The following is a 288,358-nucleotide window of genomic DNA, read 5'->3' as shown; positions in this document are numbered from 1 at the left end:
ACTTCAGGCATATTTCCACTGCATGAAGTATCCAGAGGGGTTAGCCATCAAGACATTTGGAGAAAAAGAAAATCTAACTCACTTAAAGTCAAAGAATTTAGCAGCAGTACAATTTAAATCGTACTTTGACGACTGCCACTTAAGAGTTTTAATCTTTTGCTATCTGTACTCTAAAGTGTGTCGTACAACCGAAGCATGCCTCCCTTTGTTAAAAGAATAGGACCCAATAAATTTTGTATGAAGAAGTAAATTACCGTCACCTCTGACTATAAGTGGAATTCTCAGGGCGTGAAAAGTTCTGTTGCTCCAGACTGCATCTTGCGCTCATTATAGCATAAACATAAAAATGCTTTGTTTGTTCATGTTGGATTAGTATATGTTATTTTCATCAATAATTCAATCTTTCAGGGAAAAGTGAGGAACCATTTTTAGTTAAAAAGCTGACAACCAGTCAATAGCCACAGGTGGCTATTTTATATTTAGAGTTTAATTAATGAAAATTAAATAATATGCAAAATGCAGATCCTCCATCTCACAAGCTACATTTCAAGGACTCAATAGCCACATGTAGCTAGTGGCTTGTGTATTGGACAGAGAAGATATAGAACTTTTCCATCATTGCAGAAAGTTCTATTGGACAGCACTGCTTCAAAGTGTACTTATCCTTTGACATAAACTTCATGTCTGGCAGCAGAAAACTTTGATTATTATTGTAGCTTGCCGTCCAAAGAATCCCAGCTTTCTAGAAGATGAATGGTATCTCTTCTCCCCAGTCACAGTGTGGAGAAATTCACTGAGGCTGGTAATTTGGTGTGATTATCAAGAATTCTGAAAATTTACCTCAAGTGTTGTTTGTTACTCTAAACTATAATTAAAAACAAACAAACAAACAAAACCCCTCAGTGCTTCAGTGCCATCTAGCTTTGATTAAGCAAGGAAGAAATGTGGCTTCCTCTATTTTATTCCTAACCAGGCTATGGAGAACACTATAGGAACTGTGTTTGGTTGGCATACATTAAATGCACATAAAATTATCATTGACGATTAAGAGAAGATATAATGGTAACATGTTGTAAAGTGACTACTGTTCAAAAGATCCGAGTGATACTATTTTTCTTAATCACCTATTTGGCCTTTTACTTTTTACAGTAACAATTGTTTCCCTTTAATCGTTCAAAATGTGTCTCATAAATAACTATGTTAATTAGCTTGACTTTCTATACTTCCCAAGTTTGTGGTCCCTCCAATTCCCCACAGTCCTTTATTTACTCTACAGACAACTGTGCTTTCTTCATCTCCAGCCTTTGCTCATGTCCTTCTTGCCATTTGGAATGCTATCTCCATCTCTGCCTTTCTGAGACTTAGCCATCCTTCAAGGCTCATTCGAAATGCCACCTCCTCTGGAGCCCTCCAGCTGAAGTGACCTCTCCTTCCTCTGAATTTTAACTGCGTTATAATTAAGTGTCTCACCTCCCTTACTGGACTGTAAGCTCCTTGGCACAAAGATCTTGGTCTTAGTCATCACCAGATCCCTCCACATACTTGGCACAGAGCTGATGCTATAGACATGGGGAATTATATCAAATTTCTAAATATACATGCAAGACTTCTTCACGCCACGTCTGCACTGACAAACCAAAGGCAGTAGCATTGCACACAAGGCTTTACACTAAGTTTTAACAAATATTTTACCCATGCCAATTCATTTTGGCTTATATAGATCACTTGTAATGTTACCATGGTTATAGATACATTGACCTACAATATTGTACTCCTGTGAGCTAATGAAGAAAGAAATTGGGCTGCAGCAATGTGAACTCCAGTTCTACTTAAATCTAGATTGTATTAACACTTGACAAGATGACATTTTTCACATATCAGTTTGACAAAGACTAAAAAGAGCTTGATAAGGCAGTGTCGATGTGGGGAAACAGATTCTTATTTATTTCAGGTGGGAATGTAAGTTAGTACAATTTCTGTGGAAGGCAATTTGGTAATTTGGTAATAGCTATCAAAATAAAAAATGGAACAAGCAATTTGACTTAGAGGAATTTCTCCTGCAGTCACACTCCCACCCATATACTAGAACGCTTATGGTCTTCCGAGGGAAGTACACAACACCATTTAGGAAGTGTTCTTGCCTAAGCATTAAACCCAAATCTGACAGTGTCTCCTGATCAAACCAGCAGTTTGCAAGAAATACAAGGAAGAGAGGAGAACATGTTAACACCATGCAATGCAATCAGTTTTGCCAACAGTAAATTGCAAGGAGAAAAAGGGAGGGGGAATTTATAAATTAAAAGAGACTTAAGAGGCATGTCAATCAGATGCAATGTGTGGACCTTGTTTGAATTCTGATTTTAACAAATTAGCTGGAAACGATTGTCCATAGGGGAAATTTGAACACTGACAGCATGTTGTTGATACCAAGAAATTATTGTTAATTTTTTAGGTAAGGTAATGGTATGCAGTTATTTTTTAAGAAGTCCTTTATCTTTATAGATATATAGTAAAATATTTATGGAAGAAATTTGTCTCAAAATAATCTGGTGGGAGGAGTCGAGGAGTATAGGTGAAACAACTTGGCCCATGAGTTGGTTGGTTATTGTTAAGTTGGGCGTTCTGTACGTAGCAGATCATTGTGCTGTTTTCTCTCCTTTCGTATATCTTTTACATTTTCCCTTTTAAAGGGAGGAGGTGTAATGTTTTATGGCAGTATTTCTTATAATAGAAAAGAAATCTAGAAACAACCTATATATCCAGAATAAGGATTGGTTAAATAAATTAAGGTATAGTCACACAATGGAATACTATTATATTGTTAAAAATAAAGATTAGATAGATAGGTGATAGATAGATAGATAGATAGATAGATAGATAGATAGATAGATAGATAGATGACAGATCACTCTATCTCCTGATATGGAACAATCTCTAAGATATAGCAAATGAAAAATAATGTATATGAATAATATGCTCCCATTTATATAAAAAAGAGAGGATATACACATAAGTACATTTTTGTGTGTGTGTGTGAGGAAGATCAGTCCTGAGCTAACATCTGATGCCAATCCTCCTCTTTTTTGCTGAGGAAGATTGACCCTGGGCTAACATCTGTGCCCATCTTCCTCTACTTTATGTGGGACGCCGCCACAGCTTGGCTTGACAAGTGGTGGGTCGGTGCACGTCCGGGATGGAACCTTCGAACCCTGGGCCACCGAGGTGGAGCACACGCACTTAACCGCTGTGCCACCGAGCTGGCCCCATAAGTACATTTATTTGTATAGATTATTTCTAAAAGTATTCTCAAGAAATTGCTAACTGTGGTCGTCCCTGGAGAAGGGGCTGGGTGTTATAGGAGAACGGGGTATAGAGAAGCATTAGTTGCTTTTCCAATTTAAAAAATACTTTTAATTTTTTAAGACTTTAAAATATGGCTCAGACCAGTAGTTAAGAACTGAACTTTTTGAGTTGACTCATGCTCATTGCCAAATAGATGCTAGAAAAATTTTGCTGACTTGTAAAAGTTTGGAGTTAGAACACATTTTGAATTATCTGCAAATTGGCAAGCATTAATGCTCTCTTTTGTGTCCAAGGAAATACATGCATTTCTCACTCACAAATGAGAGAAACATTCCCATTTGGAGATTCCCCAGAGGGACCTATGTTTATAACTAAACACATGTTTTCAAGGGCTAGAAGCTGCAGAGGAAATTCGACCCTCTAGAGCAGTGGCAGAGATAATCTGAAACAGCAGATAATCCAAACCTCATAATATTTTGTTTTGAAACGCACAATATTATTTTTAGAAGCGGTCCATTTATGTTCTTAATTATGTTTTGCTGAGGATAATAGACATATTAAAGTGAATTTGTAGTCTCTGAGCACCCACCAACAGAAGGCGGTGGAATACATGGGCCAGAAATATGCTTTGTGATGGAGGAGATACTGATAACCTACAACTAGGTCAGGAGGTGGTGCCTGTCGATTTTTATTTCCCTTCCCACCACCATTTACACATTCTGCCTTTGCTTTCATATGACCTACCCACCAAAATCTTTCTGAGAGCATTCCATCTAATTTTCCTTGCAAACCAAAGTTTAAAATAACAATACCAATCTGTAAGAAGAGAAGAAATTATTAGAATCCTTTCTATTTATAAAGTAGAAAGATTAGGGTATTTTTCAATTAATATGTTCCACATGGACAGCTCCATTATTCCTGCCTAGTGAAAGGTGAGTGTCCTATACACCAATTCCTCCAGGTATACAGTTTAACAAGTAGGACAGAAGCCTTAGGTAGACAATGTAGAAAGCTGGAGATCACTGATAAGAGGGCATTGCTTTAACAATTTGTTGTTGTTGTTTTTTGGGGGGTTTTGTTATTGTTGTTGGGGATGGAGCTGGTGGATAAAGCAAAAACTACACAAGGGGAAAGAATGAAATCCCTTTTCCTGACCGCTGCCTGCCTGACATTGTGCTGGGCACTTCTAGACGTGGTACCTTGTTTCATCCTCACAAAGACCCAGTGAAAGAGGTGAGGGCGGGGAGCAGCTGCATGGGGCAGAGAAAGAAATGGTGACGCCCCCCGGATTTCTAGCTTGGCTGACTGGGTAGACGTGATGCCTTTAACAGAGATGGGGAACACAGCAGGAGCTGCTGATTTGGGCGAAAGTTAGGAAGAGTTAGTGAGTTCCATTTTCCACAGGATAATTGGTGGGTCAGTAGGTCCTGACGGGTCACGTGGTGCATGATGGGTCATAACCTTTTAGCCAGTGAAAGAAACAAGCCATCCTTTCTATCCCTCTGAAAATCTTAATTCCCACCATATGTTTTACTGCTCATGGCACATTACAGATCATTGGTCTATTTCTTAAATGCCAGAAAACTGTATTGCTATTGTTCTTGTCTTTATACATTTAACACTTATATTAGCAATAGAAAAGTTTTATTTTTTTAAAGTGGAATAACATGGAAGTATATTTCATTTGCTATAATAGCTGTGTTCCCCTAATGTGGCATACATATCCATTCATTTTCAACTCACTTTAGCAGAGTATTTCTTTAAAGATGTACAAATATCTAGTAAAACATAAGAAAATGCTCAACCTCACTCACAGTTAAAGAATGCATGTTAAAACAGCATTATTCATTTTCCCATGTTGGCAAGGGTGTGGGGAAACCGACAGGCACTCTCCAAGCAGTAATAGTGGGATGCAAATCCTTGCAACCTCTTTCGGGCCTACGTCCATGCATTTTATCACTCTATACCACACTGCTATCCAAGTTTTGTAAATTTCTCCTACAAATATATGCCCACGAGTACAGCAAACATTGTTTAAGAATGTTTATTGCAATATTGAAATAGAAAACAGCTAGAAAGAGCGTAAATATCCACGAATGAGTGACTAGTTAAATAAATTAAGGCCCATTAGGCAATGGAATAACATGCAGCTGTTAAAATGCATAAGGGATAGGCTGGCCCCATGGCATACTGGTTATGTTTGGCATGCTCAGTTTCGGCAGCTGGAGTTCACAGGTTCGGATCCCAGGTGCTGACCTACACCTCAGTCGTCAGCCATGCTGCGACAGTGACCCAAATACAAAATAGAGGAGGATTGGCACAGATGTTAGCTCAGGGCTAGTCTTCCTCAAGCAAAAAAAAAGAAAGAATAAGGGAGATCCATTTGTTTTGGACTCTACATTTAGTGTGATCCCATTGGTGTCTTAACAAAACAAAAATAAAAAAAATTCGCTCTCCCTGTTTGTATATTGTAGAAAATTTGGGGACGAATTCGCAAGAAACTATTAATGATGGCAGTACTTAGGGACAAGATTAGGGTGGGAGGAAGAAAGAGGGAGTCTTATCTTTTCATTTTTACCTTACTCTACTGTTTGGCTTTTAAAAACCCCATGCATATGTACCTAAAAAAATAAAAAAAGAGATACTGAAAAGGTTTTTGAAAATAAAATATATTAATTTTGTAACATTTTAAAAGCTATGCCTCTCTTTTGATCCATATAAAAATATCATATCCTCCTTAGTGCTATTTGAAATTTAAAAACAAATTAGACATTGTAACTGCAAACAAATCATGGCAATGCCACAAAATGTTTTGTTTTCAGAACTCACACATGCCCCTCCCTGGAGATTACAATACTATTGTATCCTACAATCACCCTTAATTCTCTCCAGAATTCTCAATGTCCTTAGTCTTCTTTTTTTTGATTAATTTTGTTTTATTCTCTATTGAGATATAATTGACATATAACATTTTGTAAGATTAAGGTGTTCAACGTGTTGGTTTAATACATTTATATATTGCAATATGATTTCCACCTTAATATTAGCTAACACTGCATCACTACACATAACTACTATTTCTTGTTCTGGCGAGAACATTTAAGATTTAGCCTCTTAGCAACTCTGAAGTCTCTAATACAGTGTTGTTGACTATAATCATTATGCTGTGTATTAGATTTCCAGAACTTATTCATCTTCAGTTGTAACTTTTTAAAATACTTTTAAAACAACTTTATTGAGGTCTAATTGACATAAAATAAACTGTATATCTTAAAAGTGTATCATTTGATAATTATTGCCACATGTATATACCCATGAAACCATCACCACAATCAAAATAGCGAACATATCCATCACCCCCAAGAGTTTCCTGGTGGCCATTTTTAGTCCCCTCCCTCCCCCACCCCCATGGCTCAAAAACCTCTGACATACTTTATGTCACTATAGATGAGTTTTCATTTTCTAGAATTTATATATAAATGGAATCATACAGTATATAGTCATTTTATCTGGCTTTTTTCATTCAGGATAATTATTTTGAGATTCATCTGTGTTGTTGAATGACACAAAAGTTCATTCCTTTTTATTGCTGAATACTATTACATTGTACGAATGTACCAGAATTTGTCTATCCATTCACCTGTGAATGCACATTTGAGTTGCTTTCAGATTTTGGCTATTACAAATAAAGTTGCTATAAATATCCACGTACAAGTCTTTGAGTGGACATATGCTTTCACATCCCTTGGATAAATACCTAGAAGTAGGTATGGCTGGATCGTATAGTAGGTGTATATTAAGACAAAATTTCTCATCATAAGAAAAAAAATCTGTAACCATGTATGGTGACAGATGTTAACTGTACTTATTGTGGTGATTATTTCATGATATATACAAATATTGAATCATTATGTTGTACATCTGAAACTAATATAATGTGGTATGTAAATTATACCTCAATTAAAAAATTTTTTAAAAAGAAATTGCCAAATTGTTTTCCAAATTGCTTGGACCATTTTACTTTCCCACCAGCAGTGTACAAGTGTTCCATTTCTTTCACATCCTAGCCAACATTTGATGTAATCAGTCTTTTTAATTTGAGTCATTCTATTAGGTATGCAGTGGTATCTCACTGTGGTTTTAATTTGCAGTTCATTAATGACTAATGACATTGAGCATCTTTTTCATGTGCTTATTTGCCATCCATATATCTTCTTCGGTAAAGTGTTTGTTCAAATATTTTGTCTTCTTTTCTTAATTGGGTTACTTGTCTTTTTATTATTGAGCTGTAAGAGTTCTCTATATTCCATATACAAGTCCTTTATAAGATACAAGATTTTCAATTATTTTCTCCCAATGTCTTGCCTTTACATTTCTTAAACAGTGCCCTTCGATGAGCAGAAGTTTCAGATTTTGATGAAGTCAACTTTATAAATTTATTCTTTCATGGGTGTGCTTTTGGTGTTATATCTAAGAAATCTTTGAGGAGAGGAGTCAAGATGGCGGCGTAGGCAGACTCTGAACTCACCTCCTCCTGCAGACACAGCCAATTTACAACCACTCATGGAAAAATTACCCCTGAGACAGAACTGAAAACTGGATAAGAGGAACTCCTGCAACAACGGACAATCCTAACTGAGGTGGAAGAGGCAGAAACTCCCTTCTGGAGAGGAAAAACGCCGCCTTCACAAGCCGACGGCTTCACGGCCGCCGGGAGCAGCTCACAGGTACGCAGCCTCCCTGGAGGAGCAGGGCCCTGAGCCGGGGAGCGCCCCCGCTGTGGGCATTTTGTGGACCCAGCACAATCGAGACCAGCGGCATAATATCTGACTTTGCCTGCTACTAAAACATTGGGGAGTACCCCCAGAAAACCTGGTTCACAAAGACATTAAAACCGGCTCTTAAAGGGCCCGCACGCAAACGCACCCATTTCAGAAAGCAACCTAAGATCACCAGAGAGAAAGGTGCACAGTGCTTTGGTGAAAAGAGACTCACCAAATAGGCCCTGAGTGCATCTCGGTGAGAGGTGAGACCTCTCCAGGGACTGGGACAGTGGTGGCGGCCATTGTTGTGGCCTGGTATGGGTGTGCTGACACAGACACCATTGGAGTTCTCCCTGAGGCCTGCTAGCCCAGGGTCTGCCCCACCCGCTAGAGCACCGATTTAATCCAGCTCAGCCAGGGCAGGCAGCCCACCCTAGAGACTGGCCCCACCCAACAACAAGCCCTCAGGCAACTTGTGGGCCTGCCTAGATTGGTGACTGGATTCTCTGCAGCCTGGCAACTGAGCCGATTTCAGTGGGGCAGGGTGTGCACAAGGAGTGGGTGGAGAGTGTGGGGCAGTGGTGGAGTGTGTGGGGCTCCCGCCGTGGAGAGACTGGGTCCGCTTCGAGAGGTTGGGGCGTGCACACGGGGCAGGACTGTGTTGACTGTGTGTGTGTACCTGTGGGTGGCAGGGCTTGTCAGCTGCAGAAGACTTGTGCTTCTCAAAGACCCACATAGGGGGTTTGCCCCACCTTCCAAAGCCTGAAACTATTGGGTGCTCCTGTGCCTGAGGCCAGCCCCACACAGCTGCAATCCTCAGAGAGCTGACAAAAGACCTAAAGGCTGGAGGCTTGTAGCAATTGTAAGGCCCTGAGCCTATCAACCTGCCACGCTGGGGGCCTACTCACTTCAAAGAAATACTGCAACACAAATGTGGTATTAGAACTTGCAGCCAACTGTGTTGGGGCTCACACACCTGATAAAGAGACTGAAGGGCCCACAACAACTACAAGCAGCTGAGCATTACAACAGCTGGCCAGGAGCATAACTCGACCTCCCTGGGCACCTACAGAGAGAGCAAACACGCCACAACAGAAGGACGCACGTAGCCCACATAGGGGTCACCCCTGGAACATTGAGAACTGAGGGAAGCACACTGCAGGGCTCCTAAGCCATCACTTCCATAAGGTCACCTATCCAAGAGCAGGAGACGTAGCTGACCTACCTAATACGTAGACACAAGCACAGGGAAAGAGGCAAAATGAGGAGGCAAAGGAATACATTCCAAGTAAGGGAACAGGACAAAACCCCAGAAAAGGAACTAAGTGAAACAGAAATGAGCAACCTACCTGACAGAGAGGTCAAACAAAGAGTGTTAAGGATGCTCACTGATGTGGGGAGAAGAATAGATGACCTCAGTGAGAATGTCAACAAAGAAATGGAAGATATAAAAAGAACCAATCAGAAATGAAGAATACGATACTGGAAATGAAAAATTCACTACAGGGACTCAAAAGCAGAGTAGAGGATACAGAAGAACGGATCTGCGAGCTGGACGAAAGACTAGACGAAATTACCCAAGCTGAACAGGTAAAAGAGAAAAGAATTAAAAAGGGTGAGGACACGGGCCGGCCCCATGGCTTAGCAGTTGAGTGCGCATGCTCTGCTACTGGCGGCTCGGGTTCAGATCCCGGGCGCGCACCGATGCACCACTTCTCTGGCCATGCTGAGGCCGTGTCCCACATACAGCAACTAGAAGGATGTGCAACTATGACATACAACTATCTACTGGGGCTTTGGGGGGAAAAAAGGAGGAGGATTGGGAATAGATGTTAGCTCAGAGCTGGTCTTCCTCAGCAAAAAGAGGAGGATCAGCACAGATGTTAGCTCAGGGCTGATCTTCCTCACAAAAAAAAAAAAGAGTGAGGACAGTCTAAGGGACCTCTGGGACAACATCAAGCGCACTAACATCTGTGTTATAGGTGTCCCAGAAGGAGAACAGCAAGACAAAGGGGTAGAGAATCTATTTCAAGAAATAATAGATGAAAACTTCTCTAACCTAAGGAAGGAAACAGACATCCAGGTACAGGAAGCACAGAGAGCCCCAAACAAGATAAAGCCAAAGAGGCCCACACCAAGACACATCATAATCAAAATGTCCAGAATTAAAGATAAAGAGAGAATCCTAAAAGCCGCAAGAGAAAGTCAAGTTACATAAAAAGGAAACCCCATAAGGCTATCAGCTGACTTTTCAGCAGAAACCTTACAGGCTGGAAGAGAATGGCATGATATATTTAAAGTGCTAAAAGGAAAAAACTTACAGCCAAGAATACTCTACCCAGCAAGGTTATCATTCAAAATGGAAGGAGAGATCAAAAATTTCCCAGACAAGCAAAAATTAAAGGAGTTTGTCACCAAGAAACCAGTGCTACAAGAAATGTTAAAGGGACTGATTTAAGGGGAAAAGAGAAGACCACAAATAGGAAAAGTTATCTATTTCCTTGATAAGAGGGTAATGGATACAAATGCACAAAAAAGAGATTAGATATGATATCAAAAACATAAAAGGAGGGAGGAGGGGAGTTAAAGAGTAGAGCTTTCAGACAGAGGTCAAACTAAAGAGACCATCAGTTCTGTATAGAAGAAAGGAACAGAGAAGGACTACTAAAACACTGAGAAAAAAAAGTTAAAAAATGGCGGTAAGTACATACTTATCAATAGCTACTTTAAACATCAATGGACTAAATGCTCCAAGTAAAAGGCATAGGGTGGCTGACTGGATAAAAAAACAAGACCCATATATATGCTGCATACAAGAGACACACTTCAGACCTAAAGACACTCACAAACTGAAAGTGAAGGGATGGAAAAAGATACTCCACGCAAATGGCAATGAAAAGAAAGCTGGGGTAGCAGTACTCATATCAGACAAAATAGACTTTAAAACAAAAACTGTAAAAAGAGACAAAGAAGGTCATTACATAATGATCAAGCGAGCAATCCAACAAGAGGATATAACAATTGTAAATATCTACATACCCAATGTAGGTGCACCTAAATATATAAAGCAATTATTAACAGACATAAAAACGGTAATAGACAGTAACACAATATTAGTAGGGGACTTTAACACTCCACTTACACCAATGGATAGATCATCCAAACAGAAGATCAATAAGGAAACATTGGCCTTAAATGACACACTAGAACAGATGGACCTAGTAGATATATACAGAGCATTCCATCCAAAAACCGAAGAATACACGTTCTTTTCAAATGCACATGGAACATTCTCTGGGATTGATCACCTATTAGGCCACAAAACAAGTCTCCATAAATTTAAGAAGACTGAAATAATACCAAGCATCTTTTCTGACCACAACGGTATGAAACTAGAAATCAACTATAGGAAGAAAATCAGAAAAGCCACAAATACGTGGAGATTAAACAAAATGCTACTGAACAACGACTGGGTCAACAAAGAAATCAAAGAAGAAATCAAAATATACCTGGAGACAAATGAAAATGAAAATACGACATGCCAGAATTTATGGGATACAGCAAAAGCGGTTCTAAGAGGCAAGTTTATAGCAATACAGGCTTATCTCAACAAACAAGAAAAATGTCAAATAAACAATCTAATAATGCACCTAAAGGAACTGGAAAAAGAAGAACAAACAAAGACCAAAATCAGTAGAAGAAGGGAAATAATAAAAAGCAGAGCAGAAATAAATGAAATAGAGACCAAAAAAAACAATAGAAAAAATTAATAAAACCAAGATCTGGTTCTTTGAAAAGATCAACAAAATTGACCAACCTTTAGCTAGACTCACCAAGAAAAAAAGAGAGAAGGCATAAATAAGTAAAATCAGAAATGAAAGAGGAGAAATTACAACAGACACCTCAGAAATACAAAATATTATAAGAGAATACTATGAAAAGCTATATGCCAACCAATTAGACAATCTGGCAGAAATGGATAAATTCTTAGAATCATACAACCTTCCAAAACTGGATCAAGAAGAAGTAGAGAATTTGAATAGACCAATCCCAGTAAGGAGATTGAAACAGTCATCGCAAACCTCCCCAAAAATAAAAGTCCAGGACGAGACGGCTTCGCTGGCGAATTCTACCAAACATTCAAAGGAGACTTAATACCTATCCTTCTCAAACTCTTCCAAAAAATTGAAGAGGGGGGGAAGCTCCCTAACTCATTCTACAAAGCCGACATTACCCTGATACCAAAACCAGACAAGGACAACACAGAAAAAGAAAATTACAGGCCAATATCACTGATGAACATCGATGCAAAAATCCTCAACAAAATACTAGCAAATCGCATACAACAATATATTAAAAAGATTATACATCATGATCAAGAGGGATTTATTCCAGGTATGCAGGGATGGTTTAACATTAGCAAATCAATCAACGTAATACACCACATTAATAAAATGAAGAATAAAAATCACATGATCATCTCAATAGATGCAGAGAAAACATTTGACAAGATACGGCATCCATTTATGAAAAAACTCTGAATAAAATGGGTATAGAAGGAAAGTACCTCAACATAATAAAGACCATATATGAGAAACCCACAGCTAATATCATCCTCAATGGTGAAAAACTGAAAGCTATCCCTCTAAGAACAGGAACCAGACAAGGATGCCCACTGTCACCACTCCTATTTAACATAGTACTGGAAGTCCTAGCCAGAGCAATCAGGCAGGAGAAAGTAATAAAAGGGATCCAAATTGGAAAGGAAGAAGTGAAACTGTCACTATTTGCAGGTGACATGATTTTATATATAGAAAACCCTAAAGAATCCACCAGAAAACTGTTAGAAGTAATAAAAAAATATGGTAAAGTTGCAGGATACAAAATCAACATACAAAAATCAGTGGCGTTACTATACACTAACAACAAAGTAGCAGAAAGAGAAATTAAGAATACCATCCCATTTACAATTGCAACAAAAAGAATAAAATACCTAGGAATAAACTTAACCAAAGAGGTGAAAGAGCTGTACACGCAAAACTATAAAACATCGCTGAAAGAAATTGAAGAAGACACAAAGAAATGGAAAGATAATCTGTGCTCTTGGATTGGAAGAATTAACATAGTTAAGATGTCCATACTTCCTAAAGCCATCTATAGATTCAATGCAATCCCTATCAAAGTTCCAACAACATTTTTCACAGAAATAGAACAAAGTATCCTAAAATTTATATGGAACAATAAAAGACCCCGAATAGGTAAAGGAATCCTGAGAAAAAAGAACAAAGCTGGAGGTATCACATTCCCTGATTTCAAAATATACTACAAAGCTATAGTAACCAAAACAGCATGGTACTGGCACAAAAACAGACACACAGATCAATGGAATAGAATCGAAACCCAGAAATAAACCCACACATCTATGGACAGCTAATCTTTGACAAAGGAGCCAAGAACACACAATGGAGAAAAGAAAGTCTCTTCAACAAATGGTGTTGGGAAAACTGGATAGCCATATGCAAAAAAATGAAAGTAGACTCTTACCTTACACCATACACAAAAATTAACTCCAAATGGATTAAAGACTTGAATGTAAGACCTGAAACTATGAAACTTCTAGAAGAAAACATAGGCAGTACGCTCTTCGTCATCGGTCTCAGCAACATATTTTCAAGCACCACGTCTGACTGGGCAAGAGAAACAATAGAAAAAATAAACAAATGGGACTACATCAAACTAAAAAGCTTCTACACAGCAAAGGAAACCATCAACAAAACGAAAAGACAACCTAACAATTGGGAGAATATATTTGCAAACCATACATCTGATAAGGGCTTAATCTCCAAAATATATAAAGAACTCATACATCTCAACAACAAAAAAACTAACAACCCAATGAAAAAATGGGCAAAAGACATGAACAGACATTTCTCTAAAGAAGATATACAGATAGCCAACAGACACATGAAAAGATGTTCAAAATCATTAACTATCAGGGAAATGCAAATCAAAACTACAATGAGATATCACCTCACACCAGTCAGAATGGCTATAATTAACAAGACAGGAAACAAAATGTGTTGGAGAGGATGTGGAGAGAAGGGAACTCTCATACACTGCTGGTGGGAGTGCAAACTGGTGCAGCCACTATGGAAAACAGTATGGAGATTCCTCGAAAAATCAAGGATAGAACTACCATATGATCCAGCTATTCCACTGCTGGGTATATATCCAAAGAACTTGAAAATACCAATGCGTAAAGATACATGCACCCCTGTGTTCATTGCAGGCGTTATTCACAATAGCCAAGACTTGGAAGCAACCTAGGTGCCCATCAAGGGACGAATGGATAAAGAAGATGTATATATACACAATGGAATACTACTCAGCCATAAAAAACCATGAAACCCAGCCATTTGTGACAACATGGATGGACATTGAGGGTATTATGCAAAGTGAAATAAGTCAGAGGGAGAAGGTCAAATACCGTATGATTTCCTTCATTAAGTAGTAGATAATAACAACAATAAACAAACACATAGAGACAGAGATTGGATTGGTGGTTACCAGACGGGAAGGGGGGAGGGAGGAGGGCGAAAGGGATAATTCGGCACATGTGTGTGGTGATGGGTTGTAATTAGTATTTGGGTGGTGAACATGATGTAATCTATGCAGAAATAGAAGTATAATGATGTACACCTGAAATTTATACAATGTTATAAACCAATGTTACTGCAATAAACAAAAAAATTTTTTAAAAATCTAAAAAAAAAAAAGAAATCTTTGCCTCACCCAAGGTCAAAAAAGATTTTCTCCAAAGTTTCCTTTATAAGTTATATAGTTTTAAGACTATAGACTAGGTCTGTGACACATTTGGAGTTAATTTTTGCATATGATGTGAGATATGGATAAACAATTTTTTTGCATATGGATATTAAAATATTTCAGTACCATTTGTTGAACATATGATTCTTTCTCCACTAAATTGCATGTGTACTTTGTCAAAAATAAGTTATCCCTATATATGTGGATCTATTTCTGAGTCTGTGTTTTGTTAGATTGATCTATTTGTCTTTACTCCAATACCACACTCTTGACTACTGTAGCTTTATAATATTTCTTGAAAACAAGTAGTGTTAACCCTCCAACTTTGTTCTTTCTTTCAAAGCTGTTTTTACTGTTCTAAGTCCTTTGTATTTCCATATGAATTTTAGAATCAACTCATTGATTTCTACCAGAAACTCTTCTGGGATTTGGATTGGAATTGTGTTGAACCTATAGAACGATTTGAGAAGAACTGATATCTAAACAGTATTGAGTCTTTCAATCCATGAACACAGTGTATCTCTCCATCTACTTAGATCTTCTTTGATTGATGTCAACAATGTTTTGTAGTTTCCAGTGTACAGATCTTTCACATTTTTTATCCCAAAGCACTTCATATTTTTTATCCTATTATAAAAGAATTTTTATTTCAATTTCCCAATGTTTGTTGCTAGTACTTAGAAATACAATTGATTTTTTTATATTGATCTTGTACAACCTTGCTAAACTCACTTATTAGTTGTAATAACTTTTTTGTAGCTTCCATCGAATTTTCTACAAAGATGATCATGTCTCAGAGACTGAAAACAGTTTTCTTTCTTTCTTCTTAATCTGGAAACCTTTTATTTCTTTTTCTTGCCTTATTGCACTGGTTAGAAACTCTAGTAATATGTTGAATTAAACGGAAAGGACAGACATCCTTACCTTTTTCCCAATCTTAGAGGGAAAGCATTCGCCCTTTTACAATTGAGTATGACATCAACTGTAGCTTTTAGCAGATGCCTTTTATCAGGTGGAGGAAGTATCCTTCTATTCCTGGTTTGCTGAGATTTTTTATCAAAAATGGATGTTGGATTTTTTTCAACTAACTTTTCTATATCTACTGTGATGATCATATGTTTTTTCCTTTTGGCTTATTAATATGCTGAATTACATTGGTTTTTGAATGTTAACCCAATCTTGCATTCCCAGGAAAAACCCTACTTGGTGCATTAGCCTTTTTATAGTTTGTTTAATTTGATTTGCTAATATTTTATTAGAATTTTTGTATCCATGTTCATTGAGGGATTGTGGTCTGTAGTTTTCATTTCTTGTGATTCCTTTGTATAGTTTTGGTATCAGATTAATACTGGCTTCTAGAATGAGTTGGGAAATATTCCAACTTCCTTAGTTTCTAAAAGAATTTGTGTAGAATTAGTATTTCTTTCTTAGATGCTAGGTAGAACTCACCAATAATGTCATCTGGGCTTGGAGTTGTCTTTGTGGGAAGCTTTCCACTAAGTTCAATTTTTTGTGTGTGTGTGTGAGGAAGATCAGCCCTGAGCTAACATCTGATGCCAATCTTCCTCCTTCTGCCGAGGAAGATTGGCCCTGGGCTAACATCCGTGCCCATCTTTCTCTACTTTATATGGGCCACCACCACAGCATGGCTTGACAAGCAGTGCGTCGGTGCGTGCCCAGGATCTGAACCTGCGAACCCTCGGGCCACCAAAGCAGAGCGTGCACACTTAACCACTACACCACCAGGCTGGCCCCAAGTTAATTTTTTTTAATAGATACAGATCTAGTTGCTATATTATCTCTTCTTGAGTGAGTTTTAGTAGATTGTTTCTTTCAAAGAATTTGTTCATTTCATCTAAGTCATTGAATTAATAGACATAAAGTTGTTTATAACATTCCTTTTCTGTCTTTTTAATATATGTAGACCCTGTAGTGATGTCATCTCTCTCATTTCCTATTAGTAATTTGAGTCTTCTCTTTTTTTTCCTGATCAATCTGGCTAGAGGTTTATTGATATTATGTATCTTCTCAAAGAGCTAAATTTCAATTTCATTGATTTTCTCTATTGTTTTTATATTTTTCTATCTGATTCCTACTTTAATCTTTATTATTTCTCTTCTTTGGCTTACTTTGAAGTAAATTTGTTCTTCTTTTTCTAGATTTTTTTTTTTGCTGAGGAAGATTAGCCCTTAGCTAACATCTGTTGCCTATCCTCCTCGTTTTTCTTTTTCTTTTTGCTTGAGGAAGATTAGCCCTGAGCTAACATCTGTGCCAATCTTCCTCTACTTTATACTTTCTATGTGGGTTGCCAGCACAGCATGGCTGACAAGTGGTGTAGGTCTGCGCCCAGGATCCAAACCCGAGAACCTGGGCCACTGAAGTCGAACGCGGCAGACTTAACCACTACACCATGGGGCCAGCCCATTCTTTTCCTAGATTTTTAAGGTAGAAGTTGAAGTCATTGATTTGAGAACTTGAACTGGCTTCTTTTCTAACATAGGCATTCAGTGCTCTAAATTTTCCTCTAAACACTGCTTTGGCTGCCTATCATAAATTTTTATATGTTGTGTTTTCATTTTCATTCAGTTCAAAATACTTCTAAAATCCTTTTGAACTCTACTTTGACCCATGTGTCATTTAGAAGTGTGTTATTTAGTTTCCAGATATTTTAGAATTTCCCAGATGTCTTTCTGTTATTGATTTCCAATTTAATTCCACTGCAATCGGAGAACATACTTTGTTTGAATCCTTTTAAATTCGTTGAGACTTATTTTATGGCCCAGAATATGTTCTATCTTGATCAATATGTGTACTCAAAAAGAATACGTATTCTGCTGCTGGTGATAGAGTGTTCTATAAATATCAATTAGGTCAAATTAGCTGATAATATTGTTCAGATCTTCTATATTCTTAGTGATTTTTTGTCTACTTGTCCTATCATTTATTGAAAGAGGGATGTTGAAGTCTCCAACTATAATTGTGGATTTGTCTATTTCTCTTTGAAGTTTTATTAGGTTTTGCTTCATGTAATTTGAAGCTCTGTTATTAGGCTCATAAATATTTAGGCTTCTTATGTTCTCTTGAAGAATTAACCCCTTTATCATTATGAAATGATACTCTTTATCCCTGATAATAGTTTTTACTTTGAAATCTACTTTGTCTGATGTTAATATAACCACTTTAGCTTTCTATTTATTAGTCTTAACCCAGTATCTTTACCCATCCATTTAGTTTTAACCTATGTGTGTTTATATTTAATGTTTCTTGAAAGTGGCATTTGGTTGAACCTTGCTTTGCTATCTAATATGACAATCTCTGCCTATTAATTTGGGTATATTCATTATTTATATTTAATGTGATTATTGACATGTTTGAGTTTGTCTATCTTTTTACTATTTATCTTCTATTTGTCCCATCTCTTCTTTGTTCCTTTTCCTGTCTTCCTTTGGATTGAGTATTTTTAATTATTACTTCTTATCTCCTTTGTTGACTTATTAGTTACAACTCTTTGTAGTCTTATTTCAATGGTTGCTTTTTAGGGTTTATAGTACAGGAAGTCCTCTTTTGCATGGTAGTGCTGGACTGTAAAAATAATCATGCAAGCTGAAGTGTGCAAAGAGATCTTAATAATTAATGAGAAAGTAACAATTGTTCTGTGATCTTAAAAATTCCTATCAAAATATGCTCTCTTACTGTTGTTTATAAATATATAGAGAAATGAAAAATATAGTAAAGAAAATATGTATTTAGTACAGTGTAATTTAAAATATTAGAAACATTAAGAACTAAAGTATTTTGTTTCTTTGTTAAAAAAAGAACTTATCAAGAAGACTTCCTCTTCCAGGAATATGGAGGAGACAAACATTTCCCTATTCCTCCCTCTAGGTACAACTAAAAATCCTGTACATTATGTTTAAAACAAAGATAAGAAGACTCTGAAAGTTGGATAGAAGTAGACAGACTATACTGCTTAGGGATCTTGGGACCCGAGGAACAACACGGTATGGAGTTCCCTGGGTTTTCTTTTTGCCTCGTATATCCCGGACATGGAGATGAAGAAGTTGGCAACCCAGAAATGCCAACAGGAACAGACAAAAAACCTCCAGTAAAAACCTGCACTCTTTAGCCAAAGAACCAGGAAAGCGTACAGCCTAGCAAGAAAGAAAACATTTTGCATTAACTGGTCTACTCCAGCCAAACACCACAGAAAAAACTGTGGCCCCACCCCCAGTGGCAACAGCAAATGCTAAGTGGATATCTTAGAATTCCACATTAAGAAGGCAGTAACAAGGTTCTGCAACACCCCCACCAGGGTGGTGTCAGAGAAAGCCCAGGAAGCCAGGAATTTCATCTCTGCAGACCCATAATAAGCTTCCCCTCTCCTTCTCTCCCCCAACGAAGTATCAGTGGAGACCACAGGGAGAGCTTGGACTTGCCACCCCTGGCAGCAATGGTATGTTCCTTCCCCTCCCCAATGGTGTGGTATCGGAGGTAATACTAGCTTCATAAAATGAATTGAGAAGTGTTCCCTCCCCTTCTATCTTTTGGATGGGATTCTGCAAAACTGAAGTAGAATCTTTAAACATTGGTGGAATTCTCCAGTGAAACCATCTGGACCTGGAGATTTCTTTTTTGGAAAAATTTAATTATGGATTTATTTTGTATGTAGAAAATCCTAAAGAATTCACAAAAAAACTCTTAGAGTTGATAAACCGGTATACCAAGGTAGCAGGATACAGAATCGATATACAAAAGTCACTTGTATTTCTATACACTAGCAATGAATACTCGAGAAATGAAATTAAGAAAATAATCCTATTTACAATAGCATCAAAAAGAATAAAACACTTAGGGATAAATTTAATATAAAAGAAGCACAAGACTGAAAACTACAAAATATTGTTGAAAGATATTCAAGACCCAAATAAATAGAAAGACCTCCCAGGCTGGCTCGGTGGTGTAGTGGTTAAGTTTGCTGCTCTGCTTTGGTGGCCCAGGGTTCGCGGGTTTGGATCCCAGATGCAGACATATACACCACTGTCAAGCCATGCTGTGGCGGCGTCCCATATACAAAATGGAGGAAGATGGGCACAGATGTTAGCTCAGGGCTAATCTTCCTCAGCAAAAAGAGGAGGATTGGCAACGAATGTTAGCTCAGAGCCAAACTTCCTCACCAAAATAATTAATTACTTAATTAATTAAATAAAAATAGAAAAAAATAAAAAAAAGAAAGACCTCCCATGTTTATGAATTGGAAGACTTAATGTTGTTAAGATGGCAACACTCTCCAAACTTGAGGTTTTATTCTATGAAATTTTGAATATAAATAATGTCAAATTTGAAAAATTCCCTCAAGTATTCCCTCTGAGAGTCATAGCCTGAGCCTGAGAAGTAATTTTATTTTATTTAAATGACAGGGTAATGAACACTTCAAGTACAAAAAAATATTAGCACTCATTGACTAAAACCCTTGCTTTTCTTCAGGTGAAATTTTCTAAACTCTTCAAAATTAAGAGGTCCTTTCTCATAAGAAGGAATAAAAACTTCTCATAAGAAGGAAGTTATTATAGACAGGCTGAGTTCATATGCTCATTCCTTAACTTGGTTATAATCATCTCTGTGTTAATGACTGTCCCTCCTAGTCCAATCATTACTATGGTGCTAGGGATGCTGTTTGAAAACTTGTACCAATTTTTTATCTTCTTGTTTTTTCACCCCAAGTCCTGCCTTTATCCCAGTTATTAAGGTAAAATATAAGAGGGAGCCAGAGAGCAGTGTACTGGCTATCCGCATTCCTTTAATCTAAATTTTAATGGTACAGGTAGGGATAAGAAGGGATCTTTTTCTGCAATTTCCTTATGTACTGACAATTAGGTTTATCAGAAAAGCTCCCAAAATTAAACAATTGTTTTGGGGATAGAATAATAAGGGAAAAGTTATACAAGTATAATATGCCAAATAGGAAAGAGATCACGGGCAGAAATAGTAACAGTTGTAGAAAGACAAGACAGCCAAGTAATAACTGAAGAGTGGGGACTGTCTGTCCACAGGAGTTTATATCATCAGCAAGAAGTGTGCTTTCCTTCTTGGCTCCTCATTTCTCTCTTCCTGGAATTTCCATTCCTGCTTTCAACGCTTACTCTCTCTACCCGCTGCCTTTTTGGAAACCTTGTCCCAGGCTGTGATAGCTTGTCAGTGACTTAAAGCCTGAGCAGCTCTGCCTGTTGTACTGCTGTACGGAAGGAAGTGTGTTTTTATAGTTTCTCAGTTGAAAGTCTTTCCTTGCATAAATGTTATTATTTTCTTTGTGATAATTAGGTTCTATAGATAATGTCTACCTTAAATCTTTTTTGAACACCATAGGGTATAAATTCTACTAATGATAGGCTAAGATTGCACTCCCCCATTCCCTAGCCCCGTACTCTGCTTTGTTCTTCACTGTAGCCCATATCACCATCTACCATTCTATATATTTTACTTCTTTCTTTTCTTTTTTGAGGAAGAATGGCCTGAGCTAACATCTTTTGCCAATCTTCCTCCTTTTTTCCTTTTTTTTCCCTCCCCAAATCCCCAGTAGATAGTTGTATGTCATAGTTGTACATCCTTCTAGTTGCTCTATGTGGGACACCGCCTAAGCATGGCTTGATGAACGATGCATAGGTCTGTGCCCAGGATCCAAACCGCCGAATCCCAGGCCACCAAAACGGAGCGCAGGAACTTAACTGCTATGCCACCTGGCCGGCCCCTTCTTTCTTTCCTGTTTGATCATACAGATATAAGATCCATGAGGATAGGGATTTTTGTCTATTTTGTTTATTATTCTATCCTCAGTGCTAGAACAGTTCCTGGCACAAAGTAGTGCTCAATTAATATTTTAAAATGGGTAAATAGGGCCGGCCCGTGGCTTAGCGGTTAAGTGCGTGTGCTCCGGTGCTGGCGGCCAGGGTTCGCATCCCGGGCGCACACCAACGCACCACTTCTCCAGCCATGCTGAGTCTGCGTTCCACATACAGCAACTAGAAGGATGTGCAGCTATGACATACAACTATCTACTGGGGCTTTGGAGGAAAAATAAATAAATAAATAAATAAATAAAATTATAAAATGGGTAAATGAATTATGGATTAAACATTATGAACTAACCAAAGGAACCTAACGACTGTGTATAATGTTGGCTCTGTAGGAAAATGTTTTCAGAGTTCCAAATAATGAACTTCCAAGCCCACATGAGAAACATATGCTATTTGTAGGTGATTATTTATTTGCTTTTACTAAAGTGTAGATAACAATAATAAAAAGCCATGTATTAAGTTATTGAGGAAGGTGCTGGTTTTATCCATTAAATATTAATCAAGGGAAAGTAATCTAGGCTATATAGCTTTAAGCATTATGGGTCCAGTTACAAATATGTTTTATTTTAGCCTGATCTCTATGAGTATTATTGCCATCTAACTCATACCCCCTGTTTAATTCTGTGCTCAACATGCAATTTCTAACTATAATTGTGCTTTTCATGTAGGTCTGCTTAAAGAGAGAGAAATCAATCATTTAACATATACTTCTTGAACTCCTACTATGTGCCGAACACTATGCTAAGTCTTGGGCATAGAGTAGGAAAATAGCAAATAAGGCTTCCACCTTCCTGGCACTTAAAGATAATTGGGGGGGAACAGACCTTAAATAAATAAACACACAATAAATATTTAATCACATATTATGGGAAATTTTCTAAAGGAAAAAAATGGGATGCCATTGGATTAGGTGGCCAGAGAAAGTCTCAGAAAGTAACAGCTAAGGTGAATTATGAAATATGAGTAGGAGTTAACCATGCAAAAAACATGGAAACAATATTTCAGGAAGAGGGAACAGCAGGTGTCAAGGATCTGAAGCAGGAAAGAATTTGACATGTTTGAGGAGCTGAAAAAACATCAGCTTGTTTATTGTATTATATAAGGGAACAATTATGTATATAGAGGCAGGAGTTAGATCATACAGGGTTTTGCAGGAATGTTAAATTGTTTGGAATTTATCTAAAGTTCTAATGCAGTGCTTTGAAGGATTTGACCTAGGCAAAATGACATGATCTTAATTTTCATTTTTATTTTTTGGTGAGGAAGATTAGCCCTGAGCTAACATCTCTTGCCAATACTCCCCTTTTTGCTGAGGAAGATTGGCCCTGGGCTAACATCCGTGACCATCTTCCTCTACTTTATGTGTGGGACACCTGCCACAGCATGGCTTGATAAGTGGTGCATAGGTTTGTGCCAGGGATCCGAACTTGCAAACCCCGGGCCGCTGAAGTGGAGCGCATGAACTTAACCACTACACCATTGGGCCAGCCCCTCTAATTTTCATTTTTAAAAGATTACTCTGTTTCCTGTGGGGAGAGTGAATTAGTTGGAGAGAAGAATGGGCAGAGGACATCCAGTGAGGAGGCTCTTGAAGTAATATAAGAGATAGATGTTAGTAGCTTAAGGCAGAATGGTGGCAGAGGAAATGTAAAAATGAGAAGACCCAGATCTGAGGCCTGAGGAATGGTCATTTAGGAGTTGTATAGGAAAGTGTGGTGTTGTGAAAGTCAGAAACTGGTTCCAAGAGGGAAGGAATAATCAGGTGTGTCAGAAACTATGGAGAGGTTGCATTAGATAGGAATGAAAAGTATGTCAAGTCAATATGGCAGGTTAGTGATCTTTTCTGACCTCTGTAAAAGGAGCTTTAGTGGATCCAGGAGCTATGTTGAGGCAGACCAGAGAGGGAGTATAGATTTTCTGTTTCTGGCATCTCGTCACTCCTGAGAACAACAAAAAGTACTGGTTATTAGATGAGAAAACATCTACTTAAAAGCCTTGAAGATCTTCCAGGTAAGGAATTATCAGGATAACACCTAAGAGACTGTGAGAACTTAGAGAAGTGAAGTAATGAAATTAGCTTTGTCCTGAAGACAATTGCAGAATTTGGGGAGTTTGAGGATTTCAACTCTGCAAAAACCACCCAAAACATAAGGGTAAAAGACACAAGCCCAGGGACCAATTAAAATGGAAAGTCTAATAGAAGTCCTTTTCCGATTAAGTTGGTGCCCAAAAGGAATAAACCCTCAGTGAAGGAGAACTTAACTTGCTTACCCACCCACTTCCTCAGGGGACTACAAAGAAATATTTCCTTGATGGTGCCAAGCAGGACAGGGAGGATAAAATTGGCCTAGAAGTTGTCATCATGCAGCCTCAATTCACACTGCCTGGGTGACTCAAGAAATCTCTAGTCATAAATTTAAAGTGATCCTGGCCTGTTAATGTTCCCAGATACTCAGCAAAAGCAAACATAAATCCTTTTTGAAGAAATTCACCTTTGTCCTAGATTGCAAAGAATTTATTCAAATTATTTTATAAGGAAAGTGAGCAGCTCAAAAAAAAGTAACAGACAGCAGAGCCATATCCTGAAATTATTTAGATACTGGAATTATTAAACACAGAATATGAAGAATTATGCTTACTGTGTTTAAAGAAATAAAAATATGTGCAGGGAACAAGAAATTCTAAAGAATAACCATATTTTAATAATTATTGCATTGAACTTCTGGAACTAAAAAAACATTCATGATTGAAATTAAGAACTCATTCAATTGAACAGATTAACAGCAAATTAGACACAATTAATTAGAGAATTAGTGAACTGGAAGACATTTCAAAAGAAATTATTCATAAGAGAATAGATCTTGAAAGTTCTTATCACGGGAAAAAAATTGTAACTGTGTGGTAATGGTAGATGTTAACTAGACTTATTGTGGTGATCATTTTGCAATATATACAGATATTGAATCATTATGTTGTACACCTGAAACTAATATAATGTTATATGTAAATTATATCTCAATTTAATAAAGGAGAAATTATTCAGAAATCAGCACAGAGAAGCAAAGAGATAGAATATATAAAATAGGGTACAAAATTATTTTCTAGACAGGCTTTGCTATTGTTTGGTAAGTTTCAAATCAAGTTGTATAATATAACATCTAGTAGATGTTATAATAAGGGTTTTTCTCTAAAAAAAATTAAAAAACAGCAAACAAGAAAGAAACTTGGAATTTAGAGTGATAGACTCAGTCTAAATTATGCACTTAATCAGAGTTCTAGAAGGAAAGGAGAGAGAGACAATAGCTGAGAGCTTTTCAGAATTGAGCAAAGACACCAGAGTAGAGCAGATTACTTTCAAAGAAAAGAGAGACACTAGACAGCTAACTGACAGCTGGTTCCCAACAGTGACAGTGGAGTCAATAGACAATTGAATGACAGCTTTTTGTGTGTGTGTGTGAGGAAGATTAGCCCTGAGCTAACATCTGCCAATCCTCTTCTTTTTGCTGAGGAAGACTGGCCCTGGGCTAACATCTGCGCCCATCTTCCTCTACTTTATATGGGATGCCACCACAGCATGGCTTGACAAGAGGTGCCTCGGTCCGCTTCCAGATCTGAACCTGCGCATGCGGGGCTGCTGAAGTGGAAAGTGCAAACTTAACCACTACACCACTGGGCCAGCCCCTGAATGACAGCTTTAATGTGCTGGAAATATATGGAAAATAACTATCAACCTATAATTGTATGCTTTGCAAAAATACCTTTCAAACAAGAGGGTGAAACATAATGAGAGAAATTGCCACCAGTAGAACCTCATTAAAGGACATTCCAATGGTAAAATAAAAGCTATTGCAGATGCCAGAGATGTAGAAAGGAGAGCAGAGCAAAGCCAGTGAAAATATATGGATAAATCTAAATAAATATTAACTATATAAAAAAGTAATTAAGTCTTAGAGGGTTAAAGTACATAAATATATAGAATTAAAATATAATATTGACACCAACTGAGAGGGAGCAGTTAAATGAATCTAATATTTAAAGGTTCTTTTGTCATCTGAAAAGAGATTATTTGTTTCAAATTTTTGTAAGTTTTCATATCGTAATCTCAGGGATAACCATTTAAAAATAAAATCAGAGGGTATAACCTTGAATTAGGAGAAAAGGAAACTGTACAATAAGAAAAGATGAGAAAGAAGGGGAAAAACCATGGAAAAGAGGGACTTACAGCACAAAAATAAGGTGGTAGATTTAACCCAAATATTTAAGTAGCTAAATGAACAAAGATTGTCAGACTGGATTTAAGAAAAGTACAAGCAGTTAAGGTATTTGAAACATATCAACAACATAAGAAAGCAAAAAAGTTGAAAAGAATGGAAAAAGTATATACTGTAAAATAGTATATAACCAAACTTGACCTACAGATTCAAGGTAATTCCTATCAAAATCTCAGTTGGCTTCTTTGCAGAAATTAACAAGTTGACCCTAAAATTCATATGGAAATTCAAGGGGATCAAAATAACCAAAACAACCTTGAAAAAGAACAAAGTTGAAGGATTCACACGTTCCAATTTGAAAACTTACTACAGAGCTACAGTAATCAAGAGAGTGTGGTATTGGCACAAAGATAGACATACGGATCATGGAATAGAATTGAGAATAGAATTGAGAGTGCAGAAATAAGCTCTCAAATTTACAGTCAATTGATTTTTGACAAGGATACCAAGACATTCAATGGGGAAAGAATAATCCCTTTAACAAACGGTGTTGGGACAACTGATGTCCACATGCAAAAGAATTGTTGGTCAATTCTCTCTTTTTCTTATCCATTTTTGTAAAATGTCACTTTGATTTATCACTGGGATTCATGGAGTCAACATAACTACACACTTTGCTGTCTGTGCATGAATTGAATAAGAGCTGTGAAGTGACCAATTGCCAACAAACTTTGAAAGAAGTGATGTGAGGGGTTGCTGATCATGATGCACATCTGCTATTTACATAGTTATTTGTGGACTGAACTAACAGCAAAGTCTGTACTTTATGCAATTATTCACAGTTAATACACTGAGGTAACTAAAATTTGTTGAGAGACTGGTGTTATTTGACTAAACTGTGGTAACTGAAATTTGTGCATATTGGAATCAGCAAAGTGAGGTCTATCTGTATACATTCTTTACTTATTAGATTCTACCTGCAAGTGGTATATAACACTCACATACAGTAAAAGAACCTTGCAATATTATGCTTCCATTTCTTCCCTCTCAACATTTGTGTTATTTTTGTCCTGCATTTTACTTTTATATATGTAATAAACCCAAAAAATATTGATCATTTTTATTTTAGACAGTTGACTATCTTTTTTTTATTGCGGTAACATTGGTTTATAACATTATACAAATTTCAGGTGTACATCATTATATTTTGATTTCTGTATAGATTACATAATGTTCACCACCCAAAGACTAATTACAGTCCATCACCACACACATGTGCCTAATCATCCCTTTCACTCCCCTCCCTCCCTACTTCCCCTCTGGTAACCACCAATCCAATATGTGTCTCTATGTGATTATTTGTTGTTGTTTTTATCTTCTACTTATGAGTGAGATCATACGGTATTTGACTTTCTCCCTCTGACTTATTTCACTTAGCGTAATACCCTCAATGTCCATCCATGTTGTCACAAATGGCTGGATTTCATCATTTCTTATGGCTGAGTAGTATTCCATTGTGTATATATACCACATATGGAAAACAGTATGGAAATTCCTCAAAAAATTAAGAATAGAACTACCATACAATCCAGCTATTCCACTGTTGGGTATTTATCCAAAGAACATGAAAACATGAACGCATAGACAGTTGACTTTTTTTAAAGATATTTAAATGATAAGAAAAATGTCTTTATACCTACCCACATGAAAACTGTATTTACAGTTTCCAGTGCTCTACATTCCTTTGTGTAGATCCAGATTTTCATCCCATATCAGGACTGAAGGACTTCCTTTAACATTTCTTGTAGTGCAGGTCTTCTGGTGATGAATTCTTTCAGCTTTTGTATATCTGAAAAAGTATTTATTTTGCCTCTGTTTTGAAAGACATATTTACTGGATAAAACAAGTCTAGGTTGACTTTCTTTTTTTCTTTCACTACTTTAAAAATGTTGTTCCACTGTCTTCTGGCTTGCATTTTTTCCAATGCAAAATCTCCTGTCCTCTGTATGTAATGTGTCTTTTTTCCTCTGGCTGCTTTTAAGATTTTCTCTATCACTGGTTTTAAGCAATTTGATTATCATGTGCCTTGGTATAGTTTTCTTCATGTTTCTTGTGCTTGGGCTTCATTGATCTTACTAATTTCTGCGTGCCTAGTACTTAGCATACTACCCAACATGTTGCAGGTAAATCAATAAATATATCCTAAATCAAACTGAAAGATTTGTAAGGTAAATCAACCATGTGAATGCATCTCCTTAGATTTTCAAAAATTTAATTTGTTAAGCCAAAGTCACTTTCACCAATAAGTATTATCTTTTTCTGTAATACTCTTACTCTCTTATTCTCACTCTAGCTCCTCGCACCTAATGCCTTGCACTTTAAGATCCAGTAAATCTGAATTATTTTAGATTTTCCAACTTGCCATACTGTTTCGTGGTTCTGTGCCTTTTCATATGCTGTTCCCTCTGTTTTACCTCCTTTTTTTGCCTGGAGAACTATTATTCATCTTTCAAGACCGAGCTCAGATGGTTCACCATCCAAGGAGCTTAAGACTTCCTTGACTCAAACCCCTTTCCCATCTGATTGACCACTTCTTCATCCGAGCCCATCCTTATTTTGTAAATACTTTCATCATTTATCACATTCGTCTATCTGAATACTTCTAGCACTTAGCCCAATTCCAGGCACATCGAGGTGCTCAGCAATCATTACCTGAATAAATGGGAGTTGGGGGAAATTTAAGAAAAGGAATAGAGAAATTGAGAGAAAATGATGTAAGGCTGGATTCAGTTGTTTTTAAATAAGATTTTTATTGAGGTACACAAACAGAAAAAATGTACAGGGCCAGCCCCGTGGCTTAGCTGTTAAGTGCGCACGCTCTGCTGCTGGCAGCCCGGGTTCGGATCCCGGGCACGCACTGACGCACCGCTTCTCTGGCCGTTCTGAGGCCGCGTCCCACATACAGCAACTAGAAGGATATGCAGCTATGACATACAACTATCTACTGGGGCTTTGGGGGGAAAAATAAATAAAATCTTTAAAAAAAAAAGAAAAAGAAAAAATGTACAAATCTTAAGTGTGGAACTTCACGATTTTTCACAAAGTAAATGCATCCATGTAACCAGTGCTCAGATTAACAAGCAGAACATTACCAAAACCCCAGAAGCCTGTCTAGTGTCCTTTCCCAGTCACTACCTCCCCTAAGGTAACCATTATTTTAACGTTCAGCACCAGAGGTAGGTTTTGCCTGTATAACAACCTCTATATTATAGGCAAGACTGGATCAATTGGATACTTTTTTTTACACATGAATACTACTACTACTAATGGCCAAGACTTATCGAGTGCTTTCTATTTGCCAAGCACAGTTCCAATTGCTTTACATTTATTAACTAATTTGTCCTCACAGCCACCCTGAGAGGTAGGATTACTTCACACAAGTGGAATTACTCTTAATTTACCAAAGAAGAACCTGGGATACAAAGGAGTTAAGCAATTTGCTCAAGGACACATAACGGCTAAGTGGTAGAGCTGGCATTTGAACCCAGACAGCAAGTCTCTAGTTTGTGCAATGTAATGTACAAACATCATCAAACTATATCTTAGCAAAACATATGTCAGTATTTAAAAACTATTACTGTTCATCGCTTGCTCTTGGAAAATGTAAATGTTAGAAAAAGAGATAGCTGGATATAGGGTCTCCCAGGCATCAGTGGTGAGATGCCCTTTATATGTCAGTGCTGCATGGTTGTTGAAAGCCAAACCTGCCTGAGTTCAAACCCCAGCTCCACCACTTACCAACTGTGTCACCCTAGGCAAGTTACTTAACCTTTGTGTGCCTCAGTTTTCTCATCTGTAAAATATAGGTAATAGTAATGCCTACATCATAAGATTGTTGTGAAGCTTAGAGGAAACACTCCTGGCACATGATGTGAGCTCAGTTCATTCATTCATTCATTCATCCATTCAAAAAGTATTTGTTCAGTGCCTACCATGTGCCAGGCACTGTGCTTGGTGCTTAGAATATATCAGTGAACAAATCAAAGATCTCTGTCCTCTTGGCACTTACAATGTAGTGCAGCGTGGGGTGGGGGCGGGGCAGAGAGAACAGAAGAAAAACAACATAATATAGTAGGTTAGAATATAAGTGGTATATTTTTAAAAAGTAGAGTAGGACAAGGAATAGCAGGAGTGCTGCAGAGGTTGAATGTTGACGGTACTAAATAGAAGGGTCAGGGTAGGCCTCACGGAGAAGCTAAGACTTGAACAAAGACTCGAGGAAGGTAAGGAAGTAAGATACTTGGAGATCACATATCTCTTGAAGAACATTCAAGGCAGAGGGAACAGGTCATCCCTAATGGTGGGAGGGTGCCTGGTGTTCTCGGAACAAGGCAGCCAGTGCTGCTGGAGTGGAAACATCAAGGGATAAAGTGGCAGGAGGGGAGGTCAAAGAGGTATTGTGTGTATGCGGGGAGGGGTAAGAGATTCTTGATGTAAATCATGCAGGGCCTTGTAGGCTATTATAAGGATTTTGGATTTTCCTGCAAGTCGAAGTGAGAGCTTTTGTAGGCTTTTCAGCAAAGTGGTAACATGATCTGACTTAAAATTTTATAACAGTCTCTCTGGATCTGTGTTGAGAATAGATGGTGGGCAGGTGTTGTGGGTTGACTTGTGTCCACCAGAAAGATAAGCTCAAGATTACCTTACTCCTAGTAATTATGAATGTGCCCTTATTATAAATAGAGTCTTTGCAGATGTAATCAAGTTAAGATGAGGTCATACTGGATTAAAGTGGGCCCTCATCCAATAACTGCTGTCCTTATAAGAGGAGGGGAATTTGGGCACATAGACACACACAGAAGGAAGACAGCTATGTGAAGACACACAGACACACAGGGAGAACACCATGTGAAGGCAGAGGCAGAGATTGGAGTGATGCATCTACAAGCCAAGGAAGGCTACAGATTGCTGGCAACCACCAGAAGCTAGGAGAGACAGATTGTCCCTCAGAATCTCCAGAAGGAATCAACCCTGTCGACACCTTGATTTCAGACTTCTGGCCTCCAGGACTGTGAGAGAATAAGTGTCTGTTGTTTTAAGCCACTCAGTTTGTGATACTGATATGGCAGCCTTAGGAAACTAGTACTCTGGGCAGGGTAGAAGTGGTTCGGGGGCTATTGCAATAGTCCAGTCAACAGATGATGGGGGCCAGGACCGGGGTGGCGATGGAGGAGATGGTGAGAAGCCATTAGATTCTGGATACATTATGAAGGTACAGCTAACAGAATCTGCAGATGTATGGGATGTGGGGGTGTGAGAAATGTTGGCTTTTATTGTTATCTGCATGAATAATTTAAATACCTATAAATGTATATTTTTTAATTGCCCCAAATATCCCAGGTTTAAGGCTACTCAAACTAGGATCATTTGCCAGGGCAATCAAAAGAAGCTTATTTTGCTGTGTGATCAAAGGGTAAACCACATTACTTCTCTGAGTCTCAATGTCCTACATGGTAAAATGAGAAGGTTGGGCTCCATTGTAAGACCATATGATTCTATTATTATCAAGTGCCTTATCGCCTTGGTATTAATAAAAGTTCCTGAGGACAGTAAACTGTTTTCTGACTTCCATATTTGAAAACTTATCTCCAAGTCTGCGGTGACTTTGAATAACAAAACTCTCTGTCCTCACTGTTGTCGTTTCTCTGGCATTTGATACTTTGAGTACGGTACATGAAGGAGCGGCCCACCATATTTAAAAATAGAATTACAGCAAGACCAAAGTAACCCCTTGTGCGTTTTTTTCAGGGATATAGGAGTGGGGTGGGGCTGCCTAATGGGATTCTGGGACTCTACCTGAGAGAAAGGTTTGGAATTCTGGTCTTGAGACTTCAGACTCCACTTCCCAGGGCACACCCTGAGTTATCACCATCAGTGTCTTTATATTTTAGGAGGGTAATGAATTTATAGGACGAGATAATGATAATAATAATAGTAGCAAACATTTATATAGGTTTTACTATGTTAGGCATTGCCCTAAGGGTTTTAAAAACATTAACTCAGTCCTCACAACACTCCTATAAGTGAGGGACAATTATTATTCCCATTGTACAAATGAGGAAACTGAGGCACTGAGCAATTAAGAAATTCATTTTTTATTGAGGTAACTGGTTTATAACATTATATAGATTTCAGGTGTACATCATTATATTTTGACTTCTGTATAGACTGCATTGTCTATACCAGAGGAGAAGTCCCCCTTCTCCTCTGGTAACCACCAATCTGCTCTCTGTATCTATGTGTTTGTTGGTTTGTTTTATTTATCTTCCACATATGAGTGAAATCACACAGTATTTGTCTAAGAAAGATTCTTTTATTACATTAATAAGGGATCTTATTATCAAGCAAAAATAAATGGAACTCTTTAAAAATAATTAAAACAGAAATGATAAATGATAAATGCAGGGCAATTCAAAGAATTAATATAAAGGAAAAAAGTTTTGTCAGAATCACGCAAACATTCTGACGGGGTCCATAACAAAACACACGTTGACATTATGCCTCTTCATGCCTCCAACCCTTGTTGACATTCTTTCTCCTTCTCAAAGGAGGAGAAAGGAGACTAAACACAAGGCCTCAGGGCACCTGAATGCAACCTAGCCAGCTCCCAAACACCTGTTAGATCCAGTTCAAAAGAAGTTTTGAAGTTTTGAAATGTATCTTGGTATTGTTTCTAAGTCACTCCCTTGCTAGGTCTCGATAAATTAGACTGTCACTTTTTTTTTTGTGAGGAAGATCAGCCCTGAGCTAACATCTGTGTTAATCCTCCTCTTTTTGCTGAGGAAGACGGGCTCTGAGCTAACCTCTATTGCCAATCCTCCTCCTTTTTTTTTTTCCCCCAAAGCCCCAGGAGATAGTTGTATGTCATAGTTGCACATCCTTCTAGTTTTTGTATGTGGGACGCCGCCTCAGCATGGTCAGAGAAGCGGTGCGTTGGTGCGTGCCCGGGATCCGAACCCGGGCCGCCAGTAGCGGAACAGGCGCACTTAACCGCTAAGCCACAGGGCCGGCCCAGACTGTCACTTTTTAAATGGCTTAAATCTCCTTTTTCTTGAGATTCCAGAGCCAATGTTTCCTTTCACCCTCATGCTTCCTAGAAAATACTAGCTTTCCTAAAAGTCACTCTTATTACTATTTTGGACACCCCAGTCCTGCTCTGTTTCAGGCCCTACAACCTTTGCCAGGTCTATCTTTTGGTCAGGCCCAGGCAGAGTCTGATTCAGACTATGGCCAGTGTGTGTTGTCAGTGTCTGTGACCAACTTGGTGATGAAAGAATCAGCGTTGGGCAACCAGGCTAAGCAAAGTCTGAGAAGATCATTTATTTATTTAACAAAACACTATGACTGAAATCTATAACATAATGAAGAACGTGGGCTTGTTCCCCCAACCGATTCCCGGAAGTTGGGAGCAACCTTTGACGCTCGAAGACAGTAGTTTTGGGACTGATGAAAGGAAACCATTTTACACCGCCAGCAGTGTAGAACTAGTTGCCCGCAATCGATTTTAAATTCAAATATGTGCATGAGTGGTTTAGAGAAATTCCTGAGTCATAAAGGAGGAAACCACGGGTTACCTGAGATACAAGCCCAGTCTCTCATAGGGGCACAACCAGGGGACAAGGCTCTCCTGACACAGGTCCTTAGAAGCTTGGTCAGAGGCAGAAATTCTGGCCAGACCATTGTGCTGAGGGCCAAGGCTGTGCGTGGGGGCGGGGGCGGGCTGCAATGCTCACATCGTTAGGGACCCTGAACCAAATCCAGGCGACCTTCCACAGCTAACCCTCCTCAACGTCATGTTACTAAACTGCAGGCCCGGGGATTAACCCTGTGCCACTCCCTCCTCCCCCCACAATCGCAGTGTCCAGGTGGCTTTGTGAGTCACCCAGACCCTCTGTATGAAGCCCACGGTGGGTGGGGCGGCCTCGCAGTTGCTCGCCCCTTCCCACCCTGACTCAGCTCTCCGGCTCTTTGAGTTCCTATTTCTTGCCGGCAGGAGCCGCCGCGGGGCCCGCCCTAGCGGGCATGCTCAGTGCTGGGGCGGGCTTTGCCTGCCGGCAGGCAGCGTCCCGCCCGCCGCGCGGGTCTCCGGCGCCCGGGTCCCTTTAAATCAGGCCGGCCGGTTGCTAGGCAACGGCGCGGCCGGCGCTGGCGCTGCACTGCAGAGGCTCTGCCCCGGGCCGGCGCGGCCGGGTGGCGGTGGCCAGCGCCGAACCAAGGGCTGCCGCCCGCCGGTGGTGACCAGCTTCGGGGAACAGGAGACAGGGCCCGCCGGACCCCACCCACGCCTCCAGGTATGTCCGCGCGTGGAAAAGCCCGGGCTCCCCAGGGCTCGCCCCGCGTCTTCCCTGGCTCGGCCGTAGGGTGACCCAGGGCGGAGGTGCCCGCGGTCCCCACCTCGACCCCCACTGCGGGTTTCTTCTCTCTTTAGAGCCCCAGGCCGGGAGCTGGCGCGCGTTTGGGAGGGAAGGGCACGAGACGAGGGAGCCGGAGTGTGGAAGGAGGAGTGGGGTCAGGCCTCGCCCGCTGCCCTCTCCCCGCCGCCCGCCAGCCAGACGGTAGGGACTGGGGAGGTGGAAGGTGTCACCTGCGGTGGGGGCCGGGGCAGCGCCCCGACCCGAGTCACCTTCTCTCCACTGGAAGCAGCGATGGCAGGAGTTTCAGTTAACCATTTACAGAAAAACCCCCAAACTATGCATAGATACAGCTTTATAGCAAGAATGTGACTTCCATACTAATAAAGTACTCAGCCTTCAGAATTAAGGTGACTCCGTATCTTTTCTCCCAGAAGGAATAATTTTACACTAATAACAAAGAATTGAGGGCAATAACCGTTCACAGGGCCCAGTTTTCAATAGTACTTTGCTGCACTCTCAGTATCTGCCAAACAATAGAGAAGATTATTTGTCCCATGAAGTGGACGCTTGGCTCATATGTTAGGACCATGAAAGATTAAGGCAAAGATCGGGATCACTTCCCTTTTTAATGATTTTTCAAATTAACTGTACTCTGAGGGAGGGAGGCAAGGCCTAGTCTCCAGCCCTTTGCTAACGTGGCTCTTGGCATGCTCATTAATAACAAGCATGCTGCTGCCGCGGCGCCAGCGGTGGCTCGTTTGTTCAGTAGGTGCTAAATGCCAGGAGATACTGTGTTGAAGAAGATGCTGCCGTGATTCTCGTCCCATTTGATATTTGCTTTGCTTGGGGAAGGAAGACTTAGTGGCATAATAGTTGGGAAGGTGAGTTGACAAATTAAAAAGAAAACTTGCTTCAAAGTGTCTGGCATCACATTTCAGATAGGCCCAACGACATTCTAAGGAAATCACTTCTAATTTTCAGCTACATCTCAGATATAAACACATATTTGGGCATTCTGGTTATTTGTATTTTCTAATTACACTGGGGGGATTTTATTTTTCAGTTCAAAGTGGAGAAGGAGAACAACAGCATCCAAGAGAAGGCCTTGGACGTCAGGAAGAGTCAGGAAGAGTAAGTACAGTCGTGCTGGCTGATATCTTGTTATGGGTGATATCTTGTTATGGGGGTTATGGGTGAGCCTCACCCAGCATAAATCTTCCACCTTGTGACTAGACCATTAGTCTGCATTGTCAGTACACTATCAAAAAAGCCTCATAAAAATACAAAAGAAAAGTGTCCTGAAGACTTTAGCTGAGCCAAATAAACTTGGAGGGAAAAATAAATGTCCTTTCCCTAAAATGTCACCCAAAAACTTCATAAACCAGAGGAGAAATTATAAGTATTTACAAAAACTCAATTAGAATCAAAACATTATAGAATTTTCAGAAAGAATATTAAGGATCATTCATTCAACAAATATTTATTGAGGGCTACTCTGTGTCAGGTAACAGCTATGGAACAGTGATGAATAAGATGCCAGGAGATCACAGTGTATTGGTAAAATAAAAGTATGTATGAAATTCTGTAGAAGCACAGGAAAAGCTCCGAGTGCAGAGTCATCCTTGCTGGTCTTCAAACTGATCCTCCAATTATAAAATTTCAAAGAAGTTATTAGTGGCTCTGAAAAGCACTGGGGCATTTGGGAAGTTCTTTGTAAAGCAATTGGTGCTAAAAATGCAAATATCTTCGGTTGTAGAAAAAGACTACCACTTTTATGCTTAGCTAGAATCAGTTTAGCTTCAGAAATCTGGGAGCATCAATAACTTACAGGATTTAAGGCTAATTCTTTCCTGAGGATGCAGGTTAAATTGATTTAAAATTTGAGTTTAGGTTCCCCCCTGCTTACTTTAACAGTACCTACATTTTTTTTTAATTAACTTTTTGTGAGGTCTGATGACTTCAGGCTGGCAACTTTGGAGCACATATCTTTGGAGAACGGTTGGGTTGTTTAACTGGCTGGTTTATGTTCCAAGGGAGGGGAAGGGAAAACCTTAAAAAGAACAAAACCTGTGGTTTACAGTGTACTTTAAAACTGCTTCCATTTTTGTTTTCATTAATTTCTCTTAACCACCTGTGAAATAGGTAGATTGTCCCTGTTTTACACCTGAAGCAACTGAGGCTCACAAAAGGTAAGTTTTCACATAGTTCTAAAGCGTGAGAGCCAAGATATCTGACTCCTTCCGTCTTTTTTTCACCGTAGTCCATACTCAGTTCCTTTCTCAAGAACCACAATTTTGCACAGTAAACACGTTCACCCACCTTGACTTCAGACAGTTCATTTGGGTCCTCATTTTGGTATTTAGTAGTTTTCTGCAAGCCAGTGATTCTCAAGAGGGAGGGGAATAGGGAAGCTTCCCTAGAGGGGGCGGATTAGAATCTTCTTGAATAAGGAGAGAGGGTAATGCTGGCAGCGTTTTGTGCCTGGGAACGGTGGAAGCAGAAAAAAAGTTGAGAACTACTGCTTTTGAGTGAGAACAGATTGGACAATTGAGCAAAGAAGCAAGGCCAGTGACTTTCTTTGTAGCAAACTTTTTTTTTTTTTCCTATTTTGACCAAGCAGTTTTTCTGAGGGTCCGGAGAACTGAAACCATCGAAGGATGATGGGAAAAAGTTCTCTGGGCTAAGAAGGGCCCTTTGTCTTCCCCTTACTGCCCCTGGGCTGTGACTAAAAGCCACGCCTTGAGTTGAGGGGGGCTGAGAGTAGTGACAGAAGGTTGCCCATCACAGGTTGGAGATGGCCTTTTGCAACCATCATTCCCAATTTACGGCATTTAGGATGAAGCACTCTTGTGAGGTGGGAAAAAGCCTCTGGAGGTTTTCCAGAACTGTCTCCCAGTCCCTGCCTACCCCTACCTGAGAGAAGAATTGCATTTTGCAGACAGATCTAGATTTATGCAAAAGAGATAGTCCTGAAGATTTTAAATCAAATTCTGGTGTCAATGAGATAGGGCAACAGAAGAAAGATGTTTGATTTTTCTGTCATCAAATTTCCCTCAAGCATGGGATTTAAAATATGAATATTTTAGAAAACAAATAATTCGATTTCACATATTTGATCACTTATCAACCTTAATATGAGTATATTCCCCAGGGCCCCATACTTTGAAAATGAAAGTGAGATGGTTTTGTGGGTTTCTCCTTTCACAGTGGACGGTAGTGTATTCTTTTCTGGAGCTATTTGAGGATAGATATGCATTCACTCAAGATTTTTATGGAACGGTTTACCTAAAGATCCATCATTAATGACTACTCTTTGCTTAGCTCTCAACAATGACATTATGTTACGTCACATTACATTGTAAATTCATTTTCAATTTATTTTATCAGTGGTTCCCAAATTCTTTAGGTGAATATAAACCACTTCCATGAGTCAAGAGATTCCTTACTGCACCAAAATGCCCTACTGCTTTGCTACTGCAAAAAGAAGAAAGTCACCAGAGGATGAATGGTGATGTTTTCAGGGAGATAGTAACTAGAACCATCAAAAGTCCATTATTAATTCATGTCAGACACAAATGAATAGATGTAGCCATATTGTGGACACCCATGCCTTAACAGTGCAGGCCCAAGGACTTCTGGGGGATCACTGTCTTAGAGGACCACTAATTGTTTTTATCACATGACTTGATATTGTTTTCCTGTGGTCTGGCTCATTTGTTTCTTTAAAGTTTTCATTTCTCTTGGACCTCCTTCCCCTACCCTTCAGTCCTTCAGTATCCAGTGTAGTGTTGGGTAGGCACTTATAGTAATAAATGTTCACAGTTGACCCCTAAAAAGGCATGCTTATACTTTTAATAATGGCTTCTGGTTTGATTTGCCTTATGCTGCAACAAATTACCTAATCAAGTTTATTGAGAGCAAAATGGCTGCCACGCCAGGGTAGAGGAATGTCATTGTTTCAAAGCATATTCCTTGTCCACACCGAATACTAATGTCATACTTGTTCTGCATAAAAAACAAACAGTGCAGTTTGTAAAGAGAAAATGAGACTGGCAGCTTTTACCCCCAGTCTGGGCGTTGCCATACTCTGTGACTAGGTTTGGGAACAAGCCCTTAAAGGATATCTTGCCAATGAAAGAGAGAAAAAAAAAAAAAGAAAGAAAGAAAGGAGCAGCTCCGAGACCCCTTGACCCTGCCCTGTGTAAGCCATGGGAGGGAAATTCCAAAAGGCTTTTCAAACCTTTTCTCATTCTGTCCTTTGATATGTGACATGCAATTCTCCTTACCCTCCCCCCTTCATTTCTCCTCTCTCCTTTTGTGGCCCTTTAAAAAATACCTAAGCTCTGAAAATAGTGGATTGTTTTCTTTCAATTTGTGGAATGAAACCTAGCAGAAGAATAAAGAGGAATTTTAGAAGAGGCACTGACCTGGGAGACAGGCTCTCAATTTTACCACTCAGGCTGTGTGGCCTTGATCAAATCACTTGACTTCTCTGAGTATCAGTTATAAAATAAGTGGACTCTTCCCAGTTCTGTGAAAAGCATTGGCTATAGAAGGAAATTGTATAGAGGCTCAGGAAAGAAATGTAGTGAAATTGAAGAAAAAAAATATATGTATATTTTTTTGCCAGAGATTTATGGGAGGGTTGGAGATAGAAGTCACATTGTCAAGGAGCAAAATTATTAATGAAAAGGGTTTTCTATTTTAACCTTTGTCTATACCCAGATCTCTGTCTCAGGTTTGTCGTTATTGCCATCTCCAGGTATAAAGTGGCCTCACCTTACTTGCCCTTCTGAGTACTTCCTTCCTGATCAGTCTCACCAATGCCTTTCATCCAGAATTAGATAGGAGGAGGAACAATCTCTCTCCCATTGCTACCTGATTAGAAGCATTTGTATCTTTTACAGAATTGTCTGGTAAAAATTTGACTGCTAAAAAATGTGACTGGCAATTAGCATCACTGTCTTTTCTCTTTCCTCTGTTCCTTTCTTTTATGATCACTATAATAATTCCCAATTATTTGCATTCATATTTCTAGAGAGGAGAGAAACTAGGATTCTGATTATCTTCCCCTTTAAGAACAGATAGATCATAGATGCTTCTGGATGGTGACTAGTAGAATAATAAAAGTCAGAAAGGACTATTTCAAGAGAAAGGAGATGATGCTCCAATGGCAAATATATACTATGAATTTCAAGTCTCAGCTTATTACTGTGGTCTGGTGGACCAAACTTTAATAAAGCTTGGCTTAGGGGTTTTGAACCACTCATTTTAACACCTTCACTGAATATTTGTACCTTTCCCTTTCCTCAAAGCCAAGGAGTGGCCAGTGGGTGTGTACCCTTGGGGATAGCAAGTCCCTTCCCTCTTTTTTGTGGAGGAGTGGGTTAGGCATGTTCAGTACACATAGGTATCAGGTTTATTCTCTCATGGTCTGTAGCAATGAAAATCTGTTAAAATTTAAACTACTGTTGTTAAAAAGAAAATGCTAGAGGGCCGGCTCGTGGCTCAGCGGTTAAGTGTGCGCGTTCCGCTACTGGCGGCCGGGGTTCGGATCCCGGGCGCGCACCAACGCACCGCTTCTCCGGCCATGCTGAGGCTGCGTCCCACATACAGCAACTAGAAGGATGTGCAACTATGACATACAACTATCTACTGGGGCCTTGGGGGAAAAAAAAAGGAGGAGGATTGGCAATAGATGTTAGCTCAGGGCTGATCTTCCTCACGAAAAAAAAAAGAAAATACTAGAGAGATAATATACCAAAAAGTGGTTATCTCAGGGCCGTGGGATTATGAGGGAGATTCCTTTTGTTATCTGTATTTTCCAAAATTCTACAAATAACATGCACTAATATTATATTTATATTTATATATTATTATATGTTTTATGTTTTTATTTAAATATTTAAATTTAAAAATAATTTAAATTATTTTTATTTATAATTATATAACATAATAGTAAAACATCTATAATCTTTAATAATATTAAAGAAAATATTAATGAAAAATAAACACAATTGCCATTTTTCGTTACCAAGATAAAATTACATTTGTGTACATGGGAAAAACAGATGCAGGCATGCTTTGATTTTTCTCAGTGGTGATGCTACAAATATATTACAGCAAATTAATGTATAAAATGAGTAAAGCGATGCCCTCCTTCTTCTTCCCGCCCTTTCATGGCAGCTGCAGTTGCCAGTTTGGTGGCTTCAGATTCCAGTGGCCCTTCAGCATGTTTCGTGGCTCCTTCTTTCTCCCTTCTCTCGGAAGTAGTTACTGATCACATATTTCCGTGCTTTAGGAAATATGTTATGGAGTCTCTTTGGATAGGAAAGACTCCTTTTGAAACAAAATAAATATCCTCTAATTTTTATAAATTTAGAAAGTTGTTTGTGATTTAGTATGCTGTTTTCACCTAAAAACTACACTTGGAGTCAATATTTTGAGAAAAATACATTTGACGGCATTAATACTTTCAGTTGTTGACATTCGGTTCTCATCATGAAATTGCTGTCAAAACGGATAGAATTCTGTACACTTGGCAGTCTTGCCTAAAAGCAAAGCCCAAGACTGGAATAGCAGGAATTTATAGGTCAAGACAGAAGGGCATTTGGCAGTTAGTCATAAGGAAGTCTGCATGGTATACTTTACCAAAAGCAGCTCACGTTGCAGCCCTGATGTTTTAGTCACTTTAAAGAATGAATAAACAGTAGTCCAACCCAAAAGAACTAGGGAAAAAAATTCAGGTACGTTAGAAGCACAGGTATTAACCTATTTTAATATTAACCTAATAATTTTAAATCACTTTTACTATTTTGAAGCAGTCTGTTTTCATGTGTGTGGTTGCATTCTCATAGAATTATTTTCTCTATCTACAATACATAGCCAAATGTGTCAATTTATTGGTTAAATTTCATAGGATCAGAGAATTTTAAAGCTGGAAGGGTCTGTAGAACTTAGCTAGTTTAGCTCTTTCAATTTACAAATGAGGGACTGAGGCCCAAGTCACTCAATAAGTTAGAGGGAGAGCCAGTCCTCAAATATTTAGGTTCTTTCACCCAAGAGCCAGCATTCTTAGTTCTTTCCACTACACCAGCTGCCAGTACAAATAAGGTGCCTTGATTTTAAATTTTGTTTTTCAGGAATTGAAAGAGGTGCCTGGAGAAATGGATGCTAGAAGAAAACACTGGAAGGAGAATATGTTTGCTCCTTTTTTTAGTGCACAGGATGTTCTAGATGAGGCTTCTCAGCCTGAATCTTCTTCTGAACAAATGACTTTAGATAAGACCAAGAGAATGGAAGGAGTGTATAATCTGTCTAGTAGAAAGTTTCAAGAAGAAAATAAATTTAAGAGGAAAGAATTTATTTCCCAACTAAATGAAAAAGAGCAAGAACCAAATTTAAGAGAGAGAAAGATAAACATTTCAAAGAATGAAGCAGACATGAATTCTGCCTCCTGTGAGTCATCTAATTTGGATGTTGTAGCCGAAGAAAGCTTGAATAGCACAGAAGATCATTCTACCTGGAGTACAAAGGAATTACCAACTCTACCGCAACAAGACAAGAAGGACAAGAAGAAGAAATTGACCGAAGGAATGTCTCCAAAACTTCGCCTGAATCTTTTGAATGAAGAACTGGAAGAACTCAATATGAAATGCAGAAAAATAGAAGAGGAATTTGAAAATGCTGAAAAAGAACTTTTGAACTCCAAAAAGGAAGTCTCCGCAAAACCTCTAAATTTTCAAGAAACGGGGATGGAAACTTCGAAGAAAGATTGGGAACTTCAAGCTTTAAGAAATGACCTATCTGAAAAAGCAATTAATGTCAAAAACTTAACTGAAGAGCTCCAGCAAGCCAAAGAAGTCATCCACAAGTTGAGCCTAGAGAACAGAGATTTAAAAGAAGCTGTTAGGAAGTTAAAGCGTCAAACCGAGGTTGGAAATGCACTCCTCAGGGAAGAAATGAAATTGTATTATGAATTAGAAATGGAAAAGATCCATGGAGAGCTCGATGCCATCAAGAATGAACTGAGAGCTGAGAAGACGCTGCAAGAAAGAAATAACAGGGCTCTGGAGTTGCTTAGAAAACACTTTGCTTCCATAACGTCATCAAGTGCGCTTGACAGCTTCACAGGGGACTTTTTTTAAAACTTAAAAGCCTTTCATTAGGCAAATCGTTGAGCCAAATCAATGTTTCTTGTGCTTTGTGTACTACTTAAAATGTGTGTAATGGGATGTAATTTTCATTTTTGGTGAATCAGAATATCCGTAAAACGTATAGATGTTAACTTCAAAGCTTCTGCTTTCTCTTTCTAATGAAGTTGTTGCGAGAGTCCAAATGGAAATGAAGCTTCAGAAATCTTTTTTATATATATTTCGCTCAAAGACATGTAGTGATTCACCAAATCATTTATGAATACAAATCAACAGCCATTTTGTTATCTTGTGAGCAATATGTCCTTGGCACGTGAATATTCTTCCATCTGTGTTCGTTGATGTTAACAATAAAAATCTTGTTTATGTGTATAAGCATAACGTGTCTGTGGGTCTTACAGTTGCCTGTTCAGACTCAATGAGATACTAAAAATGTATCTGCTTTCTTTGAGATCTAACCTTCATTAGGCACATATAAACATCTCAGAAAAAAACAGTATTTTTCTCCCACTGTTGTTTTCCTCATGCCTTCTTCCTTGACCTGGCCACGGTTCCCAAAGACTAGAAGACGACTTAGGGACAAGGCTGTGACCTTTGCTAGAGCCCTGATTTTGTCAGCAATGGCTTTTGCATTTTCTTATGTTGACCAGCAAGGGGCGTTGTTTACACAGTTCTTCCAGAATTCTACCAGGGGAAAATTTCTAAGCTTCCTGCCCAGTTTACATCACCAGCTGCCCAGGACTGGGGTAAAAGGTGTTGGATGTCATCTGGGTAAGCTGTCAGTGAGCTGGCTTGACTTATACAGGAATCCAGCCCTGTAAGGGCCCAGGCAATGACAATTTATTTTATACTTATAAAGAATAAAAATGTACTGCCTCAGTCCTTTGGTAGAAATGATGGGCTAGTTGATTCTTTGTTTGTATCAATCATCAAGATTTCTTATCATTGGAGTTCTGTTTGCATGGTATTTTTAAGTCCAATGAACCAAATGTAGTTACAGACTATGAGGGTGGGATACAATTGCAAGGTTTTAGATATCTTCCCTAATGGGAAATCCCCGGACTGGGAGTCTGGACACTTGGGTTCTGGGACCTGCTTTGCCATTTACCAGCTAATTAACCTTCTAGGTCTAAAAGTCCTCATCTGTAAAACGAGAGTAGATCTGTCATCCAGATTCTGTTCAGTTCTAATGTTCTGTGATTTCAGCTCAGTGATTTGGTTTGCAAGTGTAACTGTACCTGTGGGGAAGTAAAACTCCTATGGCATAGGGTGCATTCAGTTCTAATACTTTGAGGGATCTACTTTGCAGACCCCTCCTTTCAAAGGAAATATACAAAGGCTCTTTTTATAGTTTGAACATCTCCAAGTACTGTGTCCATAATAAATCAGGAGAGAGAGTAAATGAGGTTATTTCTTCTCCTTTCTCATTTCCTTTTTACCCGTCAAGGTCGGGGCAGGCATTGAATGGACACAAACTAAGCAGACCTGGAGGCTGAGCGCGGCTTGCCTGGCCTGGGAAGCTTGGACTAAATTGGATGATAATAATCTTTGGAGCTTTCTGACTTAGTCGTGATAACTTAACCCCAGCACTGGCAGCCTGCTCAAAGGGCAAGATGACTTTCAGGTGTTTGGTGGTCACTGGCTTCCCACCAAGGGTCTAGATATGAAAGCAAACTAGGAACTCTTTGCCCCGTTTGACTCTCTGCCTTATCACCCCCTTAACAATTACCGCTTTGTCCTTGCCCCAGAAAGACTCTCAGTCCCTGACTGCTAGTGTGCAGAGGTGCTTACATGTTTAAAAGATTTCACAAATTGCATTACTTAAGCTACTAGGCTCAATCCTCTTAGTATATTTCAATTTTTAAAGAGGAGCTTTTACTCCAGGAGAATTTCTATCAACCAACCACACATCTAAAGTCTTCAGTGACAACTTGGTTTATCTTGCATGAGTTTGTATGTGTGCTTATGTGTACTTAGAGGGCAGGGAAGGAGTGTGGTGCAGGGAGGTCCAGAAAAGATAAGTGCATGGCTTAGCCCAGCTCTAGGGTGAGGGTCTGTATTTCTAGGATGGAGCTGGAAAACAGATTCTTGATGAGAAAGCCTGGGATGCTGAGCCCCAGCAAGGCCTGTGCTATGGAAAGGCCCTGTGGAAATCCTAGGTCCAGACACTAACCGGGGAGACAGTACAAAATCACCAAGTCCAGAGGGCCAAGCAGAAATGGAAGCCAAGGTCAGAGCCAACAGTTTGGAGCTGGGCAGGGATCACGTCTTTTTACGCTTTTATTTTTAAAAGCAGGGCTGCAATAAGCTGGGAGAAAGCTGAGCAGTTACTGTTCCTCTTCATGGTCAGATGGGAACAGTGGATTGAACTGGCTTAAAGAACCAGAATCAAGGCAGATGCAAATACTCTGCCCCACTGTCACCGTAATCACTCCATAATGCATTAGGTCACCCCCAATTTTGATCAGAATGTATTGTCACCATACCTTCTAGTATATCAAATGGGAGATGTGGAGGTGTTTTTTTTTTTTTTAACAAGAATGGCACATCAGGCCACTCACCACTTTAACTAATCTGTTGGGTAAAATATTTGAGATCAGCAATGCCACCACATACCATTCCACAACAACTCTCAATTCCTTACTTACTAAGAAGACATGGGCTGTCACAGAGCTCTAGGAATATCTGCTCCACCTTGGGTTTACAATCTAGTTCTAGAAACATTTGCTAAGCACTTATTATCATCATTCATCACTTCTAAGACATGCCTTTTTTTTTTTAACATTTTGACATCCCTGAATTTGGGACACATGTTCAAATCAATGGCATGTCATAGTATAATTGTCAGGGTTTTTAAATCTTTCTTAGTGGTTCATAAAATAATGGTGCATCTTACAATCAATGGGGTCTTAGATTTGATGAAATGTGGTATGTGCTAGGCTGGGGATATGAGGATAAAAGGATTTATGAATAAGACAGGTCTCTGACCTCAAGAACCTTACTTATGCAACTAACTAAAACAACGTGGTAAGGGCTATACTAGCAGTGCTAATATAAAGTGCTGTGGGAGCACAGAGGAGGATCAATTAATACTGCCTGTGGGGCTAGGAAGGACTTCATAAAGGAGGTGACATTTGAGCTGGGCCTTGAAGGATAAGAAGGATTTTTCCAGGCAAAGCATGGGGGCAGGGGCGGGGGCATTTCTGGAATGTGAATGTGGAAAGTGTATTTGGCTTCAAAGAGGACTCTTAACAGCAGTGAATTAGAACACATGTTGCTGACTTTTAAAGTCCCATTTGAGGTTCTACTTGGAAAACTACCATGATTCCAACTTTTTTGCTCATTTGCAGATAGACTGGAGAATGAAGTTCTCATGACATAAAGACCAAGTTCCAGATAACAAACTGCAGGAAAAAAATTTGCTGATACCACTGTCATTTTGGCTGCCATCATTTTTGTTTTGGAAACAAAAGACCTAAGAGATTTGGGTCATAACATCCAGCTAAGTCCACTGTGAGCGGTCTGCTTTCCAAGAGATGTACGAAAGAGAAACACCACAGTTGCTTCTCTCTCCAAAGAAGCAGTATAGCGTAGAGATGAAGTACACACACTTTGGTTATCCACTTACTAGCCATGTGACCTTGGGCAAGTTGCATAATTTCCTGTAGCTCACTTTCCTCACTTTGCAGGATAGAGTTAGTATTAGGAGTGTTGGGAGGCTAAGATGAGATCACATACAGTCAATAAATGTTACCAATGTTGTTATCATTATTATTATTGTTATTATATAACTGACAAGGGGAAATTGACCAAGTCCATCTGTCTCCTCCCACCTGTTATTCTCACCAAGACCTTTACATTTATTGTTCCTCAAATTGTGCTCTCTGGAGAGAATATGAAACCGATTCATAATATGTGTATCAATGATGTGTAATATATTTGGGAAGGTGGGATAAGTTGTGGGGAAGATATTTTGATTTTATTAGTATATGAAGCCTTAAGACAAAGTAATGAATCTGTCTTGATTGACTTTCTTGCCTCAAGACAGATCCTGTAAAGGAGATTTCTTGGGTCAGAGCCTACCCAGCCACCCTCCAATCAGGTCGGTGTAAGGCTGGCCCCTGGCCCTGACAGGCAGAGTACCAGAAGGGAGAAGAAAGCTCTGCTCTAGTGCTCCAGTGGGAAAAAGCTTGTCAAGGAAAAGGGAATGGAGACAAGAGAGGCTATTATAGTATTTTCCATTTCCCCTTGGCACAGGGAGCCATGCAGCTGGGGACCCACTACTACAGCTGCTCAGATAAGAATAGGTCATTGTCTTGCTCTTTGTACACATAAGACACTGAAGCTGTGGTTCCCATGTATTGTAGGTGTGCCCTCCTTTCCATACTGAGCATCAAGGTGGTGTCTCCCCTGTTTAGGGGCCAGAGCTACTGTTCACAGGGTTTCTTTCTCTCTCTCTCTCTCTCTCACCACTGAGCATACCCAGCCTTTTGATGATTGCTGCATTTCAGGGGGCTCAGGTTGCCATTTCCCAGGAGATGAGGTTTATACCTTGTCCTCTGAGGATGTGTTCTGGGGTATCCTTGAAGCATTTGTTTTGCCTTTCAGCCCATGCCTGTTGATTCCACAACAGGTGTTGTCGTGTATATTCCATACCATGACAGGAGACATACCAAGAGATTCTCCTTATGTCGCTAATACCGTAGCCTGCATTTGGACCGTTGGTTAAAGCCTAGTTTGTTGTTAGTGCCGTTGACTGGATTCCAACTCCTAGCGGCCCTGTGTACAGCAGAGCAGAACCGTGCCTGGTCTTTTTGCACCATCCTCTCACCTTTAGGTGCTCTATCAGACAATGCTCCACTGCTGGTCACAGGGTTTCGGAAGTGGGTGGCCAGTTCCTTCCTCCTAGTCTGTCTAAGTCTGGAAGCTCCGCTGAAACCCATCCACCATGGATGACCCTGCTGATATTTGAAATACCGATGGCATAGCTTTCAGCATCACAGCAACATGCAGCCACCACAGTGCAACAACTGACAGACGGGTGGTGTGGTTCCCTGACTGGGAAACGATCTCAGGCTGTGGTGGTAAGAGCGCCAAATCTTAACCACTAAACCACCAGGGCTGGTAAAGCCTAGTTACAAAACTTTATTATGTGTCACACACTTCCATGTACATTGTCTTGTGTAATCGGCACAACAATCCTTGATCGTCAGATGAGAAAACTGAGGCTCAGAGATATTAAATGACTTATTCAATATCACACAGCTAGTAAGTGGTGAATCTGGGATTCAAACCCCAGCATGGCCAACTTCACATATGATGCTTGTTCCATTATATCAGGCTACCTTTTGTGCTAAAATTAATGAGCCAAAAGTTCAATCACCATGGAGGTTATTTAATTTTCTCAAAGACAAACTGGTTTATTACTGCAATCTGGACTCAACTTGAGTCAGCCATCTCATAAGTGGCTGAGATGAGCAGTGAAGATGCATCTCATTATTGGAAGGAACATAAAGTGTACAGGTCTTCTGATGGGGAGTTATTAGGTCTACATGAAGAACACAGCATCCTCTTCCTATAGCAGTGACATTAACTATAACAATACCAAACAAAAACAATTGGAATATGAAACCCAAATGACAGCTCTCTAAAGCAAGCTCCAGCTTGAATGGAACCAGATTAATCAACAACCAGGACTCTTTGATCAACACTCATTGTAGCTTTGGAGTGTGATATTTTATTTTTTATAATTCAAAATTATTTAACATATTTATTCCAATATTTATTGCTTTCCTTGGAATCTTTACCTCCTAAAGTGTTTTCATTGAAAGCTGACTACTTTTTAAGAAAAAAAATGCTGTGAGCCCCCCTGTTGCTTAGAAAGTGTTAAATATGCTTGCTGATTTATATATTTCCCTCTTATTCTTTCCTTGATGCCCTGGTAAGTTTCTCAAAGTTATAATAAAGGAATCATATTCTATTCACTCACAATGGAAATGATTCTTGAGAAAATGATTTCAATATCTCTTTATTAAAATGTCTTCAATAACAAAACAAAATGTTTTCTTTAAATTTACAAATTTATTCAGGATTTTACAAAACAGCATATCCCCTTCATACAATGAAGTAGAAGAAAATCTGGAGAGCTGCTTTTGGCATTCATAAATGTGGGTTATGTCAGCAGAGAGCCTGGAGGGCATTTCTGGTTTTGAGGTAATCAACCTTTTAAAATGTGTAATATACTTTTATGTGGTTTTAATGAGTACAAAAAATATATTTGCATGTAGCATAAGGACTTTTCTCCCATAAAACATGAGTTATCTGAAATCTTTCCCTTTGGGTATATATTAAAGCATGTTTATAAATAAACTGCTGAGAGAAAAGGGCTCGAGTTCCTGTGTTTGTGCCAGGGCAGTGTGGTGTACTAGAAAAAGCAGGAGGTGTGGAGTTTGCCTAGTTGTGTTCACTGGTCAAAGATACTGAGATGGACTTGGGGGTGCCAGAAGTTTATTAGGGATCGACAGCTGTGAAGGAAAAGGAGAGGAAGCAGGATTGAGCAGAGAGAAGTCGAGTTGCCATGGAAACTTGACAAAGCCTCGGCGACCTGGGCAGGGAGCTCCGGAGTATAGTCCATCCATGTTGGATGGAAATGGCTGGGCCTTATACCCCTGCCTCACTCAGTCACCAGATGCAGGCTGCCTCTGGAAGGGCATGACCTGCGACAGAGTGGCTCTCTGCAGATAGGGCAGACTCTGAAGGAACTGACGGTTGGAGACTCTGCTGACCTCACTCCCCTCTGTTGGGAAGCAAGTCCTTCCTTGAAGGAGACCTGGGTGGTGCATCTTTGTGTCTACCACAGTCCATCCCTTGCACCTCTCCTTCTGGATTCCTTCAGGCCTCTCTTCTAGAGGGGAAACTTAGAAGAGTGAGGTTAGTGGGACTAACTACAGCCTCCACCTCTGCAGCTGGTCTTGGGGCTGCAATTGATACTCAGCACCTCCTTCCTTCACTATCCATTCTAGGTCACTCTCACCCTAAGCTACTACCCTCTGGTGGCCTCAGTGCCTTACTTAGCTGGCCTGACCCAGACCCTCATCTCTGAAGGGACTGAGCCCCTGGTCATCATGCCCTTCTCAGGCTGGGTCTGCTGTGCCTGTCCGCTTAGAGTCACAATTGATCAAGGGAGTACTAACACATGCCCAAGTGGCAACACATTTCCCCATACCCTGCTTGTGTAACAGCAGCCCTACCTCCTCCTGATAAGCAGGGTCAATTACCCCTGCCAAGCCAATGACCCCTCTTCTGGCCTGCTGGTCCCTGGACACAAGGAGCCCAACGTGCCTAAGCAGCAGCTGTAGCTTATAATTCAATGGGATTCTTGCTGTGCCTCTAGAGAAGGTGTACCCCCTTTGCAGACCAGGTCCTCTAGTCCTGTAGAGTTACAAGGATGGTAAGCACAAAGGTCCTGTATTTGTCAGGATTCAGGGAAGTAGAATCATTAAGAGATTTTATTTTTATATCTATATCTATATCATTTATATCTATCTATCTATCTATCTATCTATCTATCTATCTATCATCTATCTATCTATCTATCTATCTAGATATCAGAGATTTCACCTTTCTCAATTGTGGCAGCTGATTAAATAGTCTCTATAATCTTCACATCTAATGCTGGAGCTCAAAGTCTGCAGGCATAAGGTGGGGGAGAACAAGGACAAACTAAAACCCAGAAGCATGAGCTGGAACCCAGGGGGATGAACTAGAGTCTGTATCAGTCTCTCATTATCTCCAGCTTTGATGATGTGGCTATCCTGCAGGAGAAGCTGGTGCTCTTTGCCCATAACTACACACACACCTGGCCCTGGTCTAGGAGTCTGAGAAGCTGAAGGAGGGTTGAGGGGAGGATGTAACAGCAGCTGCAGGCCCAGTCGTTGCCCCACACCAATGAGGTCAGCCAGTAGATAAGTGACAGTGTGCGTGACCTGTGACTGCACCTGGTGCCCCTGCACTGAATTTCCAACCTAGAAACCATATGTCTCCTGCTTCACCAAGGCCCATCAAGTCTACAAAACATCTCACAGTTAAGGGAATTCTGGGAAATGTAGTTCAGTCTAGGCAAGTTGTCACATTACAAACCTCCTGCAATCCCTCAGTGGGTCACTGGGAGTGATGATAATTGGAACCACTCCTGCTTCCACCCCTTGATTCCCAGACCACAGTATTCTTCCAACTGAGAACACAGTGCCATATAAAATTCTTTGATTCAGTGCATATGCTGCATCCTCGAAGATGGCACTCCATTCTCACAGAGTATTGCCTCCAAGCTGGGGCTTCAGCTGTGCCTTCAGCTGGCTATTCCAATGCTCTGTCAGACCAGCAGCTTCTGGATGGTGTGGTATGCAATATGACCAGTGGATCCCGTGGTCCTGGGCCCACTCTTGCACCCCCTTGCTGTAAAGTTGGTCATCCTGATCTGACACAATGTTATATGGGATCCCGTGCTGGTGGATCAAATACTCCCTAAGTCTTGAGAAAGAGGTGCTGGCTGAGGCCCTGCAGGCAAGAAAGCTAAACCCATACTTGAAATATGTGTCTGTTCCTATGAGAATGAACCATTGGCCCTTTCAGGATAGAAGGGGCATAATGTCGTGAACTTGCCACCAAGTGGCCAGTTGGGCTCCTCAAGGAATGGTGCCGTAATGGGGACTCCATGTTGGTCTCTGTACTTGGCAGGTTGAACATTCTGCAGTAGTGATAGCTAGATCGCCCTTGGTAAGTGGGAGTCCCTGCTGTTGGGCCCAGGCATATCTCCATCTCTGCCACTGTGGGCACTCTGTTCATATACCCATCACGCCATCACTGGGGCGGCTAATGACAAAGACTTTTGTTTACTTGGTTTTTCAGTGCCTCCTCTGAGCTCTATGCTCTCCGGTGGGTATTAATATGTGATACAACCCTTAGAGCCCCCTCTACATGTCCATCTACATGCCTCTGCCTCAGATCTCTTTGTTCTCAATCCAATCTTTTTGCTTCCAAACCCCTAACCAGCTAGCCAGGCCATGCACCACAGACCATAAATTCATAAATATTTTAACCTCAGGCCACTTCTCTTTCCACCCAAGCATGATTAAGTGCATCACCCAGAGCTCTGCCCATTGGGAGGGTTTTCACCCGGCACTGTCTTTCAAGTCCCCCATCCCCCAAGTGAGGCTATAATTCAGCCACTGTCCGTTTTTGGCTTGCACCTTCCCATTAACCCAACCCATCCCTAAACCAAGCTTTTTCTTCCTCCTTCAGTTGATCTGATGGGGTCCCCATAGAGCTGTAGGCATGAACTGAGGGAGGTGCACTGATACAACAGTGGTGCGTGCCATGGACATCTGAGCTACCAGATCTTGCAGTCTGCTTGTGCCCTTTAGTCCTGTTCATAATCACTCCTGGATATTCCCCATTTCATCTTTTGATGGGTTGTTGCTGGGTTCATGTGACCTTATGATTTAGCAGGTCTGATAAGACCCAGTTCATGATAGACAGTTCTAGCTGCGTGGTTACTTTGCGTCCCATGGTCAGGTGTTCCATCCTTACCAGGACGCAGTAGCATACCAGAGCTGTTTTTAAAAAGACATGTGATTCTCTTCTGCAGATGGCATGGCCTTGCTCCAGAACTCCATAGGCCTGTATGGTGATTCTCCCACAGAGGTTTGCCACAGATGCCATACTGCATCTTTTCCCACCACTGATACTTCCAACAGCATATGATCTGCCAGATTGTATGGCTCAAGTGGCAGGGTAGCTTGCATGACAGCCTGGACCTGCTGCAGAGCCCTTTACTGCTCTGGGCCCCAGTCGTAGCTGGCAGCCTTTCTTGTCACCTGCTATAAGGGATGGAGTAGAATCCCTAGGTGTGGGATATGCTGCCTCTAGAACCCAAAGAGGTCCACTAGGTGTTGTGACTCTTTCTTTGTGGCAAGAGGTGCTATGTGCAAGAAGTTGTCTTTTACTTTGGAGGGAATGCCCCAGCATACCCCTGACCACTGGACCTCTAAAAATGTTATGGATCTGGTAAGTCTCTGAATCTTTGTTGGTTTTATCTCCCACTCTCAGGAGTGCATGTGTCTTACCAGGAGGTGGCACACTAGCTACCTCTTATTCTTTCAGTCTGATCAACAAAATGTCATCAATGTAATAGACTAATACAGTGTTCTGCAGGATGTCCAGATGGTTCTCATCTCTTCAGACTAAATTAATACAGAGGATAGGGAGGCTAACATAGCCCTGCGATAAAACCGTAAATGTGTACTATTTCCTATTCTACTTGAATGCCAACTCTTTCTGATTGGGACAGAAAATAAAGTATTTGCCAAATCAGTGGCCATAAACATGTATTTGAGGTTATATTAATCTGTTCCCACAAAGATACCACATCTAGCACAGCAGCTGTGATCAGAGCTGCTACTTGGTTGAGCTTGTGGTAGTCTATAGTCATCTCCCATTTGGTTTCTGCATGCACAAGACTGGTAAATTAAATGGAGATATGATGAGAATCACCACCTGCATCCTTTAGATCCTTAAGGGTGGTACTAATCTCCACAACCACTCCCCCATGTGATCATTTACTATCTTGGCCAGGGGTGGTGGCAGTGGTGGTGGTGGTGGTTTAGTATCAGAGGTTTCCATTTGGCCTTCCCCATTGTGATAGCTCTTATCTCACTGGCCAAAGACACAAAGTGGTGGTGGTGCCAACCACTCAATCGTACACTTGGAGACTGGGATGATGACCACTGAGTTTTTGCACCCAGTGGGCCGCCCGTGAACTGGATCTGGTCCACGACTCCATTTGTTACCCGGTCCTCATATGTCCCCACTCTCACAGGGGGCCGTGATGATGTTTGGAGTCTCCAGGTATCTATGTCAACTCAGACTCTACGTCCAATAGTCCTGAAAATGTCTATATACCCTTTCTCCAGTGCACTGTTACCCAAATAAATGGCCAGAGGTCCCTTTGCAGAAGGAAAAAGGGGAATCACTATAGTGTATACTTGCTGTGGTATTGCAGGGTCCTTTCTCCTAGAGACCCAGCCACCTCTTTTGTAAGTGAGTTCTGGGCTTGAAAACTGGCTCAGATCTGGAAACGGGACAGAAGACTATGAATTTTTATTGAAACAACTGCCCTTGGCCTCCCAGCTTTTTTATGCTATTACAATCTGAGTAGTACCCTTTTCAGCTGCCCATAAATATTGCCCCTAGGGATGCCACATTCTATTAAGCATCTCCATAACTCTCTGTGGGTCAGGCCCCTTGGCTGCCAGGTGAACCTTGTCTTATAATTGCAACCTCCCGGCTTCAGGCGATTAAGTACCACCACCTAGCCTCTGTTGTTTTGGGTCTTATCATCTATTACACTATCAGTGAGCTAAGTTTAGTGGAATACAATCTTCTGGTGGATCTTGTGGCTGTACATGGTGATATCCATGCCCACTTCCTTGAGCCTTCTAAATCTGTCCTCAACTATTTGCCACAACAAATCTGACATTTCAACTGCACTCGGTATAGGCTATCACATTTTCCTTCTAGGAGACATCCTAGTAGAAAATGTGCACCATTTCCTAGGGTCTTTAACACAGTGTTAAATCCTGTATCTCAGGGAACCACTCAACAAACTCAATAACCTCTTATTGAATTTATCTGTCCCCACCTTGATCAAGCACCCAATCCAGTCTTATGTATATTCCTCTTTCTCCTGCTGGTACACACCAGCTACTTCTTGCAGCTTCTTTGGAGTATAATCCCTTTCCTCCCTTATCAGGCCCAGAACACCCCCAGCTGGGTTATGCTTAGACTAACCCTAACTGTAAGGCTAGTATCCAGAAAAGGAGGTGGAACTGGATGCTGAAAGGGAGCACATATTGCCTTGTGGGCAGAGGCCTCTGCATGGGTCTTCCAGCATGAGGATGGGAGGGTGTTAGCTCTTAATAGGTACAGGGTGGCTCATGTCTACTGGCTCAGAAGGTTCAGGGAAGTCTGGGGAGTCAAAATCATTTGGAGTACTCATCTACAAGACCCCATCCATGTGTCAGGATGCTAGGTTTTCCCAACCAAAGGCCTTGTCTTGGTTGGGTGTTTAACCTTAGTTGAAGTTCAGCCACTCGCACTATTAAGTCCTGGGCTTGGTTCTGCGGGTTCTCTGCCCTCCCCATATAGGAGATGAGAGCTTTTCTGTGTTTAATCAAAGAGGCCTTCTTGGCTTTCATGCCTGGCTTTCAATTCCTGTTATACTCAGCAGTTCATTACATCTGTAGTCATCTGATCTTGTTAGCCAAGTGGTTAATATTCCCTCCCTCTGTATTTTTTATTATTTGAATAGAATATAGGCATTGTTTTATTTTTTTATTATTATTTTTAGGGTATACAACATGATGATTTAATATATGTATACACTGTGAAATAATTACCACAATTAAATTAATTAACACATCCGTCACCTCACATGGTTACCTTTTGTGTGTGTGTTGTGAGGACACTTAAGATCTACACTCTTAGCAAATTTCAAGTATACAGTATAGTATTATTAATTGTAGTCACCATGCTGTAAAATAGATCCCCAGAACTTATCTTATAACTGAAAGTTTGTACCCTTTGACCAACGTCTCCCCATTTCCCCCACCCCCTAACCCCTAGCAACCACCATTCTACTCTGTTTCTATGCGTTTGACTTTATATATATGATATATATGACATGATATATATATATATATATATATGTATATATACCACATATACCACATTTTCATTATCTGTTCATCCATCAATGGACATTTAGGTTGTTTCCATATCTTGGCAATTATGAATAACGCTGCATTGAATATGGAAGTGTAAATATCTCTTTGAGATATTGATTTCATTTCCTTTGGATATATACCCAGAAGTGGGATTGCTGGATCATATGGTAGGTCTACTTTTAATTTTTTGAGGAACCTCCATACTGTTTTCCTGCACCAATTCACATTCCCACCAATAGTGCACAAGGGTTCACTTTTCTCCACATACTCGCAGACACTTATCTCTTGTCTTTTTGATGCTAACTATTCTAACAGGTGTGAGGTGATACCTCATTGTGGTTTTTATTTGCATTTTCCTGGTGATTAGCAATGTTGAGCATTTTCTCATGTGCCTGTTGACCATCTGTATACCTTCTTTGGAAAAATGACTATTCAGGTCCTTTGCCCACTTTTAATTAGGTTATTTGTTTTTTTGCTACTGAGTTGTGTGAGTCCCTTATATATTTCAGATATTAACCCCTTATCAGATATATGGTTTGCAAATATTTGTTCCCATTCTGTAGGTTGTCTTTTCATTTTGTTGATTGTTCCTTTGCTGTACAGAAGCTTCTGAGTTTAATGTAGTCCCACTTGATTATTTTTGCTTTCGTTGCCTATGCTATTGGTGTCAAATCCAAAAACTCATCGCCAAGACCAATGTCAAGGAGCGTTTTACCCTATGTTTTCTTCTAGGAGTTTTGTGGTTTGGGGTCTTACATTTAAGTCTTTAAAATATTTCAAGTTAATGTTTGTGTATGTAAAAAAAATAAAATAATGCATATGTTCTATTCAAATAATAAAGAATATAAAGGGAGGGAATATTAACTAGATGGCTAACAAGATCAGATAAGGGTCCAATTTCATTCTTTTGCATGTAGTTATGCAGTTTTCCCAGCCCTATTTGTTGAAGAGACTATCCTTTCCCCATTGTGTGTTCTTGGCACCCTTGTCAAAGATTAGTTAAGCATATAAGCGTAGGTTTATTTCTGGGCTCTCTATTCTGTTCATTGATCTATGTGCCTGTTTTTAAGCCAGTATCACACTATTTTGATTACTATAGCTTTGTAATATAGCTTGAAATCAGGAAGTGTGATGCCTCCAGCCTTGTTCTTCTTTCTCAAGATTGCTTTGGCCATTCAGGGTCTTTTGTGATTCCATACAAATTTTAGGATTGTTTGTTCTATTTCTGTGAAAAATGTCATTGGAATTTTGATAGGGATTGCATTGAATCTGTGGATCACTTTGGGTAATACGGGCATTTTACCAGTATTAATTCTTCCAATCCATGGACACGGGTTATCTTTCCATTTATTTGTGTCTTTTTCAATGTCTTTTTTTTTAAAATAATTTTATTTATTTATTTATTTTCCCCCCAAAGCCCCAGTAGATAGTTGTATGTCATAGCTGCACATCCTTCTAGTTGCTGTATGTAAGACGCGGCCTCAGCATGGCCGGAGAAGCGGTGCATCGGTGCGCGCCCGGATCCGAACCCGGGCCACCAGCAGCCGAGCATGCGCACTTAACCACTAAGCCACGGGCCGGCCCTTCAATGTCTTTAATCAATGTCTTATAGTTTTCACTGTATAGATCTTTCATCTCCTTGGTTAAATTTATTCCGAAGTATTTTATTCTTTTTGATGCTATGGTAAATGGGATTGTTTTCTTAATTTCTTGTTTGGATAATTCATTGCTATGTATAGAAATGCAACTGATTTTTATATGTTGATTTTGTATCCTTCAACTTCACTGAATTCATTTATTAATTCTAGCACTTTTTTGGTGGAGTCTTTGGGGTTTTCCATATATAAGATCATTTCATCTGCAAACAGAGACAATTTTACTCCTTCCTTTCTGATTTGGATGCCTTTTATTTCTATTTCTTGCCTAATTGTTTGGCTAGGACTTCCAGTACTATGTTGAATAGAAGTGGTAAGAATGGGCACCCTTGTCTTGTTCCTGATCTTAAAGGAAAAGCTTTTCAGTATGATGTTAGGTGTGTGCTTGTCATATATGGCCTTTATTATGGTGAGGTACATCCCCTCTATATCTAATTTGTTAAGAGTTTTTATCGTGAAAGGATATTGAATGTTGTCAAATTTTTTTCTGTATCAATTGAGATAATCATATGATTTTTATTTTTATCTTTCATTCTGTTAAGGGAGTGTACCACTTTTTTTTTTTTTTGGTGAGGAAGATTAGCCCTGAGCTAACATCTATTGCCAATCCTCCTCTTTTTGCTGAGAAAGATTGGCCCTGGGCTAACATCCATGCCCATCTTCCTCCACTTTATATGTGGGATGCCTGCCACAGCATGGCTTAATAAGTGGTGCGTAGGTCCACGCCCGTGATCCGAACCCACAAACCCCAGGCCACCGAAGTGGAGCACGCGAACTTAACCACTATGCCACTGGGCCAGCCCCTGGGGTGTATCGCTTTTATTGATTTGTGCATGTTGAACAATCCTTGCATCCTAAGGATAACTCCCATTTGATCATGGTGTATGATCCTTTTAATGTGCTGTTGAATTCAGTTTGCTAGTATTTTGTTGAAGATTTTTGCATCTGTGTTCATCAGGGATATTGGTCTGTAATTTTCTCCTCCCTATGTTTCAAATGCCTTATATATTGTACCCACTAGTGCATTTACAATGCATATCAGGTGAAAGTTTTAATAATTGGGCTGCCACCTGGTACCAGAGGCCAGGTCTGCTCTACCTACCACTAATAAGAGGGTTCTAATTGCCACTGAGAGGAGAGTGATCCAGCTCCAAAAGCTCATCTTACTGGCTGCTTTCTTAGACCACTCCCAGTCCCAACTGTCACAGATTGGGTTCTCTGGAAGCAGATGTGGAGTTAGAGTTTGGAGTGCAAGATATTTATTAGAGAGAAACATTTCTGTGCTTCTGAAAGGAAGGGGGAAGAAGCAATATTGGGTAGAGGGAGAAGTTGAACTGCTAAGCAAGTCCAACACAGCCTTCACCAACCTGGTAGGGAACTCTGGAGCAAATAATACTCATCAAAGTGCCCTGTATCAAGCAAAAATGGCTGTGTCTTTGTAGTCCTGCCTCTCTGACACCAGATGCAGGCTGTCCCAGGAAAGGTGCAACCTGGTGGCAGTGGCTCTCTGCAGCTGTGGAAGGAGCTGACAGCTGGAGACTGTTTGCTGACTGAACTCCCCAGAGCTGGGCAGCATGTCCTTCCTTGAGAAGGGATTAGGGTGCACTTCTCTGTGTCTACCACAGAGTAAGAGGATGAGAGTCTGAGTCCTGACTCACTTACTTGCTGTGTGACACTGGACAAAGTACTCTACATTGCTGAATCTCTATGGAAATACTTCCCTCATGGGGTAGTTATGGGAAGATTAAATAAAGCAATGCACACATGACAGCATTTTGTAAACTCTAAGATGTGTTATAAATGTGAGCTTTTATTGTAGGAGAAGCCCACATTAACTGGGGTTCATAGAGTTTTTTTTTTTTTTTTCTTTTCTTTCCTCTGGCCTAATTCTACTTCTTTTAGCCACCTAAATTAAAACAAGTGATACACTGGATAAAGTCTATGCATTTTTTCCTATATTGGGATATTTAATATCCATTCATGTGAAGATCCATGTTTGACCCATATTTAGATATCCAATAGTGCCTAATACAGAACTTGGCACTCAATAAATAAACACTTGTTCAATGAATTAATGAAGAGGAATCATTATGCCCACTTTTAGAGGAGAAAAGAAAATGTTATCAGAAGTGAATAATTATCTGGAAAATTATATTAAATAATAAATCCAGAATATTTGATTTTCATGATGTAGCTACAGTAGTAGACCAACAGGTTAGGAAATCCTTTAGTTTGAATATGCCATTACCAATGAGCTGAGAATTCCCATCAGATGAGGCCTGCACAGTCCGAGACGAGAGTCATCTACTTCCTTGTAACAGGCACAAATTGTTGGCAGGATTTGACTGGGTTTCATGCAAGTATGCTCTTGTTTAGATAAGACAGCGCTTCTTGCTATCCTACGAGGAGCACATGTAACCATATACATAAGAAGCTTTGTAAAGGACTGTGCACATGCCTTAATTTCCATTAATATTATTTTCTGCCCCATCACTCCCTGCTTGAAAGGTAATTTCAAGCCACTGTAAAGGAATCCTATCCTTAGGTCGTTGCTCAAATGTGTCACTTTCTCTCTGAAGGCTGGACTTTAAGTAATTTCCCCTTTCTTTCCTGCCAAACAACAAGCTCCTTGATTATCACAATACAGATATTGAATAATATTTGTTGCATGATTGAGTGACTGAATGAAATATTTTTAAACGGCAATAAAAACGAGATGTTCCTTGCTGAATGGAAGGTGTCATTGGTCTCCACTCTACTAATATTATTTATGTAGAAACGTTTTCTTTTTATAGTACGATTTTCAGTTTTATTTATGCTACTATATATATATGTATGTAAGTATATGTCCACAGAGAGAGAGAGTCAGTATATGTTATAGTCAATATATTTGTGACTTTTCTGCTTAAATTTTCTATACAAAGTCACTGCCAATTAATATGGTCATTGATGGCATAGAGCTTAAATAACCAAAATACATTTTTAAAATGGAAGTCCTAGACCACTCCCTCCCCCAAACTGAATAATAAACAATGTCATAACTTGCATGTATAAATACTATTTGATAAAAAATAACATTTCAAATCAAGTACAAAAATATCTATACCACCTACTTTGAATTGCAATATGTCCATTACTCTGTACAGTGTTTATACATAGAATTTAACAGCTTCTGGAACACTCATTATTTAGTTTAATTATTGTTACCTTTGCAGAACAGTGTGACATTATAGAAATTGTTTTGCTTTTATTACGGAAAATTTCAAACATACACGAAAGTAGACAGAATAATATAATGAACCCCCATTTACACATAACTCAGCTTCAATAATTACCAACACATGGCCCAACTTGTTTCATATATATTCCCTCCATTCTCCCTCACTCAACTTCTACTGGACAATTTTAAAGCAAATCCCGACAGCATATCATTTCGCCTATAAATACTTCAATTTATAGAAACTGTTTGGAAAGAAGTATTTGCCATGTCTTGTTTGTTTATTCTACCAGTGTGTATAACAATATCAGTCCCCTTGAGGAAGATATAAAATCAAATATTCTCAACAACGTAGTATTGGTATTTAGTCCTGCATTTTTTTCAAGCAGCTTAAGACAACACACATATTTTTTATCTCACAGTTTCAGGAGTCCAGCCATAGTTTAGCTGGGTCCTTTGCTCCAGGGTCTTTCACAAGGCTGCAAAGTGTTGGCTGGTGCTGGGGTCTCATCTGAGACTCAAGTGGTGAAGAATCCACTTCCAAGATCTCATGGTTGCTGTCAGGATTCAGTTCCTTATGGTCTGTTGGACTGAGGGCCTCGGTTCCTTGCTGGCTGTTGGACAGAGGCTCACTTCATTTCCTTGTCACCTAGGCCTTCCTAACATGGCTGCTTGCTTCATCAAAGCATGCAAGCTGAGAAGGCAATAGAGAGAATCTGCTAGCAAGACAGAAGTTACAATCTTATGTAATGTAATCATGGAAGTGACATCCCGTAACCCCTGCCACATTCTACTGTTAGAAGCAAGTCGCAGGTCTCTCACACACTTGAGGGGAGATGATTACACAAGGTGCAAATGCCAGGAGACAGTGATCATTGGGAGCATCTAAAGGCCAATATATCACACCTGAGATGCTTGAGGATGGTTGATAAGATCAAAGTTCAAAACAGCCTTCAGTACTATGTCCAGTCACTCAGGAACAGGGCTCTACTAAGATTGGATGTGGCCAAGAGGCGAACTGGGTACAACAAAAGGTCTCTTGGTCAACTCTACTAATATGATCAGCTGAAATAACAGATGCTTTCTAGTCTCTGTGGAGCATGCGGGACAGTGGAAGGCTTCTCTCAGGCCAGCCCTGAGTACTTCTGTCTCCCCTGTTGGGGTGGTATGCCTTCCACAAGTCAGTTGAGTTTGTCCTTGTCTTAGACAATTTAGGCTGCTGTAACAAAATACCACAGACTGGGTAGCTTATAAACAACAAATGTATTTCTCACAGTTCTGGAGGCTAGAAGTCCAAGATGAACATGCCAGCATGGTCACATTCTGTGAAGACCCTCTTCTAGATTGCAGACTGCCAACTTCTCACTGTGTCTTCACATGGTGAAAGGGGTGAGGGAGCTCTCTGGAGCCGCTTTTATAAGGGCACTGATCCTATTCATAAGGGCTCCACCCTCATGACCTAATCACCTCCCACAGGCCTCACCTCCTAATACCAACACCTTGGAGGTTAGGATGTCAACATATGAATTTTGGGGGGACATATTCACACTATAGCAGTCTCCAAACCTGATAACATCAGTTATTGTAATTACATTATTATATAACTAAGTATTACATAAATTGAATAGATATGGCTATGAAATAAATGTGTTTTTAAAGATTTTATTTATTTATTTTTCCCCCCAAAGCCCCAGTAGATAGTTGTATGTCATAGCTGCACATCCTTCTAGTTGCTGTATGTGGGACGCGGCCTCAGCATGGCCGGAGAAGCGGTGCGTCGGTGCGCGCCCAGGATCCGAACCCGGGCTGCCAGCAGCGGAGCGCGCACACTTAACCGCTAAGCCAAGGGGCCGGCCCGAAATGTGTTTTTATAAAAACTAAGTTTAATGCTTATAGAAATTATTGTTAAAAGACTCAAGTTGCTAAAACGTCATTGTCAATTTAGTTGCGGTTGAGACATCTGTAAACATGGGGAAAAATGAAAATCTAGAAATATTCTGCTCTCAGATTTCCTTGCCTGTGTCTCTAAGTCCTTTATTCATTTTAAATAAACAGAAACTGGAAATCAGACAAAGCATAAATGTGCTGTTTAAATAAGAACGACGAGGAGAAAACTCATCAGCATATTCACACTTGGGAAAAAAAGCCTCTGCCTTAAATCAATAGATTGGTGAACAAGCGTACAGGTTTTAAGGTAGAATAAAATGTTCATGTATGTCTTTTCCTTTTTTTGTATAATCTTGTAGTTAGCATTTATTGGTCTCCTGTATCAGAACTGGCTATTGACAATCTTGTTTATCCCATGGGTATCCCAGATAAGGGCTTGCTTCCCATCTACCCTCTGTTTTGCTCTTCTTCCAGGTGGTACCACCCCTGCTTGACCCTGTGACTTCCATTTCCCAGCTCCCAGTGGTTAGTGTTCCCTGCTGGGCAGCGGACTTCATCCACCCATGGGCTTAGGTGGCTGGAGAGTCAGCTGATTGCCGTGCAGACCGAGCACCCTGCTTCTCCCAGCTCAAGATGTTTCTCTTGGCCTGTGACAGGCTGAAACTGCTGGAGCCATTCAGGTGCTTGGCAAACCACAGCTGTGGATCCTTCAAACACTCACAGTCTGAGAGTAGAGGCCTGAGGGGCTTCAAACCTAGCTGTGTTCACAGGCTCACCATTAGATCTGCTTGTCTCCAGTCAAGTCCTGTCAGGTCTCCCAGGAGATGTGATCATGTATGACCAGCTATCCTTCCCTGATCTGCCCTAATTGCTTCTTTCTTTTTTGGTAACAGTTTTATTGAGATGTAATTCACATACAATACAATTCACCCATTTAATGTGTATAGTTCAATGGTTTTTATTATATTCACAGGCTTGTACAACCATCAGCACTATCTAATTTTAGAACATTTTCATCACCCCAAAAGGAAAGCTTGTACTCATTAAGCAGCTGCTTCCCATTCCCCCTTCCCCCAGCCCCAGGCAACCACCGATCTGCTTTCTGTCTCTATGGATTTGCCTATTCAGGATATTTCATATAAATGGAAACATATGATACGTGGCCTTTTATGTCTGTTTTCTTTCATTGAGCATACTGTTTTCAAGGTTCATCCATGTTGTAGCATGTATCAGTGCTTCATTTCCTTTTTACGGCTGAATAATATTTCCATTGTGTTGATATACCACTTTTTGTTCATCCATTCATCTGTTGATGGACATTTGTGTAGTTTCCACTCTTTGGCTATTATGAAATAATGTTGCATGTACATTCAAGTACAAGTTTCTGTGAAGACATATGTTTTTATTTCTCTAGGAGTGGAATTGCTAGATCACATGGTAACTCTATGTTTAAGCTGTTGAGAAACTCGGGATGCATTTAATAGAAAATCAATTCTTAATTCTCAGCATGTAAATTTTTTACTTCATGGATTATTCACCAATCCAGTTTAATCTCACACTTGCATCCCTGTTACTCATATATCTCATGATCATTGGCGGCTGCTCAGGGAACAAAAAGAATTTTAATTATTAACCTAACCAAAAATAGATTTAGGCAACTGAAAATAACAATTAAACAAAGAAATATATGTAATTTTTGGATAATTAGTAACTGGCTATTACTATTTAATTTATACACTATCCTCGTTGCATTTAATTAGGTCAAACATTCTTACTCTAATCAATTTGAAAAACGATGAAAAATTGAGTACACTACTTATATCTCACTAGTTTTATTTCTGCTGTTATTTTAGCAAGACAGTCAAAGGAAGTAGTTGGACTTGAACATTTTTTTAAACTTTTTGCTGCAGTCTAGACCATCAGCCTCTTTAACTTCCTGTGCTGCTGCCTGAGTGACCCACTTTCCTGAGATGGCCTCACAAAGATGTGCTTGGGTTCCATGCTCAAGATGGTGTTTTAAATAGGAATATAAAAGGAACTGGTTGGATTAGCCAACAACTGGCCTCTTCCATAATCTTCCTACCTTTTCCCCAACTTGAGCACTAACCCTCATACTCACCCTAATTCTAAACTCCCCTGTTCTCCCACAACAATACCACTCTTGAGAAAAGGGCAAGGGAAAGTGGAAGAGAGTGCATAAATGAGTCATTCTGGGATAGGTTATCATGATAGAAAAATCTTGAGTAGCTTCCTGCCTCAGCTACCCATTACTTAACTCCAATCTCTTGATAAGCATATCTAGGCTGTACCTGTTTCCGGGGTGCAGAGGAGAATTTATCTTTGGGGATCTATAATCTCACTAAAATCTTATTTTAGAAGTTTTCTTAAACTGTGTCTACATAGGCAAAAGGCAAAGTGGATTTGAGAGCTACACTGATTATCCTGGTAATTCAGGCAAAATATTTGGCTCAGGGTAAAACGAGAATGTTTGTGTTAAATTTTTCTAATTCTTTATACTACCTAAATGAAAGTGATTGTAATCATAACATGGTCCTTAGAGTTCATACTGGGGTCATTATAATTTGGATCTTTTAGTAATGAGAACCCAGCTGATAAAATAAGACTTTACCAAATATCAATGTTAACGCAAAGTTTCATAAACATAGCAGATAATTGCTCCACTTTTAATTTTACTTCATTTTAGAGATATGGGTTTGGAGAATGCCTTAAAATTCTATTAAAACAAAGTGAAATGCTTTCTTCTAAAGCAGCTTCCGCTCAGTCATATGTCTGCATGTCTGAGACATCCGTGACTTCATAGTTTACAATGAACCAGTCATGACAAGTCACCATGATCTATTTCAGGCCAGGCCCTCTTCCTTTGACTTGTGTGGAATCAGAAAGGTTAAAAACTTGTATTGTACATACTACAAGATACTAGAAAAACAAGACCTTCACCCTACAGGTAATTCTTTTTAAGTTTGTATTTTTCTGATTATAAAAGTAATACAGGGGCCGGTCCCGTGGCTTAGTGGTTAAGTGCGCACGCTCCGCTACTGGTGGCCCGGGTTCGGATCCTGGGCGTGCACCGATGCACCGCTTCTCTGGCCATGCTGAGGCCACGCCCCACATACAGCAACTAGAAAGATGTGCAACTATGACATACAACTAACTACTGAGGCTTTGGGGGAAAAAAAAGGAGGAGGATTGGCAATAGATGTTAGCTCAGAGCCAGTCCTCCTCAGCAAAAAAAGAGGAGGATTAGCACGGATGTTAGCTCAGGGCTGATCTTCCCCACAAAAAAAAAAAAAAAGTAATACATATTCGTTGTGGAAAATCTACACTAGAATGTACTCTTTGACCCACCAATTCCATTTCTAGGAATTTATTTTATATACATTGGCTCAATGATTTATGATGTACATGGATGTTTACTGTAGCATTGTTTGTAACAACAAAATATGGAAAACAACAGAAGTGTACATCAAAAGGGAAATAGTTTAATTACAGTATCTCCATGCTATGGAATCTATGCAGCAGCTAAAAAAAATGATGTTACTCTATATGAACTCACGTGGAATGGTTTCTGACACATATATTTCTTTACCTTTAATAGTATCTTTATCACAACCAGACATTGCTTTTCCTGTTGAAGAGGCTGAGTCTTGATTACTTTAGTAAAATGTATCCTATTAACCCAAAACTAAAGAGACAATTTTGACTAGGAAAGCTTACAGAGTAGACACAGTCCCTCTTTGTGACTGGTAGATATTTTCTCTTTATCAATATAGCTTCTATTTACTGCTCTGTTTTTGCTGGGGTCGAGGGTGGAGGGAGTGTTCTATTTTAATTCTTATCAAAGTAACATAAGCATAATGTTAAAAATATAAAATAGCACAGTTTTTGAATGAAATGCAATAGTACCCTGCCCCATTCTTCTCCATTTTGATATACACTTCCTAGAAGTAACCATTTTTAACCATTACTCTTTATAATTCTTCTGGTGGTTACGCACTTAATGCTAAATAGCACGCACAATGTATAAAAAACTCTAATTGTGCCAAAAATGCTTATAATGCAAAATATCAGTCTCCTGACACATCCTCTCTATTTCTCCTCCTCCAAAAGTAATCAATTTCTTGTCCTTTTTCCTGTTTTATTTAATAAGATAATATATTCACATGGTTCAAAAATTAGAAGTACAAAAAAAGTAAACATTGACAAGTCTCTCTCCCTCTCCCCTTTTATCCCATTTTTATGTTTCCTGTATGTTCTTCCAGTGTTTATGAAATATATATTCTCTCCTCCTTTGGTACACGAAAGTATCAGACTCTAAACACTGTCCTGCACATTGTTTCGTAATATTTAACAACATATCTTTTTCTATCAGTACATAGAGAGCTTCCTTATTTTTAACAGCTGCGTAATATTCTATTGGATAGATGTACCATAGTTGATTTAACCAGGCCCTTATTGATGGACATTGCTTTCAGTCTTTTAATTGATATAAAATGTGAAAATAAGGCCATAGACCTGGAAATTTGGGGGATATGACTTTGGCCATTTACCAAAAAAAAATGCTTTCAGGAAGAGATAAGAGGGGGAAGGAACTCCCAGGCAGAAGTTAACCAGATATCTTTTACACCTGAGCACAATCTAAGATTTCTCCTAGAAGCATTTTCAGGAGTAGCTTTGAGATCCACGGGAAAGGCAGGCCCTTGCACTTGTAAGTAAACATATTTCAAAAGGCTGATAATACGTACTTGAAAAGTTGCATGCATTTTGAAAACAGGAGAACTAGAAACCAGGTAAAATATACTTTTAACAAAAGACTCAAAAATATTTTGAAAACAGGAGAACTAGAAACCAGGTAAAATATACTTTTAACAAAAGACTCAAAAATATTTTGAAAACAAGAGGAGTCAGAAGAACCAAGGGGAGTATAGTAGTGAATATATATAAAGGTTTATAAACTTCACTCAAGATAAGGCTTCTTTTGTTTGTTGGTTTTTTAAATTAAATATGTGATTATGGGGGCAGCTTTCTTTTTCAAAATATAACTGCTTTCAAAATATTTAAACTAATCTTGGCTGTGTTCACTGTGATATTTCCAAATAATATTATATGCATACTATTATTTCTTGATTTGTCCATTTGAGACATTATCCATTCACTTTTCTTTTTCTTGGTAAAAGTATATATTGAAAGTTTATTCCATTCATTGTACTAGAACTTAAACGTATCATAAAAGATAAACTATGGTTTATCAAGGTTTTTATAGTTTCAAGGTCTTTATAGTTTAGAAGCTGAGTCAAGAACACAAAAGTTAATACATTAAAAATATATTTAATTGTATTTTGATGTAAGACATATACTTGTTCTTGAGCACTATTCCCTAAATGCTTCTTGCATTATCCTGATTTCTTTTTTTTATAGACTATATTTTAGAGCAGTTTTATGTTCACAGCAATATTAAGCAGTAGGTACAGAGATTTCCTATATACCCTCTACCCCCACATATTCATATCCTCTCCCATTATTAACCTTTTGTTACATTTGGTACATTTGTTACAATTGGTGAACCTGCGTTGACACATCATAGTCACCCAACGGCCATAGTTTATATTATAGTTCACTCTTGGTGTTGTCCATTCTATGGGTTTGGACAAAAGTACAATGACATGCATCCACCATTATAGTGTCATACAGAGTAGTTTCATTGTCTTAAAAATCCACTGTGCTCTGCCTATTCATCCGTCTTCCCCTCCCCCTGCCCAACCCTCTGGCAACCACTGATCTTTTTACTGTCACCATAGTTTTGCTTTTTTCAGAATGTCATTCCTGAAATCATACAGTGTGTATCCTTTTCAGATTGGCTTCTTTCGCTTAGTGATATGCATTTAAGCTTCCTCCATGTCTTTTCATGGTGATAAGTCATTTCTTTTTAGTACTAAATAATATTCCATTTCCCTGATGACATATGATGATGTGGGACATCTTTTCATATGTTTATTTGCCATCTTTATATACTCTTTGGTGAGGTGTTAAGGTCCTTGGCCCATTTTTTAATTGGTATTTTTTTCTTATTATTGAATTTTAACAGATCTTTGTATATTTTGGATAACAATCCTTTATCAGATGTGTCTTTTGCAAATATTTTCGCTCAGTCTGTGGACTGTCTTTTCATTATCTCAACAGTGTCTTTCATAGAGCAGTTTTTAATTTTAATAAAGTCCAACTTATCAATTCTTTCTTTCATGGATCACACCCATGGGGTGGTATCTAAAAAGTCATAGGAGACTTCCAGTTTTCAGTTCTGCATGTAAGGAGCTTAGAAGTTGCCACTCCATCCTAACAACAAGTAAAAAGCTGAATAGACTGAAAAATCAATAACACTTTTTGGGTTCATAGGAGAGGAGAGGACACAGGGCAAATCACGTCCCCAAGATCAGAGAAACAGGCAGGTGAATACAGGGAATCACAGCTAACTGGGGTAGAGATCCACGAGTGCAACCCACCATGGGTCGAGTGCCGGAGTAGGAAACCTGAACTGTAATTGACAAATTGCTGGAGGCTCAGTACAGACAAGTCTGAGAGTTAAAAACCCCTGGGGGACCCAGTCATAGGGAGCCCCCACAATTTTGTGAGATTTACCTCCAGGAGCTCAACCAGGTTATCACTGTAAGTATCAGAGAAAAACCCCCTCAAGCATCCAGCAGGGGCAAAGGAAAAGAAACCATTTTGAAATATGCCACCGCACTCTGTTCTTCTTAAGAAGGCCTGCCCTCAGGGGAAACTCTTTAACCAGAGCCTAACCTGCTGGGATATTATCAGTACCCAACTCCAGTCAGCTCTAGCCTTCCATATGAGAGAAGGGAAATACCTTTTGAATCATGTTGTTTTCATTGTTGTTGTTGTTGAGTTTTAGGAGTTCTCTATATATACTAGATATTAATCCCTTATCAGATATATGGTTTGCAAATGTTTTCGCCCATTCCATGAGTTGCCTTTTTACTTTGTTGCTACTGTCTTTTGATGCACAAAATTTTTAAATTTTCTTGAAGTCCATTTTGTCTATTTTTTCTTTTCTTGCCTATGCCTTTAGTGTCATATCCAAGAAATCACTGTCAAATCCAACGTTGTGAAGTTTTTGCTCTATGTTTTCTTCTAAGAATTTTACAGTTTTAGGTCTCACATTTAGGTCTTTGATTCATTTTGACTTAATTTTTGTATATGGTGTAGGTAAGGATCCAACTTCATTTTTTTACATGCAGATATCCATTTTTCCCAGTACCATAAGTTGAAAAGACCGTCCTTTCTGCAGTGAATGGTCTTGCTAACCTTGTCAAAAATCATTTGACCATATGTGCAAGGGTTTATTTCTGGGCTCTCTATTCTATTCCATTGGTCTATATGTCTGTCTTTATGCCAGTACAATACAGTTTTGATTACTGTAGCTTTGTAGTAAGTTTTGAAACCAGGAAGTGTGAGACCTCCAACTTTGTTCTTTTTCAAGATTGTTTTTGCTATTCAGGGATCCTTTGAGATTCCATAGGAATTTTAGAATACGTTTTTCTATGCCTGCAAAAAACATCATCAGATTTTGGTAGAGATTGCATTGAATCTGTAGATCACTTTGGTTAGTACTGAAATCTTGACAATAATAATTCTTCCAATTCATGAACATAGGATGTGTTACCATTTATTTATGTCTTTTTAAATTTCTTTCAGCAATATTTTGTAGTTTTCATTATACAAGTTTTTCACCTCCTTGGGTAAGTAAATTCTTAGTATTTTATTCTTTTTGATGTTATTGTAAATGGAATTGTTTTCTTAATTTTCTTTACAGATTGTTCTTTGTTAGTGTATAGAAGTGCAACTGATTTTTTTGTGTTGACTTTGTATCCTGCTACTTTGCTAAATTCATTTATTAGTTCTAACATTTGGTTGGTGGAATCTTTAGGGTTTTCTACAGATCATTAGGTTTTCTAAGATCACTAGAGGTAGAAATAATAGAAAAATTTTACTTCCTTCTTTCCAATTTGAATGCCTTTTATTTCTTTTCTTTCCTCATTGCTCTGGTTAGAATATGTGGTACTATGTTGAAAAGAAGTGGTGAAAGTGGTCAACCTTGCTTTGTTCCTGATCTTAGAGGAAAACCTTTCAGTCTTTTACCATTGAGTGTGATGTCTGCTGTGGGTTTTCATATATGGCTTTTATTATGTGTCCTTCTAGTCTTAGTTTGTTGCATGTTTCTATCATGAAAGAGTGTTGAATTTTTGTCAAATGCTTTTTTTCCATCAATTGAGATGATCATGTGGTTTTTGTCCTTCATTCTGTTAATGCACTGTATTACATTGATTGACTTTTGTATGTTGAACCATCCTAGCACTCCTGGGATAAATCCCACATAGTCATGGTATATAATCCTTTTAACATGCCGCTAAATTTGGCTTGCTAGTATTTTGTTAAGGATTTTTTTTTTAACATTTTATTTATTTATTTTTCCCCCAAAGCCCCAATAGATAGTTGTCTGTCATAGCTGCACATCCTTCTAGTTGCTGTATGTGGGATGCGGCCTCAGCATGGCTGGAGAAGCAGTGCGTCGGTGCGATCCTGGGATTCGAACCCGGGCCGCCAGCAGCGGAGCATGTGCACTTAACCACTAAGCCACGGGGCCGGCCCTTGTTAAGGATTTTTGCAACAATGTTCATTAGGGATATTGGTCTCTAGTTTTCTTTTCTTGTAGTCTTTGAGTAGACAAAGACTTTAAATAAGCTATTTTAAATATGTTCAAAAAATTATAGGAAACCATGTGTGAAAAACTAAATGAAAGTATGAGAACAGGTCTCACTAAATAGAGAATATCAATAGACATAAAAATTATTTAAAAGAATCATAAAAATTCTTGAGTTGAAAAGTACAATAACTAACATAAAAGATTTAATAGAGGGGCTCAACAACAGATTTGAACTCGCAGAAGGAAGGTCTTGAGATTTATCCAATCAGAAGAACAGAAAGAGAATGAAAAAAATGAACATTTCCTCAGAGACTTATGGGACCCTATCAAGCATACAAAAAATAGGTATAATGGGAATATAATAATCTCCAAAAGGAGAGGAGAAAGTGAAAGTGGTAGAAAAAATATTTGAAGAAATATTGGATGAAAACTCTCCAAATTTGATGAAAAACATTAATCTATACATCCAAGAAGTTTAATAGGCTCCAAGTGGGATTAACTCAAAAAGACTCACACCTAGACACATTAGTATCAAAGTGTCGAAAGACAAAAAGTATCTTGAAAGCAGGAAGAGAAAAAGAACCCATTATGTACAAGGAATTCTCAAAAGATTAGCAGCTAATTTTTTAAATCAGAAATCATGGACACTGAAAGGCAGTGGGATGACATATTCAAAGAACTGGAAGAAAAATACTGTCAGTCAATAACCCTATATTCATCAAAATTGTCCTTCAAAAAGGAAGGAAAAATTAAGACATTTCCAGATAAACAGCAACTAAGAGAATTTGTTGCCGAGACCTTCCCTGCAAGAAATGCTACAGAGAGTCCTTCAAATTGAAATGAAAGGACACTAGACAGTAACTCAAATCAATATGAATAAATAAGAGTGCCAGTAAAGGTAACTACATAGGTAAATATAAAAAACTGTAAAGTGTATGTTTTGTTTGTAACTGTTTTCTCATCATATCTGATTTAAAGGCAACTGCATAAAGCAATAATTATGAACCCTGTTAATGAGCTTATAATGTATAATTATGTAATTTATAAGACAATAATAGCACAAAGTAGGGGGAGAGGGAACAAATTATATAGGAATAATGTTTTTCTATAGCACTGAAATTATTATTAATCCATTATTAATGTTATAAATTAAGATATTAATTGTAATCCTTGGGGCAACCACTAAGAAAATTATTCAAAAATATCCATAATAAAAGAAATGACATGGGAATTAAAATAGAACACTAGAAAATAGTAGAAATTAAAATAGTACACTACCAAAAGAAGGTAGTAATGAAGAATACAGGAAGAAAAAAGGCAAAAGACATATAGAAAACAAATAGAAAATTTGCAGATGCAAATCCTACCTTATCAGTAATTACATTGAATCTAAAGGGATTAAGCATGCCAATCAAAAACAGAGATTGGCAGAACAGGTAAGAAAAAATGCCCAACTATATGCTATCTACAAGAGACACAATTAGATTCAAAGACACAAATAGTTTGAAAGTAAACAGGTGGGAAAAGATATACCTTGCAATCAGTAACCAATAGAGAGCTGGAGTGGCTATATTAATATCAGACAAATTAGACTTTAAGTAAAAAATTATTACTACAGGAAAAGGACATTTTATAATAAAAACAGCCAATCTAAAAGAAGATATAACAATTATAAACATGTAGTAACCTAACAGCAGAGCCCCAAAATACATGAAGCAAAAACTGACAGAATTAAAAGGTGAAATAGACAATTCAACAATAATAGTTGGATACTTCAACACCCTACTTTGAATAATGGATAGAAAAAGTAGACAGAATATTAACAAGAAAATAGAGGCCTTGAACAACACTATAAAACAAAGAGACATAACAGAAACCTATAGAACATTCCACCCAACAACTGCAGAATACACATTCTGCTCAAGTGCACACAGAACATTCTTCAGAATAGACCATATGTTAAACTATAAAACACGTTTATAAATTTTAAAGGATTTATATCATACAAAGTATGTTCTCCATTCACAATGGAATGGAAATAGAAATCAATAACAGAAGGAAATTTGGGAAATTCATAAATATATGGAAATTAAACACACAACTAAATTATCAATTGTTCAAATAAGAAATCACAATGGAAATTAAAAAATACTTTGAGATGAATGAAACAAAAACACAACATACAAAATTTATGGGATGTAGGTCCAGCAATGCTTAGCCGGATTTTATAGCTGTAAATACCAAAACTCAAAAAGAAAAAATATCTTAGATCAATAACCCAATTTCTCATCTTAAGAAACTAGAAAAAGACAAGCAAACTAAACCCAAACAAGCATAAGGAAATAAATAATAAGGATTAGAGTGGAAATTAATGAAATAGGTAATAGAAAGATGATAAAAATCAACAAAAATAAAAGTTAGCTCTTTGAAAAGATCAACAAAATTGAGAAGCCTTTAGCTACACTGATTAAGAAATAAAGAAAGAAGACTCAAATTACTAAAATCAAGAATGAAACAGGGAAATTATTATCAACCTTATAGAAATAAATAGGATTATAAGAGAACACTATGGACAACTGTATGCCAATGAATTAGATCACCTAGATGAAATGGACAAATTCCTAGAAAGACAAAAACTATTGAAACTGACTCAAGAAGAAATAGAAAACAGAAATAGACCTATAACAAGTAGAGATTGAGCCGTTCATCAAAAAAATTCTAACAGGGCCGGCCCCATGGCTTGGCGGTTAAGTGCGCGCGCTTCACTGCCGGCAGCCGGGGTTCGGATCCCGGGCGCGCACCTACGTACTGCTTCTCCGGCCACGCTGAGGCCATGTCCCACGTACAGCAACTAGAAGGATGTGCAGCTATGACATACAACTATCTATTGGGGCTTTGGGGGAAAAAATAAATAAATAAAATTAAAAAAAAAATTCTAACAAAGAAACGTCCAGGACCAGTTGGCTTAGTTTAGTGAATTAGCAAAGTTTAAAGAAGAATTAACAATAATCTTTCACAAACTCTTCCAAAAAATCAAAGAAGACAGAACACTTCCCAACTCATTCTGAGACAAATATTACCCTGATACTAAAACCAGCCAAAAACATCACAAGAAAATAAGTGTACACACAAATATTCCTTATAAGTATAGACACGAAAATCCTCAACAAAATACTAACAAGCCAAATCCCTCAACATATAGAAAAGTTTACACACCACGATCAAGTAAGATTTATCTCAGAAATACAAAGTTTGTTCAAGATACAAAAATCAATGAATGTAATATAGCATATTAATAGAATAAAAGACAAAAACAACATGATCACTTCATAGATGCAGAAAAACATTTGACAAAACCCAACACCTTTTCGTGATAAAAAAACACTCAGATCTAGTAATAAGAGAGAATGTCTTCAACCTGATAAAAGGCATCTATGAAAAATCCATTGCTAGCCTCATACTTAATGGCCAAAGACTGTAAGGTTTCCCTAAGATCAGGAACAAAACATGGATGTCTGCTCTTGCTTCTTCTAGTCAACATTGTATTTGAGATTCCACCCAGGACAATTAGGCAAGAAAAAGAAATAAAAGATATCCAGATTGGAAAGGAAGAAGTAAAACTATCTCTAGTTGGATAAACTAGAAAATTCTAAGGAATTCACAAAATAATCTATTAGAGGTAATAAACCAGTGCAGCAAGGTTGGAGGAAACAAGATCAACACACAAAAATCAATGCTACTTCTATACATCAGCAATGAAAAATACAAAAGTGAAATTAGGAAAACAATTCCATTTACAAGAGCATCAAAAAGAATAAATACACAGGAATAAATTTGACCAAGGAACTGCAAATATTGTACACTGAAAACTACAAAATATTGCTGAAAGAAATTAAAGAAGACCTAAACAAATGGAAAGACATCCCATATTCATGGGTTGGAAGACATAATGGTGTAAGGTTGGCAATACTCCCCAAATTTATCAACAGAAGGAATGCAATTCCTATCAAAACTCCAGCTTGCTTTTCTACATAAATGGACAAGTTTATCCTAAAATTAGTATGGAAGTGCAAGGGATACAGAATAGCCAAAACAATCTTGAAAAAGAACAAAGTTGGAGGACTTATACTTCCCAACTTCAAAACTTACTACAAAGCTATATTAATCGAAATATTATAGTACTGGCACAAGGATAGATGTATAGATCAATGGAAAAGAATTGAGAGTCCAGAAATAAACCCATACATCTAGGGTCAAGCGGTTTTTGAGAAGGGTGTGAAAACCATTCAGTGGAGAAAGAATAGTCTTTTCAATAGATGAGGCTTGGAAAACTGTATATTCACAAGCAAAAGAATTAACTTGGACCTCTACCTTACACCATATTAAAAAATTAACACAAAATGGGTCAAAGAGCTAAAAGAAAGAGCCATAACTATAAAACTCTTAGAAGAAAGCATAGGAGAAATCTTCATGACCTTGACTGTGCAATGGGTTCTCAGATATGACACTAAAAGCACATGACACAAAAGAAAAAATAGATAAATTGGACTTCATCAAAATTAAAAACTTTTGTGCATCAAAGGACTCTATCAAGGAAGTGCAAAGACAATTCACAGAATGGGAGAAAATTTTTGCAAATTGTGTATCTGATAAGGTTGTAGTATCCAGAATATATAAAGAACTCTTCCAACTCAGCAACAAAAAGACAAACAACCTAATTGAAAACAGGCAAAGGACTTGAATAGACATTTCTCCAAAGATGATACACAAATGGCCAAAAAAGTACATGAAAAGATGCTCCATAGCATTAGTCATTAGGGAAATGCAAATCAAAACCACAATGAGACACCACTTCACACCCACTAAGATGGCTACAATTAAAAAGATGGAGGGGCCGGCCCAGTGGCACAAGTGGTTAAGTGCACGCACTCCACTGCTGCAGCAGCAGCTGGGATTTCACAGGTTCGTATCTCAGGCATGCACCAATGCACCACTTGTCAAGCCATGCTGTGGCGGCGTCCCATATAAAGTAGAGGAAGATGGGCATGGATGTTAGCTCAGGGCCAACCTTCCTCAGCAAAAAAAAAAAAAAAAAAAAAGAGGAGGATTGGCATTGGATGTTAGCTCAGGGCTAGGCTTCCTTACAAAAAAAAAAAAAGATGGACAATAACAAATGTTAGTGGTGAGGATATGGAGAAATTTGAACCCTCCCACATTCCTGATGTAATGCAAAATGGTGCAGATGATTTGAAAAACAGTTTGACAGTTCCTTACAATTTAAACATAGTTACCATATGACCCAGTAATTCCACTTTTAGATATACACCCAAGAGAAATGAAAACATACCTTCCCACAAAAACTTGTACCTGAATGTTCATAGCAACATTATGTATAATAGCGAAATGTGGAAACAATTCAAGTGTCCATTGATAAATTGATAAACAAAATGTGGTATACCCATACAATGGAGTATTAATCAGCCGTGAAAGGAATGAAGTACTGATACATGCCACAACATAGATGAACCTTGAAAACCTGATGTTAGGGCTGGCTCCGTGGCTTAGCAGTTGCGTGTGCGCGCTCCGCTGCTGGCGGCCCAGGTTCAGATCCCCGGCGCGCACCGCTTCTCCGGCCATGCTGAGGCCGCGTCCCACATACAGCGACTAGAAGGATGTGCACCTATGACATACAACTATCTACTGGGGCTTTGGGGAAAAAAAATAAATTAAATAAATTAAAAAAATGATTAAAAAAAAAGAAAACCTGATGTTAGGTCCAAGAAGCCAGACTCAAAAGGCCACATATTGATAATTCCATTCATTTGAAACATCCAGGATAGGCAAATTCATAGAGACAGAAAGTAAATTAGAGGTCATGGTTGCACAACTTTGTGAATATACTAAAAAGCACTGAATTGTACATTTTAAAATGGATGTGGTGTGTGAATTATATCTTGGGGAAAAAAAGAGGAAGTAAAGAAGGAGGGAAAGAAGTACCACTACCAAGCAAATGAAATTGCTGATGTTGTCAGAGATTCTCCTAAGGTGCCAATTATTTTCTCTATGGAGGGAAAGGTAGCCCCCTGATAAAGCCAACATCTAATTGGGAATGGCTGTGCTCCAGGACCCTGCAGGATGAGCTTTATTAACAGTCCTCTAATGGTTACTCTAGTAATTTCTCCAGAAATGTGTGCAGTAAATTTTACTTTCCCCAACAATTTTTGCAATAAGCACGATAATGTTTTCTGTTCCATGTTTTACCCGAAAGTTAGATGCATAGGTTGTTCCAGAAAGAAATTTTCCTCTTCAGCTGGGAGGCATGCCACTGAGCTGATTATATCTTTTGATGAGAAGCTGAATCTCACTTACACACGTTGCTGGCCTCTGAAAGAGGATTAATGCTGTGTCAGTTAAGTGACATGCTCTGGTTTGTAATTTAAATCCCATAGATTTTTTTATTATGGCATCTGTTTTTACGCTGAAATGGGAGATTATAAATACTTAGGTTTGTGTGTAATGATTTTGCCAACTCATTTGCCACTGAAAAGTTCTTCCTCCACTTGTTTGTTGTTGATGCTGCGGGGCTTCCTGCCAATTCGGTAACAATTACCACACATTGTCATCTCGTCATCTGAAAGAATTCTGCAGTAGTAAATTCTGAACAAATGTGGGATGAATGAATGAATGAATGAATGATGTGTTTTTCTTGTCTATTTTTCATGGACAGTACAGAATCATAAATGCTTTATAGTATTGTGATTCAGCCACTAAGAAATTAGGTCCACCATCATTTAAATGGGAAGTCAGATGCCAGGAAGCAGATAGACAGTGGTATGTTGGCATCTTTTATGAACATAGATCATCTTTGTTCCCAACCAAGAGCATAGTACCTAGTAGTCCAGAAAAAAGCCAGATAAGAGTGAGGATTAGGCCATAAGAGAAGGTGAGTCTTCCTGTGCTCAATTTCTTTACTTTCTCCTCCAAGCAATGACCTCACCTTAACTCCAATTACTGAATGAAGTCTTCATACTGGTATGGAGTGTAGTTTCTTGAAGAACCCTCAAAGATTGGGTTTGTTGAGGCTAAGCTAACACTTATTGCTCTTTGTTGCCCCTTGTGGATGCACAGAGGGAATACAGCATGCATCTCCTGATAAACTGATAGAAGGCACAGCAGCATCATGGGAGATGAAATAATCAAGAGGTCAAAGAGTCTTAACAACTGTACAGTCAATAAATAAGGGCAGGATCTGTGTTAAGCTTGGAAGTTGCTTTGATTGTTTGCTTGTAGATGACAGTGCTTGGCCCACTAGGTCCTCACCCTGACTATTTGTCATGCCCTCTTTCCTAGCCAATTTGTCAGCCCTATTTTTCTTCCCTTCTTTGGGAGTGTATTGAAAGGTGTGTAAAGTCCAACCTGAACACCACCCACACTTGGACAACAGTGCCTGCTCCTGGTAATTACTCAGGGAATTACTGGACTAACCAAACAGTCTTGGTGGCAAGTTCAAATTCCTTTCTTGCTGTAAAATCTTCCTGCTGTTTAAATTTAAATTTTAAATTAAAAAAAAACAGTTAAATAAATGTCTGAATTTGCAGACATTTCATTCTTACTCCACAGTACGATTTGGTCCCAGACTCCCCACCACTACCAAGCTCAAATGTGACTTATCCTTATCTTTCAGGCCCAGTCCACTTCTGGGTGCACTTCTCAACAAGCCTTTTTGTGTGTGTCTTGTTTCTGCCAAAAGTGGGTTCTAAGTATTGAGGTCACATCATTTCCATGCTGGCTGGCATATAATGAGCAGAGCATAAGAGTTATTCCATATACTTGCCAACACTTGCTATTATCAGGCTTTTAAATTTTAGATTTTCTGATAGATTTGTTTTATATCACATTATGGTTTTAATTTAATAATGAATATGTTAAGCACCTTTGTGTATGGTAATTGACCACCTGTATATCCTATTTTTTGAAGTATCTTTTCAAGTCTTTTATTCATTAAAAAATGAATTGTCTTTCTGTATCTCATTGATACGTAGGAATTCTTTATTTAGTCACACTGGAAGTCTTTTGTCAGATATATGTATTTCAGATATTGTCTCTCTATGGCTTGCCTTTCCACTTTTTAAATGGTGTCTTTTGGTATACAGAAGTTCTTTATTTTAGTGAAGACCAATTTGTTAATCTTTATCATTTTGGTTATTGCTTTCTATTTCCTATTTAAGAAATCTTTGCCTACCCCAAATTAATGAAGATTGTTTCTTATTTTACCTTCTACAAGTTTTATCTTTTTACCTGTTACGGTTAGTTCTACAATCGATCTGGAATAAATGTTTGTGTGTTATGTGATGTAAGGGTCCAAATTCTTATTTTTCCATGTGGATAGTACCAAATAAGGTACAATTTATTGAAAATATCATTTTCCCCATTCAACTAAAATAGCACCCTTGTCAGAAATCAGGTGGCTGAATATTTATAGGACTGCTTTTTGATTCTCCATTTTGTTTCACTGGTCTATTTGGCTATCCCTGTATAAATACCTGTGTTAACCATGTCTTTTTATTTTCTGTATTTCGATGCTTTGACATCTGGGACCTTGCTGACACTGGAGGAACTGCCGCTCTCAGGGTTAGCTAATTCCTAGAAATAGTACACAACTCACCTCAGAGGGCTCCTTTCAAATGCAAAACAACAAATCTAGAGCCCATACTTGAAATCACCTCTTTATCTGACTTTGACCCTCCAGGTCACTATCCACGTTCCCAATCACCCCAGGGCCAGGTACCAGACAACAAGCAAATCATATATCTGATAAGGGATTAACATCCAAAATATATAAAGAACTCATACAACTCAATAACAAAAAAACAAACAATCCGCTTAAAAAATGGGCAGAAGATCTGAATAGACATTTTCCGAAAGAAGACATACAGATGGCCAGCAGGTACATGAAAAGGTACTCAACATCACTAATCATCAGGGAAATGCAAATCAAAACCACAGTGAGATATCATCTCACACCTGTTAAAATGGCTATTATCAAAAAGACAACAAGTGTTGGCCCGAGGATGTGGAGAAAAGGGAACCCTTGGGAATTGCTAGTGGGAAAGTAAATTGGTGCAGCCCCTAGGGACAACACTGTGGAGGTTCCTCAAAAAATTAAAAATAGAACTACCATATGATCCAGCAATTCCACTTCTGGGTATTTATCCAAAGAACAGAAAAACCCTAATTCGAATAGATATATGCACCCCTATGTTCATGGAAGCGTTAGTCACAATAGCCAAGACTTGGAAACAACCTAAATGTCCACTGATGAATGAATAGGTAAATAAAATGTGGTTTGTGGTGCATATATATTTCAGTCATTAAAAAAAAATGAATGAAATCTTGCCATTGGCGACAATGTGGATGGACCTCGAGGGCATTATGCTAAGTGAAATAAGTCAGACAGAGAAAGACAAATACCATATCACTTATATGTGGAATCTAAAAAAAAAAAGAAAGAACTCATAGATACAGAAAAAGATTGGTGATTGACAGAGGCAGGGTGGGAGTGGGGGGGTGGGTGAAATGGGTGAAGGTGGTGAAAAGGTACAAACATTCAGTTATAAAATAAATAAGTCCTGGGGATGTAACGTACAGCATGGTGACTATAGTTAACAATACTGTATTTTATATTTGAAAGTTGCTAAGAGAGTAAATCTTGAAAGTTCTCATCACAAGAAAAAAATTTGTAATTATGCATGGTAATGGGTGTTAACTAGACTTATTGTGGTGATCATGTCACAACATATACAAATATCAAATAATTATATTATACAGGTGAAACTAATATAATGTTATATGTCAATTACATTTCAATAAAAAATAAGTTGAAAAAATGAAAATAAAAACATAACATGACAAAACCTATGGGATGCTGTGAAAACAGTGCTCAGAGAGAAATTTATAGTGGTCAGTGCTTACATTAAAAGAAAAGAGATATCCCCAATCAATAACCTAATTTTATACCTTTAGGAACTAGAAAAAGAAGAGCAAACTAAACCTAGCAGTAGGAAGGATATAATAAAAATTTGAGTGGACAGAAATGAACTGAAGAGTAGAAAAACAGTAGAGAGAATCAACAAAACCAAAAGTCAGTTCTTTGAAAATACCAACAAAATTGATACTCCGTTAGCTAGACTGACCAAGAAAAAAATGATAGAAGACTCAAATTACTAAATCAGAAATGAAAATAGGGACATTATTACAGACATTATAAAATAAAAATGATTATAAGAGAATGCTATGAATAATTGTATGTCAAAAGATTAGATACCCTAGATGACAAGGACAAATTCCTAAAAACACACAAACTATCAGAGCTGACTCAAGAAGAGAAAATTTGCACAGACTTTAAACAAGTAAAGAGATTGAATCAGTAAACAAAATCCTCCCAACAAAAATAAGCCCAGGACCAGAGGGCTTCATTGGTGAATTTTATCAAACAAGCAAAGAAGATTTAACACCAATCCTTCTCATACTCTTCCAAAAAATAGAAGAGGAAAGAATATATCTCAACTCATTCTACAAGGCCAGCATTACCCTGAAACCAAAGCCTGATAAAAACATCACAGGGCCGGCCCCGTGGCTTAGCGGTTAAGTGTGCACACTCCGCTACTGGCGGCCCGGGGTTTAGATCCGGGGCGCGCACCGATGCACCGCTTCTCCGGCCATGCTGAGGCCACGTGCCACATACAGCAACTACAAGGATGTGCAACTATGACATACAAGTATCTAATGGGGCTTTGGGGTGGGGGAAGGAGGAGGATTGGCAATAGATGTTAGCTCAGAGCCGGTCTTCCTCAGCAAAAAGAGGAGGATTAGCATGGATGTTAGCTCAGGGCTGATCTTCCTCACAAAAAAAAAAATCACAAGAAAACTATATACCACTACCCCTTGTGAATACAGGCATAAGAATCCTCAACAAAATACTAGCAAACAGAATCCAGCAACATATTAAGAGGATTATATATCACTATCAAGTGTGATTTATCTCAGGAATGTATGTTCAACATACAAATTTCAACCAACTAATTTAATATACTTTATTAATAGCATAAAGAAAAAAATATGATCATCAATTGATGCAGTAAAAGTATTTGACAAAATCCAACATCTTTTCATGATAAAAACACTCAACAAACTAAGAATTGAAGGGAATTTCTCAAACATGAGAAAGAATGTTTATAAAAACTCCATCAGTAACATTTTACTCAATGAAAACTAAAAGCTTTCCCCCAAAGATCAGAAATAAGACAAGGCTACCCATTTTTATCATTTCTTTTCAACATTGTACTGAAAGTTCTAACTGGAGCAATTAGGCAAGAAAAAGAAATAAAAGGCATGAAAATTGGATGGGAAGAATTAAAAGTATAATTATTCACAGTTGACATCATCATATATAGAGAAAATCCTAAAGAATTCACAAAAAAAAACAGAGCTAAAAAAACAAATTCAGCAATGTTGCAAAACACAAGATCAACACACAAAAATCAGTACTATTTCTATACACTTTCAATGAAAAATCTGAAAATGAAATTAAGAAAACAATTCCATTTACAGTAGCATCAAAAAGAAATAAAATATAGGGCCCGGCCCAGTGGCACAAGGGTTCACCGGTTCGGACCCCAGATGTGCACCAATGCACCTCTTGGCAAGCCATGATGTGGCGGCGTCCCATATAAAGTGGAGGAAGGTGGGCATGAATGTTAGCCTAGGGTCAGTCTTCCTTAGCAAAAAAAAAAAAAAAAAGAAAAAGAGGAGGATTGGCAGATGTTAGCACAGGTCTGATCTTCCTCACACACACACAAAAGAAATAAAATACATAGAAATAAATTTAACCCAAAGGGCACAAAACTTCCACACAGAAAAGTACAAAACATTGTTGAAAGAATTAAAGACCTAAATAAATGAAACAACATCTGTATGTTCGTGGATTGAAAGAGCTAAAACTACTAAACTCTTAGAAAAAAAAATCACAGGCATAAATTTTCATGACCTTGGATTTGTAAATGGATTCTTAGAAAGGACATAAAAACCACAAGCAACAAAAGAAAAAATAGATAAACTAGACTTCATCAAAATTAAAATCTTTTGTGCATCAAAGGACATTATCAGGAAAGTAAAAAGACAATTCACGGGATGGGAGAAAATATTTGCAAATCATATATCTGTTATGGGTCTTATATCCCGAATATATAAAGAGCTCTTTTTTTTCAATTATTTTATTGAGGTCTTATTTGTTTATAACATTGTGTAATTTCAGGTGTACATTATTATATACCAGTTTCTGTATAGACTGCATTGTGCTCACCACAAATAGTCTAATTTTTATCTGTCACCATACATACGTGCCCCTTTATTGCTTTCCCCCACCTCCCCACCCCTTCCCCTCTGGTAACCACTAATCTGTTCTTATAAAGAACTCTTTTAACTCAACAACGAAAACACAAACAACCCAATTTAAAAATAGAAAAAGGATCTGAATAGATATTTCTCCCATATATACAAATGGACAATAAGCACAAGAAAAAATGCTTAACAAAATCAGTCATCAGAGAAATGCAACTCAAATTTCCTTCAAACCCACTAAGATGGCTATAATAAAAAAGATAGTTAATAACAAGTGTTGGTGAAGCTGTGGAGAAACTGGAACCCTTATACACCCTACATTGCTGGTATGTATATAAATAGAGCAGCCACATTGGAAACAGTCTCAATGTATATCAAAACATTAAATATAAAACTACATATGAGTCAGCGATTCCATTCCTAGGGAGGTACCCAAAAGAACTGAAAATAGGTATTAAAAGGTTCTGGTCATCAATTCCAAAGTATGTGTGTGACTGTGGGGGCAGAGGGGTTCCACATACCACCAAGCAATTCTTAGACAACAGCTGACTGTCCTACAATTTAATTATATTTTTATACACTAGCAATGAACAAATGGAAACCAGAATTAAAACACAATACCATTCACAATCATCAAATAAAGTGAAATAATTAGCTATAATTCTAACAAAACATATATAAGTTCTGTTTGCTGAAAACTATAAATAAGCAAATAAACACATGAAGAGACATTCAACATCATTAGCCATTAGAGAAATGAAAATTCAAACCACAATGAAATATTATTGCACATCTATCAGAATAACTAAAATGAAAAATACTGATGATAGCAAATGCTGGTGAGCATGTGGAGAAACTAGATCTCTCATACATTGCTGGTGGGAACCTAAAATGGTACAGACATTCTGGAAAACAGTTTGTCAGTTTCTTATAAAATTAAACACATACTTGCATACAGCCCAGCAATTGTACACCTGGCATTTATCCCAGAGAAATGAAAATTTACGCTCACACGAAAACCTGTATGGGAATGTGTATAGAGGCTTTATTTGCAGTCTCTAAAAACTGGAAACAACCCAGAAGACCTTTAATGGGTGAGTGGTTAAACAAACTGTGGTATGGTCATCCCATGGAATACTACTCAGCAATATAAAGGAAAGAACTTTTCATATACACAACTTGGATGGACCTCAAGGACGTCATGTTGAGTGAAAAAAATCCAATCTCAAAAAAAGTTACATACTGTATGATTCAATTTATTTAACATTCTCAAAATGAAAACATTATAAAGATGGAGAACAGATGAGTGCAGTGTTTCTGAACCCGTTTTTTCATTATCAACCCCCCTAAGAAGACTTTTCAGACTTTTTTTTCTAATTACTCCCCCAAATTAAATGTTAAGGAATAAGATTCTATCAGGTAGGCTTGAGTTTTGGAAGGCCGCAAATCATTGTAATGTCTAAGATTCTTTTTCAGGAAGAAGGGGACAGGTGGGAAAGGATAGGGGAGGGAGTCACACTTCTCCAAGTATACACTTTTGTAGAGTTTTGACTTTTGAAAACATGCCATGTTCTACATTTTCAAAGATAAAATTGAATCAACAGGATGGGAGGAGAAACCTAAAACTGAATGCAAGCAGAAACGAATGAACCCAACCGTATTTCTTTTTTGTTGTTGTTTTTTTGTTTTGTTTTTTTATTTTTTTTTGTTTATTTTGTTTTGATTTTTTGTTTTTTTTTTTATTTTTGTCCCCAACCGTATTTCAAATGAGTAACATAACCACGTTGAAAATAACAAATTCAAGTAACTTTTGAACACAATACTTGGTCTATGTATCCTCAGACTAGGGATGAAACACTGCATACAAATCTTCAACCCTTTTAAGTAGGTTTGTTTCATAGAATAGTATAAGTGCAGCAATTCTGAAATGATTTTGTGTGTATTGGAGTAAATGAGTTAATGTTGTTGGAAACCAGACTTCTCACTGGAAGAAGGGAGATAAAATTATAAAATGAGTGAAAGCAGGAAGTACCTTAATAGAGTTGGATTGAAGTTGGAAGTATCAGGGGCCAGCCCGGTGGCGCAAACGGTTAAGTGAGCGTGCTTTGCTTCAGCGGCCCGAGGTTCGCAGGTTCGGATCCCAGGCGCACACCGACGCACCGCTTGTCAAGCCATGCTGTGGTGGCGTCCCATATAAAGTAGAGGAAGATGGGCACGGATGTTAGCTCAGGGGCAATCTTCCTCAACTAAAAAAAAAAAAAAAAAAAAGAGGAGGATTGGCATCGGATGTTAGCTCAGGGCTGATCTTCCTCACAAAAAAAAAGAAGAAATTGGAAGTATCAGTATGCACTCACAACTTCTCCAAAATTAAGAAAAAACCTGGAATGTGGACTAGCAAGTATTCAATATATGTATAAGATACATATGTCTCTATATACATTATATACACACCTAAATATATTCTATTCTACTGGAAAGCATTGCAGGTTTCCCCTGCTATCAGAAAGTAGAGTGTTCTTATGAAACTTTTTGTAAGCCGGAATGGCCAAAAGTGAAGAAGCAATTACCACTAATTTATATGAGAAAAATTTTTGAGTGTTCCCAGACCCAAAAAGTAACCTACCAAATAACACATAAAACCTAAAATAACACTAACATACAGTAAAAGCAGGAATAATATGACAAATACACAGCCTATAGAAAGTAGAAATAATGTGTGTACAGTGTAGTATCACTTACTGGAACCGGGAAGCCAGAGAGCACACTGGATGGTTGAGAGGTGGTGGTGATGATGGGGTGTCAGGCTGAGTCGTCCGAGGTTGGGGTGGTGGGAGGTACAGGAAACTGGGGTGGAGGAGAGAGAGGAAGAGGGCCATCTATTACCATCTCATCGTCGTCTGAATCCATCAGGGCAGGCAGGTCACTAACATCTGCACCTTCTGTTTCTGCTGCCTGGAAGTCGAAGGTCGAGATTCATCGTCTGCTGTGGCTGATGGGGAAGACTTGAAATACTACAGTGTGCTTGACTGCTTAGTCTCTATAACAGTTTGCTGCAAAACAAACGCTGATGCTATTTTCTCTTTTCGTCTTTTTTCTGTAAAAACAACAATCCTCTTCAGATTTCTTTCAGTTAGTGAAAACAGGTACTAATATAGGTCTTTAGTAAAAGCGATGTGGCTTAAAGCAAACTTTCAGATAGCAGGAGAAACCTGTATTTATATGGAGGGAGAGAGAGAGAGAGAAAGAAAGAGAGTTCTTTAAAACTACTGATTAGGAAATGATTCCTAAAAAGCTGTTTTCAAAATAACTAGCAATTTGACTAAGTGCGCCTTCTTTTATTCTTTTTTTTCAACTTTTCTATCTCCTTTCATTTTTTTTTTTGGTGAGGAAGATTGGCCCTGAGCTAACATCTGTTGCCCATCTTCCTCTTTCTGCTTGAGGAAGATTGGCCCTGAGCTAACACCTGTGCCAGTCTTTCTCTGTTTTGTATGTGGGACGCCACCATGCATGAGCGGTGTGTAGGTCCCCGCCTGGGATCCTAACCGCAAACCCCAGGCCAAGTGGAGCACACAAACTGAACCACTACGCCACTGGGCCAGCCCCTTCTCCTTTCATTTTTGAAACCATATGAGGTTTCATGCTCCTTTTATGTTAGAAGCAGTGTAGCATATTGGTTAATAGAATAAGTTTTAAAGTCAGATAGTGTGTGTTTAAATCCCGGCTTTTCCGGTTATTAGCTGTGTGGTCTCCATCTACTTATTTAATCTCTCTGAACCTTGGATACCTGATCTGTAAAATGAGAGTAATAGTTATATTACTTGGAGAGATACATATATACATACCTCACAGAGGATTCCATGAGGAAATGTACATAGAGTGCCCAGCATACCATGGATGCTCAATATCTAATTGATATCATTGTTATTGCACGCAATTATTATAACTGAGTGACACAAGTAGTATATTTATGATATATTGCTTCTTCCACAAGAAAATAGGGCTTAATGCCTAATTCAGGTATGGAGATCAGACAGTCACATAACTTATCTGTTCTCATGTTACATATTGATACACATTCTAGGAAGTCATAACTAAAAAGTCAAAATATTTTAAAATTGTGACACTTGCTATAACTCTTTCCATTAGAGAGGAATTCAACATAAGAAATTTTTTGTGTTTTGGACTTTTAATCAGAATGATTCAGTTACTAATTGAGCAATAGTTTGTCACTACCAGACTGAATATTCCCTTCAGGAGATAAAGGATGACAGCTCTGGGGCAGTAATGGCCTGGAGTTAGCCATCTTATGTTTGAGTCCTGGAACTGTCTTTCCTCATTGTAACACTTGAGCAAATCACTTAAATTCTTTAAATATCAGTTTCCTCATCTGTAAGATCTAGATAATATTGTCTATTCATAGGACTTTTATGAGGATCAAATGAGAAGGGGTGCGAACAGACTTTCATAAACAGTGAGGTGCTACACAATTATACCGGATGGTATTATGTACTTTGTGGCACAAACCTCAAAGACAACAGGGGAAAATGGTTCTGGTGTACTCTGACTTGGTTTTTATAAGCTATGATCTTGTTACTTACTGATTGTCAATAGTATTCTCTGTAGCTCTTCAAACAATAGATTTATAAGAGACATCAATTAGTTCATGAACTGTAGAGTGCTTCTGCCACCTACTATGCTGTGTGTGGCCTTTGTTTAATCTTTCTCCGAGCAGCCTGTTGAAAATGAATTACCTTTTAGTAAGAAAATAATTACTGTGAGGAAAAAAATCCCACGAACAAAAGCTACTAAGGCTTTTGTTGATCAGTTGGAAAGCAATTTACTTACAAATAAAAACAAGTTTAGCCAAATCAGTATACACTTTTCTGGCTCCAGAATTATTGATGCCATCCACTAGCATCTAACCCAGAAATGGGATTAAAGTCTGTATTGTTGGCTTACATTTCAAATTTTTCTCTGTATTTTTAAGATGCTACCTCAAAGTGCCAAGACAACTGGCTGTGAAACTTTAAAATGTACTTACCAACTTCTTTTTTAATGTATGTGAGACTAGTCTATGTCATAGATTCATCTAAATTGCCTGGTTATTTTTGTATTTGGTGGACAAAGGCTAGCTATTCCCTCTAAATGATACAGTCTAGTTACAATTTATTCTTTACTTAATAGATTTACCTAGTGCCTTTGTTCTCTAGGGCATCCTTATTCTTTCAGGAAGTAATGAAAAATAAAGTATGATACATTTTTCTATGAAACTTTCGGGTTTGGTTCATTCTGTTTCACGTTTTAATTCAGATGACAAATAAAGAGCATGTTTGAGCCACTTACTAAGTCAAACTTCCCTTACTCAAGTTTCCTCATGACAATATGTACAGTCTATGAATTCCAAAGCATTCTATAGTCTATAAAAATAGAAAGCTTTCTCTTTCATTCTCAGCTCTTCAGAAAACTCTACCAAACCTTACAGTTGTTCTCAGACGCCACTCTGAATCTATGGTTGAAATTTTAAGCTTACATCTTTTTTTCCCCCAAAGTGACGTTTGTTTTAAGAAGCACTTAGGAACATTTCAAAAATTTCTTTAAAAATGCATCAGACTTCCCTCAGTCTCTGTATCCCAGGAATTCTGGACCACCATTTTGCTCAGTAATTATATGGTATGGAGGAGTTGGGATAGCGGTTGGAGACTCTGAGTGATGTGGTTACAAGAGAGTCATTTGTAAACTAAATAGCTGAAAAATAAGTTTCCCAAGTCGACCTGCATTTGACTTCAATTCATCCTGTTTAGGTCCAAATGTGGTTTGATGAAGAAAGTGGAAGCAGGTCAGAGATGTATGGGCCTTATACAATCCTGCAGGTAAGAAAGAGCAAAAGCATTTTCATACCATCATAGACTGACTCTTCAGGTCTAGAAGGATTAAGGAGCATTAAGGATCATGAGCTCACATCATACACGTGATGCTAGAATCTCCTTTACAATACCCTGCCAAATCTTTGTCTAGCCACTGCTCGAACACATGCAATGACAGGTAACTCACTATCTCAGAAGGCAGCCAATTCCATTTTTCTTACATTGATCCAAAATCTGTAGCTTCCACCCAATGGTTCCAGTTCTACTCCATGAAACCATTCAGAAAAAGTCTAATGCCGCTTCCACATGACAGTCCTACAAATATTTGAAGACAGCTCTCATATCTCCGGTGTAATGTCTTCTCTAGGCTGAACATCCCTAGTGTCTTCAAGTGTTCCTCCTACGAGAGTGGAGGTGCTTCATAAATATTTGTGGGATGAATGAATCAGTGATTGCTCTTCTTTGAATATATTCTGTTTTAACTACATCATTTAAAAATTAATATTTAGGGAGTACTAACTATGTGTTACTTCATTTAATCTTCTCAACAACCCTCTTATTATCTCTGTTTTACAGTTGAGGAAACTGAGACAGAGAGAGGTTAAGCAACTTGCCCAAGGTCACAGAGTTAAAAGTAACGAAACTGGAATGTGAAGTAGGGCAGTGTGACAGTAAAGCCCAGATTACACTATTCTGCATTCTTAAAAGTGTTGCTCAGAAATGAACACCAATACCTTAAGTGTGGCACAGGGTAAAGTATGACTATCATCTCTTTTTTAGATGTTATATTTCCATTAATGTAGCCTAACATCAACTGAATGTTTAGAGGGGACAATTAATATTATTGGCACACATTAAGCTTGATCTTTTAAAGTGACAGCATTCTCAACCTGTACTCATACAGTTGGTTTTTTGAACTCAAATATATGACCCTACATTTTGCCCCTGTGAAGTTTCATCTTTCTTGATTCAGTCAGTCTCCCTAACTTGTCAATATCTCTTTGCGTTCTAATCTTGCTATCTGATATAGTTATCATTCCTCCATGCTTGCATCTACTGCAATACAAATGAATCAATCATGTGCTCTATATTTTCTTGAGAAGACTGATGAATAGGGGAAGGCTGCAGAAAGAACCCTGTGGCAAACCGCAAGAAACTTCCTTCAGGAGTGCCATCATTTCACTTATCAGCACTCTTTGAGCACAATCATTTGACCAGTTGCCATTCATCAAATTGTTTAAACAGTTAGCCCATTCATAGCACCATTATTCACGCCAAAAGTTGGACACAACACAAATGTCTATCAACAGATGAATCAGTAAGCAAAATGTGGCATATACACACAACAGAATATTATTCAGCCTTAAAAAGGAACGAAATCCTGATACATGCTGCAACATAGATGAACCTTGAAGACATTATGCTAAATGAAATAAACCAGTCACAAAAGAACAAATATTATATAATTCCACTTATGTGAAGTATCTACAATAGTCAAATTCATAGAGACAAAAGTAGAATAGAGGTTACCAGAGGCTAGGGGGAGGGAGGAATGGTGAGTTATTTTTTAATGGATACGGAGTTTCTGTTTGGGATGATAAAAAAGTTCTGGAAATGGATATAGGTGATGGTTTCACAGCATTGTGAATGTAGTTAAGGTCACTGAATTGTACACTTAAAAATGAATAAAATGGTAAATTTTGTGTTATGTATATAATTTGGGTTCCTGGACCCAATTTCCAACATGTAGAGGGAAGGTTTCCCCACATAGCCACCAAACAATTCTTGGACACCAGCAGGGTGTCCTACAATTCAACTCATTTCTGACACTGTCTACCAGGAGATAGCATCAGATCCTACAGGTTAAGGGCTCAGTCCTACAAGACTGTTTCCCCACCCCCCACTTCAGACGCCAGTCATAAGTCCAGTGTATCACTTGTGCTTCTGACTGACCAGCTCAGGTTCTTGCTACAGCGGCTCACAGAACTCAGAGAAACATTTTACTTGCTAGATCACCAGTTCATTACAAAAGGATCTAACTCACGAAGAGCCAGATGGAAGAGATGCATAGGGCAAGGCATAGGGAAGAGATGCAGAGCTTCCACACTCTCTCCAAGTGAGCCACGTGTTCACCAACCTGGATGCTCTCCGAACCCGTCCTTTGGGGGTTTTATAGAGACTTCATTACATAGGCATGATTGATAAAATCGTTGACCATTGGTGATTGATTGTGGGACTGAAAGTTCCAACTCTCTATTCATGGTTGGTTCCCCTGGCAACCAGCCCCCATACTTAGATGAGTTCAGAAAGTCACCTCATTAACATACAAAAGACACCTTTATGGCTCTCATTACTTAGGAAATCCCAAGGGTTTTATGAACTCTGTACCAGAAATGCGGTTGAAGACCAAATATATATTTATTATAAAAAACAATATCACAGTATATTTTACCACAATAAAAGAAACAATCAGCTCATACTTCTCCACTTGTCAAAGAGCCTTTGCCACATGCCTTGCTGAAGTCCAGAGGCCCTATGTTTACATTGTATGATCAACCAGTTTGGTAATCCAATCCAACATGCCTAAATTACCCTATCAAAGAAAGAAATGAAGTTAGTTTGATATCTATATCCATATATCTATATAGATATACATATATAAACATATCATTTCAGTTGGTCCCTTTTTTACCCAAATACTCTAAAACATTTTCCATTAGTATTCCTTGCTAGAATTAATTGTTAGAATTAGTCATTGTATTAATATCAAGTCATTTTTAAGGAATCTACCTTCATCTCCTTGGGGGGAAAAAACTCTATAGTGTTAAAAAGCAAAATTCAACTGAGTAAATTTGAACATGTTTTTATTAAGCAATTCATGAATTGGGAGGCAACCCATCTAGCAACTAGAAGCGTACTCCAAGGCGTGTACAAAATGGAAGGTTTCTATAGGAAGAAGGGTGGGACAAAGGAGCTATTAGCAACAGAAAAGAAAGGATTGTTTGTAGACCAGGACATCTCCTGGGAGAAGGGCGAGGCAGGGGTCTTTATCATGCAGATTGTCTCTTCTTCTTGCGGGGAATGGAAGGGGCCCACGTGACAGATTACTTTGACCAGAAAATTCCAGACTGGCTGATTAAGATTGCATTTCTCGGAGAAGTTGAAACTTCAGTTAAATCAGGTATTAAATCTAGGTTTGGTATCATGGGCTTTAGCATGAGTGATGCCATTTTGGGCCTGTGGTTTTCTTTTTAACGATAATATATTAAGCATCACACACATAACATTTATTATTCAAATCCTTACCTTGCACATTAGGTATATCCTCATTTTACACATGGGAGAAACTGAGGCTCTGAGAATTATTTATGTGACTTCACCAAGGCCACACAATAGTAAATGTCAGAGCCAGGATTCATCACAATGTTGTCTAGTTCTAATGTCCATGTTTATTCCTCCAAGCTCCTTTGCCTACTTCTACTCCTGCAGAACATCTCTTTTCTCCAACAATTCCTCAATCAGAGAAGAAAGAAGCACACTAAGAGTTGAAGAGTTGTTCCTTTTCTATGTCACCCATCAAATTGCATCATCAGCCCTAAGCACCAGGTGTATACCTTTCTTAATCTTCCTCCTCCTTCTTCTCTGAATATAATTTCCCTAAGAGTCCTTTTTGGTTTTCAGCATTCATTGCAAGTCTCAAATCATTTAGAGCTCCTTCTTGTCAGTACAGTCATGTGTCACATAATGACATTTTAGTCAATGAAAAACTGCATATACAATGGTGGTCCCATAAGATTAGTACCATATAGCTGAGGTGTGTAGTAGGCTATACCATCCAGGTTTGTGTAAGTGCACTCCATGATGTTCACACGATGACAAAATTGCCTAATGATGTATTTCTCAGAACATATCCCCATCATGAAGTGACACATGACTGTTCATAATTAGCTATGAAACCCTCTTATGTATTTTTCCTCGCATATGTGTCCTTGCCTTCTTGTTTTCATTCACTCATTCATTCAACCAGTAAACATTAACTGAGTATCATATAGGTTAAGCACTGAGAGTGTGTGATAAACATAATGGACACGGTTCTTGTCCTCACGGAGTTTATAGTCTAACGAGAAAGACAGTTGAGAAGGTATTTATTTTGCAATGTGAAAAGTGCTATGATAAAGGTAGAGCACTGAGTTCTGTGAAAGCTCAGAGGAGAGAAACCCAACCTTAACCCAATTAAGGATGCACAGTGGGGCAAGCAGAAGGAGAGGAGGCAGGGCCATGGAAATCTTCCAGGAAATGACATATGAGCTGAATTTTAAAGGATGAGTAGCAGGCCTGGAGAAAACAGCAGGAAAAAGGATTCACAACAGAGAGACATGTTCAAAGGCCAGGAAAGAAAAGTGAGCTGGATTGTTTCAGGAAATGTGAATAATGTGGTGTGGCTGGACTGCAGGATGAAAGCAGAGCAATACCTTGTCCAGAGGTGGACAAAGTAACCTGGATCACAATCATAAAGGACCTTGTAACTACGCTAAGGTGGTTGGACTTTATCCTGAAGGCTATAGAAAGTGTTTGATTGAATTTAAGCAGGGGAGTAGCATGATGACATCAATGCTTATTTTATAATCAATCTGCAAGCAAGGTGGAGAATAAATTGGGTTGGGGAACAAAGAGCGGAAGTGTGAAGACCAACGAAGAGAATATACATGGGGTGGGAGGCAAAAAACCTAAGAGAAAAACCTCGCAAAATCAAAGCGGAGTTTTCTAGACTCTACTGGTTCTCAAGAGGCAAAGATTAGCATTAAGGACTCTCCAGGCGGGGAGACCTGGTACACATTGCAGGCCCGGGAGGGCTATGCTCTAGGAATAAAGGAGAACCAAAGCAGCCTAAGCATTACCAAACTGCAAACCAATCTTAATCAGCTCAGTCTTTGGTTGGGCTAAAATGATTGATCATTCAATCTATCTGCCTAGTGGTGAAAAGGATGAACACTTTCTTTTTTTTTTTTTTTTTTTTTTAAGATTTTATTTATTTTTTGCCCCCAAAGCCCCAGTAGATAGTTGTATGTCACCCTTCTAGTTGCTGTATGTGGGACTCGGCCTCAGGCTGGACAGAGAAGTGGTGCCTCGATGCGCACCCGGGATCCGAACCCGGGCCGCCAGCATCGCAGCACGTGCACTTAACTACCAAGCCACAGGGCCGGCCCGGATGAACACTTTCTGAAGGAAAAGAACATCAGCAGGAGTCAGAGTCTCCACAATTTTCATATACAATGTCCAGCATTTAACTAAAAATTACTGGGTGTGCCATGAGAAAAAACCATACTATAGAAACAGACCCACAGAGGAGCCACAAATTTGAGTTAACGGACAAGGACTTTAAAATAGTGATGATTAATGGGTTGGAGAAAATACACGATAAAATGAAGAATTTCACCGGAGACTTGGAATCTATAATAAAGAATCACGGGATGATGTCACCAAGATGGTGGAGTAGGAGACCTCAGGCTCCATTCTCCCACAAAGATCAACAATTAGACAGCTATTCACAAACAAAAACAGCTCTGGGAGAGGTCTGGAGTCCACTTAAGGAACTTCGGCAACACCGTGGAACAAAAAATCCGAAAATAACTGCACAAGAAGGGAAGGGAGAACAGCTTCATTTTGCCTGCATCATCCCATCCCCCAAGCCAGCATTGCTTAGTGTCTAGGGTGAAGGCCCAGCTAGAAAGAGTTCCCCTTGCTGGGAAAGGAAAAGCAGGATGAGCAACCAGCTTCCTCAGCCTTTTGAGGTACCACATGAAGGACCCACTTTTGGTTCACCTCACCCAGAGACTGGCAAAGCCGAAATGTATAAAAACAGCCGGGAACAAAGAAGAAAGTCAAGGGCTACTATTATCAACCACACAGTGGGAACAACAGCTGTTCCCTGTGACTTTCTCTGCAGAGGACCCCAGTAGCTTTTGCCACTGGGCAGCACAGCACAGCCACTGAGGACCCCATACAGATCTTATCGGTTTTTGCCCCACAGGTTTTCATGTTGGCAGACACCAGCCATGTGAGTCCCTCCCTGATAGCTCCCCATCTCAGACTCCCACAGCTGATCCCCACCACTGTGCATGCACTCAGGCCTAACCCCTCCAGCTGTGCACCTGTATGCCCCCCCAGCCCATCTCCCAACATCAGTCTCCACGGCCAGGCACACACCTGTGGTGAGATCCTGCAGCATTGGTACACCTGCTAGGAAAAACAGTATGGAGTTTCCTAAAAAATTAAAAATAGAACTACCATTTGATCCAGCAATCCTACTTCTGGGCATATATCCAAAGGATACAAATTCACTATCTCAAAGAGATATCTGTACCCCTATGTTCATTGCAGCATTATTTACAATAGCAAAGACATGGAAAAAAACTAAGTATCCATTGGTGGATGAATGGATAAAGAATACCAGGGGCTGGGGTAGTGGAGAAATGAGAAGATGTTGGTGAAGATGAATAAGTTCTGGGGATGTAATGTACTGCATGGTGACCATAGTGAACAATACTGTATTGTATACTTGAAAGTTGTTATGAGGGTAAATCTTAAATGTTCTTGCCCTTACAACAACAAAAAAATGGTAATTGTGTGAGGTGATGAATGTATTAACCTTATTATGGTAAATAATTTGCAATATATACATGTATCAAATCATCACATTGTACACTTTAAACCTACACAATATTATATGTCAATTATATCACAATAAACCTGGAAAGAAACAATCAAATGGAAATTCTAGAACTGAAAACTAATATCTGAAATTAAGAACTAACTATAAGTATTTAACAACAAAATAGACCTGGCAGAAGGCAGACTCAGTGAATTGATAGACAGTTAAATACATAGCACGTATATTGTAGTACAGAGAGAGAAAAAGAATAAAAAAATAGAGAAAAGAACAGACATGTGGGACACATTGAAAATGTTAAATATATATGTAATTTAAGTTCCAGAAGGAGAGGTGAGAGAACAAACGGGGCAGAAGTAATATTTGAAGAGACTATGAATGAGCATTTTCCAAAACTGAGTAAAGACGTTAATACGTGGATCCAAGAAATTCTATGACCATATATATGCTAAATGTACACAAAAAACACATATAGGCATATCATAGTAAAATTGCACAGGATCAAAGACATAGTCTTAAAAGCAACTAGAGGGAAAAAGACAAATTACCTTCAAAAAAGCAAAATAAGTCTTAAAAATGACTTCCCCACCCCAACTGTGAACATTTTGAAGTATACTCCCTTAAGATCAAGGATACATTTATGAGTATGCCTTTAGTTCTTTCTGTTACAATTGCAACTTACTGTCAACCTAGTCACTTTCTTTCAGTGTTATTGGCACATCCGTATTATCAACAGGTTCTCCAGAATGGGGTCCATACTCAGGTGGGAGGCAGTATGGTATGGTGGAAAGAGCAGGGCTCTGCCTCTAACAAGCTATGTGACCGTGGGCAAGTTGGTTAACCTCTTTAAACCTTGGTGATGCTTCTCATCTGTAAAATACAGACAGTATCCATCTTGTGGGGTTAGTGTGGCAATTATGTGAGGAATGCTGTTAGCACAGTACTCATTATGATATAGGAGTTCTGTGAAAGGCAGCCAATATCTTCTTTCAAGATGGAACATTTTCAGCAGAGCAAGTAGAGTTTACCAAATGTTTCACTTTTAGCAGAAAGAGAAACATCTATAACCATCTGATGATAAAGAGGTTGATGGTGATGATGATGATGACTCTAACTACCATTTATTGGAGCACTTACATGTGCAAATTTATCTTTAATTACCCCTAATAACCCTATAAAATCAGTACTACTGTCATTCCTATTTTACAGTTGGGGAAATTGAGTCTTAAGGAGGATAAGCAACATGCTTAAAGTGGAAATGGCAGAGCCTAGATCCAAAATACGTCCCCGAATTTGAAGTTGTGCTCAGGATGTTAGATGACCCCCACCTCTTCTCTGTGCGAGGTTGGGCAGGGCTCTTGGCAAGACTGTCCACACGATCCATCTGGAAGCCCTGTGTTACACCCCACAGTGATACTGCTTCCATGCCTCCCTCCATTAGCCTTGCCCAGTTTTTCTCTGTGGTTTCTTCACTCTCTGCTCTTTGTACTTGCACACAACTGGATGCCTCTGAAGTCTCAAAATATGACATTTCCCTATGATTTTCTTTTTTAATATGGTTACCATTCTACTGTATTGAACTTCCCTTTCCCACTTTTCACTTGTGTCAGTGACATCTCAGTCCAATCCCACAAGTTTCTAATCCCCTTCAATGAGTAATAGTTTTATTTTAGTAATTAAGATTCAGTTATGCTGATTTCTAAGCTTCAGCTTTTTTGCTTTTTTTTTTTTTGGTAAGGATGATTGGCCCTGAGCTAACATCTGTTGCCCATCTTCCCCCCTTTTTTTTTTTGCTTGAGGAAGATTGGCCTTGAGCTAACATCTGTGCCAATCATCCTCTAGTTTGTATGTGGGTCACCACCACAGCATGGCTTGATGAGTGAGTGGTGTAGGTCCGCCCCTGGGATCTGAACCCATGAACTCTGGGCTGCTGAAGCAGAGCACACCAAACAACCACTATGCCACCGGGCTGACCCCTAAGCTTCAACTTTTGATTTCATTCAAAGCTCACTTCTCTCAGGGCAACAAAGAGTTTCCAGCACGGGTCTAGAGCAGAGTAGGAGGTTTCCTTCTCTCTTGCTCTCTCTTCCCTCTTCTCTGCACTGAGACCTTTAGGGTTGGGATAGGAAGGAGGAAGAGGAATGCAGAGTGTCATTTTGTCTGTGTTGAGGTTCCTCTCCCTCATTTATTGGTCATCATTACAGCACAGTGGATAGTAATGATCCCCAAAATGGGGCACATATACCCAGGGGAGGTGCAAGATGCTCCACTGGGTGCTGTAAGAAAATATCAGAACCTCTATCTATAGTTTTTTAATCCAAAGAAATTTTTTTAAGTCAGCTTCACTGTTTAATAAGCAAATTGACATCAGCACCTTCTGTGGGTTCATATATCAGATGGACACATACAAGGCCTGGAGGATTCTTCAGTAAGAGGAGGAATTCCACAAAGCAAATAGCTTGCCAGTGGTGCTCTCCCACATTCCTTGGCTTTCTAGTTTTGCAATTTGCCTGTGGAGGGTTAAATGCATTTATGCATAATATTATCTAATTTTAGCTAAACCAACTCTAATGTAATGGACAAATGGTTTCAGAAGATCTTTGCAAAGAATCCAGGGGTTGAAGTGAATGCTAACAATGCAAGCACAAAGAAAATGGCAGAGCAGACTTTTCTCATTCTCCCAGTATAAGCACTTATTCATCTCTCTTTCAAGGTGAAGACTGAGACACTCTAATCAGATATAACAAAAAGTCGGGCAAAAGTTTTTCTAATTATCAAGAAGATAATAATTAATTATATGGATTTACATTCACATCTTACCTCACTAGCTTCATTACATAGACCCATTCTATATATTTCAAGATAAATAGTTGAAATGTAAGCATCTCTCCTGATCCAAGTCTGTTGCCTGCTGCCTTTATTCTTTGATATAATATAAATAGATGGAGAAAGGGAAGGATTCCAAGATGATTTCAAAGTTTCAATCCTGGCTGACTGGATGAGTTGTGATGTGGAAAGTTGAGAATGAAATGGTAGATGATGTTGCTTTTGAACAAGCGAAGTCTGAGGTCAGAAGAAGATATCTAAGAGAAAAACTGAATAACACAAAACACAAACATGTACACACAAAATAGTGCACTTAGAGATATATACTTAAGGAGTTTCATTTTTGAAGAACTTGAAAAACTGGAATTGTAAATTCAAATTTCTATAAATGGAAGTTTATTGCCACAATATGCCAAAGCAATATAATAATATATTAGACTTTAAAAATATATAGATATTCAATATTGAGGGCATTTATAAATAATAACACATTTTGAGGGAAAAGTGTCGGTTCCAAAGTAGCGTGCATGAAAAAGTGTAAACACCATGCTGTTTTAATTATATATTTTGCAAATAAAACATAGCATTAAAAAAAACTAACTTCTCAACAGAAACAATAGAAGCCAGAATACAATGGAATGGCATTATTATAATGTGAAAAAAAAATGACTACAAAAGTAGACCTCCATAACCAGTGAAAATATCCTTAAAAAAATGAAGGTGTCATAGATATGTCAGACAAACAAAATCTCAGTGAATTTATAGTCAGCGAGCCTGCACTAAAAGGAATTCTTCAAGCAGAAGGGAAACAATTCCAGATAGATACTAAAAATGCAGGAAGGAATGAAGAGCAATGTACAAGTAAATATGTGGGTAAAAACAGATAGATTTGATTGCACAAAACAATAGTAGTAATGCTTAGTAGGGTTTAAAATATATACAGAATTAAAATGCATGACAACACCATGGAGTTTGGGTGGAGTTGATCCCAATCCCTAACTTCAGGGTTGGTCATGTGCGATAGACTTGGCCAATAAAATACCATGATGATTGGCTAAGTGAGGGGTATGTGACCAAAGATGGACACATAAGAGCCAACAAGCACCAGCCCTGAAACTTCAGCTGAAAGTGTTGTGATACAGGCACTCTTTTTCCATTGGGGTTGTTAAGCAGCAGGTTGCAAAGGCTTAACGTAGATTAAGAGATCTTTTTTGTGTGTGTGAGGAAGATCAGCCCTGAGCTAACATCCATGCCCATCCTCCTCCCCTTGCTGAGGAAGACTGGCTCTGAACTAACATCTATTGCCAGTCCTCCTCCATTTTTCCCCAAAGCCCCAGCAGATAGTTGTATGTCATAGTTGCACATCCTTCTAGTTGCTGTATGTGGGACACTGCCTCAGCATGGCTGGAGAAGTGGTGCGTCAGTGCACACCCGGGATCCGAACCCGGGCCACCAATAGCAGAGTGTGTGCACTTAACCGCTAAGCCATGGGGCCCGCCCCCAGATTAAGAGATCTTAATGTAACAGTGAGCTAGCCTATTTGAAATGAATTCAGAACAGAAGGAAGCAGAAATGATAGGTGGAGAGAGGTTTATTTTGGATTTAAGCTCTTGGATCCAGCCATACATGAAGCTAGTCTTATCTCTGAAATTTGCAATTAGGTGTATTAATTCACTTCCTTTTTTCCTTTTTTTTTTTAAACCATGAATATAATAAAGCAAAATGGGAGTGTAAATGGAGTTAAAGATCTTTAGCACTATAACATTACTGGGAAAGTGGAAAAGAAATAGTTTGTGTTAGTTGGCAATAAGTCAAGGATGCATGTGTAATCTCTAAGGTAACCACTAAAAGAGTAACAAAAGGATGTACAACCAACAAGCTAATACAAGAGAAAACTTGAATAACAACAACAACAAAAATGATTGATCTAAAAGAAAGCAAAAAAGGAAAGAGAAGGGAACACAAAACAGGTGAGCCAATAGAAAAAAAAAAAGCAGAAGTTAAAAACCCAAATATATTTCTTTTTTTTTTATTTTCTTTTTTTTTCAGGAAGATTGGCCCTGAGCTAACATCTGTTGCCAATCTCCCTCTTTTTCTTTTTCTCCCCAAAGCCCCAGTACATAGTTGTATATCCTAGTTGTAGGTCCTTCTAGTTTTTCTACGTATATATAATAACATAAAGAATTCCTACAAATAATTAAGAAAGCAGACAGTCTTATAGAAAAATGGGCAAAAGACTTGAACAGGCATTTCCCTTTTAGACTGCTTTAGCTACATTCCACAGATCTTGATATACTGTATTTTCATTTTAATTCATTCAAAATACTTTCTAAGTAACCTCCAGATTTTTGCTTTAATCCATGAATTATACAGAAATCTGTTGCTGAATTTCTAAGAGCTTGGAAGGTTTTGTTGTTGTTATCTTTCTGGAATTGATTTCTAGTTTTATTCTGTTATGGTCAGAAAATTTTTCAATCCTATCAAATTTGCTTTGTTTTATGAATCAGGATATAGTCTAGCAGGCCCACCTTACAAGAAATACTAAAGGAAGTTCTTCAAGCTGAAAGCAAGTGACCCCAGATGGTAATTTGAATTCACATGAAAAAACAAAGAGCACCAGTGAAGGTAATTATGCAACTATAAAAGACAGTACAAATCCGTATTTCATCGCCTTTCTTCTCTTAATTAATTTAAAAAGCAATTATATTAAACAATATGTGTATAATTATATTGTGGTGCCTATAACATATAAAAAAATGTAATATATTTGACAATAAGAGAACAAAGGAGATGGGTGGGAACAAGTTGTTTTGGAGTAAGGAAATGATACCAGATGGTTACTCAAATCTACAGGAACAAACGAAAAGAACTAGAAATGGTAATTGAGAAGGTAAATGTAACAAACTCTATAAATATACACTTGGTATCTTTTCTCAGCTTCTTCACTAGACGTAAAATTGTATACAATAATAATTGTAACATTGTATATTTGGGTTTGTAACATATATAGATGCAATATGTATAACAATAACAGTAGAAAATAGGGCCGAGGGAATAGAGCTACGTAGGAGTACTTCGATGTGCCACTGGAATTAAGTTCATATAAATGTGAAGTAGATTCTGATAGGTTCAGATGTATATGAGAAACCCTAGAGCAACTACTAAGAAAATAACTTTAAAAATAGAATAAAAAAATCATTAAAAGTATTAAATTGTTACACTAGAAAATATTCACTTAATACAAAAGAAAGTAGTAAAAGAGGAATAGAGGAATATAAAAGATATAAGATTACATAGAAAACAAGAAGGGAAATATCAATGTAAATCCAACTATATCAATAATAAAATTAAAAGTGAATGGACTAAACAATCCAATCAAAATGCAAAGAATGTCAGACTGGATTAAGAAAACAAGATCCAACTATATGCTGTCTGGAAGAGTCACACTTTAGATTCAAAGATACAAATAGGTTAAAAGTCAAAGGATGGAAAAAGATACACTGTGCAAATAGCAACCATAAGAAAGCTGAAGTGGCTTTACTAACATCAGACAAGATAGGCACCAAGACAAAAACCATTACTAGACACAAAGAAGGACATTACATATTGATAAAAGAGTCAATTCACCAAGAACATATACCAAGTATAAACACATATATACCTACCACAGAGCCCCAAAATACATGAAGCAAAAACTGACATAAGTGAAAGGAGAAATTGAACAATTCAACAATCATAGTTGAAGACTTCAATACCTCACTTTCAGTAATGGATAGAAAAACTATGCAGACAATCAAAAGGAAATAGAAGTCTTGAATAACACTATAAACCAACTTGAGCTAACAGATATATATATCACTCCACACAACAAAAGTAGAATTCACATTCTTCTCAAGCGCACAGAGAACATTCTCCAGGATAGACTATATATTAGGCAATACAAGCCTCAATGCACTTAAAAGGATTGAAACCATACAGAGTATCTTCTCTGATTACAATGGAGTGAAATTAGGAATTAATAACATAAAGAAATTGGGAAATACACAAATATGTGGAAATTAAACAACACATTCCTAAATAAACAATAGACCAAAGAAGAAATCACAAGAGAAATTGCAGAATACTTTGAGATGAATAAAAATGTGGACACAACATAGGAAAATTTATGAGATGCAACTAAAGTAGTGTTTAGAGGGAAATTTATAGGTGTAAACACCTACATTAAAAAAAGAAGAAAGATTCGAATCAATAACCTAACTTGCCACCTTAAGAAACTAGAAAAGAAGAACAAACTAAACCCAAAGAAACTAGAAGGAAATAATAAAGATTAGAGTGAAATTAATGAAGTAGAGAATAGAAAAAGAATAGAGAAAAATGAATGAAACCAAAAGTTGGCTCTTCGAAAAAGTCAAGAAAATTAAAAAACATTTAACTAGACTGACCAAGGAAAAAGAGCGAAGACTCAATTTACTAAAAACAAGAATGAAAGAGAGGACATTACTATCAACCTTGCAGAAACAAAAAGGATTATAAGTGTATATGATGAACAATTGTATGCCAACAAATCAGATAACTTAAATAAAATAGACAAATTATTAGACGAACTATCATAACTGACAGGAGAGGAAACAGAAAAATGTGAGTAGACCTATAATAAGCAAAGAGGTTGAATTAGTAATTTAAAAACTACCCACAAAGAAAAACTCAGGGCTTCACTGGTGACTTCTATCAAATATTTAAAGAAGAATTAATAGCAATTTTTCACAAACTCTTCCAAAAAATGGAAGAGAAGGGAACACTTTCTAACTCATTTTATGAAGCCAGTATTACACTGACACCAAAATCAGACAAAAAATAGCAAGTAAAGAAAACTAAAGACCCAATATCGCTTATGAAAATAGAAGCAAAAATCCTCAACAAAATACTACTGGCAAACTGAATCCAGCAACATACAAAAAAGGATTATAGACCATGACCAAGAGGGATTCATTCCAGGATTACAAAGTCATTTTAACATCCAAAAATCAATTAATGTAATATGCCATATCTATAGAATAAAGGGCAAAAGCTCACATGATTATCTCAATAAAAGTATTTGACAAAATTCACCATCCCTTACTGATAAAAATACTCAACAAACTAAGAATTGAAGGAAACTTTCTCAATGAAGGACATCTGTGAAAAACCCACAACTAACATCATACTTAGTGGTGAAAGATTGAAAGCTTTTCCCCTAAGATCAGGAATGAAACATGGATGTCTGCTCTCTTCACTTCTATTCAACATTTTTTTAATTGAAATATATTTGACATATAACATTGTATAAATTTAAGGCATACAACATTTTGTCTTGATACATTTATATATTGTAATATTGTTGCTATTGTAGCAATAATTAGCACCTCTATCATGTCACATAATTATGATTTCTTTTTTTGTGATAGGAATAATTAAGGTCTAGTCTCTTAGCAAATTCGATGATTATAATACAATATTGTTGTCTATAATCACTATACTATACATTAGATCTCCCAGACTTATTTATCTACTAGTTGCAAGTTTGTACCCTCAAACTCTTCTATTCAACATTGTACTGGCGGTTCTAACCAGGGCTTTGGCAAGAAAAAAAAGGCACCCTGATTGGAAATGAAGAAGTAAATAAAGCTATCTCTATTTGCAGATAACATGATCTTGTATATAGTAAATCCTAGGAAATACACTAAAAATCTACTAGAACTAATAAATGAGTTCAGCAAGGTTGTGGACACAGGACCAATAAACAAAAATCACTTGTCTTTCTATACACTAGCAATGAATGAATCAAAATGAAATTAAGAAAATTATTCCATTTATAATAGCATCAAGAAGAATAAAATACTTAGGAATAAATTTGACAAAACAGTGATGACTTGCACACTGAAAACTCTAAAATATTGTTGAAAGAAATTAAAGACCTAAAATATTAAAAATCATCTTATGTTTATAGATCAGAAGACTTAATATTGTTAAAATGGCAATACTCCCCAAATTGATCTACAGATTCAACACTATTCTTTATCAAAATCCCAGCTGGCTTTGTTGCAGAATTTGACAAGCTGATCCTAAAATTCATCTGTAAATTCAAAGGACCCAGAATAGCCAAAACACCTTGCAAAGGAAGAACAAAGTTGGAGGAGTCATATTTCCTCATTTCAAAACTTACTACAAAGCTACAATATCAAGACAATGTGGTACTTGCATAAAGATAAACATATCGATCAATGGAAGAACATTGAGAGTCCAGAAATAAACTCTCACATTTACAGTTAATTGATTTTCAACAAGGGTGCCAAGACAATTCAATGTGCAAAGAATGGTGTCCTCAACAAATGGTGTGAGGACAACTGGATATCCACATGCAAAAGAATAAAGTTGGAACCCTACCTCCTACCATATACAAAATTAACCAAAAATTGATTAAAGATTTAAATGTAAGAGCTAAAATATTTTCTCATCAAAAGTGCTGAGCATGGACTACATAGATTTTACCAAGTAAAAACATCAGGTTTTTAGACTTGTAGGAATTAGTTTCCAGCTCTCCAAAAATGTACACTCATTTTGTATCTTCAAGCTACTTTTGGTAGACCAGCTGTTTGCCAAACAAATCCTTTACATCTATAAATTCATCATACAGGCTTATGCATGTCTGAAATGTCCATAATTTTTAAACATCATGAAGCATATTGGATGTCATTATAAGTTAACTCTTTCTCAGGGAAAATGGTTCAAGCACAGAGATAACTAAAAATTGTGAATTCAAAAATGGATTCCAAATAAGTTAGAGTTTTTGTAAGAAATTGAGAAAGTCCTGTTTAATCTGACTGCCCTTTTCTGGTGACATTTTACTTTGAATTCTAAAGCTGTCTGATTTCCAAAATTTACATTGGCACTGTCTGCTGAATATGCAGATAGATGAGCAAAGTTAGACAAGATATCAACAATCTTTTATGTTCTCTGCATTTCATTATGATCTTCACAGAAATCAAGAAGATGATCTGAAATTCTGTTTTCCAAATCAAAGTACCTAAAAGCTAGGAGGAACATTTGTCAGTTGCTGAGATTCAACATATCACTTGGTATACTGTAGAAAGCATGATCCTTGGTAAGATCTGACAGAATCAGCTCCACACTGTTAGGGGCCAACACATCTCGTACCAAATTTTCCCTTTTTGTTCACCCACAGAACATTTTAGTTGCTACCTTGGAATCAGGAAATGTAACTGTATTCAAAGGGCAATCAAGAGAATGATACAATAATGTATATTTGTTCATGTGGTATGCCTAGGCTAAATCAGTGGCCTCCAATTTCTTTTTTTTATATAATTTTATTTATTTATTTTTCCCCCAAAGCCCCAGTAGATAGTTGTATGTCATAGCTGCACATCCTTCTAGTTGCTGTATGTGGGACGCGGCCTCAGCATAGCTGGAGAAGCGGTGCGTCGGTGCGCGCCTGGGATCAAACCCGGGCTGCCAGCAGCGGAGCGCGCACTTAACCGCTAAGCCACGGGGTCAACCCAGGCCTCCAATTTCAACTGATCGTTAGTGTCTTTTTGGAAGACCAAAAGCTTTTGATTGATTTATAACCACTTGTCTGTCTCATCCTGGACTTGTGAGATTCAATCTCCATATGTGCTTTCACATCGCTGTCTCTGCCATGCCCGGTCCCATATTCTTTGCAGCTTATTATCCAGTATGCTCTGTTTTGGTTGTTCACCTCCCTAATCCAGTTGTATGTGTCCTTCCATCTGTCATCAAAATAACATGGTCATTTAGCTTTCTTTTTTGGTGATTTGTGGGTCAAGCTGGGGTTGGTATTATAATCATTCTCATTTTCTTTATCTGAACACTTACAACACATGGTCACAATATTCATAATGTTAAAAATTAAAGTAGCACTATCTCCATCCAAATCACAACAGTTAATCCACAGGCAAAGTCAAAGACAGAAAGTTACAACTCGTGATTACAATGCACTTAAGTTGCATCCCTCCCAGTGATGCAACAATGGACGATTGTGAACTGCAAATCATGGTTGCCAACATCAGTGGTCAGGGTTAAAAACAGCAACAGTGACTATGGATGGATAATCGGTGCCATATCCATCGGACACTAAAAACAGCCTTGCTTTCAGCCCCTATTTTTGGAGCCATGGTATGGGTTTGGTAACCTTCACCCAAACATGAGCAATCATTTCTGAAAACCGATTTTTCGCATCCTGGGAGGAGTTTCCTGGGATGCAGGACTTTCAATGCTAAAACTGAGACAATACCAGGGAAATCAGGATGATTGGTCACCCTGTTATGCCTTTGGTAGCTTTCGAGAGTGCTGAAAGGTTTGTTTTTGACAGTTTTGTCCAGCTTTACAGTTGCTTCTCGGGGAAAAGATTTGTTAACCTCCTTAATTCATCATACGGAGAGTAAATCTCCCATCCTATGTATTTGTGTGTGTGTGTGTGAGGAAGATCAGCCCTGAGCTAACTCCATGCCAATTCTCCTCTTTTTTTTTTTTTGCTGAGGAAGACCGGCCCTGAGCTAAGATCTATTGCCAGTCCTCCTCCTTTTTCTCCCCAAAGCCCCAGTAGATAGTTGTATGTCATAGTTGCACATCCTTCTAGTTGCTGTATGTGGGACGTGGCCTCAGCATGGCCGGACGACCGGCGTGACAGTGAGCGCCCGGGATCCGAACCCCGGCCGCCAGTAGCGAAGCGCGCGCGCACTTAACTGCAAAGCCATGGGGCCGGCCCCCCATCCTATGTATTTTACATATTATTTTTAGTGTGTCTCTCTCTTACTAAAATGTAAACTCCACAACAATAGGGATTTTTGTTTGTTTTGTTCACTGCTGTATCCCCCGTGCTTGGCACATTGTAGGCACTCAATAAATATTTTTTGATAAATAAATGAATTAATGACACAAGAGTGTGGAGACTAGATTGAAGGAGGGAAAAATTGAATCAGATAGGCAAGTCAGTAAGCTAGTGGAGTCTTCCAGATTAGACATGATAGAGATGATGGAAATAATGAAAAGTGGACTGATTTTAGAGATAATTAAGAGGGAAAATTGCCATGATTAATAATAGAATGGAGATGAGTAGGGGGAGTGAAAGAGAGGGTAGGGTCAAGGATGACTCCTTGATCTCCGGCCTGCAGAACTGGGTGGGTGTAGGTGCCATTCAGTGAGTTAGCAAACAGTGGACTAGTACCACCTTTATAGGGAGAAGATCATGAGCTCTGTTTCAGACATATTGAGTTTGAGATGCCTTTGAAGTGACTAAGCAATTTCAAATAGGCAGTGGGATCTATGGTCCTAGAATTCAGAGGAGACATGTTGGCTAGAGAGATAAATGAGTGTGTTATCCATCCCAGTGGTGGTAAATAAAGTGAAAGGTGTGGATGACTACCACTGAAGAGAGGGGACAGGGCCTAAGATCAAGCTGCAGTTGTACCCTGCATGCACTCAAGATTTCACTTGGATTAATGAAATTACTTGATTGTCAACTGGAACCTAAATTAGAACTTCAAATCATAAACGTTTTAAAGATTTTGAAATGCAACAATTAGAAGAGATTTCCAGGTTTTCTCTTACTTTTCTTGTCGGTCCCATTTTTAGAGTTGAGGCATGTTTCATGGCAGAGTTTGGTGTCCATTGGTCTTGCTTTTTAAAAAATTTTGGTTAAGGGTGACTATGAAGGATGATGGTTCTGGCTTTTTAAGTATTTATCAAGTCTTCCTGTGTGCTCAGCACTGTGCTAGCTTCTATGGAGAAGATAAGAGATATCTGGTGTGCATACTCTTGAGGAATTTTCAAACTATTGGAGGAAGAATTGCATATCAAAATTGGAAGAGACCTTAAAGATCATCTAGTCTTATTCCATCATGTTTTTGAGAACATAAAAGTGTGTCCCAGAAAGATTAAGTGACTTTTCAAGTTCAAAATGAAGAGATAGAGATCTGATTAGAAGCCAGGGCTCCTGATTTCTAGCCTAACCAAATACACTACTCTTTTTCACTAAATCATGCATTCATTCAACAAATACTCACTGAGTGCCTACTATTGGAAGGTATTGTTCTAGGCAATCATGCTACTTTTTCATCTGCATTTGCCTCTGGTGTTTAATAGAAGGATTCACAATGCCCTGGGCATTCAATAAGCAGAGTTGACTGCCAGGTGGGTGTGGCTTACAGCTGGATCATCCACTTTCAATTTATAATCATGTCTTAGTGCCTGAGGGAAGAGGAAATAAGTGGTAGATTAACATATGAAGCAATTAGAGAATAATACATGGTATGCAGTATATAATTAAGTGGTAAATTGCATTGCATGGCTCTAAGTGCAACAGAGAGATACAGGAGCCAAGGCCCAGAGTACAAGACAGCAATCTTAAATAGGAAAAAGTGTTCCAACAGGAGTAACCCTTGGCTCCCTGACATGTTCCTTTGAGAAAGTTCAGCAAATATTTATTGGGCAGGCACTATGCTAGGTTCCTGGGGTATAAAAAAGATTAAGACATGGTCTCTTCTCCCAAAGAGCTCACTGTCTAGTGGGAGAGACAGAAGTACATATAATTTCAATATAATGTGGTAAATGATGAGATAGAAGTCTGGCCAGGACAGAAGCAGAGGAGGGGAGCTTCGCCCAATCAAAGGGTAAGTAAAGCTTCCGGGAAGCTAAAGGCTGACATCTGACCTGAATCTTGAAGGCTGCTAGGTCCTAGCTAGTCCAAAAGGAGCTGGAAAGGGAGTTTTAGGAAGCAAGAACAGCATGAATAAAGAAACAAAGGCCTTTTGTCTCTCTATTTCACTTAGAAAAACTGGGGAAAATTAATAGCTACTCTTAAGTGGAATTAAATAAAAACTAGTCCATATTACTGCCTATAAAGCTAGCTCTTGTAGCTAGTACTTACTGAGCTCTGTGGGCCAGGAACTGTGCTAAGAGTTTTAGGTGGATTCTCTCATGCAATCTTCAAAAAAGATCCTTGAGAAAGGTACTTCTAACACCTTCAATTTACAGATGAGGAAATTAAGGCACTGAGAAGTTAACCTGAAACCAGGATTTGTGTCCAGGCCATTTGGTTTTCGCCTCCCAGTACAGATTATATCTCATTGTGAATATTAGCTGCCCTCTAATCTTATCCATATATAATTCCTCTAGTTTTTAGACTTATTACTATAATATTTGAGATTAGTGTAGATCTGTCTGATCATGTTTTTTAACCAACAGCCAAAATAGGGCCAAAAGGAACAAAGATGCCAAAGATCACTAGGGACCCAATGGCAAGGCCAGGTATAAGCAAGTGTCCTCACTAAAATATATGTCTAAGAATGATATTGATCAGAATGAAGTCTCTCGGGCACTCAGATGTAACTGATGAAATGCCCAAGTGATAAGTTTCTTTTCTTGTTTTCAGCTTGATGGCTGCAGGTCAGTGGTTCTCAAACTGTTGTGTATGTCACAGTCTTACCTGGGGAGCTTTTTAAAAACATAGTTGCTGGGCCCCATTTCACATCTGTGCCAGAATCACTGCGGTAGGGCTTGGGCTGCTGTCTTATTAACAAATTCCTGGGCCAGCCCCGTGGCTTGGCGGTTGGGTGCACGGCGCTCTGCTGCTGGCGGCCCGGGTTTGGATCCCGGGCGCTCACCGACGCACCGCTTGTCCGGCCATGCTGGGGCCGCGTCCCACATACAGCAACTAGAAGGATGTGCAGCTATGACATACAACTATCTACTGGGGCTTTGGGGGAAAAAAAAATTCCTGAGATGATTTTGTTTCATTCCAAATTTGCTTCTCCTCGTTCTTCATTATATTCTCTTCCCCATTCTCCACTTCCTACTCTTTTCCATTCCCCATTCTCCATGGCCTTTCCTCATTAAATATTTATTGAGTGCCTACTAGAGGCCAGGCACAGAGTTCTATGGGCTGGGGTAGAGCAGCGAACATGACAAAACAAAGCCCCTGTCCTGATGGAGACAGAAAATGAACACATAAACAAATAAATAAGAGCCAGTGCAGCACAGTGATTAAGAGCTTGGCTAAGTCAAAACAAATGTAGATTGACACATGGTTCTTCCTCTTCCTAGCTGTGCGACCTTGGGCAAGTTACTTAATTGCTCAACAGTCTCTTCCTCTATAAAATGGGACTAATAATATTCCCTGCCTCTCAGAGCTGTTGTAAGGATTGAATAAGATAATGCACATAAAGTACTCAGCACAGTGCCCGGTACATTGTCCGAAGTCGGTTAACTCATTATTTTGCAAGCATCAGCATTATAAAGTTTAATTACTTCTCCAATATTGCCATCAATATGTTATATTAAGTTCAGCTTCTGTGTTTATTCAACATTCAACAATGTTTTAGAGATGTCCATGTATCTCTAAAAATTTCCCCCTGCACAGTTGCTAGTTTCCTGGGCAGTTTCTGTACCATACCAAGCTTCAAATTGCTAAAAGGGAGAGACATCAACAACATAGTCCACCAAGGCTCCCAGCACCTCGTTTAGGTACCTGAGTAGCTCCATGGCTGGACAGAGTTAAGAATGCTATAAAACCTCACTGATACACTAAGTTAAAAAACAAACAACAACAACAAAAACTAAGTAGAAGAGCATAGGCGACAAACACTGAGAGCCAACATTAGCAGGGAGATCAATCAGATGATATGGCAGTTAAAGGATACATAAAAAAAAAGAACTGTCCTTCGTATTTGTTGGGGCAAGAACATTCACATACATCATTATCTGTCCTTGGGCCCCATAACAACTTTGCAAGTAATATTAATCTCATTTGACTGATGTGTAAACTAAGGCTCAGAGAAGTCAAATGAATAGCCCAAGGTCACTCTGCTAGTTAGTGGCAGGTCAGTGATTCAAACCCATGTCTCCTGACACTTATGCAGTGTGTCGTACAAATAAATAGCATTTTATTTTTTTCACAGAAACATTTTAAATGCTTAATCTACCCACTTTAAAAATAAGGAATAAGAAATATAAAAAGTATCCAGGGCCGGCCCTGTGGCTTGGTGGTTAAGTGCGCGCGCTGCGATGCTGGTGGCCCGGGTTCGGATCCCGGGTGCGCATCGAGGCACCACTTCTCCGTTCATCCTGAGGCCGAGTCCCACATACAGCAACTAGAAGGATGTGCAGCTACGACACACAACTATCCACTGGGGCTTTGGGGGGAAAAATAAAATAAATAAAATAAAAAAAAAAAAAAAAAAAAAAAAAAAAAAAAAGTATCCAATATACAAAATGCAAATAGTCTTCAGTTCCATATAAGTGACATTTACTTTTTTTTGCACTGATCGTGGCTGTAATTTTCCATTTGCTTATGTGATTACTTGATTAAGCTCTGTCTCTGCTGCTCTACCAAAATGGACCATGTCCGTTTTTATCTAACACCTAGTAGGTGATCAATATGTACTTGATGAATGAATGAATGAATGATCCACTGGTGTGGATTATAGCCAGAAGGGGGGTCATAGGCATGTAGGTGAATTTAGTCTTTGGTTTAGGCAGAAGCAGAAATGCTAGCACTATCTTACACGGAGACACTGATGACGGGAAAAGGAATTACTTTTTAATTGCTGGAGAGGATGAATTTCCTTGTATTGGACTTAGCAATTTGAGCTCAAGGACAGGGCTGATCTAAGTAGAGCAGATGCAGTTGCTAAGCAGTTGCTTACAGAGTAGTGAAAGTAGAGAGACTGTATCAATTCTACAAACAAGAAGGGACGGTTTCTTAATGTGTGTTCCTCAACCCAACTGCATCAGAATATCTGGGCAGTTTAAGAAGGCAGACTCCTGGACCCAGACCTTCAGAATCCCCAGTGTGTGGTGCCAAAATATCTGCATTTTTAACAAGCTCCCCAGGTAATTCTCCCGTCCAAAGTTTAAGAACTGCTGGGCTGGAGTAACAACAGACCAGCAGAGGGTCTAAGACCCTGTCTAGGGAAAAGACTGCATTATAAAGCGAGAAGAAAGGAAACCTACAAAAGAGACTGCAATAGCAGCCAGCGAGCCAGAGTCAGAGGCCTTGTTATGAGCCAAGGAAGGTGAAAATTAAGAACAAGTAAATGGCCAAGAGCGCCAAATGTAACAGAGAGGTCAAGAATGAAGATGGAGAAAAGTCGTGAAGATGGAATCCAGATTTTTCTGGTCCTGGACCTGTTCTTCAAGACTAAACCCAAAACATTTCCTCCATAGGGATGTATTCCTGCTTCTCTGGACAGAGTCCATCTTTGTGGTATGTAATTCTGGTATAGCATTTCACCTATTGTACTGAAATTCTGTTTTTCTTCCTCCTTAGACATACCTGTTTTTCTTCCTCATTAGACTGAGAATTCCTTGAAGGCAGGAACTGTGTCTTGTTCCTTTTCAAATCGCCAGGGTCTGGCATAATACCTGGAATACAGAAAATATCTGCAATTGCCTGCTGAATGAGTGATTGGAGAGCAATTGGAGGCAAAGAGCACAGTCTGGCAGTGAAGATAGAGGAATCCTATGTGTCTGAAGGCAAATGAGAGCAGGGCAGTCGATGCTGCTGGAACAGGGAATAAGCAGGGAATCAGTTCCTCCAGAGCACAGAAGAGATGTGATTAAAACCACAGCTTTAGCTTTAAAAAGCAGGAAGGACCATTCTTTCTCTGAGTCTTGAAGGAAGCAAGAGAGGATGGGTGTACAAGATAAAGTAGCTTACCTCACGTGGCCCTACTCTAAATAAGTCAAGAAGTTAAGGCCTTTGCTGAGAGTGAGGTACAAAAAGCAGGATCTAGAGCCTGAAGAAACAGACTGGAATAGTACTGGTGGGAGCGTACTGGTGAATCAATAAGAGATTAACAAATCCTAGGCTATATCCTCAAGCATGGTTAAGAGCATGTTATCACAATCTGACTGCTTTCTGTAGCCCTTGAAATAACTGGCTGCATCTATCAGTTATGCTAATTGGAACTGGCTGCCAGACCTGGGGCCTGAAACTAACTGGAGTCACTGACCTCTTCCTCTCCTGAACTCTCCTTGCACTTCCTTTCCACTTTTTACGACACTCACCACAGTCCATCTCCCATCATAGCTATTTGTCTTTTCCTTGCTAGACTTTAAATAGTTGAGGGCAAAGGCTGTGTCTTATTCACTGTTCTGTTGTACCTGAGCATACTGCTTTGTAGATAATAGGCAGAGGCTGTCTGTCTCAGGCACACACCTCTAATATAGCATTTATCACATCATACTGTATTTGTTTGCTTGTCTGTTTCCCTTTTCAGACCATGAGCTCAAGGTCAGGGATTGAGTTGATCTATGTCTCTCTTGTGTTTGGAACTTAGTACTTTCACAGATGTTTATTGAATCCAATTTTGTTGAAATGAATGCATGGAGGAGAGAATAAAAAAAAAGATAGCAAAATGTGGGGATTTGGGGGGACATCTAAAGAGATGGCATACTGCACAAGCACTCCATTTTGTCACTCGTGTCACACACAATCATTGGTCTCATCCTGACATCAGTAAGTGTGTAAAGCTGGTGGAAATTGAGGCTGGGGGACCTGTTTTCAAATACACTGTAAATGTTTGGAATACACATTCTGGATCTTCTTATGTAAATCTCCAGCTACTCCCTTTCATGGTACAGGGCCTGCGTGAAAGGGCTAAGGGTCCCGTGGAGCTAAACGACTGCTTTGTCCACGCTTATTAGGTACCTGTTTGTATGGGATACAATGTTACATCGACATGGTCACTGTCTTCTTGAGGATGACAATTTAAGGTTGACATAGCAGGGAAAAATAAAAAGAAAGATGAAACGGCATAGAAACAGCATTGGATCGAAACAATGGAAATCCCCCCCACCCCCTTTACAGGAAAAGTAGCTACTTTAAGGACATCTTTAAATTTTCATTAGTTTGTTAGGGCTTTTTTTTTTTTTAAACCATTGGCTTGCAGTCTGTGAGCCCAGTAGAAAAATAACAACATCTGACCCTTACATGGGGCACACTATGTGCCCAAGCATTAGTCTATGTGATTTAGATATATTAACTCATTTCTCTTAACTCTATGAGATTGATAGCATTGTGATCTCCATTTTGGATGTGCTGAAATTGAGGGACAGAGAGGTAATGCGACGTGCTCAAGGTCATAGAGCTAGAAGTGGGGGAGCTGGGATTCAAACCCAAGCAGTCTGGCTCCATACATCAAAGAGGAAAGCGCCCGTTTCGGTGTCTGATTTACCTCTGTGAGTTATAAAGAAAATCACTTATCTTTTCTGATTATGATAATCTCAGCATTTATAGAGGGCCTGTTATATGCCAGGGACGCTAATACACGCTTTACTTGCATCATCTCATTTCTTCCTCACAATAAACCCGTGAGATACTATTTTTATCCCCATTTTAAAGATACAAAAAATTTAAGGTGCAGAGATTAGAACGATTCGCCCAAGGACTGAAATCCAGGCAGAGTGACTCTACTACGAGCTCAGTCTTTCCTGGCAGTAAAATGAGAGAACGGAGGACCTCAAAGAGATGCCACGAGAGTACAATGAAATAATGGATGTGCAAAGGCCTCGGTGAACAAGTGCAAGGGATAAGGCCTACCCGTTTGAATCACTGTTGAAAACTGGTTCCCCAGGGCCCCTGTCCAACGGTTTCTAGTTCCAACCCTGCCCCTTCTCCGCCCAACCCACAGCGATATCTTTGAATCTCTTTCTCTATCTCCTCGGATCCTGCCCCCAAACACTTGGCTGAGCGGCGGACCGGAGAATAGAAGGTACGCGCGCGAGCAGGAGGCGGGGCCTACCGCCCGGATCCGTACTGGGGGCGGCCTCTGCACATGCGCCGTTGCTCTGCGGCTTCAGTTGCCCCTTCCCTACAGCCAATCAGGGCTCGCGGCGCGCTCGGGACGTATTAACGCCGTGTGAGTCGTTGCGTGCGAGGGGGGCGACGTAAGGGCGCTCGGCAAGCCCGTCTCTCCTCGAATGAAAGGAAACAACCTCCGGCGACAGAGCCCCGCTCCCAGGCGCTGCCGGAGAACCGAGACCGACTTCTTTCTCTTTCCCCTCATTGGCGCTTCTCCCTTGCCGTTCGCCTCTGGGCCCCGCCGGTGAGTCCCCACAGTACACTGGGGCCCCCCATTCTCTGCCCGGCGGGAGAAGACAAGGAGGATGGCGGTGGCCAGGCCGCCGCCCCTGCCCGTTGTTAAGGGGGACTCTTGGTGGTCTCGCTTTATTGTCAGAGACCCCAGAAGCACCGCTCATTGAAGGCGCTTGGCAAAGAGGCTGCTGAGAAAAGTGCTTTGGAGGAGCTAAAGGAGAGGTTAGGCTTAAGCCTAGACTTCGGGGGAGGGGGCGCAACATTTAGGGAGGAAAAAATCCTGGGGATTTTTAGTCTTTGCCATTGCTTAGGACATATTTGGGAAGGAGGGAGACTCCCAGTTTGGGAAAAGTAAGAGGAAGAATTGTTAGGATGGCAAGAGGGTTAGCCTTACGGAATGAGGAAAAACTCCGGGGTGGGGGGAATGAGGGGTGAAACAGATATGAAACGAAGACTATTAGAGGGCGAACTCCTGGGGGAGGGTTAAAGAAAGTGGTAGGATGATGTTTTCCTGGATTCGGGAGGATTGGAAAAGGACAATTAGGGGACCCTGACTTTACGATCGAAAGGAACCTGCTAAAGTGTTTTAGAGAAGATAGTTTTGCGAGTTTAGCGCTTGATTAGAGGGAGATCTTGGAGTCTAGTGTGTTTTGAGGAATAAATAACGGAGAGGATCTGGTACGTTATGTGTACCATCCTTTATTATATGGACGAACAGCACGACATTCTTTTGAAATTTGTTCGTTTCGATATTCTGCGTGGAAGTTGAAAAATCCTTTATTTTTGAAAAGCCTTTTCTTTTCATCGGCTTACTACGTAATATCAGGTCTTATTCATACAGTTCAAATTCTTTCTCTACCCTTGGGTTTTTGAAACAACTGGAAAATTCCTTCAGTTTCCTTTTGAATAACCGCAAAAAGCAGTGCGAAGCATGTAATATTATCGTGCAACCAAATTCAGGTGCCCTTCCGGTTCATCTCTTATTCGTTTATTTCTCTCCACTGTAACTTTCCTGACAGAAATACTGCTTGTTTGGGGATCACGTTTATAAATTTTGATCTGTATATTTCAACTTGCTTGCGTGTGGAACTGTTTGATCTTCCGGAACTGCAGTTTTTGTTTTGTTTTGTTTTGTTTTCCTGTGAAAAATGGTGTTTCAGATACCAGGCATTGAATGAGCTCTCGAGTGTGTTCTTGAATGCTCTCCTTGATGTTTCAGGTTATTTCTACCTTGGTGCTTCACAGCATCTTGGAAAATCAGAAACGCGTTGATCGCTTCAGCCTAACCGAGCTTTTGTATTTTTTCAGACATTTAAATTATGTTTTTCACGCTATCTTTGCCTCTTTATTTCTGCTTTATAACATTATCCGTAATGTTGTGTTTCTTTTAAGGAAAAGGTTTTATTGTTGGGTGAAAGCATCAAACTTTGATCTCTGCATGCCCTGAAAAACCTTTTAGACTGAAATTAAAATGCCATATTGGATCATTATGAACCCCTTAATATTGGTCCTTGGAATGCCCTTATTCTCCTTAACGAGAGACCACAAATGTGACAGCATTAGATAAAAATCTATATTTTTATGATAAAGACATTTTTGCTAGGAGTCATTGTTTCCATGATGTTCTCCACTTCATGTTTTACAAGGAGGCTGTAAAAAAATTAGCAAGATATGCACAGATGCATTATTTGAATTTTAGTGGAAAAATCCATTTAGTCATTACACATTGAGGAAAGTTTTTAATTCGTTTGGTGCACTTTTTTGTGTTTCTGTTCACTTTACAAATTATATTTAAACTAATTACAGAAAGAAAGAACACTAGAATATTTTTTTAGTGCAAAATAAACTGTACCTTTTTTCTCTTTTAGATTTTGGGGTCGTTGACTCAGAAAAGCAGGTTCTCAAAATTAGGATGAGAAATTTACCTGTTTATAAATTGAAAAGAGGCAGAATTCAATATGGATAGAATTTTGGGGGTACCATTTTCAGAATTAATTTCAAGAATAAAAAATGATTTTCTACTGTAGCAATTTTCTTTATCTTAAGCCGGTTTTATAGCCCGTCTAGGATTGTAGAGATATTACACTATTAAAGATGTCTGTATAGGTTAGATTCATAATGTGCCATCCTTTCAGCTGGCCAAGGATGTCCCAGAAAGATGCTGGATACATTATAGTGGTTTCAGAGTGCTTACTATTCATTGCATGGTAGTAAAGAAGGCTAATTTAGAACTCAAATAGCAAATTTTGGTGCTATTTATGAATTTTGGTGTTTTGCATAGTTAATTCTAAAGATTTTGGCAGCTATATTCTTGATAAAGCAACTGAACACATATTTGCCTGAGCAAATGCAAACACACTTCCCCTTTTGTTTCTTTTGTTTCTCTGTTATGTCTTTTTTTTTCTTTAATCCTAAAAGTATTTGCTGCCTGTTTTCAATCAGTTTCACGGTTTATAGCCGGTGCTATGAATACAGTACTGTTGTAAAGTCTCCAATGCCATTTGGAAAACTGAGGTATTTAAAATTGTAGACAGCGTTAAGTTTGTTAAACCCATGAACGCAGAGACTGTCAGGGCCTTTGAAGTTTCGTTAAAAAGAAAAACTGAGATATCAGTTGATGAGAAGACCTGTTTCTTTGTGACTTCATGTTAAATTTTAATTATCTACATTTTTATATTATAAAGCGCTGAATGGTTTACAGCTACCACCTTGCTGGCATCCAGCTGCTACTGTTCTTGTTGGTGAACAAGTGCTACTCAGAAAGCTACAATGTAGCGTTAGTGAGTCCATATTTTCAACATAGTATGAAAATGTTCAAATATATGGAAACATGGAAGGAATTTAGTAAATTTTAAGACAAAAATTTGAGATTTTATTGATTGTAATGCATGTTGTGGCAACCTGGGTCCTGAACTGCATAGTACTGTTGATTTGGGAAAACTACACAAATCAAATTTTATATTTGTTTAGATTCTTCTGAAGAATCCATGTTGAGAATGATGATCTAAATCTGAAACCTTCCATGTTAGAGCTTTTCTTCCCTTTTTTTGTTTGACTATACCACCTATAATTATAATTTGACTAAATTTAAGGCTCATTCAGAGAAATTTTCCTTCCTTTATACAATATTACTAATTTAAGTATGAAAGTGACTGCATTTAGAACACTACTCTCAATTTGTAACTTTAGTTTGATAAACTGATTCTCGGAGGAAATCACAGTCAGATAATATAGTTGTTTTTATAAATAATTGATTCCTAAAGTCGATGCTTTTGAATAGACTGTTATAAGCTTATTTTTGTCTTTACATGAAAAAGGAATACAATAGCAAAAATTAATTTATTAAAGACTTATACGTGATTTTTTTTTAACTTGAGAATAATTCGAGTTTTAAAAATAAGTGTTCCAAAGTCATGGTTAAGTAAATTCATTTCTCTTTTGTTAGTTAATTAATATGTGAACTTTGAGGAATTATGCAGTTATAGAATTTTGTTCACTCTGGATATTGTGTAGTTCCCTTAGTAGTTTTTGCTCTGCTCTTAGGTATATAATTCTTTGTCTCCTTGAAGGGGCGCTTAGCTATATGTGAAAAATATTTTTCATTAATTATGTCAGCAGATGATTGTTTTAATATCATACATTGTACATTTTTTATTTATCTACGCAGAAATAGTTCTAATTATTTTATGTATCCCCTAATTTGGGAGCAGTTTGATTTTTCTCCGTTACTTCATTAACTTATCTTTATGCATACATACATATTTTTCTATTTTGGAGGCATCTTAGGTTTAAATATTAATTTGTCTATACTAAATAGCCATTTTAAAATGCATATATTAAAACTTAGGTCAACTATTAACTTACATGACTATGTGTAAACTGGTTTTAAAACAAAATTAACCATTTTGTTGCCCTTCTTATTCTCTGTAGCATTTCTTGAGGCTTAAAGTGGCATTCTAAAGGCAATTTAAAAATCATGTCAAGCTCAGTTGAACAGAAAAAGGGGCCTACAAGACAGCGCAAATGTGGCTTTTGTAAGTCAAATAGAGACAAGGAATGTGGACAGTTGCTAATATCTGAAAACCAGAAGGTGGCAGCACACCATAAGTGCATGGTAAGTAAATGGGCAGCGGCCAAGAGACCTGAAACCGTGAGACTCTTAACAATGAATATTCCTGAATAGGAAAAAACAACTCAGTTAAATTTTTAAGAAATGGTTTCTCACTAATGCTATGCCATTTTTACTAGAAAATTTCCTTTAGATTTAACATCTTACTCATTGTTTCACTGTAATTTCTTTATATGTGAACCTTAATTTTTTTTAAATGTAATTTATAGCTCTTTTCATCTGCTTTGGTATCATCACACTCTGATAACGAAAGTCTTGGTGGATTTTCTATTGAAGATGTCCAAAAGGAAATTAAAAGAGGCACGAAGCTGGTAAGTTGGTATTTCTGCCTCTTGAGAATAAAACTTATTTTAAGCTCATTAAGGAGGAAATTGCTTATTTTAGAGTGTATTGCATTATTAGCTGAGTATAATTTTAAATTGCAGTCTTTTTTTTTTTTTTTCATGAACCCGCAAATTCCAAGGCTGGGTTTAACTTATTTACCACTCAAGAAAAAAGGAGTGAATCAATATTTATATTACTCAAATATTTTTCTTTTCAAAAAGAATTAAAATCTTTTTGGAGGCTGTGTTGACTTAGAAAACAAGCAATTTGCTTAATTTGAATGTATCGTGTGTTCAAGTCTTCATTCAAGTATATTTTCAAAATTAAATTCTAATATGTTTTCATCTTCCATCATAAAGTAATTGTGGTCATTACAAATGAAGATGACAGTGTCCTTTCTATAGGAAAATGTTAGCACTTGCTGAACAAAGTATTTTACAGTGGTTCAGCTATATGACACAGCATTTATGACTTTGGATAACTTTTGGTGAATTTTATAGTTTTCCTGTAGCTATCCTAGAGTAATGTTCCTGTATTGTCTTCACTACCAGTAACCAGATTGGCAAGATACTATATTGCTCTATTAGAAAAGTAGTGTCATCTCAATTGGTATTTATGATACATTTGGTTTACATTGAAACAATGTCTTTTCATTTGGTTATTCTATTTCTCCTTTGAGCTCTTTATTGAAATTACATCTGTAAATGTATCTTCAGTAGCTTCACTATCAAGTGTTTCATTATTTTAAAGATGGGTTTGGCAGAACGTGTATCTGTGTTCTTAGGCACTGAATAACCTCATATTTCACAAAGGATCTGGTGGGAAGAAAAGGCTATCATTTTGATGATTAGGAGTAATCTATTTTGAAAAGTATTGAGTCTTCTAGTATTAGAAAAAAAGCAATATGAAGAAGTTCAAGGATAACATTTGAGATTTGCTTTAGGATAAATAGTCTCGAACAGTAGAATCAGCATTGACACAAATGGGAATTCAGAGGTCACACAGTTTTTGTTGTAGTGAGACTTAACTGTGAAAAATGTTTATCTTCCCCACCCCCAAAACTGCAGATAGCAGTAGAACACTTCATTTTGTTTTTATTTGATGTGATTTTTATTTGGTGGTTTCAGATTTCTTCACGTTATTGTGGCTTGCTGATTTTTGAGAACGAGAGTAGTATGTTTTTATTTCCTAGTCCTTAAAAACATTCAGGTACAAAGAAAGAATACTATTTACTTGAAAGTGGTTGTACTGTAAACTTTATTACCCCATTATTTATTCCTTGGCATTATGAATATGCCTGAAAAATGCTTCTCCCTCCTGATTTGTTAGCATTTTTGTCACTTGACATGGCTGCTCTAGTCAGAACAGGAGCAGTTTTGGTCCTTAACGTTACTATATTATTAACAAACGCAGTGCCTAGTTTTACATGAAGCAGCAGCATACATCTGTCAGTATTGCCAAATTCAATGGAGATTTATATTTATTTGGACCTGTTTGTGAAGAAAGCATCAGAACTTTGTACATGTTTCACTATTATAAATTGTTCTGATTAATTTTTAATGGTATAGTGTAGGGAGTTATTTTTTTTCCCAAGTGTAGTGAGTTACAAAAAACTAAACTTGTCCCTTGATCTAGGGAGTGGAACAATATTGGAAGTTAAGACCACAAGCTATAGGAACAGACTTGGATTTGAATCCCAGTTCTGTCACTGACTAGCTGGGTGACCCTGAGCAAGTTATTTACTTCTCTGTGCCGTGTTTTCTTCACCTGCCAAAAGGAGATAATGATATTACTTGCCTCACAGGAATATTGTGAGAATTAAAAGAGAGACTATACAGAACTTAGCAGGGTGCCTGGCACATGGTTAGGACTTGATAAATGGTAGCCACCATTGTAGTTATTATTTATAAATAATAATAAGATCCTGCTAATATCTTTGTAGGCTAATTAAAAGCATGCTGGGCTGGGAAGTCATGAGGCCTGTTTTTTTTAATAACTCTGCCACTGACACATTATGTAACTTTAGACAAGTCATTAACTTATTTGTCTTTTTGCCAACGGTAAACAAATAATGCTGTATCACTGCTTACTAAACAGTGATGTTACATGACTAAAAAGAGCTATAAAAGATATAAAGATATAAAACATCTTAGGAAAGGTGTTTTGAAGCCATTTTGAGGCATCTAGCTTTGAGGAATTGTGGCAGAAGGAGAGAACTTGTGAGCCTAGGTATATAATTTTGCTCCTTTACCTTCTCCCAAAATGTCAGAATTTAAATAACTTACGTAGGGGATAAGACTAGAGTAGCATTTATATGTTTAACTTTGAAATAATTTTTAAGTCTCCTTTTAGCCTTTAGTTTTGCTCCTTCCATTATATCATTTTTACATGAAGTACTCTCAAGTAACCAAAATTCCAGATTTTAGTTTTCTTTTTTTTTTTTTTTTTTTAAGATTTTATTTATTTATTTTTCCCCCAAAGCCCCAGTAGATAGTTGTATGTCGTAGCTGCACATCCATTCCAGTTGCTGTATGTGGGACGCGGCCTCAGCATGGCCGGAGAAGTGGTGCGTCGGTGCTCGCCCGGGATCCGAACCCGGGCCGCCAGCAGCGGAGCGCGAGCACTTAACCGCTAAGCCACGGGGCCGGCCCATAGATTTTAGTTTTCTTCTTTACTTTTCCCTGTGGAGATTTGTCTAAGCAATAAAAGGGCCATAGAGCAAATAGGTAGAGAGAAAAAAAGTGAAGAGCTTCATGTAAGTAGATAAACTACATTTAAACTAGATAATCAGCTTCCCTAATTGACTTTTTAAGGCATTTTATCCTGTGAGCCTGTTTGCCCTGGCTTCTGTTCATCTAGATTTCTAGATGAAAAGTAGGTCATGAATACCCATTGGAAATAATTGAAAACAGGAGTGCTGGCCCCTGGGTGCTTTCAAGGCAGGTTCCAGTCTATGCCTGGTGTTGGGTGTTGGCTCCAGAGATGCTCACTCGCCCCAAAGAAAAGTATAGAGAGAAGAGGCTGGGACTTCAGGTGAAAGTGTATAGGTGGCCAGATGGGTCAGAGTTATGAGAGGATGGAAAGTCACAGTAGAACAGGAGGTACAGGTGTGTGGTTTCTATGTTCTTGCTGCCATAGGCAATTTTCCAAGGTTTTCATGTCAGCCACAAGGATCAGGGGAGGAAAGCCATTCTGCGTGAACATTCTCATCTCTTTTACGTCACCTTTAAGCGCCAAGATGGACCAGGAAAAATTTGCCAGGGTATTAAGGTTTTTATAATATAGGACTCTGTTTTTGCAGTTAAGACAGATATATATTTGTCCAGAATGGTTTCTAGTTCCTATTGAAGCCATATGGAGACACCACATCTGTACCATCTACTCTTATTCTCCAGCCATCTAGCCAAGAAATGCAAATTTCCAAGTAAAATTACGAGTCATCATTGCTGTTTTCATTTTTTTTAAGGAGACACTTGAGAGGAGTATATTTGAAGAACATACTCTTGCTGGATGAAGTTAGGTGATGAGATCATTAAGAGTATCTACATTGGATAGTTACTGTTCTAATTGGTACCTGTGTCAGATATATCACAGACTTGAAGAACAGAAGGACTTCAGAAGGCCAGTTAGTTCACCTTCCTTACCCCTAGGCAAGATTACTACAAGCCATCCAACATAAGATTTTTGCCTGCCCTATTCTTAAATATATCAAGAAATTGTGATTCTACCCAAGCAACCTGAAACAAGACTAGTTATATAACACTCTTTAGAGTTCAGAAATTCATTCTTCCGTATAACTCAATTATCTCACTTAATTTAAAGCCATTTATTCTAGGTCTGTCTCCTTCCATTAAAGAAAGTATTTGGTTTTTTCTTTATTAGAAATGAGTAATCCTTCATATACTTGATGACTGTCCTCAGGTTACTTCTGAACTTTACCTTTTTCAAACTGAATTTTACTCACATGTCTTAATAAATCCTCTGAACATTTTTTCTGCTTTTTCCAATAGTAGAAATAGCTAATATTTATTGAACACGTAATATGTGCTAGGGCCTGGGATAAGTACTTTAAGTACATGATCCTTTTTAATCCTCACAATCATGCTATGAGATAGTAAGGAAGGTGTTCATTCTCACTTTACAGGTGGGGAAACTGAGGCTCAGAGAAGTTAAGTAACCTGACTGTGGTCATAGAGCTAGGGAGTGGCAGGGCTGGAATTTGAATCCAGGGCGTTAACTCCAAAGCCAGAACTCTTAATCACTGGGTTATACTAGACTGCCTTTTGAGCTACTCAACCAAAAATCACATTTTAAAAAACATAATGATTAGAGCCTAGTAGTTTTCTAATAAAGATGGAAATAGTACTCAATTTAAGACATAATCAGACACCTATTAATATATTCTCTTAATAGCATTGTTAGTTTTTAGGACAGGAATCCTATATACATACTATGTAAGAATATTCTGATTCTGTTACCTTCATGATATTTTTTGTTAACCTCTGAAAATAAAAAGACCAATTCTAAATAGTCTTTACTTTGTTATTTACTCAGTACCAATACAGTACCTAGCACCTCCGAGAAACAGGGTATCTGATTTTGAGAGTTTATGGTCTAGATATTGGGCATGCCATGAATCTGCATATATGACAATTTATAGATACACTTTGTTATTCTGTGTGCAAGGAGTCTCGCCTATTTAGGTCGTTAAGACTGCTTCCTATAGATGGTAAGGTTTAAAAAAAAAAGGACGAGTCCAGGAAATGGGTTAACTATACCAGAATGGGTCATTGAGACTGGCACTAATAGATTAGAGTTAAGTGGGATGATTGAAGGGTCTTTAAACATTAGATAGGAATTTCACCTCGGATAGGAGGGGATGGGGAAGGGCAAAGCAGGATTTTTCAGGAGACAAGTGATATCTGGTAGTCATGGTGGAGAATGAAATATAATAATGGACTCATATTTATCTGCTGTACATAGATGTCCTGCAGGCATCTTAAACTCAACCTGTCTAAACCAGTATTCATCATCTCCCCACCCTGAAACCCGATTCTCTTTCTGAATCCTTTACCTTCAACTCTTCCTTCTTCCACATCAGTCACATCGATTCTATTTCTGGGATGTCTCTGCCTTCTTTTCTTTCTTAATGCTACCCTATATCCAGTCTTCCTCTTCCCATCCTTCCAACATACTGCGGGTAATTACTTGATCTCTACTTTTAAAACATATTGTCACTCCCTGACTCCAGACCTTTACTGATTCCTTGCTGCATGCAAAATAATATCTAGAAGCCTCAGCCTGCCCTTCAGAAGTCATTTCTTAACCCACCTTGTCCGTTCCTTATCTCATTCTCTCCCCTCTCGGTCTCCCAAACATCCTCTGCTTGTCCCCACTGCTGTGCATGTACTGATGTTATTCATCTCCTAGCTGCCTCTCAGAAGTTCCATCTATTTTTGAGTCCAGCTCAAGCTTCACCTCTGTCATAGAGTTTAACACAGTATGCAGTGTATTTGTTACACATGCACAAGCCTTTCTTCTGCACTGTATTGTGAACTCTGGGAGAGTAGAGACTGTATTCTCTTTGCCTAGCATAGGATTAAGTGGGGATAATGCATGGAAAACACTTAGCATGGTCCTTGATGTCTCATTTGTGCTCAATAGTGTTCTAATAAATAAGTGAGCACTCATTAATTGTTGGTTGAATTTGAAGGAGAGAAGAACTTCAGTTGGATAATAGTGTGAAGCCTTACTAATGGGCTAGGTGTAAACTGACCAGAGAAGTAATGGTATCGCATAAAATGCCTCTGTTTTGGTTAATCAGTGTTTTAGTGTTTGCAGCTCTAGCAGTTTGAAAGGAAGGAGAGAGAGCTAGAGGGGAAAATTGGCTTGGTTATTTGTTCAGGATGCTGGAGAGCTGTGTATGCCTCACACATAAGGTTTTTCATATTTCTTCAACCTTCACTCGCCCAGTATGGTGTTATTTTTGTTGTTTCCTTAGGCATTATATTTGTCAAGGCCTCCACCTAAAGTCTAGAATTCATCTTATGTGTCCATTTATCAGATACTTAATTGAGTGCCTACTTTGTACCAAGCACAATGCTAGACACTTTGGGTGCAACCGTGAATAAGTATAGCCTTAGAAGTATGTAAAGAATGCCATAGGAGAGCTGAGAAAGAGGACCATAATTAATTCCACCTGAGAAGTCAGAAGGCTTCATAGAAAGTGACATTTGAAATGTTTTCCACTGGGAGAGTGTTGCTGTAGAAGTCAAAGGGGAAAGAGTCAAGGAGGAGGAAGTGGTCAAAAGTATTAAGTAAGTATTAAATGCCAGTGCTATTTAAAGTAGAGTGTATGGCTCATTTAGCATTCAGTAAGGGGAAAAATGGAGCACCCACAGTGTATTAAATTATTAAATCAGAAAGGGAGAGGTGGGGGATTGTAGACAGGTATCTTTTGAAAAAGGTTCTCAAGTGATTTTGTGTGGGTGTGTGTGTGGGGGTGTGTGTGTGTGAGGAAGATTAGCCCTGAGCTAACATCTGTTGCCAATCCTCCTCTTTTTTGCTGAGGAAGATTGGGCCTGAGCTAACATCCGTGCCCGTCTTCCTCTACTTTATATGGGACGTCACCACAGCATAGCTTGATGAGCAGTGCGTAGGTCCGCGCCCGGGATCCGAACCTGTGAAACCCGGGCAGCCAAAGCGGACCACACGAACTTAACCTCTATGCCACTGGGCTGGCCCCTCAAGTGATTTTTGATGAACACTTTTGGTTATGAACCATTGTCTTAGGGCAGGGGTCGGCAAACTTTTCGTAAAGGACCAGGTAATGAATATTTAAGGCTTTGCCAGCCATGGGGTCTCAGTTGCAGTCACAGACAATACACAAAGAAATGAGCATGTCTGTGTTCCCATAAAATTTTATTTACAATAACAAGTGACAGGCTAGATAGGCTTTGCAGGACCCCTGCCTTAGGGTATTTTGGGGGAAAAACAGGTAAATTTCTTCCTGAAGATTTGTTCACTGTCCTCATTGCCATCTGTATAACTAAGTGTACATGCATCGCGAGTGTATTCATATAAATGTGAATTTTTTTAAAAGCTCAGATTATGGCTGGCAGATTAATTTTAATGTATGCAGATATTTTACCTCTCATTTCTATTAAAATGAACTTTGCTTTACTTTGGAGGTGATTAAGGAGAATGAATGTAAGGCCAAAGAGAAACTTCAGGTCTACTGATGGAGAAAATCAGATCTTTGACTATTATTAACTAAGTTAGTTTTTTTTAATTCACAATTTTTTTTCCTTTGCTTTCATTTAGTATTTCTTTGTAATTGGGAATACTATGAATTTATGTCTTTATGTAATTCTCATTTATTTGTGCTAGTGGAGGAGAACCCAAACCAGTAATATAAAATAATCTATGTCTGGTTTTGGAGGCTGTCTCGATACTTACTCGAGCATGGATGTATATTGGGCATTCTTCACAGACTAAGAATAGAGCGGCAGTTTAGAGTACCCTCAGCCTGAAAGACCTACACCTGAAAAGAGCCTAAACATAAAGATCTGAGCTCAGAAAAAGTCTGTCTGAATCTTTCAGATGAAAAAAAGAAACTTCAAAAGCTCCAATAAGAGAATTTATATTCCTCATCAATGATGATTCATAAAGTTGGATAGAGTTGGAGTATGTGAAATTCAGAGCAAGGTCAGGAGACTAGGTTAAGTAAAAACTGATGGGGGCCAGCTCCGTGGCGTAGCGGTTAAGTGCGCACGCTCCGCCGCTGGCAGCCCGGGTTTGGATCCTGGGCGCGCACCGATGCGCCGCTTGTCAGGCCATGCTGTGGCGGCGTCCCATATAATAGTAGAGGAAGATGGGCATGGATGTTAGCCCAGGGCCAGTCTTCCTCAGCAAAATGAGGAGGATTGGTATGGATGTTACCTCAGGGCCGATCTAACAACAACAACAAAAAAACTTGATAGGCTTACTTAGTTCATTGCCCTCCCATTTCCAAAAGACTTCTGAAATGGTTGATTATTCAGTAACTACTTAGATTTAGTCTGTTACTCTAGTAAAAACAAGTACTTTTCAGTGGCACTGTTTTTTAGCAACACTTGGAATTTAAGATCCTAATCTGTCAAGTTTGTTACTTTTCAGTGACTGGCAGCTTTCAGATTTCATTTTTGCTTTCCAGCTTTCCATTTAGACCTAATTATTTTATAAATCTTATTATTAACAATATTGTTGTTGTTTGTGTTTTTATGAGACCTTCATAATGCTGTATTTTTTTAATTGTAGCTATAAGATAAACCAGAAACAGTTATGAGTTCATATTCTACCCTCCTATGCAGTGGTATTCTTTTTAGGAATTTTTAACAAATAAATTGGACAACTGTCAGTTAACCAGATAATTCAGAGGTCACTCTGTTTTCTAACTATGTCAGATATGTGAGGTATTACTATAAATAAAGCAATGAACCTGGAGTTAGTAGGCAGCTCTGAAAACTTGCCCCAACTGTACTGTCCGGCTTTCTAGTTTTTACTAGAGGTAGTGTTATCTGTTGTTAAAAACAACACAAAAAAACAAATACCAGGGTAAGGTGAACTGCTCTCACTTTATTTTTGTCTCGGGTCTCCTGTGAAAATATCCTAGGTACCCTGTTCCCAGCTCCAAGTGCTTTTGGCATTTTTTCTTTGCCTAGAGATTCAAGAATATGGCCTCTTTTTGAAACTACTTTTGCAGTCTCTGTATATTGGTAGTCATTTTCTTGGAGCAGGTGTGTTGAGAGTAGTAACTACTTGGCTGTGAGAATTTATATCTCTACGCTGGTGGTCAGTTAGTGACATGCATAGTACAGACACAGCAATGAAGCTGGGCAAAGCTAAGTCTTAGAGAGCCCTTCCTCCCTTGGTTCCATGTGGCTCTATCCACCAGATTCCAGCTTTTCCCCAAGAGCCTTCTGTTTCTGCCTATCCTAGGAGTTGGCAATCTCATTTTAGTTTTACCTTGTATCTATCTGTGGTCTTAGTTGAGTTTTCCCTGAGCTTCCCCCATAGTTACTGAGTATGCAGTACTTTTCCTTTTATTCCTTAAGACTTCTTCCTTTTGCAAACTGAATTTCAGTCCTGGCCTAGTTCAGTTCACTGAGGAGCAGGTATGTCCCAGCCTCTGGCTCCAGCAGGACTTTAGCTAAGTCATAGTCCTTTCAGTTCCTTTTGTCTCCTCTCATGCGTGGCTTAGTTCCTCTTTCGTCTGTGGGTCAGCTCCTTGAGACTCTGCTTCTGTGGCACAACTTAACCTTAACGTGGTATAGCTTCACAGACAGTAGAATTGTGGTTACCAGGTGGGGGAAATGGGGAGATACTGATCGAAGGGTACCAAGTTGCAGTCATGTAGGATGAATAAGTCTAGAGGTCTGATGTACAGCATGGTGACTGTAGTTAATACTATATTGTATAGTACTGGAAATTTGCTGAGAGCTTTTCTGGTGCTTTCATCCCACGCACAAAAAAAATGGTAACTATATGAAGAGATGGATGTGTTAGTTAGCTCAATTGTAGTAATCATTTTACTATGTGTAGGTATATTAAAACATCATGTTGTACATCCTAAATATATATAATTTTTGTTAAAAAATATTTTTAAAAAGATAATGTAGCTTCTAACCATACTATAAAGATGACACGCAAACATCTGTAATAGGGTGGGGCCTCTTTTTCCAGTCTCCCCATTTTGGAAGAGGTAATTGATTATTGAGGTTTACTAGGTCTACTAGGTAGCAAACTGAATAGAGGAGCAAAAGTAAAAGAAAAATCATTATCAACAAAGAAATTTTCACCTTATGTAAGGAAATTGAAATCGGTATGAGTAGGATAAGCTGAGAATTGACATTTATGCCTGTGTTGGGGACAGGAAATTAGCCTTCGACAGAATATATGATATGTGGAACCAACTTTTTTTCAAGGGGAAAGGGGTCCACCATTGTTCTTGAAAAACATGTACCTGTCAGGTTAACTTTGATTTTCTCACATTTGAGAGAGCCATGGGTACAGTGCAAGCATGACATTAAATGGCAGCTGACAGTTATTCTGCTGAGGGCCCAGTAGAGACTGTGACAAATTGGAGGGCAAATGTTTTGTATAAAGAGGAATGCAGGATAACATTACTCGAATCCAAACAACTGGTGCCTTGCTGTGTTAGGGATCCCATTTTCCTATTATTCCACTTTTTTTAAGAGAAGTCCTCTTTGTTTTATTTTATTTTCCGTAACTTTTTTTTTTTTTTAACAAAAAGTATACTAGCCACCTATCTGGTTTCCCAACTTCTTTAATTTTTCTTTTTATCTCTTCTTGATTCTCAACCTTGTTTCTAACAGGGCTGATCTTTCCCCCAAATATTATTGCCTCTGCTCATTCTGTGCACCTTCAACTGGATTGTTCTCCTCAATTTTATCTTTCCAAATTCTAGATGAGACTGTTTAAATATTTCTAGACATACTTGATGATAATTATGTTAAATCTGTAGGTATTAGAAATGTGAATGAGAAAAAATATGCCATAAGATATTAAAATCTTCCATAACAACATAAGCTTAAAATCAACAGATGTATTGAGCACTACTTTGTAAGGCACAGTGTTACTCTTCCAAAAAACTCAGTCTAGAAGCAATTGATGGATAAAATCTATATATTTATAAAGATAATTACCCGTACAGGGGAGTAAAATGGTAAGAGCCAAAAGGAATACTGTATCTTACATCCCGTAGGAGTTCAGGGAAAAAGAATTATTTCAAGGATTGGAATGTAGCATAGTAGACTTAAAGGTAACAGTTATGTTCCTGTTTTGTATTCATAGGTACACAAGCAGATGTAAATTTTGTATTTAGTTTTATTATGGCTAATTTTTGCTGTTTTGTTAGTACCTCACCAGAATTTCATATACAAGCAAGCATTTCTGCTTGTATATGAATTCTGCATAAGATAGGTCCCGTAAATTCTAATTGAGAAAAATTCCTACTCCTAATCTTGAAAAGACTTTTCCACTCTCTGAAAACATTTTTATTGGTATGTCTTTCTCTTTCTTTTCTTCCTTGAGAGAAACTGACAAAATAAAAGTGAGAGTAAGTTTTTTCTCACTTAAAAAAAATGTATCCGTCCTAACTTGCTGTAGTTAACTGATTATACTTTGGACAGATTTGAATTTATAACTAGCCAAAACACATTTTGATATATTTTGGACATTTGGTTTCCTTCTCATTCTCAATAAACTGAGAAATGGGTATTAAAAACATTTGCTAGAGTATTCCCAGTGTTTTTTAAATAATTTTTTGTATATAAAAGTATTTTTGCCCATTGTAGAAAAATCAGAAAATACAAGAAATTGTGATAAAGAAAACCAACCACCTAGAGATAGCCACTCAGCGTTTTGCTATATTTACTTCCACCTATTTTCAAAGACTATGTTATAAACATAATTGGGATCATAATTCACGTAGTTTTGTATCCTGCTTCATTTTTTTTTACTTAATATTTTGCATAAACCTTTTCCCATGCATTAAAATTTCTTTGGGAAGAGTGGCTATAAAATATTCCTATATATGGATGTACTATAATTTATTTAAACATTTTTCAATTGTTGTTTTCCATAGGTGGTTTTACGTTTTGGGCTATTCTAAATAGTTGTGCAGTGAACATGATTGTAGATAAATCGTTTGAGTCTGATTTTTTTAGATTAGATTAATGGAAGTAAAATTACTAGATCAGAAAACATAAACTTTTTTTTAAAGCCCTTTGGTAAGGCAAATTGCTGTCCAGAGCATGTACTGATTTCCAGCAGTATATGAGAGTGCCCATCTACCTGTGTCTTTGCCAGTGTTGAGCCCAGTACAGTATTTTTAACAGTACCTGTCCTTTCATTTTTGCTTTCTAATTGAATTCAATTATTCTTTTTCAAAATGTACCTATGCAAGCCCATTTTAGATGTAGTTTCAAGACGAATTACTTGCAGTAGAGTTCTTAGTGAAGTGGGGCAATGTTTGATTTATTAAGTTAAACAAACCAGGTTGCAAAATGCTATGTACAGAATTACATAGAAAAATACTTTCACATAAGCATTGTAACACTGTAAGGGCATCTCTGCTTGGTGAGTATGAGTGATTTTAGAATTTTATTTGTGCTGGGCCGGCCCCGTGGCTTGGCGGTTGGGTGCGCGCGCTCCGCTGCTGGCGGCCCGGGTTCGGATCCCGGGCGCACACCGACGCACCGCTTCTCCCACCATGCTGAGGCCGAGTCCCACATACAGCAACTGGAAGGATGTGCAGCTACGACATACAACTATCTACTGGGGCTTTGGGGGAAAAATAAATAAATAAATAAAATTAAAAAAAAAAAAAGAATTTTATTTGTGCTCTTTTGCGTTTTCCAAAATTTCTATAGTCAGTCCATGTTTTTTTTATTAGAAATATAATTTACTAAAATAATAGAACCTCATAATTGAGCTGCAATACAAACCTCCTCAAGAATTTATAAGCCACCCAAAAGTATCTAACAGCTTTCCCTGCTTGATAATTTGGCACAGTATTTCTTTTTACAGTAATACTTTGAAGTTTCTGTATTTCTTTAAGGAAGTAGAGTATTTGTCTAGTACTAATATTGGACACTGGCCCTCATGTTTTCTGGGAAGTACCTGTATTGAGAATATTTCTGTTTCTGACTTAGAAGTATTATTTATTTATTTATTTATTTAATTAATTTATTTATTTTGTGAGGAAGATCAGCCCTGAGCTAACATCCATGCCAATCCTCCTCTTTTTTGCTGAGGAAGACTGGCCCTGGGCTAACATCTGTGCCGATCTTCCTCCACTTTATATGGGACGCCGCCACAGCATGGCCTGACAAGTGATGCATCCGTGAGCGCCCAGGATCTGAACCCGGGCCCCCAGCAGCGGAGCACGTGCACTTAACTGCTACACCACGAGGCCAGCCCTATAAATATTTTTTAAATGATAGCTTGAATGAGAGGTTGAGTGTTTGTCTTGCTTAGAGAAATATAAGGAATTGCATTGGAATTTATATTAGCCTCTTGGGACATCAAAATTACTTAAGGCCAAGTAATCCGAAAGTTAGGATGGCGAGTGTTCTTCATGTTAAAATTAATAAAGAGGAATGAGAACAGTTCACAATGAGGGATCTAGCAACAAGAGACAAATGAACAGTTTTTAAGATTTACCTTATTGTGAGTTTATTTTGGCATGGCATTTATATTTTAGGAGGTGGCTTCATTAAAAGTCCACTCAGTACAGTATGCTGTGACATGTTAATCAAAACCACTAACAATCATTATGTACTTTTTCTAAAGAATTTTTTTCTAAATTTAGAGCATGAGCTAGTTAAACAATATGAACTATCCAATAAAGTCAGAAGGTAAGGTATATTAAAATATGTTGAAAGAATCTGTTCTCTTATCTGTTTGCCTGAGTTCATGAGGTAAGAGGTAAGTAACATAGATTAAATTAAAATAGATGAGCATATTTTCACAATCACCTTGACATCACAAAATATTGTTAGAGCTCGAGGTATTCAAAAATCTACCTAATTCTTTTATCCTTTCTCCTTCCCTCATTTAAAATTGATTTTACCAGGTTCCCAAATTGTATATGAGGTTTTTTCTAAAGATTCTCATTGATTTTTTTTTCTTTATGTATTATTTTATTTTTTGTGTGAGGAAGATCAGCCCTGAGCTAACATCTGCCAATCCTCCTCTTTTTTTTGCTGAGGAAGACTGGTCCTGGGCTAAGATCCGTGCCCATCTTCCTCTACTTTATATGGGATGCTGCCACAGCATGGCTTGACAAGTGGCGCGTCAGTGCGCGCCTGGGATCTGAACCCCGGGCCGCCGCAGCGGAGCGCGCGCACTTAACCACTATGCCACCGGGCCAGCCCCAGATTCTCATTGATTAAGTGGAAATGTGAAGGAAAAATTTTTTCTAGTATGAGACATTTTCTCCAGTTACTCATGTCCAGGAAGATCTGGATTGTGGCAAGGCCTGATTTATGCACAGCTTGCATTCCTGATTTGCAACATTTGAAATTTTTTCTTGACCACAGTGAAACAACAGACATTAATAATGTTCCATTAATTTTGTCAGTGTTTAACATGGGAAAAAACATACCCCCGGTACAATTTTATTAGAATTATTTCTAGGTGAGAAAACAAGAAAAATAGCATTATTAGTTACAAAATTTTTCCATAACCAATTTGTTTTCCTTGACAGAGATTGATATGCTTCTAACCTGATATCATGTCCTTAGCAAAATCACACACTAATAATATTATTTTATTGTTTTGCTGTAGATGTGTTCTTTGTGCCATTGTCCTGGAGCAACAATTGGTTGTGATGTGAAAACATGTCACAGGACATACCACTACCACTGTGCATTGCATGATAAAGCTCAAATACGAGAGAAACCTTCACAAGGAATTTACATGTAATTATTTAACTTCTCTAAGTTTTTTTAAACAGTCATAACTTTCTTTAGGATTTTGTAAAAAATTTTCCCATTTCAAAGCGTTTCATCATCATTATAAATGGTGTTCTTGATAAGGAATTTAATGCTTAGAGAAATGGTGTAGGAAGTTTAATAATAAGATTTTTAGAATCCAGCTTGTGGATGGGGTGAAGTATAATGCTCATTTTCTCAATATGAAAAATGAGTTTCGTTTGTTGATAATTTTTAATTTCTTCATTTTTTATAGGGTTTATTGCCGAAAACACAAGAAAACTGCACATAACTCTGAAGGTATGTCATTCAGCTGCTTTTCAATTTCAAGAAGAAATTTGAGTAAAATATGAGTGAATTATACTATATTAAGTTTTACCAGAAAACATATCTCAATATTGAATACATTTCAAAGAATTAAGAAAAGCATTGGGATAAAACTAATGTACATAGTGAAAAATTTTTGGAATTTTTAAGAAAACTTTTACCCCAAAGTTCTTATAAAGAGTACGTTAAGAACATATCTATCTTTAGGAAGAAATGGTGCTAGTGGTTATGGATTTCTGTGTTCATGTAAGTGTGTTAGTAGATTATAAGTGTAATGATTTGGATCCTTGCAACTGTCAGATACAGAACATGTGAACTGGGAATACTAGTACATTTTGTGATCACCAGGCTTTCTGTTAAATTTTTATTCACGTTGTAGTACTTATTTTTTTTTAAACACAGACATGTTCATAAGAAGTAATCAATTTTAAAATATAAATTTTTAAAATTATTTTATAGTTCGTTTCCACTTAAATTTATACAAAACCAGATTTATCATGTTTATATATAGATAGCCAAGTTGTACTTGGTCTTTAAAAGGTTTGAAAAAGTTCTCAAATTGAATTCTGACTTGTTTCAAACAGATGGTTTTGATCTTTTACTAGCAATATAAAAAGATTTAGATTTAATCTGAGATTGTTCTATCTTTTCATTTAGATTAGAGATCTTTAAAGTTTTTGTTAGCTTCTGAGAACGTGCTGTATAGAATTAGAATGGTTTGAACCTTTTGTTTTAGGAAGTTGTTTCCTTTATAAAGATTTACTTAATTATCAGTGCTAGCATGTTAAAATTTGTGGCCCTTTTTGATCTCTTAGATCTTGGCTTTATAATACAAAATGGTATTGTTTCCACTTCGGGACTCCAAATTAGTCCAAATACTTTAAAAGTGCTAGTTAAAAATATAGTTTTTAGCAAAAACTTGTCTTTAAGGTAAACAGATTGTATAAATAATAACAATGTTTTTGAGGTGAGAGATGAAGTACAACTGATAAACCTTCATAGTGTTTTCCTTCAGATTTTCTCCACACTTAAATCTAGAATTGAATTGAAAAACATTTTGTGAAAGGTTAAGAGTAAGCTTTCCCACCTTTCATTACTTCAGATTTTAACAATGTATTTATTTGATTCTCTTTAAGATTGTAGTGACCATATATGGTAAGCCAAGAATTAAGACTTAACGATCTGACGAAGACAAGTATATGAGTGTACTGGGACAGGATATTTGAGGATGGCAACAATGATTAATATAGACGTCTCCCCTTTTATTCCCTAGATTTCTGAAGCTGATAGTACCATCTAGTGGTAGAGAAAAGTCACTGCAGACTACGTAAAGTAGAATAATTTTGACCACCTTTTTGCTTTGAGACACTTACTAATGAGAAGGATCTAAATTCATACTTTTCACGATGACTTTTCTTTTAATGTAACTGGCTGGATCACTACAATTCAAATTTGTGATAGAATTGATTTGAATTTTGGATTCAGTGTATGCTTTTGTAGCACATTGAGGCCCCTTGTATTATTGACATATATGTAGTGTGTTTATACTCATATTGTAGAACTTGAAGCATAATTTTGCAATTTAAAAGTATTACAGAGTTTGTATTTATTGAATTTTGACTTGAGCACATTCATCTAGCTTGAATTTATTTGATATTGAGTGCTTTGTCAGAAACAGAACGTCCAATTATATCATTGTTCTAATGGGAAACATATGTTCTACTTTATGCTTGTAATTTATGATGGAGGGTTATAGGATTGTATTTCAGGGACTGTCTTTGTTTGAGAATTGTACTTCACTAGTCTGTAGCAAAGAGGAATTGATACCTGTGGCAATTTCTTGATCATTTGCCATCTGTGGCTCAATACCTACTTTGCTAATACTTAAAATGATAGATACCGTATAATTCAGTCTGTCATGTTAGTTTGATATAACATGAGCTGTGTTTTGAAATATTAAATTTGAGAATCTCTTTGCTGTCTCCATAGTTTTGCCTTTTCCAGAATGTCGTATAGTGGGAATCATATAGTAAGTAGCCTTTTCAGATTGGCTTCTTTCATTTAGTTGGCCTTTTTTGGGAGTCTGGGGGGATTAGCTGATACATAAATGCTTATGAGAAAGGATCCACTAGGCTAGAAGAGATTGAAGGTACGGGAAGGAGGATTCAGTATACAAGCGGAACCCTGTGCACAGGAAGCCCTGGATAGGAGGACATTTCCACTGTAATAGGAGAGATGGAAGAGGATAGGCAGTTTCTAACAGGTCTGTTTTCTCTGTGAGGGAGAATGTAGGGAGAGGCATGAGGGTTGGATGTGTAAGGAGCGAGGAGAAGATTTGAAAGAATAGTTATGAAAATTGGGAGAGGAAGTTTGCCTAGGGAAATATAAGGTTTTCAGACTGGATTGAGGGCCCAGTTAAGGTTGGTAACCATGAATTTACATAGTGATGCCATTAGTCAGGTTGTGTGACTTTTCCTTCAGCAGTTCAGGATCCTGGGTGTAGCATAAAGTGGCTAGTTGGTTAATTCAGAATTGGGATTTTGCCAAGTGGGTTCAACAAAGAAATAAAGGGAGAAGGGAATTTAGGATATTTGTAAGAGAGAGATCTCAGTTAGATAGGGAAGTGAAGGCAGGAAAAAATAAGAAACAGGGAGGAATTAATAGACTGGAGGTCCTGAAAAAGTTGAAGAACAATGAGAATGAAAGTACTTGGGAATCATTTGTGGTCCCAAAGCGTGATACAGTGATTTCAGAGGTAGAACCGTTTTAGGTGATTATAAGGTATCTGGGTGTGATTATAGGAATTGGGTGGATGATGGAAGACATTATTGAAGATCAGGGTACTGAGTGGCTAGGTGTTGCTTAGATTGTCTGTGTGGATGGTTGAAATCACCCAGGATGATGGCAGGGGTTGGGATGGAGAAAAGGGCTGTGAGCTGTGTGCTAAAGCAAGTCTGATGCATGAGGTGGAATGATTGAGAGTTGGTAATTGTTAGCAACAAGGAGGGGAAGAAGGTAGCGTAGTCTGTGGACCAGCAGAATTGACATCATCTGAGAGTTTGTTAGAAATACCTAATGTCAGGCCCCGCCCGTGACCTACTAATAGGAATTGCCATTTTAATAAGATCCCAGATGGTTTGTATTCACATTAAAGTTTGAGAAGCAGTGGTTTAGCTGAGTGACATGGACCTCAAAGGTGCAGGGCTTTTTACAAGGGGATAGAGAACTAATGGCTCAACAGCGCTGTCTAGTAGAACTTCTGTGATGATGGAAATGTTCTATACTTGCACCATCCAATATGGTAGCCACTAGCAACATATGGTTATTGAGCACTTAAAATGGTGTAGTCTCCTTCTATTCTTAATAGAAATTTATATGTTGAAAATGGACAGGAATAGCCAGAATCAAATCCTACATCTTATGTGATTTTCCCCTGTTGGCCTATGTGTTTAGATAATAGGTATCTTCTTCAACTTTTTTTTAAAGCGGTATTTCAAAAATGTCAAATATTGGTAATAGCAAATAGCTCTAGCTTACAGCTGATGCTAGGCTCTGTTTTCTAGAAGTACCTTAAATGATAGCTTGTCATCACTAAACGTTTGAGTACCTACAAGGAACTGTGATTACATATAAATGGTGGTTCTTTTAAAATCATTTTCATTAAGGAGTTAAGGCCTTTGTATTTAATAATTTATTTGGAGCAAAGTAATCTGTGATGAGACAAAATGGTATCTAGAGTAGATGCTGAGTGTTAGCTATTTGCAGTAAGAATGTGTAGAATTTAAGTCATGATCACAAACAACCTCAGCTCAGTTTAGGTTCTTGAAATTGTAAGGAGCCAAACTTGTGATTTATTATTTTTCTTAAATTACCCAATATAGAATGTTTTGCATGGGATGGGTGCTCAAGAAATGTTTGTAACCTCTTCATTTTCTTTGGCTTGAAACTAAGCACAGTATTTAATGTGTCACTTATTTTGGGGTGACACTTCTTGTCCTATAGCTTCTCTTGTGCCAGGTTTTAGTCACGCAAAATGAATTAATAAAAGAAGGTATCAGGTTTTCGGGGGGGAGTGGGGTGGAGGGGAACACAATTTAGTGACAGATATGTGACCAACTGATTAAAATACAGTGTTCGGAAACTGATTGCTTGTCAAATCATATAACTCAATTTATGTTTTAGGAAATAGGGTCACCATAGTTACATTAGAATTACGTTCAAAGTGTGTTATCATTTATGTAGACTCAAAGCCTTTACCTGCTTGAATATTCCCGTAATATTTCCTTTCTCTTGTTCTTTTTCTCTAGAATATGCTGCAACTTCCAGTCTTCATTACTTTTATTAAATGGAAGTTTAGGGAGATTTTAATATGGTATCAAAGTCTTTAAAAACCTTTTAAGTTTAGTAGCATTGAATAGATTGATGAAGAACCAGAAAGGCAGTTTCATACACTGGTTGCACATGAGCTTTGAAATCAGATCTATATTTGAATCTTAGCTCTACCACTTACTAGTCACATGATCTTGGGCAAGTTATTTAGTCTCTCTTAGAGCCTTAGATACTGCATCTATAAAATGGGGATTAAAAAACCCCACCTCATAGGGTTGTTGTAAGGATTAAATGAAATAGTGCGTGTAAAGCTCTTGGCAGTGTTCCTGGCACCTAGGAAGTGCTCAGTAAATACTACGTTCTAGATCATCCTTGTTGTTACTGTTATCCCTGGAAAACTCTACCTACCTTTATTACCACTCATCTTTTCATGTACTCTTCCTTGGAAGATAATAGAATTTAAATTGCATTTGTGATTTAACGTGGAAAATTTTTAGTAACGTATTCATATTCTATTCTTTGCTAGAACTGACTCCATATTCTTTCTTTGATTCACCAGATTTATTGACTACTTATGTGCAAAGTGCTATGCTAGGTGTTATTTATGCACATCTTTGATTTAGCACATTTTACAAACTTTTGTTATAGGAAGTTGCAAACATATGTAAAACTATGTTTGAAAAAAAGCCCCATAACCAGGCTTTAGCAATCATCAGCTCATGGCCAGTCTTGTTTCATCTATACCCTGTCACCCATTTCCTCCATCTCGATTATTTTGAATTAAATCCCAGATGTCATATTTCATTTTAGCACACTTAGTTAAGAATAATATATTTTTTGATGTATGCTACATACTTATATATGCATATGTATATGCATAAAAGGAATCATTTATCTGATACCTTTACTGAAAAAGCAGAAAGCAGAGTTTGTTTGTGACATGGAGCATGCCGAGCAAATCCGCCTCACCTTTCCGTTGCAAAAGGCAGGGCAGGTGACCTCCAGTCTTCCTTTGGTAGCAGCCTAAAGATTTAAAGCAGAGGTGGTGATGCTTATCCCAGCCTTAATGCTTGTCCTTTTGATTTTTCTTTTTTAAAAAAATTCCAACATTTATTGAGTGCCTGCTGGGTGTAGGTGCATTGGGGAATTTACAAAAGAAGCCCCTTTTGGACAAAGGTCTACACAAAATACGACAAGAGTAATAACTAACAATTGAATAGAATTTTTTAGTTTACAAAGCATTTTTCACAAACATTTTCTTAAAGCAGCCTTTTCAGGAAGGTGCTCTCATCAGTTCCATTTGCTACACCAGGAGACTTTGTCTTGCAAATGTTAAGTAACTTTACCAAATTAAGACCTAGTGAGTGGCAGTCTTAAGACTTTCTGTTCAGCGGTCCTTTCTACTTCATACTGTTAACTGATGTGAGAATTTAGGAGGGGGAAGGAAGTAGAGCTTAAAGCAGGAAGATATAAGATGAGGAAAACATTGATTAGGAAGGAGAAGAGAATTGGTAAAGGGACAGATAGGGCTTTACACTACTAGGAGGAGAGTTGGTTTCCTGGTAAGTTGGTCACTCCCCATGACTCAGTGGGGCAATCAGAAGAGTAACAGAGGGGCGTGGCCATTCTAAGGTGGCACAGACATCTGGGGGCTGTGCTCATAAAGGTTGGGAATGCTTGGTGGCACAGGAAGGAGGACAACCTTATTTTGTCACCTACCTTATCAGCCTGGATTTTTAGAAATTGCGGCTGTGAATACAAGGGCAAGGTTTTATTTTTTTATCATATTCATTTGTTTGAATAGGCATATGAACATTGTACAGAAATCAGCTGTACAAAAGAGTATACACTGGAAGTAAGCTTTCCTCTCATCCTTGCTCTTGTATCTCAGTTTCCAAATTCCTTTGCTAAAAGCAGCCACTACTCTCAGTTTCTTCTCTATCCTTCCAGAGCAGTTGTATGCGTACATAAGCGTATGCATAACTATCCTTTTTCTAATTTCCAGAAGCATATGAAAAGGTGTATTTCTATGATAATGGGTATTACCACTTGAAAAGCATGTGGTACTCACTGACGTATATTTGTCTCAGCTCTGCCACTCCCTGGCTCTGTGACCTTGCGCAAAATTGTTTAACCTTTCTGAACTAACAGTGGCTGATACAACCTCATGGGCTTGTTGTGAGGCTCAAATGAGGTAAGGTATATAAACTGCATAGCACATCTGGCATAGTTAAATCTCAAAACGCTCAAATGTTAGCTCTTATATTTTGAGTATTTCCAATTTATATATATTAAGTGGAAAAGAGCAAGATACAGAATAGTATGCCTGGAATGCCATTCATTTATGTATCCTTTTCAAAAACACATGTGCACACGCAGAGAAAATAATAGTTGACATTTATTGAGAGGGTCTATGTGCCAGGCGCTGTTCTAAATTAAGTACTTTACATGAACTAACTCATTTAATTCATTCATTGAAGAACTCTCTGAGGTAGGTCTCAGGTAAGAGGACACAGTCCGGGGCAGATCCAGGATTCAAAACCAACCCTTGAGGTTGAGAAAAAAGCAGTTTACAGTGGTTATGTTGAGAGAGGGGGAGCTAGTAAGAAAGAAGGGAAGCAAGAAAGCGAGGGTGCCAGCTGGGAGTGCAGAACGGGTGGAATTAGAAGGTGGAAAGGAAGATTTTTACTTATTTTATGCAGATAGTTCTTTTATAATTATTATTAAAGAAAAAAAAATTTTAATGTTAGGACATTTTCACGATTTTGAATTGGGGGGAAAAAAAACAATAGTTAACCATGAAAAATTTAAACAAAGATGCTGTGACTAGCTTCATACTCACAGTTTCATGTGCATTTTCCATTTTTTTTAGGATAAATTCCCAAAAGTAAAATCACTGGGTCAAAGGGTTCAGTCTTTTTAAGGTTCCTGATACATGTTGCCATATTACTTTCTAGAAAGAGTATGCTAAATTATATTCCCATCAGCAATGGATGAGTTTACCCCTCCTTTCACCACATTGGATGTTATAAATTCTTTTAATTACAAAGGTAGTACATTGCCCATTGTTTGAAGAATTAAAATAGTACAGTAGTACTACTAAAGTAGTTCAGAAAGCCCTCCCTTCACCCTGAAATCACATTCTCTAAGAGTAACTAGTAATAACAGTTTGGTGTATGTCTTCCCAGAGCCTTTTTGTGTGTATGTACAAACTTACATATATAGTGCATATGGACACCTTTAAATACAGTGGCAGCATAATATATATATATATGTAACATTATGCTACTTGCTTATTTCATTCTGTGGTACATCACAGACTTCCTTCCCTGTGGTGCCTATAGATCAACCTCATGCTTTTTTGACAATTATATCTCATAGAATAAATAGAACCAGTTTATTTAAGGATTTCTCTATTAATAAAAATCAGTTGCATCTATTTTTTTCACAAATACAAATAAAATGGCATTGATCTTCCTTATACATATATGCTTATGTACTTACAAAAGTGATTCTATAGGATAAAGTCCTAAAAATGGGGTTGCCAGGTGGAAGGGTCTGTGCATTTAACATTGGGAATAAATACTGTCACATGTACCCAGTTTATGCTCCCACCAACAGTGTATGAGAGTGTCCATTTCCCTACATCTGTGCTGGATATTATGAGTCTTTAATTTTTGCCAATCCACTTATTTAATTTCCATTTCTTTTATTACTAGTAAGCTTGGGCTTCTGTTCATGTTTTTTTAGTTATTTATATTTCTTCTGTGAATTGCCAGTTCCTATCATTTGTGCATTTTTCTCTTGAGGTTTATCTTTTTAAAATTGATTTGTAGTGCTCTCTGTAATGTAGATATTAATTCTCTGTTACTAAATGCGAATTATTTCCCAGTGTATCATTTGTCTTTTAACTTGGTTTGTGGTGCCTTGTGCCATGCAAAAGTTTCTTAATTTTTAGTCAAATCTGTCAGTCTTTTCCTTTATGGCTTCTTGGGTGTCCCAACCCCAAGATTATAGAAAATCTTCTCCTTCATTTTCTTCTATTACATTTATAGTCTGTTATTTTATGATTAGATTTTTTGATCCATCCATAATTTTTTCATATGGCATAAGGAAAGAAATCTGAATATTTAAAAAGTGGATAACCAATAATGCCATTATGTCTTTTCCCCACTTATTTGAAATGCCACCATTACCATACTCTGAATTCCCATAAGAATGTGGGTCTGTTTTCACCTTGCTTTCTCTTCTGCTGATGTATGTCTATTCCTGTGCCAGTGTTTTAACTGCTGTTGTTTTATAGTGTATTTTGATATCTTTTTTAAAAAGATTTTTGTGTATTGTACATTTACTGTTCCAGAAAACCATAGAATCAACTTTAAGTTCCATTTTATTGGCATTTGATTAAATTAGGTTAGTGAGAACTGATATCATTCCAGTGTTGATCTTGTTCATCCAGAAGCATGGCCTTTCTCAACATTTTTGTGCAGCTTCTTTTATATTTTTATTTCTAACACATTTTTTGTTAGGTTTGTTGTAGGTTTTTATAACTATTGCAAGTCTGCTATTTTGATAGGTGAAACTGATATATCACTTAATTTACACTTTGATTCTAGAGAAGTCAAGTTTTCTAAAAGTATGTTTACTTATATTCTGTGAATTATTTGATCATATGCTTGATCTATTTTTCTGTTGGGGTCTTAATCTTTTATGAGCTTATATCATAAGGATACTAATCCTTTTTAACAGCTATAGCAGATATTTTTCCAGTTTATTGTTTGCCTTTTAATTTTACCACTTTTTTTGACTCAGAAGTTTCAAAGTCTAATATAGTTAAATCTGTTAATCTTTTGTGATTTTTAATAATTGCTGTTATTGTCCCCTAAAATTTTATACTGAATGAGTCCATATTTAGGACAAACATGCCATGTGGAAAACTAGTCATGTTGGCCTGATAATGGAATCAGTTAAGTAATTTCTTTATAGATGTTTAATAATGTAGTTTTATTATAGTGTTAGTGATTATTGGTTTTCATTGTAAATAACAGAATATTATGTGTATCATATATATGATATAATATGTATCAGAATGATTGAAACATCTGATTATGATTTTTCATTCTAAGAATTTTTAATTTGGGGCAAGTGCAAATGATTCTAACAGCTTTAACAAAATTCTGTGTCTTAAAAATTGTCAGTTTGTTTAAAGTAGGTGGTGTGTTCTGATATGAAATTTGCTATAGTGTTAAGATAAGAAGATACCTTTAATTGACTTTTCTGTCTTCACAAGGAGAGTTATTCACAGGAATTTGTCTTGTTGTCTATAAAACACTATCCACTAACTTTTACCTTTTCCCCTTTTTTCCTCCCTCCAGTTCTACCATAGTTATGTGAAGTTGCATTGATATAAATTTTTATTAACTGTTTTGTAAACAATCTAATGCTCTCAGTTCCTCGAGTTTATATATTTACATATACTAATTGAATTACCCTTTTCTTATCATAATGAATGTGCTTTTATTTCTAAAATAACAAGCAAAAAGCCTTTAAAGTATCTGTTAAGAAAGATATTAGAATCTGAGAATAGGAGTTGATATGCTTTCTCATTGAGAAATTAGACCCTGAAATTACAACCATTAACTTATGGTAAAAGAAAAAACAATGAAGGTATTAGAGTTGTGCCTAAAACTTCCTATATTTTAACCTTAAGACAAGTGAACATTTGGTTTTTATACTTTTTTGAACACTAAATACATTATCATATATACAGTAGGCCCTCAATAAATAAAATATTTATTATAATAACTGAGTGAAGCACCTTCTATTTTTTTTTTTTTTTTTAAAGATTTTATTTATTTTATTTTTTCCCCCCAAAGCCCCAGTGGATAGTTGTATGTCGTAGCTGCACATCCTTCTAGTTGCTGTATGCGGGACTCGGCCTCAGGATGAACGGAGAAGTGGTGCCTCGATGCGCACCCGGGATCCGAACCCGGGCCACCAGCATCGCAGCGTGCACTTAACCTCCAAGCCACAGGGCCGGCCCTGTGAAGCACCTTCTATTAATGATGGAAATTCTTTTCAAATTGCTGTGAAATATAGTTCTAAAGTTTCTACATAAATTTTGTTTAATCCAGTAAGGTATACTCAACTAGCTAGCAACATAGCTTTTCTACCACTTATGTTAGAAATTCCTTTTATACTCAACATTTAATTACTTGATCAGTTGGCTAATTCATTTGTAGATGACTTCCTTATTGAATTTGATCATTTGATTTTCATGATAGTTTCAAGAGCAATCTAGAACGGTGCTGTCCAGTAGAACTTTTGTGTGATGATAGAAACATTCTCTATCTGTGATATCCGGTATGGGCACAGCTTGCCATGTGTGACTAATAAGCACTTGAAATGTGGTCATTGCCACTGAGAAACTGAAAGTTTAATTTTATTTAATTATAAGTGACTTAAGTTTTAAAAAACCTCATGTTGCTAGTGGCTACTACATAAGCACAGATATGCCTACTTTATTTTCATTTAGTTTTCCAAGTTATAGTAAGTTTATTTTCTAGGTAAGTGTTCTGATTTTACCAACAGTGTGAGGTAAAACTTTGAAACCTATGGTAAAAAAAAAATACATAACTAATTCTAAGAATTGACTTATTAGAGTTTGAAAATGTTTACTGAATTATGTGCACAGTCAAGATCACAAAACTCATTTTTATAGAATTGTAAATTCAAAGGAAATAACTGTTATAATGATTATAATAAAACTATTTTTTGTATTTTAATTTTTGTTCCATTTATATGAAATGTTACGTTGTTATATTGAACAGACCACAAACCATTTCTCCTCGTTTCTGGAGCCGATTTCATTCTAAGGAAAAACACATATTCTAAGGACTCATAAACTAATGCTCATTTTAAGATTGGTCCATATAAAGCTTTTGTTCATTTTTAAGCAGCTGATTTAGAAGAAAGTTTTAATGAACATGAACTGGAACCCTCATCACCTAAAAGTAAAAAGAAAAGTCGCAAAGGAAGACCACGAAAAACTAATTTTAAAGGACTTTCGGAAGATACCAGGTCCACGTCCTCCCATGGAACAGATGAAATGGAAAGTAGTTCCTATGTAAGTAGAAAAATGTGGGATTCTTACTTTTTGTTGCACCATGAATATTTCATTTAAACTCTGTTTATAGGTAAAGTCCATCATTTGAAGTGTTAACTAAGCTTGAGGTACTGATGGCATATTTTGATGGATTTTTGTTTTGTTTTGTTTTTTTCTTTTGCATCTGCAGCGAGATAGGTCTCCACACAGAAGCAGCCCTAGTGACACCAGGCCTAAATGTGGATTTTGTCACGTAGGGGAGGAAGAAAATGAAGCAAGAGGAAAACTGCATATATTTAATGCCAAGAAGGCAGCTGCACATTATAAGTGCATGGTAAGCATGGTCCTTTTTATGTGTTTTTAAACCTAAGTTTTTTATAAAAAGCATTTAGCTAGTAACCAAATAAGGCACCTCCTCCCCCGCCGCCAGCATTAGTGTTTTAGAATTATGAATAGTATATCCTATAATCCCAAATCTTCATAAACTTTAGATTTTTAAAAATATAAACTTTATGATTTAGTAGGATTTAAAGTAATCCTGGGGCCGGCCCAGTGGTGCAGCAGTTAACTTTGCGCATTCCACTTCATTGGCCCAGGGTTTGCCGGTTCGGATCCTGGGCGTGGACCTACACACCACTTATCAAGCCATGCTGAGGTGGCGTCCCACAGAGAAGAACTAGAAGGACCTACAACTAGGATATACAACTATGTGCTGGGGCTTTGGAGAGAATAAAGGAAAAAAAGGGGGAAGATTGGCAACAGATGTTAGCCCAGGGCCAATCTTCTTCAAAAAAGTAAATAAATAAAAAATAAAGTAATCCTGATTGTAGTTACCATATTCCAGATAATCCATAATTAACTGTTTCATAACTGTAAAAATTTCGGTTTTATAAACTGGTCGTGAAAGATATGTTCGGCCTCCCCTATAACCTAGTAGATGTCTCTGTTATTGTACTTCATGCATTGTATTGCAGTAATTCATTTATGAGCCTCTCTCCCTTAATAGACTCTTAAATTCCTTGAGGATAGTAACTATATCTTATCTTTGCATCCTTAGATCCAGGTCTGACATACAGTATACGCAAACATTTTTGAATGAGATTGTATTGAGTTACTCATCCCATTTATGATTAGGTTTTTTTTTTTTTTTTTTTAATTTTTTATTGCAGTAACATTGGTTTATAACATTGTAAAAGTTTCAGGTGTACATCATTGTACTTCTATTTCTGCATAGATTACATCATGTTCACCACCAAAATACTAATTACAACCCATCACCACACACATGTACCGAATTATCCCTTTCACCCTCCTCCCTCCCCCCTTCCCCTCTGGTAACCACTAATCCAATCTCTGTCCCTATGTGTTTGTTTATTGTTGTTATTATCTACTACTTAATGAAGGAAATCATACGGTATTTGGCCTTCTCCCTCTGACTTATTTCACTTTGCATTATACCCTCAATGTCCATCCATGTTGTCACAAATGGCTGGATTTCATCGTTTCTTATGGCTGAGTAGTATTCCATTGTGTATATATACCACAGCTTCTTTGTCCATTCGTCCCTTGATGGGCACCTAGGTTGCTTCCAAGTCTTGGCTATTGTGAATAACGCTGCAATGAACACAGGGGTGCATGTACCTTTGCAAATTGGTGTTTTCAAGTTCTTTGGATAAATACCCAACAGTGGAATAGCTGGATCATATGGTAGTTCTATCCTTGGTTTTTTGAGGAATCTCCATACTGTTTTCCATAGTGGCTGGACCAGTTTGCACTCCCACCAGCAGTGTATGAGAGTTCCCTTCTCTCCACATCCTCTCCAACACATGTTGTTTCCTGTCTTGTTAATTATAGCCATTCTGACGGGTGTGAGGTGATATCTCATTGTAGTTTTGATTTGCATTTCCCTGATAGTGTATGATTAGGTTTTTAAAATATTATTTATATCAGAGGTTCTTAACCAGAGATGCATATCAGATTTACCTGGGGAGCTTTTTCCAAAATATGTACGCCTGTAGTAGATCCCAAACATGTCTAGTTTGAAAAAAAAATTCCCTAGGTGATTCTGATCTGCATCTATGGTTGAAATTTGCCAGTTTCACCTATTTTTTAAAACTTTGGGGAAATATGAAACAGTTGAGTTGACAGGGTGACACTGTTGAAATCTTCCTTTTTTAATGAAGTATTTAATCTTGCCTCCATACTGGCAACCCTCAGTTTTATTTCATTGTCCTTATTTTGGATTATATTTTGATCAGATGTGAATATATTAAAAATATTTGAGTCAGTACTTGATTATTAAGGAAAAGTCATCTTTCTCAGGATATTAAAGTAATATAACACATTTGTTATTATGTTGTTTAATTTTTTCTCACAAGGATTCTGAATATTAAATGTTCCTGCATTATTCTTTTCTAGTTATTTTCTTCTGGCACAGTCCAGCTCACAACAACATCAAGAGCAGAATTTGGAGATTTTGATATTAAAACTGTACTTCAGGAGATTAAGCGAGGAAAAAGAATGGTCTGTGGCTTTATATTTATGTTATGCAACATACTCTTCTGACTTTCTGCTTTAAATTTAGAACACATCTCAAATTTATCCAGTCATCAAAAAATTTAATATAAAGTAGTTCATATGTTAAAGCAAAGTATTTATTTGACTTATTTGTAATATAATAAAGGATGCTGATGTTACTGAAACTTATTCCTCTTTCTATGTAACTTCATTACTTGAGAGAATTATACTGAGATTTATATTTCAGGGTATTTGAGAGTCTTATTAATAAAATAAATGAAGATGTGAATGTGACACACCTATTAAGTTTAAAATGTTATATTGTTTAAGCTTGCTTAAAAAAAATTCCATAACCCTAATATAGCATTGAGAATCTCCCCATGTTGTTATTCATTCTTTTTTTTTAATAAAAAGAAAAGATTTTTTTAGAGCTTTCTGTTTAAAGTACACATATATAGTTATGTCTCTTAAAATGTTTATCATAGCTTTAAAGTTTCCTTTATAAAATGTGCCTAAGTCTCATGTTTTTAAACATACTGAATTACTAATAAATAGCTTTAAGAAATATTGGCATCTTTATTGATCGCTTACTCCTTTACAGTTTATGAATATTATAAAATGTCAGTGGAATGCAAAATCTTTTCTTTAAGACAGCAGTTGTGTCTAGAAATGACTTTAATTTTTAAATTTTTTTATTGTGAAAATTTTCAAACATATCAAAATTAGAAAGACTAGTGACACACGTCTATCCATCACCTTGACTCATCAGTTATCAAGAATTTGCGGCACTCGTTTCATCTATGCCTTTTATTCTTGTTGCTTGAAGTATTTTAAAGCAGAGCTGAGACTTCATATCATTTCACCTCTACATATTTCAGTATGTATCTCTTAAAAGTTGGACATTTTCTTACCTAACCACAATGTCATTACACCTTATAAATTAACAATGAGTCCTCAGTGTCATTTAATACCCAGTTTGTATTTGTATTTCCCCAGTTGTCTCAAAACTATCTTTTTAAAGTTGATTTGTGTGAATCAGAATCCAAAGGAGGATGACACATTCCATTTGGTTGGTGTATATCCCTTAAGTAATCTAGGGCGCTCCCTCCTCCCTGTCCTTGTTGTTTCTGTTTTTGTTTTGTTGTATGCCATTGGCTTGTTGAAGAAAATGAATTAATTGTCCTTTAGAATATCCCATATGTTTTCTTTGTTTGCTTTTTCATGATGCCATTTAACTTGTCCCTCTACCTGCCAGATTTTCTTTTAAAGTGGAGGTTAGATGTAAAGTCTTGATTAGATTCAATTTCAACATTTTGGGGGGGGGGGGTAAGAATACTTCACAGGAGGGACTGTGACATCCATATTTTATCACATCACACAAGTCATAATGTCTAATCCTTGGATTCAGGTGGTGAGTCTGAGCCCTCTGTTGTGAAGTTCCCCTTCAGTCTTTCATCTAGTTGTTTCAGACATTGATGATCTTTGTCTGAATTCATTAGAAATGACCCTTTCTTTGTGGAACTGCATTTTTGAAGGTGTGAAGATTTTGATGTTATCTGTTCCATTTAAATCCAGTTGAGTTTATCGATACTTTGATTACTCTTTTAAAAATGAAACTCCTTTAAAATAGAACGTATAGTACTAAAAAAAAATAAGAGAAAAATCACTTCATCATATCTTACAGAGCAATGTTGTGTTGTGTCATACAGCCAAAGTCCAAACAGGTGACTAGGATAACAATTCAATTCTCTTGGTCAACTTGTTTACTTCTGCACTGAATGTTAGTGTAAACACTAACCTAGTATTTCCCCAAGTGTGCTCCAAAGGAAATTAGTCCAGCAAGATGCTCCTCCACTCTTCCAAAATTATAAAAGGGCATCTGGGAGTTCAGTAAACTTGGGAACTGTTTACTGTGCCTTCCTTCCTAGAGAAAAGATTGTGAGAAGTTCTGCAGTCAAGCAATCTGTTTAAAACTAGCATTTCTCAAACTTTCTTGATTATGAAACCCTTTTGTCAACAATCACCTTTTAATTTCAGAACATTCTTGAGGCAAGGCTCATCTAGGCCAAACTGAGAAGTCTTGAAAAGACTTCAGCCCCTTTAGTTTCCATCTGCCATTCTGCCTACTTGGTAGCATTCCCTCTCCGGGGGGAATTGCTTTCCTGTCTTCTCATTCTTTCCCTCAGTCATAATAGGAAAGGAACTGATCCTAGGGAGGGAAAAAAGCCAAACACTAAAATGTAGAATATCCTTCTTTTTTTGTGTGTTTGGCAGTATTAAGGAGTGTCTTATTTATGTTTAGATGTCAGATCTCTGATGGTTAGTACAGTTAAATAATGGAAACCTCAAGGGATGACTTAATGTTAGAAAGTCTATCCAAGTATGGTTTAAATTGCAGCGTTATTTAATATATATGCTACACAAGTTCAGTGCATTCTTTTTCAGTATAAAACTGGCTGTTTTCTTTGTAAACTGGAATGTTTGGCTGAACTATGGCTAAAATAGAATAAATAAGATTGCATAAACTTTGAAATACTGCTTATGATTATTCTTTCTCTTCCCTTAAACAGAAATGTACACTTTGCAGTCAGCCCGGTGCTACTATTGGATGTGAAATAAAAGCCTGTGTTAAGACTTACCATTACCACTGTGGAGTACAAGACAAAGCTAAATACATTGAAAATATGTCACGAGGAATTTACAAGTAAGAGAACAATTGTCCATTTTCCTAAACTTGTCAGTAAGTAACTGCCCTTAAATAGATGACATTAGTTTACTTGATCACTATCCTTAGGTGGTATTAAGCCAAGTATAGAGTACTGGGGACTCTATAAAAGAAATGAGTACTGCAATTGGCATTTTCTTCTGACTACACATCCCAGGATTGGCATTTCTTCACCCAATATTTATATGCTACTATGTACCAGGAATTGTGCTAAGAGCTGAGTATACAGTAGTGATCAAAACAGACATAGACTGTGTCCTCATGAAGCTTACAGTCTAGTAGGAGAGACATATTCATTAAATGGCCACATAAATAAGTATACAATTACAAATTACGTTAAGTGCTATAAAGGATATGTTACAAAGCTTTATAAGAGCATATAGCAAGGAGGAGCTAACGTAGTCTGTAGTGGGGGAGTATTTCAGAATTTCCTTAAGGAAATAGTGCTTGAGCTGAGATATGAAGGGCAAAGATGAATGTGGGTGTTGGGAAAGTGTTCTAGGCAGAGAGAACAGCATGTGCAAGACCCTAAGGTGCGACAGAAGCAAGGGTGCAAATGGGAAGGTGAGTTTGGAGGCTACTGCTGGGGATCCAGGTGAGAATTGTTGGTAGCATAGAATAGGATGTAGTTGCGAAGCTAGAAGTTGAAAGATACTCTTGGAAGAATGATGAAAGAGTAAGGTTTGGAGATTTGGGATTACATGTTACCTTCTTTTTTATGGGTCTTCCACTTACCCTTGTTGCATTGGGCTAGTGGTATCAAGGTGCATCTATAATGGTTCCATTTGTTTAATCAAATGGAGAATAAGTTGGTAGGGATCCCTGAATTTTTTATTTGCCTTTGTGAGTTGTAAAGCACTTCCTTACTCTCACATTCCCAGTATGCAATAAACCAGTGACTCAGGGTCTACTATTTTGTGTACAAAGCAGTTTACATAAGCAGTCACCACGTCATTTGGGTGACTGCATGAGGTACTAATGCTATCTTATAAAATTTGCCAAACTTTGTTTAATAATAAAGGCACACATATTTTTCAAGTGAGTTCTATCAGGCCTTTAAGGAACAGATAATTCCAATGTTATTTAAAGTGGTCCAGCACGTAGCAGAAGATGGAAAACTTCTTGGTTCATTCTGTAAAACATGGATAGCTGTGACACCAAACCTGACATAGCGTTTAAAATAAAAACAAACAAAAAAACTATAGACCAATCTTACTTTTATGAATGTATATACCAAAATCCTAAATAAAATATTAGAAAATCAAGTCCAGCACTCGGTCAATTTAAAGACTGTTCAAAATTAGGAAGTATGTTAATATGATCCATTATAATTAATAAAGAAAAATCCTATTGCCTTCCTGGTGCATGCTAAAAAAACATTTGATACCATTCATCAGCCATTTCTGAATTTTAAAGTAAGGTAATGAGTGCTTGTGGTAATCTAGGAGTCTTAATAAAGTATTTATGAGAAAACAATAGCAAATAGCTTATTTAGTGTTAAAGTAAAGGGACAATGGTTCTTAACCAGGGCTGAGCCTCAGAATCACCTGGGGGTGAATAGGGCCCTCTTTAGAAATGTTCATGCCTGGGCCCCACCCTCAGAGATTTAAATTCAGTAGGTGGAGGCCCAAAAAATTATTTTGATGATTCCCCAGACGATTCTCATATTCATCTCTAATTGAGAACCACTACACTAATACACTTTCATTCAGATCAGGAACAAGACAGGGGTGCCAACCACCAATATTACTTTCAGTGTTCTTCTGGAGGGTTAAGCCGGTGCACCAAGAAAAGGAAGAAAAATGTATAATAAACATGAAAGAGAAAAATAAAATTGTCAGTATTTGTCATTGATATCATTGTTTTCAAGAAAATCCAAAGGAATCAACTCTGAATTTATTAAAATGAATAAGAGCTCAATAAGTTTGCTGAATATGAGATAAATTTTTAAAAACAATTCCAGTAAGAACTAATTAAAAAATGTAAAAGAAAAAGGTCTACCCCCTACACACACTCTCACCAAAGGTGAACCTTTTCTTTAAAAAAAAAAAAAAGCATTTTACACAGGACCTAAATGAATGGCAAAGTCTATTATGTTCCTTGATAGAAAGACTCAACATTGAAAGATACCTTTTCTCCCCCAAATTAATTTATATACTTAATACATTTTTAATGAAATCCAAATTTTTGACAGTTTTCTCTAAAAGTAAATGTAGTATTATTTTCTATTAGTAATGATTAAGTTACCTTTATATAACAGGAAAAAAAAAATAAAAGCTTAAACAAGATAGAAGTTTGTTTCTCCTCTAAAAGATATCCAGAGGAAAGCAGTCCAAGTGTGGTAGGCAGCTTTTCAGTGTCATTGGGGACCCAGATTACCATCTTTCTGCTCTCCCATCCTTGAGGCGTCCTTCCATAGGAAGTAGGAGGAAGCAGGAACAGAGGAAAATGGAATGACAAAGTGACTATTCCTCCAACTGAGATGGTCTTTAATCAGCCTTCCTGGAAGTTCCACACATTCTCATTTGCCAGGATTTAGTCACATGTCCAAGGGAGGCTGGGAAATGTACTCTTAGTGGGTACATTGCTACCCAAATGAAATCTGGTTTAGTACTGCAGAGGGAAGTGGAGAAAATAGATATTGGGGTGGTCAACTAGTCTTTACCACATACAGCCAAGAAGATTTTTAATGCGGTTGAGAAGAGAAATCCTCTATTACATATCAAAACCAATCATATAGTAATTAAAACAGTATAGTACTGGCACAGTGACAAAGATTACAGGAAATTGGTTGGTGTCTTTTTTGGAATCTTATAAGTAAGTTGGTAGCATTTTATATCTGTGGAGATAGGATAGCTTACTCAGTTCCTGATATTTATACAGTTGGCTCTCTGGGTAGAAAACATAATTTGGATCCTTACCTCAGACTGTACCCCAAAATAGATTGTTGATGGATTAAAAATCTAATCATAAAAAATAAAACTGTAACTGTAAGGAGGAAATACAGCATTTTTCTATAATCTTGAGTATAGAAGGCCTTTTGTAAGCATGATAGGAAACTCAGAATTTTTATTTGATTACATTAAAATTAAACTACATAAAGAGAACTCCAAATTGTTAAGAAAAACACAACCCAATTAAAAAATGGGTGAAGGACATGAACAGGCAATTTATAGAAGACATAGCCATGGCTTATAAGTGTGTGAAAAACTGTTCAACCTTATTAGTAATGAAGGAAATGCAAATTAAAACAAGATCTTACCAATTTTTGCCTATCAAGTGGGCAAAAATTAGTAGGATTCATAGTGTCTAATGTTAGCTAGGCTCTGGAGACACAGGCATTCTCATGTGATGTTAAGGTAGAATGTAAATTGGTACAACGTTTTAGGAGAGCAATTTATCATTGGAGACCAAAACCTTAAACAAAATAATGTGTATCTTTTGCTGCTAGTCTGCTAGTAGGGATTTATCTCAGGGAAGTGAGCAGACAACAGTACAAAGATGTATGTGCAAGTAGTTCCATTGCATTATTGTGAATGATGCTGCAGTATTCACCAGGGCATCTTCTTAGACTCAGCTATACTTCGGACTGACAGGATTACCACAGATGGCATCAGTCTACTCAAGAAGGATATAGACAGGAACTGCAGCTTGCAAGCAGGGCAGCATCAGCTATTCTTCTTCTGTGAGAGTCCTTACAGCTGTCAGTATAGTAGTACAGCTCAGGTCCAATAAGGTGATCCACGTTGAGTGGGCGTGGGATCCACCCTGGCTTAAATGCCTCATACTCCATCAGAGCCAGCGCCTCTTATAATACACAGTCATGCACCACATAACGACGTTTTAGTCAACGATGGACCACATACAACAGTGGTCCCATAAGATTAGTACCATATAGCCTAGGTGTGTAGTCTATACCATCTAAGTTTCTGTAAGTATGCTCTATGATGTTTGCGCAACAATGAAATTGCCTAATTACACATTTCTCAGCACGTATCCTCATTGTTAAGCAAAGCACGACTGTAGTTATATAGGCATAGATAATTTTCAGGTTATTCCACAGAGAGAGGACCAAAGATATGCCTTATTAACAGAATATTTATAATTCTCCCAGTCCAGATACAGTCTACCAATTAGGAGGTAATATAGCTTAGTAAAATAGTTAACATACCAATGTTTGTTTAGTTGCCAAGGGAACACAGCTAGAGAGTTAATCAAAGGTGAAGTTCTCATGGAGAATGGGAAAAGATTTTTGTTAACCTTTCACCCACAATAGCAAAAAATGAAAAAATAACCAGAATGTCCATGAGGAGACTTAATAAATAAATTTTAGTATATGCATTTAGTGGAATACTATGCAGCAATTAAAGAATGAAGTAGATCCATATGTAAAATCGTGGAGAGGTAATTTCTATGATAGGGTAAGGGGGAGAAACAAGTTGTGTAATCCTGTTTTAGCATGTACACACAAATGTGTACAAGATATGTCTTTGTTTTTGTATACACAGAAAAATTTCTAGGAGCGTATTCAGCAAACTTAACAGTTGTTGCCCCTCATTCATTGCATAAGGATGGAGGAGAAGAGACAATTTTATATTCTCCATTATACGATTCTATAGTGTTTGAATATTTTCACGAGCTATACATTATTATTTAAAGTAGCCTTTAACGTTGTAAAATAACAAGCCCATTTTAAACAACTAAAATTTAAATTTTAACATCAGATATTACAACAGTTACTCATTTTCATTTTGGGAAAAAATGGAAAATCTAGATAAGGAAAAATACTTGACGTCAACCTTAATTCTACCTCCAGAGATAACAATTTTAAATCTTTTGGAGTATTTTCTTCTAGACATTTGTGTGATTGTGTACATGTATATATTTATCAAAACAAGACTTTCTTACATACACTGTTGTATAATCTGTTTTCCACTTACTGTATCTAAGGCATGTTTTTCTGTGACGTTAAACAGTTTTACATCACCATTTTAATGGTTGCATAGTATTCCATTGTATGGAATGTGTATCAATTTGTTTAATTGGTTTCTTTTTTATACATTTAGATGGTTTTTACTTTTTAGCTCTTAGAAAGCCATGTTACAGTGACCATCTCTAAACAAAAATATTTGCCCTGGGATCCATGATGATTTGAATTGCTCTTTTTATTTTTTCACATTGAAATTTGTTTCTAAAATCTGCTTATAATATGGATTCCAGATCTTTTCATAGAGACCATTTAATTCAAGTGAGAGTCCATATGCAAGTAGTTTGGGGAGAGAAGAGTGAATAAAAAGGAGGAAATGCTAGGAGGAATATTTCTGAATGAATTGGTTTCCCTCTCTCCTACATGTGGCTTTCTGGATCCTGAATATATTCATATTAAAAAGGCGACGGAAGATTATATAGTGATTCTGTTTATCCTGTTATATTGTATTTCTAAACTATTTAAACATGTATTTTTCTAAAATGTCATTCTCCCACCATAACAAAGTAAATTCTGTGACAGCAAGAATCTTGTTTGACTGATTGACACCTGTGGCCTTAGTGCCTAGACTGGTGAAGGACACACAATAGGCCTATGAGAAATGGTCCTTGAGTGAAAAATAATCCCATAAAAAGATTAAAATTTGTTATAACAACAAAGGACTCAGACTTTTAGATAAAACTCTTATAAAAATTTTCAAAAGTACACAAAAATTAGAGTAGTATAACAACTCCCCATCTCAGCAGGTACCAAGTAATTGCCACAGTTGTTTCATCTATTTTTTTCTTTCTGAGGTATGTTAAAGCAGAATCCTAGATCTCATGCCATTTTATCCCTACATACTCCATTATCACTATGCCATTATCACACTTTGTAAAATTAATAGTAAGTTCCTAGTATCATCTCTTACCCAGTCTACTTTCACATTTCCCTAATTTTGTGTGTGTGTGTGTGTGTGTGTGTGTGTGTGTGTGTGTGAGGAAGATCAGCCCTGAGCTAACATCTGTGCCAATCCTCCTCTTTTTGCTGAGGAGGACCGGCTCTGAGCTAACATCTATTGCCAATCCTCCTCCTTTTTTTCCCCCAAAGACCTAGTAGATAGTTGTATGTCGTAGTTGCACATCCTTCTAGTTGCTGTGTGTGGGACGCGGCCTCAGCACGGCCCGAGAAGCAGCACATTGGTGCGCGCCCGGGATGCGAACCCAGGCTGCCAGTAGCGGAGCGCGCGCACTTAACCGCTAAGCTTCGGGGCCGGCCCCTAATTGTCTTGAAAATGTCTTTTTAGATTCATTTGTTCAAATTTCAATACATAGAATGCCCCTATGTTGCATTTAATAGATATGTTGCTTAGTCTCTCTAGTATCGATCTAATGATAGTCTCTATCTAATAGATAAATCTCTCTTAACATAGAGCAATCCCCACTCCAGCCCCGCCTTTTTCCCCTACTTGTTGAAGAAGTCCGTTAAGTTGTCCTGTAGAAGTCCCACATTCTAGGTTTATCTGTTTGCTTTTTCATGATACCATTTACCTTGTTTCTCTACCCCTCCATATTTCCTGTAATTTGTAAGTTGGTTCAAAGGCCTAATTAGATTCAGGTTATATTTTGGGGGACAATACTTCATAGGTGCACTATGTAGGAGTCTCACTCTTGGTATTTGAAATCATGATTTTAAAAAAAGTGATTCCCAGTGTGCAGTGTGTGAAGAGTACAAATTTTCCATAGTTCTTTGAAAATGTTTTAAGAATAAAAAAATGATGAGCACGACTAGGTCAGAAGTCAGTTGTTATTGTTGCCCCCCCAACTCTACCCCTGCTTTTTATGCTACTCACGTGTTAGAAACTTCTCATGTTAAACCTAGTTTTAGATCATTTGTGGCAGATGAATTCCTATACGATTGTCTTTTATCCATTGCTGACCACAAGAGGGCATCCACTGAACATTTTTTAAGCAGTGTTCCATCTTACCATCTTGTAGGTATAATTGACCTAAAACTGAGTTCAGATCAGCCCACCCTTCTTTGATTACAGTGGGGGTGGTTAACTATAAAAAATATATTGGTGCATAAACATTAAAGTGGCCTAAACCTTTGTCCAAAACCACCTGCATTGCTATTTTCATTAAAAACAATGAATTTCAAGTATACAGTGTTTATACGCAATAAAAGAACAGCATAAAAGAACGCAAATGTCAGAACAGCATGATGTCAAAGTATCAAAGCAGAGATTATTTGCTAATTTTAATGGGGAAAGCCTACTTTTACAATGGAGAAAAATCTGGCCATCATCACCATCTTAACCAAATGATCAAACAGCATCACTACTAGTGGGGCATTCTGAAATGACCTGCTTCCTGAAGTATGCAGAATCACCTACAAACTATCCTGGACTAACAGAGAAAAGTTGAACCTAAAGCTAACCAAGCCCTTAGACCTTATTTCCAGTTTATAGGAAATAGGGGTGAGAGACAACGAAATAAAACAGTACCACAGTTAGTCAAATCCAAAATGTGGTATAGTTGACAAGGTATCTGGTCTAACTCTTCCCAAAAATTCAGTGTCATGGGAAAAAAAGAAGTTGGGGGAAACAGTCTAGATCAAGAGAGACATAGCCAAATGCAGTGCCTCGAAAACTGTTAGGCGGCTTGCAAAGGTGTTCTAATGAAGGCCGGGACACTAATGATGAACAGGCATTTGAAGAGTTTGAATAAAATTGTTTCATGAAATGTGAGTGGAAAGCAGCAGTATATATAGAATTTATATTATTTCCTAAAATGTGCTTTTAAATTGTGTACATGAAACATTATAGAATTTGATTATTTCATCTATATACCTGAAAGTTGATATTTTGAAGTTGGCTGAAAACTTTGTTTTTAATCTCATTGGGCAAAAGGAGGAATCGCCTTATATTTGGGCATATGTGATAACTTAGCTTTCATCCTTAACCAGAGGTTTTATTTCAGATGAAATTTTATTATCTCATTAATAGAGTGCTTTCCTGTCTTTTGGATAGAAATGGACCTGTAACTAATTGTGGAGTGTTTTTAAAAGTATGGATGAGGAAACCCATATTTTAAATGGGCACCAACCTCATCCACTAATGATATAAATATATTCTCATCAAAAGTGACAAAACATTTTGAGATTTTTATCTTTCACCATTGTAGACTGTATTGTAAAAATCATAGTGGAAATGATGAGAGAGATGAAGAAGATGAGGAACGAGAGAGTAAAAGCCGGGGAAAAGTAGAAATTGATCAGCAACAACTAACTCAGCAGCAACTTAATGGAAATTAGGTATGAAAGTTAATTATATCGGATCTGTTGTCAGAATACAATACACGCTGATAAATACATGTTGAAGTAATGATGTGCAGTATGATTTTTTTAATGCTATTATGTTTAGTTAAGCATGTTACTAGAATGCTGAGGATTGTGTAGGCTTGCATAGTTTTTTTAACTAGCTGATTTTGTAACAGTAAAAACAAGCTATCCACTTTATCAATAAATGTAGTTGTAATGTCAAACCAGTCAGATATTCTCGCTCCTCAATAACATTATTTTTATTGTGTTCCCCTCAAGCATCATATTTTACATTTTTTTATCATCTTTTAAACAGGTTCATGGGACAGAGTTAGAAAACTGGGAATGAATAAGACATCCATAACTACTATTCTTTTTTCACTGTTTTCTAAAATCAAGAAGGGTTTGTAACTTTTTACTGCCCAACTCTTAGATCCTTCATTGAATTGCCTAAAAACGTCTTGTTTGTTTTATGAGCCTTCACTAGATGGCAGAGTTTGACATGTTGATATTACGTAGCCGTAGTTTGCAGTTTCTGGGAAGCAATTGAAACACTATTAACCCTGTGTATGGTGTCAACAGTTAAAGCAGACATTGAAATGAAGTAAGCTATATTTCTGGACTGAACAAAGTTCTACTGTTTAGGGTGTCTAAGTTTGTTTAGTGGAGTCATACTCAAGGGAAAGCATAAGCAAATTTCACTTTACAGTGCAAACATGCCTCTGGTGGCAACACATGGTAATTTGTGAATTTTTTTTCACACTCAAGTAATGGAGGCTAGAAATGAAGAGAACCTTCTTTTTCTCTTGGCTTTGACAGCACATGCTAAAAATCTCTTCCAAGAAGTGTGCTAAAGCTTTTCGTTTGGTTCCTGTTAGAGTTGTTCTCACTGACCAGCATGGACTCGGGCAACTGGTGATTATAAGCTATGAGCTCCAGCGCTTATGCCAAAATTGACAGTAAACCTCTTCTCTTTTCATGTCATATGAAGAGCTTCTAGCAAAATGATTGGATCCTTTCAAGTTTAAACTAACATTTGGCAACAGCAAATTAAACCTCTTTAAGATGTAAAGGGTTAGCACTCACTAAGGACTTTAGCCACCAGGTCTGAAACCCGTTCCTCTCAAGTGCCGTGTTGTGTGGAACACTTCATATATTGGCTCAAAGTATGTAAAGAAGTCTCATGCTACAGGAGTAAAAAACAGTCTTTGCATAAAACAGTATTTATTTTTAATTTTGTGACCACTATTTTAGAAACTTTATTTAATATTTTTCATGTTTTCATTCATTGCTTTGCTCATCTATTAAATAGACTCTGGTGCCCCACTTTTCTTCTGGTAGGGCTTGATGGTGTTTTATTGATCATCAGAATTGTTTCTCAAAGCCTAAGAACCCAGCTTTTTAGAAAGGATTTTCATACTGGCATTTCTAGCCTAGTGATATTTTCTTCCACTTATCTGCTGAAGCACGTTTATATATTTCTTTATGGCAAAACCAAAAAACGTTAGTTGTGGTCTGCCTAATATTACCATAGCACCTCAATATCAAGGGTAGGGATTCTGATTTCTGAGTTATTAGTTAACCTACCACATTAAAGCAAATTAGCAAACAAGAAATAACATGTTAACTTGACTGTACATCAAGATATTCTGCAGCTTATGGAAAAGCATTTTAAAAATGTAACAGGTGGAAAATTACACTGTGCTTAATGATTGATTGTTTTTAACTGCTAGTCCCTTAAAGTCACATTTGTCGTGTGCATTCACACATTTACTTAAATCAAGGGACTTGATGATTGCTTTATTTTAACCATCTTTTATTATTTTTAGAAGGAAATTAGCTTTAGTAGTGGGTTGCCCTATGTGTTTTTCTCTTTTTGCTCTAAATATGCCATTGGGTTTTTTGTGTGTATGTGATGAATTTTCAAAATTCACCATGACTTGAAGTGCAACGACAGATCTAGATGTTTGTTTACCAAGCTATGTGACTTTTCCCAAAGGATCTGTACTTTATTTCCTTACAACAGCTTGAAACCCGTTATTTTAAATCTTTGAATCACTGTGTCTAGATCATTTTTACATTGTGTGCCATAGACTTACCCATGGAACACGAGAGCACCTTCATTTTTGGACAACTACTGTAATCATGTTTTTAGGAAAAATGGAAGGTGCTTGGGTAATAATGGCCAGTCAATAATCATGTAATGGACTTCAAATATTATAGCTGTCAGTTGATGGATTTGTTATGTAATAAAGTGTATGACTTTTTATGGGTTTCTTCAACCCTTTCTCTGCCACTAGCAACCAGAATAGCACTTTACCTTTTGGTTGGCTAGATAAGTGGCTGGCTACCTATTTTTCTCACTGTGGTGTGATTGGCTTAAGTCTTTCATTAAAAATTGACATGTAAATTGAAGTCACATGAAAAATCACCTTTGGTTGTAAACCTCCAATATTTTGATTCTCTATCAATGTTTTCGTCACATGCTGAGTAAAAGTGCCTTACAATGTAAAAATTGTACAGTACTTATGTTCCCAAGTAGCATCATTATCTTCTGGGTAGTAATTACATTGTGGTATGAATATTTAGAAAAATGGACCTCAGCAGTGTATTTACTGTTCATCTCTTGAGTCCTTAACTGTAGTTTTAATAAGCATGACATTATTTGATAAGTATATAACATTTACATCATTTCAAAAAATACTGCCATGACTGTCTTTTATGCATATTTTAGCTTGAAATTTTGAAGCGTCTTTTCTTTCTTTCCTTTTTTCTTTTTTTCCTTTTTTTGTTTTGTTTTTGTTATTGATATTAAACAGTGTAATCTTTGCAAGCGTATATTGAAGATTATTCTGGAGCATTTATTGCCTTACCAGAAATGTTAGTAAGAAATGTTCTTTAGAGTAGAAAGATAGACTTGAGTTTCTATACTTTAATAAGAGCTCTTTGTTCCTGGGGAGGGGGTGGGGGTGAATTTTACTTTCATCTCAATTTATTAAAAACCCACAACTGAAATACATTTTATTTCAAAGATCAGCAATTTTAGAATTTCAGATAGTACTTGCTCAGGAGTACATGCTACTCAAGATATTAAGAGAATAACAAGATATGTAGATCTACTGTTGAATCAGAATCTATGTACTTGAACAAATGTGTGAATCTTAAATATCTCAAAGCAAAAGAAAAGTGTTCTAGAATGTTGTTGCTTTTTTTAAAAAGCGCTCAAGTTAGACCAAGGTATACAGTTTTGTTCTAACAGACATTTAGGTTAATTGTAAAGATAAGGAATGCATTATGGGTCAAAATCAAACATTCCTCTCATGTTATGTATATTTTGTTCCTGTTATATTGGCTTTATTTTCAAAATTGTAGTTTGTAGTATTAGTTTCCTTTTATTGGTATTCTTGCATATACTATTCATTCAATAAATGAGTTATGACTTTCATGTTTGTATGTCTTTTTTGTGAAAAGGATAACAAAGCTTATTTGTAACAGCAATAGTATTATGTTCCTTTTAGTTTTGCTTTATTTCAAGGTGAAATGCCTAGTTTGTTTAATAACTTGTCGTTAAGCAAGTATGAGAGAGAGAAAAATGTGAATTTGAGTTCATTTCAAAGTTTCACAACATAAAAGCTTTTATTATGGAGAAAAACAGCAATCTTTTAAGTACAATAGTTACAATAAAAGTTATTTTATTATTACATGATTCAGATATGTATGGCTTAAATCAGATCCTCTGAAACCTGGTTAGAAGGTGATTTTGAAAATAAACCAAAACTCCTAGTATAGTTTATCTGATTGGTAATAAGGGTGCAAGATTAATACCCTTGTCATAAAGAGATTCCACCTTATAGATTTAAATTTATTCCCTTTACCATGGACAGCTTACTTCTAGTACAGTGCTCATATACTGAGGTGCTCATATCCAGGACATAAATCAAAGTTTTAATTAGTGGAATATGCTCATTCCATACACATAGTTCCTAACCTGCATTACTACGCAAGAGGAAAAAAATCAAGTAACAGGTTCTGATTAATGCTGGAACTATAGGATGGTGTGCTTTACTGTAGATGTTACCTAGTAGTGCTTGGTGTGTGTATGTGTGTAAAATCTATTATTTAGGGCCAGCCCTGTGGCTTAGCGGTTAAGTGCACGCACTCCGCTGCTGGCGGCCCGGGTTCGGATCCCGGGCGCGCACCGACGCACCGCTTCTCCGGCCATGCTGAGGCCACGTCCCACATACAGCAACTAGAAGGATGTGCAGCTATGACATACAATTATCTACTGGGGCTTTGGGGGAAAAATAAATAAATAAATAATAACAACAACAACAAAATCTATTATTTAGTTTCATTTTAATTACCACCATAAAAATATGGAGAAGGGAGTTATGGGGTTTTCTTCAGCTAATTGAAACTATTGACAGCTGGGAGTTTGGGGGTTTTTTTTGTTTTCTTTTTTCAGCTGTAGTCAGCAGCAGTTAACTGAGGTCATTCCAAAGCATAAACCTGGCAGAATTTCCTAGGAAAATTCTGTGGCCAGCAAATGGCCAGGCCATCTTTTGAAGGGAAAAACCCAGTCCCTCTTAGAGTCCTCAGTTGTGGAGACAGAGTGCTGCTTTTATATCATCCAGTGTTACATAATTTTGCCTTGTTCTGATAATAGACATTAAGGACGTAAGGCAAAAATTTATTTCTGATTTTTATTCAGAAGATGAAAACTGTAAAGTAGCAGTTACTGTGAAAGTCATGATAGCATTTTGAAGTGTTACACTGTAGCAGACATGCTCTACGTATGGTCAGTGTACTGAAGTCAGACAGTCAGACCTGGGTCCTTGTCAAAAGATAGGAGAGCCATAAACATCCAAATGATACCTTTGTCTATATTTCTGTGGGTATAAATATGTTTTTACTTTGGGGGGGCAGTGGCAGGGAGATAGGGAAGATGCAGCTGGGCAAAGTGCTAACTAGGTCTGCTATGTGAATGATAATAGTCTAATAAACTTATGTGAGAACAAAAATACTGTTTGAAGGGGCAACTTTTTAAATGGGACCTGAGAGAGGAGATATTCAAGGGAGTGTTAGGAGTAGGGAGATAGAAATAAACTGTACTTTAATATAGACATTGGATTTAGAGTTGTTGAGTTTCTGTAAAGTGATTTATACAAAAGGGTAAGATTTTTCTATTTCTGAGTATTTTTAAAATCAGCTGTTTACAGATTTTTTTATTTATAAAAGTCATATATAGCCATAAAAAGAAATGAAGTACTAATATCTGCCACAACGTGGATGCACCTTGGAAACATTATGCTAAGAAGCCAGGCACAAAGGGTCACATACTGCATGGTTCCATTTATATGAAATGTCACAAGAGACAAATCCATAGAGACAGAATTCAGATTAGTGGTTGCCAGGGGCTGCAGAGAGAGGGGAATGAGAAGTGACTGTTAACAGGTATGGGGATTCCTTTTGGGGTGATGAAAACGTCTGGAATTAGATAGTGGTGATGGTTATACAACTTTGTGGATATACTAAAAACCACAAATTATACACTTTAAAAGTATGAATTTTACGTTATGGGAATTTTACCTCAATTAAAAAAAAAGTAATATGTGGTCATTGTACAAAATTAAAATATACAAAGATACATAAAGCAAAATGAAAATCCCCCCTTCCCCACAAGCCTACTCCCGGTATTTGATGTGTATCCTGAACGCTTGTGTGTATATGTACCTTACACACTTGTTTTTACTGTAAATAGGACCATACCGTACCTACAGTTCTGCACCTGGTCTTTTTCCCTTGGACAGCACTACAAGGTGTCAGTACAACTAGAGTTCTCACATTCTGTTCAGCAGCTCCATGGTATTGCAGTGTTTAGATGAACTGGAATTGTCCTAGCCAGTCTCACATACTTCTTCAGGTTATTATGCAAGTGATTTCTTAGGCTAAATTTCCAGAGGTGGAACTGCTAAGGAAAAGGTATGTACATTTAAAAGTTTGATAAAAATTGCCATCCAAAAAATTTGTACCAATTTAAAAGTCGATATATAGGGATTAAGCTTCCTTGCTTCTCCACTCCAAAGGAATGCTTTTTAATGATATGGTACCTTTTTTTAAAAAACAACATACGTGGGCCGGCCCCGTGGCTTGGCGGTTAAGTGCGCGCACTGTGCTGCCGGCGGCCCGGGTTCGGATCCCGGGTGCGCACCAACGCACCGCTCCTCTGGCCATGCTGGGGCCGCGTCCCACATACGGCAACTAGAAGGATGTGCAGCTATGACAGACAACTATCTGCTGGGGCTTTGGGGGAAAAATAAATAAATAAAAAATCTTTAAAAAAAAAAAAAAAACAACATACGTGCTCTACAGAAAATCTTATGGGATTTTAATTTTGTTGTAAAGACCATATAGACTATATCTCAAAGTGAAATATGAATTGTCTTTGGGAAACTGGATACTATTTCATTTGTGAAAAGGTTAAGTCAAAAGGTTTGCTTCGTATGTATTATTAACAGTAGGAATTGGTGAGTCATTTCTCTTCCTTCTGCTTTCTGAAAAGTGACAGATTCCTCATAGCTGTTTGTTGTTGCCAGATGGATCTGCTTCTCTGTGTGTCTAGGGTCATATTTGGCTCGGTTCAGTGCACTCGAAGTACTGTTTTGTTGGAGAATTCCTATGACCTTTGTCTGATGTGATGGTTCTCACTCTCCAAATCATGAATGTGTTCATTATGTAAAAACAAGATCAAACCATTTGAACTTTTCACTTTTCAACAGTTGTTTTGTCCTTGTATAAATAAAATCTAAGACTAACCAGAAAAATTGACTTGATTTGTACATATCATGCTTTTAACTCATTTGCTAGAAAATGATTTTTTTCGTTTAAGAATTTCAAGCAACAATTACCTACGTGTCTGGAAATAAATTGTTGGTGAAAATAACATGAATATTCAGTTATGCTGGTCAGTCAACACGAACATTTCTAAATAAAGAATAAATTGAATGTAGTCAAGGATGAATTGATGCCACATGAAAATTAGTTTTTTCTAATTCTCAAAATCCTATTTTATGCTAATTAGGTATTTATAACATTAGCAAAACAACTATTTTATTTAGAAAGATTTAAGTCAGATGTATAACGTTACAAAAATAATTTTTTAATGTTTTACCAATAATTCAACCTTTAATCATGTTTCCTTCCACTCTTTTTTCATATGTTTATGAGATAACTAAGTCTTTAAGGAGGGGCGACAAAACAGGATGACTACACTAGAGAATTATTTTTGTAACTTCAAACTGCAGCAGTCGTGGAGACTGCTGGTATTTTCATCTCAGAGGTTAGCCAGACAATTAACACAAACGCTTGTTTTCAAACGTTCCTAATCCTTAAGCCCAATAGGCTTATGTTCTATATTTAGTATTGATTTAGTATTACCAAGAAGCAATAATTCTTTGGACCCTGGCCTCATATGTTCTTGGTTAGAGAGCAAGCACAAAAGATAAGCAATTTCTGAAAGTTTGCAGATCAGAGAGCTGGAATTTTGGCATTATCCTCAAATACAGCGATCTTTCCAGACCTCCCTTAGAAGAGTTGTTCTTAAGCATTTCAACCTTTCCCACATGCCCAAACAGCTTAGGGCAGTTATCCAGTATGCTGGGGGTGGGGGCGGGGACACAGGGAGAGGGGTTAAAGAAAACATATGTTGCTTAGGAGAAAGGCCTGACAGATTTTCTTTCTCCCTTGGGAAGAGGCAGGGTACGAGAGAGATGATTTAGGCAGCCTTTACAGCATTTAATTTCTGGAGTCACGCCATTCCGTGAAACTTGGAAATGCAGCCAACTGTTTGTAAGCCACTTCCTAGAAAGATTGACACAAAACTTGAAACATTCACGTCTTGACTCTTTTTTTCCTTTGATGCCCTCCTGGAAACTCTCTTGCTGTAATTTCCGTTATCTGTACCACTCCTTCAAGACCACTCCTTTCCTGACCTTCTCCCTACCCTGATGTCAGTGTTTCACGGTGTTCTGGTCTTTGCCATCTTGTATTGTTCTCACTTGTCACCACAATCTACTGCTACAGTTGTCACCTGTGTGTTCCACTGATGAGTCTCATTCCCTATCCACTGTTTGCTCCACCCACTGAAGCTCCATGCTGAGTCTCAACTATTCTCCGGACATTTTTACCCAATCTGCTGGCTACTCAAGCATGAGTCTCAAACTAAATTGTCCTGACCTGAATTTTATCTTATTTGTGAATGGCACAATCAGTCAGTAGGGCTACAATTGGTCTGCTTTGATCTCCACACCTGCTTGCTAAATTGCTCAGAATCTGTCATTCTGTCTTTTGGATCCATCCTTTCTATTCTTACTGCTGATAAACTAGTTTGGATTCTACTGTTTTTTTGCTTTTCTTTTTTAACTTTTTGCCCAGATTCCTACCTTCTCTTTCCACTCTGCCCATGTTCATCAGACTCTTAGTTCTTTCATTTTCTTTACTGGGCAGGTCTTGGCCTCGCTTTCTTAACTACTCAGTTTAGATGAGATGGTTAATCACCTCCTTTACCTCTTGACACCACTGGCCTCAACTTCCCACTTTCTCTTAATTCTCTTCCACCCCTTTACCTCCCCTGTGCCTGGAGTTCACCCCACCCTTACATCTGGGGAAGATGACCTGCTCAGTGCAGCCTGATGCCACCAGAAATATTGGTGTTTAGTCTCAAGTTCTCCACATCAGTCTTCAGTCCTTTTTACTTGATTGTCCTTCCAGTTATACTTAGGAACTATTACAGACATAAGTATATGGACTCTAGATTTTGGTGGCCTTGGTTCAGATTCCATGTAACCTTGATTAAGTTACAGAATCTCCACCTCCATTATCTCATCTTTAAAATGCAGGTAAAAATAGTACTACATCATCATAGACTTGTGAGGATTAAAGGCGGGAACACAGACTTCAGACTCTCCCATCCCCTGATAACACTGTCCCTTGTTCCTGTGTTCCTTTCTAGTTTTACCGTTTCTCTCCTCATATAATTTTCTTGAAAGTCAAGTCCCCACTTGATGTCTCCACTTTCATATTTTTATTACCCATTCCTCAGCTGACTGCACTCGCTTCAGTCTATACCCCTCGACTTCTCTCAACTACACTAAAACCACTTCAGCAAAGTCCACCAGTAATTGTTGTTAAAGCCAACAGGCGCTTTTCAGTTCTTATCTTACTTCACTTCTTGACTTTAATGTCCCTGACATTCCAAGGACCATCACATGGTCTTCTGCTAATCTGCTTTTGCAGATGACTCAAGAGTAAGATTAACACATTAGATGATAGGACCAAGTTTGAAAAGTCAGTCGGCTGGGACTGCCTACCTCCACTCCACTAGCAGAGATTTAATAGGGATCTATGCAAAATGTAGTCTTTCCTTGGCACAAGAAAGACCCTCAGATATAAGGGTGGGGCAAATTCTAGGCACCAGGGAGGTAAAAGGGTGGAAGGGAAAGTTGAGAGAAATAGGGCATTGAGGCCAGTGGTGTCCAGTGGTAATGGAATTGATAAACCAACTTAACTTGCTTGTGAAAAATGCCACGTGGTAAAGACAACTCAAAGCCTGAAGCCCATCAGAAAGCAAAATCCATTTATGTACTTAGATAAACATATGTAATTCTTGTTTAGTAGAAAAAATAAAAGTTAAGGCATATGCCTACTCATAAAACCTATGAAAATCACCAGATGTACGATGGTAAGAACAAAAGCTGGGGAATTGCTGTCAAAATTCCACGCCCCATATCCAGATGGAGTCAGGCAGCAGACAGCTGAAAAGGGAGCACACAGGAGCGATGTGAGGTGGAGAAAATAAGGGCTTTATGGTCTGAAAGCCCTGGTTTTGCTGCTGGTAAAATAGGAGTAGTAACTCTAAGCAAGGTCCCCTCCCCTCCCTCAGCCTTAGCCCCCGTCCCATCTGTCAAAATGGGGATAATGTCCCTTACACCACTGGGTTGTCTTAAAGAACAAATGAGATAAAGTGATTTTAAGTGAAATTAGCTGGTTCATGGTAGATATTAGTGCTTTTTTTTTTTTTAGCAGAAAAGTAATAGCCATTCCGTTTTTCACACAGCGATCCTTCAGATATAAAAGTGAAGCTGTCCTGTCACTTTCAAAAGTTTTTTATATTTTCACTATTCACAGATGAATTGATGCTCCTTATACCGAAATTAGAAAATACAGATTAGTAAAAATAAAAATGTTAAGTATCCCATAATCCTACAAACCATAGGTCACCATTATATTTTTTGTAAAATCTTCAAATGTTTCTAAGCATATGCGTATATGTAATTATGTAAAATGGACTCATACCTACTAAGTTGTATTCTGCTTTTTTCATTTAAAAATTGGAAATATCTTCACAGGTCAGTAAATATACTCTAATCATTCTTATTGGTTGCATAACAATCCATTTTGTGGATGTACTGTGGTTTATTTAACCATTTCCCTATCCTTAGATAGTTAAGTTGTTTCCAGGTGTTGTTGCTATTCTGCTATTGCAAGCAGTGCTAATCTAATCATGAAGAAATGGCAGAGACGCCCAGATTGAAGAATATTCTACAGAATAACTGGCCTGTACTCTTCAAAAAAATCAATGTCTTGAAAAACAAAGGCTGAAGAACTGTTGCACATTAAAGGTGACTAAAGAGACATGACAGCTAAAAGTAATGCGTGATCCTGAATTGGATCCTGGTTCAGAAAAAAAATTCTTGCTATGAAGGACATTTTGGGGACTATTAACTAAATGTAAATATGGATTGAATATTAGATGTTATTATTGTGTCAGTAATTTCTGGATTTTTGATAATTATAATTACATAAGAGAATATCCTTGTTCTTAGAAAATACATACTGAAGTGTTTAGGAGTAAAGGGGTGTCATGTCTGCATTTTAACTGGTTCAGAAAAAAAAGTGTGTGTGTGTGTGTGTGTGCGTGCGTATAAAAAGAGATAAAGCAAATGGGGCAAAATGTCACAAGTTGGTGAATCTTGTGAAGGGAGTTCTTTGTACTATTCTTACAACTTTTCTATAATTTTAAAATTATTATTTTTTTAAAAAGTTAATCACCAGCAGAAACAGCAGCTTTTATTAAGGGAGCCTGAAGAAGGTCCAAACTCAGGGAACAGGAGTAAGCCTTGGGGAGTCATCAGGCTATTTCATTAAGGAACCACATCTGGAGGAAAGAGTATACACTCTCTTTGGATCGGGTGGCGTAGAGAGAACTCTCTCCTTGCCCATTCAGGAATCAGGGAACTGAGAATCAGGAGGATTCTCAACGTTTTCCACTGAAGTACACCCAAAATAGAGGAAATTGATCTTTTGAGCTGTTTTCACCCTTCATCTGTCACTGTTTTCTTTGTATTTCATGTCCTCATCTATCTTAGATTCCTTTTTCATTTTGTTGAAGTAAAATTTCTTTTTTTCTTATAGGATGTATGGGTAACAAATGTCTAAAAATAATGCTGAGATGAATATTCTTATATATACACTTTTCTGTCCTTGTCTGATTATCTCCTTAAGATAAATCTCTAAACAGAAATTCCCAAGTCAAAGTTTTGTGCACATTTTTTAAAAGTCCATTAATTCATATGGCTAAATGCCCTGCAGAAAGTTTTTACCGTGAACACATTATGCAGCTTCAACAATTATCATGTAATTCCCAGTCTTGTTTCGTATATACCCCTACTTATTCCCCTCTCACACACCATGGTTTATGTTGAAGCAAATCCTAGACATCATATCATTTTATATATATATGTAGTTATATATCTCTAAAACACAAAGACTTAAAAAATACAATCACAAAACTATTATTGAACCCCTTAAATATCTTAGTTTTTAAAATATAATTACTTTTAAAAAGCTTGTTATAAGACACTGTTGATTTTTACCATCATGATTTAAATGTTATAACCTAGTGTCCAGAGCTTGATTCCTAATACTGCTCTCCAATTAAAGGAACCAGGACTCTTTAGAAAAATAGCTGATTCCAAGGCTAGGCTAGAGAAAGGAGAAGATGAGCCTCAGCTATCGTGGGGTACCGGAAATTAAGAAAGTGCTCAAAGAATGATAGGGAAATAGCAAAAAGACACATAAACCAACATAGAGGGACTCCAAATAGCCAAATCATGGGCAATTTGGGCAACAAAGCAATTAAAGCTACTAATGCATCATTACCTATGGATAAAATTGGAATCCCTGAGTCTATGATGATGTAAATAATTTAATAAATAATGAATGGGGAGAAGGGAGAGCTCTCCATTACAGTAGCATTCCAACCAATAAATTAAGAAGGAATGATGTTAATGGAAAAATCAACATTCAACAAACACCCCAGTAATAATTATTTCAGGCAAGAATCATCAATGGATACTAAAATTAGTGGGTGAAAGTTTGATGAGGAACAGAATATTTACGTAGTCTGAAAGTATCATTCCTCTCAATCCTTATTAATTACAAAGGGAAAAATACTGTCTTTATAGTGAAGAAACCTGGCAGATACCGCCTTAGCTAAGAAATCCAAATTAGGGGCCGGGCCGCTGGCACAGCAGTTAAGTTCACGCACTCCGCTTAGGCGGCCTGGGGCTCACCGGTTCAGATCCTGGGCGCGGACCTAGGCACAGCTCATCAAGCCATGCTGAGGTAGCGTCCCACATAGAAGAACTAAAAGGACCTACAACTAGGATATGTAACTATGTACTGGGGGCTTTGGGGAGAAAAAAGAAAAAAAGGAAGATTGGCAACAGATATTAGCTCAGGGCCAATCTTCCTCAAAAAAAAAATCCAAATTAATATCAATAATGGGACAAGTCAATAGCATGTGCCTCCTAATATGAAGCACTGTGAAGGACACACCATCGCTACTGTTGTATTTCTGGCCCAGAATGGAACGCCTGAAATTTAATGATGTAACGTCAGACAAACCCAAATTGTGGGAAATTCTACAGAATAACTGGCCAGTGCCCTTCAAAAATGTCTAGTCATGACAAAGACTGAAGAACTGTTCCAGAATGGAGACTGAAGGAAATGCAATATGTGCCACTAGATTGGATTCTGGTCCAGAAAAAGAACATTAATGAGACAATTGGTGAAATTTAAATGAGTTCTAGATTAGTTAATACTGTTATATCAATGTTAATTTCCTGAATTTGATCATTGTGCTGGGTGTGGTTATATTGAATGTTAACACTGGGGAAGGGTATACTGAAAATGTTGAGAGAGAAAACAAGAAGAAATAGGGAAGTAGGAGATTGAGGAGGGTGGTATCCCAGAAGCCAAAGAAATAGATTCAAGAACAAAGTGGTAAATAGTTTCAAAAGGAATAGCAAGGACAGTTATATAAGGCCAAAAATAGTTTCCATTGGATTTGGCAAGATAGCTGTCAATGGTGTTCTTTGTCAAAGCTGTTTCAGTACAATGGTGGGTGCAGAAGACAGACTGCAGTGAGTTTGTTGAGGAGGAAATGAGAAGTGAGAAAATGGATAGAGGAAGCATGGAGGGACTCCTCACCTCTGGGCCTGGAGGAAAGAGGGCAAGAAGCAGTGTAGATGTGGATACAAGGGAATTGATGTGGTTCATGCCTGATTCTTTCAATATCTTCATAAGTTAATGAGTTGAGTCTGTATTTCTGGAGTGAGGATGATGGGGTTGAATGGGGACAAATGTTAAGAACATTCCTGAGGAGAATAAGAGGGGGAGCTGACCAAGGGCTTGTAAAGGATTGTGGAGGGGTGTTTAGGGCCCAGTTGAGCTTTGAGACCATGAATCTTTTAGAGAAACCAATCTCCATAGTTGTAGGATTTTCTCCAGCAGCACTCTGCAGCCTAGTAGGGGTAGACAAAACAGGCTGTGGGGTTGAGCCAGGGAGTGGCTGTGCCATCTTGGCAGAGCAGAATTAGAAGGGCACAAAGGACTTCCGGCAGTTGGTGAGAGAGTGGTTTCAGGTAGGATCCAAACTGAACTGGGAAGTAAAGGAAGTAAGGGAAGCCAGGAGCAGGGTGATAGACCATAGAATTGGAGATCTCCCATGAATCTGAGGCACCATTATGCTAGGCAGGGTGGCCAAAGAGAACCGGAGAGAAGAAAATTGTGGTCAGAGATTGGGATACTGCAGTTTAAGAGCTGCCATCAGCAGCATTGGGAAGCACCCCCCACACTGGCCCTATACCATTGTAGGGGGACTACACATTCCAGTTTGCCCAGGACAGTCCAGTTTGTGTCTGTTATGCTGGCATCTTGACCAATTTAGCATTTGTCCCAAATTTTTCACTTTCCCATGAAATGTAAGTATTAATAGTTGAATTGAAATAAACCAGGATGGGTCTGTTGAACCACCACTTTTTAGTTCCAGCTTCAACCTTGGTCTCGTCTACTAGCTTGTGAGATGCATATACAAAGAACCAAGTTCTCACTTTAATACAGAGTTAAACCTAAACGACAACCAGTGATAACCCTTCTCCCTTTTCCTAATCTTTTCCAAATGCAATATAACTAACACCTCCCTCTCAAGGACGGTGTGCTGGGCATTCGCTGATAACAAAGCAAGTGTACTCAGACGCTAGGAGTTAGAGACAACGGACTCATTCTTGTCCCCGGGTTGCGGGGGATGGGGAGGAGCATTCACCATTGTGCCCCTTGCTGGACACTGGGTGTGCCAGCCAAGGCCAAAGCCTGCAAGATACGTGAAGCTGCCAGGCCACCAGTCGGTAGGCCAGTGGATGTAGGAAATTACATATTTACGTGTATGTAAAATATTTTCAGGAAATATAGAGGCTGAGGAGTCCTGCCATAGAACATACGGCCAGTAGTCTGAATGCTCTTGGTACAATGGCTATGTCATTCATTATATGGTGCAAATCTACAACCCTTTATTTTTTTAAAATTTGCAGTCCACCCTTTCAGCAGGTGAGTCCAAAAACTAAAGTGCATAATTAATGAAAAATTAAATACCCAATTTGTTACTCAAGAAACTTGATCATGAATGTGTAACATGAACAAAACATTTGTTGACATTTATCATACCCACGAGCATAGGGCACATTGGTATCCCTGACCACATGAAAACCAGAAGGTATAAATCTGCAGAGACAGCATCAGCATCTACCTCAAAGGTTTGTAGTCATTTTAAGAAGACTGGGCCCAAAGATGATGATTTAGCGGGGTGCAGCTGCAGAGAGGGTATTAACACATATTGCTCTGTGAGTGACTTTTGTTTAGAACAAATGACTTTTCTTCAAAATTCATTTGCTCATTTTTATTTCAAGTTTTCTCGTACATGGCAAAAAGTGAAGCGATAGCTTTTAATGAGTAGCTCTCTCAGCAAAAGAACTTCACAAACAGCTAAATGATGCCAGTTTTATATTGATATCATTAGATGCTTCAAATAGAAAATCAGTTGTATTAGTCAGAGTTCTGCAGAGAAACAGAACTAACAGAATGTGTGTGTGTATATATGTATAAAGAGAGAGAGAGAAAGGGATAGAGAGAATTTATTTTAAGGAATTGGCTCACGAGATTGTGGAGGCTTGGCGAATCCAAAATCTCACGGAGTAGGCCGGCGGGCTGGAGATTGAGGGAAGAGCTGCAGTTCCAGTCCAAAGGCAGCCTGCTGGCTGAATTGCTTCTTGCATGGGGAGGTCAGCTTTTGCTCTATTCAGGCCTTCAAATAATTGGATGAGGCCCACCCACATTATGGAAGGTAATCTGCTTTACTCAAAGTACACTGATTTAAATGTTAATCTCATCCAAAAAACACCTTCACAGAAACATCCAGAATAATGCTTGACCAAATATCTGGGCACTGTGGCCCAGCCAAGTTGACACATACAAGTAACCCTCACATTAGTTTACTTCCAGTAATGGTTCAATTTTTCATCTAATTCATGGAATCAAAGTAAAGCTTATGGAAATTTATTCTGATGAAAGTGAAACACCTGACATTATTGAGAAAGCTATTGTAAATTCAGCTTAAAAATTCAACATTTAGGATAAGTATTTTTGCGGTTAAAATTTTTTTTCATAGAAATGCAAATTTTGGTGGAGCACAGCACCATGGTAAAAACAAAGTTCTTACTAAATGAAGAAACATGTGGAGCAGAAATATACTTGGAATTGGTTGTGGTGCACAAATAATTCCTCATTATGTGCAAACATGTAGACTACAAAATTGTTTCTGGAAAGGCAGGAGTGGGGAAGGGGAATCTTGGTTTATACCCATGCTTTCCTTATTTCTTCCTGCATGCAGATATTCTAGTAAAGAACAGTGGCATACCTAGCATATTTGATAGCCAGAGTAGATCATTTTTTTTATGTTTTTTTTTTTGAGGAAGATTGGCCCTGAGCTAACATCTGCGAATCCTCCTCTTTTTTTTGCTGAGGAACACTGGCCCTGGGCTAACATGCATGCCCATCTTCCTCCACTTTAATATGGAACGCCTGCCACAGCATGGCCTGACAAGCGGTGCGTCGGTGCGCGCCCGGGATCTGAACCAGCGAACGCCAGGCCGCCGCAGCACAGCGCGTGCACTTAACCGCTTGTGCCACCAGGCCGGCCCCTGGAGTAGATCATTTTTTAACAAAAAAATGACAAAATTATATGACAAATTCATTTTGTCTATATGACAAAATTATTTTCTGTAATAATTAGTAATAACCATTATTTTCTTGATTTCATCTTTAGTTTTAAAACAAAATTTTAAAAGAATACATTTCAATTTTAAATATATTGTCCAAATTCAGTAAAATATTTCCTATATGAACCAGATTTTCACTTACCAAACAAAAGTATTACGTCTTACATTGCGCTTTGCTGTTTTAAGTTTTAAACGCAAATAAAAGCTCCAGGTTGTCACACAGAATGACAGGATTTAAATAATAGTACTGTTTGTTTGTCTTTACAATTACTGGGCTATCACTGTTTATTTCAAATCTCTGTTAAAATACAGGAGTATGTGGTACCACAGAGGTTGGAGAAAGAAAGTGCAAGGCAGAAGCAAGCTGGAATGGTTCTGGAAGTGTTGGGGACCTAATTTAGAAACAAGTGTGGTCAGCTGAGTCAGGGGCTGAATTTATAACCGAAAGTTCTCTGAATTAACTTCCCAGTGGAACACAATGTTTGTTAAAAGAGTAAGTAATAAAAATGTGCTGATAGGAACTTCAAAGTCTATACCCAACAGAAATGCATTCATATGTTCACCAAAAGATATGGAAAAAATGTTCACAGCAACACAATTTGTAATAACCCAAACCTGGAAACTGCCGGAATGTCTCATCAACAGGAAGAATGGATAAAAACTTAGAGGCTAAGAATTGTTTAAGGCAAAAATGTGGAGTACATAACATTGGTATTATCATTCATGGAAGCAAGCACTATGCTAGGCCCTTTTGCATTATTTTGTTTAATCCTCACCATGCGCTGTGACAGAGATATTATCCGCATTTGACATATGAGGAAACTGAGGCACACAGAGGTCAAGGATCCTGCCCAAGGTCATAACACTAGTTAGTGGTGAACTCAGGTTTGTTTTTTTTTGTGTGTGTGAGATCAGCCCTGTGCTAACATCTGCCAATCCTCCTCCTTTTTTGCTGAGGAAGACTGGCCCTGGGCTAACTAATCCGTGCCCATCTTCCTCTACTTTATATGGGATGCCGCCACAGCATGGCTTGCCAAGCAGTCCATCCGTGCGTGCCCCGGATCCGAACCGGTGAACCCCGGGCTGCTGCAGCGAAGCGCGTGCACTTAACCGCTTGGGTCACTGGCCAGCCCCTGAACTCAGGATTTGAACTCAGATCTTTCTCAGTCCAAAGCCCACATGTACCTTTTCCATTATAGTCTGTCGCCTCTCCGTGATAGATAGGGAACAGAGAAATTGAGTTCACAATTCACACACACGAAAATTATAACTGCTATTATTTCTTGAGCACCTACTATGTGGCAAGTACTATGCTAGGTGCTTTACATAAATGATTTTTACAATTCTCATAATAACCCTTCACAGCAAGAATTGCTCTTCTCATTCTTTAAATGAAGAGACTGAAGCGCAGAGAAATTCGATGACTTGCCCAGTTTCACAAATCTCCTACCATCACATATCCCTCAGTGGTCTTAATAGAGGCCACCAGCTCTGTGCTGGGCACTGTAGTGGGTGCTGGAGCTATACAGATGAGTACATTAGGAAGGGAACAACTGCTTGCCTGACCTATTTAAGAGCTGAGGAAGATTTTTTTCCAGTTCCATATAGGGAATTGTGGAGGCAAAAATAAAGATCAGTAATAGCGATCGTTCCTATTTACTGATTGTGCACTGTCCTAAGTGCTGTACCAGATATATATACATATATCATTTTTAATCCTCACCACGATCCTGTTAATATCCTCATTTTACTGAGATGAAAAGAGAGGCTCAGTGAGTCTGATTTGCACAAAGTCACAGAGCGTTTAAGTGTTCCCTTGTACCCTGATCTGGCTGGCTCTAGGGCTCAACTCTTAAACCAGTTAAAGATTTTTGTTAGAATTGAGTGAGGAAAATGGAAGCCGCAAGGCAGTCCAAGGTCTTGGGAAGGGGACGCCGGCTGAGAGGAACCACGCGGTGACCGGAACCTGAAGAGCGGGCGCCCAGTTGAGGGCCACTAGGAAGACACGCGGGCGGCGGTAGTTCGGGGAATTCGGGAGCCACCTGGCTGGGAGACTGAGGGAAAGGAGGTGTAGAGGCTGCGCAGGCGGAGTCGCCGCTGCTTCCGGAAGAAAACGCCCCCCTACCACCTCGGGAGCGGGAACCGGGTAGGCCTCGGCGGAGGCGCGCGGGGGCGTGCAGGCGGGCGTGGGGCGGAGCCTCGGAGCGGGGGCGGGGCCTGCGTCGCCCCGGCTCCCAGCGCGGCGGTGGCGGCGGAGAACGCTCGCGTGACCCTGGCGGCTTTCCCGCGCTGCGCCGCCGCTTCCTTCTCCTCAGACTGCCGTCAGCCTGCGCGCCGGCTCCGTTATGGCGAACCTCAGCCCCAGTGTCGTGGTGAGCAGCTTGGCCCGCCAGGCCCGTGGCGGCGACGGCTGGTCCCTGAGGCGCGGGGCCCGCAGTGCGGGCTCGGGCCGGGGTGGCCCGGGGAAGCCCGGGGGCGGGGTGTGGCCGCAGCTTCCCTGGGTCGGCTTTACTATGTCGCCGCAGGGCGGCCTGGGGGACGGAATGGCGAGCTTTGGGGTGGGCGCGTCCCCTGGAGAGCCCCGGACAAGAGGGCTGCGTGTGGCGAGAGAGGGTGGAAATGGCGTTTTGGTTGACAAGTGCCGCCTGCGAGCGTGCTTGGGGGAGGGGCCGTGGGCCAGTTCGGGAATGATCTGACAGGGTGAGGGTGGCGGCTTTCTCCGGAGAGGGCCTGCTCTGCAAATTTGGGGTGTGGGGGTGAGGTGCTCAGGGCACTGCAGTAGAGGCCCTGGCACGGAAACGACCACATAGGAGGGTGTGTGGGGACGGGTGTCTTCATCTAGTCCTGCAGATATTAGAATGAATGTTTGTGGGAATGTACATTGCCTCCCTAAATCCTGGCGACAAGCTTGGTGGCGGTAACCATGCCAACCTTTTGACACACCGAGAAAATAGTGAAACGCTATTAGGTCATTTTCCCACGGCCCAGGGGTAGCCAGGCCTCGAATTCAGGTATTCGGGAGTCGGGAGTCTGGATCCTGTGCACTTTGATGCTGCAAGGGACCAAAAAAATGCGAATATGGTCCTTATCCTCAAGGACATTCATACCGTAATCAGCCTTTCGTATCCTGTCTCTAACCACATTGGTTTGTTTTCTTGTTTCTCGAACAAGCCAAGCTGCTCCCCTCCCTCTGTCTCTGATCATGCTTGGTAAAACAGCCAACCCCCCTCTCGACAGTTGAATGCCTTAGCCTGCGTTATTATTATTATTGTTGTTGTTTTAGCAGTTACCTGATTACCTGTTGATTCTCTCTCCCACTAAAATAAACTTTATAAGGGTGGGAATAACCACTGTAACTCCAGTGCCTGGCATGTAAGAAATTCTCCATAATGGTTTGTTGGATGAATAAATAATTAACCACTTGAGCCCTTAAAAGGGAAGAGTTCTATTTTATATTAGGCATTGTGACTTAAGGTAAAGAGTAGGAGTCTGGCCTGGAATCCTGCTTGTTTGGGCTATTTACTAGCTGTGTGGCCTTGGGTAACTTACTTCACCTTTCTGGGCTTAAGTGTCCTTATATATAACTGAGGTGCTAGCTGCCTCGTGGTGTTATTGAAAGGATAATAAGACGGCCTATGTGAGTAAACAACCTTTGCATGGTCCCTGACTGAGAATAGTAATAATAGCTATCATTGTGTTTAACTACATAGTCCTATTGACTCCTCAAAACAACCCTGTAACAGCAGTATGATTATTACTGTTTTAGAGGAGAGGAATCTTGGACGCCTCAGAGAAGTTAAATAACTTAACCTTTTAACATACCCATGTCACACAGTTATTAAGAGGGAGCTCAGACTCGAACCTAGGTCTCTCTCAAGAGCCCATGCACTTAAATGTTAGGCTGATAGTAGGTACTCAAAAATGGTAGGGGCTGTTGTTTTTATTCAATTGCTGAAGAAGTTAGATGCTTTTAGCTTTGGGGTATGATGCCTGCCCCATCATACAGTGAATTATTATTGCTAGAACTGGCTTTTAGTTATGCTTGAACATCAAGATATTCATTGTATTTTTGGTTTGCAAATTCCTGTTCCTTTTTTTATTTCCTTCCAAGAAATTGTCTGCATGTTAGTAATAAATATTTAAATAGTGCTTACTATGTGCTGGCTACTGTTCTAAGCCCTTTACATATATTAACTGGTTTGATATTTATTTAAAAAATTTATGTGGCTCGGAGAGGTTAAGTAACTTGCCCAAAATCTCCCAGCAATGCTAGGATTTGAATTTAAGTTTTCTGGCCCCAGAGTCTGTTCTTACTCTCTCCACTTTTAAGTTAGTAGTGACAATGGTAGGTATTTATTTAGTACTTACTATGTTTTAGGCATTGAGGTAAGTATTTTGCAGACATTATTTAATGTAAACGTCCCAAAGTTGCATAATAGGTACCCTATGAGGTAGATAAACATTGGTGTGACCTTGGAGGCACAGATTGGTGAAGTAATTTGCCCAACATCACTCAGATGAAATTGGCCCGCAGATCTGCCTGATACAACCCATGCTGCTTGTAACTGTCATTAAACTGCTAGGGTAAATTTGGACACACTTGAACTAAGAACAAGCTTCTGGATTTTTGCGAATTAATGTGAAACATCAGATATGCATTATGTGGATATAATATAAATTTCAGGGTAGTAGTGTTAGAAATGTATTCTTATACTAACTGGACTTAAATCTTACCCTGCCAGTAATTTTCCAAGAATTGATAAAATAGTGCATTTTCTTTGGCCACAACTCTCTCGTTATTATCAACAGGGTTTGGACTGACATTGGTCACTCACCGTAGACCAAAATTATTGTTCGTAACCACCAAGAAAAGGAGCAGTTCAGTTTGGAGGTTTCATTCTGCAAATTGAGTAATGTGACACGCATACTATAGATCCATCTTAATTGTTTTCTGTCTGTTATTTGTATCTGGGTATTGCAGAAAGTCCCTAGGTAGGCTGTGGGAAAAAAACAAGAGGACCAACCAGATCAGCAGAGAAAGGGCTCCTGGAGTTTTCTGTAGTTCGTTAGGCAGTAACTGATTCATGTCATTTTTTAACTGGGCCCCCTGTGTGAAGAGTTGCTTCAGATGCACTAGTATACTCTTCTTCCTTTCATAATTATATATTGTGTAGATTCAGTAAGATTTATATGCTGTAAAAGTGTCAACCACCATCATTAATATCAATATTGAGACTCGAGTGTTATTTTCCTGCCAGTGGCTACCAAAGTACTAACATTTAGAGTAATTCACCACTAATAAGAATTCAAACCAACACTTCAAATTGCTATGGAACTACTATCTTCAACACTATGCTTCTAATAATTGACAGGTATGTATTTTTTTGTCCAGAAGGAACGTGTCATTTCACTGTGCACACTAATAAAAGGAAAGATCATAGTGTTGGATAAATTCATGTCCTTGCATATATAGTAGTTGTGGGCCCACTTACCTAGGAGCAGCTAATAATTTATCCCTGGGTTGAATAGTCAGGTAAACCTTTTAATTCTTTAACCCTTAGGCGGGAGGGCAGGCAAGTTATATATATAATTTATTTGTAAGACTGATATGAAATTGAAAGATATACTACTAGCTTAAATTATTTTCACATTTAGGAATATGTGCATCAGTAATTCATAATTTTGGTTTTATGATGCCCTGAGTTATCACAGATTATCCCAAGGGAATAGCATATTATCTGCTTTGGTGTTTTTTGAGAATTTTAAAATATCTGGATATAAAAGGTAAATGCCACCTAGCAATTTCTGTCCATTCTAGAAGCTTGGAATTGTTGGTTACTAGGAATAAAATAAAATGTAATATATCTACTATTGTATGTCTTTGCATCGCGTACATTTTAAGACTCACTTCCTCACTTCCATTTAGTCTTGTTTGGATGCACGAACATTGTTATTGTTATTATTATTTTCTTAGAGGGCTTCAGTGGCTCTTTATTATTAACTTCTTGTAACCTTGCTCTACATGAGATATGAAGTCATCCAGCAAAGAAGAAATTACCTCCTAAATTATAAAACCAAGGCTATAACAATATCAAAGGCTGGAGAAAATCACATACCCCTTGTTACAAGTGAGGAAGAAATGTCAAATATCATTTATTTTAAAAAATCGTAAAAACATATAAAAGTATAAACAACTACTGTCTAAATTTAACAATGTATCAGGTTTCATCCTCTCCACCTTTATCTTTGAATTCCAGTAACTGGTCTGTGGTATAGTATAAAGAACCCTGGTCTGTGAATTAGGAAGCCTGGATTCTAGGCCCCTGTCTGACACTAACTAGCTCTGAGACATTAGGGTCCTTATCTCTAATATCAAAGGTGAGGGTTAAATGGCACTTGAATTACACTCTAGCATACTGGCTTCTTAATTTTGAATATAAGTATGAAGTAGCTAAGAAGGACTAATAGAGTGTTTAAATGGAATGAAAACCAAGTAATAATTTATTGCTTCCAAAATGTTCTTTGGATTCTTGGGCTTTCCTCTCGTTAAATGTATCCAGGCTCCAAACTTTCTTTTCTCTGCCAGTTACCTTTTTCCTTGGTTCCTTTAGCTTTTACCTTCTACTTTAGCCTTTACGAACATTGTTATTTATTTATTTATTTTTTTGGTGAGGAAGATTAGCCCTGAGCTAACATCTGTTACCAGTCCTCTTTTTGCTGAGGAAGATTGGCCCTAGGCTAACATGCATGCCCGTCTTCCTCTACTTTATATGGGACACGGTGCGTTAGTCCGCGCCTGGGATCCGAACCAGAGAACCCCGGGCCGCCAAAACGGAGCATGTGAACTTAATTGCTACACCATCCCAAACATTGTTATTTTTTGACCACAAAGAGACTCAAGCAGTCCTAGTCACAGATGATAAATTGATATTGCAAGTGTTATCTTAGCTCTAGTTAATTTCCTTGCTTACTGTAATTTTAGGTAATATGTCTTTGTAATTAGAAATTTTGTGTAAACCACAAAAATTTTAATGTATGAAAACCATTATTATATGTGTGACATACATAATTATGAAGAATTTGTGATGTCAGTTTTACTGGAAAGTAAAATTATTTTGGTAATTTATGATAGCAAAAGTATTGACTTTGATTCTAGACAAAAGGCAGATATTAATGTTACACTTTTCAATACTCTTTCATTTTAATAAAAGTACCTGTGTAAATTTTATTATTAACAAGTACATTACAGATAGGTTAGAATTTGAGAGCTGTCTTATAAAGCTCTGAGGAGATGCAGTCAGATTTATGAACTGTCTGGGTAAATGGTATGTAACTCAGAGCTATTAATAATCTATCCTTTAATTTCCAGTTCAGCCAGAAATGGCCATAGTGGGAAAGGTGGATCTGGAGAGAAACCATATTTTCATTTGTTTGCCACTTCTGGCCCCTCCAGAGCTCTTCTCAAATATTTAGAACTTGGGCCCTCCCCAAAGCCATCCAGGACCTTCTTTGTGATCTTCTCCAACCATTTTATGTTAAGTTTTTGTTATGGACTGAATGTTTGTTGCTCTCCCCCCACCCCATTCATATGTTGAAGCCCTAACCGCCAATGTGGTGGTATTTGGAGATGGGACGTTTAGGAGATTATTAGGATTAGATGAGATCATGAGATTGGGGCCCTGATCTTTTAAGAAAAGACACCAGAGAATTCTCTTCCCACTGCAACCCCCACCACACACATAGCTAGGAGAAGGTGGCTGCCTACAAGTCAAGAGAAGAAGCCTCAGAATGAAATCTACTTTGCTGGTACCTTGATCTTGGACTTCCCAGTCTCCATAACTGTGAGAAATAAATTACTGTTGTTTAAGCCACCCAGTCTATGGTATTTTGTTATGGCAGCCTGAGCAGACTAATACAGTTATTTGAGAAGGTGTCAGTAACAACCACATGCTTCCACATGCAACACCAAGTCACAAATAATAAAACAGATGTGATTTACATTCATACAGAAAGTTGGGCACTGCTATTGCCTAATTGATTTAGAAGGCTGTGCTAATTCAGTGTCAGAGACATGCCAATCCGGATACTTGACTCACTTTTCACCCTGGGCAACAGCATATAATGACTACTTTAAGCTTGGTATTTCTTTCTTTCTTTTTTTTTTTTTTTGAGGAAGATCAGCCCTGAGCTAACATCCATGCTAATCCTCCTCTATTTGCTGAGGAAGACTGGCTCTGAGCTAACATTTATTGTCAGTCCTCCTCCTTTTTTTCCCCAAAGCCCCAGTAGATAGTTGTATGTCATAGTTGCACATCCTTCTAGTTGCTGTATGTGGGACAGAGCCTCAGCATGGCCGGAGAAGCGGTGTGTCGGTGCGTGCCTGGGATCCGAACCCGGGCCACCAGCAGCGGAGCGCGCGCACTTAACCGCTAAGCCACGGGGCCGGCCCCAATGACTCCCTTCTAAAGAAATACCAAGCAAGGGCCGGCCCCAATGACTCCCTTCTAAAGAAATACCAAGCAAGGGCCGGCCCCAATGACTCCCTTCTAAAGAAATACCAAACAAGGGCCGGCCCCATGGCTTAGCGGTTAAGTGCGCGCGCTCCGCTGCTGGTGGCCCGGGTTCGGATCCCAGGCACGCACCGACACACCGCTTCTCCGGCCATGCTGAGGCTCTGTCCCACATACAGCAACTAGAAGGATGTGCAACTATGACATACAACTATCTACTGGGGCTTTGGGGAAAAAAAAAAAAAAGGGAGTCATTGGTGCTGGGCGACCTTGGGTTCCAGGTTTATCTTTAATGTGTATATAAGTCCTTTTGATAATCACAAGTTTGTGGGCTTGTCAAATTAGATTTGGGTACAAATTACAAGCTTTATTGTGCTGTATAGTTAGTTGTATATATGTATGTGTTTTCCACTAGATTATAAGCTCTTTGAGAGCTCTAAATTTATAATCATCTTTGTATCCCCCTACAAAATCTATTGCACAGGACCTTAATCAAGGTGGATGCTGAATGCATTTCTATTTAATTGAATATATTCAGTACTTTCCTGTCAAAGCAGTCATTGAATTGTTAACTAATCCATATCAGGTGGGGTAATTAATATCAAATATTAACCAATAATCAGATGGGACAAATAAGGGCTAATAAGATTGAAGGCCACCAAGTATATTTCTGTCAGCTCTTGTAGAGGTTGAGGTTATTGACCCTGTTGAATATGAAGCTTTGGTATTTGGGATGATTAAAACAAGTTCCTGTTTATTGAATTATATCTTATTTTGTGTTATTTCTTACCAGTGGTCCAGGTACAAGTGAGGCTTCTGAGTGAGAGTTTGACTGCCCTCTTAAACTCCTGTAATACTTCACCTGTATCTTTTTCATAGCAGTTTAACACTCTGTCTTATGGTTATTCATGTAAGCTCCTTGAGGATAGCTGTGTTATATTTCTCTAATCCTGTCTAGTATGTACAATGTAGTAGGTACTCAATAAACGTTTGAGTGTTAGTAATGAGGGTACCGGTTCTGAATGAATTTTCAAATTAGTGTTGTAATATTTGATCATTAAATATGAGTTTAAAAGACTTGGAGGGGCTGGCCCCGTGGCTTGGTGGTTAAGTGTGCGCGCTCCGATGCTGGTGGCCCGGGTTCGGATCCCGGGCGCGCACCGAGGCACCACTTCTCCGTCCATCCTGAGGCCGAGTCCCCCATACAGCAACTAGAGGGATGTGCAGCTATGACATACAACTATCTACTGTGGCTTTGGGCGGAAAAATTAAATAAATAAAATCTTAAAAAAAAAAAAAAGACTTGGAGGTTTCATTAAATGTAAAATTGGGAAAAGTTGATGTTGATGCCTTGTCATCATTTAAATAAATTGCTCCTTGTTTAACTTGATATTTGAAACATCTACAAGTAGACAATAATAGTATAATGAACTCTCATGTACCTATTGCCAAGTTCTGACAACTATCTATCCATGGCCAATCATATTTCTTAAATTAAGACTCCCCATAAATATACCCCATTTATTTATAGTGAGTTATAACAAAGTTGTGAATTCATGCCTAAAGTACCTGAAGCAATGAAAGTTTTATGAATTCTTGTTTTTGCCTTTTGGGAGGAGTTATATTAACATGTTTTTTATGCTTGAAATAAATCAACCCTTTGACATTAAATGTCATATATAAATCTCATAGTATTGATTGAAAATAAAAACTTTTGAATTGGAAATTAATTTGGTGTGTTGACAGAGATAGAATTCCTATTTTGGGGTACATCCCTGCTGGTCTGTCTGTGTTAGACTGCATGTCTGGGATGAGCTCTGGGCAGAATTCACATTAGCTTTCTTTGAGATCAACAAGACCTTTGTTGAAGTTCTTAGGCTGCCTGCAAAACCTGTAGCCAGGAAGTGAGTTTTTCACAGAAGTGGTAGTCTTTACAAGTATTGCATATTTCAGAGTCCCAGATGGGTCCTGGTTTTTGCTTGTGGCAGAAGCAGTGAGTAACTGGGAGGAAGGGTGAGTAAGCTTCAGGGAAGCCGTTTTGGCGCTCTGGATCTTCTTAATTTTAAAGCACTGTGAAATGGTGCATTTTCCTTCTTGTCAGGTCATAGCAGATATCTTCTGATGAGCCTGACATGAATGTTTATCCTCTCATCTTATAGGGTCAAGCAAGGCCTATCTTCGTTTCCCAAAACTTGAACTAAATTTCAGTTTATAAAATTTATAAAAGAAATATCTGCTTATTATAAAGTACTCTTGAAATGCTCCTGTAGGTGACACAGAGGTCCCATTTCCATTCTTCTTGTAGTAAATGTGTTCTGAAATAAGCATAATGTGAATGTTTAGCAGATACATTAGCGCTTCATCTTAGAGGATCTGGCATAATCTTTTTTCCCAAAAACAGAATTTTTTTCTGCGTGTGAAAGTAATACATATTTGCTTAAAAACAAGTCAATATTGACTTCTGACTGCCATCAAACCGGTGACTGGACCGTGCCTGTGGCTGTGTCCTGGTCCGCCTACTTGAATCGCCGCCAGCCTCTTGGCCATGTGCACAGATGCTACCAGCCTGACGTGACAATACTTAAAATTCCACCGAAGTCTGGAGAACTCAAAACAGAGCTTTTGAGACTGAAAGAGAGACAAGATGAACCTCAAATTTCTCAGAATATAATTATGAATTCTGTGAATATTATAAATTCCAAATAGGTATTTTTTAAATTTATTGAAAGCCAAGCTACTTGTCTTTAAGCACCTAATACAATGCTGACTGAAAGAGAAGGTGCTCAGTAGATATTAACTGATACATTATTTTTTTTTTAATTTTTTGTTTATTGCGGTAACATTGGTTTATAACATTGTATAAATTTCAGGTGTACATTATTATACTTCTATTTCTGCATAGATTACATCATGTTCACCACCCAAATACTAATTACAATTCATCACCACACACATGTGCGGAATTAACCCTTTCGCCCTCCTCCCTCCCCCCTTCCCGTCTGGTAACCACCAATCCAATCTCTCTGTCTATGTGTTTGTTTATGGTTGTTATTATCTACTACTTAATGCAGGAAATCATACGGTATTTGACCTTCTCCCTCTGACTTATTTCACTTTGCATAATACCCTCCGTGTCCATCCATGTTGTCACAAATGGCTGGATTTCATGGTTTCTTATGGCTGAGCAGTATTCCATTGTGTATATACCACATCTTCTTTATCCATTCATCCCTTGATGGGCACTTAGGTTGCTTCCAAGTCTTGGCTATTGTGAATAACGCTGCAGTGAACACAGGGGTGCATGTATCTTTATGCATTGGTGTTTTCAAGTTCTTTGGATAAATACCCAGCAGTGGAATAGGTGGATCATATGGTAGTTCTGTCCTTGATTTTTTGAGGAATCTCCATACTGTTTTCCATAGTGGCTGCACCAGTTTGCACTCCCACCAGCAGTGTATGAGAGTTCCCTTCTCTCCACATCCTCTCCAACACATGTTGTTTCCTGTCTTGTTAATTATAGCCATTCTGACGGGCGTGAGGTGATATCTCATTGTAGTTTTGATTTGCATTTCTCTGATAGTTAATGATTTTGAACATCTTTTCATGTGTCTGTTGGCCATCTGTGTATCTTCTTTGGAGAAATGTCTGTTCAGGTCTTTTGCCCATTTTTTAATTGGGTTGTTAGTTTTTTTGTTGAGATGCATGAGTTCTTTATATATTTTGGAGATTAAGCCCTTATCAGATGTATGGTTTGCAAATATCTTCTCCCAATTGTTAGGTTGTCTTTTCGTTTTGTTGATGGTTTCCTTTGCTGTGCAGAAGCTTTTTAGTTTGATGTAGTCCCATTTGTTTGTGTTTTCTATTGTTTCTCTTGCCCGGTCAGACATGGTGCTTGAAAATATGTTGCTAAGACCGATGTCGAAGAGCGTACTGCCTATGTTTTCTTCTAGAAGTTTCATAGTTTCAGGTCTTACATTCAAATCTTTAATCCATTTGGAGTTAATTTTTGTGTATGGTGTAAGATAAGGGTCTACTTTCATTTTTTTGCATATGGCTATCTAGTCTTCCCAACACCATTTGTTGAAGAGACTTTCTTTTGTCCATTGTATGTTGTTGGCTCCTTTGTCAAAGATTAGCTGTCCATAGAGGTGTGGGTTTATTTCTGGGCTTTCGATTCTATTCCATTGATCTGTGTGTCTGTTTTTGTGCCAGTACCATGCTGTTTTGGTTACTATAGCTTTGTAGTATATTTTGAAATCAGGGAGTGTGATACCTCCAGCTTTGTTCTTTTTTCTCAGGATCCCTTTACCTATTCGGGGTCTTTTGTTGTGCCATATAAATTTTAGGATTCTTTCTTCTATTTCTGTGAAAAATGTTGTTGGAACTCTGATAGGGATTGCATTCAATCTATAGATTACTTTAGGAAGTATGGACATCTTAACTATGTTAATTCTTCCAATCCAAGAGCACGGAATATCTTTCCATTTCTTTGTGTCTTCTTCAATTTCTTTCAGAAATGTTTTATAGTTTTCGGTGTACAGATCTTTCACCTCTTTGGTTAAGTTTATTCTTAGGTATTCTTTTTGTTGCAATTGTAAATGGGAGGGTATTCTTAATTTCTCTTTCTGCTACTTCATTGTTAGTGTATAGAAATGCAACTGATTTTTGTATGTTGATTTTGTATCCTGCAACTTTACCGTAATTCGTTTATTACTTCTAAAAGTTTTCTGGTGGATTCTTTAGGGTTTTCTATATATAAAATCATGTCATCTGCAAATAGTGACAGTTTCACTTCTTCCTTTCCAATTTGGATCCCTTTTATTTCTTTCTCTTGCCTGATTGCTCTGGCTAGGACTTCCAGTACTATGTTAAATAGGAGTGGTGACAGTGGGCATCCTTGTCTGATTCCTGTTCTTAGAGGGATAGCTTTCAGTTTTTCACCATTGAGGATGATGTTAGCTGTGGGTTTGTCATATATGGCCTTTATTATGTTCAGGTATTTTCCTTCTATACCCATTTTATTCAGAGTTTTTATCATAAATGGATGCTGTATCTTGTCAAATGTTTTCTCTGCATCTGTTGAGATGATCATGTGATTTTTATTATTCATTTTATTAATGTGGTGTATTACGTTGATTGATTTGTGAATGTTGAACCATCCCTGCATCCCTGGAATAAATCCCACTTGATCATGGTGTATAATCTTTTTAACGTATTGTTGTATGCGATTTGCTAGTATTTTGTTGACGATTTTTGCGTCGATGTTCATCAGTGATATTGGCCTGTAATTTTCTTTTTTTGTGTTATCCTTGTCTGGTTTTGGTATGAGGGTAATGTCTGCTTTGTAGAATGAGTTAGGGAGCTTCCCCCCCTCCTCAATTTTTTGGAAGAGTTTGAGAAGGATAGATATTAAGTCTTCTTTGAATGTTTGGTAGAATTCACCAGGGAAGCCGTCTGGTCCTGGACTTTTATTTTTGGGGAGGTTTGTGATGACTGTTTCGATCTCCTTACTGGTGATTGGTCTGTTCAAATTCTCTACTTCTTCTTGATCCAGTTTTGGAAGGTTGTATGATTCTAAGAATTTATCCATTTCTGCCAGATTGTCAAATTGGTTGGCATATAGCTTTTCATAGTATTCTCTTATAATCTTTTGTATTTCTGAGGTGTCTGTTGTAATTTCTCCTCTTTCATTTCTGATTTTACTTATTTATGCCTTCTCTCTTTTTTTCTTGGTGAGTCTAGCTAAAGGTTTGTCAATTTTCTTGATCTTTTCAAAGAACCAGCTCTTGGTTTTATTAATTTTTCTATTTTTTTAGTCTCTATTTCATTTATTTCTGCTCTGATTTTTATTATTTCCCTTCTTCTACTGATTTTGGGCTTTGTTTGTTCTTCTTTTTCCAGTTCCTTTAGGTGCATTGTTAGATTGTTTATTTGAGATTTTTCTTGTTTGTTGAGATAGGCCTGTATTGCTATAAACTTGCCTCTTAGAACCGCTTTTGCTGTATCCCATAAATTCTGGCACGTTGTATTTTCATTTTCACTTGTCTCCAGGTATTTTTTGATTTCTTCTTTGATTTCTTTGTTGACCCAGTCGTTGTTCAGTAGCATTTTGTTTAATCTCCACGTATTTGTGGCTTTTCTGATTTTCTTCCTATAGTTGATTTCCAGTTTCATACCGTTGTGGTCAGAAAAGATGCTTGGTATTATTTCAATCTTCTTAAATTTATGGAGACTCATTTTGTGGCCTAATATGTGATCAATCCTGGAGAATGTTCCATGTGCATTTGAAAAGAATGTGTATTCTTCAGTTTTTGGATGGAATGCTCTGTATATATCTACTAGGTCCATCTGTTCTAGTGTGTCATTTAAGGCCAATGTTTCCTTATTGATCTTCTGTTTGGATGATCTATCCATTGGTGTAAGTGGAGTGTTAAAGTCCCCTACTATTATTGTGTTACTGTCTATTTCTGTTTTTATGTCTGTTAATAATTGCTTTATATATTTAGGTGCATCTACATTGGGTGCGTAGATATTTCCAAGTGTTATATCCTCTTGTTGGATTGTTCTCTTGATCATTATGTAATGCCCTTCTTTGTCTCTTTTTACAGTTTTTGTTTTAAAGTCTATTTTGTCTGAGATGAGTACTGCTACCCCAGCTTTCTTTTCATTGCCATTTGCGTGGAGTATCTTTTTCCATCCCTTCACTTTCAGTTTGTGAGTGTCTTTAGGTCTGAAGTGTGTCTCTTGTATGCAGCATATACATGGGTCTTGGTGTTTTATCCAGTCAGCCACCCTATGCCTTTTAATTGGGGCATTTAGTCCATTGACGTTTAAAGTAGCTATTGATAAGTATGTACGTACTGCCATTTTTAAACTTTTTTTCTCAGTGTTTTAGTAGTCCTTCTCTGTTCCTTTATCCTTCGATACAGAATTGATGGTCTCTTTAGTTTGACCTCTGTCTGAAAGCTCTACTCTTTAACTCCCCTCCTTCCTCCTTTTATGTTTTTGATATCATATCTGACCTCTTTTTTGTGCATTTGTATCCATTGCTCTCTTATCATGGAAATAGATAATTTCTCCTATTTGTAGTCTTCTCTTTTCCCCTTAAATCAGTCACTTTAACATTTCTTGTAGCACTGGTTTCTTGGTGACAAACTTCTTTAATTTTTGCTTGTCTGGGAAATTTTTGATCTCTCCTTCCATTTTGAATGATAATCTTGCTGGGTAGAGTATTCTTGGCTGTAATTTTTTTCCTTTTAGCAGTTTAAATGTATCTTGCCACTCTCTTCTAGCCTGTAAGCTTTCTGCTGAGAAGTCAGCTGATAGCATTATGGGGTTTCCTTTGTATGTAACTTGTCTTTCTCTGGCAGCTTTTAGGATTCTCTCTTTATCTTTAATTCTAGACATTTTGATTATGATGTGTCTTGTTGTGGGCCTCTTTGCGTTTATCTTGTTTGGGGCTCTCTGTGCTTCCTGTACCTGGATGTCTGCTTCCTTCCTTAGGTTAGGGAAGTTTTCATCTATTATTTCTTGAAATAGATTCTCTGCCCCTTTGTCTCACTCTTCTCCTTCCGGGACACCTATAACATGGATGTTAGTGCGCTTGATGTTGTCCCAGAGGTCCCTTAGACTGTCCTCACTCTTTTTAATTCTTTTCTCTTTTACCTGTTCAGCTTGGGTGATTTCTTCTAGTCTTTCGTCCAGCTCGCAGATCCGTTCTTCTGTATCCTCTACTCTGCTTTTGAGTCCCTCTAGTGAATTTTTCATTTCCAGTATCGTATTCTTCATTTCTGATTGGTTCTTTTGGACTGATTGGTTCTATATCTTCCATTTCTTTGTTGACATTCTCACTGAGGTCATCTATTCTTCTCCCCAGATCAGTGAGCATCCTTAACACTCTTTGTTTGAACTCCCTGTCGGGTAGGTTGCTCATTTCTGTTTCACTTCGTTCCTTTTCTGGAGTTTTGTCCTGTTCCCTTACTTGGAATGTATTCCTTTGCCTCCTCATTTTGCCTCTTTCCCTGTGCTTGTGTCTGCGTATTAGGTAGGTCAGCTACGTCTCCTGCTCTTGGATAGGTGACCTTATACAAGTGATGCCTTAGGAGTCCTGCAGTGTGCTTCCCTCAGTTCTCAATGTTCCAGGGGTGACCCCTATGTGGGCTACGTGTGTCCTTCTGTTGTGGCCTGTTTTCTCTCCCTGTATGCGTCCAGGTAGGCCGAGTTATGCTCCTGGTCAGCTGTTGTAATGCTTAGCTGTTTGTAGTTGTTGTGGGCCCTTCAATCTCTTTATCAGGTGTGGGGAGCCCCAGCTCAGTTGGCTGCAAGTTCTACTACCACGTTGGTGTTGCAATATTTCTTTTAAGTGAGTAGGCCCCCAGCGTGGCAGGTTGTTAGGCTCAGGGCCTTACACTTGCTATAAGCCTCCAGCCTTTAGGTCTCTTGTCAGCCCTCTGAGGATTGCAGCTGTGTGGGGCTGGCCTCAGGCACAGGAGCGCCCAATAGTTTCAGACTTTGGAAGGTGGGGCAAACCCCCTATGTGGGTCTTTGAGAAGCACAAGACTTCTGCAGCTGACAAGCCCTGCCGCCCACAGATCCACACACACAGTCAACACAGTCCTGCCCTGTGTGTGTGCCCTGCCCTCCCGAAGTGGACCCAGTCTCTCCATGGCGGGAGCCCCACACACTCCACCACTGCCCCACACTCTCCACCCGCTCCTTGTGCACGCCCTGCCCCACTGAAATCGGCTCAGTCGCCAGGCTGCAGAGAATCCAGTCACCAATCTAGGCAGGCCCACAAGTTGCCTGAGGGCTTGTTGTTGGGTGGTACCAGTCTCTAGGGTGGGCTGCCTGCCCTGGCTGAGCTGGATTAAATCTGTGCTCTAGTGGGTGGGGCAGACCTGGGCTAGCAGGCCCCAGGGAGAACTCCAATGGCGTCTGTGTCAGCACGCCCACACCAGGTCACAACAATGGCCGCCGCCAATGTCCCAGTCCCTGGAGAGGTCTCACCTCTCACCGAGATGCACTCAGGGCCTATCAGGTGAGTCTCTTTTCACCAAAGCACTATGCACCTTTCTTTCTGGTGATCTTAGGATGCTTTCTGAAACGGGTGACTTTGCGTGCGGGCCCTTTAAGAGCCGGTTTTAATTTCTTTGTGAACCAGGTTTTCTGGGGGTACTCCCCAATGTTTTAGTAGCAGGCAAAGTCAGATATTATGCCACTCGTCCCGATTGTGTTGGGTCCACAAAGTGCCTACAGCGGGGGCGCTCCCCGGCTCAGGGCCCCGTGCCTCCAGGGAGGCTGCGTACCTTTGGGCTGCACCCGGGCAGCGGTGAAGCTGGCGGCTTGTGAAGGCGGTGTTTTTTCTTTCCAGAAGGGAGTTTCTGCCTCTTCCATCTCAATTAGGATTGTCCTTTGTTGCAGGAGTTCCTTTTATCCAGTTTCAGCTCTGTCTCAGGGGTAATTTTTCCACGCGTAGTTGTAAATTGGCTCTGTCTGTGGGAGGAGGTGAGTTCAGAGTCTGCCTACGCCGCCATCTTGACTTCTCTCTCTACATTGAGATTTAAGTATGGTTTGACCAGTATTTCTTGAAAACTGCCAAAACTCGTATCATCAGTTTCTCGAATGTGTTTTGGAAGATATTTAGTCGTGAACATCATGTGAGATAGATATTATAATTCTGGTTTATTTCTTTGAATAAGCTTTAAATATAATGGTGAATGGGGAATTATAAATCAACTATAATAAAAAAGTGAAATTGACAATAAAAAAAAACCAAGTCAGTATTGTGTGGAAAGTAGCAAGTCCCGACTTGTTGTAGTTGACCATTGTTTTGTATGTTCCTCCACACCCATCCATGCTTCCTTTTTTCCTTCCTTCCTTTCTTCCTTCCCTCTGTCCCTCCCTCCTTTTCTTCCTTTTATTTTTTGTTATAATTTTTGTTTGTATATTTTGTTTTAATATATCTTTTAAAATTTCCCCATACTTTTTATATGTATGTATAAACATACCTCCAAAAATAATTTATAAGACAGACTATTGAATTTTTTAAAAAGCAGTATATACTCACGGAAGAAAATTTGGAATATATAGTATAAAGAACTAAATAAAATCACTATAACGCCCCTCCCCAAGATAATAGTTTTTGTGATTTTGTTATATTTTTTCTGTGTGTATAGATATGTATATAATGTTTATAAAACTGTAATCATAGTACATTTTACCACCACAGGTACCACATCATCAGGGTTATTAAATATTTTCTGTGCCAGGGACTGGGCATACTAAGACAACCAATATGTAGTCATATTCAAGCAATCTTGGAGTATCTGCTGTGAAGGCACCTCATGGCTTGATTATAATAGTCTCAGACTTCTAAGAATTTGGGTATTTAAGAAATCACTTAGCTTTTTATTTTTGGTGATTTTTTTTTCCCCTGCTGTGAGATAAGAGAGCCTATTTGGATTTTGGGTGGGGAACAGCAATTTTTCTTGTTCAGTGTGGTATTTTAACTTTTTAGAGTACAGTGTATTAAAAATTTTTTATTATATTTTCAAACATACTCAAAAGTGGAGACAATAGTGTAAGGAATCCCCCATATACTCATCACCCATGTTTAAAATATTATCAAGATTTTGCCACATTTGTCTTAGCTCTGTAAAGTTTTTCTTTTTCTCTTTGCTGAACTAAAGGAAATTTCATATCTTAACTATTCATCTCTACAGTCTTAACTATTCATCTCTAAGACATATGGTTGATTTCTTTTTTTTTTTTTATAATTTTATTTACTTATTTTTCCCCCCAAAGCCCCAGTAGATAGTTGTATGTCATAGCTGCACATCCTTCTAGTTGCTGTATGTGGGACGCGGCCTCAGCATGGCCGGACAAGTGGTGCTTCGGTGCGCGCCCAGGATCCGAACCCGGGCTGCCAGTAGCGGAGCGCGCGCACTTAACTGCTAAGCCACGGGGCCGGCCCTATGGTTGATTTCTTATATAAATAAAATGTATTATTATACCTAACAAAGTTACAGAAAGTTCTTGATATCACATACCTAAATCTCTCTGATAAGCTAAGCTTTTTTAACATCTAAATCCAAATAAGTGTTTGTATCCTGTAATGCTCTCATTGAAACGGCTGTATTTCTTTTTCAGATTAGTGATGATGAACCAGGTTATGACCTAGATTTATTTTGTATACCTAATCATTATGCTGAGGATTTGGAAAAGGTGTTTATTCCTCACGGAGTAATTATGGACAGGTTAGTAAGATCTTAAATTGAAGTTTTTGTTTTTTTCTTATATTAATATTAAGTGTCAGCAACTGTTTTAAGTAGTTGGTATTTGAACATAAACTAGGCCAGCTTGTCAAATAATAGATGCTTTCTATTTTAAAAGGCCTCTTTACAAAAAGGAGGGAAGACTTAGTAATTACCCAGTATAAGTCATGGTATACTGGGAATCTGTAGGGAGTAGAATAAACAGTGAAGGGAGATTGGAAGAATGAACTCTAGTCACACAGTCTTTGATTTCTCAACCCTGTACAGGGTAATGGGCTAGGGCTGAATCACATGATGGTGAGGTCACGTTTTGATTATCATGCACATCTAGCTTGAAAATTTCCCCTTAAGTGAATTGCAGTGAAAAACTTTACTTGATATTTAAATGCTTGCCTTGTGTGTCTGGCTGTTTTGTTTTTGAATTTAAAATTGTAATATCAATACATGTGTGTTGTAAAATATTCTAACTGCAGAGGCTATAAATGAGAAGAGTAAAGTTCTCTCAGCCATCTGTACATTTTCTCTCTACACACTGGCTATGCACATATACTATATGCAAATATACATATATATTTTAACACATGGGTACATACTATCATATAGGTCTGGAATTTATTGGACATTTTTTTCATATTAGTACATCCAGAGCTGTCCCATATATTTTATTTTATTTATTTTATTTTTTTGTGAGGAAGATCAGCCCTGAGCTAACATCTGATGCCAATCCTCTTTTTGCTGAGGAAGATTGGCCCTGAGCTAACATCCGTGCCCATCTTCCTCTACTTTATATGGGATGCCGCCACAGCATGGCTCTACAAGCAGTGCGTCGGTGCACGCCCGGGATCCAAACTGGCAAACCCCGGGCTGCCGCAGCAGAGTGCGCACACTTAACTGCTTGCACCACTGGGCCGGCCCCTATCCCATATATTTTAAAGGTTGTGTAGTATTCCATTTCCTGTATTTCATGAATTATGATTGATTTAACCAGTCCCCTATTGATGGGCACACAAGATTTCTCTTTTTGCTTTTACAGACCGCACTAGAAGGGAGCATCCTTTACACACATTTGAGCACTTGCTCAACTTTATCCATGTGGAAATTCTTTTTTTTTTTTTTTTAAAGATTTTATTTATTTATTTATTTTTCCCCCCAAAGCCCCAGCAGATTGTTGTATGTCATAGCTGCACATCCTTCTAGTTGCTGTATGTGGGACGCGGCCTCAGCATGGCCGGAGAAGCGGTGCGTCCGTGTGCGCCTGGGATCCGAACCCAGGCCGCCAGCAGCGGAGCACGCGCACTTAACCGCTGAGCCACGGGGCCGGCCCCATGTGGAAATTCTGGGTCAAGGAGAAGGTGTTTATTGAATGTTTTGATACTGTCAAGTTATCCTCCAAAAAGTTATATTAGTTTCTACTCCCAATGGTGTATGAGAGTGTTCGTTTCCTCACAATCTCTTCTAATAATTATATATTATCAGGGAAATTTTATTTAATCAGAATTTCCAGATATGATAGGTGAAAATGGTATCTTATTTTAATTTGCATTTTAAAGTTTATGATAGATGCTACAGGTACACTGTTTTTTTAAATTTTTATTTTTGATTTAAGAAGCAAGGATGTACTTCATGGGGACAAAGGATGTGTTTTGTGGGAGTTTAATGCTTAAGGGATGTTTGTTATAAGTTTAAATGTATTTCTATTATATAAATTTCTATTAAATTCCCGATTTTATTTCTGTAGGACTGAACGGCTTGCTCGAGATGTGATGAAGGAGATGGGAGGCCATCACATTGTAGCACTCTGTGTGCTCAAGGGGGGCTATAAATTCTTTGCTGACCTGCTGGATTATATCAAAGCATTGAACAGAAATAGTGATAGATCCATTCCTATGACTGTAGATTTTATCAGACTGAAGAGCTACTGTGTAAGTATATTTAATATATGCTTAAAAAAAAAACATGGCAACTGTAGGTTTTCCTGTATGTTTTCAAAGCTCTGCAGCCTATACTTACATGTTCATTTCACCTGGTTACAGTGAGATTTTCTAATATATTCACTAGTACTTTATATCCGAGTGAGTATTGTCTTTTTGAAACTAGTCACCTTGGAGGCTATATACTTATTTTCAAGGTTTTTGGGTTTTGTTTTGTCTTTTTGGATTTTTTTAAACCTCTTGTAAGAATTGCTGTTGGGACTTGGGGGGATACTTTTTGACTATACATGCTGGTGGCAGATGATCCTCTCTGGAGCTAGATTGGTTTTCGGGCGAGTCGTAAGTCATTTGGAGCTAAGTCTGATTAATAAGGTTGGTCAACAGTTGTTGCCTAGAAAGCACATATGGAGTGAGAGCATTGGCACACTGAAGAAACCGCTTTTGATTCACAGTCACTCTGCCTGTGTCACACAATCTCAGATGCTTCAGAATATTGACACAATAAGCAATATTGACTCTCTGGGATGAACCAAAAGCAATGTGAGCTTTACACGTGAATTTTATCATCTACAATTTCTTTGATCGTGTGAATGTTTGATTTTTATTACTTCATACTATTGCTTTGTTTCTGGTTGCATGTTGGCATTGTGGTTTCCGTGAGTTACTGTTTTCCTTAAAAGTGGGATTTCTCCTAGCTTCTTCAAAGATTAGAACAAATGTACAGTCTTTGCTGTTTCATGAATCAGTATTGTAGTGCATCTTTGTAGAAACTTGCTTTATGTTTACGTTTTCATTGAGAATAAGACCACTTAACTATGTTTAACTTTCAACCTTCATTCTCTCTGTTAATCATCTATTTGACCCAAGTCTTTGACCTCTTCCACATTTTCCTCAGTGCTATGGGTGACTGGACAACCATTGTAAATATTATCATAGACATTTTCCCTGTCCTGGTAAAACTCTTTGTGCTCATACGTCATGGCACTACTTCATACTACTTATAAGCTCCTTTTAACTCGTTAAAGTCTTGCTTGAATTAAGACTTGTTTAAATACAAAATTTGGATTTTTACTCAATAGAAATTGTTTGTTTATTTATTTTGCTGGTTTACACTAAGATTTAATTCTCGTCAGTATAACTTCTAGCAGTATAGTTGCCCAGCCTTTAATGTATCGTTGCTTAGAGTCAAAACATGTACTTACAGTCCAGGGTATGGTTTCTCTTTCTGATTTTCTAAAGCACACCCCCCCACGCGTACACATAAATATCAGTCTTGTTACTTCATGACTTATACTTCATTTCTCTGAGGATTTGTGCAGAATGTTCTTTCTTTGAAAAGAAAACTTGTAAAAAAAATGAGGGGAGTTTAACTTGAATATTTTCTTTTTAAAAGTATTTTATAGTTATAAGAACAATTAGAAGCAGTAGAAACATTTTGACATTTTAATTCCATTTTCTACTTTTATTTTTTTTCCTGTTAGTTTTAGGTCTTAGAGGATTATTAAGCTGAACTCCTGAACTGGTAAAAGTTGTGAAATCTTAAACATAAGCAAAGCGAATTTTTAGGTTAATTTTCACATAGAGAAAAATAATATTTGTTCTATTTAATGTGAACTTTTGTGTAGATTTACTACTAAACAATAGAAATTAAGAAAACCATCCATATACTTTCTGTTGATTTGAAGTAACATTTCTACCCTATTTAATAATTCATCAGCTTGTCATGGAAGATATTCACATATGCATATAAAAAACCAGGCAACTTAATTTGATAAAATCATAAAATGAAAATTTTAAATTGTTTGCAGCATCAGTAGCATTGATGTTAGTATAGCTTTACATGTTGACTTTGACCAGTTTGAAATAGTGAATTAAACATTGACTGATCTGTACTACTACTAAAGAAATGCTCCATGAACTATTAAATGTTCCTGTAGTACATAAAGAGCCATAACAATGTGAATACATCCCATCTAGTTTTTCTTCAAAATAAAAATTGTATTTTTCTTATTTAAAAAATCATGTTATTATAAAAACCATACAATTACAGAAAATTATAAAGGAATTATATCACCCTAAATTCCACTACCACTTTTATTTTTAATATTTTAAAGAATTTTCTCTCTGTATATACACAAACATGTATTATAGTTTATGTACTTTTAATCAGAGTAGCTAGGCAAGATTTTATTTGCTTAGTGCCTAGATAGGAAATTGCCCGTGGATTCCAAGTACCATATTTCATTAAATCTAAGATACCACTGATTTTAAGACTTCCACTATTTTTTGCAATGCTGAGAAAGAAGATACTGTCAGCTATAGTTGAGAGTTGCCGTCAGCTGTAATATGTCAATTTCAGAGTTATTAAAATGTGAATGTGCATCTTAGAACAATGAATTGTAGTACTGTATATTCAATGACCTTTTCTATCCCTAAGGCTCTGTCATATTCAGAAAAATGAAACAGTTGATAAGTATGCAAATGTATTTTCTCTATTGTGAGTTCAATTTTGTAGTAATTTTTTTTTACTGGAATAGTTTAATAAAAAAAATGATGAAGCCTCAGTAGGAAAAGTTGTCAGACAAATTTTTTGTGGGAATATTTTTTGTGGGCTTTAAGCAAAGTGAAAATTAGCCTGGTTTATGGTGTGTCCAGACTTAAATGGCTTACATTAAAGTGAAATTGTTCTTAGGATTTGAAATATTGCAGAAAACTTTTTTTGGGGTTATGAACTATTATCTCCATGTACATTTGGGAACAATGAGGTGCAGAATGATGAAGTGACTTGTTCAAGAGCATACAGGTCTTTGATTTGAACCCAGGCCTATAACTTTGTGCAAGATGCAGAGTCTTATTGGGAAAAACTTTTTCTTTTGGGGGGAAGATTTGCCCCGAGCTAACATTTGCGCCAGTCCTCCTCCATTTTTTACGTGGGTCGCACCACAGTGTGGCTGATGAGTGGTGTTAGGTCTGCGCCTGAGACCTGAACCTGTGAACCCGGGCTCCCGAAGCGGAGAGTGCCAAACTCTCAACCACTACGCCACGGGGCTGGCCCTGGGAAGACTTTTAACTGACTTGAATCTTTTAATAATGGACGTCCTTTTATTTCTTCATTCTTTACTAGTCAGAAGTTTTTCATGCAAACAATTCATTTTGCCCATTATGGAATTTTTCCTCAATTTCAGTCAAGGTTCATAAAGCCATAACTTTCAGTCTTGATCTTAGAAGTCGCTTGATTAGTAGCTCGATTAGGCTGTTTAATATATCAAAGATGCAAATTGTTTTATAGTAATTTGTAAGGATATGGCTGAGTGAGCTTGTTAGAGAAAAATGCAGAAAATATTGGAGTAGTTTCTTTTTTTTGTTTTTTATTCATTTTTTTTCCCCCCAAAGCCCCAGTAGATAGTTGTATGTCATAGGTTCACATCCTTCTAGTTGCTGTACGTGGGTCTCGGCCTCACGTTGGACGGAGAAGTGGTGCCTTGGGGCGTGCCCGGGATCCGAACCCGGGCCGCCAGCATCAGAGCGCACGCACTTAACCGCTAAGCCACGGAGCCGGCCCTGGAGTAGTTTCTTAAAGTGTCTCTTTTCTATAAGAAGAGGTCGGTAGCTTTCAGTTACCTTTTTCTCTGTATGTATTTAATTAATTGCTTTGAGGTATGTTTTTTTTTCTCCGAAACAGTTGGAGTTAAATGTAAGGGTACCACTTTGGTGTTGACACCAGATAATCTAAAGCTTATCTTCTTTAAATCTATTTATCTATTTTTATATACATAAAGCAAGTGAAGTGATTTATGCCTTTCTCCTGCTTATTCAATTGAGACTATAGACATGGTGTGGGGGAAAGAATTTCTTCAGTTTAAATTGGCAGGAATGGGGACGTGTACTGTCCATGTGGTATAAGGAAGCTTTAACAGAACTAGGGTCAAAAGTATACTTCCTAGCCCTTTCCTGTGGATTTTCACTTTGATGTAGTCCTTGTCAGGCAACTGAGATTAAAACACCTTGATTCTTAGAACATAAAGGTAATGTTCAAGTTTGGTCCCATGAGATGACAAATTTTGTTAAAAAATAAATGAATTAAAAAAATTAAGGAAATTGATTAAGTCACCCAGTAAACATGTACTGATCATCTGTTGTATGCAAAGTACCATCTTAGGCCATGAAAAAAGGTTCTATTGAACATGTTTATTTTAACAGATCCTAGTCCCAAACCAGACATGGAATGAAAAGCATGAACAGAAGATGCATTAACTTCTGAAGGTTTGCCAACAGTGTACTTGAAAATACCAGATATTAAATATCAGCACTAACTCTTCAATCTTTTCTCGTACTATGTTGTGCTAAATGGTATCTTTGATTTGATTAGAGCAGTGCTGACCAATAGAACTTTCTGCAGTGATAGAAATGTTCTATATTTGTGCTGTCTAATACAGAGCCACTAGCCACATGTGGCTGTTGAGCACTTGGAATATGTCTTGTGTAACAGGGGAACTGAATTCTTAATTTTACTTAATTTTAAATAACTGCCACATGTGCTTGTGGCTACTGCATTGGATAGTGCAGGATTAGATGATCTATAAGGGCCTTACTTCATCAGCATCATTTTTTTAACTGATAATTGCTTTTTTTTTAAGCAACCTGTTCTTTTAAAAGAACTCATACAGAACAGGTAAATTAACTTATTTCCTGGACATATATCCTTCCAGACTTATTTTTTTTCTGCATATATTTTTAGAAAATTTGGTATCGGCTGTTTTTCATCTGAGGTGCAGTCTGCCTCTAAAAGTATATGATTCTAATATTCTCATTTTTGTCGATATTTGATCAGGGTACAGGAAAACAGTTAAAGGACAGAGGATGGTTGAGATTATGATGTGAAGAGAAGACATGATTGAGTGTGGTGGACTTGGGGCCTGGCTGGATTTAGAGGGAATGACTCTTTCCCAATAACTCCATTCTGGGGTCCTGCAAGAATGTTCTGGAGTTCACTGCAAAAAAGGATGCTATGTAGTGCTAAGCCACTAAGTGCTAACCCAGCCTTGGTGATTGGCCTCTCTGCATCCTCTTCTTGTGGCCTCAACCTGTTTGTTTCAAGCAGTTCTTTTGCAGCCCATTCATTATATATTTTCACACATCTTTTTCTCCTCTTTTCCTATACCAAGCTGCAGTTCTTGTTGCTACCTAGAGGCTTTCAAAATTCCTAGGGATAGACAAATAGGAATAAACAAAGTTTCTTCATATTTCCCTTTTCATTTTTTCACCTAGACTCAAGAAAGGTAGACAGAATGGAAACACAGATGCTTAAGGGTGTGTATTTGTAGACCTAAAGAGCTCCTCTGGGAATTTTATGTAGTTGACAGTGACACTCTGAGTTAAGGATACTTTAGGCTCTCTGGCTGGGAAGAATGACGAGATGGGATGGCAGAGAAGAGAGAAGAGCAACTCTGGGGGGCTCTCCCCCCTCTTGTGCCAGCCCATCATCTCATTAAAGATGAGGCACATAAAAGTCACTCATCTAGATGTAAGGAAGCAGGGACACAGTGGAAAGCTTGTTCCAGACAGGAAGGGAGGGAGGGGGAGAGGGAAGTTCCTCTAGTGGGCTGATTGATCCATGGATGCCATTTGTATACAATTTGGGCACTTATACCTGTACTCCAACACAGTGGACTGTAACATTTTTTCTTAAATGAATCTTCTTTATTAGCCTTCGTTTAAACGGTTGCTGTTTCTATGAAAAAAGCCTAATTTAAAAACCTTGGGGCGAACAGGAATATGGAGATTTGGATGCTAGTGGAGCAGCAGTCTTGCGTTCTTGGAGTTCTCTTGTCTCTTACGCTATCACCATAGCCGTTGGATCACAGAGGTTTTTTTCTGAATCCATACTTTTCAGTTCTCAGATCTTTACTCCTTTCCTCTGTAAGAAAGGGTCAGTCGGAGTTAGACTGTAATACCAAATTTCTACAGAAGATGGCACTATTTAACTTGATTTACAGTGTAAATCATTTAATATGATTCACTCTCATTGAAAGCTTCAGAGTTTGTACAGTTTTTTTTGCTATTAATTCTCTATATTTGAAACTCTGGGTTTTAAGTTGGAATAAAGCGTGTCTGTAATTTCCTTAAGATGAGAATATGCAAGAGTTTGTTTTTGTTTCTGTTTTTTTTGTGAGGAAGATCAGCCCTGTGCAAACATCTGCCAGTCCTCCTCTTTTTTTACTGAGGAAGACTGGCCCTGGGCTAACATCCATGCCCATCTTTCTCCACTTTTTATATGGGACGCTGCCACAGCATGGCTTGCCAAGTGGTGCGTCGGTGCACGCCCAGGATCCGAACTGGTGAACCCCCGGTCGCCACAGCAGAGCGCACGCACTTAACCGCTTGCGCCACCGGGCCAGCCCCAAGAGTTTTTTTGATAACAGAATTCAGACTTGTATCTTACATTTAGTTTGCAACACTGAATAGTATTGGCCCATTTGTGTTTTTCAAAAATAACACTCCATAAAAAATGTACATGTATATAGAAGCATATGACAAAAATTAAAGTATATAAAAGTGGGGCCTGCCCCATGGCGTAGTGGTTAAGTGTGCATGCTCCACTGCTAGTGGCCCGGATTCAGATCCCAGTTGTGCACCGACGCACCACTTGTCAGGCCATGCTGTGGCGGCGTCCCACATAAAGTGGAGGAAGATGGGCACGGATGTTAGTTCAGGGCCAGTCTTCCTCAGCAAAAAAAGAGGAGGGTTGGCATGGATGTTAGCTCAGGGCTGATCTTCCTCACAAAAAAAAAAAGAAAAAAGAAAGTATATAAAAGTGAAAAATGCTTGGTATCCCCATTCTCACTACTCAGAGGTAATTGCTGTTATAAACTTTTTAAAAATGCTGAACAAAAGTAGTTTCATTCTACTTGGTGTTTTTAATTATCATTATTCATGTCAGTGTGTGTAGATTATCAGATTTTTTTAAATAGCTGCATGGTATTACATTGTGTGGATGAACTTAATTTAAATAGTTCCCTGTTAATAGACATGTTGGTTGTCTCCAATTTTTCTTATAAACAGTTGATACAGTGAACATCCTTGTATGTACCTTTGCATACTTGTGAGTGTTTTTGTAGCATCGATTCCTGGAAGTGGGATTATTGGGGCAAATGACATGCGTGTTTACAATTTTAATAGATCTTGTTTTCAGAAGAGGTTGTACCAATTTGTACTCTCACCAACAACAAGAGTGCTTGTTTCCCCTCACTTTTGCCAACATATATCATCAGGCTTGAGTTTTGCCAGTGTGACTGGGTGAACAATAGAATCACCTTGTTTTAGTATTTGTTTCTCAGATAGTTATTTTATATGTTATGGCCTTTTCTTCTGTGAATTGCCTATTTGTGTTCATTCTCCATTTTCCTATTGGGTTCTTATTGTTGGAGCCCAATGTATAATAGGAATATTTGTGACAGATCTTTTCTTTCACCTGGGTTCATGTCATGCCTAGATTTTTACCCTTTCTGAGAATGTAAAAATATTCTGCGTTTTCTCTCAGTTTGCTTATGACTTTATTTTTTACATTTAGATTTTAATCCATCTGGAATTTATTTTTGTGTATGCTGTGAGGTAGGGATCATACTTTATTTTTTTCCTAAATGGATAACTAGTTGATCAAACACCATTATTGAATAATTCATCTTTTCCTTACTGACTTGGAATGCCATTTTTATCATATACTAAATCCTCATGTATTTCTGGGTCTGTTTCTGGGCCCTAGTTTGTTCCTTGATCTCTTTGTTTATTACTGTGCTGGTACAGCACTGTTGTAGTTGCTGTAGCTTTGGTATGGTTTGCTCTCTGGTAGGGCAAGTCTAAGCTCTTTTTGTTCACCTGCTCTTTCTCTCCAGTTTTCTGTCTTGAATCCAGCATGGCCCAATTATGATCGTTGTCACCACCAACTACAGTGGGTGTGGAGCATTCCTCTTTGAAACTGCTATAAGGGTTTCTATTGGATTCTGTGACAGCAGAAAACTGGGAGCCTAACAGGTGTGCCTTAAAGGACTACTGATCAGACCTGGTTTCTCGGACTGTGCTAAAAATGACCTGGGCCTGGGCTAGACTTTTGAGGGAAATATCTTTGGGGTTGAGTGTGATATAGACCAGACCCTACAACTTGCTTGACTCATGAGAATGGTCCAGGGCCTGAACCAGATACCTGTCATGCAAATAAATTCTTTCACGGTTCAGAAATTACCATGACTGAGGATGAGTGGCTGCTGTAATGCTGCCTACTTGAAAATGGGTGTACCCTGTTTTTAGGAATCTAAAAAGCATCAAATCAGTAATGGCCAATTAGGACTTTTTAATTTTTACTAATCTCTAGTTGAAAGTTACCTAGTCATTCATTTCTAGAAACATAATTCTTATAATTTGTATCATTTAGAATATCATAATGCTATGACATTAGATAGCTAACTTTTTATATCTTCTAGTTCCCATTTGATAATTTGAAATGTGTGTGTCTACACATAAGGATATACATATGTATTTATATCTTTTTTACTAGAATGACCAGTCAACAGGGGACATAAAAGTGATTGGTGGAGATGATCTCTCAACTTTAACTGGAAAGGTATGTATCTTGAAGGGCAAGAAAAGAGCACTTCATACCAAGAGTCAATTAGTAACCCTATGCTTTCAATCAGTCAGTAGGAGGCAGTTTACATAGTTATTTATGCCCTTAAATAAGGGTTATTTAAACCTTGGAAGCAGTCTAGGTTAGGTATCTTTCCCCAGGTCATATAGCAAAGAGACAGCAGAATCCAGCCTTAAACTTTTTTTTTTGTAAGGAAGATCAGCCCTGAGCTAACATCCATGCCAATCCTCCTCTTTTTGCTGAGATAGACTGGCCCTGGGCTAACATCTGTGCCCATCTTCCTCCACTTTATATGGGACCCCGCCACAGCATGGCTTGACAAGCGGTGCGTCGGTGCACGCCCGGGATCTGAACCCAGGCTGCCAGCAGCGGAGTGCGCGCACTTAACCGCTAAGCCACGGGGCCGGCCCGCTTCCTGTGGCTTTTAGATTTTAATGTTTACAGCTTACTCGACTGAGTATCTGTAAGGAAACTTTTACATACAACACTTACGTCAAATTCTGTGGTCCCCTGCCTGTCAGGGTCATGCCAAACTAATCTTGTCCTCCATAACATCTTTTGAAAACTTCGAAGGAGAAATTATAATCTGTTGACACTTTCCCCTTTCTGTCCATCCTATACATCACTGCCAGGCCTGTCCTCCTTCCATTTCAGCATGCTTTGCCCATATTTAAAAGTCATTCAAAGCCCTTACTCCTATAATCAGTTTTTTCCTGCTGGGAGGGGCCTAGCCTTCAAAGCCTTCTTCTGTGATTCCATTTGACCTTGCCTTTCCCACCTAATGGCTCTGCCCCACTGCGTAGCTCTGTGATCTTAAAAGGTCTCTGTTTCTAAAATAACTTTCTTTTTATGATAATCACAGTAAAGTACATTTAGTGTGGAAAAAAATCAAGACACATAAGTTAGGTGAGGTTATTTCTTGGTGGTGAGATTGGGTTATTTAGACTTTCTATTTCAGTTTATCTTTTTGGGATACTATATATATACAGATACATATGTATATAAATATTTTTCCCCCTTTTTCCAGTTAGTGGTTGAGAATGTAGGCTTTGGACCCTGACAACACCTCTTCAAATCTCTATTCTACCACTTGGCTATTTTTATAGGCAAGTCATTTAACCTCTGAGCCTCATTTTTTTCATTTATTAAGTAAAGATGTAGCTAATGGACATAAAATAAGCTCTCAGTAGTGATAGCAATTCTCATTCTTTTATTTTTTAAACAGTATTGAGATCATACAATTTTGTATTGGATAAATATTTAATCTCTCTGAACTTTGATTTGTATAAATTGTTTCATACCACTAAAAGTCTGTGGTTATGACTTAATCAAGGTTGCACAGCTACTTAGTATTAAAGCCAAGACTAGAATCCTGTTTCTCTGTCTCATAATTCAGTGCTGTTTTCAAACTATAACTCCATCGCTTGGTGCAAAACACTGCAGCATTGAACCACAGTTACTGATAGGAAAATGTTATCCTTCAGATATGCTAGCTAGAGTAGAGAAAATGTTGAGAAAGAACCCATAGTAGGTGGTGAAATGATTACTGGTCCATTAATTGATTATATTTAATTTTACTAAATATTTAGATTGCAGTGGGTGTTTTGTTGGTTTTTTGTTTTTTTTTTTTGCTGAGGAAGATTTGCCCTGAGCTAACATCCACTGCCAGTCTTGCTGTTTTTGTATGTGACCCACCGCCACAGCATGGCCACTGACAGGCAAGTGGTATGGGTCTGCGCTCAGGAGCTGAACCCAGGCTGCTAATGTGGAGTGTGCCGAACTTAACCACTAGGCTACCAGGTCTGGCCCTAGATTGCAATGTTTTGAAAAGAGACAAATTAGTTGTGATATGAGGAAAGGAATAAATTATATATGATCTGTGGTAGTAATATTATGTATATTATAAAATACATGCAAAATTATAGATTAAACAAGGTGAGGTTTAAAAAAAATTCTAATATTTATTTTTTGCAACTCAATGGATCTTGTGTGCCTTACTTTGATAACCACTGACTTAGAAGAATATGTAGAACATTAAAATTCTGATGCTATAGGTATGTGACAGAGAAATGAGAACTACAACTAAGTATTAATCTTCTTGTGGCAACGATTATAACCAGTATGTGGAATGCAACCTCATTTGTATAACTTGCATAAGAGCAGATAGGACTCTTCTCTACCTTGGAGGTAATTGTTAGCTGGTATTTTTTCTAAGGATTCTTCCAGCTATAAAATTCTGAGAGGTAGAAATTGGGGTGAGGGTTTATGGTGGGAGGAAGCATTGGCGTCTTTCTTTAATTTATTCCAAGAATATGACCACATCTGGAAAAATGCAGATTAACTTCAGCCTAATGAGAAAAATAGGTTTTAAATTGGATTTCGTATGGTAAGTTAAATGCATGATTTTGGAATTATTGTACAAATTACAGTTCTTGAATGTTAGAGTCAGAAGACACATACTAGTTCAAGTCCCTCATTTTAAACATTGGAAACTGAGGCCCAGAGAAGTTTCATGACTTGCACAAGATTAGACCTTCATTTAAGTAATGAAAACTTTTTAAAAATGAATATATGGGTCAAATGTTACTTGTAAAAATCCCATTGCAGTGAAAATTTCATATTAAAAGAGTTCCAAATCCCAACAGATGGCCCACTTGTTTAAATCAGGGTTTAATATAGTAAAGTGGCTTAAAACAAGCATTTGGTTAATTCCTTAGAGTTTCTTATGATGTGATTCGAGTTATAATTGGAAACACTGTGTGATTCATTGTACTGATTTTCATTTCTTTTTCTTCTAGAATGTCTTGATTGTTGAAGTAAGTTCTACATATTTTTAATATACTGTTTATGATTTTCTAACATAGTATGCACAGTCCTAAAGGTAAGCCAGGGAAAGAAATTCCTCTTCATCAATTTTAGTGGTGGTCTTGTGTTATAAGGGAGTGAGATTTTTTTTTTTGTAAGAAGTACTTAGTAATTTATTTTTACTGGATAATGGAAAATTTTTGGTATATTTCTTACCCCTCTCTTTTTGGCTTGAAATTTTTTTCTTTCGTTTAAATTTGATACATATCATTCCCATGCATGTTTTTAATACTTCTATTGAATATATATATATATATATATATATCCATATACAAAATATATTTTGTGATTTAAAAATTTATATAGTGCCACACTATACATATTCTCTCTTGCAGCTTGTTATTTTCACTCAAAATTGGTTTTGAGATTATTCATGTTGAGACATACAGAGTTAGTTGGCCTTAAAATGCTACTTAGCATTGTAGTGTATGAATCAACCAATTTATTGCCCTACAAATAGGGAGTTTGCTTCCAATTTTTCCTACTACAACAGGGCTGCTAAGAGCATCCTTTTGCAATGCCCTGTGTGCACATCTGTGAGTTACCTCTAGATACAGGCAGTTAGAAGTGGAATGACTGGGTTGTAGAATTTGTACATTTTCAATTTTACTATTATTGCCAAATTACTCATCAACGTGGTTGTATGCTTTATACTCCCACCAATAGAATGAGTTCTCATTCTTTTATGTAACACGATTTAAGGCTTAAGAGCAACAGTAACCCCCAATTCTTTTTTTTTTTTTTTGTGAGGAAGATCAGCCCTGAGCTAACATCCATGCCAATCCTCCTCTTTTTGCCGAGTAAGACTGGCCCTGGGCTAACATCTGTGCCCATCTTCCTCCATTTTATATGGGACGCCACAGCATGGCTTGACAAGCGGTGCCTCAGTGCGTGCTCAGGATCCGAAGCCGGGCCACCAGCAGCGGAGCGCGCGCACTTAACCACTACGTCACCAGGCCGACCCCCCAATTCATTTTTTATTGTTGTTAAGATTTTTAAGATTTTTAGAAATTTTAGCTTATAGATTAAAAAATAAACAAATGACACTCTTTTCAAAGGGTTTGTATACATGATTATCCTTGGGGACTGGTTGCTTTTTTTAATGTAGATTAATTAATTCCACTTCAGATTGATTCATTTTATCTAGGGTAGTGCTCCCTAACAAATTACCACAAACGTAGCAGCTTAAAACAATACACATTTATTATCTCAGTTTCCGTGAGTCAGGAGCCTGAGTACGGGTTAGTTGGCTCCTCTGCTCAGGGATCTCATCAGGGTGAATCGAGGCTCCTTTCTCACCTGTGGCTTGTGGTCTTCCAAGTTCATTCAGGTTGTTGGCAGAATTAAGTTCCTGTGGTTGCAGGACTGAGGGCCCTGTTCCCGGTCAGGGGTGGCTCTCAGCTCCTAAAGGCCATCCGTATGTCCTAGCACATGGCCCTCTCACATGGCAGCTGACTTCTTCAAAACCCGCAGGAGAATTTCTCTCCGGTCGGCTACAGCTATCTTGTATAACATAACCTAACCACAAGAGTGACTATCCCCTCATTTTCACAGGTCCTGCTCACACTCAGGGGGAGGGGATTATTCCTGGTGTGTGCACCAGGGGGTGGGAGTCTTAGAGGCCACCAGAATTCTGTCTGCTACAGCCCCAAAATCTGCATTTTTCACAAGTCTCCAGCCCCGATGTTTTTGATGACTCCACTTTGTGAAGCACTGTTTTATACTGTCCGTAGAGTGTTTTCATTGAAGAGCATTAGGGTTATGGTTTAAGAAATATTTTTCCAATTAGAGATGGGTTTGTTTTGAATAATGTCCTACTTTTGACTAAATAGCTAAGATTCACTTTCATATAAAGCCATTTTATATAATAAAACCTTATTAATTTGGATACTTTTAAGATGATATAGAGCAGTGTTTCTTCAAGCGTGATCTGTTAACCATTTGCATCCAAGAATTGGGGGGAGAACATCCCAATCTTGAATTATGAAAAAATCTAAAATACCTTTTATAATGAAGGGCAACATCATAACTCTTTAATAAAACGTGCATGTACATATTTGCCTATATATATTTAAATTAGCTGTCATTGACCTCTTGGCACCTACAAAATCCAGTCCTGAGGACTAGCATTCCTACTGTTTGCTGAGAGCCAGATGATTTACAGATTCTAGAATATCTCAGTGTATGAATTATGAGAATTACTGCACTGAAGAAAATTGCATTATTCCAGTTATACATGGGTTTTGATGTTTTGTATTTATATAATGACTCTGAATTTAAAGCTATGATGGTTTTATTTACCATTTAAATCTCTTTTCTTTTTTTAAAGGATATAATTGACACTGGCAAAACAATGCAAACCTTGCTTTCCTTGGTCAAGGAGTATAATCCAAAGATGGTCAAGGTCGCAAGGTGTGTATATAACATTTTGATATAGGATATATTTTCTTCGTTTGAAAGAGGATTAAGTAATTGCTTCTTTGTAAGCTTAAATGTTCTGAACTGTCGTTTTATCTTCAAAAGTAATGTAATCTCAAATAAGACTCATTAAGTATCCTGTGAAAATAATTTTGTCATGTGTTTGTAAAGCCGTTTATTGCAGTCAACTTTTTTGTGTGTGTGTGTGAGGAAGATCAGCCCTGAGCTAACATCCATGCTAATCCTCCTCTTTTTGCTGAGGAAGACCAGCTCTGAGCTAACATCTATTGCCAATCCTCCTCCTTTTTTTCCCCCCCCAAAGCCCCAGTAGATAGTTGTATGTCATAGTTGCACATCCTTCTAGTTGCTGTGTGTGGGACGTGGCCTCAGCATGGCCGGACAAGCAGTGCATCAGTGCGCGCCCAGGATCCCAACCTGGGCCGCCAGTAGCGGAGCGCGCGCACTTAACCGCTAAGCCACGGGGCCGGCCCTGCAGTCAACTTTTTGCTTAATATTATAATACTTCTGGTTTTTGAGTGTGCTAATAATGATATAAACTTGACCTAGGTAACAAGGCAGAGAATTTGGGACCTCCTTGCAAAATTGAGACCAAGGATCCCAAAGACGGGTTTTGAGGTGGTAGGAAGGGGTGGGCTCTGAAGATCTGGAGCTCTTGGAATTGAGTGATGTAGTGGTTAGTGGTGATGTATGCTGCATCTTATTTTGTATCCACATTGAAAGTTTATAATGCCTTCTTGCTTTCTTCTTCTTCTTCTTCTTTTTTTTTTTTTTGGTGAGGAAGATCAGCCCTGAGCTAACATCCATGCCAATCCTCCTCTTTTTGCTGAGGAAGACTGGTCTTGGGCTAACATCCGTGCCCATCTTCCTCCACTTTATATGGGATGCCACTAGAGCATGGCTTAATGAGCGGTGCGTCGGTGCATGCACTGGGTTGCTGCTGGCGGCCCAGGAACCGAACCCGTGCCGCCAGCAGCAGAGCGCACGCACTTAACCAATACGCCATGGGCCTGCCCCGCTTCCTTTCTTCTAAGCCAGCCTCACTTCCTAGTCCTACCTCTGCTGTTTGGTTTTGCTTTATTAGTTCTGCCTGTGTTTATCCAGAATTATAGTTTAATCCCCCAACAGCTCTGAGGTAGCGCTGTTATCCAGATAAGGATACCAAGGCATAGGGAATTGTCCAAAGACACAAAGCTAGGACACTATAGAGGTGAGATGTGAATCCAAGCAACCTGGCTCAGAGTTCATGCTTTTACTACCTTATGTTTTTGGTAGGGTAACATCCCTGGGTGGTTTTTTTTTTCAGGCTTTTACAATTTCATTTTTTATTTTTAAATCTTGATCAATCTGCAGTTTTTGTGTAGGGGTCAGATAGTGACCCAACTTTTTTTCCCCTAAATGATTAACTTGTTTTTATAAAACCCTTTTAAAGGATCAAAGTATCTGTCGTGCATCTTTGAATCAGAGTAAGCCTTCTAATGAGTAATATGTCAGCAGTTTGTCCTTTGAGGCTTTTTGGATAGCTGGTGCAAGTGTATGGTCAGTGAGTTTTTACTTTAAGTGGAGTTGGGACAGGCATGACAAGAGCGTATAAATGATGCATTCTAGGGCACTAAGTAGTATCCTGTAAACGAATCAGTCATCTTGCTTATTTCTCTACATGCTCTTTAGGGTTTTAAATGTCCACCTACTGTGGCATAGAGTTTCCTCCTCTGGGTATTCTTTTGTGGCTCTTTCCTGGAATATGCTGTGGAATTGAGATAGACTGCCTCATGAGAGAGGTATTTTGTATTGCTGGAGGTGTGAAATGATCAAAGAATACTAAGGTCATTTTTTTTTCCCTCCACAAAGCCCCCAGTACATTCTTGTATATTCTAGTTGTAAGTCCTCCTAGTTCTTCTATGTGAGCCACTGCCACAGCATGGCTACTGACAGACAAGTAGTGTGGTACCAAACCCGGGCTACTGAAGCAGAGTGCACCGAACTTTAACTGCTAAGCTATCAGGGCTGGCTCATTAGGTCATTTCTCAGTGATGGAGTTGGCCTAAGTCAGTATTTCTCAACCTTTTTTTCCTAATCTCTCCATCACCATTAAATTTTAATATCACAGATATATCTGTTTATGTAGTGTATGTGTGTGCTTTATACATAAAAAGATTAAGTATAAAGCTTATTCTTTTTATTCAGTGCAGGGTTAAGAATGACTAGATAAGCTTTTTAACTTAAAAGTTAAGTTAAAAATTAAAAGACTATTGAACCAGCCCCGATGGCCTAGTGATTAAAGTTCAGCGCGCTCCGCTTCGGCGGCCTGGGTTCGGTTCCCGGGCACGGAACCAGACCACTCGTCTGTCAGTGGCCATGCTGTGGCAGCAGCTCACATAGAAGAACTAGAAGGAGTTACAGCTAGGATATACAACTATGTACTGGGGCTTTGGGGAGAAAGAAAAGAAGATTGGCAACAGAGGTTAGCTCAAGGCAAATCTTTCCCAGCAAAAAAAAAAAAAACAAAACAGATGAGAACCTGTGATCAATTCCTTGGAGTATGGTGACTTGCTTTAAAAAAAATTAAAAGACTATTAACTGATAGGAATGTCAAATGGTACGGCCACTTTGGAAAACAGTTTGGCTGTTTTTTAAGAAACTAAACGTGTAACTACTATACAAGTCCAGCAGTTGCATTACTGGGCTTTATCCCAGAGAAATGAAAACTTAATGTCCATACAAAAACCCTTACATGAATGTTCATAGCAGCCTCATTTGTAATAGCCTCAAACAGGAAACAACCAAAATGTCCTTAGGTAAGTGAATGGTTAAACAAATTGTGGTACACCCTACCGTGGAATCCTACTCAGCAATAAAAAGAAACAAACTCTTGATACACTCAACAACCTGGATAAACCTTAAGGGAATTGTGCTTATAAAAGCCAATCTCAAAAGGTTACATACTGTATGATTCCACTTATATAACCTTTTTAAAGTGTCAAAATGATAGAAATGGAGAACATATTAGTGGTTGCCAGGGGTTAGGGGTGATGGGTGGATGTGACTATAAATAAAGAGGTAGCGAGAGAGAGCCTAGTGTGATGGAAAGTTCTGTATCTTGATTGTGATGGTGGTTACATGAATCCACATGTGGGATAAAATTGCATAGAACTACATACACACAAATATGTGCAGGTGAAATATGGATAAGTTCAGTCCACCAATGTCCCGTGTCCTGTTTGTGGTAATCTACTACAGTTACATGAGATGTTCGCATTGGAGGAAACTGGAGAAAGGGCACATGGGAATTCTCTGCATTTTTTCTTTTGCAACTTCCTGTGAATCTGTAATTATTTCGAAATAAGAATTTTGAAAAAGCTTTTAACAATTAACTTTTATAGCTATATCTGCTTAGTAATGTTTAATATTATTTACTTATGTAAATTGTAATGTATCAAATTATATATGCAAAGTAGCAATTTCTATAAATACCTAATAATGGCAAAGTAATCACATTTTAAAAATAGTCATCCAAAACTGGTAGTTTCTAGCAAGAGTCAAAACAATCAAAAAATTAATCTCTTAAAAATTAACTAACTTCTAGATATTCATTGAGAATTTGTTGACATTTTTTCTTTTTAGTACTTGACATAGTTAATGATGGGGTGAATAACTTTTGTGGAATTAAATAATAATATATAAACTGAGGATAAAAAATTAAACAACATCCACAAGGCAGCCAACAAGCATACGCAGGCCACCTTTCACGATGCAGCTCCCAGATGGAGCAGCCGGTGAGAGCAAGTCCTCTCATCACAGTCACCTCTGCACCATGGTTTTGTAGCACTGATTTTGAGTATGTTTCATGTATCTTCCATGAACTCAGTGTCAGTGCTACTCATATGCTACCCCAGAGATCCCAGGGAGAGAAATTAAATACTAAGGAATAAAATTTTATTAGGTAGGGTTGAGTTTTGGAGTGTCTGAGCTCTCCTGCTCCAAATTCCCCCTTGCCAAGAACCAGTTTTGGCTCCCTTGGAGGCAATGTGGCCTCTGTTGAGACTGCCTGGCCTGGATGACTTCTGAGGCTCTTCCTACTGCATTTCTAGTTTGTAGTTTCTAGGCAGAGAAGTAGAGTGAGAAAGGCATGGACTTGGGTTTGCAGTCTGGCATTTCTCTCCCACTTAGCTGAAAAACTGTCCCATACATAATCTCTCTGAACATGTTTACTCATCTTTAAATGGGAGTGATTGTTATATTTTGCTCTCAGGGAAGCTGTGGGATTCAAAGGAGATAATGTATTTGAAAGTCTCTTAAACTGCAAAATACTGTTCCACCATAGGCTGTTATAATGTGAAGGATCTCATTGTAGTGAGCAGCTGCTTAATTGTGCCTTTTAGAGTGTAGGAAGGATAATAAGATTTTTAGCATATTACGTGTAGCTGGTTCTGGAAATGATCACCTGTTTTTTAAATTAAGATATGATTCACATACTATAAAATTCACTCTTTAAAAGTTGTACAATCCAGTGGTTTTTAGTATATTCACAGAGTTGTGCATCAATCACCACTATCTAATTTTAGAGCCTTTTGATCACCCCCAAAAGAAACCCTGTACCCATTAACAATCATTCACCCTTTCCCCCAGCCCCTGGCAACCACTAACCTACTTTCTATGGAAAGTCTCTGTGGATTTGCCTCTTCTGGACGTTTCATATAAATGGACATACAATATGTGGTCCTTTGTATCTCCTTTGACTTAGCATATTTTCAAGGTTCATCCATGTTGTAGCATATAATCAGTACTTCATTCCTTGTTATGGCTGAATAATATACCATTGTATGAACATAGCACATTTTATTATCCATTCATCTGTTGATGGGTATTTGGGTTTCTACTCTTCAGCTCTTATGAATAATGTTGATATGAACATTTGTGTACAAGTTTTTGTTTGATCACCTGTTTTCAGTTTTCTTCGGTATATACCTAGGAGTAGAATTGCTAGGTCGTATGGTAACTCTATGTTTAACATTTTGAGGAACTTCCATACCCTTTAGCAAAGTATCTGCTCCATATTTTACATTCCCACCAGCAATTTATGAGGGTTCGAATATCTCCATATCTTTGTCAACACTTTTTATTGTCTATTTTTATTTTTATTTTATTTTATTTTTTTTTTGTGAGGAAGATCAGCCTTGAGCTAACATCCATGCCAATCCTCCTCTTTTTGCTAAGAAGACTGGTCCTGGGCTAACATCCGTGCCCATCTTCCTCCACCTTATATGGCACGCTGCCACAGCATGGCCTGACAAGCGGTGCATCGGTGCGCGCCCGGGATCCGAACCCGGACCGCCAGCAGTGGAGCGCCAGCACTTAACCACTACACCACAGGGCCGGCCCCTGTCTATTTTTTTAAATTATGGCCATCCTAGTGGGTGAGATGTGGTATCTCATTGTGGTTTTAATTTGCATTTCTCTGATGACTAATCATGTTCAGCATCTTTTCATCTGCTTTTTGGCCATTTGTATATCTTCTTTGGAGTGGTATGGAAGTTGCTTCAAAAACAAGTTAGAATCATGACTTCAGATGGAGCTTTATTAAACATTCAGATCTCTAGACATATGAGGTGCCGAGTTCCCTTGAACTCTTAGTACAGCTTGCACTGAGTTTAATGATACCTTTTCTGGAGTCTTCCTGAGTGGGTTCAGGTAGAGGGAAGGGTTTTTGCTGTGATTGGTTTGTTATTTTCTTTCTAAATGGAAATTGAGTCCAAGCATATCCTCTAATTACTGGAAGAGAATCATGAGGGACTTGATTAGATAATTCCTTGGAGGCTAAGGCTTAGGCCAGTGGTTCTCAACTTCGGCTGCACATTGGAATCACCTGAGAGTTTAAAAAAACAACAACCTGTGTCTCTCTTTCATCCCCAGTGATTCTGATGTAGTTGGTCAGAGGTGTGGCCTGGGTATCTGAGTTTTATTTTTTTTAAAGTTCGTAAGTGATTCTGAGGTGCAGCTATGGTTGAGAATCAGTTTGGGTTCTTTTCAGCTCTTTAAATATATTTATCTAGGAAGGCGTGAAATCATAAGTTTTATTGGGGCTGCCCTTAACATATACAAGGGCTTTCAAAGCACTGTCTACAGCTTTTTTTAATGGCTGAAAATTTCAGCAGGCAGCACTTAGGTTACAAAATTAGCCTTTGTCAGAGTTGACTCATCCTACCTGCAGTTTTTGCTCTCAAAAATAAATACTAGCTCCTTTAGCATGCTAGTTGTTTTTTAGCCTAAAGTTCCTCTTCGTAAGACACATATTAAAAGTCTTGAAAGGTGATGCTCACCTCTCCCACACCCGTTTGTGGCTTAGGGATTGTATTTCCAGGGATTCCGGAAGCCCTTATCTTTTCATCTTTGCTTATTGGCACTCCCCACCCATTCATTCTCCTGATTAGCTGCCCTCCGATGGGTGCGTGGGTAGTCAGGGTGCAGCTCTCAGAACAGTCCATCGTGTTCCAGGTGGAGATCAATCAAGGTCCTCGTCTGTAGTGTGAACTCATTGCTGCCCCTGCCCAGTGATCCCTGTGATTTAACTCTCCGTTTCATAGTCTTTCTTTGGATCTGTTAAAACTAACCATAGTATGCTAAATGCAGATGAAAGCGTGTTTGAGAACATTAATTTTCTCTTTTGTAATGCCCTGTAGTGTCTCCATATGTCACGTGTCACATTTTGTAATTAACAGCTTGCTGGTGAAAAGGACCCCTCGAAGTGTTGGTTATAGACCAGACTGTAAGTGAATTGCTTTTTGTCAATCATTTAACTGTCTTTAACCCAAACAAATTTTACGTGAAATGGTTTCGAGTTACTTTAGAGAATATTCGTAGAGAATGCACATTTGCAAGTATTTATTTGTAAATTTTTAGATTTTAAATTTAGATTTAAAAAATTGAGATTTGAAGTGATGTTTTCTGTATCTAAATGATAAATTATGATTCTTTTTAGTTGTTGGATTTGAAATTCCGGACAAGTTTGTTGTAGGATATGCCCTTGACTATAATGAATACTTCAGGGATTTGAATGTAAGTAATGCTTCTTTTCCTCACTCTCATTTTTCAGAACCCATATAAAAAATTACGAAAGAGAAGAAGTGTTTTCTCTTTCCAGCACCTCATAATTTGAACAGACTGATGGTTTCCATTAGTCACATAACTGTAGTCAAGTACAGACGTCCTTAGAGCTGGAACTTGGCCAGGCTAGGGTGACACTTCTTGCTGGCTGAAACAGTTGAACAGCTTTAATATACAATAACTGTCCCATTATTATTTCAGATGATAAATGTGGTTGTAAGTAAGAAATAAATGAAATAAATGAACTAGTTTAAGACTTTTAATTCACCCTCCTTCAAATACCCACCTCCTACTCTGGAGGCGGGAGTCCCAAGAATGCATTTATGAACATGGGTGAGGAAGATTAGGAAGACTGCACAAATCTGTTTAGTAAAAAACCCTGCAGCATAATACTGTTCGTATAAGATATGCAAAATGCTGTTCTTGCCTTTCATTTCAGAATACACTTTTCTAACATGAATTTCTGGATTTTTTTTTGTAGCATGTTTGTGTCATTAGCGAAACTGGAAAAGAAAAATATAAAGCCTACGATGAGAATTCAAGTTGAGTTTGGAAACATCTGGAGTCTCATTGAAATCACCAGTAAAATTATCAGATGTTCTAGTTCTGTGGCCAGCCGCTTAGTAGAGCTTATTGCATGTATCTTCTAAAAATTTTATCTGTTTTGTATTTCAGAGATGTTAGTTGCTGCATTCCTGAACTCTTTATTTGCACTATGAGCCTGTAGACTATCAGTTCCCTTTGGGTGGATTGTTGTTTGACTTGTGAATGAAAAATCTCTTAAGCCACACCACTATTGAATGAAAATATTGAAATTGTATCTGTAAGAAACATTTAAAGAGAAGATATATTAGTTTTTTAATTGGTATTTTAATTTTTTTATATTCAGGAAAGAACAGAAGTGATTGAATATTGTTTATTATACCACTGTGTGTTTAGAAAAGTAAAGAAGCAGTTTTCGTTTCAATGACAGCATCTAAGAGGTATTGTTATGTCGGATAAACCGTATGTCCTGGAATTATTTTAGTAGTGTTTCAGTAGTAGTAACTATATTTTCCCACTTGTTCAGATAATTTCTGGTGAATCTTTGTCAACGGTTCCTTTTAAATACAAGTCAATGCATTCCAAAAAAACTTCACTACTTTTTGAATTCTTCGATGTAAAAATCCTTAAAATAAAGGCTCTCTGTTTAAAAGAAACTATGCATACCTATCATTTCTCTACAAATTAACCTAGTGTAGTTTTCTGTTGGTTACCTTTTCCTTGTCTGTTAAGTTTTAATAGCTGGTTTAATTGTAATCTTTACCAAGCATAGCAAATAATGATTATCTGGTAGAATAGATTGGTGGAGCTAGTGAAATTCTTACCTACTTCAGAGACATTAAATTTCAGACACATGGTATAGTTTATTACATTTTACTATCTAAAATAACATGGCTTTCTCTTGGAGTTCTGTTAAATTGTTTAGATCACAGTCTCACCTGCATCTCAACAGTTTGTTTTCAGACATGTACTGTTACCTTTTTTGTGTAGATAATACTTTATTGACTAAAGAACAACAACAAAACTTTTTGTTTTCTGGGAGCAGGAAGAAAAATTTTAAACCAAAACTCTTTTTTTTTTTTTTTGCTGAGGAAGATTGGCCCTGGGCTAACATCCGTGCCCATCTTCCTCTACTTTATATGGGACGCTGCCACAGCATGGCTTGACAAGCAGTGTGTTGGTGTGCACCCGGGATCTGAACCTGCGAACCCCGGGTGGCTGAAGCAGAGCATGTGCACTTAACCGCTGCACCACCGGGCTGGCCCCTAAACCAAAACTCTTAATTGCTTCTCTGCTCCAGGTAAGGTATGAACTAGTAACCTTGCCAGCCATCTAACTGTATTTATGCCTTAAAAAATTTGCTGTATGGGGCCAGCCTGGTCGTGTAGCGGTTAAGTTTGCATGGTCCGCTTCAGTGGCCCGGGGTTCGCAGGTTCGGATCCTGTGCACGCACTGACACACCACTTGTTAAGCCGTGCTGTGGCGGCATCCCATATAGAGAAAGATGGGCACAGATGTTAGCCCAGGGCCAGTCTTCCTCAGCAAAAAGAGGAGGATTGGAAACAGATGTTTCCAAGCTAATCCAGAGATTAGCTCAGGGCTAATCTTCCTCACAAAAAAACAAAACAACAAAATTTGCTGTAATTCCCAGTAGTGAAGTAGGGAACTTTAATACTAAATAGTAATTTGTCATAGTTCTAGGACTTCCTAGTTTACAAAACTTTTTCACTTTTGTTATCCCATTTGATTATCATAACCCTGTGAGGTTGCAGTCGTTACCACATGTGAGTGTAGTATTGGAGATGACTCCTGATTCCTCTCCTCCCCGCAGCATGGCACCTCACCGAGGTCTGCGGGGCTACCCTATTTCCTACTGTAGCCTGCCTCCCGCTACCGATCCTTCTTACCCTCCTCTTTTCAGTTGCACTTACCGCCTTCTATGGGTTGAACCATATCAAATTGCCATTTTGTAGGTAAAAATAGTTGTCTATTGGCAATTTTGAGTGGTGTAACCTAGTAACATGCTGTATAATTTACATTTGTGTTTATTGTTCACTGTTTGTCTCTCCCCTCCACGTCTTCTAGAATGTAAGTTGCATAAGGAGGGCAAGAATTTATCTGTCTCGTTCACTGATGTATACTTAGTGCCTCAAAGATAGTAGGAGCTCAGGTGGTTGTTGTTGAATGAATGAATAGCTAAGAGCTCTGGGTTAGACTGTCCTGATGTTTGCTTATTAGCTGTGTGACATCCAGTTAACTTAACTTTGGAACCTGTCTTCTTATCTGATTAGTGGGGATGATGCTGTCTCCTTCACGGACTTATTGTGAGGATTTGTTAGATGTGATAGTGCAGGTGAAGCAGGACAGGCCTGGGACGTGGCGAGTGCTCCATCAACATTAGTTGCTGCTAAAAAATATGAATGTTTTGAGAAGTTAGGTGCATGGCTAGTAAGTGGCAGAGATTTAAACTAAGATCTGTCTGATTCTTGCTACAATATCATAAAGAAGCTGAACTGTTTCCCCTTCTGATTTGCCCAAACTCTCTAGTTTGTGCTTAAGTAATGTTTTAGCTGGTTGGCAAACCCAACAAGTAACGCAGCTATAACAGCCAGGAAGGAAAGGCCTCCTGAAACTCAACGCTTTTCTCATAAGAATACTCCTCAGACCTTATTTAACCTGCTTTTTGGGCATACAAATCTAATAATTTTATTTCTTTAACCAACTGTCAACAGATTAGATGTAGTCTGTTTATAAGATAGGGGAAGGGAGATACTGACAGGAGCAGCAGTAATTTTCAGGGTAACAGCCTGTCAAGCTAGAGGAAAAGTATTAAAAAGAAAAAGCTATAGCCTCCTGGGGCCGTTTAGTCATTTAGTATAGGAAAAATGGTCATAAGTGTCACACCTCAGTAATCCTTCAGGGCTGCACTTTCATTACATCCCCATATAATAAAGGGATGTTCATAAGGAAAGGAAAATGAAAGTTCATTTGCTTGATTTTAGGAAATAGGGAAACATGGAATCTGTTTTAGGAATATTACCATCCAAGGGAATGTTGGTGCTTAAAGAAGAGGTAAAGCTTAGTGACTTGGAATATTCATATGTGTAGAACCCTTCATATGTTCCCGTATTGTAAATGCTTAGAATATTATATGTATCATACCTGTAAATATAGGTAGGTCCCCATTTTAATTCCATAAATAAAAGATTTATAGCTAATCTGAGCTACTCTTCTAATTCATTAGCTTGGAAAGTTAATCAATTAATGTCCTTCCCTGCATTTGACATTCTAGAAACACAGCACCCTCTGTGTGCCAGGTCCTGGGGAAGACAGGCAAGGTTCCTGGTTTCATGAAGATTTCATTCTAGTTGGGAAAAGGGACAGTAAACAAGATAATTTCAAATAGTGGCAGACTGTGAAGGATCTAAAAGCAATGTGCTAAGGACTGGGGGGTGAGGGGTGGGCGCCATACGTTAGATAAGGTCATTGGGGAAGGTTGACTGGTTTGAGCTGCGACTGAATGGAAAAGAAACCTGCCACACGAACGGCTAGGAATAGAGAGGTCCTTGCAGTAGGAATGGCAAATGCAAAAGGTGCTGAGATGGCGACAAGCCTTCTGAGGTGGTGGAGGGAGAGAAGGAAGGCCAGTGTGTCTGTAAGTAAGGAGGGCAGTAGGACCTGAGACTGGAGAGGAAGGCCAGGGCCAGACCATGAATGACCTGTAGGCCGTGGCAAGGAGTATGGATTTTCTGCATTCCACAATGGGAAGGCACTTGAGGATTTTTAAGTAGGGAGTGATAAGATTTTACTTGCATTTTTAAAGGCACAAGAACTTCTAAGAGCAGTTCTGAAAGTAGCTGCAGAGGCTTCAGGAATAAAACTGGCAATGCCACCAGTAATTACTATTTAAATTGTTTAATGAGTGTCAGATGCTGTGCTAAGTGCTTTATGTACATTGTTTTTATTTATTCACAGTACATCTCACAGAAGAAGAGACCATCACAGATGTTCAATTGCCAAATTAGTCGGGGGAAAGCTGCCATGGACAAATTGGCCACTCTTTCTTCCCTGGATTATTGCAGTAGCCTCTGACCCGGTCTCCAGCTTCCTTCCTTGTCCCCCTTCCACCTGACTGACACACACACAGTCTCTCCACACAGCAGCTAAAGTGATCCTAATTAAAACATTAGTCAGACTGAGTCACTCTTCGGCTCAAATCCTTCCTGTGGCTCCCCATTTTGGAGTGAAAGCCAAATTCCTTACAATGGCGAGTAATCTCTTCCCCACCTCGCTGCTCCCAGCACCCTGGCTGCATCACTGTACTGCAAGCATTCAGAGCCAGCTCCGGGATCGCTTCACATCTGTGTCCACCACCACCTGAGCTAGAGCACTCGGCCTGCTGTGGGAGCCTCCCGGCTGCTCTCCCTGCCTCTGCTCTTGCCCCCTGCCCCTTCAGCCCCCACACTGCAGTTAGGGTCATCTTTTTTCACTCTTGTTTTTCTTTTCTTTTTTTGGATGATCTTTTAAAAATATAATTTGGATTATATCATTGTCTGCTTAACACTTGAAAACTCAAGCTGTCGTATGGCCTGCAGGCCCATGTGTAAACTAGCCTCTGCCCACTTGTCTAGCTTCATTTATCCTTCTTGCTCACTTCACTTCAAGCCCACTACTGTTCTTTCAGTTCCTCATACCTGCCAATCTCCGCCCTGCCTTCAGGCCTCTGTAATTGCTGTTCCTTCTGCCTGTCACTCGGTTCCCCCAGATCAACCTGGCTGGCTCACAAATCACCTTGGGGAACTGTTCCCTGATCTCTCTCTCTAACAGCCTCCAAGTCACTCTCCATTACATTCCTTCTGTTTTACATTCCTCATGGTCCTTAGCACTGTCAAGCGGTCAAGCACTCTATTGGCAACAACTACTACAGCTTCTAGGTTGGACTTGCCACTGCCACAGCTTCGGCTGGGTAGGAACCAGAAAGCCCAAGTGGATACAGGTAGTTTATTACTCAGCATAAGCATGATCAGCATGATTGTCAGCTTCCCTCATCCCCAGTCCTACAGGATGACACCAAACCAGAGAGGACAGATGACACAAGTGGTGGGTTGCCCTGTTGAGGAGCTGGCTCCATACTCCAGCTAAATGATTTTATAGCCTGCAACTCTAGCCACGGTGGGGAGGCAAGGTTGAGAGTCCCATGCCTTACTGGAACCAGGGAGGCATATGAGAAACTGCCTCATGGTGGCCTCCACAAGATGGGGAGGTGGGTGACAAATGGCCCTGGGACAGCTTCTCACAAAGCTGTTTACCATGTTCATGGGAGTTTCACAGGGTGACGTCACCTTACCACATTCCTGGGAGTTTCACAGGGTGACGTCTGAGACTTGGGTCAGACTGCAGTTGACCTGGTCTACGTGGCCTATGTGGAGACGTCCACGGCAGAGTTGTTCCCTTATAAGCACCTGCCAAATTGACCTTTTCCTTTATTTCTCTGCTTATTATCTCTCTCCCCTGGCAGACCATCAGCTAGCTCCATGAGGGCAGAACCTTACCAGTCTCCTTCACTGCTATGTCCCTAGCCCCTTCAAGAGGGCCTGGCAAATGATAGTGCTCGATAAATATTTGTTGGATAAATGATAGAAAGTAAAAAAGGAAATACAACATTTTAAAATTATATCTGAATTACCTAGAATGAGAAGCAAAATTTATATTTTTCAAGTTGAGCAAAAAAAAACCCTTTTTATTATTAATAGCTAACATTTATTGAATTATTACCATATGCAATGGAAATGTACTAAGCACTTTTGAATCCTTATGATAACTCTTAGGAGGTGGGGTTCTTTTTTATTCATCCCAGTTTTACATATGAAGAAATGCAGGCCCAGAGAGGTTGCATAATTTGCCTAAGATCACACAGCTGGAAGTGGCAGATGAGGAAGTTGAACCTAGGCAATCTCATTCCAGAACCTGCCCTCCTAGTTCATTGCTGCTTAACCTTTAGTGCCCATCTCTCATGTGGAAATGAATAATACACTGATAGCGTAGAGGAAAATATTAAGTTCATTGACAGTAATCATTTCAAATGACTTGCACGTTAAATAGCTTTTTGAAGTCACAGCTGATCTTTAAGAATGTAAACTGACTTCCTCTGGCACTAGGAAGCATTTTCAAAGAGAATTACCAAGTTTTTCCAATGTGATCTTCAAATTTTTCTGCTGGCTTATTTTACGATCCTGTGGGCAGCTTCAGACAAAATAACTTTCTGGCATGAAGGATTGTGTGTGCTCTTTGCCATTTTTAAATGTGAATTTTATAGATACTTCAAACCACTTGAAAGAGTAATGATTTTTTAATGGTTTTTCATTATTATTTGTAACTTCCGGCATTACTGATAAAAACTGCCAAGTTAAGTTTCACGTTTTCTCTTTACACAATATGGGTGTACTTCATAATGAGCTTCCTCATTATGATTCTTGACTGAAGTGACTTTCAAACTTGGTAGCTTTTCAGTAGAGCTTCCTTTCCTAACATTTTTGCTATTCCTTTCATTGGGACAATATTTGAGAGCTTTGAAGATGAAGGTTCGATTATATTGCACATGGCCTCCTCTGGAACGCTTGCCCCGCATCTTCCTGGGTTAGCTCCTGCATCCTCTTGTCATGCCCACCCTCTTCCAAGTGCTTCCTTATTTCCTGGCACCACAAGACGTTACAGGTTCACTTGTATTTTCCCTGCCCTGGTCCAGCATCAGCTGTTACTCCCAGGAGCCCTGGTTCCTTTATTGAAGAGTGGTATTAGAAACCAAGATCTGGGTGTTAGGTGTGCTTCTTACTATGGGGGTGCCCTTCTAGGTCCTCCTGAGACAGAGCTAAGAAATAGAAGCCTGTATACTAACCCATGCACACACACATCTATATTTCTGTACCTGTCTATCTGTGTACATATGAAAATAAATGTACTGATGTCTCCACTCTAATCCACACCGCAGGATTCATTCTAGCCTTCCCCTTTTCCTTATTTTTTAACTTTTTTCTTTGACAGTGAGAATGTGGCTGTATTCACTACTTGTTCAACCCTAGTATCATAAAGTTGTTACATATGCCTATAACAGATTTACTACCTGGAGTCCAGTATTTGTCAACAGATCTTTTTGTTGTGAGCCTTATAGTATCCAATCAAAATACTGTTTTCCAAAATTACGTAGTTATTTTCCTTTCCATCCCTTTCAGCCTGGCTGTGTTGTTCCCCTGGAATGCGTTTGCTTCATTTGTTAGTGTTTGTATTCCATTTATGCCCCTGGCTCCCATATCCTGGTTGTAATTGATTAGTTCTTATGGTGACATATAACAAGAGTCAGAGCTATACAAAAAGGTCTATTCAGGGCCGGCCCCGTGGCTTAGCAGTTAAGTGCGCACGCTCCGCTGCTGGCGGCCTGGGTTTGGATCCCGGGTGCGCACCGACGCGCTGCTTCTCCGGCCATGCTGAGGCCGCGTCCCACATACAGCAACTAGAAGGATGTGCAGCTACGACATACAACTATCTACTGGGGCTTTGGGGAAAAAAAATAAATAAATAAAATTAAAAAAAAAAAACAAAAAGGTCTATTCAGAGATATTTTATTCCCTCCCCATCCCCACTATCCTAGTCCCACTATCCCTATTTTCCATCCTTTTCTAACCCACCCAGTGAGTGCCATCTTCCCTGTTTTGAATGACAGTTACATGTTTACCGAGCGCTTACTGTGTGTAGGCACTTTACATGCATTACTTCATTCTGAGTTCACAACAAGCCCTCAAGGTAGGTCCTGTTACTACCCACATTTTCTTAGATGAGGGAGCTGAGCCCCAGAGAACATAAGGAATTTGTCCAAGATGACGTATCTGGAACATAACCAGTACTCAAACCAGGATCTGTCTGATGCCAGGGCCAGTGTTTGAACCACCCCTTTCTTAAAATTGTCTTGGTCCCTCCTCAGTCTGGGTCTTCCTGTAGCTCGGCACTTCAGAAGTCCCCTTTCTGAAAATACTCCGTTAACGACTGGAACCCTTATTCTAGTCATTTAGGCGTGGTTAAACAAGGTCCACAAGAGGCCACTGGCCTTTGGTTGGAAGCTGGGAGAAGATGTTGCCTTCAGTTGATTCCACCCTCCCCATTTTCAAAATATGTTTACATGTGTTACTTGTAAATATTTGGAGACATAATTTCTTTAAAAAGTCACTGAGCCTTCATAGAAAACAATTGTCTAGGGTCACAAAGGTTAAAGGAGCAACCACATCTGGCATTGTTGCTGTTCAATTCAGTAGGTAATTATGGGGCCTTCCTGTGTCTCAGGCTCTGTGCTAGGTGCTTCAGGGATAGAGATGAATGCAAGTTGTCCTTGCCCTCGTGGGGGTTAAGGTCTGGTAGGGGAGAGTGGTCAAGAATACGAGTGATTCTACTACAAGGCAGTTCGGTGCTAGAAGAGGAGGGCACACCTAATGCAATGGGAATTCAAAGAGGAAACCCAGAACAGGAGAGGGAGACGGGGGCATTCTGAGAGAAGCTTCGGGGAAAAGCAGCATTTAAAATGAGATTTTGGAGAGTGGGAAAGGTTTGGACAGGTAGATAATAGAGGAAGGAAGGCTGGGGAAAAGATTTCAGCCAAAAGGTCTGCTTGGGCAAAGCCATAGGTTAAAAAAAAAAATTGCAGGGCATTGTGGGAAATGGTGAGTAGCCTATTTTGGTTGTGGCAGAGAGGATGTAGAGGGGAGTGATAAGAGAGAAAGCCAGACAGGTAGACTAAGGTCATCTTAAGGGCCTTTGTATCAGTTAGGATGTTCTAGGCTTCCAGTCAGATTGCCCAGCTCAAACTGGGTGAAACAATGAGGAGGATTTATTGGCTGTGTAACTGGGAAGTCCGGAGGCAGCTCATGCCTGAACAGCTTGATCCACTGCTCCTTTATGATGCCAGGGACCCACGTGGTTTCCATCCCACTACTCTGCCGTCCTTAGTGCCGGGGACACTTGGCACTTCATCCTAAGGCTGGTCCTCCCTGTGGTCAGCTGAGGGCTGCCAATAGTCATCTGGGTGCAAGCTTCCTCAAGAAGGGCTTTCTTTGTCAACTCTCTTAAAACATGATGAAAAATCTCTCCTTAGGTCTCACTAGCCAGAATGGGCTCAAATGTCCGTTTCTTAACCAGTCATTGGCAATTGGAGGTGGGATTGCCCTTCACCCAATCAGGCCCGCTTCTGGGGCCAAGATTAGAGTCCATTTCCCTTGGGACACATTGAACAAAATCAGGATTCATTGAAAAAGGAAGAAGCAGGGAATTGGTGCTAGGGAGGCAACCTCTGTGGTCCCAAGTGCCAATAAAGTGGAGTTTTGTGCTTGTTAAGCGAAAAATGGGGAACATGGAAAAATTTTTAGGTTAGATAAACCAAAAATATTCCTGTGTTTCATTGAATCTAAGATGCTTCAAAATAATACGAGAGCAGAGGGAGATAGGTGGGGAAAAGGCTGCAAGACTGACCATGAGCTGATGATCACTGAAGCTGGGTGATGGGTATATGAGGTGTTTATGACACTATTCTACCTTTTTATATATTTGAAATTTTCCATAAGTTTTTTTTAAGAAAGGAAGAAAAATAAGATATCAGGATAAGCCTAAATGAGAAGGTGACATTTGCTGTGGAATGCTCAGCATGTGCAGGGCCCCTGCCACAATCTGGCCTTAAAAATACTACAGAACATATTGTCTAGGGGCTGTGATAGATCAAAGATGGCCAAAAATGATTTTCTAATCCTCCCATTAAGAGGTGGAGCAAATTCCCCTGCCCTTGAATCCGGGCTGGCGTTGGAGACTTGCTTGACCAATCGGCTGCAGCAGAAGTGACGTTCCGGGACTTCCGAGGCTCAGTCGTAAGAAGCCTTATAGCCTTGTTTGGCTCTCTTGGAACACTGAAAGTCCTGAGCTACCATAAGAGAAGTTTGACTACCCAGAGCCAATCATTCTGGAGCCTATGCTCAGTAAACAGTCCCAGCTAAACTCAGTCTTCTACCCATCCCTACAAAGGCTCCAGACTTGAGTGGAGCCCATGTGGACTTTCCAGATCAACCCTTCCACTGTGTGAAATAGAAGAATCACCCAGCTGAACCCTGCCTGAATTCCTGACCCATAGAATCATGAGATGTAATTAAATGGTTGATGCTTTAAGTCACTAAGTTTTGAGGTAGTTTCTTAGGCAGCAAAACATGGCCAGAATAGAGCTATATGCACATGTGGCAAGTTATTTAAGCAGGGGAATAATAAACACAAAAGTAAGGATAGTTTTTTTTGGAGAGGGGCGGTGCAGGTAGGAAGAGGCAGAGGGATGTGATGGGGATGAACACAGGTGGATTCAAAGGTATCCATAAGGGCCTAGTTCTGTGGATGGGTGTTGTGGTGAGTTATCAAGTGTGCATTCTTGTTTTATATATGCACACTAAATATACAATATTGTAGGTACTGAATATTACATAATAAAAAAAGACTTTTATAAAAGATCTCAAGCAAGAATGAGAAAATGTTAAAATTTGTTACAGGTGATGGTGGGTATGTGGGCATCTGTGTTATGATTCTCTATGCATTGCGCTTGAAATGTCCTTTCTTCTGAAAGGACAGAAAAGAAAAAACATATTGTATACATAAGTGTAGAAAAGATGAGTTCACCAATTTTTAATGATTATTATGAGATTCTTGCACTTTTTTTATTGTGGTAACATATACATGGCATAAAATTAACCATTTTAACCATTTTTAAGTGTACAGTTTAGTGGCATTAAGCACATTTACATTGTTGTGCAACCATAACCATTATCCACCTCCAGAACTTTTTCATCTTCCAAAACTGAAACTCTGTACACATTAAACAATAATTCCTTGGTCCCCCTGCCCCCAGCCCCTGGCAACCACCATTCTACTTTCTGTCTCTATGAATGTGACTACTCTAGGTGCCTCATGTAAGGAGAATCATAGAATATTTGTCCTTTTGTGACTGGCTTATTCACTTACCGTAGTGTCTGCAAGTTTCATTCATGTTATAGCATGTGTTAGAATTTCCTTCTTTTTTAGGGCTGAATAATATTCCATTGTATGTATATGTGATATTTTGTTTATCCATTCATCCATTGATGGACATGTGGTGTTATGGACTGAATTGTGTCCCCCCAAAATTTATATGTTGAAGCCCTAGCCCCCAATGTGACTATTTGAGATAAGACCTTTGAAGAGGTAATTAAGGTTAAATGAGGTTATAAGGATGGGGCCCTAGTCTTATAAGACTGGTGTCCTTATAAGAAGAGGAAGAGGTACCAAGAATGTGTGAAAAGGCTGTGTGAGAACATAGCAAGAAGGTGGCCATCTACAAGCCAAGGAGAGAGGTCTCTGGAGAAACCAACCCTGCTGACACCTTGATCTTGGACTTCCTGCCTCTAGAACTGTGAGGAAATAAATTTCTGTTGGATAAGCCACCTAGTCTGTAGTATTTTGTTATGGCAGCCCTAGCAAATTAATACACTTGGGTTGCTTCCACCTTTTGGCTATTGTTAATAAGGCAGCTATGAACATAGGTATACAAATATCTGAGTCTGCTTTCAATTCTTTTGGGTATATATTCAGAAGTGGAATTGCTGGATCATACGATAATTGTATGTTTAATTTTTTGAAGAACTGCCATACTGTTTTCCACAGTGACTGCACCATTTTACAATCCTACCAGCAGTGTGCAGGGTTCCAATCTTTCCACATCCTCGCCAACACTCGTTATTGTCTGTTTTCTTGATAATGGCCATCCTGATGGGTATGAAGTGGTATCTCATTGTGGTTTTGATTTGCATTTCCCTAATGATAATAATGTTGAGCATCTTTTCATGTGCTTATTGGTTATTTGTACATCTTCCTTGGAGAAATGCCTATTCAAGACCTTCGCCCATTTTGTAATCAGGGTTGTTTGTTTGGTTCTTGCACTTTTATGTATATATCTAAACGTATATAATCAGAAAAAAACTATTTTTATGGTAGCTAAAACAGAGAAAGAAGAAAGTAATTTAAAAAATGAAGTAATGCTCTCTGATTTTCTTTTCCTCTTTTTAATTATTTTCAATCATTCTGATTACATCAAGAAGAAACCCTCAACTTGTGCTCCAATGTTGTTTTTTTAATTAATTAATTAATTTATTTTCCCCCCAAAGCCCCAGCAGATAGTTGTATGTCATAGCTGCACTTCCTTCTAGTTGCTGTATGTGGGATGCAGCCTCAGCATGGCCGGAGAAGCAGTGTGTCGGTGCGTGCCCGGGATCCGAACCCGGGCCGCCAACAGCGGAGCACGCGCACTTAACCGCTAAGCCACGGGCCTGGCCCTCCAATGGTTTTTAATGCTCTCTGATTTTTAAAAATGTGGAAAATAGAGAAAACTAGGAGATAAGTCATCCAAACACAATCATAAGTGCATAGTGTTTTTTTATCCTAATTGTAATCATACTTTATACATGACCATGAATTTTTTTTTGTTTAGCTTTTTGTCTCATACACATTTCTAGGCTATTGCATGAGAAGACCAAGATGCGTCTACTGACAGAATTGGATTCCTGTGCTCAGCTCCACTTCTTCCCTACTCATGGAGTCTGAGCAAGACCCTTAACCTCACTGAACCTCAATTTCAACTGAGGACCCATTGCCCGTAACATGGGGTAGGTAGTCAATAAATGGCAATTCTTATTACAATTGTTACACAGACTTTTATTACCAATGTTTTTAACAACTGTATGTATATTATTTTTAAAATAATAACTGTTCCAGAGGGGAGGGGGGAGGGAGGAGGATGAAAGGGATAATTCGGTGCATGTGTGTGGTGATGGGTTGTAATTAGTATTTTGGTGGTGAACATGATGTGGTCCATGCAGAAATAGAAGTACAATGATGTACACCTGAAATTTTTACAATGTTATAAACCAATGTTACTGCAATAAACAAAAATTAAAAGAAAAAAAAAAATCAAAATAGCTTCTTTTCCTTCTCTGTGGTCTCTGGAAAGCCCTGACTTAAAGCAGGTCCTTTCACAGTTCTACCGAGATGGATTAAAACTTTCAAAGTAGTCTTCGTTTGAACCATACACCCAATGCTGGGAATGTTTTTTTTGTTAATCAAGTTATTAATTTATTAATCAAAATAGCTTTATCATTTTTTCTGATTGTAAAAGGTATATATGCTCAATGTAAATTAAATAAATAATAAATTAATTAATACAGCAGAGTTTCCATTTAAAGGAAGAAAGTGAAAATTTCTGGGAAGTCCATCCCAGAGAGAACCACAATTAAAAAGTTTGTGGATATATGTCCAGACTTTTCTCTATGCATATACATTTGTGTTTTCTTAAAAGATATGATTTTTTAAACAGAAATGGTGTACATTCTCATTACTCTTTTTAATGTAAGAATAGATATCAGGGTATGAAAACTTAATTTGTTGTTATTGTGGTTATGGTGCTTTAGAAGACATCACTGTGTTTTTAAGGTCTGGGGCCTCCTTGCCGTTCAGAGAGTAAACAAGTTTTGTGTTGCTGAAAGACTAGGGGTCCTTGCTGGCAATTGCTTCATGAACCATTTAGCCCTACTGTGAGGGAAAAGAAGTAGAATGAGGGCATTTATGGGTGAGAGCTTAAAGCGGAAGTGGGCAGGAACCTGGGAAGAGACTGGGAAAGGAGGCCTGGGATTCATACACCCGGGTACCATTCTTCGAAGTGTTCCCATCTTCACTTGGTGACCCAGAAAGTGTTGGGTCCAGTAAATAGGAGCAGAACTGCAGTTTAGAGGACCATCTGTGTGCCCAAGTGCATGTGGGCCCAAGGAAGTCACCCCAGCACCATAGTCCAAGAACAGCGGGACTATGCAGGCTGCCCGTCTTGTGACTGGAATAATTATTTTCCCTGCTAATTGTCGTGGCATCTTGTGAGTGGGAAAATCACCTTGGCTGGGTCTTGAGACTTCCCCAAATCATTCAGCCATCATAATGAGGACACCTCCTCCACTGCCCTCTGGCCTTCAGAGCACCACTGTTCATGGAGAGGGGTGATGGAGGGAAGAGCTCTCATAACCATATTCAGGGGAGGAAGAGGGGCAGGAGAGAGGGACCATCCCTGTTACAATAAAAATATGACCACCTAAACACCTGTTGAATCTGTCCTCTCTATCTCTCTGCCACCATCCTAAAGCAGCCCCGTCATCGTCTCCTAAACTATAGCTTTGGCTTTCCACCCATATTTTTACTTTTTCTAATCTATTTTAAGGTCACGGAATTCGACAGACTCTAAAAGAAAAGGTAGAACACCATAAACACAATGATGTGGGAGGAAGAACACTGACCTGGGAGGCAAAGTACCTTGTCCATTCCCTGCCAGTTATTTCCTTTGACCTTGGATGAGTCCCTCCCTAGGTTCCCATTTCTACTTTTGGAAAAAGGGGATAGCACAGTGATGTCCTATTCAGCAGTGTTCTCATCAGAAACAGTATGGGCAGAGCAGAGCTACAGACAAATTGGCTACTTCACCATCTTGCCTAGCACCAGTCCTAACCAAGCCCACACAAATATAAAGTCCATTAGCTGGTAATCGACCTGCCTATTACCTCTGCAGAGGAAGATAATAGAATTCAGAATATCTACAATATATTATTCACAATGTCCTGTATTCAATCAAAAATACTAGACACATCAGTAGCCATCCTGTGGCGGTGGGTCACATAGAAGAACTAGAAGGACTTACAACTAGGATATACAACCATCCACTGGGGCTTTGGGGAGGAAAAAGAAAAAGAGGAAGATTGGCAATAGATGTTAGCTCAGGGCAAATCTTCCTCAGACAAAAAAAAAAAGAAAAAATGAGAGAAAGATAGTTTCAGATAAACAAAAGGTGAGAAAATTTGTCACCAGCACACCTTCTCTATAAGAAACTATTAAAGGATGTCCTTCAGACCAAAGAGAAATTACACCAGAAGGAAACCTGGATTTACACAAAGATCTGAAGAGCATTGGAAATGGCAAGTAAGTGAATCAATGTAAAAGACTATGCTTTCTTCTTGTCATTTACTTAGAAGACAGATGGCTCTATAAAGAAAAAAAAGTGAAAACTGTAAGCTGGGGTTTGTAACAGCTCTAGAAATAAAAGATATAAGAATTACACAAAGAATACGAGGGCAGGTCAATGGAATTATTGTGTTGCAAGGTTAGTAGATTTGTGAAGTGTCATCTGTAGAGACAAGGGGAAAGTTGAAGTTGGATGTTTCAGGCATGAGGCATGCGAGATACAATACTGACTCTAACTAGACCCTGTAAGTTAAGGATGCATATTGTTAACGCTAGAGCAACTACTGAAAAGTAACAAAAAGAAGTACAACCAAGAAGACAATAGAGGAAATAACATGTATCCTGAAGACATATTTTATTAACCCAAAAGAAGCCTGGAAGTTCCCAAATGTTAGTAAATTAACACACTTCTAAATAACGCATGGGTCAAAGAGGAAATTACATGAGAAATTAGACTTACAAACAAATAAAATCTTGTGCTTATACTGCTCCTTCCTGACTTTACAATTTTAAATATTTTCCATTGACTGCCTCTCTCTCTTTCTCTGTCTCTGTCTCTCTCTCTCTGTCTCCTTGAGTTTCTTCAAATCCTTGACTAAGTGTTTTCATAATGTCCAATAACTTTGTAAAACAACTTTCAACCCAGTCTTTCATATGGGAAATACATTAGATAATCTATCAGTTCCATCTTTTTCCCTCCTGGAAAACAACCTTCTGGAGGTCTTCCATCCCCTGTTCCAATCTGAACTGGTAGCTCTCAAGGTCTAGTGCACAGGGTTCATACTGACATCCTTCTTCGCTATCTTGGGAATTTCCTTTGTATCTCCCATGTTGTATTCCCTATTTGTTGGATCCCATATCTTTCTCTTAATTGGTTTACTCTCATGTTCTGGTTTCTTTTCTTTTCTTTTCTTTTCTTTTCTTTTCTTTTCTTTTCTTTTCTTTTCTTTTCTTTTTTTAAAATCTTCTGTGTCTCTTTTGTTAGTTTTCTGTTTCCTGCCACAATTGTAAAGCTTGGCATTTTCTCCTCGAACAAAATAAGCATCATTGTTTTACAATCATGCTTGAAAATTGTGGTGTTCAGAGCTCCTCTGCATTTATTTCTATTGGCTGTTATTTCTACTGATTCTTGCTCATAGTGTCTTAAATTTTTATGTGTTTGATTATGTGTTACACATTAGGTTTTAATTTAAAGAATTAATTTGAAGCCTAGACTATTGTTATATTCCTCCTAAGAAGATTTTGATTTGTTTTCCCCAGGTGTCTGGGGCTACTAGCTATCTGAAATAAACTTAATCCAATTTCAGTATAAAATTTTCTGGGTTACTCAGATGAATGGAAGGCAGGCTGCGTGCATGTGAGAGCTGGTTAAGTTCCCAGTTTTCCATACTCCTAGGGTGTAGCTGTTCAGGATACCAGCCCAAGGCAGGCAATGGTTTACCAGGGTCTCCATTTTGGGCTGACCCTGGACTCTGACTTTTGTTCCCTGTCCCTGGGAGGCCACTAGAAGCACTCGGTCTCACAGCTTCTTCCTGATTGGGAAAATCTCCCTGGGCCCCAGTGACTCAAAGAGCTGGTCTCATCTCTCTGAGTTCTTGTCCTCTCCTGGATCTTGGCTCATTACTTTCTCAGTAGCTTGTTAAGTGTTTTAGACTTTTAAGGATATTTTAAATTTATTTTGTCCACCTTCTTTGATGTCTTCAGCAGGAGTGTTGGTCCAAATTACCTAGTCTGCCATTTAGAGAAATGAAGTCTCTTTTCCTCATTTTGGTGGCATACATCCTCCAGTAGCTTCCTGAGAAATGGTGCATAAGAAGTAAATTTTGAGACCTTGCATGTCTGAAAATGTTTATATTCTAGCCTCACACTTAATTGTTGGTTTGGCTGGATATAGAATTATAGGTTGGATATTAATTTTCCTTCAGAATATTGAAGGCATTGCTTCCTTGTCTTCCAGCTGCCAGTATTCCTCTTGAAATATCCAAAGCCATTCTTCTGATTTCTGATCCTTTGCATATAACCTATTTTTTTTTCCTCCTGGAAGCTCTTAGAATCTTCTCTTTATCCTCGTGTTTGAAATTTCCATGATGAGGTGCCTTGGTTTGGGCTGTTTTCATTCACTACTCACTATCCACACAGTGGATTCTTCCAAATTGGAGATTCACATCCTTCAGCTCTGGGCATTTTCATCTATTATTTCCTTGATAATATCCTCTCCACCTTTTTTTTTTCCCCTGCTCTTTTTCTAGAACATCTATTATTTGTGTCCTGGAATAATCTTCTAATGTCCTTTTTCTTTTCTGTCCTTTTTTCTACTCTTTGCCTTTTCAGTCTACTCTCTGAGAGATGTCCTAAACTTTTAATTTCCAAGAGCTCTTTCTTGTTCTTTAAATGCTTTTTGTTTCTTCTTGATGAATGCATAAATTATGAATTGGACTCACTGAGGCTATTGTGGATTTTTTAAAGTTGTTTTCTACAGTGTGCATTATTTCCTTTTCCTTTGAGTTTCTTTTTTCTATTTGTTTGTTTTAGTCTTAGAGGCTTTTTACTCATGTCTTGGCCAAATCCGGGACCAGGGTAAGGCAAACAGGACACCCAGGGTGCAACATTTAGGGAAGCGCTCACGTCTCAGGCTCATGCAAGAGCAGGGTCAGCACCTAAGAGTAAGTGCCTCCTTAAGTCTTGCACCCTGGGCACCTCACTTGCCTCACTCTAGTCCCAGATCTAGACCCTGATCCTGGGCCCTGATCCCTATTTAGGGATGAGACACTAAAATGTTGACTGGAAGTTCTGTGGCATGGGTCGGGCCTCTCCGCTGGCTTCACTCTAGAATAGTTGGACCAGGACACAGACACTTCATTATGGCATCTCCAAATACAGAGTATCTTAATTTGGGTTCCCTCAAAAGTAGAGGCTGATAAAAGGATTTGAGAGCAGGTAGTTCATTTGGGAGTTGATCTCAGGTAGTTGGAGTGAGGGGGCTGAGAGAGTGACACAGGGAAAGAGGAAAAGCCATAATAAACGTGCATTACTGCAGTCACCCCTGTGGGAAACGTGGGTTTTATTCCACCCAGGGCCTCCTTAGAAGCATTCAGAAGCCTCCCAGAATTGACCACTGAAGAACAGGAAGCTAGAGCATTTAAACACCAGCTCCCATCTCCCCATCGGTTGAGGGTTGACACTGGGGTGTTAACTGACCACACTTACAGGCTACTCTTAAAAGTGAGCCAGGTAGGCTCCTCTAGTGCCTTAGTCCACTTGGACTGCTGTAACAAAATATCACAGACTGAGTGGCTTATCAACAACAGACATTTATTTCTCACAGTTCTGAAGGCTGGAAGGTCCAGGATCATGGCACTGGCAGATTTGGTGTCTGATGAGGACTCGCTTCCTGGTTCATAGACTGCCATCTTTTCGCTGTGTCCTCACATGGCTGAAGGGTTGAGGGATCTTTCCAGAGCCTCTTTCATAAGGGCACTACTCCCATTCATGAGGGTTCCACCCTCAGGACCTAATCACCCCCCAAAGGCCGCGCATCCTAATACCATCACCTTGGGGGTTAGGTTTCAATCTATGAATTTAAGGGAGACACAAACATTCAGACCATAGCGTTACAGCATCAGAGAAGGACTTGAAACTGAAAGCAGAAAGATACCTAATGCTCCCTGAAGATCAAACGCTGCCAGCATGAAGTCAGTCTGGTCTTATACAAAACAGTGTACTTATGCAGCTGAAATCAGAGGTGACCCAAGAGGAATAGACAAGACGCACCGGAGGTGTCTACTACACAGAGTAAAATCCAATCTCCTGCCTGGGGGACACAAGCCAGGTAGCCAGTGTTCCGGGAGCTCAGCGGGGAAAGGAGGCTGGACGTGAGGGTGGTGGAGTTATTCATTTAGACTTTCACTTAATCGTTCTGATTTTGGTTTGGCAAATAACTCCCATCCTCAGCTGTGTTAAGTGTTAACAAGATCAGATCTTCTAGAATTCACCCCCTGACCCCATATTGATGCTTTCCTTATCCCACTTGGGCCAAGACACCCCATGCCAGGCTGCCCCTCCACATGTATGCCCCGTCAGGGGTAGGCAGTGCTCAGGTTTGGGTTCCGCCGGGGGTCGCTGACCGGGCCGGCATGGAGGGGTCGGCCTTCCGGTCCCTGCTGTCCAGGTACCTAGCGCATCCAGCGCGAAAGTTTAAAGGCCCTTGGGGGTCGCCCGTCAGCCTTGGGTCACGGCGGTTGGCCCAGGGAGGAGTCACGGGGCCTGGCCCTTTTACCCCCCAAGTCCGCGCCTCCCCCGCCCCCAGGCCAGGGTAACGCGCCGCGTGGCCAATCCCTGCGTCCGCCGAGAGGGGGCTGCCGGGGGGCGGGGGGGGGGGGGCGTCGAAGAGCGGCGCGCGCATGCGCTCCGCGTCCTTGGGCAGGCGGGAACTCCGGTGCGCCTGTAGGGTGTCCCAGCTAGGCCATACCAGCGGTGCTGGAGGCCCTGTTGTTAAATCTTCCGACTTCTGAGAATCTGGTCTCATTGTCTCCTACTGGCAGGCCAGAGAGGGGCACTCCTCCTGTGTGGGGACCCCCGCCAGTAAAACTCGGAGGACTCGGCGGTAGGTCACTCTGCTCCTCCGTCGTGGAAGACGGCAGCTAGCTGCCAGAATTAATGTCTCTATGAGTTTGGCTACTCACATAAGTGATATAACTCCTATCAGTGGAATCATACAATATTTGTTCTTTTGTGTTGGGCTTATTTCACTTAGCATAATGTCTTCAAGGTTCATCCATGTTGTAGCATGTATCAGAATTTCCTGCCCTTTTAAGGCTGAATAATATTGTTTTATGGATATACCACATTTTCTTTGTCCCTTCATCTGTGGGTGAATATTTGGGTTGTTTCCACATTTTGGCTATTGTGAATAATGCTGCCCTCATTATTCGAACACGGACTGATGTACAAATATCTGTTTGAATCTCTGCTTTCAGTTCTTTTGTGTATATACCCAGAAGTGGGATTGTTGGATCATATGGTAATTCTATGTTTAATTTTTTGAGGCACTGCCATGTGGTTTTCCACAGTAGCTGTACCATTTTACAAGAAACGCATAAGGCTTCCAATTTCTCCAGATCCTTGCCAACACTTGTTATTTTCTGTATTTTTCATAGTAGTCATCGTAATGGGTGTGACAAACTTTTTTTAAGCATAATTTTATTTCACTGTGGGAAACAAAAATCATTTTTACTTGCCATAAATGAAATTTAAAATAAACACGTAGTACTACATTTGTTTTTGTTTTCTCCTTTACTGTTTAACCATCCTCTCACCCACCACCAGTAGTGCTCATACACTGTTGAACTAGGAGTGCAGCGGTCCAGGGTTCCCTGTTGCCTTCACCCACTGTGTCCTAGCCTCACTTTTGGACCTTGAGCTTAAATAGCACATCAAACTTATGCTACAAGAAGTAATAAATCAATACTGGCAAGAGGGAGTGTCTTGTCAATTGCTACATAACAAACCACCTCAAAACTTCGTCTCTTAAAACAATAACAATCATTTCTTTTGCTCAGGAATCTGCGATTTGGCAGCGATGACTAGTGATATCCAGGGACTCAGCTGGGATGACCTGAACTGCTAGGGGCTGGAACAGTTAGGGGCTGCCTGGGCATCTCTTTCCCTCCTTATTGCGGTCTTGGGGCCTCTCCATGGTTATCTCTGCACATGGTTTCTCCAGCACGATGTCCTCAGAGTAGGCGGACTCCTACGTGGAAGCTCGAGGCTCCAAGAGACCCCGGTGGAAGCTTCAAGGCCACTTCTGCCACTTGGGCAGCAGGTCACTGAGGCCAGCCCAGATTTGAGGGAAGGGGGCATAGACCCAAATCCCAGTGGGAGGAATGTCAAAGAGTTTGTGGCCATCTTTAATCCACCAACGGGAGACTTGCCTGTCTTACAGGTGCTCCCCTCTGAAGAATGTGTGTCGTAGGCAAATAGAGCTTCCAGTTTGAGTGCCAGGAGCGGTGGCAGGATGAAACCATAACTCTGCGGAGACCGAGGTAGAGGGGAAGATGGGAGCGTGATGGGAGATGAGGGTGTTTTTTTCTTCTGGCTGCTCCTGTGAGGCAGGCTTTCATAAGCTAAGGGCTGAAAAGAATCATCAAGCAGCAGTTTGCCCCATCTGCTGGACTTCCAGTTTGTTGATGATTGCCTTTGAATTCTTCCTGGTCCTGGACTGGGCCTGTGTGTCTTTCCAGTCTTTATGGAGTGTGATAGTGCTATTTTACATACCCATGGTGTGAAATAAGTGAAGGCAATATCTGAGTCTTGTGACAGGCTGGACTGTGTCTTTAATGGTTGATGTGCTAGAGAGCGAGTGGGAGCTGGATGCAGTCAAGCCGGCAAGACTTTCCAGAGCTCTGCAAGGAGCATGTTTGGTTCCAAGTGACAGAGCACAGAATTGAAATATAATGCTGCTTAGATTTTATAAATATTTTGTCCTATATCAGGAACCACTTCAACTTGGCTGTGTCAACAGCCCCTTTGTTACCCTCCAGATGAGTAGGTGACAATATATTTTATCATGGGACACTTTTGAGAGTGAAAGAGGATGCTACTAATAATTATAACAATAAAATTGGCATAAAGTAAGACTGGCCTTTGGACCGCCTTATCCCTGAGCCGTCTCCACAATTAGTTCCATCAGGTAACCTGGGTTGAGCATGCCCTCTGCTGTGTCAGGCACAGGGCTAGGCTCCATGGGGGAGGTGATGAAGGAGAGCCTGGTTCTTCCCTGCATGCAGCTTCCTACTGAATTGCAGGAGGCACACCTGAAAAAAATCCACATCTACTATGAGCAAGTGCCTGGACATGGGTGTGGCAGGCGTACAAAGGAGGTTCAACATGGCGGGGGGGGGGCAGACAGGGAAGTCCTCTGGAGAAGGAAGCACTTGGAATGGGTCTTAAAGGTGCAGTGGTTTGGGCAGGGAGAGGGCAGCCTAGACGGGGAGCTCCTATGGGCCTTCCCTTCAGCTACCATGCTCTGGTCAGTGGCACGTGCACTCCACATGCAGATCGACATTGGGGCAGCACATGGGCAAAGGACAGGAAAACGGAGCACGCCAGGAAGGCTGAACCAAACAACGGAGGGGAGGGTGGGATGCCGGAAGCTGGGCCGGAGCACTTCCTGGAAGCACTTTATTTTCCTTCTAAGTTGAGTTTCATCCCAGGAACCTTGATTCAGGTATGACATCCTCTTCATGGGGATATTTCAAAAATGGAACAAATCAGAGTCCTAGCCACTCCAGCCTTTTCATAGTCACTGCTTCCAACCCGGCCTGCCTCAAATCTAGACTGCTGTGAAAGATCACGTGATTCCTCTGCTCAAGAAATTTCAAAGACTCTCCTTGTTTACAGTATAGACTCTCTCTGGTCCTTATCCTAGCATGTAAATTCTTCTGTGATCTGGCAGGCAGCACTGTTTCAGTTGCAAAAAACAGAAGCCCCACTCAATCTAGAATGAAATTCCATGAGAGCAGGGTCATTGTCTCTTTTGCTTACTGCTCTATGTTCAGACCCTGGAATGGTGCCTGGCACCTAGAAGGTGCTCAGTAAATATTTGTTGAATGAATAAATGAAACCAAATTAAACAAAAAAGGGACAATATGTGCTTCGGATCTGGGTCCATGACTTAAACAATATCATTTGTCTGTGTTTCTATGTGCATGCTGTTCTCATTCTCTTTGGCTGAAGATGGGCTTCCTCCTGGTGATGGACGTGGTAAAGCAGGATGATTGAGGGCATAGCCACATACAGCTCCAGGCTTAGAAACTGCAGAAGGAAGAGAGATTCTCTATTTCAGGATTAAACAAAAAAAAATCCCAGGGAAGTATTCTCATTGGTTAGGCCAGGGTCACATGCGCTGTCACTAGTGTGATCCATGAGGAAAGGGGCATGGGATACTACGTTGGCCTGACCTGGGTTATATGCCTGGCAGGAGGCTCTAGAAGTTTACTGTGACTGGCAGCTCTTCCAGAATCACGTGATTGGGGCCGGGTTGGGGAGCTGCAGTCACCAAAGGAAAGAGCAGGGGAGCTGTTATCAGGAGCAGTCAAGGATCCTGGTACTGGCAGGAAAAACAAACAAAAAGCCAAATGTCTAGGGACGAGTACATAAATACTCCCTCGGAATGAGGCTGGGGTGGGAGTCATGAAACTTGAAATGATTTTGAGGTATCAGTTTTATCTTTTTGAATCTGTGCTAGTTTTAACAGAAAAACAATGCTTTAAATGATTCACTATTGAATCAAATCTGTGCTCAAGGAAGTTGTGCCATATGTACTCTGTGGCTTTTTGCAAAGCCTTAGGACAGTCTTATCCCCTCAAGGGTCTGCATAGCCCACGTTGTGAAGCCAGACTTGAACAATTTCCTCCAGACCTATCTCCTGACTGCCCCGGTGCCACGCCAGCCCGTGCCTGTGCCAGGCTCTTCTCCCCTGTCTGCAATGTCCTCCCCTAGCATCTTCCTGGGTCGCTCCCTCTGTCCTTTAGACACAGTGTATTACAGTGGAAAGAGCCCTGAAGATCAAGGTTCAAGTTCTAACGTTGCCACCAATTCCCCACATGACCTCTCTGCAAGTTATTTCCTCTCTCGGCAACTCGGTTTCCTCTTCTGTAAAATGAGGGATTGCACTGACCCTGTTAGCAAAGGGCAGCTCCCAGCTCCTTCTGCGCTTGCCCCCGCCCCGCCCCCCAGCCCCTCTTGGCATACTCCCAACTAGGAGGAGTGCTCTCTGTACTGGCCAAATTCTAGGACATTTTATTGGTTCTGAGAGTCAGGGGCTGGAGATTTTTTCACTAGTACATGAAAGGAGTTTAAGATCAGTGTTTATATCAAGGATCTCTCGCTGTCCCCTCTGAACGTTAAGACCTTCCATTTAGGAAGGGGGCCCTCCCACACTCTTCCTCTATTCCATACTCTTTGTCTAGCAGGACCACAGTGAAGCCTAGGGGGAGGACGCTGGATAATTTGGCTGAGCAAAGCAGATTCTCTGTGTGGTCCGACCTGGCTCAGAAGAAGGTCAAAGCCCGGCTGATCTCAGCTCTGTACCCGGTGGCAGACAGAGGAAAGGATTGGTGTGTTCAAGGCCACTCGGGCTCAGTATCGCCTTAACCCCTGCCTCTCTCCCATCCTGTCCTTTCCCCATAAGTGAGTAGCACAGAGGTAGGCACCCAGAAAATGTGTTCTGATGGACAGAATGCAGCAGAGAAAAATGGTTATGAAAGACTTCAAGAGGAGCACACACATTTATGCAAAAGGACAAGTTTGGTTGTATGATTATTTTTTCTTAAGCAGAACAAGGACACGGCAGCAGTAAAATGGAAGAATGTTCTCAAAGTATATTTTTGTCTCACAACTGCAGTTTCTGCTTTAAGGAATACGATGGACATAATTTGAAAGTAATGTCTAGTACTATGGACTTGCTACAGAGTGTGACTAATCCTTTGGGGGAAAAAGTTTCCCCAGAGTGCTTCTAAAAGGACGGTGGGACCCTAGGTCTTCTTCTAACGTGGTGTCTCTGTTCAAATTAGTTTAACTGAGGAACGTTCAAACCCTTGGTGTGTGTCTTGTCAGACCATGGACCTGGTATGTTTCCAAGTAGTTATGTCTCTCTCACCAGAACAAGGAAAGCCTAAATTCGGGTGGCACGTGTGTTCTGCAACACCAGGGTTGTTATGGAGCTCAGCAGAATTGGTGGGAAAATGCAGGGGGCTTTATCTGCAACTGCAAAAAGTTAGCTAAGTGGAATTAGGCTTTCTGTAAGGTGTTTTCCTGACTCAGGCATGTCCCAAACTGGCCAATGTGTCTTGAGGCCCTGGGCAAGCATCCAAGTCCCGCCGTCCTCAACTGCTCCTGCAGGAAAAGGAGGCTGTTTCAACTTTCTATACTTCTTAAAGTGTTACTTTGATTAGATAGCAGATAGCAGTCTGTTTAGCAATATTACTATTATTACTCTGTCATGGTTATATTTTTAAATTATACTTTTTCTTTCATTTGCCAAGAGCAAATGATAACACACATCTGCACTGCAGAGCCAACTGAAACCGTGGAGGGTTTGCCCAGACAGGTTTGAAAATGTATTCTAGGCCCACTGCTGCCCAAATAGGAAGTCCTTCCCCATCCCCAGGTCAGGGGGCCATGCTTTTTTTTTTTTAAATAAATACAAATTCTTGACAAAAATAAAATGTTTTATTATCGCTATAAAAGTAATGCATTTTGTTGTTTATACAAGTATTACTTGGAAAATACATAAAAGAATAAAGAGAAAAACAGATATCATCTATAATACCAGAACCCAGAAATAACTACTATTCAATTTTGGTATATTTCTCCCTAGACTTTTCTCTAAATATTGATACAAAACTATGGATGCAAAATGTTCCCAATACACTTATATTACATATTCAGGAACATATTGCAAAAATAATTTTGTACCTTACTTTTATCACTTTATCATATTGCAACCCACAGATAACCATTATAAGATTTTTGGTTTATTCCTTCCAGCCTTTTATCCGTATATTGATACAAAACCATGCATGCAAAATGCTCCCAATATATTTATACTGCATATTAGGAACACATCGCAAAAACAGTTTAGCATCTTTCTTTGATAGACTTTGGTATAATTCCTCCTAGCCTTCTTTCCGTATTATTGATACAAAACTATGAATGCAAAATGTTCCCAATACATTTATATTGCATATTAGGAACACATCGCAAAAATAGTCTAGCATCTTTCTTTGATCACTTATTATACCACAACTCAGAGATAACCACTATTAAAGTTTTGATTTATTTCTTCCTAGCCTTTTATCTGTATGTTGAAACAAAGCTGCACAGAGGATGCTCCCTATATGCTTAGATTATATAGATGGCAACAGAGCAAAAAATGTGCACATTTCTTTTATCACCAATATTTCATCAGGAGCACATTCTCATGTCACTTATTATATGCACCATATTTTATTTACCCAATCCTTTGTTATTGGTCATTCAGGATGTTCCTAATTTCCATCCTTAAAAATACTGAAATGAGTGTCTTTATGTCTTTATTTTCTGTGATTTTTGTTCATGCAGTTTTTGTTTTTTCTTGACCACTTATATGGACTCAACATATTAAAGATGACCCCATGTCTGCAATGTTTATAGCTAATGTTTTTCCAGTTGTTGTTTGCTTAAGCATAAATTCTTTAACATTCTAGCATGAATATAAAATCTTATGCCTTGTGTAAGAGTCAATCCATTAAAAAGAAATTGAAAATAATAAAGACACAAACTCTGCCCCCTACCTCCCATTAAACTATTAAAATACAACTCGTCCCCCTCCTTCCACCATGGCAACCACTTTCTTCCTTGTTTAGGGCCCCCTTTTCTTCTGATCTTTTCATCAACTGGTCTTGTGATACTTACCAGTTGTATTGCTATGAAGATGAATGGCTCCCAGACCTTTCAGTTATCAATCTGTCACAAGTGCACAGTGGTATCTCGTGACATGATGATCCCCGAGATGTCTGAGGTCTGTGCATCCTTGACTCAAAATTTCTGTGTTGCCCATGACCCCTAAAGCCTTTTTAGAGAATTATGTTCGACAATGTAACAGAAAGACATGGCATAACAAAAATACATGGAAAAGTAAAGAAAGAAAAAACTTTAGCTCGAATCCCACCACCTTAAGCAACAAGTATGTATATTTTGCATGTTCTTTCCAGTTTCTGCTCCTATATAAAGCCACTTTTCAATCGTGATGTCCATGAGATTTTATGTCCTTGATTTGTAAAACTTGGTATCATAAGCATTTTCCAGGTTTCTACATAATCTTTAAAATTATTATTTGTAATGGTTGAAAAAGGTTCCATTGATTGAGTGACTAAGTGAACTCCTATGGTTGGACATTCCATTTGTTTCCTTAATATTAATTTGGTTGAATCTATAGAAGCTTTCAAATTGGACCAGAGATTTTAAATGAACTTACATCATGCTTTTTTTGGTCTGTGCACGTCTACTTGTACATAGCTGGGTAGTTTACTGTCACTATTTAGTCATCCTGAGGCCGATCTTGGGCCTTACCCAGCAGGTGTCCGCTCACCATAAGACTAATCAGTTTCACCTCGAATTTTTCTAACAAAACTAATTCCACTCCATTTCCTGCTCTAGTCACTACTGTGTAGTCTGTTCTGATTAACAGGTAATGATATAAGAGGCACAGCACGAGGTCTGGGGACGAGGCCCCAGACTAGCCTCGGACAAATCCTTCACCTCCAGAAGCCCCAGTTTTCTTGTCTGTAATTGTTTTTTATGACTGCCATATCCTATTTATCTCTCGAGGTTGTTGGAAGTACAAAATATGAAAGCATTTGGAAAAGCATGTAAAAGCACGATACAAAAGTAAGATATTGGGATTATTATGATTCTGATGATTGCGATGTTTGTGGCCAGGCCTTTGAAAGGTCTGCTCTTGGGATAACCGTCTGGTCTGGAGAGCGGGCAGGGGCGGGGATGGGGGACAGGTGAGGGAGCTGCTTTGGGAGAATCACACTTCAAAGCAATCCGGACTCGCGGTGTGCTGGCTCAGTTCTCAGCTCCCACACTGACAGGACGGGTGGGGAAGCCAGGCAGGGCCACCTCCTGAACTCCCACCGGCTGCTCAGATGCTGGAGCTCACTAGAGTCAGGGGAGTGCTCCGAAGCGGAGCGACTACCAGAAATGGAAATCTTTTCAGGGCTCTTCCCTAATGGCTCAATTTACTATCCCCGCAGGGGTCGAAGCCTTTTTGAACTTGCCAAAGAGATCAATTGCGGATCGGGGGAGGGAGGCAAAGGCAGCAGATAGGTGAAATATTATGAAAGGGTGGGGAGGAGTAGGGTGTAGGGTGGCAGGGAGATACACATTTGCTATAATTGGTGTATATATATGTTTTTCGTTTAAGAGTAGTCATTCTAAATATGAATGCATATATAACGTTCTAGGGTCATGAGGATAAGTTACAGTGAAGGCTGATAGGAAAATAGGTCTCTAAAAATTTGTGCCACCATGGATATAGCCCCAACTCAAGTCTTTAATTCCTATCAATTCCTATCAAAAAATTCATTGATCTTCCAAAAAATGCTTTTTGAACCTATTTTTATTTTCCTCTTGCACCGTCTCTCAGGAACCCTGCCTGGAAGTTAATTCCCACCTGTGTAGGATCACTTTTTCTCCCAGTGTTGCCCTGAGATCTCTAGTCCAAGATTGGGGGAACAAACCCAGTCCCCTGCTGCCCCATCTGCCTTGATGATTTGATAGATATGGTGTTTTAAAACAATCAGCAAAATAATTTTCACTGCAGAGTCCTCATTAGGTCTTTTTAATTGGACAGTTGCCTGTATTAACGGAAATCAAAAGCAGCATACAATCGTTCAATCTCCCAGCACTGGAGTGTATCCAACTCTCTTCCTGTTTGGGGTTCCACTTTACTCCTTGTCTGTATGCACGCATACATTTTTACAGAGTTGCAACCACTGCCTTTCTTTGTGGCCCTGGTTATTGGCATCTAGTTTTCCAAGTAACATTGACACACATCTGTTCAAATCAATTGACGTTCCCATCATGACTGACTCATTTGGCGGGAAAAACAAGTTTACATGCCAATTGGAACAAAGAAGCATGGGTATGGGGGAGCAGCAGGGCGAAAGAAATGGTGGGAGAGGGTTATTTCAACTTACAGATCATAAAACATTTTCCAATAACATTTTTAAAGGATGTATAACATTACATTGAGTGATTGATTATATTTTACCCCATGTTGTGGGACACTTGGGTGGTTTTCAATACCTAGTGAGTTAAAAATGCATATAAGTTACACACTTTGAGAGATGATTGTATTTTCTTGAAACAGGAGTCTTCTGTGTTCAGATCCCGGCCAAGAGTGTTGATGTAGTGTTCCTTTGTTGGAAAAAAAGTCAGTACTGCTAACTGGAGATGCTGGAGGCCTTCAAAAAATATTCCTGTGATTAAAATTTTTAAAAAAATTATGTTCAATTCTAGTTTATAAAAGCAACCTGTATATCTTGTCCCACAACTTATAGAAATGTCGAATTTTAAATTTAGAGGAGACTAAGCTTTTCCTAGTTTAAGGGCCACGTCTGTGTAATAAACTTAATACAATGCCTTGTGCACGCAGCTTCCTCACTAACAAGTAACATGTGTTGGGAAAAAAGGAGAAAACAATTGGAAGGTGCCTGCTGGAAGGTGGTAACATTGGATCAATTAATCAGCTGACTCTAAATTGATCCACTTTACACACGTCTCCCACACATTATGATGCACATTTAGCAACGTTGAAAAACAATTTTAAAGAATTCCTTAGAGAGTTGTTCAAGAGAATTTATAGTCTGGAACGAATTGCCATCTTCTTAATTGACACAGAAATGTTTGGCTAAAATATTGCTTTATTCACATTTTTGTCCTTGGAGGAAAATCTAGGCACATTGCAACTCCAATCGTGTGAATAATGGTGCAAGATGAATGTTTTAAGTCAGAAAAGGGCACCACGAATCAAAGGGCTGTGTGGATGCCCTCAATTTAGACGCCTCTTGGGTGCCCTGGGTAAAGGGCCTTTTTGCTTCTGGAAGGCAATGCCCTCTAGTCAGGATCACTTGCTCCCCGCCCTCCGCCCCTCGCGGTCCCCAACCGGCCGGGTCTCTCACCTGGGTCCTGCAGGCGCCCACTGGACGGAGCCGGATGACGCGGGCATGGTCCTCCTGGAGGGCTGGGCGCCGGGTGCCATCGGGCCTCCTGGCTTGAGGGGGACCCATACAGAGCGGGGAGAAAGGGAGAAGGGAAGCTGGTGAGCGGCAGGAGGGCAGTCTCCGTGCCTCCCCGAACCCCAAGGGCAAAGAAAGGCGGCTGCGGGAACCTGTTCGCCGTTCAGGCCTCGGCATTGCGGGCCCGAGGGGCCCTGGGCCGGCCGAGCGGGGCGGGCCCGACTCCGGGGCTGCCAGGCCTGGAGATCGCTGCTGGGGCGGGGGCGCGGCGGCCGGGGAAGCCAGGCCGGCGAAGGCCGCCGGGGCGCGGCGCCCCTGGGACCCAGAGGGTCCCCGACGGCCGGAAGAGCCCCCCACTGCCCGCGCCGGCCCCAGCGCAAGGGAGTCTGGGAGAGCAGGCGGCTGGAGCCTGACTCCCAGATCTGGGTACCTGGAACCCCGGGCATCCAAAAAGTGGGACTCTTTGGGAGTCTTCCCGGCCCCCGGGAAGACCAGGCCAAGGCAGCCCATACAGACAAGAGGGGCTTTTTGTGTTTCGTTTCTTTTAAGATGCCACAAAGGGTGGAAAAGAGTCCACACCTCCCTTTGTCTTTGCCAATAGTCCTTTACCTGCCGATGTGCCAGGTCAAAAAAATCTAAAGCGGTTTTCATAGGAAAAGCGAGACCTCAGCCAGAGTAAAATTAGCCCTCTCTTTTCCAGGCCGACTGTCAAGCTCCTAACCGACTGGGGACCCCCAGTGAGGGGTGGAGGTGGCTTTAGAGGTCGACAGATGCGCAGCGCTAATTAGCAATAGTGCCCAGAGTTGTGAAGGCACAAGGACCCCTGAGTGGACAGCTCAGGTGCTGCCATTTTCTCAGGAAGTGTCAAGCCAGTTTCCTGCCAGTTTCCAGGCCTCTGGGGTGAGTGACAAAGGTGGCCTTGGGGCGGCGCCTCCAGAGTGGAATTCTGGGACCAGATTTTGGGGGATAGTGCAAGAAGCAGCTAGAGACGCAGAGCCTCATTCCAGAGCCACGCCGTGGGGTCCCCGCTCTCCCTGCAGGCCTCAGATCCGGCAGGCCAGCGCCTTCCCGCGCCGCCTGGGATTCACTGGGCTGCAAGGCCCCGCGCCTTGCCCCATCCTTCGCGGCCCGAGCTCGACTGAAGCTCCCCGCGACACAGCTAGGGGGGAGGGAGGAGAGGGTGTCGGGAAGGGCCCAGAAACTTCAGTCTTTCGTGTACTCCAAAGTCCTTTCCACACGCAGGACGTCAGCCCGTTTCCCAGGAACTGCAGAGCGGCCTGGGGACTGCCTGCAGCGGGTCACCCTTCCTGCCTCCCCTTACTCCGTTTCCAAAATCCCTCCCCTTCCCCATTTAGTTATTGGGGCCTGAAGGTAGTCTGTCTTCCTTTTTGTCGCGTGAGTGGTATTCTAAGTGATCAGGAAGGGATTTTTTTTTTTTCAATCGTTTAAATTTTTCCTGGGCAGGGAAAGGGGTGCTAAAATAAAGCATCGTTCACACCTATTACATATTCAAAGACTGGCAAACGTTTGATGGAGGACAGACGCGCTAGGCCCGGCTCTCGCTGCTCCGGGGCAGACACTGCAGGCGCTGGACAAGGACTTACCTGGTGGGTGGGCCCGTGCGGGAGTCCCAGCCTTGCCCGGGCAGCAGGAACAATACTCCAGAGCACCGATCGCCCGCTGCAGTACTGTTCCCGCTGCTAGGGCACGGCTGAGTGCGGGGCGCCGCGTCCCTCCTCGGCGCGCACCGCCTGCGCGCGGCCCCTGACCGCCCCGAGCCCCCGCCGAGCAGTGGCGCCCTCCCCCGACTAAGGCCATGCCTCGTGGGCGAGGAAGGGCACACAGAGAAGAGAGAAACCGAAGCCCCCGCGCACCTACCTGCTCCTGAGCTGGCCTTGGGAGCGGGCGCCTCGCAGGAACACAAGTCCAGCAGAACCCCACCTTCCAACTTTCCCGCGAGGGGGTATAGCAGCGCCTCACGTTTTGAACCGTTTAAAGCACTTCAAAACATGAATTGCTGCTGCATCCCCTCGGAGTCAACGAAGGGGGATCGCTCTGGGGTACCTGCAGGTGGAGAAAGACACGGTGACTGGAAGGAAGCCCGGCCCCGCCCCGCCCCGCCCAATGGCGATGAGTAACGTAAAATGGATAACAGAGACATATCATTCCAAATCGACGTACTTTTCAGAACTTCATTTAATTTCCAGCATCGGCAGGTGGAGTGAAGGGTGTGGCTCTTGATTTTTACCCCAGAGGATGAATCTTGGCAAAGCGTAGTGGTGAAAAGCAGAGGGGTGGGAGATAGGAATTAGGGTGGGAAAGAATCTTACCTCTGAAAGTAATAATAAGATAAAATAAATTAAGGCAGTGTGGCAACATCTGGATCACTCTTGCCAGCTTCAAAATCTTAGTGAAATTTCTTCCTGCTGCATATTATAAATCATAAGTCTCATTCAATGTCCCCATTTTAAAAAAACTTTTCCTTTATTGACTTAAAGGAGATCACCAACACATCTCTGGCAGCTTTAGCTGATTCTAACATATAAGATAGCTGAGAAATACAGATCCGTCCCTGCGAGCATCAGATGATCTCTTTAACTCGCCAGTGCTTCATTCTTACAGCAAACACCCTGCTTTGAGTTCTTGTTAAAATTATCAAAGAATGAGAGATAACTGTCCCTAGATGAAATATCTGGATGTTCACATATGTAACTGGTTATTCAAACTTATTTATAAATAATTTATGCCTTTCAATGTCACCAATCAAAACATAAATCAAAAAGTTGAAATACTTGATGTCAAATCACTCCTTCCTGTCTCAAGCAGCTCCACAGAAACTCTTTCACGTCCTGAAATGGCCGGCACTGTGCATACTCCTTAATGATTAACTCATTAGATACCACTTTTCCCTTTTTAAAATGGACACACACTGGCAATAAGTTTCAGGCATCCCCCTCCACTGTTTAAACGAAAGATTCAATTGGCATAAAAGAAACTACCCTGTAACCCTCAGTCACAAACCTAAAGGTTAAAACAAGAAAACCAGCACAAAACTCTAATGGTTTTGAAGGTTAAAATGTATTTCAACACAAGTAATAGACACGAAGTATTCAAGTATGCTAAGTGTTTTGGTTCACTTAAAAATTATGTAGGTTTTTCAAAACCAGTAAAATGGATGTTGTGTATTTATTAGTTAATAAAATGTGCAGAGTATTTAATGAGACTAAGCACAAAATTCATAACAGCAGACTGAGTTCCAGTGTTACCAAATACTCTATTTATGTCATGGTAAACAAAGTTATTAATAATGAAAATCCCAATCCCTACATTCAGACATACAATTAAGGGTCTCTAAATTCCATCTTGTTCTGGCTATGCTATTTACAAACAACTTTTACATTGACTTTTGGGATTAGTGGAGAAAAACGTCCTTCGTTGCCCTTAAAAAGAAAGAAAAACATGTTAAGCAAATGCACAGTTATACTTTAAAACTCCACAACCTTCTCCCAATGAGATATTTATGTTCCACACAAATTTGTGAACCATAACATCAGATGTTAAAGTCACCTCTAATTTAACGTTTCCTTAGTTGACTACTTAGAAAAACAATAGTTCATTCGAAATAGCAATCGTGTCAAAGGCGAAGGTCCCTTCCAGATTGCTCTGCAAACTCGCTGGAATCGAATTCATTTGTACCTTTCACTTAATCCCCCCTTCTTCTCTCCCAGTGACAGTAACAACGACTTACATTCCGAAAAAGCCACCTCGCTCCCCTAGTTTACGGATTTCCCCTTAGACTGAAATTTACTTACGAAAAGAGATTACAAAGAGGCGTCTTGTCACTTCAGGAGAGGGTCAGTCGCTGATACAAAAGACAAAGAATCGATGCTTTCGACTTGCTCATAGCCCCACCCCCCCTTCTGAATTGAACTGTTTGGCCAAATCATTTAAGAGCCAAAGAATACGCCTCTTCCTCTGTTGACATTTTACAACGTTTTGTCTTAATTTTGCAGATGCCTTCTTCCCCACACCCCAAACACACCATGTACCTTCCCTCGGCGCATTCGTGCCAAACTTTCCCAATGTCAAGATTCCTACAGGGAAAACTAAAGAACCTTGAAAGTTTTAATTGGGAAAAAGACAATGCAAAGTTAATCACATTTATTTCCAAGGCATATTTTACTGCTTGCAAATAAGAGCCATGAAAAGTCCATTTACAGTTTGTCAAAACCAGTCGCTCCCGACCCTGGCGAGGCTGACAGTCGGTCACTGCCCCTTACTCAGTTTTCTCTCTCCGCCCCTCCCTGTTAGCTTTTTTCGGCCCGTTTCCTAAGAATTTTCCCGGCCGCACTCCTGTGCTAAACACTTTCAAGGTCTGTTTCGCCCGCACCCCGGCCCCCAAACGTGCTTCCCAATCCCAAAGCCACACAGAACTTTTTCAGCACTGTCACCAGATTCTTTTCAGTCTGCTGTAACCAACGTTACTATCCGGAAAAACGCCAGCCAACAAGTCCCTTTTAAAAAAATCGCATGTCACCTCTCGCTCCACTCGAAAATGGCGCCGAAATCGAAGAACTTCTTAAATTTCATTGTCAGCTTTTTGCAAAGGTTTCTGGGATTTTCCTGCGAAGCTGTTTCGCCGAGACTGAAAGCTAGCGAACGAGCAAGCAAGCAAAAGAGAAGGAGGAAGGAAGGGGGGCGGAGAGGCGCGGACAGACAGCGAGAGAGCGGGCCCGGGCGGGGAGCGGGGCTGGGACTTGGGAGACGGCGAAGTCGCGGGGCGCGAGGGGCCGGGCACCAGCCACAGGGACCGAGAACTGGGCGCAGAGGGCCGGGAGCCGGGGTGGCGGCGCGGAGGGTGCGCTCTTGCGCTGGCTGCAGCCGAAGCTCGGAGAGCGGCGTGGCGGAGGCGGAGCGGAGCGAGGGGTCGGAGCTGTGCGCACCCGGGAAGGCGAGCGGGGCAGCCAGCGGAGAGCCTCCAGGAGCGGCCCTAGAAAAAGCCGGCTCCGGGGGCGTGGCCACGCGGTGCTCACGCTCCCCCTCCTTCCCCGCGCTTCTCCGGGGGCGGAAGGGGGGAGGGGAGGAAAGGAGCGGTAGGGAAGGGGGGGTGTACAGGCGCTCGACGCCACAGCCTAGGTCTGCAGCCGGGAAGGGCCGAGAAGGGCACTGGGCGCCCAGAATAGTCCATACAGAGCCGGATAGCGAGGGTTCACGGAGAAAAAAGAGAGAATGGAAAATGGCAAAGACAAGGGCACAAGGTAGCGCAGCGCGCACCCAGAGACCCACACGACGAACGCCACCCCACGCCCACCGGTCCCCTCGCGGTGCCCTCTGAGCTGCCGGGAGGGAGCAAGGTGGCTGAGCAAAGCCCCTTGCGCTCTGCTTCCTGGGGCGCCTGAGATGGTTTGGGGAGGAGACAGGGAGCCTCAGACCGCGTGAGTGTAGCGCTCTCCCCACGCGTTTGAGTCCAGACTCGTCGGGACTCCCCTGCCCTCGCCGCCTTGCCAGGATCTCAGGGAGAGAGACCCCTGGGACGAGGCGAGCCCCGTACGTGCTGGCCGTCCGCTTTGGGGGACATAGCGCGGAGGGAGAGAACAATTGTCTACACATGTCTCAGTCCAAGAAGGGAAACTGATGTTAAAACTGAAATGGGGAAACAGGAGGGAAACGAGCCCTTCTTCTGGATGCTAGAGGCTCTTAGGGACGAAGAGTTAATTTTCTTATGTGTGAGAATGGTACTGAAGGTAAGTGGAATGTCTTTGGACTTAGAAGATGCATGCTGAAGTGTAGAGGTGAAATGTCACCATGTCTGCAATTTTCAAATGATGCAGCGAACACAGGCACACATTCTGAGAGAGAGCGAGAGAGGAAGCAAGTGTTGCAATATGTTAACAGTTGTTACATCCAGGTGGGGGGATAAACGGACGTTCGTTGTACTATTCCATCAACTTTCCTGTATATTTGCAAAATGTCATAATAAAAATTTTGCGAGAAACCTTTTATAAAATAGCGCCTGAACGCTAAGAAAATGAGCGCTGCCCTCTTTCTCTTTCCCTGTCCCGGGTGGGACAAATTTGCGAGCAAGCAGGGTTCAAATCGAGCGGGTTCTGGACGGGAAGAGCAATGGGTAGCGCTGGCCTGCAGCGGCCACAGCCCTGGGCACGGGACGCGGGCCAGGAGGGGCCCCGGGGATCTCGGGGCAGGTGGGCAGCGAGGCGCACGGCGCTGCGGAGCTGCTGAGCGCGCTCGCCCGGGGAGGGGGCTTCCCTGGCGGCTCTCAGCCACCCAGGGTCTGACTCAGACTCGGTCTGCTCAGCCGTGCCGGCCGCCTGCGCCGCGGACGAGCGAGGAAACCGGTGGGCCGCGGGGAGCTGAGCCGCGCGCCTGACGCCGCCGCTGCGGCCTGTGTCCCCCGCGCTCCCCGAGGGTGGCTGTCGCGGCCTGCGCCCTGCGCGCGGGGTAGTGGAGAACCGCGGGCGGGGGCTGGAAAAAAAAATCAGGTGTCGAAAGAAAATAGCAACAGTGACACACACACGAAATCAGTATACAAAAATAAAACCACGGATTCCACCATACTCGGTGCTCGAGTTTCTTGAGCCACTTAACTCGCGCATGCATTTTGCTGTGATGTTTCTGTAGATCTGGTGTAAAACCTTAATTTCTTTTCAAGGGCGATCTCGCAGACCCAAGGCGTTGCAAGTGCTGCGTGGCCTTGCACTGGCGTCTGCTGCTTTTTTGGAGGTGACGGGGAGGGAGAGTAGAGTCTTCCAGGGTCTGCAAAGCTGGTTTAAGAAATTAACCAAAAAGATTTTACAGACTAAGATTTGATTTTCAGGAAAGATTTTAAAACTGCAGTGACTTGTCTGGCTTCGGTGGGAGCTAAAAACTTATTACTAAACTACAATTTCCCTATTAAAGTCTTCAAAACTCTTCGTGGACAGGGCTGAAAGTTTGTCAGGCTGTCAGACGTGACTGAACAAGCTTCTAAACCCTCAGATAGATCATTTATAAAGCTCCAGTGTCCTTGGCGTGAAAGACTTTTCTGGGTAAATTTGCTTGGGTTGATCTAACTGCCTGTAAGCCTTCATTGCCCTACCTAGATTAGTAGAAGGGCAGAAGATTCCAGCACTAGAAGATAAAAGTCGAGTTTGTGGCACGTCCTCTAAAGAAAAATTGCAACAGCTTTCTTTATTAAACTCTGTTTGCTCCATCAGCAAATTAGAGAGCCAGTTGAATATTGATGAATTCTTTGAGGATGAGTAATATGGCTACAGGCCGCAGAAAGTGAGGGAGGGCAGGCTTAAGTATTTACTCAAGTGAACAATCCTCAAATATTTTTCAAAAATGATGTCTCAAGGATTTTCTTAGGACCTCTGAAGTAAACCCTGATTCTGCAAATGGCTTCTCATTTTAGTAGGCCCTTCCCAACTTGACCGAACCCAGCCACACCTCACCTCACTAGTGGGGATGTCAGGGAGGCCCTCCAACTGCTAGTCAGGCAGCTTCTCACTGGGCAACAAGGAACCCCCAAAACGAAATTGTTTTTTGTCACTTCTAAAATACTATTTCCAAGTGGGTATTTTCAGGAAAACAGCACATATTTCTTCTTCCTATTTTCTTCCACGAAACATTCAGAAATTACCTTGATAAGAAATAATTATAGTCAGCCGAGGGAGGAGAGTTTAGCAATAGCTTTGAAGGATCTGAAGGCGCAGCTGAGAAAAATAAATTAGCTCTAGACCGGAGATATTCAGCAAGGAAGTTACGCGTGACAAGGTATTTCGAATAATTTTTGGAACGTGTTTTCTGAAAAGCAATTGTGAGTGAATCTTTGGAAATAGATACTAGGGAAACGAGTTGAACTGAAGATTCTTTTTTAAATTGTAAAGACAATTTCTAGAACTCAGCATTTTTATTTTAAAGAGAAATGCCTTTTATGATTATGTTTTTCATGAAGGCCTTGCATTAGGGAAACAAGACTTTCCTTATGTTGTAAATATCCAGAAGTCTTCAGAGAGATAAAATCAGGATAGAGTTACAGATTTAACAGAAAGAAAACAACTGAAATCGTGTTATGAAGCTTCTAGTGTGTTACTTGTAAAGGCTTTTTTCAGGATTCAAGCAAAGGCTAGTAGTGAGCAGTAATAACAGAATAATGCTTGCCCCACTGTCAGATTAAACAAAAAAGATAGTGCCCTTTGGTAATTTTTATTTGACTTTATGAAATTAGTTATGATAAAAAAATAGTTTTTTGCAAATCTTAGAACTTTGGGAAAAAATTTCAAATCTTAACTTCTCCCACTCCCATGATCTCACCGGGCGGAAAAAGTAGAATGAATTTGTAAATTTTTCCTTTCTGCCAAAGAGGAGCTTAGTAAGTCCTTGATGGCTGTTGCTTTTGATTTCAAGGACCCTTTTCCGTCCTCAAAGACGCAGAATCACTGCCTTCAACGCTACTGGGATTTCTTCTTTAAACACGGCATGTTTTTCTTGTTGGGTGTGTACTATTATTGTCTTAATTATTCCTGGATTTTTGCCCGTTAAATCAAAGACTGTCAGATTACAGAAATGATCAGAACTTTGCGCAAAGGAAGGCTACAAAGAAGGGGCTTAGGGCGGCCCCAGTCTCTACGCTGTGTGATCCTACAGTGTCACTGTCCTGTAAGCGAGCATGACTCCCTGGCCTTTGCAGAGTGTGAACTGACAGAGCAAAGTGTAATGACAGGGGCGTGGAGACGGAAAACTCATCTCCAAGTGTAGTCCTAGGCTAGACTGGTCGCTCGTTTTCACCATAAACGTTATGGTCCTCAGTTTCTAACCTTACACATCTAGCACTTTCCTTGAGTCTTACTTAATTATGAAAAAGAGAGAAGAAAAAACAACCCAGTATAGATCAATGTCAACATGGCAAACGTAATCGTGTTCAGGGAGGCTGAAGTGCATTTGGACACTTGTTTGCTCCGTTTATATAAAAAATTAAAAAAAAAAAAAGGCCCAAAGTGACCAGCACCCAGGAGGTCCTATAAAATGCAGAGAGCTCTGCCAAGTCTGAATGACATCACTTTTAGGATCTTGCTATGTAAAGGGAAAATGCTCCTGGGGGCAAATAATATCTTGCTGGGTGGAGGGAGGAGGAGGGACTAGGAAATTGAAGGGTGCTGAGGGCTGCTATCTTCGTCTAAAACCAAGATGTGTTTTCCAAACCATGCAATGCTTTGTGGAAATAGGGCAGGAAGGAAAGTCAATATGCGTAAGTGAAGCATTTACATTAAAGCTGTGAACACTGACCTATCGAGAACTCACTTGAAGCTCTCCTTCTTGTCCCCATAACATAACTGTTTGCATTGTTAAAACTGAGACTTAGTAGGTGGAGTTTGTAGGCCTGGTGGAAAATGTCATTTCTTTTACCTCATGTCTTTTAAAATAATTCTTGGGTCTAGAATCAGGTGGGATTTTGGAGTAGCTCATGATCAGAGTGAGCCCCATCCTTTGGCAGGAAATGGAGATGGAGATCTGGACCCTAAACCCGGGGCTCAGCTGCTTCTTTCGCTCAGAGTCCCCAGGAAATGCTGGGCTCACAGGCAGGGACAGTGAAAACAAGAGTGAGGTGGTGGGTGAGGGCGAGGTCAAAACAGAGGAAGAAAGAAGCAGAAAGAAGAACAAGAAAACTAAGTCTTTCCTCTCCATTCCTATTATCTGTCTTCTCTTCGAACCTTCCATTGGCCACCACCACGTCATTAAGGTAAGCTTCTCAGGCTCCCCATTGATCTCCCAGCTGAGTTTTGCTCCTCTCTCAGTGGTCCCCTGAGTTCGCTCTGAAAACACAATTCTGATCATGTTGATCTTTGGCACAAAAATGACACAACTGAAAGCTGAACTTTTGAGTGTGGCATTCAAAACCCTCTCCAACTTGGCTCTAATCTGCCTTTCCACCCTCCAGCCGCACCTTCTTCATGCTTCCATGCAGGAGATGTTTGTTCCTCCCATTTCCTCATCCCTGAAGGCCCAGCTCAAAAGCCACCTCCTCCTTGAAGCCTTCCCAGATGACCTCAGAGTTGGAGTTAACTGCCTCTGTCCTGTCCCATCACAGCACTTTAATACAGCTGGTTTTTCGGAGTCTCTTCCTAGCAGACAGTAAGCTCCTACAGGGTAGGGACGTGTCTGTCTACGGGTATCTTCTCAGCACTTTGCACAATAACCTGCACCAGTTGGTGTCCATATTTGTCAAAGAAATGTGTACCTGAGAAGGAAAAAGAGGAAATGGAGGGAGTGAGAAGAAGGTCTTGTGTTGGTGGGAAAGATTTTGGCCAATATCCTCAACAGTTGCCTTGGGTGCCCTTTGGTGCCCTTGGTGCCGAGGGTGGTCGAACTTGGAGCTAACATGGTCGCTTAAAAGAAGTCGTTCTGTGACTGACATTTGAAACACATCCCCTTTTAAATTAGCTACTCAGTGCTATAAACCCTCCCCTGAAAAACTATCACTTAAGTTTCAAGCCAGTCCTTGAAGGGAATGTGGAATTTGTGTGGAATGGGAGAAACAGTGTGTTTAGAGACTTGGAGGTAGAGAAGAGCTGAAAGGAGATAGACCTGCCTGGACAGAGGATATCTACTAGTGAATTTGTTGGAGATTGGGCTGGACAAATAGGGTCCCTCCAGGGGCCAGCCCTGTGGCTTGGTTAAGTGCGCATGCTCCGCTGCTGGCGGGTCGGGTTGGGATCCTGGGCGCGCACCCACGCACCGCTTCTCCGGCCATGCTGAGGCCACATCCCACATACAGCAACTAGAAGGATGTGCAACTATGACATATAACTATCTACTGGGGCTTTGGGGAGAAAAAGGGGGAAAAAAAAGGAGGGGGATTGGCAATAGATGTTGGCTCAGGGTTGGTCCTCCTCAGCAAAAAGAGGAGGATTGGCATGGATGTTAGCTCAGGGCTGATCTTCCTCACAAAAAAAAAAAAAATAGGGTCCCTGCAACCTCGGACAAATAGATTATGGGGGCGTGGAAGTAGGCAGAGGAGTTTGGACTTTAGTTGCAGGATGATGTGGAGCCTTTAAAGGGCCTCAGTAGGGTGTGATGTAATGAAAACAGTGTTTGCAACAGATTTACTTGGCTTAGATGGTAACTCTATGAACTATGATAAACCTACGAAGATCTGAATAATCGGAATATCCTATTCTCCGTGCCGCAAGAGTGAGTTTTCTTACTATGGAAGAGGAAAGATGGAAAAATACTACTTATTGTATGCCTACTATCTATCAGGCGATGTGCTAAACTTTTTTTTCAGTACCTATTTCCCCCTCTTCTCTCTCTCCCCCCTCCCGTCTCTCTCACACACCTGCACATGCACACACCAAAATATCCCCCAACTAGGACTTGACTGGCTTTCAAAGTTAATCAATTTCCTGTTAAATTACTCATAAAAATATGTTTTAAAATGCCAGTAAATATCAGGGAAAACATTCATCCAAAGAATCCAGAAAGTTAACATCATGTGCTGATTTGACGGAACACAGGAATGAAAATACACACCTTCTGGACTGAGGCTAACCGTTTTTGGGGGGTGGCAGAGCTTCAAACTGGAGAATGTTATTTTTCATGGGAAGCTTAAAAAAACTGTCATTAAATATTTTCATAAAGTTAAAACAACATTGAAAGTAACTTAAATACTCCCCATAGTTGCTGTAACACAAATATCACAACATGTTTAGAGCTTTGGTGCATCTGAATATACTCAGAGGAGTGTGATTTCTCCACCTTAGTGGAGCAAAAATCAAGCCAACGAAATATGAAATGAAAACGAGAATTAATTTGTAGTTTGGATCATAAAAAAGCCAGATTTTTGAGGAGATTATTTTATTTTGATTGCCGACTGTAAATTATTACAGGGAGTTGGTGCAGGAATGACACTGAAGCTCACTTTTGGGTCAATTTGTTCCTAACTTGACCCACACTTGGTAGTGGGGAGGGCTGGGGTTTCTCTAACCCTGAAGAAACCAGCCTCACTGTTGCTCTAGGACTTGTCCCTTCTCTCCCCACACTGGCTTTCTTTTAGTACTTTGTCATGTAAATGCATTTTAGAAAACAGAATAAATATTCTACAGGCTCACTTGGAAAATAAGCTTTCCTTTTAAAGATGTGTGCGTGTTTAAGTTGTATACTTACAACTTAAAAGAATTCTTGACAGAAAGAAATAAGTATTTGGCTAAGAGTCAAAAATTTTGAAGTAACCTTAAAAGGTGAATAATTTACATTAGCATGGTGTTTATATAATAGGGTGTGTGTGACAAAGTTACAATAACCTTGAAAATAACTTGGGCAACTGTAGAATTTAAGTGCCTTCGAATAGTATGTTTCTAGACAGCTGGCAGGACTTCTTTTATGTTCCTTTAGGTTTGAAAACTGGTATTAGCACTTACTTCTCTGACTCAGAGCAACTGCCCCCCGCCTGTCAGAGAACATCTACAAATGAATGTGGACAAAGCCAGCCACGTAGGGAAGGGCTAGCCTGTCGCTTCACTTCCGGAAACCTGTTTATGAATCCTCCTGCAATCCCACCGCCTGCTCCTACCCAGTTAGCCCCTCTCAGCTACTGCTGTGTGAGGATTCTGTGAGCTGCTTTGATTTCATGCATTACCCTTCAGGTAGGTTATGGGAATTTCACCAATGGCCAAGTCGGATGGTTGTAAAGTGGATAGGAACAAAGCAAAAAACGGAAGTACTGTAGTAAGTGATGGGGAGCATTGTGCTAATATTCATATATAAATCAATAAGCAAAGCCCCCTGCCTCCTGTTCTTAGAAGCTGGACAATAATGGCATATATATTATATATATAATATATACATGCATACCTATATATACACACGTCTATCATCTATCTATCTATCTATCTATCTATCTATCTATCTATCTATCTATCCATCCATCCATCCATCCATCTATCGATACAGATTACCCCACCTCCCCGTCCTCGCTCTGAATTTCATTAGAAAATTGTTGGCCTGATCTGAATTACACTCCATTCGAGGACTGTTCAGTTCATATTATCAGTAATATGGGTCACATTAGACACAACATAAGAACCTCTATCTAGTATCGTCATTTATATTATTTGATCTACCTTTTACACTTTTTTCCTTTGGCTTTAAATGTCCCCATCAGTGTCCTCTTATAAAAATAAATGGCAGCTTCCTCTGGAATGCTTCTCACCAGTCAGTTGGTCAGTCCTGTAACTTGCGGCTTGTAGAACTTGTTTTCACCGGGGAAGAAAAATAGAACTGACTGAGGCAAGGGGACGGCAGTGATGTATCAGGTATTTTTCCACCCAGTCTGTGTCCTGCCATTAATTGTATTCACCTAAATAAATTGAAGAATGTTGAATCTGTGGAGTTTGCCAGTATGATCAGATTGAAGGTGTGGTAGGGAGCCTCTATGATGGTCCCTAGTGATCCCTGCCGCCTAGTATCCCCACCCTCGTTTAATCCCCTCTCCTTGTGTGGGGGTGGGACCTAGAGACTCACTTCTCACAAACAGAATATGGCAGAAGTAATGAGATGTCACTTCTGAGATTGGGTTCCAAAAAACCTGTGGCTTCTAACTTGGGCTCTCTCCCTTCCCATCTCGTCCCTTCTCTTCCCCTCCCCACCCTCCTTCTCTATCATCATCGTCGTCATCGTCATCGTCTTCGTCGTCGTTGTCATCTTCCACATCATGAGGACACTCAGCCTATGGACAGGCCCACAGAGAGGAGCTGAGGCCTGGAAGTGAGCCTGGAAGTGGCTCTCCAGCTCCAGTCGAGCCTTGAGATGATTCAAGCCACAGCGCCAGGTTGACTGCTCCTCCTGAGACCCTGAGCTGGAGGCACTGGCTAAGTGCCCAGATTCCTGACCCACAGAAACTGGAGAGAATGCATGTTTGTTGTTTTGCGGTAATTTGTTGTTCGACAATAGATAACTAATACAGAAGGTCTTGTAATTGTATAACCAATGTAAGTTTATAAGCTGAAATCTGACCAACTCATTTGTTTTCTTCTGAAAAAGTTGTAGAAAATCACAAGACTGAAAGTCTTTCTCTCTCCCTCTCTCCTTCTCTCTTTCTCTTTTTGGGAAGAAACAACTATAATTATAATTTAAACAGGATATCATAGAGATCAATCATAGGCAGTAACACTAATTAGAATTAAAGAAAAAAGAAAAGAAAAAGAATTAAAGGATGCGTCTGTGAAAGTTAGCCTTCCCTTTATAATAAACACTTGTCCTTTGATAATGTATTTCTTATAACCATGGTGTGTGTGTGTGTGTGTGCTTGTGTGCTCGCACGTGTGTGTGAACAGCACTGTGTTTAGTTTAAGGCTCTCATTATTGGTGGAGGAATAGAGGGATGGAGGTACTTACATGCATCTCCAAAATGGGCTACTAGTTAAAATTAGGCATAAAAGACTTTTTGCCCTGAACATTTACATATACCTTACACAGTTTAAAAAAAAAAATCTGGGTTGCTGTTTTCAGGTTATAGGAATAAAAATTTAAATGTTACTCTGAGTCTCCTTTTAGGGGTGAAAAATCTCATTATGGCTCTAATTTTCAAATATTTGACAAGCAGTTATCATAACAAATGGTTTTAGACATTTTTGACTTTCCCAGAGATTGAAAGAAAGGTGGAAATGCTCATTTCTTTTCATGGCAATAAAGCATTTCTTATTATTATCACAAATATGATTAACAATATATGGTAGATTTTTATAAATCATGTCACCTTAAAAATGGAATACATATTACCACAATAAAGGAGGAAAATACTCTTTTAGAGTGGCATTTCAAAAGGTAAATAAATTAGCCAATTCAAAATGCAGTTATTTCTTAAGGCATTTTTATTTTCCCTTCTTTTGAATGGTTCCGATGCTTATGAACTCCTAGGCCCTCTCTCAGTACCAATCAGTCAGTCAGTCAACTGGATTGAGCACCTACATAGTACCTTCACCAAGTACTATGTACAAGAAGGGTAAAAAAAGAAATAAACAAACAAACAAATAGGAGAGTGTCTCCCATGCCCAAGAAGCACACAATCAAGTGGAGAAGATCAAACAGGCAACTGAAATGGTTGAAGTACACTTTGACTGAGCAATGACATGTCCAAGTCAACAAGTGCAGATTACTCCTGAATTTTGAAAAATTATGCCTAATTACCCAAGCAAAATATGATTTTTGCCCATAATGATGCTTTGCATCTTTGTTCTTGCTGTTTCTTTTGCCTAGAATGCCCTTCTCCTTCATCTTCACCTGATGAAATTCCATCTCTCATTTAAGGTCTAGTTCAAAGGCTCCCAATTCTGTGATGCTTAGGCTTACTCCATCTTGGCTCTTCTGTTGCACTGGAAAATATAGCCCACCCAGCTCTCCTCCCTAGAATTCCATGAGTCATACTTCTCCCATCTCTTGATCACTTCTCTTCTGTCTCCTTTGATGTCTCTTCTTCTTTTCCTGTGCCTTGAGGATTGAATGTTAGGGAATTCTGATTCTGTGGTCCTAATTGCCTGTATTCATGTGGTCTCCCCAAGGCTTTAGCTCCCAGTAATTACCCCTTACACCACTCACTTGAGCTCCAGCTCACGTAAGCTCTATTTCTTGAGCTAATTCCTGGACATATCTGCTTGGATGTCACTATCATCTCAAACTCAACATGTCCAACATGGACTCATCTTCACCCCTATCCTCTACCCTCCCTCCAACACCTTCTTCTCCACCCTGTCCCAGTGTTTATACTCACAAAGAATGCTCTTCTTCCTCTTCTCTGCTTAGCCAAATCCCCCTCATCTCGTAAGAGTGGGGTCATTGCCCACCTCTACCAGGAAATCTTCCTGGATCTTCCAACCCAACCAGAAGCTTCTCTTCTCTGGGAGGGAGTGTTGAGTATAGCGGGGGAAGTGGACTTTGGAGTTAGACAAACCTGGGTGTGAATCCCAGGGATATTACTTACTAACCATAATGCCTCAATTTCTCTGAGCCTCAGTTTCCTCATCTATACAACAGAGAAAATAATTTTTATCTTGCAGAGCTGTTGTGAGGATTAAATGAGCTCAGGTATATATAATGTGTCTGGCACATGGTAACGACTATTATTTTACCATGTAGGTCTTGAGTCTTCGCCAAGGCTGATACATTACACAACCCCAGGGGGTGTCTCCATGAATATTGCCCCTTGCAGTTGTGAAGTGCACAACTTGCACATGGTAGCCCAGGTCTAATATGTCTAGTATTGATAGTTTGCTAAGTTATTTATACGTGTTTTAGTGTTTAATAATCTGTAAGCTTCTGAAGAGGGGATGGGGGAGGGAAGTGCTAGTTCTTGTGTACACAGTCTTGTATACTGCTACTTCTCGAGCCTCGTCTCTCACCACCATCAACCGCCCCCTGTCCATTGTATTGGACTAAACTACTTGCAGTTTCTCTCATGGCCGCAGCTCAGATCCTCAAGTCTTTGCACAGGCCCGTTCTCTGGGCTGGAATAACCTCTAGCTCCCTAGGCTTCTTGACTTGTTGCCTCCTTTTTTTTTTTTTATAATTTTATTTATTTGTTTTTTTCCCCCAAAGCCCCAGTAGATAGTTGTATGTCATAGCTGCACATCCTTCTAGTTGCTGTATGTGGGACATGGCCTCAGCATGGCCGGAGATGTGGTGCGTCGGTGCGCGCCCGGGATCGGAACCCGGGCCGCCAGCAGCGGAGCGGGCGCACTTAACCACTAAGCCACGGGGCCGGCCCTGTCTCCTCCTGATTAGACTGTGTGAGTCATGTTCACCATTGCATGCTCAGCATCTAACATAATGCCTAGAACATAGGACAAGCTCAATAAATGTTTGTTGAATGAATATGCTGTTTTCAGGGTTTATTACCTGGCTTTCTCAAGAAGGGGCAAGACATTTTTAAATGAACAGCTGTGTTTCTTCAACTCTCATGACTGCAATGGACTGAATGTTTGTGTGTCCCCAAAAATTCATATGTTGAAATCCTAGCCCTCAATGTGATGGTATTAGGAGGTGGGGCCCTTGGGAGTTGATTAGGTCATGACGGTGGAGCCTTCATGAATGAGATTAGTGCCCTTATAAAAGGGACTCCCGAGAGTTATCTTGCTCTCTTTCCATCATGTGAGGACACAACCAGAGGACAGCAGTCTGCAACCTGGAAGAGAGCCCTCACCAGATCCTGACCATACTGGTACCCTGGTCTCGAATTTTGGGCCCCCAGAACCATGAGAAATAAATGGCTGCTGTTGATAAGCTGTTCAGTCTATGGTACTGTGTTATAGTAGCCCAAATAGCCTAAGATAGTAACTGAATTTCTAATGTCTACTTATCTACTGAAACACTTTGTGTGTATTACCATGTACATTGTGCTAACATTGTCTGCCTCTTAATAGGTGTGTGCCTTAGGGCAAATTTCTTAATAATTCTGTGCCTCAGTTTCCTTATTTGTAAAATGGATATAGTAAGAGTACTTCTCTCAGGGTTGCAGTGAGGATTAAATGAGAAGATTCTACTATCTGGAATGTTCTCTCTCAGATCATCCCAGGGCTACTCCTTCACATTCAAGATTCAGTTCAAATGACAAGTCCTCAGAGACTTTCTCTGACTGCTCTGACTCCTTCTCCAATTTCCCTCATATCACCTTGTTTCAAATTCTTCGTGGCAAGCCAGCCTCGATGGCCCAGTGGTTAAAGTTTGGCATGCTCCACTTCGGTGGCCTGGGTTGGGTTTCCAGTCATGGAACCACACCACTCGTCTGTCAGTAGCCATGCTGTGGTGGCGGCTCACATAAAAGAACCAGAAGAACTTACAACTATACATAATTATGTACTGAGGCTTTGGTGGGGGAGAGGGGAAGGAAGAAAAAGGAGGAAGCTTGGCAACAGATGTTAGCTTAGGGCAAATCTTCCCCTGTTAAAAACAACAACAAAAAAAGACATCTAAGTTTAAAAAAAATTCTTCATGGCATTTGTCGCTATCTGAATTTCTCTTTCTTTACTTATTTGTTTACTAGTTGCGTGACCTCAATTTCCCCGAGCCTCAGTTTCTATTCACTGCCATATCTTCAGTGCCTAGAATGGTGCCTGGAATGTAGTAGCACTCAATGAATATTCATTGAATAAATTTACTTCTCCTTCCCCTTCCAAGTCTTTGAGAATGCTAATGGATAGCCAAATCTGGGTGAAATTTTCTGATCACAAAAGTCAGGGAACAAAATTTCTTTCAAAGTACTATCAGTCTGTCACTAAAGTATAAGATCCAGCCCTTGGCCTCAGGATGGTCGGATGTGACTTGAGTGATTCTTAGAACCATTGGTGGTTTATAAATCACTAGTGCAACCTAATGCCTTCCATAGATGAAAAGTGATACAGCCATAGATCAAACTAAGGAGGTATGTAGCTAAGTGCTAAGTTGAATGATGCAGAATATAAGTGAAATGGGGATACAGAGCAAGGGATTCTGTTGGGGGACCTTAAAGGAGAGATAAGTCACCCTAGAAAGAAGAGACCAGGCACCAATGTTTGTAAAGCACTTAGAAAATGCCTGACCCATAGTAAAAGCTATATATGTATTTATTAAATAAAATTGCCCAACTGATATTTTTATGCCATCAGAATTTTATTCTTTCTTTTAAAAAAGATATAAAAATATAACAAAGCTTTATTCATGAAATTACCACAGGCTGCCCTTTCTCAGAAGTACTCAAAAGAGGGCCACAAGAGCACTCATGTGTCTGATACTAGTAAATATTATACACTAATTTTAGAAAGAGTATCTACAGGAGACCCCAAATCTGGAGATCACATGGACTCAATTAGGTCATCCGAGTGAAGAGACCCATTCTCAGAAATATCAACAGAGGAAAAAAACTGCACAGGACGGCCCTCGTGAGCCTCTGCTTAGTGATGTAGGGCCTGGGCATGCTCTACTTCGTTGAAGACACAAGGTGGACAATCGCAGTTGGGCCTTTGGCTGGACTGTGACAAGGTGAACACCTCATAACATGTCTCACCGTTCTGGACTGTGGTCCCTCCCTCGCTGGTTACTTTCACGGAGCAGGGCATAGTGAGCCATGGGGATTGTTGAGGGGCAGTGCATGACACTGGGATCACGTACTTAGATGAGGTACCCTGTGAAGTGTAGTGCAGCTCGGTGCTATAGACAACCGTGTCCTTAGAGACAACCTTGGCCCTGATGCCACATTCAGTAACACGGTAGGTGAACTGGTAGGCATGTGGCCTAACATGGGTTGCAGGGCAACCCTGGCCCAAGTGTAACTCATGATAGTGTACATATACATCATTGTTCAACAAGAAAGGATGTACCGTGACCATGAACCAGTCTATGGAGCACAGTACAGTCATTGGACTTTGTCCGGAACAGGCCGAAAACACAGAGGTGAGGATGACCATCCCTCCTATCCACTCGAAGACTTTCATCCTGTAGCTGGTCAGGTAATGACTCTCAGGAAACAGGAAGTTGTCTGGGTGAGGATTTCTAGAGTATACAAAAACACAAAAGGCAAATCATCTTATTTCCTATTGAAAGTTCAAACATGATCATTTTTTTAAAAAGCAAAAGGCTGTCCGTAAGGCACCAAAAAAAAAAAAAAAACAGCTTAAGAGAGTAGAACTTAAATGATCTCACCCCCCAAAAAATGATTAATAGATGAGTTGATGGATTTGTTAATTAACTTGATGAGAGTAATCCTTTCACAATGTATACGTATGTCAAATCATTATGCCGTACACTTTAAATACCTTACAATTTTGTCAATTATACCTCAATAAAACTGAAAAAAGAAAATAAGAAAAGGAAAACATTCCTGTGAGAGAGAATTGAATTTTAATTTCATTGTTGGAACTCATGTGTTTAGAGATGACTACAATGGCTTTTTTAAGCGACTTTACCACGCTGATTTAGTATAAAACACGTATCCCTCAGATGTAGAATGAGAGTCTACATTGATCAGGAGTGGCATCTCTTTGTGTGTAACCGCAACAAAAAAATAAAGCAAAACAGTTTTGGTGCCAAACATTAAATAAGGTGACAAGAGATACGGTTTAATTCAAGCTTGGCAGCACTTCCCTCCTTAAGGGCCCCAGTGTCCTCCCATATACCAAACTAACGAAGTCCTCCCTATTGCCTTTTTTTGAGTAGCAACAAATTTACTTAAATAAAAACCTAAGAAAAAATTGTGGTTTATTCCTGACAACCAAATATTGAAATTTTGCCAAGCAGCTCACTTAAAATGATCAGATGAATGTTTCATAAACTCTAATAGTAGCATCTTAAGTGATTACGACCAATAGATTCCTTGATGCATCAATCTGACACCCTGTAAAATAGTGAAATTGCAGAAACAAAAACATACTTGTTTTTAAGTTTACATTTTTCAATCCATATTACACATGACAACGACTCAAAAGTCCCATATTGAAGAAAAGGAGGGCCGGCCCCGTGGCTTAGTGGTTAAGTGCGCGCGCTCCGCTGCTGTCGGCCCGGGTTGGGATCCCGGGCGCGCACCGACGCATCGCTTCTCCGGCCATGCTGAGGCCGCGTCTCACATACAGCAACTAGAAGGATGTGCAACTATGACATACAACTATGTACTGGCGCTTTGGGGGGAAAAAAATAAAAAAAAAAGAAAAGAAGTCTTGGGTTTGCAGTCTACACGTTGATTGACAAGGTGTCTCCTAAAACATTCTTTGTGGCCATGGTTTGCACCTCATTGAGTCATATGCTTTGCTTTGCATTCTTCTTTTATTTTCACTAACTTTTTATTTCTTTTCTTTTTCAATAGAAAGCTCCATGGCCACTTCCTAGTCCTATTGCCTTTTACCTCCAAAGAGTAGCAGGCAGAGCAGCAGGGAGAAAAAAAAGCAATGCTAATAACTAGTGTCTAAAACACAACATCAGAAGGAGGTGACAAATGACAAAAGAGGAAGGAAGAGGAATATCATCAGATATTGTCCAACTCAGCTTTCATTTTAAAAGTGAAAATGACATAAATCAAATAGAAAAGTGCCTAAAATTTCAAATGAAATGTACATGCATAAGTGTAGGGTTTAATTTTTGTTCCCTGCTGAGTTAAGTGACCCCTGCATAAACGAATTCATTCTTTGACTAATATTTTATTGAGTGCCTACTGTGTGAACAACACTGTGCTAAAAAGCATCCCAAGACATTTCTTTCCTCCCCTTTTCTCCAGTTGGAAAAGTGCAGCTCTTTCTCATCCTTTGGTATTGAGGAACTTGCTGCATTCTTTAATGGAGACCATGGCACAGGAGCCCACTAGAAAAGTGCACTGGCCTGGAGGAAATGCTTGGTTTCGAAGGCAGGCACTTGATCTGATTGGTACCATGGGGTCTTGCTCTCTCTCACTCTCTCATTGACTCCTCACTCTCTTGGGGGTGTTGCGGTGTAAAGAGAAGCCTAAGGGGTCTACCTGGCTCCTTCCTTTCCTGTTTGTTCGTTCTGAAATATCTCTCCTAGGACTGCTTTTTTGTTTTTCACAAAGCAAAAACGGAAGCAGCAGTAACAAACAAAAAACCGACCCTCTTACCCTTCCCCAAACCAAAACAAACAAAATAAAACAACAACAACAAACGAAGTCAATTCTGATGCCGGCGGGTCCTGGATAATGACTTAACAGTTAAATCAACAAACCACTTGCTCCGGAATGAGGCATGATATCTGCTGAGTTTCCTTTGGAAAGCTGAGACAGTTACTCCTCACTACCGCATGCTTGTCTCGGCTGAAGAAGACCACTTGAGCATGCTGAGCACGCTTCAGGAGTGGCTTTCTCTCCTTCTTTCCTTAACATCATCTCACAGCCTGGACCTATTTGCTCTGAGCAAAAACCTCCTCTTTAAGTAGTTCTGGAACAGGCCCAGGAAACAATTCTTCCATTCCATTTTTGTTGTTCAAACCCCCAAACCGAGACCCAAGTTGAAGGCTGCGTTCTTGTCCAGGGAGTTAAGCCATTCATTTCCTCTCCCTCCCTCCAGCATCTTTCCTAGCCTCCTGCTCCCTCTCATGGATAATCCAAATGGAGTTATAAAAAGCACAGATTCCCTGAGAAACAAGACAGTTGTCCCAAACCAATCATTTTGGACCACCTCACCTTCTCCCACATCCACTTTTTGAATTACGTTGCACTGAATCAGTCTTAAAGGAGGGAGTTTAGTAACATCACTGAGTTTGCGGGTTCATTTAGTACAAATCTCCAAACTCAGACAAGACAGAATCTGTTTCCTCTGATTTTCTTATAGCCAGGGACAGATTGCCACACGATGGGAGCAATCAATGAAGATGACTATGTGTGTGACAACATATCTTTGAGGTCAGATAAACCTGAAAAATGAAGTCAGTGGGCCCCACATTTAAGACGGTATATCTCTAAGGTGAGAGGGAGGAGTTGGGAGGTTAAGAGGAAAGCAGAATGTACTTGCTAGTGAACTTGCTAACACCTAGCTCAATGCCACACTTGGGGAGTTGCTCCCTTTTCCTGAGTACAGGTCATCAGAACTGGGCAGCCTCCCTTCGCTGCGGCCTGCAATTCCCAGGGAAGGGTAGAGTGCATGTGTGTGTGTGCGCATGTGTGGGATGGTTATAAGTCATTCACAACACAGTGTGAATTCATCAAATCAGCTGGCTTTTCTCACATGTAGCTAAGATGTTCTGGCAGAATGGGATCTTGGGCAGAGGAGGGAGGGGGCGGCTCTGATTACTGGGGGCAGAGTGAAAAGAGAGCCAAGAGGCTGAGATGGGAAGGGGCTGCCAGAAGAGAGGGTTGTGTGGGGGTGCCAAACTGAAGGTAATTTTAGCCGTAGTTGGGGCTGTGCACAGCATCCCGGGAGCTGTGGACAGAATCCTACTTAAAGTCTCCAGAAATCTGCAGAGCTGAGGCGAGTTGAGGACTGGGGAAGAAATAAGTACAGAGAAGGGAGCGCTCACCGTGGGACTACTATCCAGCTGCTTGGAGGCGGCTGGGCTGTTAGAAAGCAGGTCTTAGGGTTTGCATTCCCATAGCCCCATTTTGACCTGATTGTGACATTCCAGAAGCAATGAGCTTAGATGCATTTGTATAGCCAAGCAGGGCTCAGCTATTGGTACATACCGCCCTGAACTGAGCTATAGAGAGGCCTGCAAAACCAGAGCGGCTGATGACACCTGGATGCAAAATGTTTGCTTTCCTCGCAGCTACAGAGTACAGTAGCTTTCTGTTTTTTCTAAATGTGGTTTATGCATATACATTTTCCATAGGTTCCTTTAACAGAGTTTTCCTCCTATTTTTTTCAAGCCTTCCCTAATAAGCCTAATTCTTAGTAAATCCTTTCTGTTTTTGAAAAAAAACATGAAACGTTTCATTCTGGGAATATGGGCTCTATTTCTTAATGTCTTACAAGAAAGAGATTAGATATTGGTCTAAACACAGAGCATTTTTAATCTCAGGAAGAAAAGACTCTTTTTAAAAGAGATAAAAGCTGAAGTCCAAACTAGTTTTGCGATGCTGGTGAGTGAATTGAGAAGTGTAACACAAATCTCCTTGAAAGCAGACAGGATTTTTGCCTCCCCATCTCCTCTGATGTCGTTAGAGACACATCTGAACTCTTTGCTTGGGGAATGGGGAGGGGAATTAGCTAAACATTTCCACATCTGGTTTTGGAACGGTTTGGAAAAAGAACTCACTCCATAGGCTCCTGGAAGCTTTTTGGGTCGACAGTTATTTATTTTTAAAATTCAGTATACTCATGACAGCATAGTTATCATTTGTATATTGTTTTCCCAGAATCTTGTTGTCAAAACAAAAGGAAACAGAGGGGAAAAGGAAAGCAAAGCAGTATGCAATTATCTCAGGGAAATATAACTGTCAGGGCTTTTATTTGCAGCAAAGTTTGTCCACTCTCTTGCAGCTGATTTGAAGAAAAAAGAATCTGAGTTGGAATAAAGATTCTTTTACAAAACAAGAATGGAAAAAAGAATCCTAATGCTTTGTGAACTCTTTCATTTAGAAATTCAAATAGTCACATTCTAACTTTGCCCTGCCAACTATCTCAAGGTTTTGGAGCCTTTCTAAATTGAGGTTCTTTTGAAAGTCCAGTTTTCAAGAATTAGTGGGTTCCTTGCTCTCAAAGAAAGTGAGGCTTGTGATTATACTAATGATATTGAAGGTACATGAAAGTGAGTTAGAAAATTAAATAACTGCTTTGGTAGAATTTACATTAATCCTAAAGAATCTGGGTCCGGTTCAGTTTTCCAGCCTCGTGAGACACAGCATTTAAGGAACTGCACTTTATTCGTTATTTTATATGGAAGAAGAAATATGAACTGTTAATGCTTAACAATGTCCATTTTCTCAACAGAGGAAAGCACCTTGACTCAACCCTAGAGAAGACTTCCTTAAAATTAAACTAAAAAAGTAGTCATTACAAAATGTTTTTCTGATTCTAAAAGTAACTAGAAAAATTGGGAGATATAGAAAAGAAAAAAGAAGAAAACATTCCTCAACCTCAAAAGAACCATTGTTAAATTTTTGGTTTATTCTAGTTTTTTGGGGAAAAAATCTATATACATATATAGGATCCAAAGTCATTTCTGGGAAAAAGAAAGGCAAGTCTTTTTGAAGGCTGTTTTTAATTTTTGACATTGAATTTGAAAGCAATCAAAGCATTATTTTTGTTTGGGCCATCTGGTTTTGTTCTTATAATCTGTTAAGCTATCAAGCATAGTTTAAATGTCATGGTTCATCTCATACACAAATAAAGGTTGCAAAATAAATAAGAGTGCAAGCTCCTTGTAAGAGAGAGACGTTTTCGTTGGGTCACAAATTTGGTTACTAAAAGGTGAGTAGTCTGATGTGAACTCAAACCATAATAAGGCTACACAACAAGGGTAAACCATACCCTGACTGAACGCAAGTATTTCCAAATAAATATGGAAAGCCATACTTGAGTGGAAATTGCAACTATCAGGTCATGGGAACTTCTTCCCTTTCGTGCAGAGAAGCTGAGTTAGTTTAATTTTAAAGTTGAATGAAGGGATGTATTTCATAATTTCCATAAAATGTAAAGAAAATCCCAAATGCATGCCCCTAATTCAGTTTGCTTTAATTTAATAATTTATTTGAGTTTGATTTTTCAGAAAACTACACCCTTGGCCACAAAGCCCCAGAGTCCCTTCTCATTTTAGAAGACAAAGTAAGTTTGTGTCTGTATAGAGCTCCCAACTCCACGGCAGCTTGGCGGCATTTTTCACCCATTTGTAGTCTCTGGAGGTTTGCCCAAACCAGATAAAGGCCTGTTTGCCTGACATGATTTCCAGGTGTTACCATCAGAAGGCAGAGGATTGAGTCAGATGCTCCTTCAAGGGTTTCATCACCTCTTTGATACACCTGTGTCAATAAATGAGGGCTCTAGATGGCTTCCAAAAACGGTCAGGCACATTCCTCTCCACCTTTCAAAATTGGGATTTTGGGGTACAGGTTTTCTTAAAGCGAGGTGCACGTATACGGCCCCAGCTGAAGGCTGGCTGAAATCCAAATCAAACCACAGTTGACTTTACACGCTGTTTGGCTAATTTTTAACTGACTTGACCAATATGCATCTTCCCAAAACCCAAAGCTACCTTGTGTGTGCCCCACCCAGCATGTGGCCACTTGGTGCGTGTGTGTACATCCTGACTGAGGCCATTCACCATCCCTGGGCTCCTGAGAGGGAGAAAAGGCTTGGGAAAGCTTCCTTTGATAGGAAGGCTGTTGGTCGTTGTTAGGGAGCCTACAATTTGGGAGGCAGATGTGCATATTGGAGTAGGTCAAGATGCATTGCTTTGTGGCCAGGACATTGTGGGAAGAGCAAATCTCTCTCTCTCTCTCTCTCTCACACACCCACACACATACACAGAAAGAGAGAGAGATGGACAGATGGCCAGACACACACACACACACACACACACACACACACAAAAAGGAGAAAGGAAAGTCCAAATCTGTTTCCTGCTGTTGCCCTAATCCCTACTGGTTTTCCTCATTCCTTAATCCTTGGACTATAAATTCCTTAAGGAACTGGGTCTTGATCTACCATAGTATCTGGTACACAGCAAGTACTCAGTAAATATTTGTTGAATGAAGGAATCGATAAATGACTACCAGAAATTGCCACCTGCCCCTGTGCCTCCTTGTCCAGCCCCTAAGGACCTGAATCTGGTTACTGGCTAATGCTTTCCCCCACTCCTTCCCCAAACTCTCAGTTAAAGGCCTGACGTAGTAGTAAAGTCGTTTTTGGTAGACAGTGCAGGGCCCTGTCAAGGGTCCCACCCTATCCACTTGCTCACCTGCTTGCCTACTGGGCTCGCTGATGCCAAGGGCTCTACATCGGCCCAGCCCAGTGGTACCAGCTGCCCTCTCAATTAGCTCTTAGCCAGCCACTCCAAACGGAGCCTGCACTCCTTATACTAGTCCCCCACTCCTGGTCACTAGCCTCCTTCCTTCTGTCAAGCAACCAAACATAACCAGTGTCAGCATGCCTGGATTCTGCCATAGATTCACAGGCTATCCCCACTCTGATGGTCTCAGGCAAGTGAACTAAGTCAACTTCTAGAGAGAAGACAAGGTGTAACTCTCCTCTAGTCTGGGTTTACATGGGAGGAAAGAAGAAATTCTCAAGCCCCACCCAGACCAAGTCCAGGCAACCGAGATACACAGTGTCATTAGAACTGGAATTCTCAGCTCCATGAGGTACCGAAGAGTGAGGGGGTGTCTAGAAGGGGCTTGCTGGAGTCACCGGGTTGACTGAGGCAAATGGACAGAGCCCCCCGAAGTTGCCCGTGGATGGATTCCCTTAGTTAGAAGGGGGAACCTAGCCATGGGCTAGATATCTGTTCCTCCTCAGAGCATATCCACATGTCCACTACCAATTCCGAGCACAGAGATAGAAATCAGAAAACGCTTGAGGTTCCTAGGAAATCAGAGGTAAGATAGGTTAAGCCTCCCCTACCACAAGTTGACCCTTGACTCGCTCTGGGCTGGGCTCTCTGCTCTGCCAATTTAGACTAAGAGAGATCCAGGCCAACTTCAGGTGTTGTTTCAGCATCCCCCAGCCTGAGTGCTCCCCAAAATGCTTTGAAGTTGACCTCATTTCCACATATGCTATAATATTTTACTGGCAAATATCACTCTCCATTTCTCTCACCTGTATCTTTTATATAACAAAGATTTGACTTTGGGTGTGATAGCTGCTTATCAAAATACTTGGGGCAGAGTGTTGACTTGGTACCTTCTTCATGCAGCTAGTATTTGGTTAAAATATATACCTAATAGGTTGAACTTGTGTTCATCATTTGCATATTATAATATATAAATATTTAAAAATAAATACATAATATATAAATAATGTTAAAAATAAATATAAAAGGCTAACCTATTATACTATTATATCCAATAATATACACATATGTGATATATAATACTATTAAAATATATATTAATAACAAAAAGAGGAGGTCCCCTCCCCCATGGCAATCTATCCTCCTCTTGACTCTTTTTTGAAACTTTTCAGACTTTGAACTTACATCATTTGTCTGCAAATATATATATAAATATATTTATGGGTTGAATTGTGTCCCCCCACCAAATTCATATGTTGAAATCTTAACCCCCCCAGTACCTCAGAATGTGACTTATTTGGAAATAGGGTCTTTACAGAGGTAATCAAGTTAAAATGAGGTCATTAGGGTGGGCTCTAACCCGACATGACTGATGTTCTTACAAAAAGGAGAAATTTGGACACAGAGACGTGCATAGAGGGAAGATGATATGAAGACATACAGGGAGAAGACGGTCATGGGACTGCAGCGATGCATTTACAAACCGAAGAACGCTGAGGATTGTCAGCAGACACCAGAAACTAGAAGAAGCAAAGAAAGATCCTCTCCTAGAGCTGTCAGAGAGAGCATGGCCCTGCTGACACCTTGACCTTGGACTTCTAGCATCCAGAACTGTAAGAGAATAAATTTCTGTTGTTTTAAGCCACCCAGTTTGTGGTACTTTGTACAGCAGTCCTAGCAAACTAATACATTTTCTCAACAAATTGAACAGACATACGTGTCTCCTTCCTGAGATAAGAGCTTGCAACTATTAATGTTCTGACTCTATGTCTTGCTACAACCTTAAATTCCATTCGGAATTAGAAAGATGATGAGACAACAAGGAACGGAGACAAAAAGTTAGAAAGAAAAGAGCCCATCACAAGGGACGCTAGTGCTAGTATTTGACACCGACTGAAGAAATGGAATTAGGGAGGGGGATTTTAGTGTAATACCAGAAAGACTTGCCTAACTCTAAAAGTTGTCAAAAATGAACAGAGCAGGCTGGTGTGGAACTGAGTTTCCTTGGTTCCCTGTAGGCATTCAGATAGAGGCTGGATGGCCGCTCACTGGCGTGGCTGGAGATGGAATTCCTGTCCTGTGTGGGGAGCCAGATTAGAGGGTCTTCAAGGGTCAGTCACAGAATGCTGTGTGTGTGTGTTCCCATGCACCTGTTCATAAGATATTATCATAATTCACAATGTGTTCATAATTGTGCATCATATTGTGCTCATAATTAGCACATATATTACGAACACATGCATGGGAGAACACACACACCTCATGCATGCATGCATAGGTTATCTATATAGGTCTTCTTTTGAAAGCCTCTACACTTGACATATAGAAGACGATGTAATACTGCCTAACAGGACCCGGCCCCTCAGCCAGGTTTTTTTTGTGACTGGAGCTTAGTGATATTGGTGGCAATTACAAGGGGAAGATGGCAGGGGAGAAGGTAGGGCGGGTCACGATATAGAGGAAAATACTCAGAATAGGGCTAACTGCCTGGCTCTACAGGATGGGGGGCTGACATGGCCTTTCTAAGCAGCATATCTCTGAAAGCCCCTCACCGAGGGTTCTCTTTACAAACTACCTGAGCCAAATTGAAAAGCCTGGGGCTCTGCTCCTTGGAACAGAGTCTGTGGAGGCCCCAGCACAGCTATGGGCAAGTGCTCAAAAGAATAAATATTTTCTATTTAACCTAGAGAGGAGTAGAAGTAATGACTCTTTTTCTATGTTTATGCAATGTGATAAGCAGTTGCAGAATCCAAGGATTTTTAAGCTTGTTTGAACATACATGGTTCACATATGGCAACAAATCTCAAAAATATAACAATTTTTTCTTTAATTTGGATATCTTTTATTTGCATAGAGATTCCCCCCAATAGAGAATGCTCTCTCTCCTATTATCTCCCTTGATCTTTGTAGCTCTCCCGTAAGGTCCCCACAGAGGCATTGCATGTTAAAGCTGTGGAAATGGGGGTCTAGAAGGCAGAGAGCCTTGGCCAAGATCAAGGTTGGATAAGTTAATTTGGGCTTCAGGCCTACCCACCAGCCTGCCTGGCTTCTCTCTTCCTTTACAACATATACAAAATTGCCAGATATTATTATGAATTAATCATTGTGGGAAAGGAAGGGAAAATCCTGAAGTGGCTTGACCTATGGACGACTGCTCCAAGATGCGTGGTGAATTCTGCTTCAGGGTCTGATGGCGGAGTTCTTTAGGAGAGGGAGCAGAAGTGACTGTCAACCTCAGCAAAGGGGGCTGATACAGAGGGGCTCTGGGCCCAACTTCCCACAGCTGGGAAACGCTGAGAGAAGCCCTAAGATGGCAAATGGCAGTGAGGGGCAGGGACCAAGCTTTCTAGAATAGCCCAAGATTTGAAAAAGACATGAGGAAGAATGGAGTATTCACAGGCTTTCATGCAAGGACCATGCCACAGGCTGGAAAGGGCAGAGTTAGACACCAGCTAAGTGTGTATTTGTGCTTTCCCTGTCCCCTCTCACTTTTTAAAGTTTTCTTTTTACCCCTAGATTATGGAAACAAGGACAGAAACTGGGTCCACACAGTAGACAAGGCTGTTCATCAGAGGTAGCTGCCTGATTGTAGAAACTGAAATTCCCCTGAAGAAGGAAGGAACTGTGCTAAGGGGCTTTAAATGCAATACCTCATTTAATGCTCACAGTAACCCTGTGTGGTAGGTACTATGATTAATAGCCCCTTTTTACAGAAGAGGAAATTGAGGACCAGAAAGTTTAGGAAACTCACCGAAGACACAAAGCTAGTAAGTGACAAAGACAGGATTGGAAGTATCCGCCATATTCACAGAGCTTCCATAGTTTTCTTTCTAGTATATGCCAACTCTAAGAAAGTAAACACAGGGAAGGTGCTTAAAAAAGAGAACATAAAAAAGAGGCATAGATTGTTTATGGGGATGAGAGTCTAGGGTGATGGGGAGGTGGGGGAAATTAATAGGTTTTCAAGCAGAGGAAATGGAGGAAAAAAAGAGGCAGTAAATGAGAGACAGAAATTCAGAGGCATTTAGAGAAGATAATTCTAGATCATTGTTTATATTATATCACTCCTTATATTTTAGACTTCTTGAGAACAAGCAGTCATTCCGGATACCAATGTAATGCATGCATACCCAGAACAGAATGAACCTCAGGACACGCTGTATAGCCAGGCCTTCCCAATCTATTTTGACAGGGGAAATGTATATGGCTTCTGTACAAAGCCACCAAATATGGCAACTCTGAACTATGAAGAATGGCCTGCAAGCTCACTCAACAAATCATTCTGAATGGAAAAAGGGTACCATGCATTCTCAAACTCTTACATTTGTTACGGAAGTGGGGAATCACATATTCCTAATTCCACCCCGAGGACAGAGATTGTGTCTCTTTCTGATTTCATCATGTCTTTAAAAAGAATGTTGAGCTTCATTTACGAGCCTGGATGTTTGCGAAGCTGCAGACAGGGCTTGGATGGGAGGGCAGGGGTGGACAGACAGCCGAACAGTAGATTCAGTGGGTGACTTTTGATTAGTACCATGTTCTAAACAACCAGAGCTAGGCAGCCCCAGCACCCTGACAAAACTTGGGTTTTCACAAACATTTTAGTGCTCACTTAAAAAAAAAGAGCCCCCTTAGTGAGTATAAAGAAAGCAGCGGGGCTGGGGTGCCCTTCCTTCTGGTCAAAGCCACTAGCTCGAGATGCTGGAGAAAGGAATTGAGCTTACTTCCCCAGTAATACCATCTGGCGCTCTCTCAGACTCTTTATGAAGAATCCTATATTGTTTGAGCTATGCTCTAGTTCATAATAAGAATTGAACAACTGTGGCACCCACCTGTTAGAAATCAAGACTGGGGCATTAAAACCAGCAGTGCTGCCCCATTAGAAGGGCCTGACCATTTTGCATGGAAGGCGAAACTCTCCTAAACCCAGGGATTAGCATGTTCACATTGGGACAATAACTGAAGCAGGTGCTCATTCTATGGGTTGTTCAGAGCAATTTTTCTGACTGCCTAGAGTTAGAAGCTGAAATAGAATAAAGGTACCATGGACATGACCCCAGACAGGCGATTGGAAGATAAGGGAGAAATATGAAAGATTGTCTTTATTGAGGGATATGGGCATTTGGAACACACCCCTCACCAGTAATGTACATGTAAATTCTGAGTCTCTAAATAAGTAACACTTTCAAAAGGGCCATCTTATTATTATTTATAAAATAAACCAATATTCAGGGAGGAGGATTTCTCTTTTGCCTCCCTTTTAGAGATTTTGCTTGTGGGCGATTGTAGATCTGGGGGGTATTTTTGAAAAAATCAAGTTTTTAGTAGCATTTATTATTTCTAAATACAAGGATTTATTTACTGTGTCTTGTTCTTAAGATTCCATGAACCTATAAGGGTGACTGGACATTTGGTGTTCATAAAATTCTTGCTCTGATTGCCCCTATATGGACATGTCCTTGGGACTTCCAGGTTTGGCTAGTTGGATATTGGGGATAATAAGTGGTCTTGGTGGGGATGTTATGGAGAAGACAATGACAACTCACCTTAATTATTATTATTATTATTTTTTCTTTTTTGCTGGGAAAGATTCACCCTGGACTAACATCTGTTGCCAATCTTCCTCTCTCCTTTTTTTCCTCCCCAAAGCCCCAGTACATAGTTGTATATCCTAGTTGTAAGTCCTTCTAGTTCTTCTATGTGAGCTGCTGCCACAGCATGGCCACTGACAGACGAGTGGTGTGGTTCCGTGACCAGGAAACGAACCCGGGCCGCTGAAGCAGAGTGCTCCGAACTTTAACCACTAGGTCATCAGGGCTGGCCCTTAATTCACCTTATAGGACAGAAATGGGGGAGATTTATATAGACACACTTGTATGAACAGAAAAAGGGTGAGAAGAAAGTCTGAGGAAAGACTCTTCAAAATAATGAGGTCTTAGACGGCTTAACGCAGGTTAGTCTGGTAGCTGAGTGGCTTTGATGTGTCAGAGAGACCTGGAAGGAAACTTTAGACATGTTACTTTCTAGGCATTGCTTTCCTCATTTGTAAAATGAGGATAATCATAATAATACTTCATAGGGTTGTTACGTTGATTAAACTGTTTAGTATAGTTCCTGACATGTAAGTGCTCAATAAGTGTTAGGTATTATTATAATTATTATTGTTGAATATAGAAACTCAAGTAAACTGCATTGAAACAGGATTCATAGCACGTTTTAGAAGCTCCTAATCCATTTTCATGCTTACGTCTAAACCACATCTGAATTTCAAAGTGTCTGGGCATTGGAGATATACAGACTTGAGCTTGAATTGGGGCTCTGTGACTTCCTAGCTGTGTGACCTTGGGCAAGTCACTTCCCCCTCCTGGCCTCAGTTTTCTCAGATGAAACAGGGCCAATTATAACAACTACCTCACAGGACTGGAGGATTGAATGAAGTATGAGAAACTGCACGTATAGGGCCTGGCATCCAGCAAGTGCCTGATAAATGGGAGCTATGGAATAGGCTTGAGCAGAAAGCCTGGCTGCAGGGTTCCTCCTGCCCCCATCGCCCTCACCCCCTTGTAAGTCCCAACTAAAGTCCCATCAATCTGCCACTCTCCTCAAGGGTTGCTGGAAATTCCTGGCACAGTTGTCTCCTACAGGGACGAATTTTGGATATTCCTCCATCTACCCCTGTTACCACTGAATTATGGGGGAGAGAGAGAAGGAGAGAAGACCCATTGAGAGGGAGAGGAGAGAACAAACGTCTTCTGTATACTCCTGCCCTGGCTAGCCCAGGCTTATGCCTGAAATAGGTGTTCGGTAAATACTTGAGGTATGTATGTACAAATGAATGAAAAAAGAGAGACGGCGGGCAGGCATCCGGGAAGAGAAAGAAAGAAATGAGAGTCATGGAGACTTTTCCTAATTATGCCCCCATGACATCTCTCTAGCTCAGGGGCCTCCCCTGCCATGGATGTGGCCAACCCAATTCTCTCCTTCCTTTTGCACAGGTTACATGCAATATCCTTCAAGGCCCCTTCAAGATACCCAGACAGAAGCTTGGGAGGTAGATCGGGGCTCTGCACTTTGGGTTCAGAGCACCTGAATCTCTCAGCTGTGGGCAGAAACAGCTTCATTCTAATGCTGGTCTCAGGAAGCTCTTCAAGGGTTATCCCGATATAATCCCATCCATCGCTGTGCAATTCCCTTCTTGTCCTGAGACCAGATGACGGATCCACTAGTCCACTTCCATTTGTCATTTCACACATGCAACCAATATGACCACCAGGTTTCGCCATGAATGATGTGCAAATGAGTGAAGACACCTGTACACACAGGTGGATCAACGTGAGCATTGAACGGGCGTGTGAACCATGGAAGGGACTGAGGCTGAGGATTATGCTTTTTATGGGCAACATTTTAAAACCTTATGTGCCGTGGTTTCTCAGTGCCTTTCATAAACTTAACTTAGGTTCCAACATTTGTTTCAAATAAGGTTTCCTTCCATAAAAATACTACTTAAGGACACACATGCAGAATGTGCCTTTGGCTTTTCCTGGGTGTTAAATATTTTATTTGATGTGCTGATTTTCAAACTACATTGCTGGAAAATTAATATACGCTTAATTGCCTGTATGACAACCTCTCACCACAGAAGCAACAGTAATTTGGATCCTGAATCCTTGATTCTTGACCTCTTGCTCCTGTGAGTTCCCAGTCTCAATTTCACATCCAATCTCTTGTTACCCACAAATTCTGCAAATGACACATAAAAACAGGCAAAACATCTCCAAAAAATAATAAAAACAACAAGGAATTGGAAAAAGAGTGTGAGGATTCCACCCTATATGATGTGATTAAAAATTTTAAAAAATATATTTTAAAGTGAACCATTAAGCCAGTCCTTTCTAATACGTGTAACTTCTTGATTGGTTCCACAATCACATCATCTCTGGATCTGAATCTTGGGGTCTGACTCAGCAAGCTTTTGTTTTATCTCATTCCACACATGCTGAGAGTGCGGGGTATCTATAAGTTGCCCTTTTATTCTTAAAATAAAAAAAAAACTATTGGTGAAAACCAGAGCTGACTTCCAATGTGGGCAATTCCAGGTAGTGGGTCAGAGAAAAAGCCCCAGGGAGTGTGTGCAGGGGAGCCTGAGGTGGCGGTAATTTTGGCCTAATGGCAGCTGGCTAAGCAGCTGGTGGAGAGCAGCTGCAGGAGGGAGACTACTTCTGTGGAGAGTAGAATTTACAGTTGGGCTTCTGCACAGAACTGTTCAAGTGGCCCTGACCCTGGGTTGAATTCTGTCTCTTGGTATATGTTACCAGCTTATGCTTCGACACCAGACGCACAAGGAGCGTAGGAGTGAACCAGGGGCTCGAAGAAGGACCCTTGCCTACTTCCGGAGTCACAGCGTTATTGGGGAGATTTCAAGACCCAACGGTGGCAATTCCTATATGACCTCCTTCCCCTCAATACAATGTTTCGATGGAACTTAGTGTTGACAATGTCCAGCCAACAGGGCTCTCATTTAAAGTTTAAAATGCCCTTTCATAACTGCTGGAAAGGAGGTTTGTATACATAGAGAGTATCTAGGATTTGCCCATTTCTGTAAAAAAAAAAAAAAAAATCCCTCCAGACTGTAAATCCTGTGCTCTGTAAATAATTTTTGGGTCCAAGAAGACCAACAACTGGCATTTTCCTACTCCACGCCTGCCCTGTTTCTGGAGCCCACAGCAACTGGAGGGAGGAACCGCATCTGCGAGGGAGGAGATGACAAATGGGCCCAAACATACATATTTATTGAGTAAACAAGCTCATCATCTTCTAAATGTTAAATTCACCATGAGCAAATACAAGCGCAGGCTTCATTTGAAAAAATGTATAGCATTCCCCTTAAAGCGATTTGGTAATTGCAGAAAGGCCAGAGCAACATTCTATCCAGGTGCACAGGACAGCACACCTGTGAGTTTGCGAACAAGGTCTCAGCTGTTGAGCCTGAAGGACCATGAAGCCTTGAGTTGGGCTCTGAAAGAGGGGCCTTGAGCCAGCTGCCAAGGCCCCTCTTTCCGGTGGAATCCAAGGTCATCTTGCTACTTTCTCTCTCCTCCTTCTCCTCCTTTGTGCCTGTGCCCTCCTTGCTTCCTCTCCTCTCCTCCTCCTCCTCCTCTCCTCCTTGCTAACATTTATTGAGCACTAACAATATGCCCAGCACTGCACTTAGGGCTTTACGAGCCTTGCCTTAGTCAATCTTCACAACATTTGGAGGTAACACCATTATTGTGCCTGTGTTGGAGAGGAGGAAACAAGGGCCCACAGAGTTTAGATGACTTGCGCATGTGGGTCACCCACTAGCAAGCGACCGGGACTGAGGCCAGGCAGCTGACTTCAGAGCTGGTTCCCCCCCCACAGAAGCCAGAAATTCTCTCATGAAGCTCCCCTTGTGGATCCTGATAGGAACTAGAGCAGATGCTCCAGGAGGCCTGGCACTTTATTATTATTTTCATTTCATTTTATTTTAATTTTTTTTTGCTGAGGAAGATTTGCCCTGAGCTAACATCTGTTGCCAGTCTTCCTCTATTTTGTATGTGAGCTGCCACCACAGCATGGCCGCTGACGAGTGGTGTAGATCCGCACCCAGGAACCGAACCTGGGCTGCTGAAGCAGAGAGTGCCGAACTTAACCACTAGGCAACCAGGGCTGGCCCCAGGAGGCCTGGCACTTTAAATCCCTCATTTCTCCTGAACAATTTCATGAAGAGAGGGCCCAGGCACAGCACAGAAAATGGCAAAAGGAGAGGCGGTGGCACCAGCAAGATGCTTCCCAATTTTCTTCTTTCTCTATCGTCATTCAAGTGCTACTTACGAGGGCCTCTGCCATGACTTTTGGGCACGTTAGGTCACTTATGAGACCCGCTAGGTTTCTATGTGGCAGGCGGGGTGGGGAGGGGATGAACATTAATATCAATTTGCTTGTCCTTTCCTTCTCCTTTCTTAATCTCCAAGCTATAAAAAGGGGCAAGTTTCATGCAGCATAAAGCAACTGTTAACATATTTCTTGTTTTTATGAACTGCTACAGTTTTTCCCCGGCTTAAAAAAATGTAGTTGAGCCTAGAAAAGCCCAATGTATAAAGTCCTGGCACTTGTATTCTTTTTCAGAGTACTTGAATGAGGTTCATATACAAAAAGTACGCACATAGGAAAGTGTTATAAAACGCCCTTGAACAGATTTTCTTTGATTATGATTTGATTAGCTACCCCCAGCTCTAGCTAGTTTGCTGAAAACTACTCTCATCTGAAAACTCGGTAATATTTGTATCTTGCACACTTCTTTTCTATAACCCTCTCCCTCTTGGCGGTGGAGACGAAGGTGATCTCAGGAACGTGTGGGTGTTTGGTGATTGCCGATTGCTGGTAGGTAAAGGACCACTCCCCGAGATAGAGAGCATGGAAAGCAAACAAGAGTGGAGTGGACACAGGCCCAGCACGGGTGTAGGGGGAGGGCACTGAGAAAATGATCCGACCAGAGTATTATTAGCAAGGGGAGAGGGGAGCCTGAAGAATGCTTCAGGATGTAGAAAGTGCAGGCTGGAGGAAGTGAGGAGAAACTTGGGATGAATTCAGTCAAGAGCAGCAGGAAGCAGAAAAGCAGCTAGGGAAGAAGTTGACTTAGTTGGGGCCCCAGGGAGAAAAGCTAATTCAAGCAACAAAGGCGTGGAACAAGGGAGGGTTGAGCAACAGCTCTGGTGTCAGGTGGCTGTGAGGAGAGCAGTGTTCGTTGTGACTTGGGGATTGAATGTGGAACTCAGCCAGCAAGAACATTGTTTCCCCTAAGGGATTGGGGTGAGGGCGTGGGGGAAGCCTAGGTGGCCTGGGGCTGAATCATTTTATGATGAAAAAAAAGTCAAGATTATGTGTTAAAGGTGAAACAGGTTGGACTTGTCTCTAAAAGGTAATGTAACATCTGCCCTCACCTCCAATTCCTCCCACTGGAAGAATCTGTTCTTCCCTACTGGCTAGTGGGGAAGGCTCCATGTAAGTGACAGGAAATGGGAAACCTGGAGAAGGATGAGGAACAGCATTTGGGCCCTAAGGTCAAAGTCTAAAGGAGAGTCTCTTCTCAAATCTTTTGTGCTCTCCCAACTCAATTTTTTTCCCTAGGAGAAATAAACTTGTAATGGAAACACTAATTTTTGATACCTAGCAGTCCTTAGTTAGCCTGAGTAGGCATCAGCACTCTAACCTAGCAGATAGTTCTATCAACCTCTGGGGTCCACTGGGTGATTTGAAGGAATCCTTGGTGGGAGGAAAGACACCCCTCAATGGTGGACACGTGAACACTGTTGTCCACGTTTTCATACGTGGCACATCCAGGGCTTGGGATTCCGTGCCTTAAAGAATGTACAATGGACCCCCAAAACTCAAAGGGTAGGAAGCCATTGCTTTATTATCATCAGCCCATGGAGTTGAATAGCGCTGTTTACTCCAGAGCATCTCCACGTCTATTCAGTCTTATACAATGTGATAAATGGGATAAGTAATGTTTTTCCTATTTTGTAAGAGAGAAAATAAATAGAAACTAAAGTTTATTTTCCTTAATATGATTTTAAGTAACTATGTTTAATTTAATCAGGGTCTTGTTACCCGCCTTCATTCATCCAACAAATACGTAGTGAGTACCTTCTTCAGACCATCACTGTGTTAGGTGCTGGGAATATACACAAATGAACTAAGACAGGGTTCCTACATTCATGGAGTTTACAGTCCCAAATGGGAGACACATTAAATAGATAAACTCATGCATCGTTATTTAACGTTAAATAGTTAATCTCAAAAATATGTAATTACAGGGGCCGGCCCAGTGGTGAAGTGGTTGAGTTTGCATGCTCCACTTTGGCGGCCCGGGGTTTGCAGGTTTGGATCCCGGGTGTGGACCCACGCACCACTCATCAAGCCATCCTGAGGCAGTATCCCGCATACAAAATAATGGGGGATTGGCACGGATGTTAGCTCAGTGGCAATCTTCCACAAGCAAAAGAGGAGGATTCGCAATGGACGTTAGCTCAGGGCTAATGTTCCTCACACGCACACACACACACACACAAAAACATGTAATTACAATTGTGATACATGATACCAAGGTTAGGTTCAAATGTTATGAGAGTGTATAACACAGGGATCTAACCTAGTCTTGGA

At 39.5% G+C, this 288,358-nt stretch overlaps 5 protein-coding genes across 12 annotated transcripts; 3 read left to right on the top strand and 2 right to left on the bottom strand.

Annotated features, from left to right (window-relative positions):
* Nucleotides 1–34,138: 34,138 nt before the first annotated feature.
* CCDC160 (coiled-coil domain containing 160) lies at nt 34,139–42,895 on the top strand. Of its 4 annotated transcripts, none has more exons than XM_087427483.1 (4): nt 34,139–34,304; nt 35,431–35,498; nt 36,514–36,556; nt 41,510–42,895. In XM_087427483.1, exon 4 carries the CDS (start codon nt 41,534–41,536, stop codon nt 42,512–42,514), a length of 981 nt encoding a protein of 326 aa, XP_087283609.1. In that variant the 5' UTR covers nt 34,139–34,304; nt 35,431–35,498; nt 36,514–36,556; nt 41,510–41,533; the 3' UTR covers nt 42,515–42,895. The 4 variants fall into 4 exon arrangements, with proteins under 4 accessions (XP_087283609.1, XP_087283607.1, XP_087283606.1 ...); XM_087427481.1 differs by having other exon boundaries at nt 36,510–36,556; XM_087427480.1 differs by lacking the exon at nt 36,514–36,556 and having other exon boundaries at nt 34,140–34,304.
* Nucleotides 42,896–115,526: 72,631 nt separating this feature from the next.
* On the top strand, nt 115,527–162,740 carry PHF6 (PHD finger protein 6). Of its 4 annotated transcripts, none has more exons than XM_004437260.3 (11): nt 115,527–115,680; nt 119,601–119,784; nt 120,009–120,110; nt 134,476–134,609; nt 134,878–134,921; nt 146,237–146,403; nt 146,573–146,716; nt 148,801–148,905; nt 151,470–151,603; nt 159,776–159,905; nt 160,228–162,740. In XM_004437260.3, exons 2-10 carry the CDS (start codon nt 119,647–119,649, stop codon nt 159,903–159,905), a joined length of 1,098 nt encoding a protein of 365 aa, XP_004437317.1. In that variant the 5' UTR covers nt 115,527–115,680; nt 119,601–119,646; the 3' UTR covers nt 160,228–162,740. The 4 variants fall into 4 exon arrangements, with proteins under 4 accessions (XP_004437317.1, XP_087283012.1, XP_014648254.1 ...); XM_087426886.1 differs by having other exon boundaries at nt 146,234–146,403; nt 160,903–162,740; XM_014792768.2 differs by having other exon boundaries at nt 146,234–146,403.
* A 16,071-nt stretch (nt 162,741–178,811) lies between these two features.
* HPRT1 (hypoxanthine phosphoribosyltransferase 1) lies at nt 178,812–220,562 on the top strand. The gene is made up of 9 exons (XM_004437259.3): nt 178,812–178,956; nt 196,243–196,349; nt 198,106–198,289; nt 206,850–206,915; nt 209,738–209,755; nt 212,134–212,216; nt 218,960–219,006; nt 219,220–219,296; nt 219,826–220,562. The coding sequence occupies exons 1-9, from the start codon at nt 178,930–178,932 to the stop codon at nt 219,889–219,891; spliced, it is 675 nt and encodes a 224-aa protein (XP_004437316.1). The 5' UTR covers nt 178,812–178,929; the 3' UTR covers nt 219,892–220,562.
* A 27,792-nt stretch (nt 220,563–248,354) lies between these two features.
* On the bottom strand, nt 248,355–251,725 carry LOC147911769 (uncharacterized). 2 transcript variants are annotated; one of them, XR_015550753.1, is made up of 3 exons: nt 251,648–251,725; nt 249,713–249,804; nt 248,355–249,010 (listed from the first exon to the last, which is right to left on the bottom strand). XR_015550753.1 is itself a non-coding variant. In XM_087427780.1 (2 exons), exons 1-2 carry the CDS (start codon nt 250,418–250,420, stop codon nt 248,975–248,977), a joined length of 744 nt encoding a protein of 247 aa, XP_087283906.1. In that variant the 5' UTR covers nt 250,421–251,387; the 3' UTR covers nt 248,355–248,974. The 2 variants fall into 2 exon arrangements, 1 of the variants encoding a protein (XP_087283906.1); XM_087427780.1 differs by lacking the exon at nt 251,648–251,725 and having other exon boundaries at nt 249,713–251,387.
* A 16,865-nt stretch (nt 251,726–268,590) lies between these two features.
* Nucleotides 268,591–269,257, bottom strand: PLAC1 (placenta associated 1). Its single transcript, XM_004444088.3, is given in 1 exon segment — nt 268,591–269,257. A coding segment is annotated over 1 exon segment (639 nt). The 5' UTR covers nt 269,230–269,257.
* Nucleotides 269,258–288,358: the final 19,101 nt, after the last annotated feature.

This window comes from Ceratotherium simum, chromosome X (assembly GCF_057802395.1).
Source record: "Ceratotherium simum simum isolate JZ-2026a chromosome X, ASM5780239v1, whole genome shotgun sequence".
NCBI lineage: Eukaryota > Metazoa > Chordata > Mammalia > Perissodactyla > Rhinocerotidae > Ceratotherium > Ceratotherium simum.
The sequence above is the reverse complement of the archived record's forward strand: the minus strand, read 5'-3'. Positions and strand labels throughout refer to the sequence as shown.

Bases quoted from the DNA above. Each gene is read 5' to 3' on its own strand.
- CCDC160 (XM_087427483.1), top strand. From the start codon at position 41,534: ATGGATGCTAGAAGAAAACACTGGAAGGAGAATATGTTTGCTCCTTTT.
- PHF6 (XM_087426886.1), top strand. From the start codon at position 119,647: ATGTCAAGCTCAGTTGAACAGAAAAAGGGGCCTACAAGACAGCGCAAA. The intron at 120,111-134,475 runs GTAAGTTGGTAT...GTTTTGCTGTAG, and splicing joins TTAAAAGAGGCACGAAGCTG to ATGTGTTCTTTGTGCCATTG. The intron at 134,610-134,877 runs GTAATTATTTAA...CATTTTTTATAG, and splicing joins CCTTCACAAGGAATTTACAT to GGTTTATTGCCGAAAACACA.
- HPRT1 (XM_004437259.3), top strand. From the start codon at position 178,930: ATGGCGAACCTCAGCCCCAGTGTCGTG. The intron at 178,957-196,242 runs GTGAGCAGCTTG...TTTCTTTTTCAG, and splicing joins ACCTCAGCCCCAGTGTCGTG to ATTAGTGATGATGAACCAGG. The intron at 198,290-206,849 runs GTAAGTATATTT...CTTTTTTACTAG, and splicing joins TCAGACTGAAGAGCTACTGT to AATGACCAGTCAACAGGGGA.
- LOC147911769 (XM_087427780.1), bottom strand. From the start codon at position 250,420: ATGAAAACCGCTTTAGATTTTTTTGACCTGGCACATCGGCAGGTAAAG. The intron at 249,011-249,712 runs GTGAGAGACCCG...TTTTAATCACAG, and splicing joins TGGGCGCCTGCAGGACCCAG to GAATATTTTTTGAAGGCCTC.